The sequence below is a fragment of the Epargyreus clarus genome, unplaced genomic scaffold (assembly GCF_041222505.1).
Source record: "Epargyreus clarus isolate Ecla_fem2 unplaced genomic scaffold, WU_Ecla_fem_2.2 ptg000027l, whole genome shotgun sequence".
Taxonomy (NCBI): domain Eukaryota; kingdom Metazoa; phylum Arthropoda; class Insecta; order Lepidoptera; family Hesperiidae; genus Epargyreus; species Epargyreus clarus.
The window spans coordinates 8,210,121-8,441,171 of NW_027332234.1; the positions used below are offsets into that span (position 1 = coordinate 8,210,121).

The window sequence follows — 231,051 nt, forward strand, 5'->3', positions numbered from 1 at the left end:
CACCCACGACTGTGAGTGTAGAAAGAGTAGAAAAGAGTTTATATGTATAACAAATAAATGATCACTTGCTTTATCTTGGTAAACATTATGAGCACTCTAAAACGCTCGAGATTTCTTTAAAAAAGTTTTCAAAGGTCTGTTAAGTCTACCAATTGCCAGCACATTGCCACTTTGCCAACGCGGTGAACTATGGCCTAAACATCCTAAGCCCCTCGGTTTGGTCATAGGTATCCTTTCTCAAAGATCAGACCCATGCCCAGCAATGACACAGTAATGTGTTCACGACGTTATATGTATTAAAAAAATGTCGCTTACATACATAAGTAACATGTCGTAAATCAATTAAGGCACATCTCTTTTAACCCATAATTAGACGAAAAACATCAACAAAAACAATAGTATCCTGCCAAATACAAGCATTTAGATAAAAACGGTATACTTATCCATATTGCTTTCATTATTCCAAATCAACTACCGTACTCTATGGAATCACTCATGTATATTACCTATTCAATGGTAACATTATTCTTCTGATGCTATTGGATTTACAGTCACTTAAAATTGATCACAAGTATTATTATATTCGAATGCTTTTTCATGAATTCTACCAAGTGATATTATTTATTTATTTATACTTTATGAACCTTACAGAAATGTAAAGGCACAAAGGCGGACTTAATGCTATATAGCATTCTCTGCCAGTCAACCTTCGAATAGTGAGAAAGACAACGATGGCGGCATAAAGATTAAATATGTATATATATATATATATATATATATATATATATATATATATATACAGGGTGAATTTTTAAAACGGGCCTTCAGGGCCAAATCCGAAACTATACGGATTAGCGAAAAATGCTGAAAGGAGTTACGAGGCCGATTTTGATAAAAACTAAAACTGCATCATTACTTTTTTAAAATAACTTTTTCCCTAGCCGGGAATCGAACGAGTTCATTTTGAAAAAAAATACACCCTCTATATTATTCCACTATCTGATAGTGTTGCTTATAAGGATCAAAATCTGGGAAGTAATAGTAAATGACAAACTAAAGGAAGAGCCTCAATTTTAAGAAAATACATATTTCTTCATATTAATTTGGCAGTTAAGTTCCCGCCATTCATCAATTTAAACATTTCGCGTATTAACAATTTTTTTGCTCAATGCTTCAAATCATTCGAAATTGACGTTTTGTTCTTCAAGAATTCATATTTTTATGTCCGACTTAGTTAAGGTTACTTTTAGGACCATTATAATAGATTTAACTTGCTATGAGCGGAGTTTCGCTTAATACAGATGTAAAATTGCCAATTTGCGAGAATGTCTTTTTCGAGTCAAATCCGAGTGATAACTAAACAAAGAGATATAGAAAATCATATTTACTGTTGAAACGTAGTTATAAACAACATAAAATAAAATATATTATTTTATCACTTATCTATTTTTATTAAAAAATAAATCCTAAACACGGCGGTAATTTATTTGCCAAACTATTACTTTCTCATACTAAGCCGAATGTCACGGTTATAACATCGAATAATTAGTTGATTAACCAACAAATTTTTCAATGGTATGACTTACGTATGTTCCTAAAGAATTATACATAAATCATTTGTTATGTATAATCCTAGAGGATTAGTATGCCAATGTATGGAAAAATACGTGTTTTCTTCAAAATTTTCCTTTTCCTTTAATTTGTCACATAACATTACTTCCCAGAATTTGATCCTTATAAGCGACACTATCAGGTAGTGAAATAATATAGAGGGTGTATTTTTTTTCCAAAATGAAGTCGTTCGATTCCCGGCTAAGGAAAAAAATATTTTAAAAAACTAATGATGCAGTTTTAGTTTTTATCAAAATCGGCCTCGTAACTCCTTTCAGCATTTTTCGCTAATCCTTATAGTTTCGGATTTGGCCCTGAAGGCCCGTTTGAAAAATTCACCCTGTATATATATATATATTTATGTGTGTCCAATGTACACACATAAATATAATATAATATATAAAATATATATAAAATAAATATATACAACATAATATATACATCCGTAAATAAAAAAAAATACAATATTTAATTCATTGCATGTCTAGGTTTAAAATATGTGCACGAAGTTCATTTTGTACACTGATTTGCTGAGTGGTTTTCTAAGTTTGGTCTTACTAGATCTTAATTATATAAGGCAAATATTCGCTATGAAATAACAAAAGTGTTTTCCATTTATCAGCAACGTAGCAATTGTTTTACGTGACGTCGCAAAATTTTCGACAATTTTCTGCTGTGACGGTGGCTAGAGATTATTTCACGCAAATAAATTACATATCTCTGTCAAGTAGAGTTTATCAGCCTACCAACTGAAATTAACTTACATAACCACAGATTACTAGCTTTTACCCGCGGTTTCGTTCCCGGTTAGAAACTTTTATGTATCCCTCTTGTATGGCTGCTTTTTCGGTTCGTATTATATGTCCATTTCTGAACCTCTGACGTGTGTACAATATTTCATTACAATCGGTTTTGTAGTACAGTTGTCAAAGTGTAGCAAAGGAACAAACTCACGTATTTATAATATTATAAGTTTAGAATTTATATTATACAAAGATATTGTTTGAAAGCGTTTATCTTAAAAAGTACAAGCAGTTATGAAACATAATGCTTAGTTCGTATGTATATGTAAATCATTTATTGTAATTGAATTTTAAGCCAGTTAAACTTAACTGAGTGAGTTGAAATCATAGGTATATTATACTAGGATAATATATCTATGGTTGAAAAATTGCATACACGATTGATATAGATGACAATGCATGAAGCAGAAATGTCATCCTAAATTCAAAATGGCGGCCCAATAAATTTTTCAGAAAAAAAATCTGAAAAGAATACGAAAAACAAAATGACATTACCAAAGAGCAATAAAATGTTTTAATACTTTATTCCTATAATTAAATTGCGTTCGTAGCGTGACGGACGGTTATTTAAACGACAACCGACAAGTTTACGGGCAACATGATCTCTCGCGTTGTTTCACATTTCCGCCTGTACAAACAACATAAGTCCTACTCGACCTACTTTCAGGCAAAAAATCAAGCACATTAGGCACTGTGATGTCCCTGAAGAAAACTCAGTGTAATGATACGTACAGATAGCATCTAAGACGACCGTTTTCTTTCCTTTCATACGCCGAATAGGAGTGCTTGTGAGCCAAGCGACGAAAACTCGTATCTCTGCGAGCAATCTTGCTCTATTGTGATCGCCGACTATATTTGCTCCTCTTTAATTCGTGTTGAATATTTGCATTTGAAGGTTCTTGATTCTCTTACCGGCTGTTTTTTTTTTATATTTGTGCCTAACGATAAAGCAGACGTGCTACCTGATGGAAAGTAGTCAACGTCGCCTATGAACATTTGCAACGCCAGAGGAGTCGCCAATGCATCGGCTTTGAAGAAGAGCTCTTTTTGCACCTTTTTTTAAGAGCCCCATGTCATAGCGCTCTGGGAATACCTCAGGAGGAAGTTCATTCCACATCTTGCACGTTCGTGGCAAGAACGTCCGTGCAAATTGCGTCCGTGATTTACATATAAGGCGACTATTTTAACTCAGAAGTGGTAAGGTATCTGCGATCAGCGTCAGGTAATATTCTATACGGAAATGGTTACAGATATCCATAGTCGGCAAAGACCACTTATTGTCAGATGGATTGTATGAAGGCTTACTAATCTGCTTATTTGTACATCTAGATAAAGAAAGCGACAAATTTATAGTCAACTCAGGGTTTTCATTAAAGTATTACTCTATTTGTTATCTACTCCGACACATGACAATGGTATAAATTTAAACATTAAGTTTAAACGAAAAATATTATTGTTTTATAACTTATTACAAAAATCCCCTTAGTCTTTTATGAATGGTAGAAAGAAAAATCTTTTATTTCCGTATCTCAGTACCGTGCCTACTAGTGGTTCCTTGTGATTCCTACGAATTTTTGTTGTATTTCCGAATTCATTATCAAGGAGTCTTTTGTTTTGGATATTTTGAATACTTTCTTATAATTACAAAGCTTTCAACTAAAAATATTTTAATTAAAAATCGTGTATTCATTGTCTAACAACCTATTATCTGCTGTTACTTTTTATTCGTATACCCCAACAAGTTTTAAAGTAGATAATTTTAATAAAACCCTCCCCAGACCCTTCATAAATCGGGCAATATGGCCTACAAAGGCGAAGGTACCCAATTTAGAAGCCCAATCACCGTGTAATCTAAGACTTTTCTTAATACCAATACATAAAAGATAAATTCTACGTTAGCGATAAAATAACTAAAAAGCTTAAAACATCTGATTAAAATAAACGTTTGATAATTTTAATGTTAAGTAAATCATTTGAACCGCTATCTATAGCGACTTCCCACTACTCATTAGCTGGCAGGCTGGAGATGGTGCTATGAGTTTCTGAATCACGCTATGTAATATTTCACAATATCTTATATACATACAAGCTTCTAACTGAAAGTTTCGGAGCACGGCCACTCCCCGGGAGATCTCCTTTGCCAAAACTCCTTTAAATATAAGAGGTTTAAGACAGAATTTCTGAAGGTGGTAGACCCCTCTGCGGTTCGACTCCGGCGGCACCACCGCCAAACCTAATTCTGCCTAATAACAGCAGGGTTAGGCGCTGCTGTATTCCGTTTTGAAGTGTGTGGAGACATACTTTTCCGAGGCGTTCCAGCTTAGTCCTCAGGAGTAGCGGTGCATCTGTGGCCGACCTCAAGTAGGAATATCTAATCCTAACTGGGGTTGATTACACATGTCCATGGGCGGCAGTAGCCACTTACCATGAGATGGACTGCATGCTCGTCTGCTACTCCTATATTATTAAAAAAAAATAAAAATACATAGCGGTGAACTATGACTTAAGCCTCTCAATCTGAAAGGTTCCCAGCAGTGGAAAAATAATGTAATGACTGCTACAGAGAGTAGTTTATTATTGGAGACAGTGTAATAACGAACAGATCCACAAATACATACGAATATTATACCTGACCCACATATAGCGTAGCTTGTACCATCTGTTGGGTATAATTTAATTGTTACACGTTGAATGCCGCTTTTAAATAAATTGGATTCTGTCGTCGTAATTATTATCTGCTACTCGTTATTCGTAAAAGTTATGGTGGATTTATATTATATTATTTGTGCCGTGTTGTGTCAATATTTGCGATGTAATTTAATCATACCTGTAACATCTGCGGCCAGCTATAAAAATATAAGCAAGTATGAAATATATAGTAGTAATATGTTTTATGACTTATGAAGAGTCTCGTCTGTTTGAAATTATATTAAAATATAAAGGGTTCAAAATACTCGTAACTATAGAGCAGGAGATGTACATTAATAAATCAATCTATCAAATTTTCGCCTACCAAAAATAAAATTTGACAATTCCTTATCAGCAAAAAATTGTAGAGTAAAGATATAACTTGCCTATCTAGTTTACCATACTCATACCACGCCTCCATTTCAACCCTCCCCTGTCGTCAAAGATTAACGGCTGGTCAGATGCACCTATGTAAATCAAACTTAGTAAACTTGGCTTGGCTCTACATCACATCTTAAGCGCCACGCGTCATACGAAAATTGGCGCAAAGGTGTGGGCGACGTCTGTTGTGGTGCGCGGTGAAGCTGGGCGATACATGGCTGATAGACTGATTGCGGCCTAAACGACAGACTTGGAGGATCCTCGTATGTTTGACGTTGTTTCGAATTTATTATATTATGAATATTCGATAAACTACTTGTTATAGAATGTTAGACCCTGGATATTATCTGAGATTTTAGTCTCCTTTTAAAAATGAATCGAACGAGTTACGAGAACTCGATGGAGTTACGTTATTTTATTACAGAGATCATATAACCACCCTCCGGCTATATCATCACATCAGCATCATATCATACCATACCATGAGTTTTTACGTCTTGACAAATATGACTATTTTGGTATTTGTTTACATATTGCCCATACAATTTCCAATCAGCGCCCCTAGCGGATTGTATCAGAACTATAGTGTCAGTAACGTAACATTAAATGTCTAAATTGACAAAATAACGCTTTATATTTTGTCTTACTTTATTGCGATCATGTGAGACAGAGAAAAAGACTTGAGCACTTACTTATTGTTATGTTTACTCAGTCTACTAAAGCACGGAACAAAATAATGGGTTGAGTAAACGTAACGTAAAATTGTGGGATGGTTTAAAAAATCATGGTAAGGGTACATATTTAAAAATACGTACAAAATTTCAGCTTAATTGGTTACCAGGGCGTTACCAGGAATAGGTAAACAAAATTTTGCAAAAATTCTGGAAAATATTCCTAATTATATTAAATAGGTCCATATGTCAATTAATACTTCTAACACAATAACGCAAACTGTTACATTTCAATTTAGCAAAGGATTAATTAATTGTTCAATTATCGTATTATTAAAACCTGTTTTGATTGAATCCGAAAAGCCATTTCAGAAATAAGCTTTGCAATTACTAAGCATTAAAATTAAATTTCATTCAATTTCATGTTTATGTTTATTAATTAGACAAACAGTATAGTGATTTACGTTGTTTTGTTATTGCTGTTGTTTATATTTTAATGTAATTTATATTGTTCATATACTCGTAAGTCATAGTGACTAAAATATATAACATATAAACATTTTTTCAGATAATAAAAAATTCTGAAGTATATCACATATTGTGTTTCGCTGCCTTATATTAGGAACTTGTCCTATACAGACATAGGTATGCAGGTTTTCGCACGATATTTTCCTTAACCGTTAAAATCAAGAGATTATTTATACATACATAACTTTTAAAATTTAGTAATGCCCATGTGGAATTCAACCTCGGACCCCTCGACCAAGCGGCCGAGTTTCTATCACTGTCTATTTAAAGTTTATTTACTTTTACCTACCAATAGGTACATAAGCAGTTAATTAATAAAGTACTTGACACCGGAACAAGGAAGACTCTGCTTTTCAATCCTCGTAATATAAAACAAAATCTCACTCAATCATTATCTGAAAAACAGCGAAGAGTTGTCATTACCGTAGTCTCGGATTACAGAAGCGCGGGCATTATTGATTTTTACGACTTGAATAAACAAAGCTATAAAGGCCGTCCGTTTGCGGGATTTACGCTTAATTTTCTTCAGAACCTTTAATTAAAGTTTGCGGTTTTCGTAGAACAGATAACGTAACCGAATAGACTGCTAATGCTGGAATTTTTCATATTAAGTATTGCACGACTCATGATGCGAAGCATCAGAGAGTGCTTTACGATCGAAAAATTTTTTTCGCTTCATTTTGGCGTCTATTTTTATTATTATAGCCTTGATAGTTCACGGAATCAAGATATTTTGCATACTTTTGTCGAGATAATTTAATGGAGATTAATTCCATACTTTTTAAAAATTGATTTACTGCAATATAATTGGAAAAAAACACCAAAATAGGTCAAAAAATTTTCCTGTCCGTCATGTGTGAAACCTGAAAACACTGTAACTTGTGAAAAAATCCATCATTTGAGTTTTTTTTTTTTTTTTTTTTCAATTCTAATCGACGATTGTAGGTCACTGAATGCGAATGATTAATTAATTCAGTGTCGTTTAATTGCAATTAATAAAAAACGAAAACTACAAGACTGTATATCTATAGATATTATGTACATTTATTCCACCAGGGGCGCTTGTGCAGTACCTTCTTCCTACTACAGCTGTTTTTTCGGCAATTAATTTTGAACGACTTAAGTTTTTTTTTTTTATATTTCATAATTAAATGAGCATTATGAGTCGTGCACTTTTGGATTTTCCAAACTTTTTATCAATTTTAACGGAAACCCTTTCGCGGGTCGACTCCGAAGTCACCACGTCCACTCTAATTCTGCCTTATAATAGCAATGCTAATCTGGGTCGAAGGATGTGGTTGTACAAGATTTTCCAACTTATTTCTCAGGAGCAGTAGCAACGCATCTGTGACCGACCTAAATTATAAATTAGAATTCCAAAATTATCTAGGGTTGATAAGTGGGCGGCATTGGCCAACTACCGTGAAGTAGATGCATTTTAGTTTGTATACGTAAAAAAATAGTCTATAATAAAATATTTTAGTCCATTCACCAGCCTTCAAATGTTTACAGCTTAACATAGAGTAAAAATTTCTAAAATTATCCTTCTTTTAAATAGATAATAATAATAATAAACGTTTATTGCCATAATAACACAGTTACAGAAAGAATAAATGTACATTTTACAGTAATATTAATATGACAAAAGGAATTCGGCTCAGCATTGCTGTCTCAGATTCGAGTAGCGCTGTTTTTCAGCCGCTCCTATAATCCCTGTGGTGTTAGGTTACTTTGCATGTACACGCTACTGTACATCTCCTAGATAATCTCTTAGTTGCTTTGTGACACATCCACGGAAAAATAAAGGATAAAAAAAAAAATTAGATAACACCTTTCACTTTAAAATTTCATACGAGAAATGTTTTCGTATTTACTAATGTAAATTGTAAGTAAAATGCATATTGTACCACTACACATAATGAATAATAACATACAATCACAATATTTTTGCCATTGGAATCTAGACATCACTATAATCAAATAAATCGTTAGTTATTCTACAATTCGACGGCCCACGTGGCAGAGTGGTTACTATACCGCTCTGCCGCGTAAAGTGTTCCAGGTTCAATCCCCGGCCAGACAGATATCCGAGTGATGTATTAAGATATCTGTTCTGGGTCTGGGTGTTTGTGTATTCGTTTTTGTGTGTCCATGGCAATACAGAGACAATACAGAGAATCCTAATGTAGGACCATAGTGTAGGACTGTGACTGTAGAAAGCATTTATTTTATTTATTTAATTATTGCTACAATATTTCTGAGAAATTATTGAACATCGATCCACTCGATCTCCTTCGAAGAAAGCAGTAATCCCCAATATAGTGGGAGCCGTGGCACCGCATTTCAGAAGCGTCTCGAAGATTTGCGAGTTTACACCCAATGCTTTTCAATACCCCAGCTGCAACTCGGATATTGCACAACATTCAATCTGAATTTTATATTTAATTTATTCTGGTTTCGTTTCTCGGCCTGGGGTATATGGTTCCTGAGGATTATAGAAGATGGCAATAAGTTTAAAAATATATAAGAGTTCGAAAAAACATTCAACCAATAGCATCCCACTTTTTTACTTGGGAACATTTGTGTTAACAATAGCAAAATGGACTTTTGCATTAAAATGCAAAAGTCCATTTTGTTTTTCATGTAATAAAGATAAGGTAGGATAAGCACTTAAAACAGGCCTTCCTTGCAGTCGGATATTAAATACCTTAAAAAGAGAAATTGAATTACTGCTTCACAAAATAGAAATATATTTCCGAAACAATCATAAAAGGCGCACTAGACATACCGATATAATGTATATAAATTATTCCCAGCTCCTTTCCTATTACAATGACAAACAAACAAAACGTGGATACTATTCCTTTGAGCCATAAACATTGTTTTCAATCCCAAGGAAACGAATTGAGGAATTGGGATGCCTTTAGTATTGAATTACAAGTTTCCTTGTAACATTGGGTAGGGAACCAATGTGTATATGATAACGTTAAATCCAGCCTCTTTGTAATTTATTTTAGTTCTTTTTTAATTTTAAACATTTTTAATACATTTTTAGGGTTCCGTACCCAAAAGTTATAATCGGAACCCTATTACTAAACATCCGCTGTCTGTCCGTCTGTCACTAAGCTCTATCTCTGGAACCGTAACAGATGACACTTGAATTTTACACAGAATATGTATAATGGTAGCCCCTATAACCTGCTATAACAACAAATACTAAAACAAAAAACTACAAAATTAATAGGGGTCGCCGTACAAGAAAGCGCAATTTTTCGACGATTTTCGCTTTATTTATTGCAATGCATTCACTTCTATGGCTGCTATAATAATAAATATTAAACATTAAAAAAAATAATGAAATAATGAGTTTAGGTAGTACGGAACCCTCCGTGTGCGAGTTCGACTTGCACTTGGCCAATTATAATAAAGAAGTAACAAACACCTCGAATAAGTATCCAACATATTTAAGTACAGCCACACCTTCCCTTCTTTGGTTAGACCTCTCTTATTGGGCACGACGACCCGCGTGGCGGAGCGGTCGCCATGCCGGTCTGACACGCAGATGGTCCCGGGTTCGATCCCCGGCCAGACAGATTTCTAAATGATGAATTTAGATTTCTGTTTCTGGGTCTGGGTGTTTGTGTATTTGTCTCTGTGTGTGTCCATAGCACCCACGACACAGGGAATCCTAGTGTGGGGCTGTGAGTGTTGTAGAAAGCGTTTAAAAGCGTTTGTTTATCTCATGGACGAAACAAAACTTTTTTGAAATACAGAATTATGAACGAACTTTCAAAAACATTACTCAGTCTCAAAAGATACATTATCTTAAGAAGAACAATTGCTTTTAAATTGGTCAAATTACATTTAAGAACAATTGCAAAAAAATATTTATTTGAGAGATTACTTCTACTAAACGTTTCGCTAGCCGACCCGAGAGATCGACAATTTTCGTAATGGATCCCGTTGAACTGAAAATTTCAATATATTTTGCGTTTTACCTAAAAAAATAAAGTATTGAATTGTGTAAAGTTGGATGTAAATCTCTCTTTCTTATAGTCACAATTGTTATCGTCGTTAATACGAAGCTTGGATATTAACGATATCGCATGTTTATAATCAACCCATTACTGTCCCACTGCTGGGCACGGGTCTCCTCTCAGAATGAGAAGGATTAGGCCATAGTCCACCGCGCTGGCCAAGTGCGTATTGGTAGACTTCACATACCCTTAAGATTTTTTTTTTTTATAAATCTCTCAGGTACGCAGGTTTCCTCACGATGTTTTCCTTCACCGTTTGAGCAAGTGATAATTAATTTCTAATACGCACATTAATTTGAAAATCAGAGGTGCGTGCCCTGGGATTTGAACCTCGGACCCCTCGATCGAGAGGCCGCGTTTCTTAACCACTAGGCTATCACTGCTACTATGTTTATAATAGTACTTTAAAATAATAAGTCACTCATTTGATTACTACAGTTCAAACACAGATGCAGTAGGGGATGCCAAGTGGGGATGATATCATGGCGGCGTTCGAGTTAGCAGAGAGCGGCATTCTGGTCGGAGACTTCAGCAAGAACAGTTTAATAATGGGGATGTAGTTATAATACCTCTAATCACTAGTGTGTACTTACTTACGTGTAATTGTAATATCGTTATTCCGTACTGTATATGTGACTATACTTATACAATATACATGACTACCTTCTAGAAGACTTTAATTATACAATGTAATCTAGTTGCAAGAGTTAAAGTCGTTGAAAGGATTTATTTTATATGCCTTTTATGTGATCAAAAGAAGTTATAATTATAATATTTTACTTAATACATTACAAAGCTGTTAATTTTAAAGTAAAAATATAAGTAAAGAGCGGATAAGTCTTATCATTTCATACTTAATATTTGTTATTACCTTTTCTAAAATTCAATTAAAATGCATTAATTGCACGCACATAAACATTGTTAATTTGTAAACGTATATACACGTAAGTATACTGTTATGTCATTCAGTTACAAGTTATGCCAGAAAGATACATTTTCTCTAAATTTACACGTACCTGATATTTGATATACAATTTCTATACAGAGTGCTTCCACTTGTATAAATCCACTTACTATCACAGGTATCAAATAACGCGTAGTTTCAGTTCAGATATGTATACGAAATGTATACGAAAATATCTTTGTGATACGAGAATATCTAAATGTATATACATATGTATGCTTTCAACACTCGTAAATAAAAAGCGAACTGTGGGAGATATAGTTACATTGTTCCTGTGTCGTGGGTGACACACACAAAGGCTAGACACAAATTCCTAGACTTAAAGACACTAATTCCTAGGCTTAACCCATATCCAGAGTGATAAAATCTGAATTTATTATTTAAGTATCTGTCTGACCGGGTAACTCTTGCGCATCACACCGGCTTTGTATGACTGCTCCGCACGCGGTTCCTTAATATATTTTGCATTTTAACGCACATTCGATTTTATAATAATATTCCACAAGGCCAACAATTTAGGCCTTACAATTATTAATACGACAGAATATAAACTTACATAGATACATAGGTCAGAAACAGGACATTTGCGTAAACATAAGCTACTCGTAACTTTATAAACTGTATCATAGAGAAAATTCTTTATTCCAACAAAATATACTTTATATGTCGGCTTTATACGTTCTTGAATCCTGTAATTTTATATATACAATTACAGGTCTCAGCTCTCATTGTCTACGTGTTGCCTTACAATTTGTATGCATACTTTATAAATTGCAAAGGCAACCGCAGGGCGAAGCTAGTATATATAAAACTTGCAAGAACTTTAACTTATTTGTTAGTTGGGTTATTTTCCAAACGACGTCGCAAGCGAAGGGCTATTAAAATGATTTAAACTTTTCTGTTTTATACTTTTTGCAATAATCCATCCACTGGGTCCATTTTCTCGAGAAATTCATCTGGCAAAGTCAAACGAAGACAAAGAAGGCAGAGAAATTATAATAATTTTCCAGAAATGTTTATTGTAGCAAAATCCTGTTGTCTAGGGATGGCGATCTGATATCGATTAATCGAAGAATCGATTTTTTGGACCAATATAATCGATTATTTTAATCGACCTACAGTAATGGATCGATTCAATCAATCGATATTTCATCAAAGAAAATCCGAAATTCAATTTTTTTGAAGTTGATTTAATATTAACAAACCTGTTATAGACATTTTTAACCGCCGGATATGTACCTATTTCAGTGATAGAAGATGTTAATTGAATATTAACAAATGTGTTATAGGCGTTTTTTACTGACGGATATGTATATCAATGATTGAAGATTGGTTTTTGAGAGAACCGATTCTTTAGGCCTCGATTTTTTGCGAATCGATCACATTGGGATTAGAATCGATTCAAGAATCGATCTTTTTCGGTGCCAATCGCCACCCCTAGTTGACGCCGTTGTTCGAGGCTTAAGGTGTTTTAATTAATTTAAACCTTAAGTTTGTAGATTGTAAACTTGTAACTTAACTTCGTTGTGATTTGTAAAGTATCTTATAATTTCAATGTTTCTGTTTCTGTAAGAGATAAGGAACGAAAGCCTGACGTTATTCCAAAACTTTTTATTCGATTAGTCTCTTCGTTTCATTTGCTTAGTTTGAAGTTACCTTTTGTCTCTATCAATCTGAGTTGGAAATTTAAATGTAATGAAAAAGGTCATTCAGTCTCAAACACTGTAGTTTTGACACAAAAATCCCCTTTCAAATTCAAAATTCAAATCTAATTTATTCAAAATTGATTCATATAGATAGAATACTTTTTGAAAATCATCTAACTACCACCGCTTCGGAAGGTATTTCGCTATGGAGAAGAAGCGGCGCAAGAAACTCCATACGTGTGTATATTTGCTTCTTTTAAAGGGTAAATAATATACAATTTTACATAGTTGTACATGTGGGCGCGCCGGTAGGTAGATCTACAATGGTATTTCGATTCAACTAATTTAACCAATATTTATAAAAATATAGTTAAAATAATTAAATGAATAAGAGTTAATGCCACCATAGTAACAATAACACTCAAACAAAACACCAAACAGTTCAGAGCACCACCGTGCCGTGCCCACTATTGGACAACTTCTGATCTGTTGACAGTTGCGCGCCCCTTTTTTATACCATGATACAGGTAGCCAATTGTTAATACGGAGCGGTAGTTCGAAATTAATATCATGTGATTTTAAAAACGGAATATTTATATATATGAAATGAAGCATTCTCCCACATACATATAAATAATTATTGATGTTGGAGCTGGAGTTGTCATACCATTCGGATTTATCATTTAAGTAAAGCAATTTCGTAAAGCAAAATCCATTCTTACCGCACAGTTTAAATCTTACAGTTTATTCTATAAAGAATCAATTATAAGGAGTCTTACGATGATTAATGTTTTTTATGGCAAGTCCTGGCTTCCCTCCAAATCTACATTGACGTTAACGATTCCAAAAGACTGAATAAGCTCACTTATTCAGAACGATAACAAACACTTTAATCTAATTTCAATACTGACAGACCGATCGCTCATTTTTAAGGCTTCGTAAAGAATGAAACCATTATAAGGTCTTTCACTCTGTCCTGTTTTTAAATAGCTGTATTTTTTAAACCGTAATAACTATCGTGTTGAAATTTTGGTTTTATTATTTTCATTAGGTGAATCCAGCTCACTTAATGATATTTTTAACGTAAGAATTTGAACTTCCAAAATAGTGTAAGGGTATACTTTCATAACAATACTTTTAAGTTATTTATGTTATTAAGAGTCTATTTAATTGCTGGTGAGCAGCAATGTAGCGGGAAACTATATAATAAGAAAGAAGGATATTATGTTTTCAGAAAAATAAGATGTCATGGAATGAATTGTCAGAGAAAATAAATAATGGAGTTGTAATTGAATCTTTTATTATATAAAATAGTATTTCAGGAATAATGATTACAATAGGAACCACAGAAAGTGAATGTTTAACTTCCTTATGATCTTAGTAACGTGTAAGTATAAGTAAGCTTTGCAATGTGCGATCAAATTTTCAAATAAAACAAATCTTTGCTCTACATAAATATTTGGTTATCATAAAAGTTTCTAGCAGAAAATAATATCTTAGTTCATTTGACGCGTAGCATCGTTGCTCCAGATAAAAGCCTTATCATGGCACGTTTGTTCATCAGAAATTTGCATAAAATTCAAATTAAAATGTTCAAAATTCCATTTAACTCACTTCATGTTGGATTTGCCGCTTACCCGCTTAACTTTTCCAAATTATCTCATGAACGTTTCTGTAATCTTTTGAAGCATTCATCCTAAAACAACATCTAGAACCAAAACGTCAAGTTTAACTTGTCAGCAAAATAAATCTTAGGAAATTAACATAAAGAGGCTTATAAATATAAGTATATAATAAAATATAGGTACGAGTGGACTTGGAAAACCGCCGCGCCAATAGGGACAAAGTATTACAAAATTGCGATAATGAGAACAACGAGAGAAAACAGAATTTAACGAAACCTCTAGTTTAGTATTGAGGTTATACAAACGGATGCGCACGAGGCTCATCTACTCCAAACCTTATACACGCACGCATACACACACGTATGTATATGTACGTAATAGAAGAAGTCTGACAGAGAGAGTGTGACAAATCACATGAGGGTGTAAGGCCTTTATTTTATGTGACCAATTTTATTTTACCATTTAACTTCTATCGCAAACCGGCTTGAGAAACTCCATTCCAATAACTAACATAAAGATAAACAGTTCATTCGTAATTCGTGGGTAATCAACTTGAAATTCTTAATCTCTGGTTAATCGACTCCAAAATCAAATAGTGACCCATAATGGCAAATCAATGAACTGACCAGGAAGCACTAACTCTTAACTACGCTTAACGAAGAACCCGAGGTCATAAACCGAAGTCGGCGCTCTAATTCCACTCGTAAACCCTTGCACTAAAATGTTCCCATATAGCCGATTATCGAATCTAAGACGTAAATAATCACTTTATGGCATTATTCATAGAACTGTTAGATCGAATGGAACCAGTTTTAGTCATAAATGTAAGAACTTTCAAAGTTCGGCGAGTATTAAGCATATAAGCGCCTGAGTTTCAAGTTGTTGGATATGCTAATTAAATTTGATGTGCACAGTTTAAGCTATTACAATAATAGTTACAATAATTTACATAAAAATAATTAGTTTAGGGCGTCCGTTGAAAGTGACGCGGGTACACGGAGCGGGCGTTGGCTCTGTATGATTTGGAAACTGTACCCTTAGCATGAGTTTTTACGTTTTGACAAATATGACTGTTTTGGTATTTGTTTACGTATTTGCCCATACAATTTCCAATCAGCGCCCCTAGCGGATTATATGAGAACTTGGAATTTGTATGGGCCAATATGTAAACAAATACCAAAACGTCATACTTGTCAAAACGTAAAAACTCATGGTAAGTGTACTGTCCGGGACTGATCCGATCGGACCAAGCGTATACCGTTACAATTAATTGAACAATGAGATAAAAATATTGTTGGAAGATTGATAAATAGCTCTCCATATGCATTTTCTTTCTTCTGGCAATAGAGTATGCATAGAATAAGAAACTTCAGATGTCATTTCAGCAGAGTTTTAGTTTATCGGTGTGTTCGATACGTTTGATAAATGCTGTAAATTAACGTTATAATCTGAATCCACTCGAATGAAGTCGCAGGTAAAGCTCATTTTTACTATACTAGGACGTTGTCTTAGATTGGAATCATTCTTTTTGAGTAATTTAAAATGTAAGAAAAACTTATTATATTAATTTCAAACACACTTTTAACAAATGTTTCGCAATATCACTAGAACTTTACCGTACAAACGATAATATTTTTATACTTATAAAATATCTGGCTGAAACATTTGACAGCGCTGCCAAATCTGTAAGCCAGATATCCAAAGTTGTTATTGAAATATTAAGTGAACCGATTTCGTGAGCAGGGGAAGTCCTCTGAATGCAACCGTTAACGTAGTTGATGGAAGTTTCGGAAAGCTGGGAAAGGTTTTGTATTGTGCTTTTGTTTGGTGAAGTTCGTATTTATATTTTACCGTAGGCATTGAAGTGTATGTAACGCAACTAAGGAATAAATAAAAGAACTAGAAAGGTTAAGTTTAAGTTAATAGGTACTCTGTCTAATTGTGTTTTTATACATGTGTGAAAGGTGGTAGTACCAATATTGTTCGGAAAGGTAGCACTGTCACACATATTTGTAGCGTGAAGCAGTCGTTTCTTTTCGGTGAAAGAGTGTAGATACATGCTGACTTACATATAAAGCGACCATCTTATTCCTCAGTAGTGGTAACTGTAATCCGCTTCTGGGAAAACCACCGTTCTGTATGGAGTTACATAGTTGCATGTCCATGGCGGCAGTAACCACTTATCATCCAGTATACTGCTCGTTCCTTAGCTACAAATATCAACCTTATACGAAAATAACATACCAGCATAATTCTATTTCATGTAAGATGATCGCTATAGTCTATGAACCTAGCATAGTTATAATCCAAGTATAACACAGTTACGACCCAAGTCGTAACTAACATACGTCGGTCTCAGATGCGTATCTCGAATTAGTCTTCAAGGGTGCCAGAATATAGGTATAATTATATACTAGGTATGTATATATCGACTAATATACACGCCATAGTCATGATCTTGAACAGGAAAATCTTTTGCTTGCATTTTATTTTCCGTAATAAGTCTATCTATTTAGGTATGTGAACAGTGAGAAAAAATGTACACAAATGTTACCTACCTTAACTTATATTTTTCAATGCTTTATCTAAAAATAGCCTAGTGGTTAAGAAACTCTGCCTCTCGATCGAATGTTCCGAGTTTCAAATCCCAGGCATGCAACTAATTTATCAATGTTATGTGCGTATTAGAAATTAACTATAACTTCATGAGGAAACCTGACAGATTTATAAAAAAAAAACTTAAACGTATATGAAGTCTACCAATACGCACTTGGCCAGCGCGGTGGACTATGGCCTAATCCTTCTCATTCTGAGAGGAGACCCGTGCCCAGCAGTGTGACAATAATGGGTTGATGATTATGAAGTAACATATAATTTATAAGCACATAGAATAATTACTACCTGCCTAAATAGGTCTCGTATTAAAACCCTTACAGTTTTATCTTAATCACTCAGGGCGATCCCTTTCCCTTTACGCTCTCTTTACATAGTAGTGGCGGGTACATTTTGGGATCTTTGCTCAACCCTCTTCATGTATTTTATATCGTCTGTACACAGACACAAGCAAACAACATAAATAATTAATTTCAATAAATTAGGTAATTGAACATATTCATCTTTGTAGTTGTTTTAGAATTAGTATTTTAGAATAATTAATTTATAAATATTGATATTTTCATATGACAGAAGTAGGAAAACCCCTCCTCATGGTAAGTGGCAACTGTCACTCATGAACACCTGAATTCGTCGGTCACAGATGAGTTATTAAAAAGATTAAGTTATAACGCCTCGGATAATTATCAAGAAACCACAGGATCTGAACCGAAACTCTGCTTTTATTTGACAATAATAGGTGTGACGCTAGTGCCTCCAGAGATTAACCAACAAGGGATTCTACCACTTTTAAATGTGATGACAAAATCGAGCACAAAATATAACGGAGAAATATTTAATTCGCTTCAAAAAGTTTTATTACACAAATCTATCCCAAAATAATACCTATACACCCTTTATACTAAGAATAATAAAATAACAAATAAAATCTAGCCAAAGAGCAACATCTCCAGAAAAGGGTTTCCCTGTAATAATTTTGCTGCTAGTAAAATGTTACGAAAAGGATAATATATTTCCTTACCGCTGTGTACTGAAACTTGTGCCATTCTGTGCAGATGGTCTGCTCATAAAATCGTCATGTCCGCATCGCAACGCTCAGAGATATACTAACGTCATTATGTTTATTTTGTTGGTGGTGTGATAAATTATTTATTGATATTTTATAGCCTTGATATTCTCACACATATTTATATAAGATAGGATTAATATTGTAATATGTTGTTGGAGCTGTTTTAATGTACAAATGTTATAAACCACTCACACACACACAGCTGAGCAGAGGCTTAGACCCTAACCACCATAGTCTAGTGTGAAATGATAAATTCCACAAATCATTGCGAACTATTTTATGTCTTGTACTCTCACAGGTTTCCTCATATTGTTTTCTTTTATCGTTAAGGCGAAAAATCAGAGGTGCCTGGGATTCAAACCGAGACGCCTAATCGAGTGACCAGTAATTTTGTAAACGTAAGGATATAAGGATATTGTAAGCGTATCAGATATTAATTTCGCACAACTTCTAAGTAAATATTTCCAGTAAATTTTGAAGGTGGTAGAACCCTTTGTGGTTCGACTCCGGCGGCACCACCGCCACACCTATTTCTACCTAATAACAGCAGTGTTAGGCGCTGCTGTGTTCCGGTTTGAAGGGTGTGATAAGGGAGATAGACTTTTCCGAGGCGTTCCAGCTTAGTCCTCAGGGGTAGCGGCGCATCTGTGGCCGATCTCAGGTAGGAATATCTAATCCTATCTGGGGTTGATTACAGATGTCCATGGGCGGCAGTAGCCACTTACCATCAGGTGGACTGCATGCTCGTCTGCTACTTTCATATTATAAAAAAAAAAAAAAACTATTGTAGCAGTGAAGCCATAGATGTGTTAGGTAAAATCACAGATCTAGGTACAATACAGATCAGTGAGTGGAGCATATGTATAGTGTTGCCAATCGATTTACGGTTACGTAGATTTATTTCAGGAATTTATAAGCCGATTTATTCTAAGACAAACAAACCATATATTAAATGGTTAACAAACAATGTCAAATTGAACAAACGCAATTGTAGCTCGCTCAACAATATTTCGCGTCAAATTTTTCACGAAAGGACCCGTTTTGTGGGCCCATTAATCAAATTTGGAACACGACACGGTCTATTGTCCGGCGATATTTCCGATTCTGCATTATCTGTCCCCGTCTACAATGTTTGTGATTAATGATGATATGTTTGTTGCCCCCGTACGTTCTAAGTTGTTCGGTGTATTTGTAAATTTGTATCATAAACATTATTTATGTTTAAGGGAAGGATTTAACAGTTGTGTCACAATGGATTTTTATAAAATTGAAGTGAACACGCATGCAGGCTACTTGGTGATTTGCCCCTGTAGTTCCGGGACCAGAATAGGGCTACGCTATCCCCTGCCTGTCGTAAGAGGCGACTAAAAGGGGGCTTCCGGGGTTGTGGGCGGCAGGAGTGGGAGCCCAAACCGCCCGGCCAGCAACCCCGGGAAGGACGGCGGTATGTGTGGTCGCATACCGTCGTGCACACCAGACGGTGTGGCGAGCGTCAATCTCAGCTGGGCGGAGCGGACTCCGGTTGCGTTCCGTTGGAGATACCGGAGTCCTCTACGTAGCGCCGAGGGCGGCCTCCGAGTGGGTTTAGTGCGGTAAGAGTCCCACATAACCCTGTGTCGCTCCCACGGCACCGGTACCTTATGAAGGTTTCCTCCTCGTTAACAAAAACCAATTAATAGTAGGATTCTATCTGAATTAAAATGGTCATGGATATGTAGGTACATCCACAGTATTATATACCTACCAAATAGCAATATACTTCTCTTGAAATAGTACTCGGTAATATATTTAAGACGCCAAGCTTCTACGTGGAGTGATAAAAATAAACAATCTGAACAGTGAACATACTATTATACATAAGAGACACAATACAATTCTTTCAGAATTCAATTCTACAAGTAAACTATTCTCCGTCAATGCGCCACAAATGGATTTTTAGTAAAAGGGCAACAGAGTCAATGGACTTGAAATGAAAACGTTAGTGAGATAAGAGTTTCTTTCACAGCTTCGCGACAGTAACAGCAGTTCACATTTGTGCAGATAAAACACAATGAGCTCTAAGCGCATGAATAACAGAAAAATCAGGGGACTGTTTCGCTATGACAGGCACATAACACAGTCGGTCGCGTTATTTTAAAACCTTACCTAACCTACATGATTTTATGTTCGGGTAATCTAAATATAGTTTCATCGTTATAATATTTATAAATACTCGATTAAGAGTTTCTTTCACGGCTTCGTGACAGTAACAGCAGTTCACATTTATGCAGTTAAAACACAATGAGCTCTAAGCTCATGAATAACAGAAAAAACAGGGAGCTGTTTCACTATGACAGGCCCGTAACACGGTCTTTACCACATTACCTTACCTGCTTGATTTCTATGTTCATATTTTGTAGTTAGTTGTAAATAAATTGATACGGATTTTGAAGATTGCCTTTAAAAATATGGGGGCAATTACGTAATAATAATTAAAATGTATTATTAACTTAGTTATTTGCTTAAAAATACCGTAAAAATATATATTATTAAATATTTGACTAAAATTTAAGACATTCACGTGTTTTTTATTAATCAATATGCATTTTATGCAAGCAGTGAGAATTTACGCAATTTTCTATGTAGAATGATATTCTATATTCGATACCAAAAATTATAATGCATGCGCATTATCTGCATGTTTTGAATTTTAGTTGAATATTATGACAAGTTGTTAACGAAGAATATTAAGTGAAAAGTGAGTGACCGTTCTTTTAAATCCAGTTTGATCTGGTTTTTCGAAGAAAGGTCTTATGAGCTCTTCTTTTTGTGGCGTCGAATTGTAGTATTGAACAAGTTATGACTTAACGCGTTATTAGCATGGAATCTCATAATTATAGTAAATCAGGCCCCACTTGTTTTCCTCGTGAATGAAAACATACTATACCTAGTCATCCATGAACGGCACAGCGCTATCTGTTGCCTCATTTTAATCTAAAACTATGTCATATCCTGTCATATCATATCCTCGCATGCTCGCTCGTTGTTTCGTGTTCTGTTCCCTTACCATGAGTTTTCAAAACATCCCACAATTTTACATTACGTTTACTCAATCCACTATTCTGTTCCGTTTGCTTCAGTAGACTCAGTATTCTGAGTAAACATAACAATAAGTTAGTGTTCAAGTCTTTTTATCTGCCTCACATGTTCGCAAAAAAGAGAGACAAAACAGAAAGCGCCATTATGTAAATTTAGACATTTAATGTTACGTTACTGAAATTATAGTTCTGAAACAATCCGCTAGGGGCGCTGATTGGAATTTGTATGGGCAAATATGTAACCAAATACCAAAACAATCATATTTGTCAAGACGTTAAAACTCATGGTAAGGGTACTGTACAAATGTTTATTCATGCCTTGCGGTGTCGGATATGTGACTTTTAACGTAGTACACGCAACTGTTATTTAATAACCATTAATTAAATTAATGTGTATATCAACATAACTTGATTATTAGCTCTGGATCATTCTTTATGTACGAATAAAATGTAATAACAAAGGATAGAAGAAGTAAAGAGGCATATAATCCACCAAAGCGACCACTGCATCCCACGAACATATATTATTGACTTTATACAATAAATACCAGACCACAGCCCCTAAATGCAAAATTGAACCACACCACATGCATTAACTTTTAAACAACACTGCATTACTATCATATACATACATATGACAGATAATATTAAAACGACCATCGAAACGGCTTGTACTTTTTTACATTAAGTGGATTACATACTAGCTTTATTACAACAAAACAAAAACTATGAACGTATTGTTAACCACTAACAAATATCTGAACGCAAAGTATTCAAAGGGAGCCTGCTCTCATTAAAACCCCACAATGAGGTTACGTCGCGGCAGACGGACGCTGCTCTGTCATTCGCAACAAAAGCTTCTAGATTTTCGTGGTTGTTTTGAAGCTAGGAACAAAACGTGTTGAGTGTGAAAGGGCTTTATTCATATTTCGAGAACTGTAGTGTGGAATTACAGCACTCGAAAAGACTTATGAGATTGATAGATATTTTAGCAAAGGGAGATTTCTCGCCAGGCAAGGTGAACATGCCTGGGATCGGTCGTGGTTTGACAGTCACAGTTTAAAGCTTGTGTCCCTGTAGTTCATGAAATAATAAATTATTATTTTAATATTAATCTTGGATATTTTTATGTGCATTCTTGTTATTAAGCAATAATTAAAATAGAGAATCAATGTTAATAAAAGCGCAATTATTAGACTCATCTGTTTAATAGCTACCGTGCCTAGACCTATACACATGCCGCTTACGCCTATAAGACTCTTATCCGTCTTTGTTTTGTTTCATGTATACATGAAATATAATATTTTTCGAGTAATGAAATTATGATGGCGTCCATTTGTCGATTAAAATTGACAAACAACAGTACCGTCGAACAACAAACATGGAATAAAATTGATGACTTGTTAATATTATTCCGACATTATATTTGTAAAGCCACGGTCTTTTGCTTGCGCTCAAGGGCTTAAAATGAGCAAAATTAAAGCAATATGTTAATGTGGAATTTTGACGGTGCATTTTACCAACGGTGTTATCAACACGGGAATCGATCGAGGCGTGTATGATAAAGGATTTAGCGCGTTAACGTACTAAACCTGCGTCATACGTAATAGGATTAGTAGGGATTCTGTCACGATTAACGTATCACTTTTATGTTAGCGAATGGCTTATTATTATTAAGTAATATATGAGTACGCATTTCACCTAATGGTAAGTAGCAACTATAAGTAACCCCAGATAGTATGAGTACCTGCCTAACTGATGTAGGCCACAGATGCGTTGCTACCACTGAAAACTAAGTTGGAACGTCTCGTATAAGTAATATTTTCGTTACTACATCCTTCAAATAAAAAAAAGCAGCGCTTAACAATTCAGTAATGCGATAAAAATAGAAACAAGGGTGGTGCCTCCGAAGAAGAACTATATAGATATAATCGTAGCTGAAATATTTTTAAAGACAAAGAGAAGCCATGAAGACAAAGAGAAGACATAAAATTCGACTACCTATAAATAAAAAGAAACTGGGTGCTTCGAAATGGCAATTTGATGACAAAATCGTGCAATTGATGACAAAAATTTTGCCTTCTACAAACGATATCATAAATGGCGGTTGAGTACTTCATAACTCTGACGGGGGCTTTGTACGAGACATGGTAGGGTATAGCGCATTAGCCGACTAAGCCTACATTAAGCTCAAAAGGCATATGGGCGGACCACCGCAGTAACGTGACATTATAAAGTAGCCACTTTAGCCGCGTTATTTTTAACGCTACAACGCTTTTGTGTCATATTTGTGAGGTCTTTGTGAAATCATAGCTCCTGTCACGTGCTTAATTAATAAAACATTGGTTAAACTTCAGAACGTGTTCATAATACAAATAGAGGTACTTGATGGGCTATTAATTAGTAAGTCACAGGTGCTTGCTTGGAATTCGAACCTCGGACCACTAGATTGAAGGACCGAATTTCATACCCTAATCACTGCTACTAAAGTGATATTTCATTATATAGTAAAATTAAATCTAAATGACGCAGATAACTCGACCTGAAAACAATTTCATATTTGTACGCTTTCGCAAGCTCCATTAGAGTAAAGCTGTAACAGTGTATGCCTGTCATTACATTCAAATTGCCCTCGTATTTCTGTACAGGACTGGTCGCAGGCAGCCGCCCGCTCCATAAGCACCCACCAATCTTGTTCTGACTTTTAATCCGAGACTGTTTTTATAAAGAAATTAATCAATGAAGATGGACTAAGAACATTACAAATTATACATAGCAAGTTAATTTTACCTTTTGAAGTATCATCCTATTATTGGCCCATTATGAAGCAAAGGTTTCTTCTCAGGCTAAAGGAAGTTTAAGCCTATAGTCCACCACGCTGACAACTGCGAATCGGTAGACTTCATACATTGTTTATTTAAAATTTAAAAAAGTGGGAATATAAGCTTCCTCACGATGTTTTCCTTCGCCCTAAAAACAAATGACAATTAATTTCTAGTAAATTTAATCCGAACGTACCTAAAATCTCCATCAGAAAACAATTTCTTATTTGTACGCTTTCGCAAGCTCCATTAGAGTAAAGCTGTAACAGTGTATGCCTGTCATTACATTCAAATTGCCCTCGTATTTCTGTAAAGGACTGGTCGCAGGCAGCCGCCCGCTCCATAAGCACCCACCAATCTTGTTCTTATTTTTATTCCGAGACTCATAAAATTGTTTCCTTGAATTTACATTCAAGTGCCCGGAGTTCCTTCGCATATTGATGTAGCACAAAGCGTTATTACCTTGTAAACAATTATGTTATTGACTGCCTTTTTCTTATGGCTTTGATCAGGTTTAAAGTATTTTAAGTAGGTTTTACTCCTTTTTAACACTGAAGGTAAGTATATTTGTACTCCTTTTTAACACTAAAGGTAAGTATATTTGTAATATCACTGACTTTTTAGTAGTTCGATTAGGAGATAATATTTACTTAAAAATACTAAATTATTTTATAATTTCATGTTACTATATGCACTTTCAAGGTTTTATAATTCCAGTTAAACATCCAAATAAAACCAAATTTCTTGGTTAGGTCTGTCTCAGAAACAACATTTAATTTGTTGTGATTATTTAATTAATTACATACACGAAAAGTCACGTTTATCTCCATACTGCTGGTCAACTCACTATACATGAGCGACTCAATTTACGCAAGTAGATATTATACTATCTTTGTGCTTACTATATACCAGAATAATATCCTGTTTCCAAAGAATAATATTAATTCAATTACCCAGTAGGTAAAGGTCACCTGTCGTAGCGTAGGCGAAGACAAACAATTACTTTAATTATATAATCGATTATGAAATTTGAAAGTATATCTTCTAGACAATGATTACTTATCATCAAGGTTTAATATTATTGTACATAAAACTGGTACTAACTTGTATAAAAAACTTCAATCAAATGGATAATCAATTTACAAAGTAATCAAATAAAAATGCCACGCTGACAAATATATATTAATGATTGCATATGTACGCTTGTCCGATTCAATCAGTATGCAATTAAAACCAGTATTTTCGCTCCTTTGCCAAATAATCAGACAAACATTTCCATATGAAAAATTAAAAATAATAACCATTTAGGACTCTATTTCCTTATAAATACAATACGTAAAAATAATTTTCCAATACCGAATATTTTCTTTATAATAAAATGTATTAACAAAGAAACATGATAACCCAACTACATTAATATTTACGAACACATACAATACACACTAAAAACACTCCTTGTATCGAAGTGTTATTAACAATTAATTTGATTGCACTTCACCAGTGTTACGACAAAAAACAACTCATAATTCATTTTCAATACATTACCATTAAGTAATGAATTAAGGGAAAATTTAGTCGTCATAAGGCTTGCCAAAGAAGCACAGGTGTCAAAGATGTCGCCTCCAGCGGTTCGTGTCAACACCTTCGTCCCAACAAAGGAATCTAAATTAGACCTTGTATCCAAAATAATTATTGTATTCGAACTAATTTGCGGCATAAATCGATTACCAGTTTTTGGCAGACTTAAGCCAGTTTGTTTAGCACTTTCACTTGCCTATTCCTTATCAATAAATATCTTCATTGCTTACTCAACCTACAACAATCTTTCAAGAGGATTGGGAGAATTTGTAAGGGCATTAAAGTTATGGCAATACTGTATGTGCGCGATATTAGGATTTGCATTTAGGAAAAGATTACGTGAATTCTATTCTGGTCTCATCAAATTCGATAAGGAAACTGATTTCCGTATGGAAAATAAAGAAGTGATCAAGAGTACCGTGCAAATATGCCTGACTGTGGGCTTTATGATTGGTTTTATTACTTTTCTGTACTTGGCCCATGTGTTTAAAAACGACTATATCGAATTAATAATAATCCTACTCGTAAGTATAATCGAGCTGCATTTCTTTGGGCATCTATTAAATCTTCTGGTTCCACGGCTTCGTTTTATGAATCATCTAATGAAGCAATCATTGTGTAATCGTTCTGGTATACACATAGTGCAAAATGGATTAATCTGCCCAAACAAAACTAAAAAATCGACAATGGATATGAAGAAGCTGATGGATTTTTACCATAGAATCATTATTACGTTTGATATATTATATGAAGCAATCAAATGGCAGGTAAGTAGCTATAAGTTGATCAAAATATTGTGATGTTTTTAAAATTACTTTACGTGGAGGCAACGCCATCTAGAGATAACTTGATACATTTTTATTATTTGATTCGATTTATTGATCTTAGAACTTATAACGTGTTTTAAATTAAATGAAGTAGCAATCTAGAATGCAGTCTACCTAATGGTAAGTGACTACTACCGCTCTTGGACATTTGTAATCAACCTATGATAAGATTTGTGTCCTACTTTAGGCTGACCACAAATGCGTTGCTACACCTGAGGATTAAGTTGGAACGCTTACCGCTTTTTTGTAAATATACAATATATTTTACCTCTTCTATACTGTACAAATAACATCATATAAAATACGACAGAGCAAGGACATAAATATATATTTTTTTCAGATGATCATTATTCTCATAACATCCTTCATTGCATCTCTGTTTGTATCCTACAATCTTATATTACGATACATACGAAGTGATGTGAGTATAAATTTGAACTTTTCTTACAAATCTAGTTTTTTATTAATAAAATAATTTAAGAGTAATAGACGAGCATGCAGTCCATCTGAAGGTAGATGGTTACTGCCGCCCGTTGACATCTTCCATCAAGCCCAGATTAGATTAGCCCCCTGCTCAAGTCAGGCCCTAGATGCGGCGATACCCCTGAGGACTGGAACTGGAACGAGCTGGAACGAGCTGGAAGAAGCTGAAACGCCTTGCAAAGTATGTCTTTCTTACACCACTCTTCAAACCAGAACACAGCATCGCTTAACACTGTTGTTCCTACTAAAACACTCGAGATGGTTGGCGGCAAGTGAATAATTTATTTGACAACTATGACTTGTCCCTATAGATGGCCCCAGTGTGCTAACTTATTTTTTTTTTTTTATATGTAACCTAACGATAAGGCAGACGGGCTACCTGATGGAAAGCAGTCACCGTCGCCTATGGACATTTGCAACACCAGAGGAGTCGCCAATGCATCGCCGGCTTTGAAGGAGAGCTTTTTTTACACCCCTCTTGAAGAGCCCCATGTCATAGTCCTGAGGGACAGGGAGGTTCTGATACCACAGATATATTAATAGACAAACTTAAAAGTTCCTAGGAAGAGAGGTTCGGCGATGGTGCCGCCGGAAACGAACAACAAAGGGCTCTACCACATTCAGATACGTCGTATCCAGTTATCGTATCCACTTCACGTATGTACGACTGTACATATATGCGGGAAAGTATACATAAATATTTATTGCAGTATACCCTGGGACAGCTGTTAGTGGAAACAACCATGACTTTCGCGGAGATTGTCCCACTGTTCGCTCCGTGCAGAGTAGTAGACATTCTCCATGGCGAAGTGCGGTGCCTGATAGAGCTGCTGTCCTCAAGACTTTACGAAAATAAAATTGGTACTGTATTTCATTTTTATACCCTTCAATCATACATGTATTTAGCAACAAGTACAATGAGAAATTTCTACAGTCACCGTAATAAATAGTGCTTCTTACTTGATGTTTGTATGATGTATTATGATCTGATGATGTACTGTCATAATTCAACATGATTATGTCCTGTTACATCTGTATTATGATCTAAGGATAATCCAAGGCCAATTAAATTATAGTACAAATAAATATAATATACAAACTTAGGATAGGTTAAGTAACATTTCATACATTAGCCAAAATAGAGTCACGTGACTATGAATTTCAATGGCGGCTGATGCATCGCCGTGTGATCACGCACACACATAAAATTATATTCACTACATTAAAAAAAACTCGAGATAATGAATAAATTAAAGCTATTGTCATTATTTTCAGAGAAATCGAGTCGCGCGGTCGCTCAAGCCTTCCTGGCGTTGATGGAGGCGCGTGATCTGTCATTCTCCCTTTTACGCATATTTGACATCGACGTTTCTTTCCCTTTCAAATTCTTGGGCCTACTTGTTACGTATCTTATTATACTACTACAATTTGAAAAGGTCATTAATCTTGATCGGTCAACTGTCTAATTCAAATTCCGAATAAAACATTTTTATTTTTAATCTCTATTGTTGTTCATTATTGATACCTGTAGCCTTTCCAATATTTTTTAAATGCATGTTGTGACTTTATTGTAACGCAGTAGGTATATTAATATTATCTTTCAAATGATTTTCTTTTAAGTATTTTTTATTTTTAATTCAGATTTGACATTTAAACCGTCTAAAATTAGTATTTATTGGCCAGTTCTTTTTCAGAAAGCCTAACGGAAAAATGGTCTAATAAATTCTATTATGATCAGAAATAATACCGTTATTATAAGTCAAGACCATTCTTCCATATTTGTTTGATTGGAAGCAAGAAGTTTCTGGTCAATTAAAGTTCCTAAGTACTTCCAACAAGCGCGGTAAACGTAGAAATTTCACATTATCGGAGAGTATTACACCTGAATAAAGTCGGTTTTAAGTTTTAATTAGATTGTGTTGAAAGTTTTACCGTCGGACTCCGGATATTTTACTGCTCTCTTACCTTTTATAATAATAATAAAGATAAAACGATTAAGTGAAAAGTTACTTTGCCAAATAAGTGATTCCAGATTCAATTGCCGTTGATTTTTTAAGATATTAATATGTAAGCCAAAAGCAGTTAATATATTATTCTGTTTTGTTTATCAACCGAATTACTTTTTTACATTTGAATAAATTTGGAAACCGTTGACGAGCTGAATTGGTAGTACGAAATTGTGGCAAAATAGATAAGGAACATCAGCAAATTTGGAATACTGCAGGTAAGTTGGAATACCTTAGATAACAAATTATTATAAGTGCTATCTGTGCTTTCTTCTTGTAAACTTATCGTCACACGTCATACGAAGCAAATGAGCTTTAAAAACCGGCCGTCATCTTGACATTCCGGCTACCAGTAGGACTACCATGAGTTTACAAAAGTATTACTCGCTAGCGACTGCGTAAAATAAATGTATGAAAAATTGTACAGCGCCTCTGGTGGTTACTCGTAGAACTAAAATCCGTAGTGACGTAACTCGATACGTAAAAAACCTATCGAAATCAAATCGCTAGCGAATGTCATTATGATCTATTGCCATACAAATTCGGTCCCATGAGTCATTAATTTGCCAGACGTTGTCAAAAAATACCGTAACGATAGTAGTTATGTTATTCACTAGCAAAATGACAATAGTTTTCTATTTACCATTTCTATAGTGGCGTTTCTATGCCAACTCATGGTAATGCTACGCTCGTAGAAGTTAAGCGTTAAATTTCAAACTTTTTTCGGTAAGAATGCAATCATTGATAATTATTTACTATGATACATAAAATATTTATTGTAATTATTTAAACTAATAAGCAACCTTTTTAGTTAATGGTTTTACTTTTATTTTGTTAATATTTCTGAAATTAAAAATGTGATATGAAATGTTAGGTGTGGGATGTCATGTTGTTAATTTGGAATACCCAAATTGTGACTGATTATTACTTAATAATTATATTAATGTAAGCTATATTGTTATAAAAATTATTACCAAAAGAACTAAAAGCTATAAAACTGTAAGCAAATAAAAAATAGTTGGGTAAACTGTAAGCAAAGTCAAAGAAAAAAGGTGATCATAATTTGGAATACTATATTCCAAATTATCTGCACCATAAGTCAAATGAAGCTTTTGGAGTTTTTTAGGTTGACTAAAATTTTGATAATGTTCTTAGCTTTCGTTTTGTTTTATTCTTTTTATTATTACAGTTTAATATTTTTCTAACCATTTGATGTATTTTTTATTGGGCTAAGCCATTTTCTTCTCTACTTATTCCCAAAAAACAAACCAATATTCCAAATTTGCTGATGTTCCCTATAATATTCAGATTTATTGGACGAACATTTGGAAATATTAATTTTGGACATAGGCCTATGAACAGAAAGTATTTGCATGCAGTTAAACAGATTTTTACGAGCTTGTAAAATTATTGAACCAAGACAGTTCAACCGGGGAGGTTCTTTTTTTTTTTGTTTACGAGGGGGAAACCTTCAAAAGGTACCCTATGCCGTGGGAGCGGCACGGAGTTATGTGGGATTCTTACCGCACTAAAACCCCCCCGGTGGCCGTCCTCGGCGCTGCGTAGAGGACTCCGGGATCTCCAAAGACACGCAACCGGAGTCCTTTTAGCGCGTTGCCCCATCGGGCTCTGCCCAGGTGAGCTTGATGCTCGCCACACCGTCTAGTGGGCACGACGGTATGCGACCACACATACCGCCGTCCTTCCCGGGGTCACTAGCCGGGCGGTTCGAGCTCCCACTCTTGCCGCCCGCAACCCCGGAAGCCCCTTTTAGAACCGGGGAGGTACCACCGCTACTTTACCTTATGTGAAGCAATCTTTGCGATACAGTAGAGGGGTGTAAAATTGTCGATGCTAACTTACATGTGAGGCTGCCATTGTAATCCTCAGGCTTGGCTACGCGTCCTTCTGCTTCAGGTAAAACTGTTCTATATGCAATTGATTACCATTTACCATAAAGAGCATGATCATTTGAAATCATACAAAAATCGTCTGATCCGTAAAAAATGTGATCGCATTATCATCAGATTGCGCTAATTTAAAACCAACCAGTCGTTAACAATAAAAGTATTTTGAACGGGCCACGGCAGGCTTTGTAATCGAGAGGCCCTCGACGTCCTTTGTGTTCAGTGAAAAACATTTCAGGAATTCCCTGCCTCAGATTTTCCTTGTACATTTGACAACAATAAATGAGGACCGTTCCGACAAATAATGTTGCTAAACAATTTTAAGAGAGACATAACCCACGCAAAGAATGATAGGATATAGTGGACCTAAGAATAGACTTACAACTCGGTTAAGTGTAATTTTAGATGTAAGAGAATTCATTTACTAATTCCAGGTTTACATACTCGCCGACTACAGACGAGTAGACGATTATAAATATTGTACGAGTATATACTTTGATAATATATTATTAAAAAGCCACAATTCAATTTTCACGTCAATTTTTTTTATTTTCATAGATTGAAGATCTTAATTGCTGTAAATAGTTTCCGTTACTTGCAGTTCGTCACATCGGTCACGGAACGTCGCGATTCGTCTTCAGTAACGCCGGGCGTGGGCACGCATTCCACGGAGTCGCGTCGAACATTCATCAAAACGGAACTGTCCGCTTCCATCGTTCCCACCTGCCTTGTAAATGGAGCAACTGACTAAGCCGTTTTGGGGATTAGCAGGAGCAAACAAACAGATAGACGAATAGACAAGCGAACGGACAGGAAAATTAATAATAGTTTTTTTTTTGTTAACGTACGTACCATATATACTTTAAAATACAATTGGAAAAATCCGTTATTATGACATTACAAGCAGACACGTCATTTTATTTATTTCCATAGATTGAAGATCTTAGTTGCTGTAAGTAGTTTCGTTACTTGCAGCACGTCACATCGGTCACGGAACGTCGCGATTCGTCTTCGTTAACGCCGAGCGTGGGCACGCATTCCACGAAGTCGCGTCGAACATTCATCAAGACGAAACTGTCTACTTCCATCGTTCCCACCTGCCTTGTAAATGAAGTAACTAACTAAGCCATTTTGGGGATTAGCAGGAGCAAACAAACAGACAGACGAATAGACAAGCGAACGGACAGGAAAATTAATAATAGTTTTTTTTTTATACGTACGTACCATATATACACTTTAAAATGCAATTGGTAAAAAGCCGTTATTGTGACATTACAAACAGACACGTCATTATACTTATTTCCATAGATTGAAGATCTTAGTTGCTGTAAGTAGTTTCCGTTACTTACAGAACGTCACATCGGTCACGGAACATCGTGATTCGTCTTCGTTAACGCCGGGCGTGGGCACGCATTCCACGAAGTCGCGTCGAACATTCATCAAGATGGAACTATCTACTTCCATCGCTCCCACCTGCTTGAAAAATGAAGAAACTGAGTAAGCCGTTTTGGTGATTAGTAGGAGCAAACATACAGACAGGCGAATAGACAAGCGGACGGACAGGAAAATTAATAATTGTTTTTTTTTTTTTTTGTTATTAGTACGTACCATATATACTTTAAAATGCAATTGGTAAAAAGCCGTTATTGTGACATTACAAACAGACACGTCATTTTATTTATTTCCATAGATTGAAGATATTAGTTGCTGTAAGTAGTTTCCGTTACAGCACGTCACATCGGTCACGGAACGTCGCGATTCGTCTTCGTTAACGCCGGGCGTGGGCACGCATTCCACGGAGTCGCGTCGAACATTCATCAAGACGGAAATGTCTGCTTCCATCGCTCTCACCTGCCTTGAAAAATGAAGCAACTCACTAACGTAATCTCACGAGGGAGGCACCCGTGAAATGAGAAATGACGCCCTAAAATATAACTGCATTTGGGACAACAGGAACGGGTGTTTTATTTCCCGGTATTATTTAGTTGACTACTTGACAAAGAGTAATAGTATCCAAATTTGAATATAAAAGCTAGAGTAAAACAAATAAGGATGTCATATAAAATATCAACCAAATAACGATTCAATTTCGTAACGAGCTTAAACCGTCTGATATTCTCATAGGACTTATTGGAACACAAAGGGTTTTAAAACACTTGTGTAAGAATAAAATTTTAATGTATCTTGTAAAAATATTTAAGGGCAATACATCGTCTACTTTTAACTTTAGCAGACACAGACATAAAAAGAACAATTTTTACAAGTAAAGCTTAAATTAACACCAAAGAAATATAACTTACGAGCGTAGATGCTTTTGATAAAAATTAAAAAAAAAGATAAAAGAAAACTTATTTTCGGTACCTAGTTTATTTGTCACATTGTTACTACGAGTCCTTAATATGACTTAATTTGGCAAATTCAACATTCGCGAAATATTTCGTCTCTTGCTTATATTTTGGGAGCGGATTTGTGAAATCTCAAGGGTTATGTAATTGGATTACGCGAGTAGCTGCCGACTGTCAGCTAGTTACCTCCGTAACAAGGGACTACAAAATATTCATTTACCGAGGGTCGACGTTTATGACAGTTTCCCGTTTTTTACCATATTAGATTAGTCATATTTTATGTTTTACATGTACCATGGAGACACGGACAGGATATGTCCAACCACGAAACTGATAGGTATTCAATCACATTTTATTTTATATTTTTACAGAATTTTATTACATTCTTATATATTTTATCGACTTCACAAAAAGGAAGAGGCAATATGTTCAGTTGTACATATATGTGCAGGCCACCAAATGAGAAATGGTCACTGCCGATATAGACATCTGTGACTAATTTTATATAAAACAGACTCCTGAGGACTAAAGAAGTTGCCTAATATGTAAGTCAGTTATCATCAACGATCATCCACTAAAACATAGTACTGCTCCACACTAAAACATATAGACAGGCGTGTGTGGCTGTGGCTTTAATCTCGATGCTTGTGACACACACACTCAACCCATCACATAAACACATACACAAACTTATATAAACAGGGGCACATCTATACACATACACACATTTAGTAAATTACGATATCCTATTCGAGCGTATCGCATTAAAATCAGTATTCAGATGTAGTTTACAGAGGTACTCACACCATTGTTCGCAATACTAATTCGGACTAAGCCACAAATTACATGGGGCAGTCGATTACGCTTGATCGCTGATTGTTGACTGCAATTGAATTGCATTGTTTAGTCTCTCTAGATACACGACCGACAAGAGTTAGGTTAGGTTTCAAGAGCTCCGGGTTTATTCTCAAATCAGTAAAAAAAATCTAATTGAATGTTTTATATATCGGTTTCGTATATGGCCGTAAGGTACTTGTCTTTGTATATATGGGCGGTGAGGCATTTTATAATATATAATATTAATTTTTATCATGTTAATTTTGATTGTCAATGTGGAATTAATATTTAGATTAAAATATGGACGACTTCCGGTAGTACTTCAAAACACTTTATTAGTCATACCAAATAAATTATATAAATTATAATAATATTAAAATATTTATTCTCGTATTTTTAAAACAATATTTTCAATATAATGTTATTTTATTAATAGTTAAATTTATTGTGAATCACGTCACTTGTTTTGTTATAACAAAACAAGTGACGTGAGAGGGTAGTTCTTAGGCTGTTTGTCACTTGAGTAGTATTTAAGTCCACGCGCTGGTAGAGCGTGGTTCATTCGCATTTACGGCCAGTCTCAATAATCTACTAACAGTTAAACTCGGTTAGCTACCAGAGTTTTTCTGTAACATTCAAACTATCTATTACTGTCGTCTCAATAAAAATTTTTCGCAACGCCAACTATAGTTAAAGTCAGATAGATTCCGATAGATCAGTCGTGTAAGCCGTTACTCTACCCGAATTGTAAATAAAAGTGAATATAAGTCATTCTCATATTAAAGTCGTTTCGTTCAGTTTATTAATAAATTGCGGTAGTGGGATATCGCCGACATATACATTCATTTACCAACAATACAAGAAAGGCAGGAGTAATCGTTGCAGAAAATCTTTATTTGTTAAGAAATATACATCATCATCTGATTTTTAAACTAAAGTTGGATATTAATATTGTGTTACGGTTATGCCATTGGCCATGCGTGAAGCAATAATCGGAATAAAATACCTATATTTTAAACATTTTTATTGACATTAATACGAATACATAAACATCGACTCGGTACTCGATGTGACATCATTTCATCCCAACAATTTGTCAAATAGAAACAAATAGGAGACGAAATATACATTTAAAATCGTAAACGGCAAAGCTGAAGCGTTTCCATTAAATAAATAATTTACTTAAATGGTTAATTACGCAATCTGATTACAGAAAACGTTTCATTAATTATTAAATAGGACTCTACGCGAATTACTGCGCGGTTCTGCCTTTAAACAAGATTAGTCAATACATAAACACACGAAAATCCAAATCTGGCAATAATCATATGAACCTTTATTTGTTTACGAGGGGGAAACCTTCAAAGGATACCTGGTGCCATGGGAGCGACGCAGGGTTATTTGGGATTTTTAACGCACTAAAACGCCTCCGGTGGTAGTCTTCGACGCTACGTAGAAGACTCTGGGATCTCCAAACGAACGCAACCGGAGTCCTCTTAGCGCGTTGCCCCGTTAGGCTTCGCCCAGGTGAGCTTGACGCTCGCCACACCGTCTGTTGCGTACGGCGGTATTATACGCGACCACACATACCGCCGTCCTTCCCAAAAATATCTTTATTTTTTTTCCATGAGTTGTTCAATTTCCTCTGCAATCAACTGTAATCAACCCCAGATGGGATTAGCGTTCTACAGAAAATCGGCAACAGGTACGTTGCTAACTTGCTACCGATAAGGACTCGGTTAGAATGCCTTGTATAAAAATCTGTCGATTGCCACACCCTTATGCCAGAACACCTAGTGTGTTTAACACTACTATTAGACATACCTGGGTACTAGTACTCCGGGAATCAAACCACAAAGGACAGTGGATTTGAAGTTACAGACAGCTTAGGTGTGCAACCAATTAACCAATGTTACGTAAGCTCATGTGATCTGCACGTTATTGATTCTAGCTAAGCCACAAGTCGTGTAGGCTATTCGATTATATTGCCAGATCCTGGAATGTTGCCTCGGATTGACGTGCGTTGTACAGCACATAGTATCTACATTCCATCCTATACATACACACCCGTTATTTATACAAAATAATCAATCTATCCATTTTTTGCACGAATATAAGACAGAAATTTTCGTTTTTTGGTAGGCAAAAAAAAATATAAATATAGATTGACTATTGTAAATAACAAACTATGATTTCGATCTGGATTGGCATATATAACATGTGGCATATGGCATGTCTACTAAAATCGGAAATACTCGTACATTTAAAAAAATGCTTCTGAAATTTTTGAAACGGTACTATTAGAATATACATAAAATGTTTAATATTAATAAAAACAAATGTAAATAATTTTAAAGTTTAATGTAATAAGTTTAATGTAAATAAAAGCGTTCGCTCGCTTTTATTTACATATTACAACTGTATTTAAACAACTTAACCAAATAAGTGGTGGAAATATATTTTGAATTTATAAAATTGTATTTACTTTGTAGCATACATATTCATTTTCAGTATTTTTAAATTCTGATAAAATGCTGTGATTTTAAAGCAAAGTTAAGTATTCTCGCCAAGTACCGAAAGTGTTCTCTTCAAACGACGTTTTATTGAGAATTTCACTAACGTTTGTAAATTCCTAAAATTTACACAGCAATAAAAGAATTCACGAGTTTTTTTCCACTTTCTAATGGAAGAATCTTGAATCTTTTTGTATCGAATTTCATTGAAATTTCATTACAATATTAAACATTTCATTGCAAGTTGGTTTACGAGATTATTCATTTGTTTGGAAGTAATATATTATACGATACAATACTTTTCAATATGCTTAACAGCTTTCAAAATGCAATTCATTGGGTAAATTAATAACAATAGCATATTCATAAAGGCAATTGAGGTGTCAAAGTTTTATCTAAAAAAGTTAATAAAAGGACTCGTTTAATAATTTTTCCATCAAGAGTTAGAACAGAAATCTTTATATATAAACGCGTTTTACGATCTCGGATTTATAACAAGGAAAGCCAAAACCTTATACCTAAAGATTCACACATTTTTACGAGAACCACAAAGTAACGGCACTTCCGAGAAACGCTTCCTCCATTATTAGAGGAAAGAATCTTTACGTTCTGTTATCTGTAAATGACTCTTCTTTTGTTTGTACTTTACACTTTTTTATCGCGGTTAAAGAAGTTTTTTATCGCGCGGGAAATTATCTAAACAGCAATGATCGTAATAATTATTAAGGTATAAGATATGTTATGTTTTTTTTTATGATATAAGAGTAGCAGATGAGCATGCAGTCCACCTGATGGTAAGTGGCTACTGCCGCCCATGGACATCTGTAATCAACCCCAGATAGGATTAGATATTCCTACATGAGGTCGGCCACAGATGCGCCGCTACCCCTGAGGACTAAACTGGAACGCCTCGGAAAAGTCTGTCTGCCTTAGCACACCCTTCAAACCGGAACACAGCAGCGCCTAACACTGCTGTTATTAGGTAAAAATAGGTGTGGCGGTGGTGCCGCCGGAGTCGAACCACTAAGGGTTCTACCACCTTCAAAACGATAAGGTAAGATAAATTAATAATTTTATTATTATTAGGTAGGTAATAGAGTCTAATCGTCACTAAAATAAGTCACTATATTGACAGACAGATTTAAAATAAAGGGTGCTAAAATGCGATTCACTGCCCATAAAATCAAATCTCAATCGTTGGAAAATTGTCACGTAGCAATCGTAGGAGCTTACAGACACTGAGGTTGGCTAAGAGTCTCAAACATTGTAATACTTGAGACTCTATAATTGTACACGTTTAACTAAGCATTTGTGAAGTTTCGAGGTAAATATATCCCGGAGTCCTCTTCGCAGCGCTGAGGATGGCCACCGGGGGGTTTTAGTGTGGTAAAAATCCCACATAACCCCGTGTCGCTCCCACGACACTGGGTACCTTTTGAAGGTTCCCCCTCGTCAACAAAAAAAAAAGCTTACAAGGTAAGTTAGCAATATGGGCGTAACATTCGGGATGCGAGAGTATAGAAAACGCATAGCATAATAGCATATCACAGCATAACAAAATAGTCAATACCGATTCAAGAGTAATCATCTTTAACAACAACAACAACAACAACAAATACTCTTTATTTGTACACCATATAAGATACATATAACACAATAAATGAGATAGCGTACAAAAAGGCGGCCTTATCACTTAGAAGCGATTTCTTCCAGACAACCTTTGCGATGGAGTTAAAGAAATATGAGATTGTAAGAAGGTAGGGTGTACACATACAGTAAGAAAGTATATATATAAATACATAACAGAAAGGTCCTGTGTCAATGGCGTAACATAGGTAAGAAGGGAAACATAAGAAGGAAATATGTTATGAGGAAGAAAGGATAAGAGTAAGAAGGAAACCAAGTCATCTTTGTGGTTGCAATTTGCGTCGAAGGCAGCTCGCAGATCCTACGCTTACAAGATAAGTTTGCAATACGGAGCGTAACTTTCGGGTTGTAAGAGTATTGAAAGCATATAGCATAATAGCATAACACAGCATGATAGCATAGTCCGTAGCAGTTCCAGCGTAATCATATTTTCGGTTGCTATTTGATTGAACGCAGCTCGCAGGTCGTACGCTTACAACATAAGTTTGCAATACGGGGCGTAACTTTCGGGTTGTAAGAGTATTGAAAGCATATAGCATAATAGCATACCACAGCATGATAGCATAGTCTATAGCAGTTCCAGTGTAATCACCTATGTTGTTCCATAGATTATACACTATAACCTTTTTTTTTTGTTTACGAGGGGGAAACCTTCAAAAGGTACCCGACGACGTGGGAGCGACGCCGGGTTATGTGGGATTTTTACCGCACTAACACCTCCCTCCTCCTCAACGCTTGTTGGAGAACTCCTCCAAGCGCGATGCCCCGATCGGGCTCTGCCCCGGGGGAGCACATTTGGCTCCTCCCACACCATCTGGTGTTTACGACGTTATGCGACCACACATACCGTCGTCCTTCCCGGGGTTGCTTGCTGGACGGTTCGAGCTCCCACTCTTGCCGCCCATAACCCTGGAAGCCCCCTTTTAGTCACCTCTTACGACAGGCAGGGGATACCGTAGCCCTATTCTTGTCCCAGAACTATAGGGACATATACACTATAACCTAGTAGTAGTTGCGATTTATTTGAACGTAGCACAGGTCGAACGCTTACAAGATACGTTTGCAATATGGGGCGTAACTACCACATACCACAGCATAATGGCATCATCTATAGCAGTTCCAACGTAATCATCTTTTCGGTTGAGATTTGTTTGAACGCAGCGCGCAGGTCGTACTCTTACAAGATAAGTTAGCGATATGGGCCGTAATTTTGGGGTTGTGAGAGTATAAAAAACATGTAGGATAACAGCATATCAAAACTTAATAGCATAGTCTATGGCAGTTCCAGCGTATTCATCTTTTCGGTTGCTATTTGATTGAACGCAGCTCGCAGGTTGTACGCTTACAAGATAAGTTTGCAATATGGGGCGTAACTTTCGGGTCGGGTGAAGGTTCACACACGTTGGTCCGCCGAGTGTGATAAATGTGGGGTAATTACCGGATTCCGTTGACAAGTTTGTTAAGCAAAGTAATTTGGGTTTGAAGTGACTATACGCTAAGTTTCCAGGAATTCCTATCGATGGAACCAATAATGTAAGTTTGATGTGAGATTGTAAATGGTAAGAGTAAACACCCTCCTCAATTCTTCCGTAAACATTTTTGAGAAGAACTTTTCTAATTTATTTTACCCAAAAATCTGTCATGTTTGGAAGTAATTACTGTGTTGTAAAATAGAAATAATGTAAAAGTTCCGCAAAGTTAGTTTACCTATCCGTTTCTAAAGTTAACTCTTGTATGGAAGAAACTTATTTTACGTGTATCTTCAATTGTATATTTGTTCCAAAATTTGTAAAATTATCATATTCGCTCAATTCACCCCAGTATTTTCGTATAAAATCCACCCTCGAGCATAATTGCCCGTATTTATGCTTTTCAGAACGTTGATCGATGTTTTATTCATCAAGTGCTATTTACAGAGGACGGCAATCAAAAATCATACAATTGACCATCAGCGGAAAACAATGGAAATTCGTAATTATCACTCAATTGCTTCAAGTTTGGTTTAACCGCATTTAGTTATTGATCTCAAATAATTATCCATTATTTTAGATTATTTGAAATAAAACAAAAAATAGCAACGGAGAATGTACCGTATACTTAACTTATAATGGTACGAAGGAAATTTATTAAGCAATAGATGTATATTAAATTATAATTTATCTTGAGTAATTATTACAACAAAAGAATATCGTAGAAAATAGTCGTCATCAGCTAGTTACTGTATCACTACTGGGCACAGATCTCCTTTCAGAATGAGAAGGATTACGCCATAATCCACCGCACTGGCCAAGTGTGAATTGATAGACTTCACATACTTTTGAAATCCTCGTTTTTATGAATTCTTAGGTATGCAGGTTTCCTTACGACGTTTTCCTTTGCCGTTTAAGAAAGTGATAATTAATTTCTAATACGCACATAACTGAAAAATTAGTGATTTTACTAACTTTAAGCGTCATTTCCGACTAATGGTACACGAACATGACATAACAATACCTATTATTATTATTTATTTATTAGGTAATCCAACAGCGATACATATCATATTTTCACAATATATACAGTATGTTTTAAATTAAGCCAAAACAGGATTACACAATTAGTAGATATAGGTAGACAATTGACGGTGTGCGTTTATGCGTACGATCGTGCACATGTGTGTGTGTGTGTGTGTGTGTATTTGTGTGTGATTAATAATATATATATATATATATATTATTAATCACACACACACACATTCACATTAATCAAATATATATATATATATATATATATATATATATATATATTTGATTAATGTGAAATCTTCTTTATCACGTTCCGGGATTAATGTGCAAGGTCTTAGCGAAAGTTAATTAGAGACGAAAGAATTGAATTGTAAAAGAGACCGCTTTGAGTTTTAATAGAAGAGCTTAATGGATTTCAAAAAGACTTATTTCGAATAATGAAGCTGAATCCTCGTCAGTTAGAAGTTCATTTTCAATATTTTTAATGGAAATTTCTAATTAATTTCTGAAATAATAAGTAAACGGATTTAATTGAAATACATACTCCACCGTCTGTAAAAATAAACAAAATTGAGGAGAGGAAACGATGAATATTAAAAATGCCATTGTTTTATGCCGCCCATTTACCCAATTTTGTAAAATATACAATTCATATAAAATCAATTATATAAAAAATAATAACAAAATATACAATGTACATGATGTAGTTACTGGCACACACGCAATTATATATACACAATACACATGGCAGGACACAATTATATATACATTATATAGTCATTATATATACGTGTAGCCAATCTCCAGGTAGTCTTATTGAGGTCGACCACAGATACTGCTGTCTCTTAGAACTAACTTGGAGGGCTAATTAATATCTCTGTCTAATCAGTGTTATAAGGCACGAAAACGATTACTCCTACGAAATTATTAGAGCCCTATAATGCATTCTTATTATTCAATATTTCTACTCAAAAAACAGAGGCAATAAAACTTTTATCTATTTTAAGAATGAAAATTATTTATTGTTTTGCAGCTGTACAAAAAAAAACCTGTGTTCATTATTGTACGTTCAGAGCGAACAAATTATGTTGGTACACTGACAATAAACCACATTGTTGTTGAGTACAAAAGGCGAACTACGCTAACAAAGACATTTCTAGGCAAAGAATAAAGAAACGCTGTATTAGGATGAACTTTAAAGAAATTTTCAAAAAAATCTAAAGTATGGACTATGGACTATGGATGAAATGCATTGAAATCGTGCTTGGAACATATAGCGATATTCATATATTTGGTGGTAATATCGCAACATAAACGTTTTTCCCCAATTAATTAATGTCGCAATAAAAAAAAATATAGCAATTCTTTTTTATTTTATTTTTTTATTTCAAAAAAACGCTTTCTACGCTCATAGCCCCTGACTAGGAATCCCTGTATCGTGGGTGCTATGGACACACAGAGACAAAAACACAAACATCCAGACCCAGAAACAGAAACCTAAATTCACCATTTGAAAATCTGTTTAGCCGGGGATCGAACCCGGGACCCTCTGCGCGTCAGACTGGTATGGTGATCGCTCCGCCACACGGGTCAATTGAAATAACATGACAAATAAAATACTAAAGTTACAATACAAGACACGTGTTTTTTTTTTTATTTACGGATTGTGCATTGTAGTACAAATACACAGGCCATTGTGTCTTTAACTCTTATTTTTGTGTTTTTTATTAAATCATTAAATATCACCTTCCACCTTCTTTTATTTAAAATCATTAAGAAAAATAGGATTATGCAGAAATCGTCAAAATAACTTATCATTTTAAGTAGATTACGCTCGGCCTCCATTCCTAAGAAATTCTAGGTATTGTTGAGAACACGCTGTCATTGTACTGAAATAAGATTTATCATCTCGGTTTAATTTGAATAATGTGCCGTTATGCGGCTTAAAGAGCCAGGCGTTCCTCTTATTTCATCTGGCAAGTGTTCAAGAAGATATCCGTGATTTGCCCTCGGTTTACGCTACACTTAGTATAGGTAACGGACGTTTTAACTGGTGCACGTTTGCAAATTAATGGCTTAGCACAATATTATTACTATTATTCACTACAAAAGACGATAATATACACAGAATTCACATATATAGCTTAATAGGTAAATCTATGTTGTCCCTGTAGTCTCGGGACTAGAATAGGGCTACGGTATCCCCTGCCTGTCGTATGAGGCGACTAAAAGGGGGCTTCCAGGGTTGCGGGCGGCAAGAGTGGGAGCTCGAACCGTCCAGCAAGTAACCCCGGGAAGGACGACGGTGTGTGTGGCCACATACCGTTGTAAACACTAGGTGTGTGGGAGGAGTGTAAACTGCTCCCCCAGGGAAGAGCCTGATTGGGGCATCGCGCTCGGAGGACTCCGGTTGTGTTCCATCGCAGATCCCAGAGTTCTCCACCAAGCGCCGAGGACGGCCACCAGGGGGGGTTTTAGTGCGGCGTCGCTTCCACGTCGTCGGGTACCTTTTGAAGGTTTCCTCCTCGTAAATAAAAAAAAAAACAAAATAAAAAAGGTAAATCTATGTATGTGCTCTGGGAGCTAGGGTTGTACTTGCAAAATATAGGTACGGGAGAGATGGCCACCTATTGCGTGAGCTATTATTGTGTTTACTCACTTCGGTGACTAAATTGAAACACAGTTATTCTAGTTTAAAGGGTGTGGTCTTCACCATAGACCAACAGAAAGAAGAAGAAAGAGACAGCAGTTGATACTCAGTTAGTAACACAAGTGCAGGTAATGCTACTGCTATGAAAGCTCAAATAATTGCTCGCGTTACTTCCATTAGTGATTAGAGTATTATAAACCAGCCTTTCTTATATGTTGTATTCTTTCTAAATTGGTCCTCAGAAAGGCTAAGGCACCATGACGGATATACATATATATATATATATATATCCGCCGCTTCAACGGCATGCTTGACAGTAATTTTTATTACACAAAAGTGAAAATAATTAATTATATTTTCACTTTTGTATCCATAATCTCGGATTTATTTTAAAGAAATACGTAATACTTTTGTAGAATTCGCTTGGCAACTATTTATCCTGTGAACGACCTTTGTAAAGGGAGTTCGGTTTTTACGACATAATTAAATACCGATTCAGAACGTTTACAATCCTAATTGAAATTCTTCTAATTAGGTCAGATATACTTCTTTACAATTTATCTATTCGACCTTGTATTTTATCTTAGTACCTTGAAAACCGACTTTGTATTTATCGACAAATAAAAAATCAAAGCATTAATTACACGATAAACCAATTTTGACAAAATTTTCCAATAAAAAAGAAGAGAAAGCAAAAAAAAACAATTTCATTTCCGGGCGATTTTTTAATATAAACACTTGTCTGATTTATATTTTTATATTTGGTAATCCTACAATATTTTTCAAAGAGATTAAATTATATTAAATAATTCTACCTCACTTATATAAGATAAGTTAAATAAAAAGCTTATAATAAAAGTAAAATGTCTGCCTGAAGTTCATGCGATTATCTGCTAATATAAACTAAGTTTAAACGTATCTTTGTCCTTTGTGCCTTTATCTTTACGGTCCCTGAAATAGTTGATATAAAAATAACCGATATTCGGTGAACGAATAACAATCGAAAACGGATAACACAGTCCTTATCGCATCAATCTAAAGGGATTTTCAGTCCAGAGGGATCTATCTTACCATCGGACGCTGGCTAAAGGAAATCACACAAACAATTATCTTAAAAGGGATGATAATTGAACGTTCTCTTTCAATTGCTTTTTTGCGTCGCAGCGAGCTTCTGGAATTAAATCGAGTAAATTGACCTGCGGATTATTTCCCGTTATTTTTATTCCAATTACGACTTTGATAAGTAAAATAGAAAAATACTTCACCGCCTTGAAATTGAATACAGCCACAAAAGGATGATTTTATCATTTATTCCTTGAATTCTTGACGAATAAAAACCATTTTTAGATAAAATTTTTGAAATACTTATATATTTAAACAAATATATAAGTATTTCAAAAATTTAAAACAAATATATAAGTATTTCAAAAATTTTAGGGACATTTTAGAACAGAGACGTAGCAACACTTTATTTACGCAACAATTTCAATTCTCATACTGGTTACACTTTCTTGTTAGGTGATCAATCTATGTATTTTACTCATCTAAGGATTACGAATGCCTTTTTCAATGGATTCAGCGTTTGAGTGTAAATGAATATTAGGCATTAGTGTCACGTAGCCCTTGCGGCACAGGTTTGTCCTTTGTTTGTTAGTCCAAAAAATTCCCATCACGTAGTCCGAACGCGGAAATCAATAGGACCACTGTCGGTATTAGGCGACCCCGGTATAATTTTCTAATTCTCGATTCTGACCGGAATAATTTAAATAATGAAAGGACAAAGATACTATTGCTCTATTACTTTTCACTTTTTGTGAATATTTTTTGTGATGTATTGAAAGTTGGTTAAGTGTACATGTATAAGTAAGTGTGTGTAGTGTAGCTTAGTTTTTATCTCTTATTCAACTGTGGCTTATGAAAATCTTATTATGACTTGCTAGAAATGCTAGCTGTTAATAATATGCAGAATTATACGTCTCTACGACAAGAATCTATTAATTTTTCAATGTTAAAAATAAGACATTAACATAAACATCCATTTATGAGCGCTCTGTGCTTATTTTAGGATTGTTATTTAATTAACATCTACATTATGTTAATTAAATTACAATTCACATTAAAACCATTTAAAGAAGCATCTGACTACCCACTAACATGCTCCTTCCTAACCTAACCTTCATAATTTCGGAATGTTAAAAATGTCGGCACTCTTTATAGCCATCGAATAACTTTCGTCACAATTTTCGCTTAATGTGTGTATCGTCACTGTCGCATGTCGTCTGCCGATGACTGCTCCAGCTATCACATAATAATTTTTAGGGTTCCGTACCCAAAGGGTAAAAACGGAACCCTATTACTAAGACTTTGCTGTCTGTCCGTCTGTCACAGAGCTCTATCTCTAGAACCATAATAGGTAGACAATTGAAATTTTTACAGAAGATGCCTAATGACGGCAGCTATAACAACAAATACTAAAAATAAAAAAGTGTAAATAAATGGGGGTCGCCATACAAGAAACCTCTATTTATCGGCGTCTTTCGTTTTATCTATTGAACCGTAATAGGTACACAGTTCAAATTTTCACAATTTATTTGGCTGCTATAATAACAAATACTAAAAATAAAAAAATTAAATATAATGAAAATGTGTGCGGTACAGAACCCTCCTTGAGCGACTTCGACTCGTACTTGGCCAATTATTAAATTACCCCTGAGTGCATCGCCACTCTCATGTCGCCTGCCGCCGACTGCCCTCGCTACCAATTTCCGATGCATTCGCTACGGATGGGCAAATCTATAAAACTTAACGGGGAAGTGAATATTGGTTTAACTGTTTATTTTTTAAGTAATATTTAAATATTTAAGCAGTCGGATGCTTTTTAAAGGAATAATACGTTTCTTTAGCAAGGAAACCTAAACTTTCTACTACAGATAAAGACTAATATACCTACTAAAGAGCTTCTACTTTACTGAACTATTAAAATATCATCCAATTCTTTTGGACAAACTTTGAGTCGTGTCTAGTATAACTGATTAGTCAGAAACGTGGTCAGATCCCAAATCATCAGAATTACTTGTACTTCAGAATGTACACTTAAAATTGTAAAATACTTTTGGCTGCAATGTTTATATGTCCCACTGTTGAACACTACTATCTCCCCACAACTGAGAAGGCCTAGTGCGTCCACCGCACTGCTCTAACATACATTTGTGTAGAATCAAATACTTAAAATGTATCAATAAGTTCACATTCTACTAATAAAATAAATAAACATAAATAAAACGTTAGCTATTTTCGATTTGCCGCCACTGACTAAATTAAACTCACCTGGCAATCTATTCAGTTAATCAATTCATTTTATTTTCCTGTCGCTCTCTTTGATATCCGGAATCGTTCGTCCGTTTCGGTTTAATTATAAGCTATAAAATATATATACGAAATATGTTTAGCAAAAGTTTATTTGCTATTTATAAAACCATAATCAATTAGAATATGTATTTGCTTGTATTTCGTATAGCCTAATATCGTATGCTAGTATGTCTGTATTGATCAAGTCTATATTTAGCAATTGCCCATGTGTACTAATAGTATATTTTAACCAATGTTTCTAATAACCATATAAACATATTTATCTTGTTACATACCGATAAAAATTATAATTTTAAATTCATAACATTATACTGGACTTTTTTGTATTATACGAGTAGGTACCGCGGACACATAAAGACGAATACACCAACAGCCTAATCCAGAACAGAAAAGATCCAGATTTTGAAGGTGGTAGAACGCTTTGTGGTTCGACTCCAGCGGCACCACCGCCACACCTATTTCTGCCTAAAAACAGCAGTGTTAGGCGCTGCTGTGTTCCGTTTTGAAGGGTGAGATAAGGGAGACATACTTTTCCGAGGCATTCCAGCTTAGTCCTCAAGGGTAGCACATCTGTGGCCGACGGGGTTGATTACAGAGGTCCATGGGCGGCAGTAGCCACTTACCATCAGATAGACTGCATGCTCGTCTGTTACTCCTATATTATAAAAAAAGTTACATTAATTTTTTAAGTAGTTCAATTAATTTAATACTGATTTAAACAGGGATAGCCTAAAGGAAACATCGTGAGGAATCCTTCAAGTACAGGATTAGATCTTATCCACCGCGTTGGCTAAGTGGGGATTGGTAGATTCAACACGATCTTAAGAAGGTTTTTTAAAAGTCTTAAGTGTATTTTTTCTGCCCGATATTTATCTTTACCTTTTAAGCAAGTAATACATAATTATTTTTGTAGGCACATAAGTATGAAAATATGCGAAGTGTGTGCCTGGGACTCGAACTTCGGACCCCCGATTGAAAGAATGAGTTTCAAACCACTAATCCATCAGTTAAAATAACAATAGATAAACAATTGTGACAAAATAAATAATTTATATTTGTAATTAAAACAGTAACCTAATGGAACGATTAAGCGAAGTTTTAGATTACTCTGTAATTGGATTTCTAATTCGGGTACCTACGGCTTTCTCGATTTTAATTGAGAACGATTTATTAAGGGTCTGCGAACGTTTTGTTGTAGGTATACGTAGGTACGTCTAAGAATTAGACACGCCCATCTTTGGTTGAATTTTTTTTTAACAAGTACAATGAAGTATTCATGAAGTAATTTGAAATATACCTAATTAAGTATTTCGAGGGTAGTAGAATCGTTCGTAGGTCGACTCCGGAGAAGCCACCGTCACACACCTAATTCTGGCTAGTAACAGCAGTAATAAGCGCTACTGTGTCTCTGTTGTCCCTGTGGTAAGGGAAACATACTTATCCAAGGCCTTCCAACATAGCCTGTAGGGGTAGCAACGCATCTGGCACAAAACAGTAGAGCTTAACAATGCAGGCATAAATCATAGATATGGATAGATTGTTTGACCGCACCGCCTTGTAATTGAAGGAAGCCATTAAATGGCTTAAACGGCTGACAATTCTGTCAGCCATTTAATGGCTGACATGGCTTACAGAATTTACGCGGAAGAATGCCGGCATGCGCAGATAAGTGGTGCAAAAACACGAAATCGAAGAAAAGGAGAAATATCTTTTTATTCGCAAATAATCTTAAAACTGCATTTTTTTAATATTTTTCAAACGCGAAAATAGATGACAGTGACAACTTCAATTGTCATAACTCGTTATTTCTTGTTAGGAGTGAGTAATCTTTACTAATCTATGGCGTAAATAGACTTTGCTACTTCCGAAGTTAAACCAAAAAGGGTTGTCCATTTCGAGAGATAATTATGCTAGTTACTTTCATAATTCATACTTACTACATACTTCATTTTAATAAAAGAAAAAATGCGTCATTACAAATAATGAATAACATTACAACAGACAATATTAATCTGATAATTTCATTTACCCATTCACGTCGCATGCCATAATTTGACGGCTGTAGGGCACATCTTTTAATTAAATCTATGCTCACTTCTGTTCCTATTCAGTACGTACTTCTAAGTAAATTTTAAAATAACCCGACTAAATAAAAGGTCGTACAAGGATTTTTGTTTCTATTTTTCTATTGTGAGTACTAAAGCGATATAACTTACTAACGGCTGCACCACCGCCACACCAATGTCTGCCTAATAACAGAAGTGTTAAGTGCTGCTGTGTTTTGGTTTGAAGGGTGTAGTGATGAAGACATACTTTTTCAAGGAATTTCAGCATAGTCCTCTGGGATAGAGGCGCGTCTGTGAGTGACCTCAGGTAGGAATCTAATCGTACCTGAGGTTGATTACAGATGTCTATGTGTGGCAGCAGCTACTTACTATCAGGTAGCCTGCATGCTCGCCTGCTACTCCTATATGATAAAAAATACTTATTTGGTATATTCCCAATTATTTCCCATCCCTTCAAAGTGATAACGTTCGAACACTTCAACCCACTGAACTGGCGAGAACACGCTCTTATTAAAATGCCTGACGTCATTGTGGAGTCGAGAATCACAAAATCGATATACTATTTGTATCGCAAACAAGATATATTATTAAGATTACGTTACCTTGCGGGTTTCGTGAAATTGGTAAGTACTTTGGCCATTTGTACTTAACTTAAAATGTACCTATGTAAAGGTACCTTTTAAGGTAAGTGCCAATTCACTACTTAAAATACGAAGCTCATTCCATTTGGTATTCTATTTTGTACTGTTCTTTGTTTTTATTTCTGTGTTCAGAGGTAAAGTTTGCGGTACAAAATAAAAATAAGTATACACACACATTAACATAATCTATAATAATAATAATAATAATCATTTATTTCATTATACACATTCACAGTTTATATCACAAATATTCTATCACTTATCGAAAAAAAATAGAGATCATCTCCACATCCACTCTAATCTGTGGCAATTTGTACATTGCTAAGTAGCGCATGTACATTACACAAATTTAGTGAAACATTTGTATCATTGTAATCGATCAGCAAGGAAGAACCGTCCGAGTCCACCTTAATCGGTCAGACCTACAAGATACAGCTGCCAACCATCAACAATTTACGACATTACCTATTAAATTCATTTGGGTGAGTGTTGCTTCTCAAAACTACATTGGCTCTGACAATCTACCAAGCCAGAAAACTGAAAGTATTGGAAGTCAGACAGTATTAAAACATTTTACATATAATAAATAAATAAAATAAAATTCCATTATTTCAGGCAACTAAAGACCCTAATAATGTGTGTTAGTAACAGATTACTTATAAGCTATATAATACCTATTATAATTCACAATTTATTACCATTTATTACATTTTTATATTATATTATATTATTTTATATTAAATTAGCTAGTTCCCATGTCATTAGAATTATTAAGAATTACAATTACATATTATATTTAACAGCAGTACTCGCTCTGCTATTCAGAACCACAAGACGAACATAGAACATAGAACAATAAGAAGTTCTAACTTAAAAGTCAGGAGGAGCAACGAATCCGTGATCACCTTAAAGTCTGACGGCTCCTATTGCTATATTACTTTAGTACTATGACAATTTATCGTTGTCCAAACATCCGTGACGTCACGTTTCAGTTTGCGCAGACATTCGTCACGTGCAAACAACGGTATTTCACTGTCAGCTTTAATTGAAACGTGTTTTAATTAGGAACGCCTAAATTACGTTGTTCGAAAAATTCGCTCTCGACCATATTTACTGCGGATCACAGGGTGGGCTGTCCCATTCGTTATATGCAAATGTGGTTTCAAAAAGGTAGAGACATCCGGGAATATGACAAAGATCGCATTTTTGGACGTGTTGATCCGGAAAAAATATGTCAGCATGTTGAACAGTGTTATATTTTGTTTGTCAAATTACGCAAACAATTCACTTTCCGATTTTGAACGAACATATTTATCAAAAATACAAAAATATTTTCTTGATATCGAAACTTAAGAAAACCTATAAATCTACGTGTACTAGTTAGTCTCCGCAAAATTCCACAAAGTGTTCTAAATTTCTGCAGAACTGTCCTAAAAAAATAGATTCTTTTCCCGTGTTTATTTCAGCCAAAAATCCGAGCTTGTAGTCACAAGATACGTTAAACATAAACATACATATTCTTAACAATAACATTAAATATATTTAGCGTATAAAAAAGGGTATTTAGCATACATGCAAAACTTTAACCGTCGACGTTGATTATGCAAATGAAGACCAAATGTGTACCGTCAGCACGTGAAATATGTGCATAATGTAAGAGCTGGGCCCATTTAAACTCCACCGTACGAGGTCCAGAGTCCCACAAATTATGTGTATTATATAAGGCAGAGGTAGAACATTTTGCTTTTATCGCCGTAAGTCCAGGGGTCCTGTGTGTTTGAAACAAGACCTAGACCTGGACTTGTGACACCCAGGCACGTGTGACATTCCGATGCATCGACACAGTTGATCAATACAAATAAGTAAATCATCAGTTGGTTAGGAAAAAAAGAAACAAATCGGCCTGACAGTTCTTCAAAATGTTCACAAAAGTATGCGAAGTCTACTAAATGATACATGGCCAGCGTTAAAGGATTAAGGTATATCCTGAGAATTTTAAATAGTTGATTAAGCAGGAAGATACAGCATAGATGGATGCATTACAGTATGATGGTAGAACTGATGGTGCTGGTGCATTGTGAATATACCTTTGCGAGAAAGGTCTTATTTTATTCTATGCCACTTCTAATACTTCAACAGGTAACATTTGTAAAAAGCACATCAAAAGAACGCTATATGAAAATAAAACGAAGTGTTAATAAAAATCATCGACAACTCATTATTACGCGTCTCAAAATAAACGGGTAATTCGGGACAATAATAACAATATAAACAAATATTAATAATTCTGTCAAAAACAATATAAATACATATGTGTTTATATTGTTTCCTTACTATACTCTCCCCTTTTATATATAGAAAAGGGGAGAGTCGCAGATAAACCATTTGAACGCTCCTTTGGTATTTGTACAAAGGAATAAAATGAGTCCTTATCAGATTTTGGACTGGAATAAGAGGAAACAAATATCGTAGCGTGAGAAAACGACATTATTTGTCCTCGTAACCAATTTCATAATAACGTTTAAGAATATTCCTGCGTTACTACTTTCAGCAGTAAGTTGGGAAGACGCTTGCAATTACATTTATCAGATATAACAAAACATAATGTCCCATGTCTGATACTTTGTATATTCATTTGGACATAATAAAGCATCGACGGTTCAAGAAAACGAGTTTTTATGCATGAATGCATATGCTGATGGAATGGGATAGAGCCAGTACGGTTCGATTGGGAACGGGCCACCGCTAGATCTTTTTCAAGCATGAAGTAGGTCTGCGTTTCGATGGAAAGATGTGGATGCCGGCTGACCGATATAACACAGTTTAAGCCTTAGGAAAGGCGACACCACTGTGATTACCTAAAAAATAGCATTATCCTATTTCCTAGACGATATACAATATGTTTATGTGTATTCAGTAGTTATCTACACGAAAGTCCGAAATGTTATAAAAGTCATCATTGGGAATAATCTGAGGTGTCATCTTGAACATTTGTCCCATAATGAATACGTTTGCGAATCCGAAGCATAAAATCTTTATCGTCAGACAAGGGTTGAATGAAATCGGGGTAATAATATACTTGATACTCGGACTGTGTGTCAAATTGCTTAATAAAATTTTGTGCGTCGTCTCGGTTACTGCCTTCATTTTTATTCTGAAAAAGATTTTACTTCGTCTACGTTCACGTGGTCATTGGATATTCACGGATCCATAATATAACCATACGTAAGTCAAGAATGGCTTAAACGCTTAAACGCTTTCTACACTCACAGCCCCACACTAGGAGTCCCTGTGTAGTGGGTGCCATGTACACACACATATACAAATACACAAACACCCAGACCCAGAAACAGTAATCTAAATTCATCATTTAGATATCTGTCTGGCCGGGAATCGAACCCGGGACCCTTTGCGCGTCAGACCGGTATGGTGGCCGCTCCGCCACGCGGGTCGTCTCTCGATGGCGAACTCTTTTTGGTTTAACTTAGGTGACACTACTGCGACACCTATTTCTGCCCTAGAAGTCTGGTAAGGGATAAGAAAGACATACTTACCCAAGGTGTGCCAACGGCGGCGTTCGATAGGATTTTAATTATTTATCTTTCCATTTAAATTTATTAACAGATGTTCATAATTAGATTTTATTTAAATTATTCGTGTGATCAAATGTAATTGGAACCAGTATTCTTCACGTATGACTAGTTAAAGACTAGTTTTTATTTTTGATATAAAGTAGACAGTACCTCTGTCTACTACTGCTACAGCTTCAAAGTGGTGACTTTTGCTCTGATTTATATTCTGTTGAAAAAACTCGAGGCCCGTGAATCGATATAGTCCCCCTGACGTTTCGAGGCACTTAGAACTTTACGACCGGAATTTCCTCAGCGGAACATCCTCTCGGCTACTTACCGTATTATCATCGCGATAAAACGTAATACTTCAACGTTTTTGTGATATTTTTTACAATTGCTATCTTCCTTGAGTTACTCACTGAGATATAGTTAAAATATATTTTATTTTAGACAATTATCAGTATAAACAGCAAGTTGAAAAATTCGTATAATGGGCTCTGTCTCACCACTATTATTTTGTTCAAATATTTTAATTCGACGTACGATAACAAAGAATTTACTAACATAACTTGGTCAAAACTCATGGATTTTTATTACGTTCCTTTTATCAATATCTCCAACCTGCCTCACCAATTCTCGGACAAAAAATAATCTTTTTTTTTTTTTTTTTATAATATAGGAGTAGCAGACGAGCATGCAGTCCACCTGATGGTAAGTGGCTACTGCCGCCCATGGACATCTGTAATACACCCCAGATAGGATTAGATATTCCTACCTGAGGTCGGCCACAGATGCGCCGCTAACCCTGAGGACTAAGCTGGAACGCCTCGGAAAAGTCTGTCTCCCTTACCACACCCTTCAAACCGGAACACAGCAGCGCCTAACACTGCTGTTATTAGGTAGAAATAGGTGTGGCGGTGGTGCCGCCGGAGTCGAACCACAAAGAGTTCTACCACATTCAAAAATCTATAATTCAAAAATCTATAATAATCAACCATGTATTCTATGTATTTTTAAGTAATTTCCGAATGAAATATTCATTCATTGTAATATTAGAAATCTCCAGTTAAACATTGTATTATTTCATTCCGTGTAAAGCCGCCACCAACCTTTATTTCGCGATACCGATTGTCTTTATGAACACGCCATTTTCCCTTTACAAAAGGGAAAATAAATTACTCATTAACTAAGGTAAATTGATTAATTAATAAAGGTTTCGAAGTGGGGACACAGAAGTACAAATGAACTCGAAGGTGGCCATTATGGGATTTTGGCGCGAACATTTTAATGAATACAATTATTATTCCTCTGTGGAATTGATTAATCTGATTTGAATATGCTCGTATGTTTAATGAAGTTATTAAATGTTACCAACAAAAAGTTTGCAGCCAGTTTATACAATATAGCGAATATATTATTCGCTTTTGGCCAGCGTGGTAGACTATTGTTCAGACTCCCTGTCACTCGTAGATTAAGTCAGTTCCGGTCCAGCATTCGGACATTAACGGATTAATGACAACAGATGGTCATTAAGAGTATCTTTTCGAAAGGCGAAATGGCCCACCAGTGACCATACGTTCAAGATACACACACCCTTTCTTTATTAGGTTATAGCCAATGCCGTCCCTGTAGCTCCGGGACTAGAATAGGGCTTCGGTATCCCTTGCCTGTCGTAGGAGGCGACTAAAAGGGGGCTTCCAGGGTTGCGGGCGGCAAGATTGGGAGCTCGATCCGTCCAGCAAGCGACCCCGGGAAGGACAGCGGTATGTGTGGTCGCACCGACAAAAACAATCTGTAAAAAATGTGTAGACATCATACCCGAAGTCGATTACAGAATGTCACCGACGGCGTGCTAAAGTCAAAGGACGTAATTTTATTTTTTGGTTGTCAAGGGAGGGTTAGTGTGAAGCTATATCCTTATTTGTGGGGTCGCAAATCTTGTCCCACAGCCACCATTTGAACTTTTTACTGTAAAACCAAAAATAACAAAGTAAAACGCAAACAATAATACCATAAAACGTAATATAACAAATACATCACAAAAATTACACAAAATTCCTGCAAATTTATATATTAAAGCAAATAGTTTACTTTACGAAATACCTTAAGCTAAGGTGTACTTCACCTAAATATGCACTTTAGTTGTGTAATCGCTTAACCCGGCTAGTGAGCCCAAATTATAACAACAAACGCGACCTTTAGATGTCAAGATAAAGCAAACAAATAAGGGTATTTACATAGGTCCCGTCTGAAAATGTGTACGAATATTTTTTCCTGGAACGCTTCTCATTTATTTGTTGTCAAATGTATAGAGAAATCTGAGGGAGATTCTTAGAATGTTTTTAAGGCCTCGATAACAAAAACCTTCCGGAGCTGTCCAAAATACTTTTTATATTAAAATTTAGGTTTTGAATTCGTTACAAGAATTCATAAGTAGCTGCCTATACTTACTCTTAATATTATTATCTAGTTTATGGCACATTTGTCACAGATGCATTGCTAGTAGCAACTAGAACCTTAACTGTAGAACTGTAACTTAGAAGTAGCAGTAGTAGCAATTTTCTACTACTTCTAAGTTACATCTAAGTACTTCTAAGTTTGAAGGTGGTAGAACCCTTTGTGGTTCGACTCCGGTGGCACCACCGCCACACCTATTTCTACCTAATAACAGCAGTGTTAGGCGCTGCTGTGTTCCGGTTTGAAGGGTGTGGTAAGGGAGACAGACTTTTCCGAGGCGTTCCAGCTTAGTCCTCAGGGGTAGCGGCACATCTGTGGCCGACCTCAGGCAGGAATATCTAATCCTATCTAGGGTTGATTACAGATGTCCATGGGCGGCAGTAGCCACTTACCATCAGATGGACTGCATGCTCGTCTGCTACTTTTATATTGTAAAAAAAAAACATCAAAAGACCAAGTTGGATAATACGATATCCTAGTAATACTAGTCTATATAGTATTACTAGTCTGTCTGACCATACCTATGTTATGTCAAAAATAACCTTATAAGTAGGTACATATTATGTGAAGCCCTGAATTTATGAAACATTGCAAATGTTAAGCGAAATTAATTTGGATGTTAACACAGTCAACATTGTATCATGCAAATAAGTATGAAGCAAAAACGGCAGTTATTTATGAACCACTGAACGACATTTGAGACACTTCAAGTTTATTTATTTTTATACAATTTCCCCGCAATAAAACGGGTTTTGTTTCGTAATTTAATAATCAGAAACCGACATCGGATTGTTCTGTCGTGATGTGATCTGTTATTGCGATGCGGGCGACCCCATTCTCCGAGCTCGGGTGTCACAAATTCTCTGTTTGTAGGTAAATAAATTGGAGTCCATCGATCAACGAACAAGTGTTGGTTGTGAACTGCTCCCAATGTTCGCATAAATTGCCTTTCGATGATTTATTGTCTCCAGAATTACATATGAATGAACCTCATTGTTGAGAGATCGATTACATTACCTACGCTCCATCCGAGGTTGTGTGAAACATGCGTAGAATTAATTGTGTTTACTGTATAAAAATCTGGATATTTTCAGGGACCCGTACCCAAAGGGTAAAAACGGAACCCTATTACTAAGCCTTCGCTGTCTGTCCGTCAGTCAGGGGGCTCTATCTCTTGAACCGTAATTGATTGACACTTGATTTTACACAATATGTATAATGGTGGCTGCTATAACAAAATATACTAAACTAACTCTGGCGGCATCATCATTAGCAAAACTAAGAACTCAGTGAGTAAAACCTATTGTGATTCGCCTTCGGAAGAAGGACACCCATATCTACTTCTGCCTTATAACAGTGTCGAGCCCTATTGTATTCTGGTTTGGTGTGATAAGATAATTCATAAACACGAGGCTTTCAAGCTTAGTGACGAGCAAAAACGATTCTGTGGCCGAACTCATGTAGGATTTCAATACTATATAATTACAGACATCCACAGGCAGCAGTTACCATTTGTTATCAGTTGGACTGCATAGTCCTTAGTTTACAGTAGGAACTACTACAAGTTGAAGTTTACTATTTAAAAATTAAGGGCTAGACCAGAGAAACATGTACATTTTAACTTTACGAGAGGTAGATCAGATAGTACTATGCAAAGTTATCGAGTCGAACTTAGGGCATTGTCTAGAAGTTCTTCGAGCATTCATTACTTTACTACGACAGTTTCTGACTGCGGGTTAAACGAGATACAAGTTCGTTCTATATTACTAATCCTCCAAAAAACTTTAAGATCATCCCATTACAAATTACTTAAAATGATAACGCTCACTACAATTCAATTAAATAATGGGCATGATGACAGTATTAAAAAATCGAAGAATAAATGATTTACTTAAAAAATATATATTGAAAGCAAAAATAGCACAGTTTTAATAAAAACTTTAGGATTCAATATATAAAATAATGCAGTCGGCCATCTTGTCTAAAACGCTAATCGGGGCGAAATTACGTCATTTTTTTGGGGTGTCACCGTATTGCTTGAAAAGTTCAATGGTTCTATGGGACATTGAAGCGTGACGTCACTCGCGGACGCCATGAAACCCGTGAGCGTTTTCGCGCTTAATTCAAAATTTGTTTTAAAAATGCTAATATTTCCGTTAATACTGAATTTATTTCCGAAATAATACGATTTTTGGAATCAGTAGACATGTACCTACATTATAGAAGGGGATTTCAAAATTCGTCATCATGCCCATTGTAATAGACTTTAACTTGTATATGTTAATACAAAACCTCCACCCTTAAAACAATAAGAACTTTTTCTTTGTAAAAGCCCGGAAATAAGGTTTAAAATACAAGATACCATTTTATTTTATTAACATTTCATCCCGGGAACCGCGGATTAATGGCAATGTTCTCAGGTAATAAAATTTTCAAGCGGCAAAATGTAAAGTTATCAAACAGGCACCAGTGTTGAACCTTTGCGGAAAAGCAAATTTTAATTTTCTTAGGAAAAGGAAGCTTTTTCGTTGAGATAATGTGAATATTTTTTGCAGCGTTTTAATTTTGTAATTGAAATCATAATTGTGGGAGTTGTGGAAAAGATTTATGGATAAAAATATTACATTTATAATAATAGATACGCGATTAATATTAAAGTGGATTCATAGTCACGTAGATCTTAACGATTACATCTTTGTCTATTTGTGAATCCATTGCTTTCACAGTACAAAATAAATAATTGTTGAGGTTATATAATGATGTTATAGATTACCACCGAAATAAAAGTTTGTCGTGTCCAATATTATGGTATTTATTGTATTCAGGCTAAGCCTGTATATGGTTATTGAGAATATAAATTCAGCAAATGGAGCATAAACTTCAGATTGTGTCTATAGTGTATATTAGAAACCGGCAAAGGTGATGCAAAGTCCACATACTACAGATAGGTATATACGACATATACGACAGACTTGGCTATCACGCCTAGAGGTTAAGAAACTCAACCTCTTGATCGAGGGGTTCGAGGTTAAAATTCCAGACACACCTCTGATTTTGAAAGTCATGTGCATATTACAAATTAATTGTCGCTTGCTTAATCGGTGAAGGAAAAAATCGTGAGGAAACCTGCATACCTGACAAATCTAAAAAAAACAATACGCATTTGGCCAGCGCGGTGGAGTATGGCCTAATCCTTCTTATTCTGAGAGGAGATCCGTGTCCAGCAGGGGACAGTAATGGATTGATGATGATGAATATTTGTAATTTCATTTTTTTTTATCTGATTTATACAACAAATTGTATACTACTAATAAATACGAAGTATATCTAAGAATTTAAGAGTAAATATTGTAATAAGAACACTATCAACTGCTTAAACATGTCAGACAAACTGAACAACGTCATAAAGGAGATGTTTCATTTTCGGCCATCTTATGTACACTATATCTAAAAAACACGAATAATTTGTATAATTGAAGAAAAATACACATATATTTTGAGAACCTAAAGTATTCCTGTTTAAAAATATTTAAAATAAGCATTCCTCATTGAAATATTAAATATGGCGGAATAATGTCAATGTCAAGTTTTCAAAACTGTCGATGTCGGTCAGGGAACCTATAGGTTACTATACTCTTTGGATGTCGGTAATTTTGTATTTCGCTGTTTTTGTCGTAAAGTTATTGTTACCTTAGTACTTTACAACCTGGCTTTTGTTTTGGGTATCCCGTCATTATTTCTGAATTTAATTAATTATTTATAATAATTATAACAAAACCACCTTTTAAATAGTATCTGGTTTTATAGATGTAAGTGACATGTCAAATTAAAAAAGAAGAAGTTGTCAATTTGATATGTGTAAAAGTGGATATATACATATTATATAATAGTGGACTCCAATGTAAACGTTGAATAAATATGTACTGATGAGAAGATTCCATTTTAATCCTGAATATGTTTCTGCTCTGTGCTGCTTACGATTTTGGAGTGATTCTACCTTAATTGTTTACCCAACTTATGTTTTATGGACTCTTGTGATTTTCGTGCGATCGCTGTGGATTGTGTTGACAAGGATTCAATATCATCAGGTAAAATATACATCAGTTAGTTTTATTAATCGTGAAATAATCGTAATTTTAAACTAGAGAAGCTAATATTTTTACATTTCTCTTTTTTTAGATAATTACATTAACAAGACAAGGACATTCTTGGGATGACAAAATAATCAGTTATTATTGCAACTGCATCGCTGGGAAACGAACCGTACTCGTAGGTAGTTGCGCTCACATTATGACCATTGTTTGATGTTTGGGCTGAGCTCGTCACAGGATATTACAGAACCTGCTACATGATTGGATGAAAATATTGATAAGGGAAGATATTTAAAATGAATAAATAATGTATCTAAGTGAAGAATAAGTAAAATATTATCAAATGTGTACTTAAAGTTGTTTTATTTACACAATTAAATGTTTTAACTAACATAAATTGGTATAGAAGTACATATTTTGGTATGTTTGTTTTAAGTCAAGATTTATGAAAGTAAATATAATTAATGTTTATCAAATATAGACATTGTTTCTCAATACATACAATACAATATTTATATATCTACGCCCATTCGCGTAAAAAATATATTAAAAAGTATATAATGTATATAGTAAGTTAAAATAGGATGACAGATGACATTATTACGGTAATCACTACCGCCATGATGTTTTTCCACTGTTGTGTTGCAAGTTTAAGTGTAAATTATTGTTTTTTAACAAATAAACGAATATGATTTGAAGAGAATGAACCCCTACGAATTGTTCGTTGCAAGATTTCTTAGTTTTTAGTATAGTGTACAAAAGGTGGCCGGGAGCCCATACATTTTGAAACATCTCCTTTGAGTCTAAAATAAATTTTTCCTCCTTTAACAAAAGTGTCATAATTTCAAAGCAGTCTTGAACGGTGTCAAGAGACGCGTTGAAAGAACCGAAAGGTGTCGAGATGCTGCGAGCAGCCGTGATATTGCAACAAAATGTTTTCAATGTTTAACCGACTTTAAAAAACCGAAAGATGTTCTCGATTTATCTTTTTACGTTCAAATGCATCGCTGGTTGCTATTGTATTCTTTTTAACAAACAAGTCCTGGAAATGGTAGCTGAGTGTTTCAACTGAAAATTAAACAAGAAATATTTTCAAATAGTTAACATAGAGAGTTATATTATAGTGAATTGTAGCTTTGACGGTTTGGTCAAAATGTATGCCTTGTTATAAACATGAAAACCTTAATACAAAAATTGTTTCCCACATGAAATGTGCTCCGTAGTATCCTCAAAGGTATGTGCATTGTGCATTGTGCAGTCTACTCTACATATCAGCGTATTAATAGAGAAATCAACGTTCCTGCTTTATTTATATTTTCACAACATATAAATTTGAGCATATCTCTCCTATTTTTAAACTAAATGGTCTGATTTTTCCATATTAAGATTCTTCTTTTTGAAACACCATCATAACCATAAACCATTCATGCACCATAATGGATATAGCTCTAGAATTACCAGACCTAAAAGTGAAGCAAATATTTTTTTTTCAATTAAATCCTAAAACAAAACAGCTTCTTGTTTTTGAAAAGCGACGACAACGCTAATCCAATAATATAACAACATGATCGACCTAAGCTCTAAAATTAGTACACTTAAAAGTGAAGCAAATAATTATTTCCCTAAAATCCTAAAACAAAAGTGCTACAGTTATACAACACACGTTCATTGTACAGAACCAAAACGTAAATCACTTTATTTGTAAAAAGCGTGGTCTTTTTTAAGCTGGGATGTTAAATTTTTGTTTGTAACCTGTAATTTCGGAACGTAACCCGGAGCCCGCGGCAGTTTAGAGTCCTTGTTTATTCGGAGGTCCATGTTAAAGGGTCACTTAATTACGTTGGCTTGCAATTAAATCTTGGTAGTGTTCAGAAGGCGCTCGTTTGCGCTGTGTTCACACAGAATGAGCTTTCATTTACATCTACAAACGTAGAGCGGATCAGACGCGTGCCGTGCCAGGCAAAAAGTATTCAAGTATACTATATCTATTAAGGCTTTCTATCAAACACAAACCTAGCCGTACGTAACAATATATTGTATAGAAAAATATGATGTTTGATACGTTCAATGTAGATATAAATGGAGTCTTATACCGCAGGTTTTTCTACAGGTACAATTCTTATTGAATAAACAGTGGTGCATATAATATGCCTTGTTCAATTATCAAGACGTTTGCATTACAGAAACATGTTGATCGAATAAACCCACGGACTTATAAAACAAAAAGATTAATTAACCAAACAACAACAACAACACAAATTAACAAGTGGTTAATTAACCAAAGTTCGACATTTGACAATATCTCATCGACAATCCATTACTGTCTCTGCTGGGCACGGTCTCCTCTCATAATGAGAAGGATTAGGCCATAGTCCACCGCGCTGGCCAAATGCGTATTGTTAGACTTCACATACGAGGGCGCGTTTTTAAGTCCGCGGAATGGCGGGGTTGGAGGGATGATAGCGGGCTTGTTAAGGGCGGTACGTGTTAAGTGACTCATAAATAGTATAAATATAAAGTTTTATCACAATTGCATCATTAGTTTTAAAACTATCGACAATTAAACAACTCAAACCGGAAAAAAATTAAAGTATGGAGAAAATCGAGCATCGCGCCGTTATAAAGTTCCTTACCAAGCAAGGAAAGTCTGTGCAAATCATAATGGAAAAGATGTCATCGGTTTACGGGGACTCTTGCCCTGGAAAAACGATGCTTTACAAGTGGAACAACCTTTTTAAGCTAGGCAGGGATTCACTTGAAGACGACCCACGACCCAGACGGTCTGTAGAGGTGACCACTCCGGAAACGATGGCGAAAGTCGAAAAATTAGTACTGGAAGATGCTCGGCTAAAGAAGGAACAGCTTGCAGAAATGGTTGGAGTATCGGATACAAGCATTTTTAAATTTCTGCATGACCATCTTGGCATGACTAAGGTCAGCGCGCGGTGGGTGCCGAGAATGCTCACGCCGCCTCAAAAACAACAGCGCGTTGAATGTTCCCGTGCGTTTTTGGACCTCTGTGGAGAAGATAAAGATATTGTATTGAATCGAATTGTTACTTGAGATAAAACTTGGGTTCACCATTATGAACCTGAGTCTAAACAAGACTTCATGCAGTGGCATAAAAAGGGTACAGCACCTCCTAAAAGGTTTAAGGTGTCACAATCGGCCGGAAAATTCATGGCGACAGTCTTTTGGGATTCAGAAGGAATTTTGTTAATAGATTATAAAGATAAAGGTGTCTCTATAACCGGAGAATATTATGCAACTATCCTGGAGCGGTTAAAAGAAGCCATCAAAGAAAAAAGGCGGGGAAAATCAACCAGAGGTGTCCTGCTGTTGCACGACAATGCGCCCGTACACAAAAGCCGTATTGCACTGGCTGCCCTGCATAAGGTGAGCTTTGATATTTTAAATCACCCACCCTATAGGCCAGACCTGGCTCCCAGCGATTATTATCTCTTTCCAAAAATGAAAAAAGAGCTTCGTGGAAATAAATTTTCTACAGACGAAGAAGTTAAGGACGCAATTTTTCCGACAAGGACGAAACATTTTTTATGAGGGTTTAAATAAGTTAATACAAAGATCTTAAAAATGTATTCGTCTTGCAGGAGAATATGTAGAAAAAGAAAAATAATTTTGACATTTTATTTTCCCTCCTTGTCCCTCATTCCGCGAACTTAAAAACGCACCCTCGTATCATTGAGATTTTTTTTATAAATCTCTCAGGTATGCAGTCCTCACGATCTTTTCCTTCACCGTTTAAGCAAGTGATAATTAATTCGTAATACGCACATAACTTTGAAAAATCAGAGGTGAGTGCCCAGGATTTGAACCTCGGACCCATCGATTTCTAACCACTAGGCTATCACTGCTCTTTGACAATAACTACATACTAGAAAACTTCAAATTACGAGTCCTGGTATGTAAAATTTGAATTGAATAAGTATTTATAACTGACGTAAGTATATAGGGCTAAGTTGAGTATCTTTGGTTTGGACCGCACTGAATAACAGTCTCGTTCATATAGTGCGATACGATTTTTTTTCAAAATCGTCTCCGCTACCGTTGTGATATTTTTAACGATAGAAAATTTGATGTGTGCACATTTCACTGACAGCGCCTTAAATCGAATACAACGAAAAACGTACAATGTCGTGTGAACGCAGCCTAAGCAGTTATCCGGATATGGTCGGCTGGATCCACAAATAAGATTAACATGTATCCTAACTGTTATTCACTTCCTGAGCCTTCACATTTGAGACCTGTATGGAAATAATCTATACTAATATTATAAAGAGGAAAACTTTGTTTGTTTGTTTGATTGTAATGAATAGGCTCAAAAACTACTGGACCGATTTTAAAAAATATTTCACCATTCGAAAGCTACATTATCCACGAGTAACATAGGCTATATTTTATATGATATAAAGTAAATTTGATAAGTAGATTTTGAGGCGGTACAAAGTTTGCCGGGTCAGCTAGTATATAATATAATAATAATTATTACTAAGTAAATTTGCTGTAAAAACGTTTATAAGGTTCCGTATTCATAAAGCCATGACACCTACGAGCATTGTGATATTTTCTTTTTATATTTCACTGACAAAATATATAGTGCTTACACACCCTACTATTACTTGGAAAAGTAAGAAATGCATACATACGACCTCAATGTGAAAAGTTCATACTTTCATTTTAATGTTTCAGTGAAGAAAGTAATTTAAACATTTATAATTACTCATTACCACAACGGAAAAACTTTCGAATGCGCCATATTTGATTCGTTGGTTAAAAACATTAAATAAATATGCAATGTTTAACAAAAGTTTTTTACCAGCCAAAGTTTTGTTTAAACTTCGAATACTAAATTTGAAATGGAACGCGCAAAGCTTGTTAGTTATTAAAAATAAACTTGTAGAAGTATAACTTCGATATTTTAAATTCGTAGCGATAGGAATTATAATTTTTCAGATTCTGTACAAAAGTAATCGTCAGTCTGTTCTAATTTTGAAAGGCTGAACCTGTTTCCGTTCTAAATTAGATCTGTTGAAATTGACTATTACTCGTATGTAAGGCGCAGCTTGAGCTTTGAATCTAACGTAATTATTATCATTATCAATAATATAATTGAATTTCTTAATTTTTTGCCTAAAAACGAATATAGAAACTTTAATTTGGCGGTATAGTTATAGTGCCAAAATGACATTATTCATAAATATAATTTATAAATACACCAACCAAAGTGCAGAAAAAATGTGTGGGCTTGCACTAAGTATTCTGAACTCAATTAATGAAAGAAAACACGTTTTGTGGCAACTCAGATAAACTTCTTAATACCAAAAATAGCTACCGTTTGCTTAAGAAATCCTTTAGATATAACATTTTCTTTTCCGTCTTTATATTGTTACCAGTAAATATTTACGGAACAAGAATATTTCCTTACAGTGGATGTGTACTGAAACTTGAGCCATTCTGTGCAGATGGTTGATTCATAAAACTGTCATGTCCGCATCGTGTCTCTGCGACTTATAAATATCATTCATATAAACACTGTTTATTTACAAGCTTATATAAAATGAATTTATATTAACACCAAAATATTTTTGTAGGGAAATTTTGAGGATTTCTTGCAGTAGTCTGGGGTGGTAGAACCCTTTGTGGGTCGACTCCGGCGGCACCACCGCCACACCTATTACCTAATAACAGCAGTGTTAGGCGCTGCTGTGTTCCAGTTTGAAGGGTGTGGTAAGGGAGACAGACTTTTTCGAGGCATTCTAGCTTAGACCTCAGGGGTAGCGGCGCATCTGTGGCCGACCTCAGGTGGGAATATCTAATCCTATCTGGGGTTGATTACAGATGTCCATGGGCAGCAGTGGCTACTTACCATCAGGTGGACTGTATGCTCGTCTGCTTCTCGTATATCATGCAAAAAAAATATGATTAATTCGTCGTTCAAACTCGTTTTTGTCACGTGGTAGAATTTCGATTCGATTTCAATGGTATATATTAGACTAGTATAAAGTTTTATGGAGCTACGTGCGACATTCCAAAATAGATCTTAGCTTTACGGCCCTGCAACGCTCAACTTTAAATAATACTAGTCTACCCAATGGAACTGTGATTAATACCGAATAGCTTCAATTACTCTCTTCCCGCGGATATCTTAAAAGCAATTAAGGGTTAAATCCAAGGAATGGGTAGCTACGTATACTGTAAAAGTTCCATTACGTCACCAGCTCTTGCATTAAAGTAATCAGTTACTCCCTTTTTTAGGAAAGGCTATTAAGCAAGGGACTACATGTTTTATATATCATTACCATAGATTAGTAAAGATTACTCACTCCTAACTAGAAAATGTACCCAGTTTTGAGAATTGAAATACTTGCGTAAAAAAGTTTTGCCACGTCTCCGTGCTAAAATATCCCTAAAATATTTGAAATAATTATTTATTTATTATGTAAATTCATGTAAATTACGCAATATTAGTTATTTATTCGTAAATTTTCTCTAAAAATGTTTTTATTTGTCAAGAATTCAAAAAAAGAACTTACGATAATAAGCCATTTGTGGCTTCATTCAATTTCAAGGCGGCGAAGTATCTTTACTAATCTATGATCATTACGTACTGAAAAATCAATGAAATAGAAATGAAAATTAAGAAATACAAAACATTCGTATGTCGAGTGTAAAGTATTTTACCTACGCTTAGCGGGAAGGTGTGAATGCCGACTTTTTTTAAAATGTGGCGACTATCTTAGTCCTCATAAGTGGCAAAGCATCCGTGATCTACTTTTGGTAGAATATAACCCTTATCCTAATTGATTTGGTTACAGATGTCGATGGGCGGAAATGTCCACTCCATCAGGTGGATCATTCTCATTTACTTCTTCAATCTGTAAAAAGTTATCACATTGTGTTATTTAAAGGATGGATTTTATGAGAATAATCTTTTGATCAGCTTCATAAATAAGGACCAATGTTACGTATTGGACATTAATTTATCAAACAAATTTGGAGCACAAAATCGGCTATTGTACTATATTCTATACAATTTTATTCGTGCTCAGTATACAAAGATTTATGATTAATGTTACGATACACAAGATAACGTGAACGGTATAAAATGGATTTATTTGTAGATTTTTGATATGAGATTAGAAATATTATTATTGAAAATTAATATAAGCAAATATGTCGAATGAATCATGTCAGCCTAAGTTTTTATAAGATTGTATTAGCAAACGAGCTTGCAGGCTAACCTATGGTGACCATTCCCGGTGACCATCCTCGGCTAAAGGACTCCGGGATCTCCAAAGGAACAACCGAAGTCCTCTCAAGGAATGACGCTCGTCACATTGTCTGGTGTACACGACGGTATGCGACCACACATATCGCCGTCATAAGCACCTTTTAGCCCCTTTTAGGGGATACCCTTTTTGACAGTTAAATTGAACTCTATTTAACAAGTTCTTTCTGAAGCAGAACAAATGATATACCCTAGTACATCACTTGTTCTGGTTTGAAGGTTGTGGTGAGAGATATGAGGCATTGTCGCATCTGTAACCCTCATTATACAAAAAATGACTTACTTTTCTTAAAGTAGTTTTTTTACAACGAGTATTTATTTCTTAGTTTGAATCCATTTATTGAGTTAGTGTAGCATCAACCATAACAAAGTATCCAACAGCATTAATGTATGTGGTTTCATCTCCACAAGTATCAATGGGTATATTGGTGGCATTGATTGATAACGGCGGTCCCTTGTCACCGCGGCAGGCTGTAGTGACTTCGCACAAACATTTACAACTTGTAACATAATAGCTTACTGATTTACGGACACTGGTCATCCTCACAGATTTTGCTACAGATAATATTGGTATTAAAGTATTTCAAGCTTTTTTTTGTAAACGTTACACTTTAAATTCACTTAATATAGCTGAGATTTACTCAGCTATTGAACATCACAAAATGTTATATTCCAAATTTAGTCGATTATTAAAGTTCTGCTAAATACAGATAATGCACTTATTTCGATATAAAATTACTGTTTAGTTACAAAGCTTTAAGTTCACATTTGCACAACAACAAAAATATACAGTAAAAGTAAAATACATATATTGTGTAACTACAATAGCCATAATTACTCATATAAACTCCAAAATACTTGAAACATCAACGTGCGGATTGTACTTATTATTTTTTATTATTAAATTTTAAACAATCGGTCATTAAATATTTACGGGTCAATAGTTATTAAAACATTGTACATTTTACTAATTAATTACTTATATAATGTATTTAATATAATTATAACATTATAATATTCTCTTTCATAAACACACGAGTACCCCTCATATGCATAAAAGGTACAATAGAGTAAGCACACAAAAACGAAAATGTAAAATCCGCTTTTCTGTAAAAATAAAATAATAGAAGAGCCATAGGCACTCATCCGTGAAGTACACTAACAGTGCAATCTGTTGGCTCATATTTAATTTAAAACTGGGCCATTTTACGCTAGCACTGGTCTCTATAATTTACTTACCATGCTCGTGCAATGCTCGTGCATATAGTTTAGGTTACACGTGAATAGATTATAATTATGCTAAATTTTAGTTGGAAATTTGTGCTACGTGTGGCATACTAAGCGTACTTTAAGTGAAAATATATTTTTAGGTTTAAGGCAACTAGGACTTTAGAAGGTGGTAGAACCCTTTGTGGTTCGACTCCGGCGGCACCACCGCCACACCTATTTCTACCTAATAACAGCAGTGTTAGGCGCTGCTGTGTTCCGGTTTGAAGGGTGTGGTAAGGGAGATAGACTTTTCCGAGGCGTTCCAGCTTAGTCCTCAGGGGTAGCGGCGCATCTGTGGCCGACCGAATATCTAATCCTATCTGGGGTTGATTACAGATGTCCATGGGCGGCAGTAGCCACTTACCATCAGGTGGACTCCATACTCGTCTGCTACTCTCATATTCAAAAAAAAAACTAGGAGTAGGAGTGCATGTGTGACCGAGCTCAGGTAGAACCCCAATTAACCTATCTGGGGTTAACAAACGTCAGGTGACAGTGGCTACTTACCATCATCTACTTCAATTTTGTAAATAAAATGCTTTTATACACTGATTGCAATTAAGTGGCTATTTTTATACAAACAATGTTACCAGCAAAAATGCTTTTGATTTAAATGTTAAACATTAAATTTTGTATGCATAAGAGCATAAGTTAAGGAGTTTTTTCTCATTAAACGAGCAAAACGAAGTTATACCAAGACTGCCGTATACTTCCTGCTTAGTGAATAAAAAATATATATAATTTCAAATAACATCAAAAAGTACATTTAAATAAACACCGGTTGATTATAAGACAAAAATGACAATATTAAAAATATATGTACGCCATTACGTGACATGACATTTTTCGTGTATAAATCAAAACATAGTGTACCTTTTATAGCAAAAGTACTGTTATAAAGTATACAGATAAATAAATACAAAATGGCGAACGGAGAAAGGAACATTGGCTTTGATATAGATTCTGATGATACACGGAATAATGAGAAATGCACAAAGCTGTCCATTTCCACACTGAAAGGCCTGCCCGTGGCCAGCTTACTCAAAATGGGCGTCGATTTGTCCAGAATAAACTTTATATCAGCTTTCGATCATGCAGGTTAGTCTACAGAATAATTATAAAGAATGAGTAACAAAAACCTGAAAACATGAAAATGTAGTCTATGCACAAAGTACAATACAGGTCTCATAGACCTGTATTGTACTCTGTGCATAGACTATGTTAGTATGTCACTCTGTGCATAGTCTATGTTACTCCCACAATTTGGACGAATCCAACGACATCTCATGAGATACAATACATATGCTCGAATAACATTACCTTCCGCAGTCAGATAAAAAGGACCATTTTTTCTTAGCTTTTATATATTACACTTACAAAAGATAAAATTTTTGATCATTACACGTTTGACCTTAATAAACTATTGCTATGAAACCGAACATCCCTTCATTCGTCATTTTCTAATTCGACAAGTTAATTTATTTGTACGTTATTAACTTAAGTTTATTTCAGATCAAAGACACCGTAGCATCGTTATGACAGCGAAAAAATATTCCATGGAAGGATTTGATCCTTGCCTGAGTCGTAAAAAACATGTAGAGGATATACTCAGTGAAGAAGTAAATATTACTTTTTGATTTATATGCATCCAGAAATTATATGTTGTTTTTATGAGGTCAATTAGGTTAGGTCAGGTAATTTAATTTACCTTTGCTTGATTTTTCTTGATATTCTTGATATCTCACATCAAGAAGCAAACTGACAAACTAACTTAAAATGCCTTATGTGCCCTTCAAAAAGAACACAGAATCACAAGCGAATATGAAGGCGAATTCAACTTATGAAACGAATGTTTCAAAAAATTCGTTGAATTTAAAAAATCTGTTATCATAAATCTCCTAAGCTGTTTTAGTTAAAGAGTAATTTCATTAATTTTTCCGAAGTTGTGCTAAGTATAGGAACATGAAATATTCATGAACGGTAACTTTAATATGAAATATTTTCGTCAACAAGCGTTCCGGGATAATATTCGGAGCAGGTGCGTGAAGGGCGGTGGACATATTTTAAGATTATGTAGGCCCAAAGTCCAAAAGTAACGCAGGGTGCTTTCCTCGCCAATTTAACGAAGGATGGCACGTAGGGTGCGCGGATCCTGATACGTGATATACTCTGTTTTGCACTGTACTGACCTAAAACATATTGTTATACTGTCACTTTTCATGTTAAAAGCTTGTAAACGAAACTACAAGATTAACTTACCTATTTACATAATTGTAGACGAAAGCTTTAATTGACAGTCAGTATGAACTAATGTATTTGGTTTCCATTTAACATATTTATTTACAGCAAATAAAGGCCAATTATAATATCAAAAGTAATTCAATAACTCAAACATCCCAAAAAGAAGTTAATCATAAAACCGAGCATATTGAAATTTTCATCAGCATCTAATGTAGCAAAACATTAACTATTTACCTTTAAAAATACTTCAACAAGATCGTACTTACATGTTAATGTAATTAGCATATTTTACTATTAAATTCATGAAAGAAAATTAAAAAAAAAAAACATTAATAGTATCGAATTTTAATAATATAATAATTAGCTAATGTTTTCCTTGTACTTTTTCAGTTTCCCATACACATGACACCCCTGATGAATGAAGACCAATTATGGGGGTGCTTTTACAATTTTCCGCAACTTTACGCGGATATATATTCGCCAGTCATAAGCATTCGCAATATTAGTGACGTTCCACCGATGACCGAAGGTGTTTTAACTCGAGACACAGTTACAGCGTGTCTGAGCTACTTGAAACGCACTCCAATCTTGGGAGACTTTGTCTATATTAAATTGGATCTGTCGTCGAAGGTTGTAAAACTTATTCCACTCAATTTTTACTTTACGACTTGTTTGACTTGACGAAATTGATTTTGTCTTCGTCACACGTTGTGTACTCGTAAATTCCGGTAAGTTTTATACTTTGTTTCTTAGCATCATTGTCATTGTTTTCCAAAAGGAATATGTTCGGCAAGGGACACGTGTTAGTGGAAGATATAATTTAATTAAATTTTAATAGATCTTAAAATAATCGTATCCACAAGTATAAAGCTAGATAGGTGTACCTATATTGTTGTCAGCAAGTTGTTTTTTAGAATATATTTTTAATAAAGTTTATCGTAATCGTAATGATTTGAAATCATAGTATAGCTTTTTAGAATCCCGAGAGTATAATCGTTAAAAACAAAACTCTAAACTTAAACAAGCTAGAAGCACAAACATACAATTTAAAATTAACCAAGTTTTCGTCGTAATGTATTCTGTCTAAAACATATATTCCCTTGCAGTTGCTCACAGACGTGAAAGTTTTACAGCACTACAAGTATCTTGTGTATCTGGATCTATCATCTAATCTTCTAACCGAGCTGACTGTGTTGTCGCAGCTTTTGTATTTGCAGTTTCTCTCCGTAGCTTTCAACAGACTGGAAAGTGTCTTGGAATACGATACTCGTAAGCCAAAGAATATAACAGGATTCGCGCAGACAAAGATATACCGGTACTGAATGTCGCATTTTTTCTGTTTAGCTCAGTGGTTCTTAACTGAAGTGCATTATAAATACAACTCGGTTATGACGATACGAGATTTGAGCGCATTCTGGTCGATAACAGTGCTTGATTTGTCACACAATAACATCAAATATATAAGTGGCTTAAGAACTTTAAGGTAAGGTTTTAATTTAAATTTTAATTGTTGAATGATCTCCCTAGCTTTCTAAAGCTGCTGCTAAAGTCTTTTAACTTTGCATATATGTCCCATAGTAGCTTTGAGTAAGAATATAATAACGACTTTTTATGTTTTGATGTCAATAATATTCATATGTATTATTTACTTAGCAAATATATACACAAAATAGCAATTATTTCGAAATAACAGACAGAGTAACAGGCTCCTCTATTAAATGGATCAGTGTTTTTCAATGTGTGAGTCGCCCCCACCTGGTCGTGAAGGGGTTGCGGGCCTCAGTAAAAAATAGAAATATACTATAAAGTGTATATTCTTATTTTTACTGATGCCTGCAAATATATCTATATATTATAAAGTGCAAAAAATATTTTTTCTGCGATAATGTACATTAAAGGACATATGTAGATAAATATGCATTCATGCGATACTTGAATACGAAAATAAATCAAATTATTATACGAATACTAGCTGACGGTTGTGTTGCCATATAAATAAAAAAATGTTAAGGGTGAACAACCCTTATGACTTACGGGTATGAAAAATATATAATAGCCGATTCTCAGGCCTACTGAATATGCATATAAAATTTGGTGAAAATCGGTAAAGCCGTTTCGGAGGGGTACGATAACTAACATTGTGACACGAGAATTTTATATATAAGATGATATTAATAAAATACATTTTAGAATAAGTACTACGGCGATCACGCGCGAAATAGATAGAAAAGCGCTGGTATACATCATATATGTATTATCAATTTCTTACAGATGTCTGCGTCGCCTCGATCTCTCGTTTAATCACATAGAACGACTGGAGAATCTCAATCATCTCAGGCTCCTGTGGTTAGACGTATCGTACAACAACATCTCGAGCTTCGAGTTCGGCGACGATGCCGGCCTGTGGACCCTTCTTCACCTCGAATACCTCAATTTAAATGAAAATAGTTTGACCTCGATGAAAATATTTTCAGGTTGTACAAGGTACTGTGATTGGTTTTAGGATTTTTTGTAAGTACGTTCGTGGGAATGTGTCGTATTATTTCTTGTTAAATAAAAACTATACGAAAAAATATTAACACAATGAATGGCGATGCAAATGAATAACGCAATGCAGTACGCTTCACTTATCATGAAAATCAATTTTGGCAATGATTTATGTGATACAATTCAATGCAGTAAGATTTAAAATTTTCGTAAGTTACTATAAGTAGTTACTTTTTATAGAAATAGCAAAACAGGAATCTCCACCTGATGGACTGGCCGGTGCCGCTCATGGACGATATGGACATCTTTAATCAACCCAATATAAAATCCTATATGAGGTCTCGCGAGAATGTAGGTTAGGTATGTGAGTGACTGAAGATTAGGTTGCGATGCTTCGGATGAGTACCTATGTTTTCCTTAACACACCAAGTTCTATCTATAACCTGATTTCCATTGTTTGTCGACATTTCTTTTTTTTTTTCTCGAAAAGCAACAGTAAAAATCGTTATATACTACCACCGCCGCACTTACCATTACGTGAGCTGTAGTGCTTGCTCATTTATTTACATAAATAAAATCCCATGCAGGTTACAAGAAATACACGCCCGCAATAACCTGCTGAGCATGTTATTGGAGCTTGCGGTGTACATGCGACAGCTGCGCCGTCTACTCATACTGGACTTCCGCTCCAACCCCGTGTGCTCGGTGCCAGGGTACAAAGACGTCGTTATCAACACCTTCCCCTGCCTCCTGAACCTTGACTCTGAAATGCTGGAGCCTGTGGAGCAGGTAGGTTTGTTTAATTTTTTTTGTACCTCAATAGTGGTGTAAAAGACAGAGTTAGGGCTAGAAGCATTCTTTACTAGTATTGAGTTATAAGCTATTTACAAAGTTGTACATTGAAATAAAGTATATATTTTTAAAATTCAATCACACTTTTGGGATTAGCTTATTACACGAGTAGCTTATTATTAAGTCTTTGAAGTTTTCAAATATATAAATGACTCTTTTTCCTAAATTAATAAATAGCATTATCTTTCCAACATCACTGCGTTAAACATTTTGTTTAAAGACAATAAAATATTTAGAAGATTATGAAGGTGGTAGAACCCTTTGTGGTTCGACTCCGGCGGCACCACCGCCATACCTATTTCTGCCTAATAACACCAGTGTTAAGCACTGCTGTGTTCCGGTTTGAAGGGGTCCTTTGTCCTCAGGGGTAGCGGCACATCTGTGGCCGACCTCAGGTAGGAATATCCAATCCTATCTGGGGTTGATTACATGATTACAGATGTACATGGGCGGCAGTAGCCACTTACCATCAGGTGGACTGCATGCTCGTCTGCTATTCCCATATTATAAAAAAAAAATCTTTTTGCGATTTATATGTCAATGTTTAATTGAACTTTATTTTATAAAAACACGTCGTTACATATTTTATGTTACACAATCCCGCTACCACACAAACGATATCCCACCTGCAGAGTGTACCGAAAACATATGTCCCCATCCGGACATTTAACATCCGGACCAGATTTGATTTCGACAGGCTTTCCATCACTGCAGATACTACTCGTACCAGGTAGACCATTTGTTAGGGGACGAGCTGTGCAAATTTCGCAATCTGTAATTTCCTGCTTTAAGGTAACTCAGTTCAAATCGTGACGCCATTTCCTGAATGTTACCTGTATAGTTTGTTTCGGTTTATATTAAATTGGATAGGGCATGTACAGGATCTTATGATAATTTTACGTCTTTACCATAAGAACACACGAGGGCCATGGTCGGGGCCACCGATCTAATAGTCAGTCAATATCACTAAATCATCATCTCATATCGATAAAAAGATAAACATTTTACAATTAGTTATTTTTGGATTGTAAATAACGAAAGCGTAGTCGGATTTTTAATTATAACTTTCCTACTAAACGCAAATTCTTGTGTGCCCAAAGGCCCAGACCTTGCTAGGATGGCCGTTGATAATCCTTATTTTGATAATACTATTAATATTAGTGTTAGACATAGGATATAGTAAAGCAGAATAAACATCCTATGTCCTATACTAAAAAATATAAAGAGTAAATATACTCGCAGATAACATTTCACACGAAAAATGTGCAGCTATTTTTGGAAGCTGTTTATTATTTCAACGTAAACGTCACAAGAAGAGAAACGTGTCTGATGTATTTTCCAGGCATCTTTCATACAGACTTAAATTATAAATATAACAAGTGCACATAAAAAATTTCAGCGAAGCTCAAAAATGGATATGTCCCCGGACATTATGACATTTGCAACACGTCGGCTACTCCGATTGCTCTACATAGAGCAATTGTCTAGAGCACACGTGTCACCGTACACTCTACCTGCTGACACTAGAGAAATACCAATAATAGTGCTGGTCGGCTATGAAGCCGTCGGCAAAGGTATGTAAATAGTTGCTACAAGTAGTTTGTAGTATGTGCACTGTTACTTGCGCTACGCTAAGCAAGCCGCAACGTGTGGTTTGGTTCCGCTCACAAGCAGGAAATTCAAGGATCAATAAACAATTTTGAATTTTTATATTATAAGAAGTAGGTGAAGCGTTACCTGGACGTAAGTGACGATTGTCGTTCGTAAAAATCTATAATCAACCGCAAATAGGGTTAAAGGAAATATGAGGGCGGTCACAAATGCGTCGATATTCCTGATGATTAACTTAAAACGCCTCATTAAAGTATCTCTTCCTTACCTTCAATAAGAACACACACAGCAATGTAATACAATATTTCAGTCAGATCTAGTTCTGGTGGTGGTGCGTCCGAAATCAAAACTCAATATTGGCGGTGTTAGAACCCTTTGCTTAGTCTCTGAAGGTACCAACACTGCACCTATTTCTACTATATGTATAAGAAGAGCGTATAGTGCTGTTGTGTCGTATTGTGTTTGAAAGGTGTGCTAAGGAAATATACTTATCCGAGGTGTTCCAACATAATCCTTAGGAGTTTGATTACAGATGTCTATATTATAAAACCAAGAAAGATTGTACCATCTTTAGGTTATGTTATATTTCACCCATGTTCAAGTGTTCAGCCAACTTACACGATACTTGTACCAACAGATTGCTACGAGAGCGCCATTTGTTTCTGGCCATAAGGGTCCATCGTTGTAGTTTTGGCAACTCGCCGAACAGTGATTATAGTGGCAATTTATATCGCTTAACACGTTCCCAGCGGCACAGATTTTTCTGTACTTTCCATTACTGCGTTACGAGTTGTTTTAAACCTCGTCCTATACCCGACATTGTGGCGGCACGAGGCGTATTAAACCCCACCGCCCGAAGGAGACTAAAATCCTTTTTTTGGCGCCAAATAAGATAAAATGGACGGCTTTTGTCTTGATTATTATTAACAATGAGTTGATTAACCTAGATCTGCCGCCGCCCTTGGTCAAATTAGTTAGTTTAGATTCTATGGGTAAAATAAAATGTGGGGTCTAATGCACCTCGGACCGCACTGAAAAATGGCAGGTTTCGCAGCTATCGTGTTAATGAATAAGTGCTTGCTAGAGTCATTTAGAATGTTTTCTTTTAAAATGTCTTAGTGCTTTTTCATGTACCGCAAACGATCGGTATTGACGCTAACGATTTATTTGTACGTTATATTTAATTATTTCATTAGTTATTTGTAATTACAATAGCCATTGGTGTGCCAAGGGATTATTAATGGTAAATAACAAACGTCAAACAATTTCAGTAAACAGAACCTCTTAAATACCTATTTATATGAGGGTAGCAACACGTCTGAATAATTCTGGATTGTGTCGCTTCTAATCTTATCTTTCATCGTCTGTGTAATCAAAGTTTTGTTTTCAAACAATAGATTAGTAAAGCCTACGCTCGGAATATGGAGAGAGTACTTAGGTAACTTTGTTATTATTGTTTTGGCAGTCAAGGTTAACCAGGGACACCTTGAAATTTTGACAAAAGGAACACTAACTTAAATTTCCACGTATTTACATCTCACAATGCAATATGAGCCAGCCTTAACCATAAAGAAAAGTAGTGCTCAATAGAAGGTCATCTTTATTTGTAGCCTGAAACTTAATCTGCTATTTCTAAGTTCTCACTTTGGGTACTTAAGCCAACACCTCATGACAAAGCCAATAAGTTATTTTAGAATATGCCAGCTCGATGTCATTACAAATCTATTTCTAGGTACCTTAGCACGAAAACTCGCGAAGGAATGCAGTTCTAACGTAGAGCTAGCCGTCCAGCATACTACTGCCCACTCACATTTCATCCACCACTACATTGAAGTGTCACGAAGTAAATTCGATGATATGTTGCTGCGAGGAGAGTTTCTCACTTACGGCGAAATGGATGGAGAGTCATATGGACTTAGTATACCCATTTTATTTCTAGCTCAAACTAGTTTTCCTTTATTAAATTGCAGTTACACCGTATTCATATCATAGTGGTTTAACTTTTCGCAGACTGACTGTGACGGATTTACCTACTGTCACACTAATGTCTGTCTCAAAACAATTATGTATGTAAAAATATTACGTTATACTTTCTGAAAAATGGTAAGATGCAGAATATAAGGCCCTCATCTCTGCTTAGAAGCGGCAAGGCATCTGCCATCAACTTTAGGTCTCTGAGGACGGTAAAAATATCTGTATCTGACAATTATCACTTAAAATCAGACAACCTCCAGGATCATTGCCATTAAATTAAAATATCACAAAAAATCTTTATAAAGAAATGATTCAAAATTATAATTTCGTATGCTTAGGTAGGGGGGAAGCATGTGTAAGGAATGGCAGAGTGAGGATTGCTACTATGGATTTAATTAGCGCGCTGATGCTGAAGCTTCGTGGCCTAAGACCCTACCTAATACTGGCTTCGTCAACCGATAAATGTGGCTTAGCCAAACGGCAAGAGGAACGGAAGATGTAAGATTTTTATATTTCTCCTACAACTTCATTCGTACATAAAGAATGTATGATATCTGGTTATAAAGGGCCAACTGAATTTTGTTTAAATTGGGACCATTGAAACATTAGAATGAGGATTTTTTTACACATTTAATATGTTTTAAAGTATTTATTTTTAGCGGAAGAAATGCACAATACGAACAAAGGCATTCGATGGAAGCAACTTACGAAATATCTACGTTGCAAGTATTACTCTCTGGTCGGATCATAATCAATGGAATACTGAATGAAATCCTTCACGTAATACATGAAAACTGTATTTATGATAATTATAATATTCATTATAAAAAACATTGTTTTATTGTTATCCATTTTAAAATAATCACTGGCATCCATGAATTCGTTATATCTCAAACCAAATCAACAAAAGGACGGGGATTCAGTTCCCCGTATTTAAATTTCTGTATGTACTACATATAATATAAATTTGTATACTTTGAGTACTTTTATAACAACCCACAACGTAGAACCGTACTATGAAACTGCAGGGATCGCGTACAAAGGCTTTTTTAGCAAGAATACGAGTTCCTCTACGTCGTAGCGTAATGATTTCGTGTTCGTAGCAGGTTCTACGAACTTTAAACATAATTTTAAATTGTAAACATTTTGAGACATTGCAATAATTATTATTTAATGTTAGTTTCGAGTGTGTGTTTTTAATCAAATATACTTTTCAGGCTATACCTGATGAGCAAGATAATAATCAATTTATTGCGGACTCCGAATGTTCTTTGTTTGAGAACAAGCCTTTCCATGACGGACGTAAACTTAACAAATTTGATCTAACAGGTTCAGTACGTATTCAATAATCATTCAATAATCGTATTTGTAAGACACAGATTACCTGAGAATCTATTTTATCTGTAATACATACTTTTTGGTACATAACGGTACATACCTATTACCTATATACTAAGATGTTGATAAATCCAAATAAAGTAAATGGGAGCTCAGTATAATATGAAAATCCTATTTAATTTTCATATTTTGATTTCACTCTCACACTCTTAAAATATTATTAGTAACAACTATAATGTCTATTCGATTTATTTATATTCTTTCGCCGCTTCTTCTCCATAGCGAAAAACCGGCCAGAGTTTCTTCCCTGAATATTCGCACTTTTTGCAACATAAGGGTAAAATATAAGTTTCGGGCAATCTACTAAACGTAGAACAAATTAAAGATACATAAATGTTTCAGAGTACGTCGTCGACAGATGTTTGCAAAAGCGATCAAGATCGGAGCAGTCAAATAGATATTAGCCTTTTCTCCTTGTACAAGCAACCGAATAGCGCAGAAGTTTTTGTTAGCGACTTCAATGATAAATTCTCTCATCACTTCCCATACCCAACATCCAGGTAAGCTTTTCTGCATAACAATAGCAAACAAGCATGCAGTTCAACTGATGGTAAGCATGATGGTAACATCAAAGGTAGCTAATAAATTAAGTAATGATTTACTCTATAGAAGGCTTATAGAGTCAACTTATACTCGTAGAGCTTAAAATACTAAATACATATACCTACATAAAAATACTCTATTTTTATGTAGGTATATGTATATTTTATGTTGAAAATACAGAAATTCACCGAAACCATTCTTTGACAGAGGCCATGAACCTAGACCATCCATAAAACAAGAAATGCACAGACACAGGAGTATGGATTTTACTAAATATTCTCCTTGGAAAGGTAAATAAATTAATTTACGTAGGAGTACGAGTAATCAAAATATTACTAATACGTGTCCGTACTATTTTTTTATGCTTAGAGTACTTCGTAATATTTTTTATGCTTCAAGTACTTCGAACTGTGAATTGGGCAAACTCAAGTCAAGTCAAGCATTGATTAATCAATAGTATGAAATGTATAAACATAGATGTATAAAATAGTATTTTAGACTTTTAATAAGGTTCCACAATTTTAAATAAATGAATTGATGCAGAAATATCTTCCAGGTAGTAAATCTTCGAAATCCGTTACATTTACCTCCCAAGATAATCCATTTGTAACGGAACAAGAAACCGATGCCTCTGCATCTTCCGTCAACGATAGTCAAAAAGGCAAGTACCTAAATAAAATCGTTCTTTATTGATTCAATTTGGGTAGAACTCTTTTGTGGAAGCCCAAGGTATTAAGTGTGTGTTAAATAGTGTTGAAATAATTTAATTTGTATGCTGTAATTTCTTTTTTAAGTTCACGTTTAACGAACAAAATGATCCGAAAAATTATTCAAAAATAATTAAGTGCTTCCATCGTTTGGCCAAGGCCTCAGTATTTTAAAGGAATTTGCTTACATTAATATTGATAATATTTCCCATACAGACGACCTTGGTCCGAAGACCGTAACCTCGAAGACAATACTTCGGACACAGCCTATATTGGAGTCGCGTGAATCAGACCTCTGGCTTGCATTTCTTATGGAGACTGGCTTGATTTCACCAAGAGAACTCATCGCGAAGACATGTCAGTTATACTTACGTACCTACTTACTAGCTCACTACTTTACTACTAAATTCAGTTATCAAGAAACATCAGTATCCGATCAACTTTCTAGGGATTATACTAAATTGAAATGAGAAAAGTAGATTTGCATAACGCCGATTGAATATTGATGGTCATGATATCGTAGTCGTTATATTTATTCTCACTTATATAACCAATGAAGCACTAAACAGAAAATTTAACTACAATTCATGTTTTCCTTGCAGTGGATACTTCATATCATAACATAAGAACAGAGGACTTGGAATATGTTATGAAACAATTTGGATGTTCTTATGAGGTAACGACCTACGATCAAGTTGACTGTAAAAGATTAATTCACCCTAGATGAATATCTTCTGAAAGTTTTATTGCTTAGGTTCTTTTAAACCGCTTATGAATAAGGGGAGTGATCTTATATAAATAATTCTGTCTCAATGTTAGTTACCGTACTCCTCCGAAATGCCTTTACCGATTTTCACCAAATTTTATATGCATGGTAGGTCTGAGAATCGGCTTCTATCTTTCATGCCCCTAAGTGATAAGGGTTGTTCACCCTTAACATTTTTTTATTTATATGGCAACACAACGTTTGCCGGGTCAGCTAGTAATAATATAATAGAGATGCCTAAGTAATTAAATTCAAGTACTTTTTTGTATAAAATTCATAATATTTATTGTCCTAAGCAAACGGCGGACAAATCGACGTCGAACATAAAAGATAATTATGAAGATATACACCGCGAATGTCCAGGTCTCTTCTGGGATACTGTAAGTTGCAATTATTGCCTCGTTACAAAAATTAAAATGCTAGTTTCACAAGTCTCGTAATTATCAGCGTCGAGCAGGACTATTATTTTACAAGCACGAATGGCAATGGATGGTAAAGATATTGTGGCACATCTGGCATTTTTTTTTTAAATATCAGAGTAGCAGACGGGCATGCAGTCCACCTGATGGTTAGTGGCTACTGCCGCCCATGTACATCTGTAATCAACCCCAGATAGGATTAGATATTCCTACCCGAGGCCGGCCACAGATGCATCGCTACCCCAGAGGACTAAGCTGGAACGCCTCTGAAAAGTCTGTCTCCCGGAGTCCCACCTAACATTGCTATTTGGTAGCAATAGGTGTGGCCACACCACACCCCAGAGGGTTCTACCTTCAAAAATTATAAACAGAAGTCATTCAAAACAAACATTATTTTTCCTTTCAAAATTTTATCGTCTTACTAAAATATTATTGTCTCTAGGAACTCACAATAAATATGTATTTAAAAAAATGATTGCCTATTTTTGTGATTTCAGATTAACATGGATAATCCAAGTGCAGCATACCACAAACTAAAAAGAATAATTCGTGAAATAGTACAGTCACAAAAAAATCTTAAACCAATGTGGGACATTGATTTTGCAAATATGGACGACTATCCAATTGTAGAGACAAGATTACAGAATATTCGCAAACAAATAGCATCCCAAAGGTTGTTCCATTAAAAACGCATGTTAAAAAAGAAATTGTTTTATTTTTAATATGTTGGGTATCAAGTAACTCATTAGAATTATTAAACATCTGGACAATGATATTTTACTAGGATGTAAACGTTAATGTGAGGCTAGACTTGTATATGTCAGCTCTGTATTGCCTTAACACTTATTAGAAAAACTGTCCACACAATCATAGATCATTTAAACACCATAGTGTCCAGCATAGCCCCAAGACACTGAACAATGTTGTTGGCCATCAAAACATCAACTTTCTCTTCTAAATGCCTCTTGGGGTCTTGTTTACCGACATTCTTAATAGCTAACTGTTCTGGCGTCATCTTTTCCTCGTCTTCGAGGGCCTTGTTGTAGTTCTTAGCTAGCTCGAGCATGTCAGTGACTGTTGTCTCGTTGATTGAACAGTGTTCTTTATAATCGGCCAGAGTGAGGCCATCCATCCAGGATTTCTTGTGGAGATTCAGCAACATTTTCTGTTCAAGCTCATTCTTTCTGTAATTGATACTGATTGAGTAGTAATGACGGTTGAGACCGTGTATCAATGCTTGAACTGAGGGTTTCTGGAGGTGACCCAAGTTAGAGGTTGTTTGCCGGGGTTCCTGGCCAAGCACCATCATATTTGGATTGATGAGACGGAATGCATCAATGACAACTTTACCCTTGACTGATTGTATGGGGTCAACTACAACAGCAACTGCCCTCTCAGAGAGAGCTTCGAAAGATTGTTGGGTGTTTATATCAACACCAGATAACCAGCACCCAAACCCAGGATGTGAGTGATACCTGGAAAAACCGAATAAGAAACATTTATTTGTGTAATATAAAAGTAGTTAGAAAACATGCAGTCCACTGGTGCTAGTAAGTGGTCATGGCTGCATTGGACATTTGTAAACTACCCCAGATTGGTGCTGTCTGTTTGTAAACTAACCCAGATAGGCCAAAGATGCATTACAACCTCTGAACACTATATTAGAATCTCTCAACAAATCAGATTTAACACTGCTGTTAGTAGGCAGATATAAGTGTGATTGTGGTGCCTTTAGTGCAGTACCACAAAAGTATTAGAACCCTTCAAAATGTCAACTGTCAATTATCTTTTTTGTAACCTAAACATTACATTTTCGAAATTATATTTGTAACAAAGAAATGTAAGTGTCACAAGTCTTACCATCCGACAACCATCTCAGGTCGGCCAGTTTGTTTCAACATATCCAACATTTTTGCTTGGAAGACGGGATCCACTGCCTCTACTGAGACCCCTGTACCAGTTTGAGGCATAGCAAACACATCAATAACACGTACTGTGTAGTCATCAACGAATTCACCTGAAAATCAAAGACTAGAACAATTAGGTTAGGATACTATAAACAATCACAAAAATCAGTAAAATACATAGGTATTTGGTACATAAATTGATATAGAAAAAGGGGTTTGTAACAATTTTAATATCACCACGTACCCAACATAAGGCCCATGACCTCCATGGGAACTCCGGCACGGCCATGTTTCAGCATCTTTAACAACGCCAGCGATGAGATGTACACCTGCTCAGCAGTGTCCACTACAGGCGCGTCGGTGGGCGGCGGCGGCTGCGACAACCCCGCCATACCACCACCGAGACGTAGAAGACGATCCATTGTATACTTTCAAAGCTTTACACCCTAAAACAATAAAGATACAACCTGAGTAAACCAGCCTTGTCATCTTACCGTTAGAAGTTTCTCACACAAAAAATATGTCGTAGAACAAAACTTATCTCAAAAATAGTGTACAAACCTAAGTTATATGTATAACAAAAACTATTTTAAAGCTACGTGAAATTCAAAACATGCAAATAATCGTGAACACAGATTTGATGACAGAATAAATTGATTCTGACATGACAACTTACGTCGAATATGCAAGCTCATAATGTGTTGCACGTTGAAAAATAGAAAAAGTTTGCCATGTTAATTGGTTTGTAAGATGGTTTGTTACTTTACTTTTTGCTAAAATACTCATCAGTTTTATAATCACATAACAAAAACTATCAGTATTAATAAATATTAAAGTATCAACTTCACCAATTTAGTTTGTTCAGGAAATAAAAATAAAAATATTTTTTTGGAAAACGTCGCGCTTTATCAAGTAGTGTGTATCAATAGTATGTATCTGCCTTAAATCTAAATACGTATCTTTGATATCAATAAGAAGTCTGTATTCTACACACCCCAAATTGACAATCCTAAATAATCAGATTGAATTTGGTCATTGTGACATTTGTGACATCTGACAATTTAATTTTGTAACCTACAAGCGGCTCATCTTCAACCGAATTGTTTTTATTTATCTCTACATACTTTAAGCGATTTGAATTTATGAATGTAATAAAATGACGGAGAAATCTGTGCTACCCCCGAAGTTCTCAGAAGGACCTCACGGACTAGGTATATCATAAAAATACTTTATATTGATTACACAACCCTGCTTATCTTTAAAACAATAATATTGCATTCCAGGTGATCCCAACGACAGGACTCTTAGAAAAGTAGAAGTAGAAGTGTTGATCCCAAAGTTAATGAGAGAAAAAGCGAAGTCAGAAAAATGTATCAAGGAAGTAGCTGATTTTACAGAGTGCTGCAAGAACTCTTCGGTTTTTATGGTTGTAACTTGTAGGGACCAGAACTCTGCTCTAAAATCGTGTCTTTCCAACTGGTATCAAAATGAGGACTTTAAAAAAATATGCACACAAGAATATTTAGATCAAAGAAGTGAATATAGAGAAACAGGAAAAAAGAAACCTATGAAAAGGGCTTAAGTGTGGAGAATGTTAGAATAAAAGTATAGTTAGTCTATGTCATCATTTATTGTTACTGGAATGTTCCTATTAAGCAGAATTTCTCGCACACTGTATTCACTTAAGTCTTGAGGCAGTTGAAGATGCAATTTGTCGGACTTTATCACTTCTGTTATCAAAATTTTCTGAAAAATAAAGTCACTGTTAATCAAATAATTCTTACTTTTTGGCAGCAGTAACATCAAAATATTGCATTTTTAATTTATATATTATTGTACTTGTTAAAGGTTATTGGATGCAATTAGAGTTATTAAAAATTGTATGTAGTTTAATTTTACCTTTGATGTAGTATTAGAAACTCTAACATGGCCATGTATAGATGTCCAATCAAAGCAATTGTCATTAAATCTAATGACAACTATATATTCTGCATGATCTACCTCTGGTCCGTCTTTATATAATACTGAAACAAGAAATGCGAGATTCAAAAAAAAAAAAAAACAAAGACAAGTTCACAACATTATACATACAATCATTCTGTTTTAATTTTAAAAAAATAGTTTTAAACTACTTAAAAATTTTGTTATGAATATGCCCTATGCTTTTCTAATAAAAATGACAAATAAATATAAATGTTTGTACGTAAACTAAGAAAACACCAAATCAAAATTAGACCCTTATAGAGATAATAATGGTTTTTTTTCAAAAACGTGGGTATATTTTGATTTTTAGCACACAATTATTTATAATACAAAAAGTTAAATTAAAATTTCTATGATAAATAAAGTATTATATTATAATATAATTTAATAATAATAAATAAAACAAGACATCACATAAACTTACAATAATCACCACCAAACTTGATTCCTGGTTTCATAATATACCCTTTTGACCTAAAGTAGTGATACACAACATACTTCTCAACAAAATTACGATCATTATCACTGAACAGCTTCCAACTATCTTCTATGCTTAGTGCGTGATCACCATTCACTACTTGTAAGCACCCTAAACCGTACATCAAGAAGAATGCTTCTTGAGCTGTCAACATCAACTTCTCTTCCAATTTTGTTTTGTTCAAACAACATTTTGGTTTTAAGTTGGCGAAGTAATTGTCGTCCTCAGATTCACTGTTTGGAACAACAACGACAATGTTATCTTTGTTGTTCAACGAAGTCATAGTCCTTTCACTCATATCATCAGAATCACTGTTACTCTCATCACTAGACACTAAATCGATTACATCCTTTTTGGACCTGCTCCTTGCATCTTTCATTATGTCGGAGGTAAGTTCTTCTACCTCTCTCATGAATAGATCTGCCTCAGACAAGAAGTGACGTTGGGTGTATTTGTTGAACCATTGGCTCCGCTTGAGGTATTGCCTCCGTCTTAGAATGGGAAGCTGGTCGTTTTCTGCAGCAATGGGCCTGGACCGTGACGCACTGCCTTTCCCAAAGCAGCCCATGTGATACAGCACTCCTAATGCTTCATCAGGCCTCACTTCAACACCAACACCATTATAGTGCCCAGTGAAAACAACATTAACGGAACCATCTAAAGGAAAACGTAGTGGAGTATCCACTTCCATACAAGACACATCATTTTGATCATCTTTTTGGTCTTGTTGACAGTTACTTTCTTCTTGCACAGTAGTCATGTCAAAGAATGTAACTGGCCACTTCCCAAAAATTATTTATAGCTATTCGTGTCACGGTTCCAATAGCGTATTATCTGTAACACGAAAAGTCAAGTTGTGACTTAAAAATAAGGATTATGAATCAAGAAACAAAATTCCAGCGCTGTAATCGTAAAATACCCATAAAATATAAATAAACATGGAATATCTAGCAAAAGTAAGAGACACAGACACCGATAGATACAACCGTAAGTAACTTACTCGTTTCGTTTGAAATAACGCGGGGAAGTTTCATTTACATCTTTCATCCATTAACAACATTAGTCACTTAGATGTAATAAAAAATACCACATTATCAAGATTAAATAAAGAAATGCTATGCTATGCTATTGCTAGACTAGAAACCCACTATGCAATGTTATTATTGCTAAATTCCTTAGAATCGGAAATTAACTTTTATCGTAACAGCACAATGTGCTCAGCACAGTAATTTCTTGTGTTTTCGCAATATACTGTATTGGACTATTGCCTATTGTAATCATATTAATTCGGATTTAATTGTATAATGCTATTGTTTATTTTTCAATAATTTGATAGGCGTCTTACTTCTTAGCGATTTTGGTGAATGATTGATTATTGAAAGTGTGAAGATTGAATGAAATCGTAAGGCGTAAATTGAGTATACAATTTATTTCATTCAAATTTTTAATGAAACAAAGAGTAAGAGTAGGTATAAAGATTATAAAAGTTTGCTCTTGTTCCTATTTATCATGAAGTTATAGGTAAATATGGAGAACACACTTCGAATACCTACTTGAAGCAAAACCTATGTATCACCATCTCGCTCTCTGTGGGCAGACCCTCTCTGTCTAAGTAGGGTAACCTTTATTTATTTTGGCACATAGGGCCAATGTTGCCACATTACCGAATCCTTAAGAAATGGGATTATAATTCGTTGAATTGCCAACCCAGATATGCATACGTGACCTACGATTTTGGGATTTTCAATTGAACTAATCATAGTTCAAGTATTTATTTAAAGGTAAATTATTTGACAGTGTTTAACTTCTGGTTAGGCTAGTGTGGTGACTAATTCTAAGAATTTTCTAGGAGATTTAAAGAAGAAGATAGCAATACTATAGTCCACACTAGAAAGAGAGGTTGGCCCACAGAAAGCGGGATGGAGATACGTAGGTATTTGCCTCAAGATTTTGTTCTAAGTGTGGCCTCCATATTTACCTATAACTTCATGCTATTTATGTATGCACTTATATTTATATAATCTGTGTATGAAAGTATCTAATGTATCTTATTTATATAAAGTTTATATTAGTTCTATAATAACATTTAAATACTACTAATAATTGAAGTTTATAATTAACTAAAACATATACAAATAAATACAGAACAACGACGAATATTTATTTATTTTTAAACGAAACCTAAGTGACATTTCATTATTGTCGAATTATACAGTGCCGACAACTTAACCACTAATATCGTCCTCTCTTTCTTTCCAGCCATGAAAATATACATTAGAGAAGGTAAGGTATAGTTCATTTACATATAGCCAACTTCACTATCTATAGTCACAAGACCTCTCAGCTGAGGCCGCTGTCGCAAAATTCTGTTTTCTGAAAAATTATTGCCTCTAGAATCGATCTTATTTGTGAGGGGTATATTTTTCTTATATTTTGCTAGCCGAAATGGCTAACCTAAGCGATGAAAATGTGAGCAAGCTGATGGGTGACGAAAAAATCGGTAAGTACTTCGAGATAAATGTTGTAAATTGAGTCTGAAAATTGTATCTGAACCACCCTTTTTGTACTTGTAATTTGCGTTTCAGATATGATTGCTGCCACCAGCGTCTTGCAAATCAGGGCCAGTGAGATTCGCCAGACTCAAATTAACTGGCAATCGTATCTGCAGTGAGTATTGATTCATGAGCTTATCTTGCCAGTGGGATGCTGTAACTGGTTAATAAACTGGTGGTAGTTAAATATATTTTAGAAGTTAAGTTGAGATTTAAATGTGCAGTGTAAATTTACTAGTAAGAAATCCTTGGAAGCTGACCTTTGAAGTTCACTAAGTCCTGAAGTATATTCCGTTTTAAAAACTAAATTGATATTATCTTTTTTACTAACACATATCTAGAAAAAAGCTTTTAAAAGGCTGTATATTTTTCAATCATACAAAAATTAAGGATGACAGTGTTTAAACTGATCAGCACCAAATCTGTCAGTGTTATCATTATCAGTAAATAGCTATTGTTAATCATTAATAAATATGATAATATCTAGTGTGCCAAATTACTATAATGCTCTCACATTTTTTCCCCTCTTTGGCATAAAATTTTGCTAAATTATCAGACATTTAGGGGTAATAAATTAAGAAATATATTTAATAATTAATACATTATTAAGCTACTAGAGATATATCAAAATGGTTTATTTCAATATAGAAGCTTTTTTAATAAGTAAGCCTGTTTCTCAAAAATAGTCTCAAAAGTAATATAATTAAAAACTGTATTTATATATTTTTTGATGAAATGAAGCTGGAAGGCTATAAAGATCTTGATATATTATTTAAATCTTATGAATTTTTAATACAGCACTGAAATAGTATAGAACAATCCTTGCAACTCATAAGTATCCTAAACCTGAAGACATTTACTGCCTGCTAGAAATTGTAAATTTTCCATATTTTATAGGCAAAATTTGCATAGACTGAAAAGAAGTGAACATAATTAAGTGTAAGCCAAATGGTCGACACTTTAAGCTGTGTGAGGCTTAAACAAGCCAATGTACTTTATACCAGTTTCATTGGCTCACAGGTCCCAAATGATCACCCAGCGTGATCACGACTTCATCGTGAACTTGGACCAGCGCGGGCAGAAGGACTTGCCAGACAAGAACCCCGAGGCTTGTGCTGATGTGTTCCTGAACCTCCTCACGCACATCAGCAAGGACAACACTATCCAATATGTCCTTGTGTTGATTGATGATATTCTTTCGGTAAGTTACGAAAAGTTATGGGCTAAGCTTTTAAGCTAAAATTTTTGCTAACAGACTGAGTAGAAATTTGATAATTTGAGCCTACGTAAATTTTAATTTTCGAACTGGTAGGCAAAAATTGTTTGAGATTTATTAATAAAAACAGGTGTACATAAGTTGAGTTTGATTAATTCAATAAATTTTGTTAGGAGCGGTTTGATTACTTTATGACATCATAAATAATAAAATCATAGGTTTATTTAATACAAGAAATTTTGGTTTTTCATGAATGGATTAATGGATTGTTATGTCTATAGCACCAACATAAAAAAGCATTCATCTCTAAACACCTTATAATAAGCTATTTGTGTCAATTGTAATAATGTTGGCCATCCTTCCAGGAAGACAAATCTAGGGTAAAGATATTCCGTAACTCGCGACACGGTAACATCTGGCAGCCGTTCTTGAATCTGCTGAACCGCCAGGACGAGTTTGTACAGCATATGACCGCTCGGATCATCGCCAAGCTCGCTTGCTGGCACCCACAACTCATGGACAAGAGCGACTTGAATTTCTATCTGTCGTGGCTCAAGGACCAACTGAAAATGAACGTAAGTCCCACTAAGCAAACATTTTGAAACAAAATGAAATAATTCAGGTTTTCAAAGCATGACGATTTATTTAATAGCATGTAAAGTTTTAAAATATGAATTGGATTGATTTTTTTTAATAAAGTGTTGATTTTATAATGTAAATGAAATATTAAACATTAATTATTAATGCTTTGCAATCATGTATTAACATTTAGAGTAGGTACAATCATTTGTATTTTATTCATACATAAGTATTTTATAGTTTAGGTTGATATTAGGTTTGCAATGTGTATATCATAAATGGATCGCATGTATCATTATAAATAGTGAACAAATATAGATATTTTGCATCATGTATTCTACTGAAAATGCATGTTGACCAAAAATCCCTACTTTTTGGCTTCAGAATGTTTCTGATGGTGAAATGATAAAAATGACCAATGATAATTGTCATTATTTCAATATGGATGAATCTATGAAATCTTCAAAAAGAACAGCTATTTCTCAATATGCATTTTCATCTGAACATTTTTTTTTATTTTGAAATGTATATATAGTATTTGAGCATGCTATAAATATGATGTATATTGCTGAATTAGGAGTTGCCTTCTATATCACTACAGTTCGATAAAATCAGCATTCAAATATTCACTTGTAAATACTAACATAACTAATAAAATACATTATCGACGAAAACATCTGTATATCCGAACACCAGTATATTATGCGCGAATTCTAACTCGTTGAATGTTTTCAAGAACAATCGTAAAGATCGGTGTGTACACTTACCAATAAGAATACATAAAACACAGCAAAAGATACAATTACATTTATCAATAAAACTAAATTAAACATACATGATAAATTGTTATATGCCTAAGGAATAGGCACTTATTTGTAAGTTATGTAATCCTTACATAATATACAAATATTATATGCACATAAAACTGGATACACATGACTACCTTAATTATATTATAAATATACTGTACATTTTACAGTAAAATTATACAGTTCATAATTATACTGTACACATTAAAAATAAACCTAATGACAACGCGCGAATTTCGTAAACTGGTTTATACTTACTACTTTACGTGCCTTAGAAGAATCTACAATTTAAAAGATAATTGTCATAGTAGGTATATAAAATATACAATATAAAAGAATCTTTAATCAGCTCAAGTCAATAGGAACAACGACCATTGCGTATAACACTTATAACACATTGTTGTGATCATCATGCAACACGCATCGTTGGGGCATTGCGGAGGTGCTTGCATTCTCATTGAGAGGTTTGTTTTCTGGTAAGGCGGAGAAAATGTCTGCCGACTTAGAGCATGCCGAGCAGGTTATGTTGGCGCATGAGAAAATGAATTTCGCCGATAAACCAATCAAACACCACAAGAACAGGGACGCAGCTGAGATTAACGAAAAGTATTCAAGCCTTTACAGTTCTTTCGACGAACTGAAATCTCATGAGGATTACTCACTCGGCCTGCACAAGGTATATCTTTTATAGATGTCGCCGCTACATGTCCAAGTGCATGTAACAATGTCAAGAGTAACTAACATCAATGTGAAATACTTCAAGTTTCTTAGAATAAGTTATAGTTTATTGTTAACCACCGCTGTTTTGCATGCTTCTGTTAACACTCCTAATAATATCAGAGTTTGTTGTTTACACTATGCTTCATATGCCGAGTACTTGCAATGTGATAAATGATGTGCTTACAATAATTGCATTATTATGCTAATAAGTGTAGAACCCTATGTGGTGCGAGCGCGGCATTAACATTATATACTGCAGTGTATATTGCCACCTATTTACCGGATAATGTCAGTGTTGACGTTGTTATTTTGGGTGTGGTAAAACAAGCAAACCCAGTAACATCTATTCGATATTATAGATAATATCTGACTTTAAGTAAGGCATCATAATAGATGTTACTGGGTTTGCTTGTTTTACCACACCCAAAATAACAACGTCACTTACGTTACTTACAGATGTTCACCTCAAGTATCCCTACTTCCCATTAAAACTTATTTAATATAAAATAAATAAACAGTAATTTATACATAAATCTTATTCTCTATAAAGCTTTAAATAATTTTCAGCTTTTCCGAAATTAATCTGTCTTTGGGTTCGTACACAAAACTGCGATGCGACGTCGCATCGCAAAAATCTGCGAGCTCCCTCGACGCATCGCAAGAACTTGCGAATTGATTCGCATCGCACAGTGGTTGTTGTTGTTGGTCACCCTGAGAGACGCTACGCCGCACGATATCGCATCGCAGCAATTCGCATCGCAATTTTCTGCGTTGCGAATTCGTATCGCGTCGCATCGCAGTTTTGTGTTCGAGCCCTTTGTTGGGATTGTCTAATTTGTTTATAATTATTGGCATTATCATAGATATAAAAACAATATAAGTTATTAATTAAGTTCATACTGAGCTATTTTATAATATCCGACAACCATGTAAAAAATCGTTGCAACATATTTTTGTATTTATTTTTACTTACATTGTAAGATAAGCTTTCATACATTCATTGTATATACCATAACCTAGCTGCTACAATAAACACGTATGTAACACATACCTACAGTTTAAAACAAGATTGCGCAGTTTATTTTGCACAAAACCAAGATAAAAATAAAATAAGAGTTAATATTATTTAATGATTTCCATACATTTAAAGAAATCGATTTAGATCAAATAACGCCCTTACATGAAATTCTTGCTTCAACTACTTTTTAAATTAGCTTAAATCATAGCATAGCATAGCATCATCAAAGTTTATTATAGATAAATTATATTATAGTCGATGAAAAAAGTATGTACCTACAATGCAAAAATTGCTATTATAGACTTGGAAATTTATTTTCTGTTTTTTCTTAATTATTCAGAATAACTACATAATATAATGAGTCTTTGTAAAATATAAGTTACATTATGTACTATACAATACAAGCTAGAGTGAGTAGCTTAAGTAATGTCGCAAACACAAATAAACTGTGATTTCATCTTCCCATACTGAAATGTGCGTCACTAATCTCCTGAACTATGTATAGGATATACAAGATATACCTCGTAGTATAATGTGCAAGATTTGCGTAAGTCCACCTATTTCGTCAGAAGTCTGTACTACGAGTATATTGAAAAAAAATTATAAAGTAATAATTGTTGTGGTGTCATTGGTCTGTTTTAGAACAACGACTACATTCCGTCGGTGGCGCGCTGCCTGCAAATGATGCTCCGTATCGACGAGTACCGTTTCGCGTTCCTGTCCGTGGACGGTATCTCCACCCTGCTGTCCATCCTCACTTCCAGGGTCAACTTCCAGGTAAGCATAAAGAGATATACAGGGTGAATTTTTCAAACGGGCCTTCAGATTTTGATCCTTATAAGCAACACTATCAGATAGTGGAATAATATAGGGTGCATTTTTTTCCAAAATGAACTCGTTCGATTCCCGGCTAAGGAAAAAAATATTTAAAAAAACTAATGATGCAGTTTTAGTTTTTATCAAAATCGGCCTCGTAACTCCTTTCAGCATTTTTCGCTAATCCTTATAGTTTCGGATTTGGCCCTGAAGGCCCGTTTTAAAAATTCACCCTGTATATATACATCGGATTGAACGCATACATTTATCATGACTTTGAAGGTTGAACTTTGAACCCTTTGTGGTTCGACTCCGCCTCACGCACTCTCACTTCACGCACCTCTGATTTTTAAAATATGTGCGCATTAGAAATTAATTATCACTTGCTTAAACGAGAAAGGAAAACATCGTGAGGAAACCTGCATACCTGAGAAATGTTTAAAAAGAAAGTTTTCCAAAGTATGTGAAGTTTACCAATTCGCACTTGGCCAGCGCGGTGGACTATGGCCTAATCCTTCTCATTCTGAGACGAGCCCGTTCCCAGCAGTGGGACATTAATGGGTTGATGATGATGATTTGATCCTCAGGTCCAATACCAGCTGGTGTTCTGCCTGTGGGTGCTGACTTTCAACCCACTGTTAGCTGAGAAGATGAACAAGTTCAACGCCATTCCGATCCTCGCGGACATCCTGAGCGACTCCGTCAAGGAGAAGGTGACGCGCATCGTGCTCGCCGTATTCAGGAACTTGATCGAGAAACCTGAAGACCACCAGGTATGACATACCAAGTTTTTTTTAAAATGTTTGGATTGAAAAGAATATGGACCACAAACTATTAAAAATGTTTAGTAAAGTTAAATAGTAACAATTTTAAAGGAATACATGTAGCATAGAATCTTGCAGTCTGATCGCAGCGAATCATTAACTTCTATAATGATCTCCAAAGATACAGAAATTCTATCTGTTATATCTGAAGACTAAAGAAAATGAATCGATTATCATATTTTGTGTTATTCAAGACATTCAAACTACCGCATGATTTTTTTAAATCTATTTGAAATTTAATATAAATATAAATAGCAGTTTTTACGCGCAATAAATTTTGCATGTAAACACGCATAAATACTAAAATAGCCCACCTTAATACATATATCTTTATTTGTGGTTTATTGCAAACAAATCCTACTTACATTGGTATTGATTCAAAATAATTTCTTACTTTCTGAGTTCTTTTCTAACATCAAAATGTATCTACCTGAAATTAAGATCAAGGATAAATCTTTTGCATGTCATAGTACCTCGATTACCGCGTCACGCTACTAATAAATTTTCATAAACACTATTTATCATATTAGGTTGCCAAGGAGCACTGCATCGCCATGGTCCAATGCAAGGTGTTGAAGCAACTGTCGATCCTCGAGCAGAAGCGCTCCGACGACGAGGACATCATGAACGACGTGGACTTCCTGAACGAGCGCCTGCAAGCCTCTGTCCAGGACCTGAGCTCCTTTGACCAGTACGCTACTGAAGTGAAGAGCGGACGGTGAGTTGGGTTTTTTTTTTTTATATTTGAGCCTAACGATAAAGCAGACGTGCTACCTGGTGGAAAGTAGTCAATGTTGCCTATGAACATTTGCATTACCATACGAGTCGCCAATGCATCGCTGGCTTTGAAGGAGAGCTCTTTTTGCACCTTTTTTTGATGAGCCCCATGTCATAGCGCTCCAGGAATACCTCAAGAAGAAGTTCATTCCACATCTTGCACATTCGTGGCAAGGAAGGAGGTTGTGCTGAAGTATTTGGTAGTGGGACATTGCATGGTTTTGAATCTGTAACAGACTGAGCTCGTCGGAGACCTGGGGCGGAAATGAGAATTGAATGAGTTTCGGGCCGGAAAGTCGAATGAGACCACCAGTCTAAGAAGTAGATCTAATTTTACAAGCTTTACAATTGTCTACAAGATCCCTTGTGTGTGGGTGTGTTTGGGTATCAAACACAACATAAGAATGTCAATGACTCTTTTAAAGATAAACAGTCTGTAACACAGAGGTCTTTGTTATATTTTAAATTATTGTACTGTGTGAGATTATACACAATGTTAAAAATACTCGACAATTATGAAAGGTACAATTGTGAGAGTATGGTAAAATAATCAAACATACAATAACTTGTTATTGTTTAGCGTTAACTAATAAATTATACAATATTGTATTTGATAATTGTTTGTAAAATGTGTTAAATATATTTTGTAAAAAATAGGAACTTCACTATCTTTTTTTATAATATACGAGTAGCAGACGAGCATGCAATCCACCTGTTGGTAAGTGGCTACTGCCTCCCATGGACATCTGTATGCAGCTCCAGATAAGATTAGATATTCCTACCTGATGTCGGTCACAGGTGCCCCTGAGGACTAAGCTGGAACGCCTCGAAAAAATAAGTCTCCTGTACCACATCCTTCAAACCAGAACATAGCAGCGCTTAACTTAACACTGCTGTTATGAGGCAGAAATAGGTGTAGCGGTGGTACCGAAGTCGAACCACAAAGGCTTCTATCACCTTCCAATAAATATAATTATCGTTATTAACAGCCTGGAGTGGTCCCCCGTGCACAAGTCTGCGAAGTTCTGGCGCGAGAACGCCGCGCGGCTGAACGAGCGCGGGCAGGAGCTGCTGCGCACGCTCGTGCACCTGCTGGAGAAGAGCCGCGACCCCGTCGTGCTCGCGGTCGCCTGCTACGACGTCGGCGAGTACGTGCGCCACTACCCGCGCGGCAAGCAGTCAGTATACAATGCTCTTTTGTGGTGTTACGTTGTGATGTGTGAAGTACGTGTGTTAGGTGCTTGTATGCGTTGTCCCTGTAGTCCTGGGAGTAGAATAGGGCTACGGTATCCCCTGCCTGTCGTAAGAGGCGACTAAAAGGGGGCTTCCGGGGTTGCAGGCGGCAAGAGTGGGAGCTCGAACCGTCCAGCAAGCGATCCCGGGAAGGGCGGCGGTATGTGTGGTCGCATACCGTCGTAAACACTACATGGTGAGGGAGGAGCAAAAACTGCTCCCCCAGCCTGAACGGGGCATCGCGCTTGGAGGATTCCGGTTGTGTTGCGTCGGAGATCCCGGAGTTCTCTACCACGCGTTGAGGACGGCCACCGGGGGGGTTTTGGTGCGGTAAACATCCCACATAACCCGGCGTCGCTCCCACGTCGTCGAGTACCTTTTGAAGGTTTCCCCCTCGTAAACCAAAAAAGAAAAAAAAAGTCCTTGTATGCGTGTGTGTGTGTGTGTGTGCGCGCGCGCGCGCGCGTGCGTAGATTTGTGTGTCCCGTATACGGGCCCTACTACGCGCAAGTAGTCAGTATTTAATGTTCTTTTGTGTTATTGTGTTGTGGAGTGTTGTTAAGTACGAGTGAGTGTGTGTGCGTTCGTGAGCTTGTGTTTGTCCCGTGTACGTGCGGCACTACCCGCGCGGCAAGCCAGTATACATGCTGTTATTTTATATTGTTATGTTGTGGTGTGTTAAGTAAGAGTATGTGTGTGGGCGTAAATGCGTGCATTCGTGCCACCTCTACACGCGTGTGTGCTTGTGCGTATGATGCGTGCGTGCTTATATGGGTGCGTACATGTGACCATTACGTTGTGTTGTTAAGTACGTGTTGTCCGTGTGTGTAAGTATATGAGAGCGTGCGTGCGTGCGTTTGTGTCGCATAAACGCATGTATGCTTGGACGTCTGAATGTATATTTTTATATCATGTATGTACGACATGTTTGCGTGTATGGGTTCTTGCATGTGACCGTATCTACGTATATATGGACGTATCTGGTCTTCTATCTCCGGAATTACTCGTCATTAAAAAAATAAGGTATTGTTGAAACTGTTTCGTGATCCTATGGGGTTTAAGAAAATCTAAATAATATCCGATGTGATAATTAATTGATATAATCTTCCAATCCTTAAATTACTGTTCCAAGTTTATTAGAAACCGAATTAAATTTTTGTTGTTTTCTACTGCCAAAGGACCATCGAGCAGCTGGGCGGTAAGCAGCGCGTGATGTACCTTCTCAGCCACGAAGACCCCAACGTGCGCTACGAGGCCCTCCTCGCGGTGCAGAAACTTATGGTCCACAATTGGTAAGTATGCTTCTAATGTTACAATACAGAACAAATCATATTTTCATTTACAATAAAAATCATATTTTCGCAAAAATTTGCATTGTGAATTAGTTAGTGGTGATTTTCATCATAAAATAATCATAATAATTTAAATTGCAATAATATAATAAGTGTTAAAAGGTATTGAGATCGATTATTTAATAAAAAAAAAAACAATTTGTAGAAAAAATAATAATAAAAGCATGGGCTTATATAGGAAATTTGTTTACAGGGAATACCTTGGAAAGCAGTTGGAGAAAGAACAGATCGACAAGCAAGCCGGCGGTACCGCTGTGGGCGCTAAGGCTTAAAGCAAGCACATGTTAAAGTATTTTACGTTGTTATTATTGTTGGTTTAGACACTGGGCCTCTGATTGCAGTTACTGTAGCGGTTTATAAGCGCCATGTTCGATAAGTATTACATTATTGTATATAAGATGCCATGTTCTTCGATGTCACACTGCACTAATGTTGGCCTTATTTATAATAGTGACGTTATTGTAAATACGTTGAAATTCAAATTAACTATTTATATTTCATAGTCAATATTTACGTGAAAAATTGTTATTTATTCAACCAATATCTATAGTATTGTCACAATTGGCTATATTATTTAAATTGTAACACATTCCTAGTATGAAATATTAATATTGTTATGGAAATGAAACATTTATTATAAGTAAGAAGTTCTATATTATGCTCTGAAGTTCTTTATATTATCCAAATTTGAAAGTTGTAGCAGTGATAGAAAATTTGAAATATGTAACAGTCACTGATTAAAGTTTGAAAAATACACAACGTCGTATTTATTTATTTCCTTTTGATCTTTACACATACTTTTGAACGTAAATAATAATTTATAATTCATGCTTATAAATTAAAAAAAAATAGCTGAGGCATCCCATCCTCTCCCCTTGTCACTTCAAAGTTTTCTTTTTCGCTGGACAAATTTTAGAGACTACCGAACCTTTTTTTCGCTGATTCCAAATTCTTATTGTTCTGTGGAATACGCCATTGCAAAAATAAATTTGAATGGAAATGTTTCGAGTCCTTTTAGGCTTTCTGTTCTTGGTTACGTTTATTACCTTAATAATTAAACAAAATACATGTTACTTAGCACGAAATAAAAAACACTATTACGTATCTTACGTAGCATTAAGTTAAATGTCGATAAAATATATAATCGATCGAAGTTTCCCGTTTCTCAGGTTGTTTCGCCAACCTAGCAACACTGAGATCGATAGTGGCGTTAGCTGCGCTGCGTCTTTTATAAAGTTTAATGGCATATATTGTTTATATTATGTTCTGTGAGAGAAAATAATTAATACCTTTTTATAATATTATTATACATCTAAAATATGTAATGAAAACACATGCATGTATTTTCAGTTGTTTAAATTTATAGTTTTAAAATTCGTCAATGATTACGACACTGTCAAAGTGTCAAATATGATGTTATCTGTATTCTGTGTCATGTGTGTCATGTGTGTCAATGTTATGTCACTAATGACATTTCGGATGTAATCGTAGGGTTTGTTTAGATTTACTCTGGCTTTTAATTCTAAATAAAAACAACAATAATGGAAGATGTACTCGTTTTGAAAGATTATAAAACCGTGCCCGATATTGTCCATGAATATGCACCAACTTTAAAATTTGGTCATATACCCTTAGTAATTGATAATGGTAAGTAAACAATGACAAAATATATTCAAAAATATAATTTTGTTTATATTCTTTCTTAATCGTTTTCGTCTTTGTAGGCTCTTACCAATGTAGAGTCGGATGGTCAATATATGACGAGCCTCATTTAATATTTAAGAACTTAATAGCGAGACCAAGGAAAGATAGATGTAAGAAAGATGCAGAACCGCCGGTGACCCCTCCGATTCAAATAGGGAACGATATTATTAATATAGAAGCTGTACGGTAAGAGCTTAATACTAACTATAATGTATTGTGAGAGACTTGTTTGGTTTTTAACAATTGCCTTATAACTGGAGTGTATAGCAGCAAACTTATTTGAAAGAAGTGTAAAGTCAGACTTACTCATTTGAAGCAGCTGCACTCTCATCTCAGAATAAATGAACAATCTGTGAGAACTTGAGTAGCATCCCTTTTTTATATGAAGGAAACTTAATGATATGGAAGGTAACTAAGTGTGTTTACATGTAATAATACACATGCAGCATATTATTAGAAATCCATAAGTCTTTAATAATCTTTTTTTATTGTTTTGAACTTTATACAGGCTATAAATAATTTTAATTAATAAAATCGTTTTTACAGATTCCAGCTCAAAACACAATTTGACAAAAATGTTGTCACCCATTTTGAAGTGCAGGAACAAGTATGTGATTACATTTTTTCACATCTGGGAATAGACAATGAGGGCTGTGTGCCCCATCCCATTGTTATGACCGAGGCCTTTGTCACTCCTAATTATTGTAGACAATGTATGTATTATGAATAATATTTTTTTTTATAATCATTACATTTACAGATAAAATAGATAAGTTATTCTCTCTATAAGATACTCTTATTCTTGCCATTTCTATATGGGAGTCTGTAATTTTGTATGTTTATTTGTTTACATTTTCGTGACTTAAATAATTATTTAATATGCATGTTTGTAGCCATGAAATTTTTATCATGAACTTGGTTATGGGGTATTTTTGATGTCAAAAAAATTGTGCTGGTCTGGAAAAAGTATACAGAACATAGCTGAATCATACTGCAAATTATTTAAGAGTACTTTTATATTTACCTTCATAGCATTGTAATGTAATAGAATTTCATCTTTTTATCATATGACCAATAAATTTGTTATTCTTTCAGTGATGTCAGAACTACTCTTCGATATATAATATAGCTGTACTGCAAATATTATATATAGTATGCTGCAAATTATTTAAGAGTACTTTTATATTTACCTTCATAGCATCGTAATGTAATAGAATTTCATCTTTGTCATATGAAAAATACATTTGTTATTCTTTCAGTGATGTCAGAACTACTCTTTGAAGGTTACGGAGTACCAGCAGTGAGCTATGGAGTGGACTCACTGTTCAGTTTGTACAAGAATGACATTGGGGATTCAGCACTCATTGTCAACTGTGGCTACCATACTATACACATCATACCTGTGATCAGGGGTCAAGTTATTAGTGAACATGCTAGAAGAATCAATTTGGGTAACTTAGACTTTTATATATCTTCACAAAATACTCATTGTTTCAACCCTAAATAAAGCTATAAATAATGAATAAAGTATTCTTATGTATGTATAATTTTAATAAGTCATATTGATTAGGATACCTATTCAAGAATTATAAATTAAAAAAAATACTGTTATGTTCTTAATTCTGAGTGCTGTTATTAACTTATTTAATTACTCTTACACAAGTAATTAAATAAGTCAATAACATGCACAACTTGAATAAAATCTTATAACTTTCTAGATAACAGTTCATGATTTGACAATTATAAAATAATCTCATTCGATTTTGTCCTAAATAGAAATATGAAAAAATAATAAAGCTATCCTAAATTTGCAGGTGGCAGTGAAATAATAAGCTATTTACACAAGTTACTCCAATTGAAGTATCCTGTTCACGTGAATGCTATCACAATGTCGAGAATAGAGGAGATATTGCATGAACATTGTTCCATTGCATTGGACTATCAGGAGGAAATTAGAAAGTGGGCAAATCCCGATTATTATGAAGCCAATGTGAAGAGAATTCAGCTACCATTTGTACAGTCAGCCAGCTCATCTGGATTAACAGGTATTGCTGTAAATTACAAGTACTTATTTGTTTGTATAGTTGTTTGTAGCGATTCTATATACATATTTTCATCTTCATTCTATAATATTTGGACCCGATATTAATAGTGAAGTTAACAAGAATAAAGAAAGATATTGCTATCCTGACTTTATCTTCAACTATTTTTTAATCGTAATGAACATAAATAATTGTACTGTAAATCATTTAATTTTTCAGTGAAGGTACTGGTAAAATTATTGAATTTATATTTGTAAATTATGTATTTATATTTTTAACAATTAATATTATTTGATCTTCATAGATTTCTCTGATTCTATTCTGTATTTAGCTGTGTACTTGTTTACAATTTGCAATATGTTTGTTTCAAAGCTGAACAGCAAAAGGAACGCAAAAAGGAAATGGCGCGGCGGTTATTAGAGATTAACGCAAGAAAGAGGGAAGAGAGACTAGCTGAAGATGAGGAACAAATAAGTCAGTTGCTAGCCATTCAGGTATTCAATATTCAGTTCAATCATTTAAAATCATTAAATTAATGTGTCATAAATTATGAATAAATGAAGTAAGAATAACATTCAATGTATTCAATACTATATAAAAAATAAAATACTTACTTACTTATATAGTAGATATTTTTAAATAACATGTAAATAAGTATCATGAATAAGTTATGTTTATGCTACAGGACATGTTAGAAGACGGTGAAAATATCGATGAATGTAATGAAGCAATCAAAGGATTTGACATTAAAAGCTACACTGATCTTCAGGTAAAATAATAAAATTATTTAAGACATACAAATTGTATTTGTACGATTGCTTCTCCTAAAGGGAACATCTTGCTTATATTATAATGTTTAAAATAAAAAATATTTTCATGAAATTAAGTCAAATAAAATCGTATTAAGTTTAATAAAATCCTAAATTTAAGGTATGTTACTTTAAAATATTTTATGTTTAAAACAACTTTTCAAAAAAGAGTGTAATATAACCTTTACAAAAAAATGGATTTTTGAATTAATTTTGAAATCAATTAATATAAAATATATTTTTCACAGAGACAAATAACAAATATAAACGCACGAATCGAGAAGAATAAACAACGTATAGCGGCAGCGGCGAATGCTGAAGAAAACTTGGAGACTCGTCCCACTGGCCGTATGCAGCCACCTTCTGATCCTGAGGCCTTCAAGATTTGGCTTGAAGATACGCGAGCTAAGGTATGGTCATTCATAATAAAAATATGAATTTCTTATTATACATTATTGAATTAAATACATATCAGTAAATACTTAAAAAATAAGATTGCAGATTGTAAATCCATAATACTGTTGAAAATGGTATATTAGATGACAGGAAGCGGACAAGATTATAAATTGTATTTTAAAAAAATAAATAAATACAGTATTTATAAAGCAAGAACAAGCAAGTATTTATAAAGAAGAATTGTATTCGAATGAGAAATAAATGTCTTAAACCATAAGAACTGGTAATGTGAGCCCATATTAGATTGTCAAATCTATGTCCAATACTCATCCAAAAAGCGCTTGCCAAGGATGTCTTTTTAAGTTTTTTCTTAAATATTAATATGTGATAGTAATCAAAGTTTGTTCATAGATTCGTAGCGAAAAAACAGTTTTTTTCTTTTTTCAGGTCTAGCACTGGTAGACCAGTGTCTACCAGTGCTAGACCTTTTTGGGCCTTTTTTCTAACATCCATTGCCATTTCACTACGGAGCACGGGTCTCCCTCTCAGAGTACGAAGGGCTTAGCCCGCAGTCCACCTCGCTCGTAAAATGCGATTTGATAGAGGTTCATTACTTGGTATTTTTTATAATATAGAAATAGCAGATGAGCATGTCGTCTACCTGATGGTAAGTGGCTACTGCCGCTCATGGATATCTGTAATCAACCCCAGATAGGATTAGATATTCCTGTCTGAGGTTGGCCACAGATGCGATGCTACCTTTGGTGACTAAGTTGGAACGCCTCGGAAAAGTACGTCTCCCATACCACACCCTTCAAAACGGAACACAGCAGCGCCTAACACTGCTGTTATTAGTCCGAAATAGGTGTAGGTGGTGTAGATAGTCGAACCACAAAGGGTTCTACCACCTTCAAATTCAATTTAAACGCTTCCTTCAATTACAAGGCGGTGAGATATCTATACTTATCTATGTCTAAAAATGGGGATAAATAACTGTGATCTCGTGTCCCAGTACCGCGACATAGCGGCGCGTCGCGAGGCGCGGCGGGCGCGGCGCGCGGCGGCGCTGCGGCGGCGCACGGCGGCGGCGGCCGAGCGCATGCGCGTCATCTCGCGCCTCGCCGCCGCCGGGGACGACTTCGGCAACCAGGACTCCGACTGGGACGTGTATAAGAGGTACGCAACACACTAACAGTTACCATTAATATAGACGAGTGTTTATAAAGAATAGCAGTTAATGCCCTCGATGGTGCTTTTTGATATAGGTGACAAAACTTCTACCGCCCAACATGTCGGAATCAACACAACGTAATGACACGTATTAAGAGCGCTCATATGTAAATATTGAATGAAGGAATATCGAACATTAAAAAAGCTTAAACTCGTGTGGATAAGGACTAATATTTTTAAAGTGAAAACTTCTTAAGCGTTTAAACAAATTCTGCTTGGAAATAAAACATCCTGTATTTTTTTCTTCACCTTTTTCGTTTTGATATCTATATTTATTTATTCACTGTTAGTGCTCAATGAGATCCCGTTACCATTACTTTCAGCTAAATTTATTGTTATTTCTCATTAATCTGCTTGCCCCACTTTGAAGACAAATTGCAAAAATTGTTTTTTCTGATTAACAGTATAAGCCGTGAAGCAGATTCAGATTCAGAGGCGGATGGAGAGCGTTTGTTAGAGTTAGAAGAGGCACTGCGTGAATACGAACCGCAGCAATCATCCAATCAACATCATCAGCTCCACCTTGCCATTGAGCCTTTTAGGTAATCTTAAGGCATTATAGCTTTGCTTAGTACAGCATAGTGCCAAAGTAGTAAATACTTTATAAATAACAAATTGTGATAATACTACTGCGTCGTAAATGAAATAGAACAAAGACACATAAATACACACATACATACAAACAACCAGAAATACAAACTTTGGATTTGTGTGTAGCAATTACAACCAGGAAATCGTTTTTAATAGAGTTAATGCTTGTAAAATCAATTTCAACTATAAATTGTGTTGTTCAATATGATTTACATTAATATAATAGTTTATTATTAATATAATATTTTTTTCAGAGCTGCTGAGCTCATGTTTCAGCCGTCAATGATGGGAAATCTCGAAGCCGGCTTGGCAGAGAGTATGGAATATGTTTTCAAGCACTTCAGTCCAGAGGATCAGTTGTTGTTAGCCAATAATGTGTTTATCACGGGCGGCTGCTCGCAATTTCCAGGTAATGGTAGCATTTGTAGCTCTTACGTACTACTTTTACAAAGTAAAATATGGTTATAAATAAAATATGTTTTATAATTTGTATGTATGTATGCTTTTAAGAAAGAGTCATTTATGTAATCCCTTGATAACACCAATATTATCAAAAGATCTGAAACTAAACAGCTTAGAGACGCCGAATTATAGCACATCTTTATTACGAATTACTATTATGGTGTGAATTGTTTAAAAACTGTTTGGTATTTACTGCATTATGTTCGGTCAATTTATTTATGACACTGATTATTATTATTTTGTTATTAAAAAGAAGTACAATAATTTTAAATATTATTTTGTAGGACTCAAAGAACGATTAGAAAGGGAACTGCTCGAAATGAGGCCATTCCAGTCAACTCACAAGGTAGTGATGGCCAATAACGCAAATCTAGACGCTTGGTATGGCGCAAGGGATTTCGCCGGGAGCAACGAGTTTGAGAACTGGTGTATTTCAAAGGAGGACTACTATGAAATGGGCGGAGAATATTTGAAGGAGCACCATGCAAGTAATAAATACTATAAGAGCCCTGCGCCGATCGTGGATAACACACTCGCACCCGCCGGTGACGCTAATGTTGTCAAAGAAGAAATTGTCGTGGACTGTTGAATAAATGTACGAGTAACCTAATTTTATATTGTATAATGTATGTCATTTAAGAATCAATAAAATATTAACAGAACCTCGTTCCATTCTTTTCACTAGTTCCCGAAAACTTTCTGAAGATTTTTTTTTTTTTTATAATATAAGAGTAGCAGACGAGCATGCAGTCCACCTGATGGTAAGTGGCTACTGCCGCCCATGGACATCTGTAATCAACCCAGATAGGATTAGATATTCCTATCTGAGGTCGGCCACAGATGCGCCGCTACCCCTGAGGACTAAGCTGGAACGCCTCGGAAAAGTCTGTCTCCCTTACCACACCCTTCAAACCAGAACACAGCAGCTCCTAACACTGCTGTTATAAGGTAGAAATAGGTGTGGTGGTGCCGCCGGAGTCGAACCACAAAGGATTCTACCACATTCAAACCTACCTTATTTATGTATAAAGTAGGAAACGAGCATGCAGCGTTGTTAGTTGGCACAGTTGCTTCACAAACGTATTTAACCAACTCCATAATTATGTATAAACGGTCCTACGTTAGTTATAAAATTACAAATTATCACTTGCTTTAACGGAAAAGGAAAAAATCGTGAGGAAACATACATACGCGGGATCTTAAAAAGTTTCCAAAGGTATGCGAAGTCTATCTGCACTTGGCTAGCGCGATGTGCTATGGGTTAATCCTTCTCATTCTGAGAGGAGGCCCATGCGCAGTAATGGGTTGCTGGCGACAATATTAGAAAAAAATCTGTCCATAAGTTGGGCCCAAAGTGCACCATATTCTCCTTCAGCGTTAATAACTACAAGTATAACATCATAATTAACCACTAGTAATTTAGGAAATATGTAAAACGATAATTGAGTCATTATTTTTTACCATAAAATATTTTTATTACATATGTACTATAATAATATTTTATAGACTGACAAACTTTTCTGTGCGTTTGGCAGGGCGCCACTAGCGATCTCATTGTTGCTAGGTTTTCAAAGCCATCTAAGTAATGGATATTATAAATATTTAACTTATAACAAGTTTTTATAAGGTAGTCATTTTATTAAATTAACGTAAAATACTTTACCTCGGGCAATGAAAAAATCGATCTAGAAGCTGATTACAAATTACCATAGACAATACAACATATCTATTTCTGAAAACCGTCACACGCACTGAAAAGTTAATCGCACTATATTAAGGGACATGGGTTTTCAAAATAAACAAAATAAATAGCCACAAATATCATGGCACGTTTATTTTTCTCCACTACATGGCGACCTCTAAAAGAATCGTGACTTGTTATTTCGCATTCATATAATATTTTTATTAGAGCTCAGCAAAGTGAGCGCTAAAGAATAATTTTACAATGTATAATTTCCATAAAATTAAATAAACTCTGTATTTATTTTGATCTCAATATAAATCACTATGAACTGAAAAAAATTTAAAATGTTTTGTTAGTTCGCTAATTATATTGATTGATGATACTATATAATAAAGAGTACATTTAAAAAATCACATTAAAGCATATACATAATGCTGACTACATAAATGCCCTTACAGCCTCTTTACTATGAATAAGTTGTATACTCTTAAAGAATTAACGATAAACAATAGTAAAAAATACAATAGAATAGAAGTTTTTCAGTTTAAGGTGGTGATAACACCTAAATCTGTCTCGCAACCTTGCGGCCTACACGAAACGCCGGTGCTTCTCTAATTAATATCACACTACCACGTATACTCATAGGGAACATCTAACGCTTATACTTGTAAAATGTAACGTGCAGGCCGCCCTAACAACCCCGACTCATCCACCATCAACTATCCAACAAAAAATAAACAATAACATTAAGTGTTATCAGCCGCTTAAGATAAAACTAATAATAAAATTTATCACAATATCTTCAGACTATAAAAAACAAATATATAACGTAAACGAGGCTGTAAAGGAGCTAAAAATCACGTGCAATTTAATACAGCACAGTTAACAAATCTAACTTATTTAAAATATAAACTAGCCTAAAAATTTTAACAATAAAAGAAAAAACAGTTGTAGTTAAAATATTGGTCATTAAAACTCTGTAGAGCTATAACTAAATGACCGTAGCAAAAATTATCATGCCATGATGTTTGCTCGTGGAATTTTAATAAAATTAGAATTAAAAGTATGTAAAATACTCCAAAACTCGTAGTGTTGGCTTACAGCCAGTTAATATATTTTGTCAATAATCATATATGACTACAAATCGTAAAAAATCAGTGACTTAGAAATAGCTCTCAGTATATAAAAAAAAAGTTAAAATCCTTAGGCTGTACTCTCGTATGATTATGATGTAAGCAACGCAATATGTTGGCAAAGCGGAAATTCGCGTAAATCTAACGATACAATACAACTAAATATTTATGTACCTTAGACGTAACGATTATACAAGGCTCACTGTTATTTGCTCATAAAACTACGACGATCAAGTAAACTGGTCGGCGGCCGCAGCCCCCTAGACTAGTACACTGCCTCGACAAGGGAAGTAAGTATACACTTATATGCATGGGTAAGGATATGTACGTTTTTTTAAACCGAATTCCAAACATTACACAAACTGGTTGGTCCAACACCACAACCGTCCCGATGTTATCAAACGAGATAAACAAATAAAATATAATTTTGCCAATGTTTCAATGAGTATTCTTGTTCAAAGTTGTGGATTCCTTTAGTAATTCAGTCTTTTCTACGGTTGAAAAATAAGTAGAGAAAGAGAAAATACAACTTATACAACATTTACGGTTACATAAATCCAAGTAGCTCAATATTTACTTCTAAGTATAGTTACTAAACATCGGTATGTAAAATAGTTTGGGTACAGTAAAGGCTTACAAATTCAAGACCCAATAAATATTGGCTGCTAAAAGAGCTTATGGGATCTTTCATCAATTTGTACAACTTCACTGTTATATAGGTCCAGATATTTTACGATATATCTACATTTTCCTACTAGACAATACGTAATACAGATCGAAAATGCAGTTGCTTATTTCGTAAAACAGGAGGACCTTTTGCTCCTAACTTCTCTCCCGACTCGGTTAGGGCGAGGCAACGATGGATTATAATAATAAAAGGGAAAACAATTATACGATAGAAACAGATAACAACAAAAATATATTACTAATTCTAGGATCATATATATATTAATCCCCAAAGCCGAGTCGCAAGAGTAGAAGCTAAGATACGATATACATTTATATATTTTATGTTACCTAGTTTTCTATGTTGGTGTTCCTATTTCCATTCATAATATCTATGGATAATACGACGGTATCAACATTGAAAAACACATACACAACGTTTTACAATGCTGCTACAAACTATGGATAAATTATGCTTTTTAATTTTAATTTAATGGTGATAATATAACTGGTAGCTGAAAGATTAGTAAACTACTCGTTAAACCAAAATTCTAGTTTCTCTAAATAATACTGTTATCAATGGCTTGGTAAGAAACTTAATAAAAAATCAATATAATTTGGAAAACACGGAAAAATATTAAGATGTTACTTCTAATCATTACCATTACTATCAGGGCAACTAAATGCATCCGTCATGTTAATTTTACCTTAAAGTACATACAGTTTTACTTTATTTTAAAAATGATAAATCATATATTGGCCTATTTTCTCGTGTTTCAAATACAGAACTATCAAAATATAAAAAAATATTGAGGACTATCAAACAACATTTATATGTATATATTAATATTATTATTATTATCTACAAGGAAATTTAGATTTTTATATCCAAAGTATACTTCTGCACTAAATACTCTATGATTAATTCCAATAATGTTTGTGTCAGTTCGATATTAATTAATTGATTGTAGAGAAGACAGTTCTACAAATCAAAGTTCTTACATTTTTGATTTTCTATATTCCATGCCGTCGAATAAATAAACCCTACCCTTATTTACAATTTTGACCTCCCACATGGACACACATCGAAATAAAAATGTATAATAAATGTATAATATTGAAAACAACAACATGAACGGAACAAAACAATATAATAAATCGAGAGAAAACAGTGGTTCAGATAGAAGTCGGTACATAACACTGAGAAGGCGAGTTCTCTACAATATTTATTTCCAATTCTACCCTGACCTGCAAACCTAACTAAACTTACTCTACCACATCATTTACATAGAAATGGCACCAATCTATCTTTGATATCAATAATGGCAAACCATAAGGAACCCCCGCAGCGGACCCGCTTGTCGCTCCCGCGGCAAACAACTGTCTCAAGGTATTGGAAGACTACTGCGCTACACACTATACGTATTACAACTATTATTCGAAATACAGTGATGAAAAGGTTCAACTCCTGCCAAAATGTTTATCAAAGGAAACGTTAAGTATCCTACGTAGAAAAAAATACGCTGCGACTATTTTACATGACACGCACTCTATATGAAAATATGTATGTCTGAAACTCGTAAAAAGAAGTGTCGAAATGGTGTTACGATTGATATTGCCTAACGTCGCTATCTGCTAGAAGGCACACAAAGTTAAGTACGAAGCTTCACAAATTATTCGCTTTGTATATGCAATCGCCACGAGATTGCTACGAAACGCCACAGGCCGTGGCGACGATCACACACTTGAACACTGAACATAACTTCACGATCAACGTAATACGATTAAAAATATTGCCAATTTTATGTTGCAACAGGCACTTGTCTGGATTTCTCCAATAAACATCATATTAAAGTTATTAATTTTGTGAAGCTTTATTATTGCCTCTGAGGACTCTGCATTCATGGCTATCATTTTGTACTTGTCAATTATTATCATTATAACAATTTCAGAAACATTATTTTATTAAAGCATTCTTATGGATTAATTATGAGGAGTATTATCTAAGAGTCCTTTAATTTTCTCATTGATCAAAATACATCAATTTTTCAGTAACAGTTCTATAAAATTATTGAACTTCATATACACTGACACATTCTAAGTTAAAGCATTGCAATAAGATATTGTTATTCACTACGACTAATGAAGATGTGGATGAAAAGCGTACATTTTGACAAACATTTAAAATTTAGAATTTTTTTGGGAGATTTACCATTCACGATTCCAAAAGTTATCACTAAGCAAATTAGAATATGAGATCAAAAATTTAGGCCTACAATCTATGATGAGACTTTTAAGTAATGATTTATGTATGCCACCACGAAAATTAATATAATGTGATGGTAGAGATAAATCACAGTTGTGGATATAATAAATCACAATGCATATCATAGGCGGTACCGCTACGTGACTACTGCACCCGACGTCCGCGCCCGAGGGTCCGGCCACACTCGCTGCCCGATCGCCCGACTGCCCGATCACCCGACTGCCCGACCGTCCGATCACCTAACCGCCCGACTGTCCGATCGCCCGACTGCCCGACTGTCCGATCACCCGACTGCCCGACTCGTCACGCCCGACCATATACCAAATAAAATGGCGAAATAAATAAACTCAAATATATAATAAAGAATCTGATTCTGTGCATAAGTCCACGCTGGCGACTCTGGCCAAGGAGCCTCTGCTCTCTTTGTATAATTCATTCTTTTCATTCTTTGTTTTAGCTGCTCTCTGTGTTGGCTGCCTTTCTTACATGTAATACATTCTGTCTTCATAAGGGTTAGCCAAGAGCTGGAAATAAATAAAAACCTTCAGTTACTTCCAGAAAAAAAAAGAAAATTTAACTTCCATGAAAGCATGGACATAAACAACTTTATTATTTTTATATCAACGCTGGTAGTATCTATTATGTAAACTGAAGTAATACTCAGCAAAAATAGTGTGAAATTTGAGTTTTAATGGCCTTTAAGGTTTTATTTATATAGATTTATATAAGGTTATAATCTATAGATAATCAAAGGTGTTTCACATTTCTATAGCTTACACATATTTTTGTAACTTACAGTTAAGACTATAGATTAAATGCAATTTTGTGAATATGATCTAAAAACATGAAATTACGTACCATGACCGGCGATCAGTCGGCGAGGCGCATTTGGCCCGACATCTGAGGCTGGGGGGTGGGGGTGTGCGGGGGAGGAGGAGATGCTACAACAAGTGATGCCAACCATACATTATAGTTACACATATACGCCCGTTGTTAATACTCAATCTATCCAATTGTTACCTACCTTCGTCGTTTGACTATTTCGTTATAGTAGACATTGTCAAATACAAATTTTTGGTGGATAAAAAGTCGATAAGATTGATAATTAACAGCGGGTTATTCTATTAGTTACAATGAATATTTAACATTTTTACCTAATTAATTATGATATTACAAAGGCCGGTGGATGTTATGGCCTCATCGCACTATCGTTGTCGTTAGTACTATTTCATCATTAATGGAACACAGTGCGTTGTGACCCGTTTTTACTAGGCTTGCCGAATCGCTAACTGAATTTTAAATATCTCTTATAGGAAAACGTACGATATCAATGTCAAAAATAAATAATCTATAAATATTTAGTAATAATAATATAAACACAACTTCATACATATTACACACAATTCAGCATTGCTCAGAAAGTATATTTAGATACTTGTATGTTCGTAAAATACTTACATATGGATGCAATGGATTGCGGCGACATCGCAGACAGCTTGCTCTGCGTATCCTGCATCGACACCTGGGTGCCCTGGGATGTCATGTAGCGATTCACCATTGGCACAAAGCTGAAACAACATAAGATTATTTAAAATGTACTTTTCTTCTATAGGTTTTTTTTATATTCATGAAATATAAAAAATTGCTATGCTTCTTTTCTAAGTATTGTGTTTGTATATAAGAATGTTAAATAGTTTTTAATGTTATACTTATTTTTTGAGGTTAAAAAAGCAGAACAGTGTATTTTTAACGCGGGATGAAAATGGCGAATTTTTAAATCACCAATACTAAAATGTATTACAAGTACTGCATTTACTAGACAATATATGAAAGAAAATTTGATATTATGCGCATAATTTTCTTGTACATTAGAGAATTATTAAATATTCAAAGCATATATTAGCAAATATATTAACTTTAGCGTGTATACAGTATATGTGAGAGCAAATGTTACCTTAAGTCACAAACGCCGGGCGAGTCATAGTTGCCATTGTTGGAGGTGGTGTTGGTGGCCACGCTGTTGAGTGCGGCGATGCTGTTCGCCGACACGTTGCTGTGGTTGTCGCGGTGCACGCGGTTGTGATGTCTGGTGGAAACAATGGTAATTTAAACATGTATTACGTAATGTAAAGGTGATGGAAACTTTCTTGACTGGGGCTGTACTGTTGCTCAAACTGACTTCCTAGTAACAACAATGTTAAGCATACTTGTAATCTGGTTAGAAGAGCATAGCCATTGATAGGTTGAAATGAAAGTCATGAGAGGTTTTAATGCAACTTCTGTTCACCTAAGACAGGATTTAATAATAACTAGCATTTTTAACATAAATACATAACATTCGATTATGTTGGCTAAAACGAATTAATAACAAAATGAAAATATTTTATTTAAAGTAAATTTTACAAAACTCTTTTTAAATCTCAATAATCCATCATGACCGTCAATATTATAACAACAAAAATAAATACCATAAAGAATAAATAAATAACTCCAAGTATAGTTCTCGCCAAACTGCTATTTCGCTCTGAAGTTGTTGCGAGCAGGTGTAGTTGTACAATTTGCTATGGCAACGCGATTCATTTCTATATTCTGGGGGCCTACCACCACCTTTTAAAACCCATCACAGTTCAGGAAAGTTTTATTTCTTCCTTAAAACAGTAAATTATTCCGTCATACACAACAAACTTAAACCCTTATTAACTTTTCGCTTATCCATTGTATTAAACAAACTGAAATTGTCATATTTTGCTTAAAATGTTAAATTTCCTGCAAAAAAAGTAAAAGTATGATTAAAATAATATTGTTTTAAGAGATGGTAGTAACCCCCCAGAGCGGACTCGAAGTTTTACGCGAACTATACATACCTTATGAGATAGCTGTCGCGCACGAAGGTGCGGCCGCACACGCTGCACTCGTAGCACGAGCCCGCCGAGTGCGTGCGGATGTGCAGCGCGAACTGGGACTTGGACGTGAACGTCATCGAGCACCGGTCGCAGTTCAGAGGCTTGTCCGCAACGTGAGACCATCTAGAACATGTTACAGTTCAACAATGTGACCGATAAAACATCTCAACAGTCTGCCGAACAAGTGTGAGCTGAAAAATATGACCAATGACTCGTTAAGGTGTCCGTTGAATAAATATCAACTGAACAATATGACCAATTGTATTAGAATTAGTTTTCAAAACTATCGTCAACTCTAACATGTAACTAATACCTCAATCTATAATATAAGCTGAACTAGCGTCAACTGAACAATATGACCAATTATAGTGATTTTACAATCTGGGCAACAGGACCCCATTATAAAGGTTGCATATTTATACTCCTTGGAATTAACAAGGGCGGCAAAGGGTAGTAATGTATGTAAATCAGATCAATACTAGACGCGATTGTCCTAATCACATTATAATGGTTATGGTTATTTATAGTTTGTTTGATATTAATTTTAACTTTGTAACTTTTAGCTTACCTATGGGCCGTCACGTAGCTCTTCACAGCGAATCTCTTTTGACATATGTCACATGCGTACGGACGTTCACCTGCAAACACCAGCACATCTTATAGCAACGTACCAATAAAATTGATAAACTACTACAGACTTCTACTAAAACTACAAAGCAATCTACTCAAAAAACCAAAAAAAAAATAATGTAAAGGAAGCAGAGTGAAGGCAAAATGATGTTAAAAAGACGGCAAGATGCAATTAGACAGTATGATGCAGTCTGAAATTGATGAATTTAAGCCAAGAAAATTATAACAAATAATACAATACTGAAACTCATGTGATGCATGATGTAGCGGATGATTGAAATGATACTACAACGGTTGTCGGTGCCACATCATTTAGTCCACAGAATAATATAGTACCTGTTATCGCAATTTGCCGTCTTCTACGCAATATCTTCCAAACGCGGTGAGAACATTCACACAAAAACATAAGCTCTCAATACAATCAATGTGTGTGAATTAATCACCTCTGTGCTATAAGCAATTGGACAAGTTGCGTTCATTAAAATAGATGTGAAATAATGTAAAGTGAATCAAAATATACTATATATGTAACAAAGATCCAAAGTTCACAAAACCTTCAGTAACTTTAAGAGTTGACGTAAAAAGATGTTATTATACAAACACAACTTATCCTTTATAAAAGCTGTTACCACGAACCACTCGTGTTGTTTATAATAAAATTGAAGCCATTTTATTTATACTCTCTAATAAAGGTAGATTGATTAATTCCGCAGTATTCAGATCCACAGACGAAGTAACTACATAGACTTTCTGTTATCGCATCAGTCAAATATGTGTTACATCGGTGAAATAGGTTCTTATAATATTTGTATATTATAAACCTCAGAATGTGATACATTTACTAAATTCAAACACAACTAACAAATAGACACGTCCTTTAAAAATATTCAACACCATGAATCTATTTAGTTACTTCGTTTGCGTTCAGATTTAAATTAGTTTACAGTAAAATATTCCCGACTTCCTATACTTTACTATAAATCGACACGTTAGCCCGTGGTATCAATAGTACGTATATAACGCGTATCTGTCATACCGGTGTGGATTCGCTTGTGAATGTTGAGTGTGGATTTCTGGGTGAAGCGTTTGTAACAGACATCGCACTCGAAGGGCCGTTCGCCTGTGTGCGTGCGCATGTGTATTTCCAGGTACGGCTTGCATGTGAACGCGGCCGGACACTCCATACACTGATACGGCCGCCCTTGCACTAACCAGTAGTTAATGTTAGTCAATTCCACCTCAACACCACATATCTCATTATACAACACATCACAGTACTCACGAATATAATTACACTCCTGTTATGTGGCACCGACAACTTTGAAACTCAAATGATACATTAAACAGTTAGCTAACGATTATCGCAATGCAGTCCTGACAATGATTTTATTGATTTTACGTGTAATCATTTAATTATTGAATTTAGGCATAATATAGTATTACATTATATCCTATAAATATCCTACTAGTATATCTTTGATATAAAGCAACAAATACTGATATACTTCAAAATACAACAAAGCCTATGAAAATAATTTAACATTCGACTTCGACTTCTTCTAACGAATGAGATCATTGTCAAGATTACGTTCAAATAGAAAAACTCAATTTGGAAAACAACTGACCTGTGTGCGTTCTTTTGTGTATATTGAGTGTAGATTTTTGCGCGAATCTCTTGAGGCAAACGTCACACTGGTAGGGCCGCTCGCCCGTGTGCGTGCGGTTGTGGATCTCGAGGTACTGCTTGCAGGTGAAGGCGGCCGGGCACTGCAGGCACTGGAAGGGCCGTCCCTGCACTGCAAGCACGCAGAGGGTTAGCGTCGCTCCGCCCCGCGCCGCCCCGCCCCATCGCGCGCGCCCCGCACGTACCTGAGTGCGTCCGCTTGTGGATGTTGAGACTGGACTTCTGCGTGAAGCGCTTCAGGCAGATGTCGCACTGATACGGCCGCTCGCCGGTGTGAGTGCGCGTGTGAATCTCCAGGTATTGCTTGCAGGTGAAGGCGGCCGGACACGACAGGCACTGGAACGGTCTGCCCTGGACTGGTGCCCAATACATATATTATAGCAGCGGCGAGCCCGCAAGGACGCTAGACGCCCTCGCACTACGGAGATCGCGGCGCGGACTGGTCGCCGCTCGCCGCTAACTCCGCTCCAAATCTTTGCGTACTCGGTTAGTTAAAGCTACGTTATTCGACTTAATGGAAAGCGAACGAAACGAAAACGATAGAGATTTGGAGGAGAGGCCAAAGTGAGTGAAGGGCTGGGGGCGGGCGGGGGGCCAGTCCGGCCCGCGGCTGTCACCCACCTGTGTGCGTCCGTTTATGTATATTGAGGCTGGACTTCTGCGTGAAGCGCTTGAGACAGGCGTCGCACTGATAGGGCCGCTCGCCTGTATGCGTGCGCATGTGAATGTCCAGGTAGGGGCGGCGGGCGAACGCGGCCGGGCATTGCCCGCACGTGTAAGGGCGCCCTTGCACTGCGCCCAGTGCACACACAAAAGCGAGTAACGCACGTCGCGCGACGCAACGGCAACTAGCCTGGCCGCCCGCCCGCTGCCAATCGCATCGCTCGCGTCGCAAAATGCGACGATCGTATCGAATATACCAGATTTAGAACCCCAATTTTGATCCGATACCGGATTAGAGTATCGAGGCGCCGATATTGCGTCATTGCAGCGATTGCATTACCGCTTTTGTGAAAGAATTAATATTCATGAAGAAATGATGAGTACAATAATGGCATAGGTACTAAAACCACCGAAATGACCGTGCGGGATAGGCGACGGGGTGTATGACCGGTGGAAGTAATAATGGTAGGATAAAATAACGTCGTTAAGTGCAGAAGTATGTATAAGCGCGCATTGTAATGAGTTATAGTAATCGAGAGGTTAGTCGGAAGCAACGATACGAAAGCTTGAAAATAGGGAACGTAAAACAACGGGTTAGGCGGGCAACGGAAAAATAGGACCGAAGCATGATGCTAAATGAAAAGTGTGACTGCATATAGAGTTGCAGGTAGACGCTAATCGTATCGGATAGGAATGCTGCGTTTGTAGTTATGTATATGTGGGCTACTAACCCGTATGTATTTTTTCGTGCAAATTGAGCGCGCACTTCTGCGTGAAGGACTTGAGGCAGACGGTGCACTGGAACGGCCGCTCCCCTGCGCCGCCAACACACGGACACGGGGGGACAGAGAAACAAAACAAAACCACGATGGACAAATAATTCTATTCAATCTTTACACGAACACCAATTGTTTTTCAAAACTACCATGAGGGAATTTTAACAATGTTATTTGTCCATCAAACATAGTCTCACCTACTTAAACTTAAAATCCTCACAACGTTCACATGCTTTACTGTTAGTGTTTGTGAATAGTTTTTGAGCGCGTTCATCCTAAATATTCGTATAAATTTAATAATTATATTATAATATTGAAAACACTTCCAAATCGCTAACCTTGTCAGTAATAATTGCAAAAAAAAACTTTGGGAGCCCTTAAAACTATTCACAAAGAAGGTGTCAAAGCCACAAATGTATCTGTATCTATGTGTTATTTTCATCTTATAGTACAATTTTCAATTGTGACTGAGAGACCGAAGGAATATAGAAATTAAATATGATCAAGGGACCCACCAGTATGAATACGTTTATGAGTGCCAAGGCTGGACTTCTGAGTGAACCGCTTGTCACAGATGTCGCACTGATAGGGACGCACTTTGTTGATCAGCGATTGGATGTGCTCCTCTAGAAATATCAACAAAATTCAGCTACAGCAACCGTTCCGCTCGATTCAGAGTCAAATAAGATAGTGCCTAATAACGTGAGCTCTAATTACAAATTCATTCTCTACTTAAGGATTTTAGGGCAAAATGCCTACCAGTGTGTATTTTCCCGTGTCGGCCCAGGCTGGACTTCTGAGTGAAGCGCATAAAACAGATGTGGCACTGGTACGGCCGCACTTTCTCTAACAGGGCTCGTCTGTGTTCCTCTATAAGGTATACGATTTCGATATAGCACCTTTGCATCCACTCAAGCAATGTAATTTTATTGTAACCTAGCATTTTAAACACTCATTCACACACATACAGGGGGAGGTAGTACGCAAATTGTATGTACCGATCTGCCTCAAGGGGTAACGTCACGCACAAGTAGGCAGCAGGTAGAGGTACCCACCGGTGTGTAATTTTCCGTGGCGGCCCAAACTAGATCTCTGGGTGAACCTCACAAAGCAGATGCCGCACTGGTAGGGTCGTTCCTTAGCCAGCAGCGCGCGTCTGTGATCCTCTGAACGAAATCATCGGACAAGTCAAGAAAATAGCTTAAATTGTTTAAATGTTGAACGGGGAGCCCATTAAATATCGTGTACAATTTATTTTTAGAACAGAAAGCCGACAGGCGGCGGGCGGTCGGCGGGGAGCAAAGCGAACCCACCCGTGTGTATTTTCTTGTGTCGGTTGAGGCTGGAGCTCTGCGTGAACCGCATCTGACAGAGCTCACACTTGTAGGGCCGCTCCTTCGCCATCAACGCGCGCATGTGCTCATCTAGAAGCCAGGCCACATTCCAACTCACACTATGCTCGGATTTGATCTAAGCCACGACGGGACCCACAATGGACGCGCGGTTTCGTCCACGATTCAGTCCACTGTACGTTCCGTACCTCCCCCTGTTTGCCTCACATCAGATTGTCTTCCGCACGCCCTGATCTTAATTCAATCATTTTAATTACGTGACACAACTCAAAAACTATTCACATCTTTATGTTAAGCATATGTGTTGTAAGCAATCGACGAACGATCTATGTGTGTCGCACCAGTGTCGTGTTTACATTATAAAGGTAGGTACTGTAAAAATCTAATGTCTACTGAGAGATACAGGAAATAGTACATATATGCTTGAAAGCTCCAAACCGAGGCCGGGTATTATACACATTATAAGCCTAAAGTCCTAATACAAATTAGGTAAAATATAATTTACATAAATATAATACATAACCAGAGGGTACATTCAATAATAATACTCACTAATGTAATAATTTATTTGCGTGTGTGTGCATGCGCAATTTTACAATACTTATAATATTTTTTGATCGTTTGCTTCCTCAGGTATGACATATATTTTGAAATTTAGATAAAATATTTATTTTTGATATAAATAGGTACTACGCTATAATTCTTTGGCCATAAATATTTGCAAAAAAAATAATGAGCTACGATTGTATCACATACAAAAAATAATGTTAAAATATCAGGGCGTTAAAAAAAGGTATAATAAAACTTTGGATTGCAAAAAAAACATAAATGATACCATAAATATTTTTACACATTTTGGTACCGCGAAAACAGGAGGAGGTTGACTTGATCGAAAAATATAAAAAATCTAAAGCCTTCATAATAACACTTAACAATCCCCTCATGGTACAAAGAACGAACCCTATTATAATTTATGGAGTTTTCATTTTTAAACTTGTAATGTAACTTCCATTACTTAGATACTTATACACACACCTGTTTTCTGATAAAAATATATTGTAACGCAAAAACCATTTATTTTTTATTACCATTTAGTGCAATTTTCATATACCCTCCAAATGAGATCAAATATTAATTTAGAAATAGACATTTTACAATGTATTAAAATTTGGTAAAATCTTAGACATAGATCACTATCTCATATACCTATATCAAAGTGAATATGGAAATTACATTAAAAGTATAATATACGACAATTATAGGTGGTTTTATTACTCAGATAATGCCAGTTAACCATAAAGTAGTGAAGTCCATAAAATTGGCCGAATTATGATTATCTATACGAGTCCCTGCTATATTATTCTGTATTAACACGCTGGGTAATTTTAGTCAACAACTTATAATTTTGAATATCCTATATAGACTCCTGTACTTTACAGAATTCATATTTATTTTTGTAAACACTTCAACAATTAATAATATTTCATCATAGAATCATATTTTAAAGGCATTCATAGAGTAGAATTTTAATTTATAATAAGAATGATTTGGAATAAAAATAACTTTTCTGTGGCTAATTTTCTACTCTAAGAATACCGCAGTAGTTTAGAAGACAAGAGGCTTACGAGTCAATAGTGACCACAAAACCTCCGAAGGTAATACAATGGACTTACCGGTGTGAACGCGTTTGTGCGTGTTGAGACTGGACTTTTGTGTGAATCTTTTGAGGCATAAGTCGCATTGGAAGGGCCGTTCGCCCGTATGAGTGCGCATGTGTACCTCGAGGTACGGCTTGCGGCAAAAAGCTGCATCGCAAACCTATCAGATAATTCTTTATTAAAATTATATTACTTAATAATATTTTTTTTTTGAAAACCTTTAAAATTACCATACATAAAGTGAGATATCGAATATATTCAAGAATATCAAAACCGTAGAAATTATATTTATTCATCACGCCTAAGCCTTTGATTGTGTTATCTTATTATTATTTGATAGTAATGCAGTGTATACTTTTTCAATTGTTGTAGATTTTTCTATCTATCTAAGTATTGATTAGTAGTATATTTACTTTATCTCAAAAACTAATCTGATTACTTTAAAAAAATATAATACAATGGAGTTTCACAAGGCTTCATTTTAGGTCCATGGGTATTAAGCTATCATGAAGTCTAAAGATAATTAGTGTATGTGCTTTAATATGAGCATATTTCGGAAAACAAACTTACCTTATAATTTATGTGATTATGGTAAATAAAATTTACAAAATCATTGTCAGAATTTTTGTTATTAATTGTTTCCAATTAAAATAGTTGAAACGTACCGTGCATTGAAAGGGTTTATTTCCCGAATGAAGCTTCATGTGGACGTAATATGAAGAAGCTGATGATAAGACTTTGCCACAAACCTGAAATAATGTTGAAAATAAAGTTTAAGGAAATAATGTAATATATGAAATGTTTAATATAATATTTACAATTTATTAAACTTTAAATCAAAGTACCTTGCAGGCCTGCGGTTTCGAACGTGGTAAAGATTGTCCTCCATTTGAAATTTCCATTTTCGTTTGAACTGATCCCATATCGACACTCATGCTCTATAAAATTATATAATTGGTATTACAACTAGTTATTTAAATGTTAAGCAAACAAACTTTGCAAGGAAATAAATAAAGAATTGTACCTGCGTACACTGTCGACCGTCCATATCCATGTCAACTCCCTCATCATCCATGCCTTTGAAGCTTAGCTGCAATTTGAAATATTGTTAAAAATGCTTCAGAAAATAATAATCACATCTTAGTCGTATTTTTGTAGGCCATTAATTGTAATAAAGTGTATTATCAATTGTAAGTTCACATGAAACTTTATGCTCCCTCTGAACAAATATTTTAAGTTAAGTATTACAGTTACAGTTAAGCACTAACCAACAAAACATGTAATCTCCAATCTATAAAGTTAAACGATGCCTTTACCTAATGCCACATTTAGATACCCGCGAACAATCGCCAAACAATAACGAATATGTAAACTTCTCGCTCGGATGCAGATGCATAATCCTTCCATTCGAATTTTAAAATCCTATATGCAACGGAGAACAGACGCGCATCGTGGAGAATACCGAATACATCCAGGCAGGTTATTTACATATTCCTATTCGTGCTTATTCGTCTATGTTCGGCGAATACCTGAAGGTTACGTAAGTTGAAAGAAACTGGGACCTACATTATCCACCTCATCATCTTGTGTCATATCTTGTTGGTGCTGTTCCAGCAGCTCTTGGTGTTGTACTTGTTGTTGTACTATAAGACTATCTTTAGAATCTTCTTGGGTGTGATGATGTTGGTTCATAGTAATGATAGAGTGGTTCGAGTCGGGTCGGACGATTGTTGGGGCGCCAGGGTGTACATGGGGATGAGATGAGTAGAAACTGTAAGAGAAAAACTCATGATTTATATTTAATTCATTAATAATATAATCAAAGCTACATTGATCTACTTAAAACATTAAATTTTAAATATTTTTAGGAATAATATTGTTGACCAATACGTTTCGAGGCCTTTTATATGTCCATATAATATTATCCTTTTTCAGCGACGACCACAAGGTTCGCGAATATTTTCCAAACATTGTGTGCAATAAAACAACAATTTTGCCGAAATAATTTTATTTGTGTGAAGCGCCCTTGTGATAGAAGAAACAGGGGTTAGAGTCGCTGCTACACTGGATACCTATTATCATCAAAGCATGTAATCTATCTGATAAAAAAAAATGTTTGTTCACCCACCTCAAAGGTTCAGCTTTGATTTGTTGTTCGAACATGGAGATCGTGGCGAGCAGGTCGCCGGGGGGTGGCACGGGGACCCCGACGCCCCGTGCCACGCCCCCGACGCCCACGCCCCAGTGTGCCGGGAAACTAATGGCGAACCGTTTCCTGCTCCCCCATTCTCAACTGCTGCCACCTGGATCAACAATGGAACTTCCATAAGATAAAAATATGTGACAAGCACCAAGTTATAATCTTTTAGGGCTTAGGGTATAGTATAATATTGTATCATTATAATGTCAAACCTTAATATTTGTTAGCCTATTTAATTTTTATGTTTCCAAATATTCTCTCATCATTTTCCCCAATTCTCCAAATAAAGTATAATTTCATAAGAAAAATCAAATTTTTACTCTGGAAATGTCATCAAGATGACTCCAGATCAATTTTAGGAAAGATGTTACTTATTTAATCTTATTTCTTTATTCCTTATAATATTGCTGAGAAACAAATGAGATCTTATTCAGTTCCAGCAAACCATTGTGAAGTCAAAAATAAAACAACTATTTCATTATGTCCAATAATTAATTCAACAATAATTCTTGCAAATAATTTGCATTTATTATAATTATGTAACCTGATGAACATATTATATTCCCATTAAAGCAGCTTATTGTGTTACAATTCAAATTTATAATATCTGATGATGAAGTACACCAAATTAAAAAAAAAATCTTAACACCCCTATTGTTTATTTTGTAATGTTAACTGAATATTTAATTTAATTTTTTAAAGTATTTTTTAAAATGAAATATTTTTTTTTATTATTTTTGTTGTTGTCTTATTTCCCCTTATGTCCAAAATTAAAAACCTTTAATATTCATATTTTGAGGTATGTGCTACCAAGATATCTGCTCAATATGTAATAATTCTAAAAAATAAAAGAAGTTATATCTCCTGACATTCAATTTAAAAATTGATAGAAAATGTGGTTGCAGCAAAGCCTTTTGGTAAATTGTTTTAAAGTAATTTTCATATTTAAACTATGTTGATTTATTTTTTAAGTATTATATGTAAATAATAACATTGGAGTATTGCATTTTTACTAATAATAAAGATTAAATTTAATGCCACCATTACGGTAGTAAATATATCAATAACAGATAAAGATTGGCAGGTTACGAGGGGAAAAACTTAATGAAAAGAAAAAAAACAAAAAAATAAATAAAAACAAGAACAAATTGGATCATGTCAGAAATTTATTTAAACAGTAAATAAACAAAAAAAAAACAATAAGAAAAAGTATACAAAACAAAATAAACATCGAACATCTGCTCAAAGAACAATGAAATGTAATAACGAGTGGAATTTAAATTTTGTTCTATTCGTGCTATTAGTGTTAATACAAAAACAGTGTAAATGTCAATGTTAATACACATGTACCTCACATACCAAAATTAAATATTCTCTTGCGCTAATTGCATTTAACATAACTTTAAGAATGTCTTCGAGAAGTCAACTTCTTTTTTTCTTTGACAATAAAGCTTCTAGTATTGTTTCCACAATAAAAATGGCTTTAAATCTATAATGATAGTAATAAACTGTCGTTAATATACGCAAAATTAGTTGAAATTAAATATTTTTAAGGTAATTTCTCATCACACTTCAGAAACTAGCTTGAAGAGTTTTGTTTCATATATAGTTCTTATTTGAATAGCAATAGTTCTAATTAGACTTGTATTTTTTATGACAGTAATATCTCACAAATCACTTGGCTTCAACCCAAATATTATGATCCATTAGACACGGGTCACTCGGCAACAGCAAGAGTCCTGACACATACTTATGAGAAGTATGAGGAACTGCTCTTAGGTGGGTTGACAAATAATTTTAATTCAAATAAATAGTTTAACATTTATACAAGATTCTAGTAACAAAAAGTAAGTCTTAATAACAAAAAAAAATTAAAGACATTACTTATTCAATCACTGAAAATCATATTTTAGATGTTATTTAACATAAAAAAAACCTAAAAATAAATGCAATTACATATTAAAATTGATCACTTAAAATTATTAATTTTGTTTAGGAATCTCTATATCATGCATCCCAACAATTAAGGTATACCTACTCACTTTACAATGCAAATGAGCCTTATGAAATTGTGAAGTATTTTAGTATTATAATAATGTACAGGCAGGGCATTGACTGTTCACAGTAGGTATAATTGTTATTACCCATCTATATCATGCTTATACATATTGCATGGTACAAAATGTACAAAGGATAGGCTTATCGCGTCTACATGCAAGTATATGTATGTACAATGTTGTTTTGTTTATAGTTAAAACAACAATCGGAAGTTCTATACCGGATTGTAAACAAATAACATCTGAAATCAGACAGTTCGTAAAAAATTAAATGGCCGAAGCTCGGCGAATGTCTCCACCCAGCCTCCCCCCTGCCATCAATAAAATGGCCAATTCGTTATTGAATTTTGTCCCTAACTTACAGGTCGAGGCTGCGCGACGCCGGTACAAAAAGAACTTGAAATGAATTACATTACAAATGTTGTATAAACAGCGCACGTTATTAAAGCTTTATAATATTATCAATAGCGAAAGTTATGTCATATCCTAAGCCTAAATATACAGAACAGAATGCACTTTCCGACAGTAACAATCGCCGAGTTAGTATCTGTAAACACAAACACAACTAGCAAATAAATGTTTCCACCCGTCTCAGACGCGACGACCTTACATACTTTATGGAGGGAATCACCAACAGAATATTATTTTTAATTATTCCATTTATATGCAAAATGATAAGTTTCGTTACGCTTATTATCTATCGTTATATATAGTAAAACGCTGATTTTACTCACATAAGTTATGAAACACCTAATAATAGTGGCGTGTAGAGAAACACATAAATTAGAACACTAATTACACAATTTCGTTAAGATTGGCCATTCGAATTATGTTTTTCTTAGGCACCGACATAAAATGGCTGCTACCTCATTGTTCTGCGCGTTCGTTCGTGCGCATAGAAGCCGAGAACGCTTGGGGACGACTTCTCCGCCAATTAAAATTGTGGCGCGAAATTTAAGGCGTTAATGGCCATGACTTATGATAATTTGTGACAATTACCATGAATTACTCAACATAATAATTACATAGCAGAAAACGTACGTTGTAAGAAAAATAATTATGAATGCCGGAATGTAAACACGAGGGTCGCATTCATGATCGCTCGGAGTATCCTCGCTATTTTCTTTTTTATGAGATTTGCAAAATATGTTGTTCCGTTGATGTTGAACCCCTTCTAAATGCTGACTTAATTGATTGCTTGAGTTGGTGAATTTATCACAAATTGAACAATAGTATCTCCGATATTTTGATACGCGCGTGGATTTTGTTTTATTATCGTTCATGTTTTTTCACAGTCGTATGTATATGAAAACTTCTAAATGGACAATGTGAATTTTAGTTTATTGCTTCGTATGACGATACGTAGGTACGTAATTCAAGAAATTTGAAATATGTAATTGTATTAACATGTTGGGTATACGGAAAATTGACTGCAAAAATACACACGACAATGACGACACTACATAAGATAATTACTTACTACCCACATCATACAGTAATTAGGAATGTGAATGCATAATCATATAATCAATAGTATCCTTTAAATCTATCACAATAACGTAACACCGTACATGACTGCTCTCGAATAGAGGCAGATGGGCAGATATAACTACAACACAATAATACCATTTTTTGCTCCCCCTAATCTCAACCCTCTGTCTGCACACACTACCTACTATTAGGTACCAATATCCCCTTTACAGTAGAATAGTAATTAATATTAATAAGAATAACGATAATAATAATTATATGCTCGTTAGGTTAGGTAGGATAGGTACTTTATTAATTTACGCTATTTATTTTTATCGTCTACGCAAATTCATAATAATTGAAACAAATAATTGAATAAATGGATTTTGACGACATGAAACAAAAAAACAGTACTTAATTTCTGATTGGTTTAGGAATATAAATAAACCGAGTAGTTTCTCTATTTAAATACCAATTATTTCAATAACAACTTTACGTAACCTATATTTTGTAATAATGACAATTTCATTTCATTTGTTTTTTTAGTAGTATACTTACGCAACAATTCATCCACTGTCAAGACCACTCGGCCGAATGATCAATGAAAGTATTTACCGATTTGACCGCATTATTTACGCAAAGCTGCGACTTTTACATCGAAAATCATACCTAGCACAATAATAATAAACATCGTGGGGAATGTACACTGTCGGGCACGCCAGCCCAGTGGAGACAGGGCCTCGTTTTACTTGTTTATACTCTTAAAAAATGTAAACGATTTTTGTTTACCGGTATTTAGTAGCTACTGGAAAATTAATATTTTACGGTACCTGTATTATAATGTGATGATATGATGGGATGTATTTTAACGTACTAGCTATTAGAGTTACGGTACTGAATAGTGGCGGAGAAAGGATGGTAATTAAGATAATAAAAGTAATTAATACGATCAAAATTATATGCCTACTTTTAGATATTATTTCGGGTATGTTATTCCGTTGCGAAACACGAAATACAAGGGCATTTTCCATTGAACTATAACAACAATAGTATGCATATTATTCGCAGGCAAATTCATACATATTGGTTAAAAACTATTTTATTTATTTCGATAACACGCTACCTAATTAGGTAGCGAATTCTTTATATCATTGATCAATTAAACAGCAACTTAGGTCTAGGTGACAGTGTAGTCGGTGAATACAGAAATGATATTAACTGATAATCTAGTTGAGTCAACTGGAAGAGTGGGTTGTAATAAAAACTTGGGAGTTGATAGATCCAGCAGCGTTCGACCGGGGAGGTACAACTGCTACATCACTACAGCGTGAAACAGGTCTGCTTTCGGTGAATACGGGTTTTTAAATGTTATTAGACGACCATAGGCCGCACAGGTGGATTGTCTGTAATCGATTTCGATAATAAAATTGACGATTTTATGGGAGAGCAGACAGGTGTTTTTTATTTATTTATTTATTTATTCTTTATGAACCTTACAGAAATGTAAAGGCACAAAGGCGGACTTAATGCTATATAGCATTCTCTGCCAGTCAACCTTCGGGTAGTGAGAAAGACAACGATGGCGGCATAAAGATAATAATATATATAATATATATATATATATATATATATATATATATATATATATATATATATATACACATAAATATAATACATTATACAAAATATATGCAATATAAATACATACTATATAATATATACATCCGTAAATAAAGAGAAAATGCTATATTTAATTCATTTCATGTCTAGGTTTAAAATATGTGCGCGAAGTTTCTTTTTGTACACTGATTTGCTGAGTGGTTTTCTAAGATCTTCAGGGAGCGCATTCCAAAATCGAGCGGCCTGAACAGCAAACGAATAGGACATGAAACCAGAATGGTGAGAAGGAATTAAGAGAGTCAGCGTCTCAGAAGAACGTAAGTGCCGTTCATGGTTATCACGCAGGTATTGAAATTTACACTTCAGATACTCTGGAGAAAGATCATCATATAAGATAGAAAAGAGAGTTGAAAGTATCCTTATTTGTCTTCGTTTACGAATAGGAGGCCACTGTAACTGAGACCGAAATTTTATTAACGAGAGTTTTATTAACGAGGGGGAAACCTTCAAAAGGTAGCCGGTGCCTTGAGAACGACACAGGGTTATGTGGGATTCTTACCGGACTAAAATCCCCCCGGTGGTCGTCCTCGGCTCTGCGTAGAGGCCCCGGGATCTCTAAAGGAATGCAACTGGAGTCTTCTTAGCGCATTGCCCCGTCGGTCTCCGCCCAGGTGAGCATGACACACGCCACACAATCTGGAGCGTACGACGTCATGCGACCGACATATCGTCGTCCTTCCCGAGGTCGCTGGCCGGGCGGTTCGAGCTCCCATTCTTGCCGCCCGCGTGACATTCCCCCGTTTAGTCGCCTCTTACGACAGGCAAGGGATATCGTAGCTCGTAGTAGCGCTAGTATCGGATTCTGGTCCTGGAACTACAGGGATAGATAGGTAAGTACCCATCTTTATGTTGTTAATAAAACGTATTGGTGATAATACATTAATATCATGTCAGTTAGTGCAAATGCGTTGTTAAGTACTAATGGACATTTGCGTGTAAATCAACGCTTCGCGCTACGAATCTCCATGAATTGCAGCATGAAATGCAATATCCGCGGCTATGTAGTTAAGCAATCAAAGAGTGAACGTTACCGAAGAATATGTTTTGCTAATATTTTTTACATTCTAGACGACCTAAGAAATATTTAAACGAAAGTTTATTAACAAAGTGGAATTTCATTTTACATAAAAAAATAATAATAACGCACTTTTACGGTTTTTACCCCAATATAATAAAAGAAAAGGTAAATTGTACTTCGAGAAATCAAAGACACAGGCCGCTTTTCCTCTCGCGCGTGTTTACGGCAGCACGCGTGTCATACACGCACGCGTGCCATTTGCATTCTATTGTTTCGTAGTACACGCACACTAGTTGTGAAGAGATTTCAACTACATAATTCATTCGTGACACACGTGCTTGCGTAAATTTGCGCGACACGAAAAAGGCTCTAAGTGCCGTTTATGTGAGTTATTAAGTTTTAAAAGCCTTACAGTTTAATTGCTTTTGTTTGTATTTGTATGCGTGACTCTATATGCTCCGCTAATTGGCAAAATTTTATATTCTGCTTGAAGAATTTATCGAATTTTTATCCATAGTGTACTGTATGAGCTCTGCAATATGAGTACATAATTAAACACTGCAATATTCTTATTTTAGTGTCTAGAAAGAAGTACTTGGTATGAAAGGAATTTCAATTTAGATTTAACGGGAAGAAATACATCTGCGGCCGATTTTAGGGGATATCCAATTCTTATTGTGGTCGGTTACTACAGGCAGAAGTGATCTCCTATCACCAGACGAACTGCAAACTTATTTCCTACGCCTGTAATATAAAAAATAACTAACAAATCATAAAATTAAACTTACCAAATTATAATGATGATGCAGAATGATTTGATCTGTAGCTTACGCATTTCAGTTTACTTCCATTACCTATACAGAATTTTTACGTCTCTTCACGTTATTCAAGAAATTCAAGATCTGGCGCCATCTCGTCTCACGAGTCACCGAGTGACAGAGCACGTTTAGAAATTTATTTCTATGACGATTCTTTTTTTATAAATTATTTTTGTTTTTATTTTCCTTATTTATAGTCTACAAATGTGGTTTCCGTTATACAGAAATGTTCAACAGTACGTATCTACTCTTACGTTGTAAATAGTGGGCTTTATGAAATACTATCTGTGCCGACTTGTATGGACAAACTGTCAGTTGTTTATGGAATCGATTTTTGACGTTTATGTTTCTTTTAGAAATTAGTAATCATGGCGGTAGGTGTTCCGTGCTGAATTTTAAAATAAATCCTTCGTAATCAGTGAAATTCATTAGATTTAAATGAACGTCTGTTTAGAAATATATAGTCAATAGCACAACGGATGTGTTACGTTGTTTATTTTGTGAATAATTGTTATTTACATGTCTTTATTTTTAGTATAACCTAAACGTTGATGTCAAGATCAGTGAAATAATTTTAAAGAAACAGTTAAATACCGTGTGATATCATTATTTAAATTATGGTTTGCAGCGTGTACCACCGCCTGCCATTAAGGATAAGAAGGACAAGAAGGAGAAGAAGATTCCGAAAGACAAATCCAAAAATGTTATGCGGAATCTTCACATCCGAAAGCTCTGCCTGAACATCTGTGTTGGAGAGTCTGGTGACAGGCTTACACGTGCTGCTAAGGTATGTCTTTGTAATTATTTATTTGTTGCTCTTACAACTTTTAAAACTACATTTGTAAGGAGGTGATAACTGATAGTAATTCACATGCAATACAATGATAGATATAAAGTAAAATGATAGGTTAGAATACTTGTTTATTTTACCGGCAGTTATATTACCACGTTATTATATTTGCTAATACCTACTTATTATTGTAGTTAAACGATTTACAATTTAATCGATAAGCATGAATTATTATTCAAGATGCATAGTTTATTGTGTATTCTTTGTAAATTCATGCAAGAGTAATATTTTGAATTGCAACTTCTGAGCACTTACTACTAACTGCTCAGAATACTCGAAAAAATAACAGTTAATTAAATAGTTATTCCTTTTACAAATAATTATTGTGTCTAAAAAGCAGGCCAGAGAATAATGTAGGTAAGATTATTTTGATACATTTTTTTATGTATTTCCAGGTGTTGGAACAGCTGACTGGTCAACAGCCAGTATTCTCCAAGGCTCGTTACACTGTGCGGTCCTTTGGTATCCGTCGTAACGAGAAGATCGCTGTTCACTGCACAGTACGAGGAGCTAAGGCTGAGGAAATCCTTGAGAGGGGATTGAAAGTGAGTGCTAATAATAATTTATTATAATATAACAATTTATAAAATTGAAATAACCTGAACTTAACTGGTCAAGTGTAGTTAAGCAATAATCAAAAATTTCAAAAATTAAAAATTTATAAATGCACAACTATACAGTTTTATGTGTAATTAATGTTTGCATATTTTAGTCACAAAAAATTGTTGTTTAAATTTATATTAGTTCATTTGGTTCTCGTTTTTAATGTGAGTCTGGTTGACATTTTCTTCTCTTCGGTAGATGATGATTTTCATTTTATTTTAACATGTTCAGTGTGTGCCCCCCATGTGAGTCATTTGAGATCATTCTGATATGTGTGTGCACCTCATATGGGCCCCAGTGCTATACAAATTAAAATCATTTTCAGTATACATATGATTTGTTTTATTTTTATTTGCATAAACATATGGACACTGAAATTTAAAAAAATGGTATAACAACCAGGGAAGGCTCTTGTTGCGTTGGGAAGTAATAAATGTTTAAAGTTAGTAAAATAAATGAAGTATTTTTGTAGTATGGGAATGAAAATAAAACAGATATTTTGTAATCAAATGTTTTTATGAGAAACTTAAAATAAATAACGAGGAATTAAACAAAAAAATGTCCAAAACAAACCAAGAATGGACAAAAAAAACTAAAAAACATTGATCTTTTTAATAACAAGTGTTATAGCAAGAAAGGCATAGAGCTATCTCCTATTCCATCAATGCTAATGACGGTATTGGTCTTGGACATTTCTTGACTAATAACTGCTTAAGCACAAAAAACAGCTATTTGATGAGAGTGCACCACAGATATAAAAAAAAAAAATAGGAGGAGAGGTTTTATTTAAATAGTTATTATAAATTGTCACGAAATTTAGCCTTCTCTTATCACATTTTCTCAAAACGCATTTACATGAGAGGTTATGCTCATATATTGCAGCTCCACTGTTAACATGTAACAATGTAAATTCTGGGTTTGTACATGGCAAATAGAAGATTCATATTTATCATGAAAGCATGAAATGTTCAAGATGCATAGTTTATATTGTGTAATCTTTGTAAATTCATGCAAGATCAATTTTTTAATTGCAACTTCTGAGTGATTCAATCCTCTCACTTAGAATTCTAGGTAAAAAAACATTTAAAATATACTACACCTTTAGATTGACTATGTACTAGAGAAAAATGCATTGGAATTAAAATTATTGCCATCATTTCTTTATCTAATGCAATTTACCTTAATTTTAGAAGATTTAATGTTACATCAAACAGTTTAACAATTTGATGTATTCTTTATACATAAGTCAGTTTACAACATTGTAGTTCATAAGGTGTGATATATTAAAGCTAGTTGATATATTTGTTTTTCAAAGTTTCCATTGACTCCATACCATTCCATACCTAGATCCAATCTATAGAAGCATGGTTGTAATGCTGTTGTGTTCTTTGTTTTAGGAGGTAGGTAGTATAAGTCCGAGCCAAACTGCTAGTTGTTGCGCCTAAATACAAGCATATATTCCGTAGCAACGTAAGGGCAACGTAAGGGTCTTCGTTCCGCTAATATCTACAATTTGCTATTCGACGCAACTCGTTTCTATATTCAGAGCGGACTATCAGTTTGGCGTGGACTATAGCAAGTTAATTTGGGAAGATTAAGCAGTTTCTTATTAAGATTTGGCGACAGTTGTGTAATTCAGCTTGAGGCGTAAAAATCCAATATTTTTTTTACATGTTACTCTATTATTTGTGTTACTGGCTTGCAGGTCAGAGAATATGAGTTGAGGCGTGACAACTTCTCGGCCACTGGTAACTTTGGCTTTGGTATCCAGGAGCACATCGATTTGGGTATCAAGTATGATCCCTCAATCGGTATTTACGGTCTCGACTTCTACGTTGTGCTGGGCAGACCAGGTAAAGCATTAAAATGTTTTCATGTATTCACTATTTTTTAACTAAATTACATTACTGGCATAATGTGTCGGTGGAAGGGTGCAGATATTATCTGCCCTACATTATTAGCTGACCATCTCAGTCCTCAAGAATGGTAACTCACCTGTCATTATCTTTTTATTTATTTATTTTAGACACAATAACATAAACAATACAATAGCATAACATACGAACATTCATAAAAGTATCATTCACAAGATATAGGGCAGTATGCATGCCACTTAATGGAGTGACTTCAACTTCATGGTAACTCACCTGAGATTGTCTTCAACTTCATATCGAACAAGTATTCTATTTGAAATGAAGTTGGCTACAGATGCCCATAGGCAGCAGTTACTACTTACGATTGCTCATTTGTGACTTTAAATAAAGAAAAAGTCAGCTTTTGTATGGAAGTAGCTGCTACTTCTGTAAGGGTGTTATTAGGAAGGTGAATATGATGTGATTAAACTTGTCTTAAGGTTTAAAAAATATTTGTTACCAACTTCAGATACTTCTGTCTTTTCTGTGCTATAAATTGATTTATAGCAGTGACCACTTGACATCAGAACTATGGATTTACTTTTACTCTGTCGCTAAATAAAAAAAATATATATAAACACTAATTGCATTAAATATTGTATTAAACAACTGAGAATGAGAATTATATTGCACATTATGTTCAAGAGTGTGTAGAAAAATATCACCCTCTGTAAATTATGTGCCACATCAATCTCAATCTTATTGTAAGAATTAGGAATAGATACTAATTCTAACTGAGGTTTAGGTACATTTTATCCTCAGTAATAAAAGTGTGAATATGAATGAATTGAAGTATCAATTTTGCTGCATAGTGTTTCCGTCCCAATTGTCACTATCAAAAGACTACATTTGGAGTTGCTGAATCCTAGTATTTGGTATTGATGTGCGATACTGTCCACTTGATATCTAGAATCTATTTGTCCTGTGGATTTATGCCCCCATGCATGTCTCGCCTGGATGCGTGAAATTACCTGCCGCAGTCTGTAAAAAATTACAAATCATATGTAAATAATTTTATCTCTGTTTCAGGTTTCAATGTTGCACACAGAAGACGTAAGACTGGCAAGGTTGGGTTCCCCCACCGTCTGACGAAGGAGGATGCTATGAAGTGGTTCCAACAGAAATACGATGGTATCATCCTTAACAGCAAAAAGTAAAATAAGTAATAAAAATTTATAAACAATGACTGCGTTTTATTTCAACAGTGGGTTTTTGGGCCCCTGTTATGTATAAGCATCATTTACAATATAGGTTCATAATATTCTAATCGATTCATAATATGTGTATACAGTGAACTACTATGTTCTACTTACACAAAGATAAATAATTTTTTTGTAACAGGCAGGACTTATATCGAATGAGAGTAAAACTAGCAAAAAGCTAAATTTTGTGAGGTAAAGACCTCGCACTGTTTCCAATATTAATTTTGATTTAAAATCCTCATTCAGCAAAATTGAACACTTCTCAGATGTACATTGACATGATGAGATGTTAGAAAACTACGTTTGAGTTTGTTACAGTTACAAATTGTTTATAGATTTAAATATTGGTAAAACAATTTTATAAAGTTTCAAATCAATTGATAGCGTTTACACCTGAGTTTGATGTGGTCTAATTAGTATTATATGATTTATTATATTTTAAAATTGTATTAGTAGCAAGCTCACAAGTCGCAACACAATAGCGTTAAAAATCGTACATGTCATGTCATTTATCATAAAACTATTTTTTTGCAAAACGTTTATAGTTTTTATGCCACTGCGCGTTTGATCGATGACCAAACATATTAGTTGACATGGCAACCAGTGTCAAGCCTTTGTGAGAGATAAACTTGTATATTTGTATTTTATATTACAATATATCATGGCTGGAAAGTTTGGGGGATACGAAGATGACGAGGAAGATGTACTGGCGCCGAAGGAACCTCAGGTCACTTCCCAAGATCCTACTGAACGTAAAGCAGCGAGGGCATTGCGCATCAAGCGTAGACAAGAAGCTATCAAGAGGTAAGTACTCGTAAAAATGATAACTAAAACGACCATGCGCTTATATCGAGAGCAGGCAGTGGCGTATCCAAAATGTTGTTGCTCTTTGGGGCCTAAGGTTCTAATTTTGCAAAGTTTGGCATTCCTGAAATATATGAGAAAATGCCCCTCCACCCCTTTCCTTCCCTGGATCCACCCTGTGAAAAAAGGCACGTCGAATTAGAAAAATGGCAATGCAATATTTAAGTATCGAATAAGGTACCTATTTTCTATTTAATAAATTGCAATTAGTTCAGACTTATTTTGGGGGAAACAAACTCCTATGATACTCTACATCTTGCCAGTCCAATCACTTATACAAAACATATAATAAAATCTAATGTTGTTTGCCTAAAGATAAATTATTAGTCAGAAGTTAATAACCAACAGAGCTGAACAACCCTCCGAAGAAACGTTCAAAGAAGAAGAGCCTGGTCCCATAGAACAAGCGACCGCATCTGCCGCGGAAGAACTACAGCGCTTGACACTAGATGGCGCTGCCAAGGTTACCAACGTAAAAGTTACCACTGACGAGCGGGAAGTTATTCGACGGGCAATTTTTGCCGAGAAAATGAAAAGTGAGATATAATTTTAATGTTGTTTATAATTTGTTTTAGTAGTATAGAGGTAGTTCTTATTTACAAAAGTTCACTTTCACTTTATCCATAAGGATGTGGTCTATAATTTTATTGAAACGATTAACAAGTCTTGAAATATCGAATTAGTCATGGTCCAACATGGATAAGGAGGTTTAAATTTTGATTACGTTATTTATGCATAAATGTAGTAATAAATAGTATTTTGATGACGAAAAATTTTGCGTACTATTATTATTTATGCAGTTTCCCTTGAAAAAATCGAGAACGAAGCAGCTGAAGCACAACTTCAATACGACGCTATTTCGTCGCACTGGGACGCTATGTTGGAAATAAAGGACCCTTTAGACATAGATGCAGAAATCAAAGAACAGAAACAGAAATGCGATGAACTACTAGCTCAAAAGAACCAACTGATCAGCGAGTTGAAACAAGATTTGAAACGTATGGACGAAGGATATTATGAAGATTTGGATAAACAAGTACAGAAATTTGATTTAGCAGCAAATTACATAGCGACAAAAATACATCTTAATTGTAAATTTATATTTTTACAGGATAAAGATATCAAGGAGTTATCAGATAGGATAGAAAAGCAAGTCACTATAATGCAGAGAGCTTACGAAAAGCAGCTATCCTTAATAGAACAAGCTATTAATATCGAAAGAGAAGCCATGATTGATCATAACAATAAGCGATGGGAAGCTCTTTACAAACAGAGGGATAAGGAAGAAGTTGCACACATGGAATATAAATATGAACAGGTATTCTATTTTAGTTCCTGAAAATGTTAATTTTATTTCCTAATAAAAATGTTTTTAACCTCTAGCTGGAAGAGCATAAACAAGAAGTAGAAGCTATAATGTGGGACCATCATGCTAAATACAGAGAGGCTAAAATAGAACTTGAGACATTAATACAAGAATTACAGAAAGAACTAGAAAAGCTAAAGGCAACCTGCATTATAAATACGGAGAAAATCGGCTACAACTATCAGGTAAAAAACGTTGAAAAGAAAATATGCTAATTGCTTACGTAAATACTAATATGTTTGTTAATTTTAAGAGTTAAACATTTTAGGTTCTTAAAAAAAGAGAAGAAGAAAACGTGTTCGTCAGGTCTCAACAAAAGCGTAAATTGAACAAGATGTCGGACGTAGCTAATAAACTTCGTTCGAAGATTCGGAAGGCCGCGGAAGACGGTGCAACCGAAGAGATAAAAGCTGACGCCGAGATCGTGAAGTTGATGCAGGCGATGGACGATTTAGAGAAGAAGTCTCGTCACTTTTCGCACGTGAACAACTACAAGTTTTGCCAAGTGTGGCGGATGTCGGTGGCCCGCTGCATGGGGCTGGCGCGGCAGCTGCGGCAGGCGGAGGTGGCGCTGCACGCGCACATCCTGGCCGAGCCGCCGCCGCAACCTCCGCCACCGCCACCTAAGAGTCCACTGACAAAATATGGTAATTATTTACAATATCTATAAACATCAATTTGTTACACATTTTTGAAAATATGTCTGAAATTCTGAAAATAAGGATCTTAAAAACAGCCTTATACATAATAAAGATAGAGGTATTTACAAGAAGTTACATTAAGCTATTTTGGGCCAAAAAATAGTGTGAATACTATAATACAGATAGTTTTAAATGTACAGCAATTACGATAGAAGCTCTGTATCTTTATTTGTTCATTGCATAAAATTTCAGAGATCGAGATTGCTGCCAAAAACGCACCAAATTCGCAAGGTGATACAAAATCAATTAATCCTAAAAATGCAATCGACCAAGAAGCAAAAGATAGATTGGTATGGATGGTTTCTATCTTCTACAATCTTTATATAAAAGGAGAGTGATGATATATCTGAATGTTACTTAAAGCAATAACTTTTTTAAGGTTCGTCATATTCTGCAATTAGTGGCGGATAACACAGGGTTTCTCGTAGAGGACCGTTTACTAAAACTGATAGAGAAATATCAGCTAACTTCGAGAAATCTATGTACATTGGATTCAATATTTATGGTTTGTATTATGTATGACGGATGTTTTACTATAATTTTTACGAAGAACGTCCTAACTATATAAAAATATTTATCTACAGGCATTAGAAATTCAAGCTGAAGAGGATATCGAATTGTTGTGCAAAATATTTTTGAATTATGCATTCTGTCCTATTTGCGTCGGTATGGAAATGACATCTGAATTATTGGAGCCATCCTTTGCTGGCGTGAGTATTATATCATTCAATTTTAGATTTTGCTGTGTTATACCAAGTAAAGTGCCTTTGCAGTTATTTCAATCAATAATAATCCAATGAGAATTGATCAATCGTTTTACCATTTAATTGACATTTTTAAGTTTTGTGTGATTTTCAACGTTTCTAGGTTCCATCGCCAGATGGATCTCACCATGTCAGCATTAGCGTAAAGGGAGTTCGTGGTAAGAACTTGTTTTATATAATTTAGTACTGCTTGTAGTATTGTATTGATTGCATTTAATTTTTTATATTACATTTTTGTCCTATTCTAACCGCCATAACAAATTCGTCTGACCAGATGTAATGGTCAGTGAAAAATTAAATTTTTGCCTTGTCAAAAAGTTGTACCTATAGCCATAATAAGTAGGTACTTGTTTTTTTAACATACTGATTTTTTACTATACATGTTATAAGTGCGTGTCAAATCGCCCAATATAGTGTTCGTGGCCAACAATTTCGTGGTTTTATTAATTTAACGTTAATTTTGTTTGTAAATTAGGAGACCGTTCATCAATAAGGGGAAGATCGAGTGTTGCAAGGAGTATATCAGCCAGCACTAGCCGGTCTATTCATGTTGGCTTTAGGTATATTTTCTTATATAATGCATGTTTTTTTTTCAATTATATGATGGATAGTTGTATTATTTAGAAGTGGTAGTTTCCTTGCGGGTTCACCAGCACCATAACCACGTTATATACGTCAACCTTGTAAAAACATTGTGAACTCTGTTTACGTTAAGGGATAGGTCCGAAATGAATAATCTCTAAAATTTCTTAGCCAAATATATCAAAGCTCCTCTTGTTTGAAGAGTTTTAACTTAAACCCACCCTTATATTATATTATTTAATATCTTAATATTGCTATACCTTTATTATATACGCTTATAACTTAGCTATTCTATTCTTTTAGAGGTGATATGACGCCTGGGGATCAATTGTTGATGGCGGAGGCGGATGCAATTATACAAAAATGTGGTGCTCTGCAAGGTAATATTACAGTACACTTTAAGCTTAAAATAAATATAAATTCCCTAAGACGTAATTTCAATTTAAACAGATAAAGATATTTGTGAGCGGGTAAGTCTAAGAAAAATTCTGTATCCAGAAATATTAAATGACAGAGTGACATTTATAGGATAGTACTAAAAAACTTAATATGAAATTACCTTGGCATGGTGAGCACGATTGACGTAGGAAAACAACATATTTCTTGGGCAAAAATTAAAGGTAAATTTCATCAAGTACCTAAAATATTAAACGTACTATTCATTTTTTGAAGGTGGTAGAACCCTTTGTGGTTCGACTCCGGCGGCACCACCGCAACACCTATTTCTACCTAATAACAGCAGTGTTAGGCTCTGCTGTGTTCCGGTTTGAATGGTGTGGTAAGGGAGACAGACTTTTCCGAGACGTTCCAGCTTAGTCCTCAGGAGTAGTGGTGCATCTGTGGCCGACCTCAGGTAGGAATATCTAGTCCTATCTGGGGTTGATTACAGATGTCCATGGGCGGCAGTAGCCACTTACCATCAGGTGGACTGCATGCTCGTCTGCTACTCCTATATTATAAAAAAAAATGTTTCAAGTTACAGTGTGGTAATACATAGTCAGATATTTGTTGTCAATAAATATAATGTATTAATACATTAGACAGCACATTGGCATCAGACGCGCAGTCCGAGGCGGGCGCGGCGGCGGCGCGGCGGGCCGGCGCGCGCGGCGTCACCGTCGCCTCGCATCCCACCGTTGTTTCCATTAAGAAGCAAAGCCCTTTCTTGTGTCCTGGTAAGAACTAAACTCATAGGTGGATACTTACACCCAATATATGGATATTTTTATTTCTATAAGCGAACGAAGAAACAAACAATTTAACCCTTAATGTAAAACCATTTTTATTACGCAAAGTTTGTGAATTTGCAGTGATATACCATAGCAAATAAACGCTGATTCAATGGGATTTTTTTGTGATTTTCCATGTGAGATCTATTTTATATTGCTTCATTCTGGCAATGGTATGAGTATTTTGGTTGCATTATCTGTAGCATTATTGTAACGAAAATAACGATGATTAATACAAATCATATTGATTTGCTTTCACAGTGGGGCATCACCTGGAAATAGAACCAATGCAAGTGCTGACAGCTTTAAGTGAATTTATGACTGTGTTTGTACCTCCGGATAAAAGAAAGCTATACGATATATTGTAAGTTACCGTAGTACTTGAATACAAGTTACACGAAAGATATTAATACACAGTATTAATATAATATATAGTCAGAAACACTAAGCGATCTCTGAAATAAACTTATATTGTATTGAAAGTTCAATGTTATGACTCGCCAACTCAATAGTTGTATTACAGTTTATAACAGAACTTAAAAATATTTTTGTGTTACAATCGTAAATATATTTAGGTGCTAATTTTTTTATTTCATTTTTAGGGATAGCGTAAAGCCACCAGATTTCACTACTCCGTCGCGAAAACTGACTCCAGACGAAATAGATCAATACTGGATACAATGGAAAAGTGTGTTTCCATCAGAGAAAGATCGGTTTTGGAATGGGCTTTTAACTGGCTTGAATAATTATTTGCCATTACTACAAGGTAAATAATATATCATTCTTATAAATTTTAATTACTTCTATCAATTTTCTTATTTTTAAATACATAAAGATCTTTCACTTCGTGAATACGTGTAAATTTGTAGTTGCTATCAAATTTAAATATTTCATACGGTAAACATACGAGTACATACAGTCGAACATAGAAGCTCCTTCTTTATCGAAGTTGGGAAAAGATAGTCACAAATCACCTAATCAGAGCGCGAGCGGCTCCACGAGGAGGTGTGTCAGCTGCGGCAGCGCAACGCGGCGCTGCGGCGGCTGGTGCGCGGCGCGCTGCCCGAGCTGGCCGCCGCCGCGCCGCGCCCGCGCGCCCGCCGCGCCCCCGCCTTCACCGCCACCGCGCCCGACGAGGCGCCCCCCGCATTCGCGAGACTACCTCCCATATAAATTACCATAGCACTCTGGCCTGTACAATTCGTCAAAATACCTACCATTGTACTTTAGCGCAATTTTCGGGATTATACTAAATTTATTTATATCATTAATTACAAAAATAAATATTTTCTTCATTGATACAAAATATTGTTGTCATTTGTTTTTATCATAGATTAGTAAAGATACTTCGCCGCCTTGAAATTGAATGAAGCCACAAACGGCTTATTCTTCTTCTTCTTAGAAAAAGAAGAAGAAGAGACTGCGTAATTTACATAGTAAATAAATAATTATTTCAAATATTTTACGGAGATTTTAGCACGGAGACGTGGCAAAACTTTTTTACTCAACTATTTCAATTCTCAAAACTGGGTACATTTTTTTTTAGGAGTAAGTAATCTTTACTAATCTATGGTTTTTATTATCAACTTAATAAAATTCTATGTTTACAAATAAGTCTTTTATTTTTTATTATTTGAATTCCATATTCCCTAAAAATAACAGTAACTAGGATTCAATAAACTGAGTCCGTGCTGTCATAAAAATATGGGAATTTACAATTTGGCATAAAATTAGTTTAGCCTGACCATGGTTCCGACAAATATCCGTGCGTGTGGCAGGACCCGCCACTAGCCGTCAAAACATAACTTGTCAAAACTGGGCTACTATACGCTTTGGTCAAAACTACCTAAGAAATGAAATATTTTAACTAATACTGAACATTAACAACTTATTACTTGAGGAAATTGAATTTCATGAAGCTGACAACATATTACTACTAAAAATGTTCTGATAAATGTCATTTTGAATGAACTGTGAAAGGATTATTTAATCTGTGTTCAGCTGTCATTAGTGTCATTTCGATCTAAAACCTAGAAATAGAAAGTAAAATTTGTCGTCAGTTACCCAGTAAACGAGTCTTTTACATTATTACATGAATAACCAGTAGCTTTATTGAATACGTAAGCATTTATTTAGAATAAATGACATGTGCCTTAAAATGAGTTGCAAAAAATTGCGAATAATTTATTGAACAATTTGAATTCTCTTCACCTCAGACTGAAAGTGAGAAGTGAAATAAATTTAATTTAAACTATATTATTGTGTCAAGTTAAATAATTTAAACTAAAATGTCATTATTGAAAGCAATTTTTCATTTAATTGGAGCCGTACAATTTTGCTACGGTTGCTACTATGACTACACGTTCGTTAGGATACCAAGTACATCAACAACAGTTACGCCATTCGGAGGGAAATTGAAATATCTTACTTATTTGGATGCGGTAAGGTTACTTCTAATTGTATGGTGAATCCCTTCCAATTTATGTATCTATCTATGTGTATAACTATTATGTGTATTATGTTTCAGATGTTGCAGACTGTCTACTTCAGTGTAGCACTTCTTAATGATGTCGTTGGAACGGATGACTCTACGCCGTCACGCAAACCTGCCATTAGACGTATTAAAGATATATTGTTTACTGCACTTGCATTCCCATTGGCAATGTTTGTTGGGATCACCTTTTGGGGCATTTATGCTGTGGACCGTGAATTAATTCTACCAAAAATGATGGATGAATATTTTCCATTGTGGTTGAACCATGTTATGCATTCCAATATTGTGTTGTTTACTTTTATGGAACTTGTTACATCTTTTAGAATGTATCCCCAGAGAAAAGTGGGCTTGAGCATACTGGGAACATTTATGTTAAGTTATGTAGTGTGGGTGCATTATATATATTTCAGAACAGGGAGCTGGGTCTACCCCATTCTGACGGTCTTGAACTGGCCACTGAGAGTTGTATTTTACTTGTTCAGTCTTGGTTTTGTCTTTGCACTGTACTTTTTGGGAGAATCATTGAATAGAACTATCTGGTCTAAGGAAGTTCAATCCACTGTTAAATCTGGGAAGAAAAAAGCTCAATAGTAAATCATATGCATTAAGTTCAATTAGGTAGTTTAGGTTCTGTAGCTTGTTCAAAAGCTTTATTAATGCCAATTTTTAAATTAATGTAACTTTTTATACTGTTGGAATAATAAAAAGCTGACAGTGTTAGTTCAGTATTGAAGTACTGATATAATATTGTTGTGGTTGATAACTTATGAAGTGATAAAAGGAGGGTGTTTATTATTATTTTTATAAAGGGTTGTGGGAAGTATGTAATAAATTAATCCACCAAATGTGACCGTTCATTTGAGTAAGTGATTTAATATTGTATTTAAGAGGTTCTGAAGATTGTTCATTATGTAGTAACTGCTTAGAGTAAATAATATTAAGTAAATCTTAGTAATCACAAAGCAATTAAATTTATTAAATAAGCTTGTTTCTTTGGAAAACATGTTACCTCATTATAGTATCAGCCAATTTGAGAATTATTGAACTTGAATTTTTTACACATTCCATTTGTAAGGAAAATTTACGAAAAGAGTTTTTATTTAAATTGTATGTTGTTTTCTAAAATACTCCAGTGATTTAATGCCATGGTTATGTTATTTATTTTGTTATTAAACAAATTATTTATATATATTAGGCTTAGTGAAACAAAGGCACTACTTAAAATGAATATGTATGAATTCTTGTTTTTTTTTAATGTGATTCAATTTAAATCTCTAATTAACATAATGCATTGTTGCATCATGCCTTTAGAAGCTAAAATACTCAAGTTAATATAAATTGTAATTATGTAAGTACAAGTATGTACGTAAATTGCACTGCAATAAAATTCAATAATTTTGAATAAATTATTAAATTTAAAACGTTTATTTTTATTATAAAAACCTGTATTTGAAATGCATTTATGTGTTGCAAGTGTAGACGACCATTGCGCGTCACAGGTCATAGAGATGCACCCGATGCACCGCCCGCTCCGTGCCCATGCGTCAGTTTTAGCGGACACTCTAAATAGAATTGTAATTGTAGACATTTCAAATTTAAAAATTCGGAAGATCTTATTATACTTAGGTTTTGTTATTTTTTCGTTGATACTTACGTTTTATTTTTACGTTTATTAAGCACAATTACTTATAAATCTCCTAAAACATCTACAATTACTTATAAATCTCCTAAAACATCTACACATTGCCATTAATATATATAAGATGCAGAATGTTAGAACTACTTACGTAATTTTAATTTTAAAGGTTTTGTAGAACAAGCGACTTCTTGGGATGGGGTTCTTAATAAGGAGTTATAACTAAATTAAAACAATAATAAAAGCATACTACTTTTATTGATTAAATGTACATTATTTATTTAAAAAATGTATTTATAAGTACAAATGAATTGTATTTTTATTTAAAATCACAGTAAAAACTGAGGACAATACTATTAAGTTCTTATAATGTAAAAAATATAATTATTATTAATGACACGACTAGATTTAGGTATGAAATTAAATATCTCTAATTATTCTGCAAGCAATTATGCAAAACATTACAGTAATACTTTAACTAATCCCATGGATCTTGCCAGATTATTAATCATTATTTTTTTTGGTCACATAATTATCACCAATTACGACTTATTATAATGGTAATGCGTATTATTATGAATTGTGCTACCAAGGTCTTTTATAAATAATTAAAATAAACTACCTATCATTAGCCACATTAGATATTCTTTACCTGCTCCGAGAATAAAATATACTATTTAGTATAAATAATAGAAAAAGGAAAATATTACAAGGATAACCTTAAAGACTTCATATGGCAGTATAAGAAGGTAAAGTTTTACAAAAAGTTGAAATTTAAAATTATAACAACATAAACCATTGAAAAACAATATTTAAAGTACTGTTTAGACAGATAAGAAAAATATGTCTTTTATTGATATTTGAGAAAACCATAAAATATACAAAGGTAGAAAACTAAATTATTGGTCTTAACAAAGTAGTTTATAGATAAACACTAAAGTAAACATCAAATACAACCATGTATTTTAATTTTCGATAAAAATAAATATCTTCAAAATACATAGATTTATGGAATTTTGTAGAACTGCACAATAAGGTACTTGATTTCAAAGATTTCATAAAGTTTCACAATACATTCATTGTATTTCGCTAGGAGGTATGTTTATTCCACAGAACAGAAAGATGTTCATATACAATATTATGTAGGTAGTATAAGTAGATAGTAATACTGAAACATATTTTGCATTCTTAACAAATTAAAATGCATGTATAGTGTATTTGGTGTCCTTAAGAATTTGCGGTTATCACTGATTATTTTTCATTTAGGAAAAATATAATAAATACGTATTAAATCGAGCACTTTGTAACTTATTTACTTATATAAAGGAATAACATAGCCAGTAAAGCATTATCAGCAAAATATTAAAAAAATATTTACAAATTAAACTAGATTTTTTTTATATTTAAGATTGTTATTTAGACAAATGCAACACATAACTCAAACATAAATAAATTCGTGTTTTTATCCCAAAAATAAATGGTATTATAATCAGACGAATTAAATTGTATTAATGATAATTATATACATTATTCGTCTTTAATAAAAATTAAATAAGTTTTTGTGAATATGTAGTTAAAGTCAACGTTTGAGTGAAATATTGTGTTGATTTTTTTTAGTATAGTATTATAGGTAGAAATGATATCAAAATGCGACCATTGCTGATAGTGTACATATTAAAATGTTCTTGTGTAAAGACACACCCTGACACACACAAGACACCCTGCGTTTTCATGTTAGTTTCAATAAATTCAAAATAATTAAAATTAAAGCGTTGTAAAATGTGCTAAGTATGAAAAGCTCGACAGATAATGCAGCGTTATACTAAATAACCTGCGATATTGCTTCAATGTTTAAAATAAGTATCGCGTACATTAAAATTCTCGTTAATTTCACCATAATTATTTGACCTGAAAGAATGTTTAGGTACAACGGCACATACATACGAACAATCAAAATAATAACATCACTATCACATTTTTCTAAAATTTAATACACAAATTGTGTGTTTCTGTGCACAATGAATCGATTCATGTTTACACAGCTTACATTGGAATGTTCACTGGTTCATGGTGTTAAGTCTTTTGTTATGCTAATATAACGCTATTAATTTACCTCGTACTTCGTAACATACAAAGAATAATCCATTAATAAAGTATCAGACACATAAAATGGAATGTTCATTAATTTTTTGTTGTCAAGTTCTCTTGTTATGTAAATGTAACAGAAGGATTTACCTCGTCGAATATAAAAAATAATCACTCAATACATTATTAGCCACATGTAAATAATTTAATAAAATTGTGAAAAGATTGAGCTAATCGGATTTATTTTTTGTGCAATAATTACATCACTTTTTTCATCAACTATTATGGAATGTTGATTCACGTAATAATACTGTTTGATTTGTAGGAAACAAACTTTGGGCTTAGTTAAATTAATCATACATTTAAATATTCATACAACAGTTTAAAACGAAATACATAATAACATCCATGCATGTTTCGACATCATAGTCGAAATATTAAAGTAACCCAAAGATTTTGTAAATCTATTAGGAAATTATTTAGACATTCAGTATTATCAAAATTATTAAACAGTTTAAGATTATGCATTATTTATTACTTTTCATATTTAATTGGAATTAGTAGATAAATTATTATGTCTGCATTAACAGAACATATACAATACCTACGTAATTAATCATTTGTCATAAAATAAATATAAATAAAAGCATTTTTACTAATCATGATGGCGATTTCGTGAATTTTTAGCTAAAAGTGGAGCTCAATGGACCAATGGAATGCTTGTTGCTTCCCAAAGCAAAGTACCTAATATTATAACATAATTATTACTTTTACTAACATTTTTACCAAAATAATGAATCGCTTCACAAAGTATTTGAACTGCCTCTAATTTGTATTACTTACTTATTTTCTAAGTTTCGGTGTAACAACACTGCACCACCAGTTCTGTACAATTTCTTAGAATATATAATTTACTAAAGAGCGAGCATGAATGGACTGAAAAGTAGGTACTACAATGTTTATCAGATTTGAATTTTAAGTTGCAAAGTAAATAAGGCATTAGCTACAATTACAATTCAGAAGTTGATTACACATGCTTGAGAATTAAAATAAAGAGGGTTAAATCGGAATGTTTTATTCAAGTTTTGAACACTTTCAGTTCTCAGCACACTCCAAATTATATGGAGCTTATAGGATAAAGAAATTGGGGCGGCAGTGTCGCCCTAGTTAAATCATCTTATTTCTTGAATATCATAAAATTTGTGTCAGCTTACTTTGGCGAAAATAGCTTTTATTAGGAATAGAGAATATTTTTTGTCGGGTGAATTAAAATGTTTTTGTACTATAGGTATTTAGCGTATTGAAAGATAAAAAATGAATTGGGAAGCAATCATTTTTATTTCTAAAACATTTCACGAGTGGCGCTGCCTCTTCCTGTATCCACTTTTTGAATTATCTAATATGTCAATTTATCACTACAATAACGCAAATTTCCTGTAAAAGAAAGAAAAAAACAGCATATTCTATGCTCGCTCTCACCTCACTATCATACAAAGAAGGCATTACACGTGGTTGCGTTCCACGGCACTACTGAGCTATGTCTTGACTTTCCTCGACGACTTGTGCCCGGTTTTCTTCCAACCGTTGCTGTGAGCCGCCTCGCCGTTCATAGCTCGCGGACCGAACGATGTTGTCTTCGTTTTAGATTCGTATAGTACGTCCGAATCTGTGTCCGTCTCCGATACGTCTTTTGTTGGGACTGTAAATTGATAATAACTTAGATTTTTGGGTTAAGTATACATTTGTTTTTTATAGATGATGGAATTTAATTCGAATATTGATTATCAGTAAATATATGTACAATTTAGATTAATAATAAAAATATTATGATTTGTAATTTGTTGACTTCAGGGAACTGTGTAGCAAAGAAGTAACAATGATGTGATATATGATTATATAAAATTAGCAAGTGATGTTAAGTGGCTATTGACGCCTATGGACACTTGTAATCCAGATAAGATTAGATCTCTATTCGAGGTCGACCACAGATCCGCCGTGACTTCAGCTGACTAAGTTGAAACATCTCAGAATGGTATGTCTCCCTTACGGCACCCTCCAATTTCGAAAACAGCAGCGTAAACACTGCTATTATTAGACAGACAAGGTCGTTGCGGTGGTACCTCTAAAGTTGAATCATAAACAGATCTTCCACTTCTTTTACTAAGGAAATATTACCCACGTATAGTCCACGTAAATCTGCTAGTCCGGTCTGAATATAGAAATGAATTGTGTTCCATAGTAAATTGTATGACAACACCTGCTCGCAACAACTTCAGAGCGGACTAGCAGTTAGGTGCGGACTATACAGTTAATAACTTGTTAAATTCTTATGAACGCTTAACACAAAAACGTAGTATGCACCTAGACTAGCCGGTATACTCACACGTACAGTCTAGCGGCTTGTCCTCGTCGCGCAGTAGGCGGCTCGCGGCGGCGCGACACGCACGCACCACAAAGGGTTTTTGTTGTATGTATCAAAAGTAATTACCAGTAACGCCACCTATCTAACTTTGTTTATAGTCTATTTGAACGCTACATTATGTATAATCTGTTGTCAATGCTTGTAGTCTGGGTCAATAAAAAATGTCCACTTCCTGGGCGTGTGCCACTGAGAACGTTGTTTTATTAACAATTTTACCACCTTCACAGTTTCTTAAACTACTACCTACTACATGGGGCTCTTCAAAACAGGTGTAAAAAGAGCTCTCCTTCAACGCCGGCGATGCATTGGCGACCACTCTGGTGTCTGGTGACATGTCTGTTTTATCATTAGATTCAAATATAAAAAAAAAATCCCCCACTAAACACAAGCGCGTACTCACAGTCGTACGTAGAGTCCAGCGGCTTGTCCTCGTCGCGCAGCAGGCGGTAGCGCGCGCGGCCGCGCGGCGGGCGGCGCGGCGCGCAGGGCCGGCGCAGCGCGCGCGCGCAGGCGTAGCACGCGCCGCCCGCCGCGCACAGCGCCGCCACGCCGCCCAGGCTCGCGTACACCACCGACCACGCTGGAACGTGACACGTATGAATATTGTAGGGAACACGCATAGACGCAATCAGGTAGGGGTAAACTAACAAATTAACCAGGTACTTAGTGGTAGCTAGTTAGAGCTCTGGTTACTCAAACACTCTTAAAAATCAACCGAGATTATTACTACAAACGGTTTACGAAAAATGTCAATAAGAATTGGGAACACGGAACCGTTGTGACATTTATAAACAAATTTATAACTTAATTTATAAGTGACTTTAAATTCAACATTTCTTGTTAAATACTAAGAAAAATGAATAATATCACACTTGTTCAAAAAATACTCATATAATAATAGTATTTTTCTATAGAAGTTTAAATACACTTGAAAACATTTTTTTATCTCTTTTCTCTCAGACAACATTATGCGTATTTGATACGTCGTCAAAGTCACCATTGTAAAACTTTGTCCATTTTGTACCATTCAATTTGTAATTCATAGATCGCCATATAGCAAAGTCGATCATCGCGTCGGGCTGCATGAGCACACAAACTCCGCGCCCATAGCACTGCCACAGTCACTCACCACAGTCGGGCATGGCGTCGGGCTGCATGAGCGCGAGCAGGCTCTGCATCCAGAAGGCGTCGCAGCGGCAGGTGCGCGTGGCGCGGTCGCACACGCCGCGCCCCGAGCACGCGCTCAGGCACCGCAGGGAACGTACACGCGCCGCACCCGCCGCACTACCCGCCGCACGTGACACCCGTAACGCACGAATACCCTCCACCGCCACGCCCTGTACAACATGACGATAAGATTGTTAATGACCTCACGATTATTAATATTAAGTCTACATCCAATGGTCTAAATTAAATCATGATTTTTCTATGTTTTTATTGATGACAAACTCGTCAATAGACAAAGAAAAAAAACAATCCAATAAAAAAAAACATTAACAGACAAAAGCGAAGAATATGATTAACAGTTTTGTTTTAAACTGTACTATATTTCTCAAAGCATATTGCAAGTGTTTATAAAAATATACAAAAAGAAAACAACAAAATACTCCACATACCTTTTCAGATAAGAAGAATATTATAATCGTGTTCCCGGAATCCACCTCCCCACGTATCTCCGTAACGTTGACCTTGAGATCATCTTTCAGTAGCAAAGTCATTTTCTGCACGAGGGAGTCGAGTTGACTCTTCGTAAACGAGGATATGGGTACGTTCAGGGTCATCTCGAGCATGTTCATCTCCAACGGGTCAGGTTTCACTTGCACGCTGACCGTGTCCCGGTCTGACTCGCCCTGGTCATCCGTCACCGTCAACTCGAACACGTATCGACCCACTTCGATGTTTGTTAACTGTAAAAAAATAAATGTAGTGTATGGCATCTTTTTGTATTAGTTTGTAGTTCAGAGTTCATCTCTCGTATAATCTACTTAATACGAATTATTAGTAATAATAGCGTAATTATTACTTACTTCGTTATCTTTTATTTTGAGTAATTTGCTTAATGTAGTTGGAATTAGCGAAATCATTAAATCATTAAAGTCATTGATGTGGACAAAAAACTAGTAGCTAATAATTTATGAGCCTTATTGTAAATAAAATTAAGTTTAAGTAAGATGTACTCGTACTATTATAAACTATTCCTAAATAATTTATTTTGATTATTTACATTAAAATTGATTCAAAGTTTTAAAATGATTTTTTTTTGTTTAATTTTGTTTAATCCAAAGCTTTCCAACTTAGTCCTTAGGGGCAGCAATGCATTTATAGCTTTCCTTAGGTAGGAATATAATCTTATTTAGGTTTGATAACAATTGTCCACAGGCGGCAGTAGCCACATACCAAGTGAACTGAGGGCCTACCACCATCTTTAAAAAACCATCGTAATTTAGGAAAGTTTTATTTCAATATTGTATCAAAATTATTTTGTTTCGTACCACGACCTCCTTAAAACAGTTTTGTTTTATTCTAGCCGATCGATGTAAACTTAACCCCTTATTAGTTTTTCGCTTATCCATTGCAAAAAAACAACTAAAATTGTCATATTTTGCTTAAAAAATAAATCTGCAAAAAAAGAATGAATAATTTCGATCGAATTAATACAAAACTGCTTAATTTAATGTTATAAAAACAATCTTACTTTAACGAGGTCGTGGTACGAAATTTCAATGTATGATTAAAATAATATTGTTTTAAGAGATGGTAGTAACCCCCTTGAACTTTCATTTTCTACCCGTATACCTATTATAAAAAACATTGCAATACCCTGTTATTATATGTAAAAGTATTTTTATTGCCTACCATAAGCACAGGTTGCGTATCGGAGTTGAGTATAACAGTGCCGGCAGCGAGCCCGGAGCCCGAGCGGGTCCACTTCCACGACACGATGCGGAAGTCATCCGACGACTTCGACCCGTTAAGTATCAGCACAGCCAACGGCAGGTTGAGCACTTGATCCCCGCCTCCATCGGCCTTCGGAGGACTGTTTTTGTCTGAAAATATTTGGCTCTTTAAAAGACGGTACACATCTTCATGGTTCGTCTGAGGCATAAAACGGTAATTAACTATTTCTGCCTATTGTTAAATTAACATATTTAGCAGGATAAACATTGGATAGATTAATTTTCAATTACGGACGTTAGTAGATAGAACGTTAGCTCTAAGAGTTTAGACATCTATATCGATTTTTACTGTTATGTAGTAACAAGTTATCACTTAATACACTTTATCTTATAAATGGTGGATATTTAAAAGTAACTACGTTTTTTTATTTAATTATAATAAAAGCGACGGTGATTATATAGTAATTATTAGAGATGCGCCGAATAGTGGTTTCACCGAATAACCGAATACCGAATAATATTCGGTTTAACCTTTACCGAACCGAATATTCGGCCGAATTATTCGGTTAACCATTTCTTTATTGTCAGTTTGCCAATTATGTATGTTTATTAACACTTTAAAATGTTAATTTGAGTTTTAAAATAAATACTGATTTAAGGTTTAAAATAAACACTCACTATACTAACTATAGATTAAGTAATAAATGTGTTGACTTGAGGTATCAAAATAAATGTTGATGTGAAGTTTAATCGCTTTATTTTATTAGCTTTATTCAACACATTCCTCACAGGATTTGAGTTTGACTTGTAATATAACATAAATCTTACTTAATAAGTTTTGTGTTTTAATTCTGTACCCATGTCGTGTACACAAGAAAATAGAAATACTCGAACCGAATATATTCGGCACCAAAACCGAATAATTCGCCCGAATACAAATAGCAAAAAAGATGCCGAATACGCCGAATACCGAATACCAAATGAATCGGCGCATCTCTAATAATTATTAATTAAGCAATGAAGTCATCACAAAAACTTAACATGTTTTAGTTAAGTTCATTTAAATGTGCTGTAAAGAAAAAATATGTACATAATTATATTAAATAGGGATTAGTTATGTAGTATAGTATGAACACAAGACACCATACACTAATTTATGTACAATTTAATTTACATATGATATATTCATGCATAATAAGATTATTTTTTTTTATAATATAGGAGTAGCAGACGAGCATGCAGTCCACCTGATGGTAAGTGGCTACTGCCGCCCATGGACATCTGTAATCAACCCCAGATAGGATTAGATATACCTACCTGAGGTCGGCCACAGATGCGCTGCTACCCCTGAGGACTAAGCTGGAATGCCTCGGAAAAGTATGTCTCCCTTACCACACCCTTCAAAACGGAACACAGCAGCGCTTAACACTGATGTTATTAGGCGAAAAAAGGTGTGGCGGTGGTGATGCCGGAGTCGAACCACAAAGGGTTCTACCACCTTTAAAGGGTCCTTGCCATAATGTTGGGAATAGGGATAAAACAGTATGAAATATATTTACATATCTAGTCTTGTCTTGAAAATATTATGTACTACAGTTATATTTATACGTATAGAAATCTATAACCTATATAAAAGAAGCCGTTTAGGAAATATTAAATAATCCCAGGCTTATTTATTATAATGTCCACATCCAGTTGTAGATTTATCGATGGGCTGAGTAAGCTGGTGCCTAGGGCGGCAGATTTTAGGGGCAGCAATTTTATTTTCGGCGACCTTATTTCGCCAATTTTTTTTTTATACTAAATTATTTTCACGGGCAGTAAAAAAAGGGAGGCAATTGCTTTTAAAAATCCTATTTATTTAGAGATTTATATTGTCGCGTGATCGTATCCGGTTTCGCCAGCCGTGAACTAAGAAATTTAGAGGTCGAAAAGGGCGGCAAAATTTAATTAACATAATGGCGACAAATGTGTAAATCCGCCACTATTAACATTCAATATGTATCTAACTATTCAAATAAAAAATGAAATCATGTTCACAAAATTCACATATGATAAAATACATACTAAGATTAAATAAAATTGTCACCTTGCTTATTATTGCGATTTTGACAGGTAAACTAAATATAATTAAATAATATTTCCATTTACGACCTCACGATACCTACTTCAAATTCATAATTTAAAATGACTGCATTATCCACTTACTCTGTGTGACGGTAACGGTAACGTTATCGCTAGCGGAGTTCCCATTATCGTCGAGAACGGTCAGACTGAAGACGTACGCTCCCTTAGTTAGCCCAGTAGCATTGGCGGTGGACTCGTTGAATTTCAGTATAGTGGAGTTGCTTGGCCCCTCCAAGCAACGCCAGGTGTACGCCACTATGCGGTGGTCGTCGTGCGAACCCGACCCGTTCAGAATAACCCACGTTTGAGGAAGTGAAATGAACTGCAATTATATTAGAAATGCCGAGAAACCCACAGTTAAATAAGATAAATGTGTGTGTTAATTATTATACAAGAAACTGTCATAGAAGTGTGTGTATTAATTTAGAAAAAGCAAATAAATAGTTTACTGATAGGTTGTGAAGTTTTATTGTTGTATACGGTTAAATAAAGAACATTTCCAGATGTGGCGGCTTCTCGCAATTCAAGTGGCGCTTCTGAATCACGCTATCGAAGTTTTCTCAGCACATTGCATACAATTACAAGCTCTGAACTGAGACTGTCGAAGCACGGCCGCTTCACGATATTGCAGAAAAAAATAATTTTGTACATAATAAAGTACTATAATTTGACACCTTAGAAGACTATTTGATTACTTTTTCAATTGTATTAATAGTGTGTTATTAATTTGTTAAATAAGAAGTGTATAAGAAAGATTTTTATGTTATTAATTTCAAGATATGCATGCAGTGATTATTTTAGTAGTAGTGTTATGTAAATGAATACAGTAAGACACAAAATGCTTTACCAGATTTTATTTAACAATAAATTTGTGATGACTGATGAATATTTACATGTCCCAATTTCATCCCATAACATACAAATATATCATAACAATATCATCGCAAAAAATATTCATTTTAATATGTAACGATAACGCGTGATAAAAGTCGGCTATGGTGAGTACCAGTTATATAATAAAATAAAATACTTGTAATTGAGTCCTGAAATCTATGTGTGCTATTACTTTTACATTTCGTGATATAGTCTAACGTATTTTTATCATATCTATGTTATCTAATGGTCTGATTATCATATATGTACTTTTTTACGGAAATTATCTAATTTTTGTAAACTAACATTCGTTTTTAATTACTGTTTTCCTAAATTATACAGATAAGATGTTTGTTTTTCTTGATATCTTATATATAAAATTCTCGTGTCAAAATGTTAGTTACCATACTTGTCTGAAACGGCTTTACCGATTTGCACCAAATTTTATATGCATATTCAGTAGGTCTGAGAATCGGCTACTATCTATTTTTCATACCCCTAAGTGATAAGGGTTGTTCACCCTTAACTTTTTTTATTTATATGGCAACACAATGTTTGCCGGGTCAGCTACTATCATATAAAACTTGAAGATTGGATTGTGGTCTAAATAGAACCACTGAGCATACTCGTATCCATAATTAGTGATGTCAACTTAACATTGGATGGAATTGGTACATTCCTATCATAAATAGCCCATAGAAACATATCGAAATTAATGTTACTATAGTAAATGTGAGAGATAAGTTGAATGTATGTCAATTGCTTTACGCCATATAGCACGCGACTATCAGGCTTAAAGCTCGTGAACTGGAATAGCTTTATCATATCCTTCAGTTATCATGCCGTCAATTTATATTTGCATTCCGGCCATATTCTAACAGATAAGTTAACCAACGGAATGTGTGCATTAATATACAGTTTTGACGCACTAACGTATACATATATGCAAATGATTAGATAACTGTTGTAATAAATAGTACATTACGATACGCGTGGCCAAAGTAGCCTATTATCGCACGGCGTCCCTCGCTGCGCTCGGGCGCTAAACGCCGTGCACATAATAGACTACTTATGTCACAAGTATCGTTTACTGTTTTATAGCTCGTGTGACATAAACCCGCTTATACTTGTTAAGCAATAATTATTTTGCAAGAAAGAAAAACTTATAAATGATTGAAATTAAATTTATGAAAATGTTGAAAACAGCGAAAAACGTGACACTACCTAAACCATTGAGATGTAAGTTGATGTAAAAGCTCAGCAGTCAGACTTACAGTGATGCCATTGCTTAAGATACACATTGTCAAGAACGTAAATACACCCAAAATAAAATATTAACATAATTATTGCTTTAAAGAAAGTAATCCTTATTCACTTTTAATTTTCAAATGACATTTAAATGTATGAAACCTTCATAACAATGTTTATTTTTTACAACTGAGGGTAGTCTATTGATATTCGTACGGTGTAAAAATCGGCTACTTTGGACACGGAAAAGCGTGACTAAAATGCGGGTTTAGGTCACAGAGTGCTATAAAGTTAATTTCTAACTATAGTTAAATGTTTTTTTTTACCCTGAGGAATTTCCTGCTTGATATGTAAGTCAGCTGGTATGCACAATTACAAATTGCATACCTTCCACGCTAGAAATAGATGTGGTCTTTCATGTGGAACCGTGCTAGTTTTACTATATTTCAATTTGTAAATGTAAATTAGCAATAACCTATCACTATTCCAATGCTAGGCATTCAAAAGGAATTTAGGAAAGATAAATAATAATAAGTTAATAACCCAATATCTATTTTCTATTGGATCAAAGTACATAATGCTTTATTTAGATGTATGCGATTACGAGTATATTACTCGAGTGTTCGAATATTCATCCGTTCTATAGGTATTCGTATAGGTTCTTTGGCGCAAATTAAAGTTTAATGCGTCTGTATTTGTGTGGCTACATAGTCGTTATTGTTCGTCAAGTTATTTGGCGAACTGCTCGTCAAATATAAAACTCACGGGATCAGGTCCGGCGGCGGCGACGGGCGGCGTGTTTGTGGGCGGCTTGACGAACACGTGCACCTCCGCCGTCGACGACTGGCCAGACGAGTCCGTCACCTTCAGCACGAACGTGTACACGCCCTCGGATAGGTTCGACAACTGTTGGCGAATATGGCTTGTTTAATACACAGCTATTATTATGTATAAAACATTATTTATCGCTTTTGATTAACAGTAAATAATAATAACAATCGCAAGAACTTTCCGATTGATTCTAGTTAAATTTTATTTTAAATTGGTTAAAAAATAGCGAATACATTGTATATTGCTATTTTTTTACGAGGGAAACCTTCAAAAGTTTACCGTGGCTTACTGTGGGAGCGACCCTTGGTTATATGGGATTTTTACTATAATACTATAAAATACTATAAAAAATAAAAAAACATGTTATTTCCATTTTAATGTACCTTTTTTGAACGATTTACGAATTGATAGAATATAAAATATTTTTATGCGTATTAAAATGTACTAATAAACTAGTAGCCAAAAAATATTAAACATTAAAATAAATGTTACCTGCAAAAACGGCGAGTGAGTGTTCTGCATATCGACAGCCTTATTTTCGTCCTCGGCCGATTTGGTCCACTCCCAAGAGGTGATCTCATGGTCGTCGGTCGAGAGGCTGCCGTTCAGCGTTAGGTTGTTGTTTGGCAAATATATTATGACGTCTTGACCTATAACCAACAATTATTTCAAATAAATATCACAAGTACATAATGGATGTATGCTTTTAAGTGTTTTGATAACAACTCTTATAGTTAACATACGTTTTTTTATTTGAACAGCATTAAATAATGTGTAATGAACAATTATAGACTTCTTATTGGTAATAATTTTTAAAGTCGATCGTTTAAAGATGTGCAAAGTCTGAGAAATGCACACTAATTGGCTTGAACAAGCACCATAAAATCAATAATAAATTTATTTAAGTACTAATTTTAGAAGCTGTAACATCTATTTGAGTATTGCATTTTATGTTTTTTTATTTTGTCTATGATCTAACCATAGACTTAGATCATAGACAAAATTATTACTTTGTTTATTTCACTACAATAAAAAAGAAACATGATTATTTACCAGCATTAGCTTCAGGAGGGTAGTCTGTGTGATTCAAAACTGTGATATTGGCTGTTGTTGAGTTCTTCACATGGTCTGAATCTTCTACTGTTAGCTTAAATGTATAATTGCCAGGTTGTTTAAGGTCTTTCAAGACAAGAGTGGCTCCATCTTCTAGTGGGGGCTGGTACCCGATTGGTCCTGAAGTCAGGTCCCAATGCCAAGAAATTATTGCATCATCGTCCTAAAAAAAGAAAATATTAATAATGCACATTGAAAAGGTTTTATTAGCATTGATCCATAGTCTTACTAAGTCTTCATTTGTTAATTCCAATAAAACAAAGTGGCATGATGTAAGCATGCAGCCCACGTGAGAGACCACTGCCGCCCATGGACATTTAAAACCATCTTTATATAGAACAGGGGTTTAAAATCAAGCTTATCACAAATACGTTGCCAATCTAAAGGACCAATATGGTCGCTTATATATAAAACAGGCGGCGTCCACACCCTTTCACACTGAAACGTAAGGACACCTCTAAAAATAAGACACTAAGAATAGGAGATATAAGATAAGATAGAAGATAGGAGGTATAATAGAGGTACGACCCCCGTCATACTATACTAGTTCTAGCAGTGGCGGACTAAGGTCGTCGGAGGCCGGGGCGGAAAGTTGATGGAGGCCCCCTGTGTAAAAGTTGATTTGATTTTTAAAAAATGACAAATGTGTCATAGAATCATTTGAAGACCGTTTGTTTTTTGCTGACTGATACACATTTCATATATTTTTTGGCTTTGACAACCTTTTCTTTGCAACTATGTTTGGAGGCCCCCAAGGATCGGAGGCCGGGGCGGACCGCCCCTTCCGCCCCCATAAGCCGTTAGAGAGTTCTAGCACCATTGAAGTTTCAAACATACCTTACTAGCACTACCATCAAGCACAGCCATAGAGTTCGGCAATTTCACTGTTTGGGTCTGTGGAGTTATTACCACCTGTGGGGGCTTATTTGTCCGTTTAGGTGGCAACACAGTCACATTGGCAAAGCCTTCGCCATACGAATTTGTCCCATTCACCGTCACTTTAAACCTGTACTGTCCTTCGGTTAAATCTGTTAGTGTTACTGTAGCACCATTCTGATTCATGTTACCTTGAAATAAAATGTCAATGTGAATATATAAATATATCCATCTAAACAGCTTTCATATAATAGTATGTGGTATAAATAGGCTAAGATAAAACAGTTACAAGTTACAACATTTATCTCTCTTGTTTGTCAACTGTTTTTTTTTGAGGATGTGATCGTTAATATATAAATATATCCATCTAAACCGCTTTCATATAACATCTATGTTGTATAAATAGGCTAAGATAAATCTGTTACAAGTTACAACAATTATTTCTTTTGTTTGTCAACTGATATTTTTTAGTACTGATGAACTTGTGTATTTTGAATAAGTATTTATTATAATTTCTAATATTTCTGAAATTACACTTCTCTTGAGGCATCTTAGAAAAATGATAATAGTGAATTTTTACATAAACGACAACTATACTCAACAAAACATTATAAATAATTAATAATTATTATAAATATTTTTTTGGAAAAAAGACTACTAAACTTACTTTTTTTTTTTAACAATTATATTTATTTGAAACAATAAGTGTTATTTTACCTGTAAAGCCACCCTTTGGTTGATCCACAAGAGTCCAAACATAGTTATAATGACTTGATGTAGATTTTTCATCTGGTATTGTGTATGCAGCTAAAGTTACCTGATTGTCTGGCAGTTGAACCTACAAAATTTTTTTTTTTTTTAATGTTGCCATTTTATCACTTTAGATAAGTCTTATATATGAGGTTAGGGGCCATCCATAAATTGTGTCAACACAATCATGATGATCCTTGTCAGAAGTGTTTATTTTTTTTTTTTTTATAATATAAGAGTAGCAGACGAGCATGCAGTCCACCTGATGGTAAGTGGCTACTGCTGCCCATGGACATCTGTGATCAACCCTAGATAGGATTAGATATTCCTACCTGAGTCGGCTACAGATGCACCGCTACCCCTGAGGACTAAGCTGGAACGCCTCGGAAAAGTCTGTCTCCCTTACCACACCCTTCAAACCGGAACACAACAACGCCTAACACCGCTGTTATGAGGTAGAAATAGGTGCGGCGGTGGTGCCGCCGGAGTCGAATCACAAAGGGTTCTACCACCTTGAAAACATGTTGTGGTTGCATGTGTGTCACCCCTCTCCAGTGTGAACACTCATATTTTAATGAAAATATGTAAGTTCACAGATGGTTACATTTGTATGTTTTTACACATACAATTTCACATTGTTATGCTATATAATGTGATATGACAAATAACTCCCTCCACCCCCTGTCACACAATGTCACGCTTTGTTGCCCCCTTCCCTTCAATTGAGGCTGTTAGAACCAGAGTAGCCTAACTACAAAAAACCATTTACAATATGGAGAAAAATAAAAGTGAAAAATAGTAATAGAGGTGTATTTACTATGGCGACGCGATTCATTTCTATATTCAGAGCGGACTAGCAGTTTTACGCGGACTATACAACATTTTTAAATTACGAAAATATGAGCATGATGATGAGCATTCAGTCCACCTGATGGTAAGTGGCTACTGTCGCCCAAAGACGTCTGTAATCAACCCCAGATAGGATTGGATATTCCTACCTGAAGTCAGTCACAGGTGCGCTGCTACCCCTGAGGACTAAGGTGGTACGCCTCGGAAAAGTTGGTCTCCCTTACCACACCCTTCAAACCGGAACACAACAGTGCTTAAGACTGCTATTATGAGGCAGAAATAGGTGTGGCGGTGATGTCACCGGAGTCGAACCACAAAGGGTTACCACCTTCAAATGACGCCTTAGGTTCTAATATCTATTAAATTGCAGTCAGTAACCTCGTGAAACCTCGTGATTTAATGGTGGATAGTGGTTTGGACTTACCTCTTTAGACAATATTGAAACAGTCAAATTCTGTTTTGGGCTAGTTTTGTCAATCAAACTATCTGCCTTAGACTCGCTTATTAAGTCTTGTCCTTTTTTCATGGATTCCATAGGCACAGTTGGACCTTTGGAAAATGGCCTCATCATCTGAACACAGCCTCCTTGGGAATTCTCCTCATAGCCTAGATTACATTTGCAAATACCATTTCGGTGTTTCATATCAAGAGGAATACACTCTGCATTGTAAGGGCAGTCATCAGCACCAATTTCACAAGGCACTTTCTCCAGGAACCTCGAAGCTGCTAGCATCATATCATTGTCAGTGCTATCTGAATATTTCTCATAACCCTGGGGCTCATCGTCTTCAATATTTGGTAAATTGTTCAAGAATCTTGCAAGAAAGTCAGTGTCATCATCTTCAGATGGCATGTCATTACGGTGATTTGAATAAGAGTACACTGATTCTTCTTCCGGTATAAAGTTATTTACCTCCCTAAAGTTTGATTGATCCAATAATTCTGACCAATTTTCTGAAACATCATTAAAATCAATACAGTAAATGATGGATGAGATTAGTGGCAATAAAAGTTATTAAGTATTGATAAAGCAAACATAATATTATGAATCAGTTTGTTTTATCCAATTTTATAATGCTTTTCCTTTTTTATGATAACTCAGACTATGTTATCATAACATTGTATTGGGTATTATCTGCATCCTTTTACATACAAAAATAATCATTTGAAAAATAAACTTTGAAAATCCTAGACAAATTTATGATAAAATAATCTATTTTTGTTAATCATTTATCATAATTTTTAATTATTAGCTTACCGTTATGTAATACTGGTTTTACCAGTATCATTGAGACATGCCTAGCGTCCCACTTGTGGCCACCCACCCTGGGCAGCGGCAGGCACAGCTCATTACTGACACATTCCACATGATAACACTTTGTTTCCACTATGAACACTATATTGCATGTCTCCGCAAGGCAACACGCTATCACACATTGCTTAAGTCCTTTGAGATCAGTTTTTTCTGAGTAATTACCAGCAGTGAGGTTACCTGGCAAATAAGTTGTTTTAGTATATGTATATTTTTTTTCTATACTGTTGATTTAGACAGTCACTGCTAGTCATAATAAAAAGTACCAAATTGTACCTATGTGCAACATAACAGCCAAGCTTCAATCCAATCATTGATATGGAGCCTACCCTAGTTTTTCGACCAAGTAGTAGGTAGAATAAGGGTTTTGAAATCAATCACATATATGTTGCTACTGCTGAGAACGCCTGAGCATATAGTCACCTCATATGTAAGTCAGCCTCATTAGTATTAAATAGATAGTATGAGGTTGTAATCTTAATCTACCAATGTCTTCAGAGTAGAGGTCCAAAAATTGGGAGATTGGATTTATACCTATATCAACAATAACTATTTACACCTAAATAACATAAAAATACTGTTATTACTAGCAGAAAAGTATGCACCAGATCTATTCCACTTAAAAAGGAAACTTATTCTTATGGACTGCAACATACATTTATTTGCTTTTAAATGTTAATACAATACTTCTAAATAAAAAAAAGAATTCATGGGTCTTATAGATCAGAAAGTTAAGTTTTACCTACTAATCATCCTGTACCATTTTTTGTACCATATGGTACAGAAAAACAGAAGCATGAGACATCAAATAAAAAATATTATTATTTTATAACATTAGTTTGGAATCATTTTAATGTAATATAAAAACGTTAAAGCATTAAATAAAAAAAAAAAATAAAAAAAATATAGACTTACGGAAAGGCACCATTAAATAAATGTGTGTAATAAAAATCTATTTTTTATTCAATAATTAGAATAATAACATAACTTACCCACTGGCATATAATTATCAAAATTTTTTGGATACAATTTCGGACATTTGTTACTTTCGTATTTTTCAGCCCACGGTTTATGATATAGTGATAATGATGTCCGAATATTTATTAATAATACGGAAACAAACACACAAAACACACTACTACCAAAATTCTTTTGAAACATGATGTTTAATTATTTTTCAGAAATGAATACGTAAATTAGGTTTTCAACACTCGTTTCAAACACATCGTATGACCCGGCGTAGGTATTATCACTATTAGAGGAAATTAAAGATTGTTGTTAGCGTAGGCGTTGCGATAAAACGATTAAATATGCTTATTACATTTATATAAAACCATGAAAATATTGTATGGTAAAGTGTTTAAACGTCGCATTCCACAGATTTAATAATTCTTTGTAACTCATTTGACAAATTGACATTTATTTTTTGCATATCGCTGACAGTGACAATTTGTGGATGATTGTAAATTAAGCCAAAAATAAAACTGTTAAAAAAATGGAGTCTTAAAACAAGATACTATTGTTACAATAGACAATAGACAATAGTTAAAGACAATAGAAATCTGGTTAAACATCCATTTGTTACGTCGCGTTCTAAGAGTAATTATTATTATTACTTTGAGGTCGCGAAGTAAAGAACAAACGGTATGTATGAAATAAACTGAAGTTCCTTTGTATTTTTTTCATTTACTTGGGTCAACTCCAAAGCCTTGAGGATGCAGGGGTATTGCCTGCTTAAATCATTTATTAAATTAATTTTAATTTAAACTTATCAATAAAGGGCTCCTGCCACTATAACTCGCAAGCCCATGTTGATTATCGATTTGAAAAATTCATCTTCCGTTATAGCAAAGTAATTTAGAAGTTATCGCTTTAACTATTGGGCGCAGTAAACAACAGTCTACATTGCGATCTAGAGATCTTAAATTAGTATTTAATACTCCCTTGTAATTTTGTGTTATGTGACATAGTATAAATATAAAACAGGCAATTTGCACTAGAGTTTGAATTGCAATCTTAATGGCGTGCAAAATGGCTTTTACTAACATATGGCTAGCCTGACGTCGATCGGCTAGTACGGTAGAAACTTTTTTAATTCATATTTTCTAAAATAATTAATATTTTACACCACATTTTACGACTTTAATTAAGTTTACAGTGTAAACAATGAATACCGATAAGGATTGAACTCAATAACAATGTCTTTACTGTCGATACCTTTTCTTTTTACGCAGTCAAATATCCTAAAAAATAATTTATAATGGGGGCAGGACAAATTGGAGGAATCGCGACTTTGTGTAATTTTAAACAAGTAAAATAATAAAACAGATAATGACGGACCTTTATTGTAAATTAATAAAATTCTATTGTTTTAGTGGATATGGATTTTAACAATGCTGCCGGTTTTCTGGGAGAGCCAGCACAATTAACAGAAGGACAATTCGTGGTAAGTTTACGGGAAAGAAAAGAAAGATTGGTTTTCGCAAATATTACGCCATCAAAAACACTGCTTGTAAAAAAATCCAAGCCTCGCCTTTCAGCTCTTCTACCGTAAAAAGTTGTGAGATCCATGTAATCCAAGTCGGTTGATTCATGCAGTCTCTACTTAAGAGACCTTCTGTCTTAAGGTATTATCTCACTATCTAACCTAACAACATCTCATGGGACCATATCAATATTAAAAATATTTTGTGTTTCAAATAAATAAAAACGATGCTGCGGGTTTTCTGGGAGAGCCAGCACAATTAACAGAAGGACAATTCGTGGTAAGTTTACGGGAAAGAAAAGAAAGATTGGTTTTCGCAAATATAATTATGTTCATATTATTAATATTTCTTCTAAACACGAATATATTAGCCTCATTGGAGACTCGGGTAGCGCGGTGGTCACTGGACTTATTGACACCCAGAGAGTTCCCAGTTCGGTTCGGCCAGCGTGATACTCGTATTTACGAGTACATGGCACTACTATTTTATGTTTTAACTGCGAACTCGTGTTTTTATATCTACGTGATTTCCATTACTTTAAGAATTTTTATGCGAGTTTATAAGTGTATATAGCGTTATTTATTTACTATAAGACCGTCAAAACCTAGGTTACTTTGCTCTTAGGTAACTCTGTTGATTTGAAATTCAACGCAGTTGCACCTAGAGTAAATATTTGAGGTTTGCATACAAGTTGTTGTTGCATGTCAACAAGCAAACAATATAGGTACATAATTGAAAAATAAATATTGCACTAATTAAAACACCATATGTCTACTATTATCACCAACATAAAATACATAGTAGGTACATGTAAACGTTACAAAAGAAGATTGGATTTTAATACGTTTACAATGGATTATTATTAAGTACTAGCTGACCAGACAAACTTTGTACCGCCTCAAAATCTATTTATCAAATATATTTCATATAAAATAAAGCCTATGATACTCGTAGATAATGTAGCTTTCGAAAGGTGAAAGAATTTTTAAAATAGGTCCAGTAGTTTTTTAGCCTATTCATTACAACCAAACAAACAAACAAAATTTTTCTCTTTATATTAGTGACACTCCGACCAGTAGCTTCCACAAGAAATCGCCCTTAAATTTATTATGGTTCCAGATTATGGAATTCTGTTTATATCTGTTTAATACTATTAGGTACGAACTAAACACGTTAGTATCATGTCTTCTAATTTGTACTTTGGCATTTGCACCATTACCTACTTTGGTAATGGTTTTCGATCGTATGTATCTATCCAATTTTATTCTTCGACATACTCTACATCCCAACTTACACTGATCCAACGTTTTCTCTCTCTCTAAATAGTATTTAGAAATAGAGAGTACCTAAATAGTTTTTTTTAGAAATAGAGATTGAACACTGGGAACAACAAACATTAAAAAAATTAGAAAATCTTCAATCTTTAATATTTTCTTCGGAGTAGCATAATATGCGACTTACTGGCATATAGTGGGATCTTTTGTGTTTGTTAATATGTGACTTATGGGTAAGTCGTCTTTTGCTGGATCGTCATTCTGCTGGCTGCACTGTGATGCGCCATTGCTGGGTTTCTCTTCAAAGCTGAACCTAAAGTATATATAGCAATACTGTCACCGATGTAGATGGGGTCATAAGTGCTTCTGGCAAGATTTATATTTTGCGTCCTCGGAAAGATTTTAATTTAACGCCACTGACAAGGTTAAATGTTTGCGCTCCCCGAAACCTATCCAAATCCATTTTCTTTTGTTGTTGTGTTTCTTTAATCATTAGGTATGTTTTTTATGTCCATCGACCAAATTCACCCCCTTAAAGTTTGCGCCCCAGGTAACCAACGATGTCCCTAGCTACGATTCACTTTACTGCTCCAAACCAAATTTTCTAATTGTAGGTGTATTACTTGTCGCACGCAATGATGTTTTGTACGGGCGCATTGATAGAAGCTCATATTGTACTGACACCGGCGAGTTGTGTGTTTGGGGAAAGATATAAGTTTAATGTATTCGCTGGCACACACAAGTTCTTGGAGCACGCCGGAAACTCGAGGGTTGTGCAGCATCTTTGTATTCATAGGGGTGCGTAGACTTTTATAGTCCGCGCCAAACTGCTAGCTGCAGTTTTACGCGGACTGTATCTATGTTATTATAACTTTCGTTTAATGACTCAAAATTGATTATAATATTATTTTTTAGGATACAATAATACGATGCGTTGGTCGTCGTGTACTGCGGATAATATAGCGTTATTATGTCTCAATCAGCAATTCACATTTCACCTGCGAGAGCCTGGCACCGAGTTCGTACTCAATAGGCTTCGTTATGGAGTATCCAATAACGTAGAAAAAAGAATTGGTGACCCTACGTGCGAATTCTACGGATGGGGGAGCAGGCGTAATGTAGGTTATTTTTGTTATTAATATTAAGAACTAGGCCGACTCTACCACGGGTCTAGATGTCTAGTTTCATATGATTACATATTATGTTTACCGTCAAAATCAATCCAACAGCTGAGATAGCCTTTTTTCTTGCAATAAGATGGTCATAGTTACCTATTAATGCTGGGTTAGGGATTTGAAGATTTCGCGCATCTTTGAATTTTCTTGGAAAGTTGTCAGTCAGTTTACCGTTAAAGTAAACAATACAAAAAGTATCTAAGGCTTGGCTGAGATTTGATATCCCACATCTATGCTATCAGCTATCACTGCTTGCTGGTGTTAAATGAACTGGTTATAAATAAGTAATTTATAATTATCAAGCATATATTTATAAAATCTCAGCGTTGATAGGTAATGAATTATTGTTTTAAAATTACTCAAGCAAGCAAATACACAACTACCTAATAAGGTACTTACCTATATTTTAAAGAGGCTGATGTCAAGGTCTTATTTACTCACGTTTTATACACATAATTAAATGTTTCAGGGATATTTGATCCCGTTACTGATTGACCTTTACCGAGTGCAAGTGACTATACTACCGTCGAGCCAGTGCCTCCGCATGCTAAACTATGATGACAAATACCTGTGCATACAAGAACCAGCGTGCAAGGTTCCTAATTTATTTGCTAACTCTACATAATCTCTTTCATCTATATGTCTACAGAAATGAAATTGACTGTCGGTAATTTCCAAATAACGGCAGTGCTTCTAAGTTCGTCTATTTTATATTTTAACTGGACTTAAATATGATATAGAAAAATATGACTATTAACTTGTTTACTTTTTACATGGAAAATATGTAGCGCGTCTGCGCGTAATTAAATAAAAATATAAATAAAATCTGAGTAAAAATACATTTACACAATTACAACATAATATATTTATATTATAAAAGGAAGAGGTTTAAAGTATAAGTACAATAAAATAAATATGAAATTCAGATGGGGATGTAAAAAACATGCAAAATCTTGATCGTCAATTTTTTGTAGGATATTTGAATCGATAAAATCTACTATAAAAATACTTTTAAAAATGATACTTATGGAGTATTTTTTCGCAGAGTGAAAAATACGGAGCGCTTTGTCCTGTGAGTATTTACTTAGATTTGTTATTTATATGTTAACTCTACTTTCATAATCACACGTTACCAGTAGTGAAAGCAATCGACTCGAGATCGTAAAGTCGAGATCTCGCGGGATTAGAAATCACAATCCCGCGGGATCCCGAGATTTTGGGATCTCGTCTAGTAAAAAAAATCACATCACTGTAAAGATGAAAAGTGCTTGTTGCTCATAGTGAGGTTAAATAAAACAAAATATTATTGGAAACAAAAGCCTTTATCCTTTAATTTAACTAAAGTAACGAAATAATTAACAGTTTTAATAAAATAATCAAAACAAGGTATCATCATCATCATCAACAACCCATTATTGTCGCGAGATCGGGATCCCGCGAGATCGGGATTGCATTCCCTAGTTACCAGTATACCACGTGGTAAACAACTATTGACAGTTTTTTATTTAACTACTAACTGACCTGTCAAACGTTGTGTTGCCATATAAATAAAACATGTTAAGGGTGAACAACCCTTATCACTTAGGGGAATAAAAAATAGATAGTAGCCGATTCTCAGACCTACTGAATATGCAATGCATATAAAATTTGGTGAAAATCTGTAAAGCCGTTTCGGAGGAGTACGGTAACTAACATTGTGACACGAGAATTTTATATAAGAAGATATACACATTAAATCTAGACTAGACGGAAATCTACTTATTGTAATGTTAACTTATAAGTATTTACATACCTACATATTAATTGAATGCCCATAAATGTAAATCCATTCTAAGCGACTATTAATGAAATTATTTTTTTAGAAGGAGTTATTCCGGACCATCGCACCTGAACATTCATTATAATATCTATGTGTTAATTGCTCCTGTGTTCTGGATTAAATGCTTTCGTAAACGTATACTTAAATAGGTGGTTCTAGAATCCCCTTAGCCTTGGACAATAAAAGAAAACTTCTTTAAACAGGACGACCCTTTTTGTCTTTACTTATACCTATTATTTTTCAAGGATGACGTCGGGTCAGTCATCGTATGTTCAGGATACGCTCAGGGTATGATGACGTCTCGTCTGATTGACCGGCCGTGTGGCGTGGGGTTCCTCGACCTCAGCAAGTACAACAAGTTCCTCACCTGTGGCGTGGACGACTCGCGTGACGTCATCGACCATGATGACTTCATGTCCTTCGACTTTAGCACTAAAGGATTGCCGAGTACTCCGTCCCTGATGACTATTGAAGAGACAAACTTTACTACTCCTGAGTAATGTAATATATGGTTGCCAGTTAGACGAAATATCTGGTAAATCTTCTAATTTAGTTTAATTTCTATATAATATCAGTAACTATATATAACTATATATAACTTATATATAATATTCCAAAAACTGTTAAAAAGAATAAAAAGATCGTACAAAAAAAGTAAATTTATTACGGATGTTATATATTGGCCTTAATCACCATAGTTAGAAATTCGCCTTAAACAAAATTACTAGAAAGACATCCGATCCTGCACCGCCGCCGTGCCGTGGGAGCGCTGACTCCGCACCACCGCTCCGTTTCCACCGAACAGTCCCGAACGTGGGAATTCACTCTGGGCGCTAACATTGCCCCAGCAAGTCACTTAGGATAGTTAGTTTTAATTTAGGTTAGATTTAATCCAAAACATGTAATATTCTGTTTTGATTAAATACGTATATATGTAATATTCTGTTTTGATTAAATACGTATATATAAGTAATTCGGTCTTTCTGTATCCTGGCTGCTGCATCCCGACGCATTATATAACTCGGACATAAATATTTTTATAGTATTTATACAAACAGAAAAATCAAATTCACTTAATACACGTACAACATAGGAATAGGTGCATTTTATTTTTTTATGGAAGTTCATTCGTTTGGATATGACAACACACTCTTCGTCCACATTATCACACATTCTAAATTTTCAACTGTAATTTACGTTTACGCTATTCGGACATACAGATTATATACTTATTCTTATATGTAAAAATATATTATGATTCTTACAAAACTCTGATTTATATTTTAACGACTTTGATATTGGAATTAAATCAAATAGATACGTTAAGCAGTAGGTACCTATCTGTACAAAGCCAAGGTTTAACGAATTAATTAAGTTAAGCTTTAGTAGTAGGAGAATTAGTCTACACATCTCTCAAAAACTATATCTATTTATAACAACTATAATTAATGTTATATATTAAGTTATGGATATTTTGCTTTTTCTTCTTGTCACGCGTAGCTGGTGTCCCTTGACAGGAAACAATAATAATTCAATTTTTAAGGGGCCTATTTCATTTGCATCAATTTTGTACGATCGTATGATGCTTGAAATCACACTTTTCATAATTATCATCCCATAGTTGCGACCTAAAACAAAATTCTTTACTTTATAGAAAACCGTTAACAGCGTTCTTTGTTATGTACCTAAATGTAAACTTATGTAAATTTATGTACATTTTTACATGGTAGTAGGTACGTATCATATAGTAATCATCTGGATAATCATCATTTAAATTTTGGATATTTTTGAAAGTTTCGTTAATTAGTTCATTTTACAGGACATCATATAAGCAAATTTTTAGCGAATTCTACAATGCAGAGGCCAAGCCTGTCCCAGACAGTTTGCCGAATAGTCCGAATATCACAAAATGACAATTCTTTAGAGTTAATCAGTGTAACAAGTTCCATTACTTACTTCAAATAAATAAAATGTTCAGGCACTTGAATAATACGCAATAGTAGGTACTTGATATAAGTAAAGAGTAACTCACCAATACAGTTTCTAGAGCCGTAACTGAAAGGTAGGAACGAAGCGGGATGGCGGTTCACGGAGTTTTTTGGTAGGAATCTGTCTGGGTTGAATAGGTTCGTGTCGGGCCCCCACACCGCCTCCCAGCGGTTCACCGCGAACGCCCCCACCACGGCGCCGGTGCCCGCGGGTAGCGTTACACCAGAATGCGCTGAAATCATAAATGAAAAATCGATAAACTTACGTGGCGGTTCGATTTAGACCGTCGCTCTACTGTTAATTTTACTGTACTACTTTACAGATATTTATAAATGTTTATGATACAACTGATTACTTAATTTAGAATATTATTGTGTTATTAATTATATTATCTAATTTATTTATAATATTCGTGTGTATTTCTGTATCTATGGTAAGTCTCCATTTCTTTGCCACTGTCTATGGCAACACAGAGGCGTCCATATTTTTTACACACTTCGCACAACACCCCGTTCGAGTAAACGTTAAGATTTAAAAGCGACTTTTATTTGTGTAACCCGAAGATTAACACGCCCGCTATTTTTACAACCAAACTTAATTAAAAAATGTTTGCCTTTATTAATAACTTATACATCTCTAAGAAATTCTCGAAAACGTGGTGAAACGTCGATGATTTTTATATTATTATATTATTTTTGAGTTAGCAAACCCATTTACAAAAGATCACTAGAGAATCGCATAGGCAATATCTGCGGTTTCGCAGTTATACACATACATACATATACAACAGATTGCAAATGAGCTCGAAGAATCGAAATAAGTTACTACTTACTTAGTACCTACCGTCTGCGAAAAGTTTACTAAGAACTCGCCAAAATTTCTGAAGTGTAAAAGTTATGAACATAGCCCTGATAGTGTGGATATTTTTTTAACCAAATGTCAACCTAAAATCTTATTTTTCAAATAATCAAAAAGAGGCAATTAACTGTGAAACCACAATTAACAGTAATACCTCGACTTACGCTACCCCGACTTACGCGATTTCGGAGTTACTCGATTTTCAAATCGAGCTCGTTCTCGATTCTTCTTTGGCTTGAGCGTCCTGCAACTCTCGATTATGGATTATTATCCATTCCATACCGATGGATTATTATCCATTATCGAGCCATAGTAACCCTTACTGACCCCATAATTATTCATATAAACATTTGGACTTGTTGCGCGAAGTCAACACATTCGAAATTATACCATACGATGTTATGTACATGCATACCCCGACTTACGCGCATTCGACTTACGCGGTTATCACTCGGTTTCACCAATCGTGTAAGTCCGAGGTATTACTGTACAGTAAAAGTAAATAACTCACGTAAGTAGATGTCTTTGTCGACATTACGAGCTATAATTGGAACAACAGTGTACAGCCGCATGCTTTCTTTGATAACCCGTTCTAAGCAGTGCATCTTCTGTATGTCCTCCTTTGTTACTCCTTCTTTGGATTGCTCGAAAATTGATTCTTGTCTGAAAACAAATAAGGAAAGGATGGAAAAGTTTTCTTAAGTGCGTTGCATTATTTTTTACTTTCTTAATTATAACATGTTATGTTACGAGTAAAACTTCTTGGCTACCAGTTAACGTTCAAGATACAATGTTAGGTTCGACTCCGGCGGCACCACCTCCATACCTATTTCTACCTAATAACAGCAGTGTTTCGCTTATGTGTTCCGGTTTGAAGGGTGTGGTAAGGGAGACAAACTTTTCTGTGGCGTTCCAGCTTAGTCCTCAGGGGTAGCGGCGCATCTGTGTCTGACCTCAGGTAGGAATATCTAATCCTATCTGTGGTTGATTAAAGATGTCCATGGGTGGCAGTAGCCACTTACAGGTGGACTGCATGCTCGTCTGATACTTCTATATTATAAAAAAGGCCTTTTTCTGTACATAAATTTACGCTCTCGTGTGATTTTAGTCCACATGCATGCCACTCGTATCCTATCCTTTCATAAATACTTTTCCTGCACGCCGATTGCAAGGACACTGCAGCGAGTTAATTCACGTATATAAAGCAAAAAATGCCAAAAAGGCTCTTATGCAGACGTACTGAATCATTGGCAGACAACCGACATTGGCTTAGTTTCGGTTTTCTTTCTGTAGGGAACCCTAAAAATGTTTACTAATAAATTCGTGTACTTGAATGAAAGATTTTTTCCTGCTCGTTCTATTATATAAAAGTCTTTGAACATGTCATAGATTAGTAAAGATTACTCACTCCTAACAAGAAAATGTAACCAGTTTAGAGAATTGAAATAGTTGCGTAAAAAAGTTTTGCCACGTCTCCGTGCTAAAATGTCCCTAAAATATTTGAAATAAAATTATTTATTTATTTTAATTATGTAAATTACGCAGTATTAGTTATTTATTCGTAAATTTTCCCTAAAAATATTTTTTTTGTCATACTTAAAAAAAAGAACCTACTAATAAGCCGTTCGTGGCTTCATTCAATTTCAAGGCGGCGAAGTATCTGTACTAATCTATGGAACACGTACTCACTCTAATAGAACTTTTTCTTGCACGTCCTGATGTATGCCGAGAAGTACCAGGGTGTAAGCAATGACAAGAGCTGTGGTATCGTTGCCAGCGATCGTGATAGAGTCGATGTGTTCTCGGAGTTGCTCGTCAGTGAATTGGATCTCTCGATCAAACAGCATATCCAGAACGGCGCGCTGTTTACCATCTGTGTGTGAAAAAACAATGTGAGCCGTCACAGGACGCCTGGCAGATGTGAAACATCGACATTATTTTGTAAAAGTAATATGCAGAAAAGAACATATTGTGATAGGAACTAAATATGTCATAATGATAAAATAAAATATTACGATTTTTGCGCATGGCGACGCGTCGCCACACCGTACACACTACTGCATATAGACTGTATATATATACCATCGTATAGCGTGGCGACGCCACGGCATGCGTCGCCACGCCAGAAATCGGTTTTACGTGCGGCTATAGATGTTTCACATCAAAAGAATATTTTAGGTTCTGTCACCTATATTATTTTTGATTAACGATTATAGTCTAGTTGTTTGGAGTTTGGCCTGGTCACCTCAGAGCACTTTTATTTTTAAGGCTAAGACCATTGTCCATCGCGCTAATCTAGTGCAAATTTAGGAGTAATTGATTCATAACCTCGTGATGTTTCCTTCAATATGAAAAAAGCAAGGTGTAGGTTTGAAAAGCAACTTATTACGTTGCTTACAAGGCACTTTGGTTATAGGACAGCTACCGGAAGTTGAACAAGGTATTATTGATATACTTTTCAAGTGTAAGCAACAAGTAATCCTAATGTAGAGCCACTACACATTATTCATAAGTCTAAATTCGAGTTTAAGAACTCTCTATTGTATATTGATCTGATGTATGCTTGAGTGACGAGATGAATATAAAGAGTGGGTCACTCACGAGACAGGTAATTATCTAATTATTAGGTAAAAATTTCGTCTTACGTAATTCTTGTATTTGTATTAGTACGTACGCAAATATGGCGAATATAATAATCGAGCATGCCGGGACGTCAATGGTCAACACACATTAAAGAATTAAAATTTCAATGAAATGACGATGGCAAATACCGTGTTATTACCTAAGTAAATGTAGTAGGCAAAAATCCTGTTGGTAAACAATAATACCCATAGAGAAAAGTTACATAATATGCCGTTAGGGGACCCCGTTAGAAACGAAGTTCCATAATTTTCATTGCAATAATGAGACAATGAAAACTTACGCACAGTAAAAAATAGTTTTAACGGAATTTGCACGGGCTCAGTATGGGGGTTATACAACCGGCCGCGCACGGCGCTCGGTTCCTAAATTCTTATACACACACAGCACACTCACGTGTAATAGAAAACACACACACACAGAGAGAATGAGGCGATGATTTGTATCATTAAATGCTACCGTAAGCCGCGTAATTAAGAGGTCGAAAGTAGCTCCAAATGGTTTGTGAAACGCATAGATTAGTAGTGAAATGAAACGCATGTCTGTGTCGTTAGTTCCTTTTTTTTTAATTTGGCTTACACGCTACCGCATGTCTATGTTAGTAGGGGATTGACGCAATGACATCATAGTCGACTTTAAAATGACCTATTGTTTGTACCCTGTTATATTCATACGTCCGTAACCAATGCTTATAGGTTTTATTATCATTGCGCTTACCTAGGAATTCATTGTCACTAAGTGTAGAGTAAATGTGTTAAAAACAAGTAAACATTTTCTGGGTCAATACAATTCAACAATTAACTGAACAATACGTCATATCTTATAATTAAGGAATTACATACGAGCATGCAGACTACGTAATGGTAAGTAGCTACTGCTGACCATGGACATCTGTTATCAACTCCAGATAAGATTATATTCTTACCCGAGGTCGGCCACAGATCCGCTGCTATCCCTGAGGACTAAGCTGGAACGCCTTGGAAAAGTATGTCACTTTTACCACACCCCTCAAACCAAAACACAGCAGCGCTTAACACTGCTGTTATTAGGCAGAAACTGGTGCCGCTGGAGTCGAATCCCAGAGGCCTCTACTTCTACCAATGAATAAACAATTTATGGGGAATTGTTGGGCTTTTCTGCTAGTCTTATTTTATTTCTTTCTGAAATAGCGGCAATTATTATATTAAAATTGATTATTACTTAGTAAAATGTATTCTTACTTGCTTTTTCGGGATTATCTTTCATTTTTTTCATTTCATACTCAATCCGCCTTTTACGTACCACCTGAAATATTTATATCACATTTAAAGGCAGACAAAAGTTATGCACTTACCATAATATTACAATTATGTCTTATATATATGTATTACCATACAATTAAAATAATCATACAAATAAAATAATAATTCTCATCTCAAATAATCTTTGCACAAAGGTTAATCTTTAGACACAGTAGCTCATGTGGGTAACAGAAAAAAAATGTTTTTTAAGGCTTTATACACACAAATATAACGCCCGCTGTAAATTTAAATTGTTTTTAGTCAGGAGTAAATATTGTGAAGAGTTTTATCTTTAAAATATTCTGTTTTTTTTTTCTTTAATCTACCAGTTCCAGAATTCTGTTAAAAATAATTACAGAACTTAAAAATAAATAAGTAATTAACAATACAAGGAATGTAAATTAAAAAGAATGTAAGCTGCACAATATAATTTAAAAAAATTATATCAATGATTTTACGTGATTTATTGGACTTGAATGGTTGTACTTGTTAATTAATTACATTTCATTAATTGTTACATTCATTCTTGTTCATACCTATTGAAGAAATAATAAAAGTGAACGAATGATATTTAGCTTTCCTTGATTGCACTACTCGCTGGTAAAGTTCCATTTACACCAACTGGACTCGTGGCCTTCCTCTATGTGCTATGACAAGGGACTGGTCAAAAAAGGTTCAAAAAGAGGTCTTTTTCAAAGCTGGAGATGCCGATGTATCGATAACGCCAGGTGTTGCAAATGTCCATATGCGACGATGACTACTTGCCGGGAGGCGTCAGCCCATGACCAGATTATTAGCCGTATTTTAAAAAAATAGACCTTAAAGTATGCAACTTGCCTCGTCAGTAAACTTGTGTGTGAGGACAATATTATCCTTCTGTTGTTTAGCGTATGACGTCAGGTTGAACAAGCAGTCTGGTTGGAGCCACAACTTGAAGAATCGCATGTTAAGGATCGATATGACCGTGTGCCGCGCGCGTAAGTAGGGAGCGTCAGGCGAGTGCTGGACATCCATTCTTTCGCCCATCGCTGTTTCTGTGATAACAGATGATGATATATATGATGACAGACGATGTTGATAATGACAGATAATGACAGATGACGACAGCTGATTATTACAATAAACTGTGGTGAAACGAGTCGCAAGCGAAGCTTTACTAAATTAAATTATTGCATCGGATTATTTTAAAATGTATATGTCGTTTGCTCTTATAAGCAAAGCTATAATAGTTTTATAGGACCATTAATAATAATTCTGCTTAAGGCAATGAAGTTTCTTTAAGTACTAAATTGCGAGTATAGTATATCATCTTTTGGTGTTACATTTAGTGATATAGAGCTTCACTGTAAAAAGTTCTTTTTATATTCTACAATGATAAAAAACCTCATGAACCTAATGAAAAATGATGCAATAAAGCATGAAAGACCTTTGCAACTAAATTGATTGTATTTATATATTTTTAAATAATGTAGTCATTCAGTCTGTTCTTGTTGGCTGTGTTCCGTTGCAGGTCCTTAGGTACACGGTACATAACCTAGCGTATTTGCTGTTTTTCGAAAACTACGACTAGAACTGTTGATGAGACATAATATATTATTATTACATAAAGTAAAATAACATTGGAAATCAACGTTATTCTCTCACTACAAGATAATATAAATAACTAAACACTGCCTATCGCATATACATACTTAAGTACTTTATAAGATATTGCATAATCTAAATATATATAACTCAAAGGTGACTGACTGACATAGTGATATATCAACGCACAGCCCAAACCACTGGACGGATCGGGCTGAAATTTGGCATGCAGTTAGATGTTATGACGTAGGCATCCGCTAAGAAAGGATTTTGATCAATTCTACCCCCATGGGGATAAAATAGGGGATGGAAGTTTGTATAAATCTTCTTAGTTAATAATATTACTTCGTAACGCGAACGAAGCCGCGGGCAAAAGCTTGTTATAGTATATTTTGTACTTACCAAATACGATGTCCAATGTACATGCGGTAATATAAGGCAACACGTCAAACTCTCCTTTCCCTGATTTTTCTTCAAGCCTTTCCAATAGAACATTTGCTTGTTCGGATATAACGCCTAAATACTCCTCTACTACCTTATTATGAAAGACGGGGAGTAAGACTTTTCTATGGGTTTTCCATAACATAACTGTAACAAGACGATAGGAATTAAATAATACTGAAATAAGTACATTTTACTTTGTTTAATTTAGAGTTTTCTTTTAAAGTTTACTCTGAGAATGATTATGGGCAAATGCGGGTTAGTAAACAACTAAGATATCTTCCTTGAAAATTTTAGTTTTTCTTTATCATTAACAAAAATAATTAAAAGAGGTTGATACTTTGCGCTGAAAGCGGATTACTGACAGATATATGAGTATCGCTACTTGGATACATATTATATTTTTTGGTTCAAATTTTATTAAAAGTTCATATTTGCCATTTTTGCATATGTGCGTCACACCGGATATGTTCAGTATTTGAAATCCAATGTATATTAACAAAACACATTAATAAACATAATACCATCATTAGCAACATCAAAGTACATACCAAGTGTCATTACGTCAAAATTCTCCTATTTTGAGATTATTTGCACAACTTATTGCTTACAATAGGTACTTGTAAACCAACATTTGATTTCGCACCTCCATCGGAATTTTTAATAGTAATATCTAGGAAAATGTTGTTTTATGTACTTAAAATTATGGATTATGTACTTACGCGGTGCCACGAAGAGACCATGGCCGAGCCAAGGTCGCAGGAAACGATAAACATTATCCTTGTCCAGGCAGTTTTCCAATACAACCTGCGCATCTTCTGGATTTGAAATGGCTAAAACAGAATTTCAGTTAAAATCACGTCATTGTATTTGAGCACAGAGCCGAGGGATATTTCCAAGACAAAACCGGTCGTGCCTTTCTATGTATTATTTTATTATCAATAGGGATCAATAACACTCACAACCAAGAAGTCTTTTTCTACAATAATGGTAATAAACATCTGAATCAGTTACCTAAGTAGAAGAATTAGAACACAAAAAGTTACATACATAGCATACAAAAAGATAAACAAGCTCATAGATCCACATATCTACTTTTTAGGTTTTCTTTTAGTTTACTTTTAGGTTTTCAAACAAGCAAAATTCCTAAAATTGGAGCAATTTTGTAAATATTTTATAATTTATATTTTTGCGTGAATGCGCTATATAAATCTGCGGTCTCCCATTTGTAAAATTAGCAGCTACCGGCTGACATTTCTTAAAATAGTATACACGTACAGATTGAAACTTCAATTTGTTTTATATGAATAGAAAATAGAATACGTTACCAGTTTGTTTCGAGGTTTGTAATTTATTTACGGTAAATGTACCATTAATTGACACAATAGAGAAAAACTACTTTTCATCGAATAATACAATTTTTTGTAGTACAGATTTTTTAAGCCTTTTACAATTATAAATCAGTCTTTTATCTACATAGTTAGTATGTTTAAAATCTCCGAGCTTTATTTACCTACTAAACCAATCCAGATTACTGTAGCAATGTTACTATGGCTTTGCCTGTAAGCTTTTACACGCAATCGATTTTTATACGGTGGTATTGTCAGTTTCGTCAGTAGCATTTGACATAAACTTACTATGCAATGAGCGTTTTCTAGAGTGTTTGTATTGTATTAAAGCGTTAAGAAAAGTCTTATTTCTTACCCACGTACAGATTACTGTAGCAATGTTACTATGGCTTTGCCTGTAGGCTTTTACACGCAATCGATTTTTATATGGTGGTATTGTAAGTTTCGTCATTTGGATTTGGCATAAACCTATCATGCAATGAGCGTTTCCTAGAGTGTTTGTATTGTATTAAAGCGTTAAGAAAAGTCTTATTTCTACCCACGTACAGATTACTGTAGCAATGTTACTATGGCTTTGCCTGTAGGCTTTTACACGCAATCGATTTTTATATGGTGGTATTGTAAGTTTCGTCATTTGGATTTGGCATAAACCTATCATGCAATGAGCGTTTCCTAGAGTGTTTGTATTGTATTAAAGCGTTAAGAAAAGTCTTATTTCTACCCACGTACAGATTACTGTAGCAATGTTACTATGGCTTTGCCTGTAGGCTTTTACACGCAATCGATTTTTATATGGTGGTATTGTAAGTTTCGTCATTTGGATTTGGCATAAACCTATCATGCAATGAGCGTTTCCTAGAGTGTTTGTATTGTATTAAAGCGTTAAGAAAAGTCTTATTTCTACCCACGTACAGATTACTGTAGCAATGTTACTATGGCTTTGCCTGTAGGCTTTTACACGCAATCGATTTTTATACGGTGGTATCGTCAGTTTCGTCAGTAGCATTTGACATAAACTTACTATGCAATGAGCGTTTCCTAGAGTGTTTGTATTGTATCAAAGCGTTAAGAAAAGTCTTATTTCTTACCGACGTATAAATTAGGACCCAGCCAAATTTTCGCAGCCCCTTTATGTTTATGGGCCAAATCAGCGATGTCTTGAATATTTTGCAGGATCTCTGGAATAACGAACTTGATTAAAACACTTATATACAGCACTTATAAACAACAGTTCACACGTAATTAAAGTATTCCTGCATTAAAGTACTTTTTTGTATTTTAGTAAGTTTCCTAAAGTAAACTTTGGTCGTACGTTAATTGACAAGTTTGTGGTAGTATTTAGGTAATAGAACCTGACAGAGGTAATTATTCTAAGAAGTAAGGTAGGTACTCGGTGATGTAAGTAAGGATAGGCAACAGTGGCTGAGCAAACTGATAAGTTTGCAGAAGCATTTCACAAATAGGTAGACCTCAATGTATTCTATACTAACATCCGCCCATGTCTTCGTTCTCGTGGCTTTTAAGTTATGGATTATATACGCGTAAATAAATAGTTTATTTTAAAAGTTTATATTAAAGATTATTAGATATGTAGAAATATTGAAATTTGATAACATGTACAAGGCAGAAATTGACAAAATTCTATCTTTAGTAGGCGAAAAACTGGATATTCTATTTATTAATAATGTGTATTACTTAAGTCATCATTAAGCAATAATTATGAATGAGTGAGAAAAAGTAAAATCTGTGTTAACTAAATAAACCCGATCTTATTTGCTCGAAGCCGGTAATATTTCAAGTCACGTCGTTGTAGTGAAATTCTGTGAAATGTGTGTTCAAGACGCCTTCACGATGTGTTTTCGTCAATAGCCTTCTACGGTTCATCTACTTTACTAAACAGTGACGTAAGAATTATTTACAAGTCTTACGAACGGATATATAGCAAAGTGGTAACCGGGGAAATCCTACAAAAGGAACCACGGCAACTTGGTAGGAACACCGGGTTAAAGTAGACTCTTACTGGACTAAATTACATAGGCGCAGACGTATGCCAACGACCCTACATTTACGCTATTAGGAAATCTCCGGGATATTCATTGAAATTTCACGACGCCCTTTCGGGCTCTACCTGGCATAGAGCTATTTTCATCTCTCTCCTAGAGATATTTACAACTGCACGCGGTTAAAAATACCGTTGTCCTTCCCGGGGTTGATGGTTGGACGGTTCACATCAAGACTTTTCTGCCCACAACTTCAAGTTCCCTCTTTTAGTTACCTCCGATAAGCAGAGAATACAGTATCAGTAGTACAGTATCAGAATGCTATTTGAAGGTTATTTTTAAAACATTGATAAACACTAATTTGGATTTTTTATCTCACATCTCTGTATTATTAGTTCAAGGAATATATGTATGGTGTCTTAAGCATTTTCATAGTATGTATTACATACTATGAAAAGGCTTAAAGACTTCGCGGTCTGCTTGTCTAGGAGTAGGGAGATCTCTCTGAAGTTTGAGAGGTCACTGCCCTCAGTGTTGTTTATCTATCCACTATTGGACATGTGATAGATTTCAGTTCAAACAATGTAGTTAATTGCTTCAAGTTCGTTTCAGACATCGAATCCAGAGCTTTTTGTTATAATACGAGTATTATACTTATTGGAAATGTCATTTACATTATACATGACTCTAATAGAATTTGTTTTAGAGTATGTGTAGGACTGTAGGTATGTTGAAATGTTCTCAATATAATTAATATTAAAAAATAACCAGATAATAATGAACCAGGAATTATGGAATACCTTATAGCTTACCTATTATCTATAACTTTTCTTGTTTTTATAAAATTTATAATTAATTTAGGATAACGTACCATTAATTGACACAACAGTGAGGGAAAAAGTACTTTCCTTCGAATAACACAATTTTACACAACAAATCTAAGAAAACCTCTTGGACGAAATCAATCCTCTTGGACTAAATCGGGAATATACTAAAATGTAACACTTAACAGGTACTTATGCTTACCTTACAAGAATACAATCACAATGTAAAGTTAATAGACTTGTTAATATTATGCAAGCGATTTATGGCTTATTTCTATTTACACGGCTAAACGATTTGTTCATGTTTTACGATTTTACTTACTGCACAGAACTACTTAATGAATAGCCTTTTATGGTAATGACATAACATACATTCATCTTTTGGATCCAGAAGTAGCAAATTGTTGTGTTGTTTTTCATACAAAGTTATAAAGATACTCTAGGATTGAAGCAGTGATAGGTCGAATTTCCTAGAAATTGCTTTGAAATTCGGCCTGTCAATTTGGAGGTTTGATATTTCAAAGTTAAGCGCGTTTTACAAATTATATACCACTTGTTTAGTTACTGTCCCACTTCTGGGAACAGGGCTCCTCTCAATATGAATTTAAGTCTTTATTTAAACTACAAGAATTTGGGGCCCCGTAGAATAATTATTATAATTACAAATTGAAAATATCCAACCAAGCTCTGGTTATTTACAAAAAAAAATTAAACAAGCAGAATAGCCAGCCTAAAATAAGTAAAATTGTATTTTTAGTTAAACTACAATAAATCGTTACACTAAATCATGGTTGCACATACTTATTAAGACTAGGGGCCACTCGGGCAAATCATAACTGATGGCGGGCCGGCCGCCAGAAGTATAGTTTAATTCTGGAATAGAATTCAATATTTTTCGAATATACGATGTACGAGAGTATTCTTTTTGCTGTCGGCGGGCCACCAGTATTCGACCGGCGGGCCGCGGTCGGTGCATCCATGCTCTAAACTCTAAATCATGTCGGTCTGTCCGAGGCCCTGGGCATGGGCTCTGCGTGCTCTTAAGCTAAAGACTGGTGGCCACCTGGAAACCCATGTGTGAATGGCTTCAGGTTGTCTTATTGTGCAGTGACTACTTATTATACGGAATGCACGGTCATAATAATTGCTTGTTTTGCACATATGTGATAGAAACAAACAGTGATTAAGACTACATAGTAATATTACTTTAAAACGCGAATTGTTATAGGCTGGTAATTACTAGAATGGCATTTAATGGGTTCTGGGTTTGTTCTTACTGCACAGATACCAAAGAGATTGTAGTTTTGTGCTCTCAGATTGTAAAGAGTTTGAAAATAAAAAGTAACGAAAATAGATAACATGTAGATTTTTTTAATCTTCGCCTGCGGTGCCGTAGCGCCACACCAATCGAATTTACCAAAATAGGACTTCTGAATGTCTTCACATAACATCCGTTGCTCTAAATGCTCATTAGGTATCTAATAATTAAAAACTATATAATAAACAGTTACAGCCGTTACAGGCGTTACTTTTTGGAAATCTTTGTTGTTAATTTATCATGAAACTACTTCGCAACAGTCCGTTATCAATAGGTATGATAGTATACAGGGTGAATTTTTCAAACGGGCCTTCAGGGCCAAATCCTATACTATAAGGATTAGCGAAAAATGCTGAAAGGAGTTACGAGGCCGATTTTGATAACGCACGCATTCTAAGTAAGAGGTAGGGTAAAGCATACTGAATCCAAATATACAGGGTGAATTTTTCAAATAGGCCTTCAGGGCCAAAGACGAAACTATAAGGATTAGTGAAAAAATCTTTATAATAAATAAATATAAAGTACATACTTTGTGTGTCCCCGATGAAGAGCATGGCGTTACCGATGACAGGCAGTGTGGGCGGGACGGGCAGCGTGGCTGTCGCCCGGTCCAGCCGCTGGGCACTCGCTGACCACCATAGCCAGTAGCATAACAAGATCACCACAACCACTAGCAGGATTATCATCTGTCGACGACATTATACGATATTAGTATTCGACTAGACCGAATTTCGAATGATATCGAAACAGAAACGTATTTAGATACAAGTGTGTTTATATTTTTGCGCGCAATTTTCTGATTATTTTTCTAAAATGAAAGTAGCCTAAGTTACTTATAGGATTAGCGAATTGCCATTGAAAGTCGGACTAGCCGTTTAAGAGATTAGCCAGAACAATCAGACAGACAAACATTTTAATATTTTTTTGTTATAAGTGTTGTAAACACTTTCATACGCACTTAATAAAAATATGTTATTTTAACTTTAGAAACAATTACGTTACATTTATTTATTTTTGCGAATTGTAAATAAGAATCATATTTAGACTTGCACAGACTAAAATTACATTATTACTGCACTAGACCACGACTTCGAGATGATCAGGTAATATGCATAAATTGTGCGCGCTCTTTTGCATTTAATATAATAATCTGAAGGTCACATACATTTTAATCATAGAATGTAGGTTTGGGTGTAAACGATGGCTGCCTATAAAAAGTCACTCCGCGTTAACAACAAGAACAAAAAAATAAAAAAATATTTAAAAAAGAACAAAACATTTTTTTCGAATGCGGAATCGCAACACGCGTTGAAATGTCAGTAGATGAGAACTGCCGAGCCGTTTTCGCGGCGCAATTTATTAGGGTGGGTGCATCGTAGGCCCGTTTAAAGTTTGCGCAAAAGTTAAATACATATAACTTTGACGGTAGCGATAGAATGTAACAATTCTGTGCTGTATCAATTTATTTGTAACGAGCTTTTGCCCGCGGCTTCGCTCGCGTTATGAAGTAATATTTTCATCCTCTATTTTATCCCCTTGGGGGTAGAATTGATCAAAATCCTTTCTTAGCGGATGCCTACGTCATAACATCTACCTGCACGCCAAATTTCAGCTCGGTCCGTGCAGTGGTTTGGGCTGTGCATTGATAGATCACTATGTCAGTCAGTCACCTTTGAGTTATATATATTTAGATTAATTTGATTTGTTTCGTTGTCACCACATTTTTTGTCAACGTTGACAGATACGGAAGATGACAAAAACAATAACTTTAATCAATCCATATTGTTCGGTTAATGTTAAGTGTTAGTTATGACGTAATTCAACTACAACTAAAATGGTGCAACTAATGAAGTTTTTAATCATGAATTTGACGGTTGGTTGGCTTTTGTAAGCGTTAAAGTTACATGATGTTACTCACCTTTAGTAATCAACATAATAAAACACAAGAAATGGTGCAACACAGAATTGTTATATTTCGTCGCTAAAGTCAAAGTTATTGTTATATTTAACTTTAACGCAAACAATAAACGGGCATTCGATGCAACCCTAGTAAAACTGTGGTCTCGTGAGTTTCAAAACAAAACAGCTATTTCCGCGTTCGGGACTGAGGCGCTATTTTAAAAGTACATTATTTATTTGTTTTATTTTTAAAAAATAACACAATTATGCTAATTTTTTTTCTTGTCGAATAATCTCAAATCATTCTCCGTTTAAAAACGCTTAACGTTGCTATTATTCTGCATAAAGAGGTGCGGCGGTGGTGTCCTTGGTCCACAAAGGGTTCTACCAATTTCGAAATCTAGTACTAAGGTAAACGCACCGTGTCCCTGTAGTCCCGGGATTAGAATAGGACTACGGTATCCCCTGCCTGTAAGAGGCGAGTAAAAGGGGGCTTCCGAAGTTGTGGGCGAACCATCCAACAAGCGACCCCAACGGAAGGGCGGCGCTGAGGACGGCATTTGAGGGGGTTTTAGTTCGGTAAAAATCTCACATAACAAGGCGTCTTTTCAAGGTTTCCCCTTCGTGAACAAAAAAAGGTTACTTTCGCTTTCTACATTTTGGCGGGAAATCAATTGATGGTGATCAGTGGCCGCAAGAAAAATACTCTAACCATGGCTCTTACTTTCTTGACATTGCAAGATTTTCATCATCCATTAAGACACTTAACGTGGCATAATGCATGCAATTTTAAATGTACTTTTAACGCGTCATAAACCTATTCCCAAAAACAAAAGCTGTTCATGGATTCCTATTAACATTTACTTGAATTAATTCCGTAACTTCCGTTTTATTTAGGAAATACTCAAATTATTTCTCTGTGCAAATATTCAGCATAACTTACTTTAGGATTAGTTGCACTCCAGATAATATTATGTGGATTAAACACTAATTAATTTAAACGTAACGAGTGACGACACTGACGACCAAAGTGCGACTCAGATCATCTTAATCATTCCTTCAATCCACGGCTCTTCGCTGGACACGACTAGTTTACACGCTCATACAAATATTTGATAAAGCATATGTACGTCTTAACTGGTGCTCTTGTATAACCGCGGATAGTCAACATACAATAGGGCTATTTCATATATAATTAAATGTAGACACAACACTTGCAAGGACGTGTCAAGGTATTACTTATTTCAAAATATCAAAGTAGGTAGCAAAGGTACTTACAACTATAAAAAGGTTTTTTCTTATTATACTTGTAAACTGGCTTCAAAACGCAATAAGACAGGACATTATATAAATGTCGCAGCCAATTATTTAACCATTCAATTTATAGCATAGTCTTTTTACTAAATGATGCCATTCATAACGTGTAATACAAGATTTAATAAAGAGGCTGTCAAAAGCTTAGGCTGTTTATACAATTGGCCATGTGACGAAAAAGATGAAATATCTCTGACCTAGGCATGATATGAGAAACTAGTGCAGCTTGGATTGAATTGTACCTAGTTAAACCGGTGGCTGCGGCTCTTTTTAGGACACGTTATTGTGGAGGGAGGGAGATATTGAACTATCCCTAATGTTGTATTAAGTTTATATTACTACTGTTCTTTAATAAAAACTAGGATCAAAGGTAAAGCAGTCATCGGCCCTACTCCTCACCGCATCTTAAGTAGAAGGTACATAAGCAAACAATCTAAAAAAAGCATTTCAACTTAATTATTTTAAGAACAAAAAAGTCCAATTGTACAGTGTATAAATATCACTCATACCTTAAACTGCAACAAAGAAACGTTGCTGCTGACAAAAAAGATAATTAAGTACCTACGTACATACGATAAGTACCTGAGTATAACAGTTTTACACATTTCATTTTATCCTTACTTAAGTTGATATTATAAATGTTGAAACAATATAAAAATGTAAATATGTTTGTTCTGAATAATTAACTAGTTTAAGACTATGAACTAAAACTTTGAACAATAAATAAAGGTCAAACTTAAATGTGCATTTTATGAAGCCTACTTTGCATACATACTACTATACAAAATCTTGTTTTGCGTTACATATACATATGTACATTATGTTTACTACTTTGGGACAACTTATATTTAGGATGTCGATATAAAACATTGCTCGTTGTAAAATTGGTTAAGTCGTAGAGACCCTCCTTGCATCGCCTTTTTTTTTAACGCAAAGAAATCCTCATGGATCTTCGTCGCAGGCGCACGGGACGCCGTAGGGCGGCTTTCGCTGGAGGCCACCCTTTCCCCCTTGCAACCCCCTGCCGGCGACCAACGATATATTTATAACTTAGATAACATATTTTATCCATATATTAAGTAATATAATGTGCCATTATTATATTAAAAGTTAGTTGTTACGCGTATGAACGGATGTTATCATGTGGAATTATTAACTTGTTTTTTTATTACAGTCTTAACGAGAATTTTAGGTATTAAGTAAGTAATAAAATCTGAAATAAATAGAGAACATATTTTATTAAGTAAAAGGGTAGAACACATTTTGGTTCGACTTTGAAACTAATACTGCCACACTTATTTCTACCAAATAAACAACGTAGCTAAGCACTGTTAGGTTTAAGTTTAGAGGGTGGGATAGAGACTAACGCCAGAAGTTCTAACTTAGTCTTCAAGGGTAGTAACGTGTGTAGTCGACGGGTAGAAATCCTGCCTCGCTTGCTTTACTTATTGGGGACGTCATAGCCTCTGGGTCCAACATTTTTTTTTCTTTTTTTTATACTATAGGAGTAGCAGACGAGCATGCAGTCCACCTGATGGTAAGTGGCTACTGCCGCCCATGGACATCTGTAATGAACCCCCGATAGGAATAGATATTCCTACCTGAGGTCGGCCACAGATGTGCCGCTACCCCTGAGGATTAAGCTGGAATGCCCCGAAAAAGTATATCTCCCTTACCACACCCTTCAAAACGGAACACAGCAGCGCCTAACACTGTTGTTATTAGGCAGAAATAGGTGTGGCGGTGGTGCCGCCGGAGTCGAACCACAAAGGGTTCTACCACCTTGGCAATTGCAGCGGTTATATCCACATACGAGTGGGTAGAGATAATCGGGCCTCGAGGATACCTTTTTTACATCGGGATTTATAACAGATATCCACGGGCGACAGTCACTGGTGACTTGCCGTTACGCAGACGGCTCATTTATTACCTCATTGTGAAAAAAAGTGAAAAGTACTTACACAAAGTAGTTAAGTAAGTCTAAACAAACTTATTTCAAGCAACATTACAAGTACTTGTAATCTTCGTCAATGAACGTTTCTGCTTATATTCCTTTCCTTATTGGCGTTGCGTTGTTAGTAAGTAAGTTTCGCTTCCGTTTTGTTCTGAGTAAATATCGCGGTACCAAGTGATATTGTATCTTATTGTACCTGAATAAACGCGCGCAATGGTGTTAATAAAACCACATTGCTATTTCGCAAGCTCTTAGTATCGTCGCAGATTTTGTACTGAAAACTTTTAACAAGCGATTTGAAGAGTAATTTTATTACATATTTGTTTTAGTGACCATAGATTACAATGATTGTTTTAATTTTAATAATTATGATTTCTATAACTTATTACGCGTACTTCCGACGTATGCGTAAACCGTTATATGAATTGTCTGAAAGTCTTCCAGACACGGGAAGTCTTCCTGTTTTGGGACACACTCATTGGTTTATCGGAGGACCAGAGAGTGAGTAACTTAATAATATTCTATTTATTTCATAGTTATTTAAAATATTTATGCAATGATTGAACTGAATATTTTCAGAAGTGCTGAATAATATTAAAGAACTTGCTACTTTGGTGCAGGATACAGGAGGACTCAGTAAAATTTGGATTGGCCCCTCTCTATATATTGGTTTGTTTATTTTTATTTTTATTCAAACACAATATACGATTATTACAATGAATTTTTAAATTTTAACATTTAAATAATACTGTTTTTAAAGATTTAAATAGTACATTCGTTTTTATTTTGTGGTACATATATCAAATGTGCCTAGTAGTGAAATTTTAAAGGCTGATGGATGGATATATATCAAATAAGTCTTCTAAGCAGTAATTGATATGTTAAGAAACCCTGTTATTTCTTGTATTAATTGGGTCAATATTAATGTACCTTTTAATTCTTTAAGTGTCAATGAACCCAGAGGACGTTCAAAAAATCTTAGAAAATTGTCTTCAAAAGGATTCATCGTATAAATATTTGCAAGCTTGGTTGGGCAATGGTCTCTTCGTAGCGCCAAGTAAGTACCTTTATGTACTAATATATCTATTTGAATATTATGTTAAAGATTGTTTTACATAATGAAATGAAGAGAGCAAGTTTGCGTTCAAAAATATGCGCTTTAAATGCGATCATATGTGTATGTACATATAGGTAATCATTTTTATATTATCACTTCACGTCACTCTACCTAACAATTATTTATTTCTTATTGATGATATATGATTTGTTTATAGAATAGGTTTGAGATACTTACAACAAGTAAGGTATTTAATTGAGTTATATATCAAAATAATAAAAACAAACTTCACAAAGTAAAATGATAATTCGATCGTTATTCGTATATACATTTTGAATAATTTTCCAGCATTCATTATTTATAAGAAATTATTCTCAAAACGTATAAAGAAAATAAATTATGGTGCAGTAAATTAATTTGTACATTAATCGCTAAAGTTACTTTAGTCCCTGGATTAATTTTTTGAGTACCTATACTTACACGTAAATTATCTATTTTACACCCCTTTTGGTTTTGTAAAATAAAAAAAAAATACATTTTAACCATTAATTTCCTATTTAAATTTGTTCCAGCTGATTTATGGAAAGTTCACCGAAGGGTTCTGAAGCCTATATTCCACAACCGTATCATCGAAGATTATATTGACGTGTTCGGTGAGCAGGGCTCGGTGCTGGTGAACCGCTTAGAGGAACGATTAGGCAAATCTGAATTTGATGCCTTCAAATATATCACCTCATGCATGCTGGATATTGTGTTTGGTAAATATATTACATGATTTACTTTTATTGTAATATTTGGTAAGTTTTCTTCAAATCTCTACGTTTGTGACTTGATATTTATCACTAAGTAAATCGATTTGTCACGCGTAGGCTCTAGGATTATTATAACATTTTATTAGCATTTGTGTATTTATCTCTTGATATTTATGCCTGGACTGGTTTAATGGGAGCATGGAAAGATATTATAAGAAAAATCTGACAGTAAACGGAATTTCATAATTATTTTAAATGTAGAGTTCGACTGTGGATGCGACACTCCCACTCTACTATTTTGTTTAATCGAAAGGCCGGCATTTTGTTATATTAAAATAGTAATTGACACTGTCGCCAATGTATAAGATATTTCATAACTAATTTACAATATAACTGATAGACAAGGAGTTATATTTTCAGATGCGTTACTATCCTTGAAGGCCTGAACACATTGTAGTAAGTAGTTACGCTATTACTTGTCCTATGTCGTCATTTGACTAAATAATAGTATTGTAACGGTTTAAAGTAATTTTCTTACATATTATTATTGACTTCCAACAATAGACGGTAACAATATTACGACCACAAGTAATATGTAATAAAAACAATTGACAGTAAATACTAGACATTGCTGTGCATATACTAGCCGACGTTCGCTTACTTGCTAAAGTCTGTCCAAGGATAGACACGGCGGTATCTATCTATACTAGTTATAAAGTAAAGTTCACCGTCTCTGTCTGTCTGTCTGAAAGGGATAAACGCGATAAAATACTAAACCAATTTTCATGTCGTTGTTTCGTGTCGAACAAGATTCATGAGAAAGGTTTAGATGAGAAAGGTATTTTAAATTGGCTTAGTTATAATAATAATTGATGCAACAGGTTGATAGACTTTTTGTCATATTAAACTATCAGTTACTACGACAAAAAGTAGACATTGTCGTAGTGAACTATCGGCATTACAGCTTCGTACGGGTAGCATGCATTTATGCTAGCTATCCGTACGTAGCGCGGGCGGGTTGCTAGTATCATATAAGTATGTATGTGTTACAATATTTGGTATATTTACATTTTTATAGTTTGTGCCGCGTGCGTGCCTAATACTTCCTGTAACTAATATTCTCCAAAAAAGGTTATTTTTAAGTTAACAAAAGATAATAAGCAACAAGCACCACGGGTCTTCAACACTATCTTTCAACAACATCCTTCAAGTATTACTAATTACAAGACGCGCTTTATTTTATTTATTAGTATCTACAATGTTTGTGTGTCAATATCATAAATTGCTACTGTTCGCACAAGGAAAGTCGCGACTGCATTTTCACAAGATTCGTCATGTTGTGATGTAAATTAATTACTTGCACAATCACTTGTTTCGATCGCCATTGATTACTGTTCATTATCATAATTACTGTCATTCATAATTTTATGACTTGCCTAAGTGGAAGACAAGCCTGTTGTTTACTTATTTTAAAGTACACGTTTTTCTTTATTGTTGAAGCAGCTAACGAGAATGGGTCATGAATAATTATTTTCAGACCACCCCTTTAAACTCAGTAACGTAGTGCTGAGCATTGATAAGTAAATAATATACCTAAATAGTTATGACAGTGATGCCTCAGAAATCAGGAACAGAGACAACACACCACCTTTCACACAACAATTATGTCAAGTCGCACTTAATTGAGAGTCCACTGATAAGCTATTGTCTCTCTTAAAGTTTTTTATAATAAAAAAGTTATAACTAAATCAAATGAAAATGGATGTGGTGGTCGAAACTAACATGAAAACTTTTGTAAATTCTTTATAAGTAGATAGTCTATCTTGAAATCTCCAAGAAAGTATTTCTCATCTTATTGTTTATTGTTATTACTCGTATACCTTGGGTTAACGACACTATAAAAATATTGATCATGGAAGGTGCACGGGATGTATGTCAGGGTTGTAGCATGTACTGATTCGTTTGTTAGCTCATATATATTCATACATTTTTACTTTACAATTTTAAAACATGATTTAAGTGAAATGTGCTATAACTCTACCTTAAGTCACGCATTATATCGTCACACGAAAAATATGAAATGAATAAAATTTCAGTAGGTACAAAAAGTAACCATTGTACAAATATTTTTATCATAACTACAATTATTTTCCGTGAGAATTATGCATAGTATTTAGTAGAAATCGATCCTAATTATAAATTTTCCCAATTTTCTTTACCGATTGTTAAAGAGTAGATCAAACTCGTCATCAGCTACCAAACATAAAGTAGAAAATCTGTTGACAAATAATAGACGAAATTGTACTGAAATGTTTGCCTTAGCGCCTGTTTACGTATAGTTTAACAGTGTTTATATACTTTTTCTTTAGAAACGGCAATGGGTGAGAAGATGGACGTCCAGCACAATCCGGACACACCATACTTGCGTGCACGGAACATCGTCATGTCCATTATTAGTATGCGACTGTTTAAGGCGTGGATGCAACCCGACGCCCTCTTCAAATTGACGCCATATTCCAAAATACAGAAGGATAATATTGATCTTACTCATAAATTCACCGATGAGGTAAAACCTTTTGTTTAATTAGATATTATTCGATAAAATCTTTATAGGTACACGTTGTCACAATTTATCACCTTCATACAAGGGTTTAGTGTGCGGCGTTGGTGCTAATAATTTGACAAAACAATGATAGAATTATGTATCTCTTGTTTGAGATTTATATTTTACACATTCTATAATAACATTAAAGTCTCATCCTACGTACTTATCAAATCCATACTAAACTTGAGTGTAAGGTGAACGTGTAGGATGTATCCCATGATGTCCCTGTAGTCCCGGGACTAGAATAAGGCTACGGTATCCCCTGCCTGTCGTAAGAGGCGACTAAAAGGGGGCTTCCGGGGTTGCGGGCGGCAAGATTGGGAGGTCGAGCCGTCCAGCAAGCAACTCCGGGAAGGACGGCGGTACGAGTGGTCGCATACCGTCGTAAACACCAGACGGTGTGGTGAGACCTGACGCTCACCTAGGAGGAGTCCGAAGGGGCAACGCGATCAGAGGATTCCGGTTGCGTTCCGTAGGAGATCCCGGAGTCCTCTTGGCAACGCTGAGGACGGCCACCGGGGGGGTTTTAGTGCGGTAAGAATCCCACATAACCCCGTGTCGCTCCTACGACACTGGGTACCTTTTGAAGGTTTCCCCCTCGTAAACAAAAAAAAAAAAAAAAGGATATATCCCATGAATTTCGTGACTGATTTATTTCTCTCGGTTACTCAAAGGAAAAAGGAACGTATTTAAAATTAAAATTAACGTGACACGTTAATATGTCCTCATTGTGCGTCATAACTCGTCACTATGATGCTGAAGTACTTATTTCTGTTTATTAAACTCAAACAGGCGTTAGTTTACATATCGTGCTCACGAAAACTGTTTGATTTAACTCAGTACATAGGGAGGTATGTTGCGATAGCGTGCTAAGATCTTATGGTGTATTTGTTTGTTTTGCTATGTCTTACTAATGTTATATATCAATGAGCGATGAACTCAATGAGTCAAACAAACAATAGGATCCTAGTGTTACGCAAAGAGAATATGATTATGTTTAAGTATTTTGAGCTTGACTTTGTAATTAAGTGCTATTATTATTATTATTGCGGATTGTGCAAAATCAAAATAAGTAGAATATCATATCATCTATCAGATATATGATAATTTAACTTAAACAATTTAGATTTTTTGTGCTTATACCCAAAACATAATTAAAATAAAAAACATTTGATTCCATTAATAGAACATAATCCTATACTTATTAAGATAGTTATTTGTAATCGTTAATATTTCTTATACAGGTTGTGAAGAAGAAAAGAAAATTATATGAAACGTATGCGTTAGATCGGGAAACCGGTACGTAAGTTTCATAACCAGTTTCTCTTATGCAATCATTGTCAAATATTCAAATTATTCTTCTTATCGAATTAGGTATCACCCAATATAGCGTACTTAGTACGAATTATGAACATACATTTTTTTTTTAATATAAGTAGCAAACGGGCTTGCACACCACCTTATGGTAGCGCCTATTGCTGCTTATGGTCATCCGCCATGAAACCCCTGTGGTGTGGAGCTAAGAAAACAATCCTATCTGAGGTGGGTCACACATGCTTTCTGGGTCCTAAAGAAGATATTGGAATGCCTGGTTCGATATATCTCCATTACCACACTCTTCAAACCGGAACACCGCCGACGACCCTGCTGTTATTGGGCAGAAAAAGAATAGGCGGTGGTGCCCTCGGAGTCGAGCAACAAAAAGTTCTACCACCTGCAAACATAGATTAGTAAAGATACTTCGCCGCCTTGAAATTGAATGAAGCCACAAACGGCTTATTATAGTAATTTCTTTTTTTGAATTCTTGATAAATAAAAACATTTTTAGAGAAAATTTACGAATAAATAACTAATATTGCGTAATTTACATAATAAATAAATAATTATAATAATAATTTCAAATATTTTAGGGACATTTTAGCATGGAGACGTGGCAAAACTTTTTTACGAAACTATTTCAATTCTCAAACTGGGTACATTTTCTTGTTAGGAGTGAGTAATCTTTACTAATCTATGCCTGCAAATTACAAATACACATATCAATTTTAGGACGTAAGGATCTACTAGAACTATTACTGGAGAGAGATATAAAATTCACCGATGAACAGTTACGAGAACACATCGACTCTATCACTATAGCTGGCAACGATACAACGGCACTGGTCATTTCTTATGCCCTGCTGCTGCTGGGGCACCATCAAGATGAACAACAGAAGGTTTATGAAGAGTAAGCACGTAACTATTTGTAGCAGTAGTAATTGTGGTCGTAGCCACAATTTTGTTTTAAAGGTCCTTCTCTTGTTTGTCGCCAAATAATTGTACTTAGTAACATAAAAAAAATCTAGGCCTAACTTTTCTTTTCGCCCTATACAAAAGAGTAGTTATGCGATACAGTGTAAAGCAATTTAGGCCCTGAACAAACACCAAAAATTAAAAATACCAAGATCTCATAGATTTCTATTCCTGCCAATTTGAGAATTATCGTCATAATTTTACTGACAACCGTTATGCCTGACGAGTATTCCTAGCTTTTCTATAACTTTTGAATATTTTTTATAAGTACTTAGGTAAGTTAGATTTATTCTATTACAGATTGCAAAGTATATTTGGTGATTCCAAAAGATCCCCAACAAAGGAAGATCTAAATAGGATGGATTATCTGGAGAGAGTTATCAAAGAAACGATGAGGCTGTACACGGTGGTTCCGGTAATTGGTCGTAAAACCGATAAGGAAATTAAACTTTGTGAGTATTTATTTACCTATGTAGGTGGAAAAAATATCAGTAACAAGTTGGTGCAACTGCTTTCACCCCAACCCTGCTTTGCTTGGTGACCCCACTTGACAAAAGGGGACAGACTTAACATGCTCTCCAGAAAACAAGCTGTAACCATTCTGCGATCATCTAGTCAGTTTCCGACTGAACTTGAAACTTAATATCGTAGTCCACTTACGAAGATAGGTACCACACCTTTATGAATATCATGAGGAACTCTTAGACATTTTAGCAGGAGGCGTAATATGTTAATTATACCATTAAACTCTAAATTTTACATACGAAAAACCACTTAACAGATGCCTAATATTTTTGTTTTAGCAAACTGTACAGTTCCAGCCGGCGTGGGCTGTGCCGTGGTGCCTTTTGTGATGCATAGATCTAAGAAGATCTGGGGACCAGATGCAGATTCATTCGACCCGGATCGATTTCTGACAGAAAACAGCGCGTCCAGACATCCATGTGCTTTTATTCCTTTTAGCTATGGAACCAGGAATTGTATAGGTTTGTCGTTTTTCATTCTTTAAGTTAGTTCTGTATTTGATACATAATTCTTAAATGATAATAAATATAAGGAACCCAGTAGTAATTCAAACTTGACGAATTTACGGATGAGAGATGTGTAGTGGGTTCCGTAATATGTTTCCTACAAAATCTAAGAATCAAGCAGGAATAGGCTACTTTCCCCTGAGCTGCAATGACCACTTAACATCCAGTAATCCGAATTCTCGTTGAATACTTACTTTCATAACATGAAATTATAATAACATAAGACACATAATTCTACCTAATTTAACTTTTGGTTATTTATATACTTGATTTTAAACATTATTGTTATTTTGAAATTTATCATTAATTTTAACTTTTCACAGGTCGCCATTTCGGAATGCTGGCAATGAAGAGCATATTAGCGAATATTCTTAGAAGTTATAAAGTGAAGTCTAGAGCTTGTGATCGCTTGAAGATTGAAATACTGCTCTTTCCTGTCCCGGGCCATTTGATATCAATAGAACGGCGTTGAAATCACATACCTTTATGTACCTTTTTATGTATGAATTTAATTAATTAAATTATTAAATTATTTCTGGATTTTTAATTTAACGTGATCCTAAGTGAATAGGAAATAATTTTATTATAAATTTTATTGCTTTAACATTGAAGGACACTATTTTGAGGGAACCGATATTTTAAGAGTTTGTAAAAATACTTGAAGAAATAAATCTTTCCTAACTTCAAAATGTTTGAAGGATTTAGTAACTATGTGACAAAAAATAAACCCATAATTATAATTCCAGCCTCTCCGTCCGTATATCACAACGATTTTGTAACCCTACTGTACGTACCCAGATGCTAACGGTACCATTTCATGTATAAAATAAAATAGGTATTTTGTATAGATCTATTATTTAAATTGAAACATTAACATTTCCACAGGCTACACAAATCTGTAAAGCGCCATCTTTTGACAAATAATGACATTACTTTAAACTTCTAGCGCCATCTTTTGCGAGAAGCTAAACATTATTTGTCTTTTTGTTTTTTGCGATGGCTTCTCGGTCTTATATCCATTTTGCCATTTTAATTTCAGTTAATACATTTTTTCTAATGTAATGAATAAAATAATATTATTAATAATTATATATATTTTTGTTTTATTGTTAGTGCAACACTGCTTATTTACAATTTTGAACATAATAACATTGTTTATTTTATACAGTCTGTGGTCGCAAAAATGGCTGGTTTGGTTCGTTGGCTGTCTAGCGTTCGGTAGCATAGCAATCCATACAATAAGTTTAGGTTATACAATTTGTGTTTCATTTTGTAGTACAATAATTATTTTGTGAATAAGGTATTTGAAATATACACGTGGTTGTGAGACGATCCTGTAGAATGTCACACCGTTTTCTCTGAGTACAAGGTAAGACATCCGAAAACTTATTGTTAGCTTCAAGAGAAAGGGATGGCTTCTGTTATTTTTGACATTGTTGTAATTTACAAATTTCTCTAATTAGGTATTCAAGTCGTAAACATGGATTTCGGACACCCACCACCGAATTTGGGAATGCCTCCTCCCAACATGGGTGGTCCAATGGGTCCACCGGGCCGTAACAACATACGCCATAATTTTAGACCGTTCAACTACCAGATGCGCTTCCCTCCCCAGGGTCCGCTCAATATGACCCAAGACGACTTCGACGGTAAACGTTTACGTAAATCTGTTATGCGGAAAACAGTAGACTATAATGCTGCTATTATTAAGGCTTTAGAGTGTCGTGTTTGGCAAAGAGATTGGCGGGACAGACATGCATTGCAACCGGATGCGATGTACACTCCCGACATGTTGCCCCCGCCTTCTTACCCAGATAATCCAATTAACGCTGTAACTACTCGGTTCGTTAAGACTGCTACAAATAAAATGAGATGTCCTATTTTCGCTGTCGCGTGGACACCTGAAGGTAGAAGATTAATTACCGGCGCGTCGTCCGGCGAATTCACCTTGTGGAATGGCTTAACGTTTAATTTCGAAACAATTCTTCAAGCCCATGATTCGCCGGTGAGGTCCATGGTCTGGTCTCACGGTGAAGGTTGGATGGTTACCGGTGACCATTCAGGGTTCATTAAATATTGGCAGAGCAACATGAACAATGTAAAAATGTACCAAGCCCATAAAGAAGCAGTGAGAGGTATTAGTTTTAGTCCCAGTGATGCTAAAATCGTCACATGTTCAGATGATGGAACACTTCGAATATTTGACTTCTATAGGTGTCAGGAAGAACGAATATTGCGAGGTCACGGAGCTGATGTAAAATGTGTTCAGTGGCATCCAACTAAAGCCCTCATCGTGTCAGGGAGTAAAGATAATCAGCAGCCAATAAAGCTTTGGGATCCTAAGTCGGGCACTGCTTTATCAACTTTACATGCACATAAATCGACTGTTATGGATTTGAAGTGGAATGATAATGGTAACTGGCTTATAACTGCATCTCGAGACCATTTACTCAAATTATTTGATATTCGCAAACTGGGCACAGAGTTACAAATATTTAGAGGGCATAAAAAAGAAGCATCCAGTGTAGTATGGCATCCTACTCATGAAGGGTTATTTTGTTCCGGAGGATCTGATGGAGCTATACTGTTCTGGAATGTTGGTACAGATAAGGAGGTTGGATGTATTGAAGGTGCACATGAGTCTATTGTCTGGACGATGGCATGGCATCCCTTGGGCCACATTCTATGTTCAGGTTCCAATGATCATACATCTAAGTTTTGGACACGGAATCGACCTGGTGATCAAATGAGGGACAAATACAATCTTAATACATTACCTCCTGGTGTACAAGATGATAATGACTTAGAGGAGCCTTCGGTCATCCCTGGAATGGGACCTGAAGATAAGGTGGAAATATTTTCTTCAGATGCTGACAAAGTTATACCTGGCTTAGATCTCGATACAACATTAATTCCTATGGACTTTGAAAAGAAAGTTAAAAAGGTACCATACAGTAAACCTATACCTAGGAATTTCCAAGCTCAATGGAATCATGGCCCATCAGTGGACGAATCTGCTACAGAAGCTCTGACTCAAGCGTTGGTAGAGTCTGTGCCGGGAGCAGTGCCTTTGCAACAAATAACACCCACAGCTATTTTTATCTATGGGAAATTTATACCGGTAGAATCAGGTTCTCAACTAGAAAAAGCTATAAATGATGGCCCCATGGCACTTAAGAAATATATAGCTACTGGTGAAGTGGAAGAGCTGCAAGATATGATGCCACATCTAGAGGAAGATGCAGATGATGACCACTACCTGCCATTTGAATACCCCGCTCCAGAAAATGACCCAGAAGATGCTGAAAATGACAATAATGAAGAAGACAATGAAGATTATGAAAAGGAAGATTATAATGACATGGATGAGAGCGGACAAAATAATGAAGATTATGAGGATTATCAAGACAGTCCAGAAATGAATAACTCAATGACTCCTCCAGTCAATATGCCACCAATGAATATGATGAGACCCCCACCCCCTATGAATATGAGCCCTATGAGACCTCCAATGGGTCCCCCTCCAATGCGTCCAATGGGGCCCATGCACTTACCACCGCACATGGGTGGGATGCCCCCTCCCATGGGAGGTATGCCGCCAATGGGAGGTATGCCACCTATGGGAAATATGCCGCCCATGGGAAATATGCCTATAATGGGCAATATGCCACCTCATCCACCTTATCCTGATAATGGATACAATAAAGGTAATTTTGAAAGTGGTTATCCCCCAGACCAACAATTTTCGCAAGAGAACAATGATGATTATAATGAAGAAGATTCATATGACCAAAACTATGATGAGGAGAATTATAACAATGAAGAGAATGGTGATGGGTATGGGCGTAACCAGAGATGGAACGATAGGGGACGCGGTAGAGGTAGGGGTATGGATAGAGGGCGGGGCCAAGACCGAGGTAGAGGTAGAGGTATGAATGGGCACGGTGGACGAATCAATCGCAGGGGAAACATGCCCCGCGGAGCATGGACTCGTAGGGGCGGCGGTGCCAATAGATCGTTTAGGAGAGGTGGAAAACCAATTTCTAACTAGCACAGGCCGTCTTCCTGTAAATGCATGCACAGACATTATAAAAAAATATTTAGTTAATTCAATGAGCTGATAAGTGTTAAGTTGTTAAGTGTTAATAAACAGTGGAAGAGATTCGGAAGGTTGTACATAATTTTTCTTTACAGCTTGTATTTTAATTTCGTAAGTTAAAACATAATAAAAAAAATTATGTCGAAAAAATGTTATTACAATTTTCAACAGGTGCATTCCCATGTCTGCAATACCGGTGAGTTACACAGTTACTTAATTTGTTAATTTTAATGTCGAAAGATATTATATGTGTTTGTTGTAACAGCAGGTAATCTCTGGGCAAACGAAAATACTCTTCATCTTCGAACGGATAGAAAATGGAGAAAGCAGCATTCTTCAGATTACGTGATGGGTTTCCGGTCTTCAATGGTCATCATTATTATAGTAAGACGGTATTTCTGTATTATGTTCATAATAAAATAAATAAACATTTTTCTAATAAAGACAACCTTTCGTGATATGCTACTTTTGTTTATGTGGGAATTACATTGTAAAATAAAATAAAACAAAAAAAATATTTGTCCAGGGAATTCCTATCCTCACCTGTTTATGGTCAGTACATTACATTTATACACTTTATTGCAAATATATGACGTAAAACAAGTATTATCTTATTATATACTTATTATTATTTGAAAAAATATAAATGTTTTTGTAAATAAAGGTACTGCTTAGGCCTATTATTGTGCTAATTTTTTTGGTAGTATTGTTGAATCCCTAATTGTTTTTTGAGTTCTATTTTTTCTAATACAATAGTTTAAAAGTGCTAACAAGTAGTTTAACCTAATATTTTTTAATAAATCTATTTTTTGTAACGTAAACATTATTTGTCTAAAATTACATTATAATATAGTAGAAGTTTTTTTTTCAAGAAGAGGACACTTCTCATTTCGTGTCATATAGTTCTAACTTATTGGTACTGATTATTCTAATTCATTTAACATTGTAACACTTTGTATTACTGATATGTACGTCTTATGTATGTACTGACAACCTCCCTCCCTTGCCAACCCACCCTCGGACACCATGGTCGTGATATATTAAGTTGTTGTACTATTTGTTTTTAAAACGTTAAGTTAATTTTGGAACATTTGTGGATATAATAAAATTATTAAATCTGAAAGGGTTTCATTTAATATCGCCCTCCACCTACATAAATAAAGAGAGATAAAAAATCGAAATGTAGTTTCAATTCTTAGTATTACTTGATTATTTATAAGTAATATTGTGAATGTCAGTAGTGATATTTAACATCCAGTTCTTTTGTTTCAGATGATCTTAGGATGGGTGTGGGCGTTGCTATTTATGTCAGCGTGTCATGCGAGTCAGTATGATAATGGAGGTGATAAAAATGCCGTAACAGTCAGTGCGGAGAACACGACAGTTCGGCTAGAAGTCATAGAGGGGACCCCGAATTATAGACTGATAAGGTCCGAGAAGGGCACACAATGGTTTCCGGAACGCGAGATGAAGTTAGATAGTTGCGTCCGAAGAGCGCGATGTGAGATGATAAATAAAACAACGTGCTTTGGAGTTAAACTGCCTTACAATAGAACGAGCGTGCATCTAACATTCTATGATACTCAGTACAAGATCCAGAATCAGCTAGAATTATACAGAGAATTGATAAATGTGCCAAAATGTTGGGCCGTCATCCAACCACTGCTTTGCGCGACCTTTATGCCAAATTGTGAACGGATTCTAGGACAAGACATGGTGTACTTGCCGTCCTACGAAATGTGCAAAATCACCATGGAACCATGTGCCATTGTATACAATACGTCGTACTTCCCATCGTTCTTGAAATGTAACTCCACGCTATTCCCACCGAAGTGCGAAAACGCAGCGAGAGAGATGAAGTTCAACACAACTGGAAAATGTTTACCGCCCTTAATACACACAGATAAACACGTCCATTTCTATGAAGGTACCTATATATTTTTGAAACTATCAATTTATTTCGAATTTTATCAAGTATAAACAGATATCTACCAGAAATTAAGTAATCATATGCATCCCAAAAATACTTAAACATGGGTTGAGATTGCGTGAAACCCGTTTATGTGGTATTCTGAAGGTGGTAGAACCTTTTATGGTTCGACTCTGGCGGCACCACCGCCACACCTATTTCCGCCTAATAACAGCAGTGTTAGGCGCTGCTGTGTTCCGTTTTGAAGGGTGTGGTAAGGGAGACATACTTTTCCGAGGCGTTCCAGCTTAGTCCTCAAGCGTAGCGGCGCATCTGTGGCCGACCTCAGGTAGGAATATCTAATCTTAGCTGGGGTTCATTACAGATGTCCATGGGTGGCAGTAGCCACTTACCATGAGGTGGACTGCATGCACGTCTGCTACTCCTATATTATAAAAAAATGTGCTATTTTCAGCGTGTTACTAATAACTGCTACATGTGCAGTGTTTCAAGTCTATTTCACATATTTGCCTGAAATGCGTTAAGAGAGTAACGCACGTAACTATACTTTGTTTCATGCACATTATTTGTCGCTAGTAGCGCTATCAGAGTATAGTAACTTAGTTTAGTATATCAAACTGGCACTTGAGTTATATCCTCTGACAATTGAGTTATATACTAAGTCATTTTATTGTTAAAAATATAGCAATATTTAAGCATATTTCTCAAGTCATTTTTCACGTACACCAGTGCCTTCTACTCACTATATTATAAACTTTACTGCACAGTGGCGCCATCTACACAACTTAGCGTTATTGCAGGTATATCCGGGTGCGGTGTCCCGTGCCGCGATCCTCTGTACACGGAGGACGAACACCAACAAATACATCGGCTGGTAGCGTGGGGAGCGGGGGTTTGTCTTGCGCTGAACCTGCTCACAGTTGCAACCTTCCTTATAGACTGGCGCAGCGCAAATAAATACCCCGCTCTCGTCATCTTCTACATCAACGTGTGTTTCGCGGTCGCTTCTATGGGGTAATTAAAATCTTCAAACAAAAATAAAAGCAGTAATAGCATATTAATAAGCAGTGGTATCCTATTGGTTAGATATTTTACCTTTGAACCGGGGGGTCCGATATTCGTTTCTCTTCTGTTGATTTTCTATTTATTTTTTCCTAATTCCTGAACATTAATGTACTCATAACACATTTACAAGTAAAATTAAGTAACATATGGTAGTTATAATAAAAAATCATAATTATCGTCATACCTCGTATTGAAAGTCTTAAACAGTGATATTTTCATATTTGAATTAATCAAACCTGATCAGGTCTTAATTTGTTCATATAAATGTAAAAATTATGCGACTATACAATATTTAATTAATTTATTACAGGTGGTTAGTTCAGTTTGGCGTTGGGTCTCGAGATGATATCGTTTGCTCAAAAGATGGCACTCAAAGACAGGGCGAGCCATCCGCCGAGGAAAATTTGTCATGCGTCGTTGTATTCGTGTTGGTGAGTTTTATTCAATATTAATTCATTCAAATAAAATTGTAATCCAAATTGGCGGTATTTCTAAAGGCGTTTTGTTCACACCTTATACAGAGGATAGGTAAGAGGGATATACAAATGACGCTATTTTCCAAAATGATTTTCACTGTATAAAATTTAATAACCTTAAGTTTTTTTTATAAATTTTTATGTAATTATCAAATATACTGAAGGCACATTACAAAACAATGTAAATCTTTACTTTTAAGCTAGATTGATTAATAAATGCGTTCTTGTTGTTTCAGGTGTACTATTTTATGATGGCAGCTTGTGTGTGGTTTGTTATATTCACATACGCATGGCACATGAGTTTTCGAGCTTTAGGTGAGAATATATTCTACTAGTCGGCTTTTTATATAAATCCAATCGCGATTCTACGAATTTATGTTAATATGTACGGCTATGTCTACAATATATTTATTATTGATGGTATTTGAATGAAATTAGTAATGTACAATAAACACGTTGCTTATGGAACAAGATTTTTCGATTTGATACAATTTTAAACTACATTATATCATCGCACCTATAGTTATTTATAATACGCATTGACATGCTGAATTTTTAAGGCATTAAATTTTTACTCTTTTTTTAACACTATAATTAATTCATACACTACAATACAACAATTACAACAACACAATGTACAATACGACAAATGTGACAAATGTGTGATGTGATGTGAGATGTGTGTATGTACAATAAAACAATTTTGCAGGTAAAATCCAAGACCGTATAGACAAGAAGGCGGCATACTTCCACCTGGTCGCGTGGTCGCTGCCCCTGATCCTGACGATCACGACGATGGCGTTCGGCGAGGTGGATGGCAACAGTGTGACCGGCGTGTGCTTTGTGGGTTATGTCAACCATCCCATGCGCGCTGGGCTACTGTTGGCCCCGCTGTCGGTTGTGTTGCTGTTGGGCGGGTATTTCTTGCTCAGAGGTAAGTGTTGAAGGAAGTGGGTTTAAAAAACAGCAAGTTTTATCCTTGGACCATAACACAGATGTCTCTTGAAGCAAGAAAATAATAAAAAGGTGCCATTTCAATATAGAGATAAAATTCCTACTTGAGTGCGGTTACATCTGCACAACACTTTTGCAGTCGTTTGAAGACAACTATTAAGTTTAGCAGGTTATTTTTTAGAATACCTTCTGGGCCTATCTACACCGTTTAAACCGGAACAGAGTAATACTTAACACTGCTATTATCAGGCAGAAATAGGTGATGCATTGGTATGTTAGAACCTTTAACTTATCTACTTAAAAAAGTATTGTCTATTCCCCTCCAGGTGTGTTCTCTCTGATCGCGGTGCGTGTATCAAGCAAGGACGTGATATCCCCACGCGCGGCGAACAAGATACGTCAAACGATAACGCGGTGCTCGCTGACCGCGGCGCTCGTGGCGGTCTTCATCTGCGTCACCTTCACCTGCCACGTGTACGAGTTCCGCAACGCCGAGCTGTGGAAGGAGGCCTTCAAGCGGAACATCATGTAAGTGTTTGTATAGATTGTGTTCCCCGTCTGCTAACGAGATCCGTTAGACGATAACACGGTGCTCGCTGACCGCGGCTCTCGTGGCCGTCTTCATCTGCGTCACCTTCACCTGCCACGTGTACGAGTTCCGCAACGCCGAGCTGTGGAAGGAGGCCTTCAAGCGGAACATCATGTAAGTGTTTGTATAGATTGTGTTCCCCGTCTGCTAACGAGATCCGTTAGACGATAACACGGTGCTCGCTGACCGCGGCTCTCGTGACCGTCTTCATCTGCGTCACCTTCACCTGCCACGTGTACGAGTTCCGCAACGCCGAGCTGTGGAAGGAGGCCTTCAAACGGAACATCATGTGAGTGTTCGTATAGAGTGTATCCTCCGTCTGCCAATAAGATTCGGCAAACCTTGCTCCCACGGCATAGGGTACCTTTTGAAGGTTTCCCCCTCGTAAACAAAAAAAAAAAAAACCTTGCTCCCGGATAGCTGTGCTAAAGAAATAACACTACCTTACACTTAATTAATATTGAATTATGTCATGATGACATCAGTTATAAGAATCTTATCTGCTACGTATAGTCCGCGTAAAACTCCTAGTCCGCTCTGAATATAGAAATGGATCGCGTCGCCATAGTAAATTGTATGACTACACATGCTCTCAACAACTTCATAGCGGACTACCAGTTTGGCGATAACTATACGTACGTTCGTAATAGTAATGTACTGAACATTACTGTTGTTTCTATAATGTTGTTGGCCAATCACTTTAAAATAAAATTTCATTTTTTTCATAGATGTCGCCTGGAAGCACTAAAGGATAGCGAAAAGGAGTGTGCGAGCGGCGTTCGTCCGTCGGTGTCTGTGTTGCAACTTCGCTTGTTGTGTTGCTTCGCGGCTGGAGCGCTAATGGCCTCGTGGACTTGGACCCCGGCCGCTGCTGCGGCGTGGAGACGGTATATGGCGAGGTACGTGGTCGAATTGTATTACCTAATACTTGGTAGCTTTCATTGAGGCATTATAGCTCTTGATTAATAACGCCAGTATAAGTACATAAATGATATATAGGTTTATCGATTAAAAACGAAAAAAACACCTAATAAAAAGAGAAAAACTTAAACATCAAACTTAATGACCCTTCTCATTTGACAATATTGAATTCTGAAAATAAAATAAATTGCGGTAAATTAATTTTTTATTTTGAATCGCTGACACCATAAATGATTATTAAAAATCAAAACCATAAATATACTTTTTATACAATTATGTCCACTAAAAATCGTTACATTACTGTCTTTGTCAAATTTTAAAACTGTTATATCTGATATAAAGTTGCTCATGTGGATCTTATTTAGAAATAATCGTAGATGTGACGTCATGAACCTCCTAACCCCAACCCGTAACCCGCTAATCACGTGTCCCATCATTCCCATCGTTCCCACTAGCACGTGCCCCGCTAATCACGTGTAATCGCCAGGAAGTGCGGTTGCTCAGTGGAGGCGGAGGTGACGCGGCGCGCGCGCAAGCACGAGCTGATCGCGCGCGCCTACCGCCGCCGGGACGAGTTCGCGGCGCGCGGCCGCCTGTCCATCTCGCTGGGCGGCTCGCGACAGGATCCCGTCGGGCTCTGTCTCGATCACACCTCGCCGATTGATTGTCCGGATGACGCGAAGCACGAGAGGTACGTTATTATACCCAGGATTTATAATGTGCGGATGTAAGTGGGGATAAGTTCGCGGCGCGCGCGCCTACCGCCGCCGGGACGAGTTCGCGACGCGCGGCCGATTGTCCATCTCGCTGGGCGGCTCGCGGCAGGACCCCGTCGGGCTCTGTCTCGATCACACCTCGCCGATTGATTGTCCGGATGACGCGAAGCACGAGAGGTACGTTATTATACCCAGGATTTATAATGTGCGGATGTAAGTGGGGATAAGTTCGCGGCGCGCGCGCCTACCGCCGCCGGGACGAGTTCGCGACGCGCGGCCGATTGTCCATCTCGCTGGGCGGCTCGCGGCAGGACCCCGTCGGGCTCTGTCTCGATCACACCTCGCCGATTGACTGCCCGGATGACGCGAAGCACGAGAGGTACGTTGTTATACCCAGGGTTTTATGTGCGAGCGCATGTGGGGACAAGTTCGCGGCGCGCGGCCGCCACTTGTACCACTGTTGGAAATTGGTCTCTTTCTCTTTGAAATCTTTATGGAAATCTCAATTTGAAACCTAAGTTCCCCAAGGTGAGAGAACATAATACAATCCACTGAAGCCTAAATTATTTTAACTTATCTAACAGGAGTAGCAACTTATTTAATTTGTTTTATTTGAGGTTGTAGCGTTAGAACCAGAACTATTAATAACAAATACAATATCAGTTGCATATTTTAAATTTTACTAAAATATCAGTTGAATGCAAACAATGTGTATTCTAATAGAAGATCTCTTTAAATAAATACTTTTTTGTACTAAATTCAAAATTTTAAACCATATTGTAATATTTATAGCGGTGAACTGTCCTCGTCATGGGCGGCGAATTTACCGCGTTTCGTTCGACGTCGCGACGCGCTCGTACTGCCCGCGCACACGCACCACTCGCTAAGCTCCACACCCGACCGTCGCAACTCTCAAGACTCGCAGATAAGCATCAGCCTTCGTCACGTCTCTGTGGAGTCGCGTCGTAATTCGCTCGACAGCCAGTTGTCCGTCAAGATCGCAGAAATGAAAACGAAAGTCGGCAGACGACGCACTAAACACACCAAGGCCAAAAGAAAGGCCCGCGCTACCGCACGTAAGGAAAGCACGCCCTCCATCGAAAGTCAAATTAGCAGGTACTGGCTCCAAGCGGTCGCGGCAAACAATGATCCGTCTCGCGAGGAAGTGAAGTTCAGTTTCGATTGACTCAGATTCGTGTATTCGCATTTAATTAAAACTACATATCTTTTACATATGTAACAATGTACTCAAATATTCCGTCTGATTAGTTTTCTTTTGTAATGTACGCTCTCTAAATTTATTCAGTTGCAATATTACTTTACACTTTTATATATTATCATTTCGTTTTCATGGATTGTGGAATGTAGATAACTCATTCAGTATTCTGAAAGATGACACTCATCTATTTTTTGATGTTGTACATATACTTTTATATGCTTTGATAATTATTTTTACTGTATAATCATTAGATGTAAGGATAAAAGTTCAAATTAGATATTTTGTAATCCAAAGTGATTTCTGACTGTGACAAAACATTAGCATTTACCATTTAGTTTGTATTTCTATAGTCCACGCTGACTTTTTAAAGTTATACAGTGATTATTCAAATGGAAAATTAAGACTGACAGGAATCTCTATTTTAATATCGTATTCCTACACAAATGGAAGTATCCATGACAAAAACTGACACCTAGGTTGTGACTTATTCGTCTTCAAAATTGCAGCTTTTTAAACTTATTATATTATATTTGTCTCGTGGTCTCATGTCTTTCCTGTCACGGGGGTTTATGTTTACGGGCGCCTGCATAGCATACATGACAGGAAAAGTACTAAGGAAACGATACGATGAGGTTGGCACGCATGCGGAACAGGATCGCACGCGGGCTAGAATGTGTGACACGAAAAGAGTTCAAACTAGGTACGCATTTTGACTGTTAGTTATATTAAAGTACATGCAAGTTATTACATATTTTGTGATAATATTCCTAAAGTAATAGAATCTGTGCCATATCAAATATACAAGATAGTAATATGTTTTATACAGTGTTATTATTAAGACAGTAATGTATTGTTAATGATAATTATGTGAGCTATTTATTGGGTGGTGCTTTTTTATTGCTCAAACATCTGACAATAGTATATTTCTACGCCATTGTGGGGAATTAATAGTTCGTATTTCTTATTACCAGTCTTATCATTATATGTAGCTACTATGTGTCCGTGAGAGAAAATTCAGCATTTCAGATAATTATTATTAGTGGATGTTCATATAATTATATGTTCATATATACATAGGATTATGTTTAAAAGTGCTAATGTCAAAGAAGTTCTCATAAGATTTAGTGGTGAAATGGATATTGCTGAATTGTGAAATGTGTGTAAGTCTTAGTAACTTATATTTTTTCTTAGTAATTTATATTGGCGGACCCTTTTTAAAAAGAGACTTAAAGAGATAATTTGTTGAAAATAACTCAAAGTTGTGTAAACTATGTTTGTTTTGTTTACTTGCAAATTTTGAGGCTACAAATGTCTTAAATCATTATCTTTTAGAATTATTAAAATTAATGAAATTTAATAACAATAATATCGCTTGATTCTTCTGGTAACTACCCTATGCTTTGATTTGGGATACTTAAAATGCAATTGATTTTAAAAATGTCGAGTTTGAAAATAATAACTTCATAAATGTTGATTCATTAACTAATTTTAATACTATATCACGATATTACCATTTCACCGACAAACACTTTGTTAATAATGATATTATATTAAGTAGCATTACGTTAAATTATAAGACAAGTCTGTTATTAGCTTTAAATATTATTTTTTTAATAATCATGCTACTTTAATTACTGCAAGAAATACATTTTTAAATTTGAATAAATACGCTTTCTATTTTTTTTACCCAGAATATGTAATTGATGTACAGGTTTTGCCTGTGAATGGTCTCTAGAAATTTGTTACACTGGAACACCGTTAGGCCGAGATTTACTATAATATACAGGAGCTCATGATGTCTTTCCATCAGGGATGGGCGAGGTAACTATAGTCTGATTCATAATTACGTGTCCAAAATGTAAACAAAGGTGTTGACCTATCAAGAAAATACGTTTGAAATGGTAGTTTCTTATTTTTGTCGATATTAAAGTAATACAATAATAATAAAATAATAATCTAAATAAATAAGATTAATTCACTTTTTCCAATATTTATATCACCTCAATTTCGTTCCATACAGTAATAATAATAAAAAATGAAGCGAAAAAAATTTTTCGATCGTAAATCACTCTCTGATGCTTCGCATCATGAGTCGTGCAAAACAAAGTTTATGGTAGAAAATTAAAATGTGATAATGGTAACACAAGCGGAATCCAAAACATTTCTTGTGCTGTCATTTTTATGTTTCGTAGCTGATATTATTCATTTTCGTGATTGTGATCGAACTCGAATGTTTTCTCGTTTACATAACGCGTTTATTAAATTGTGTTGTGTATTTGTTAAAGCTTTCGTTTTTTGTTGATTTTGTTGACTTTTTTGTTTCTTGTTAATTTTGACAGTGACATTTCTTTGTTTACATTTTGGACACCTAATTATGAATCAGACTATAATTATTTTTCGTACGCTATATCCACGAGAAAAGTTATGATTGTTTCAAGTCCTCTAAGATTGCCTTATTTTTATTGAACGTAATATTATTCAATAGCAACATCTCTGGGCGGAAATAGACAATAAGTTTTTTTATAGCATAATATCTATTCGAGGTTACGCTCTTTTAAAGCTTTTATTTACGACATTCCACCACACGCACACATACACCAGCACCACGTTTAACTTTCTAGTATTTATTTATAGTCAACCTTCGCATATTTTTTCATTAAGAATTTCTAAAATTTTAAAGCAATGTTCGTTGGACTTGTTTGGGTTTAAAATTAAACACAGCATGTATTCATTCACTGTTTAATGTGGGGCAAGCAGATTGATAAAAAATAACAATAAATTATGCTTGATCTTGAGATCCTGTTGAGCACTAACAGTAAATAAATAAAAACGCAAAAAAAACTATCACCTATCACAACGAAAAAAGGTACAAATTTGCGTGCACCTTAACTTTGTATTACAAATAGATGTTCTTAATTTATTTCCTCTCCATATAATCTAATATGCAAAATCAAAAGTTTGCAAAATTACATCTTTATTATGCTATTTGTCAGTTATTCTAATTAATATTATATACCTCTAACCTTTTCAGCTATTTTACACGCGAGTATTGCCATGTATAGAGTGCTTTAAGTATACCATCTTAAATTTTTATATTGGCAATGCTGAGGTGTATGTAGTTATTTCAACCTTCTATTAAGTAATTTAAAAACCAATTATTTAAATAGCTGCTTATTAAATTACAATGGTAGATAATAAAATGCAATAATTACAACCATTCGTGATCAACTAAATATGTTATTCAAACTATATTAGGACACGGGTTAGACTTGCATTGTTATCAGTATAACTTTAGTTTTTGACAATTTTCAATGTTAAGTAGTAAAATACATTTTATTTATTATGAAATGAATCTGTTCTGTAACAATCTGAGTAGATTAAAAATATAGGTTGATTGATATACTTCTCTACGACATAATTATGTATAACAGTAATAGCATGATTATTATATTATTATGCAACAATATTATGTGAAGACACTAATCACAGATGTAGCTTTTAAACTGGCAAGATATGTGGACGCCAATAACGAATGAAGATAAACCTTGTATGCGGACGGCGAGAAACGATAGCCCTTAAAACATGATTACTAAATAATTATTAAGTCGCACAAAATTTATCTCCAAAATTATTGAAATAAAAAGAAAATTATATTTTCCATACCTACCCACCCACAATAATACTTGTATCGTGTATTCTATATAAACTATAAACCATGCAAAACAAGAAAAAATATAGCAAAATAGGAAAATAACGAAATAAAAAAAAATATAACACTTAAAATTATAGTCATAGCTACGAACGTAGCTGCTTCACTGTACACTTACATTAAAATCTTAAGTCAAAATTGCACAAATTAATTTAATAAAGGAATGCTTTTCTTTGGCGCTTACGAACTACACAAAATCACAAAAATCCATAGAGTGGCGTCTATAAAATAAATTCGATTCAAAAACCCTGAGCCAAAAGTTACTAAAATCCGTAGAGATAACAACCACCGTGGTAAACAAAATAATGATCGTGTGCATAATAGGATTATGCTACGTTGAGACAACTTAAGTACATAATGCAGGTAAAATAATGTGCACCCCATTTAAAATTATCTATACTAACTACAATAGTTACTTAATGTCATGCAACAATTATTATCTAAGTAGCAACATTGTATTTAGAACATATCACACATTCACAGCAGTCTTCCTACGGCGTTCTAGCTTTGCGTATATTTTTTTTCTCCGCCTCCGTGAATCCAAGGATATTTTCGATCGCGTTTAAGTGTCCTTGATGGTTTTCGGGATCAGTTAGGAAATAGTAGATCGCCGACTTCAAGAACTGCAGGGTTACCTCAGGGTCCACATTGGACTTGCTACCCTTCTGCGACTCAACAATACGACGGTACATTGCCTGGAAAAATAATTATAAATTTTATAAAAAAAAATGATATTGTTGAAATATGTAGTTTATTCAACTATTTTGGAGTTGAAAATTAAATTTTCTTTTTAAAAAAGCATTGCTAGTAGGTAAACATTGAGTAATATTTCTAATAATAAATACATGTTTTCATTTGTTATAGCTCGACCGATAGCATACCTATATCTTGCGTGAAATAGTTCTTGCATCACGGTGGAAGTTTGTGGATGCTAACTAACTTACATAATATATGACCATCACACATAGTCCTCTGAAGTAACATTGCATCTGTGATTGGCTTCAAGTCTATCTGAACCCATTTTATATGGAGTTTGGTTACAGAAATCCAAGGGCGACAGTGACGTCATGTAATTAGGTGAAATGGAAGCTTGTTTGCTAAAAAATGCTGTATTTTTGCTCTTAAAAGTAAAAAGGGTCATCAGGTCACCGCTAAAACTACAAAAGTTTCGAAACGACTTCTGTTCCTGTGTGCAACACTACGGTAGGATGTGGTAAGGTAATTTAAGTTACATACCTAGCCTATAAGTGGCATATTGTGTTGAAACTAATGAAAGCTAGAAACATTACAATCGTAGGGTTAGGAATAAGTCATTAGTTACCACCAGTTTACCTTTAAAGTATTAAATTACAAAATAATTACAGAGTACGAAGATATTTCAACATCACAATTCACACGAAATTATTTTTCAATAAAAGCACTTTAAAAACAAAATGATGTTGAAATTTCTTTCACAACTTCAAATACTTCAAATAATACAAATATACAAACCTATTTTTACACATAGAAGTATAAAAATGCATACCAATAAAATTATTTACTACAAATATTTCGCAAATTACCCAAAACCAAAAGAGGCTGTTTCAAATGAATTCATGCAAAGCTGAAAATGTACTCTGGCACAGGTTAGTATAAATCGATACCTTAATTCGCAAATCAGCCAACTCCACTTTTTGTCAAAATGTTTTTTAAATTTATTTTGATAGTAAACGGCGTTGAACGAAATCAAAATAAATAAAAAACATTTTGACAAAAAGTGGAGTTGGCTGATTTGCGAATTAAGGTATCGTAATATAAAATGTCTATATATTATAATTTTATTTAATTTGATTGGTTACATAAGCCTAATTAAACTAATGCATTAAACTACACTACATTGCTATGTAAGACTAGAAATTATTCAAACGGTGCAAAAAAAATATTCGCGCGCCCCAGTGCGAACAGGTTGGCAAATAATCTCTCACGCCAATACTTATTCAGGAGAGACCAATAAATATTACGTAAATCGTAGACATGATATTACATAAGGCCTACTTAACCAATGCCATCCACTTACTGGTTATACCAGAAAAGTATTGAATATTGAGAATCAATATGTTTTATTATTAATGTGTTTGTATTTTGAAGGTGGAAGAACTCTTTGTGGTTCAACTTCGGCGGCACCACAACCACACATATTTCTGCCTCATAACAGTAGTTTTAAGAACTGCTCTGTTCAGGTTTGAAGGGTGTGGTAAGGGAGACATACTTTTCCATGGCGTTTCAGCTATGTCTGAGGGGTAGCAATGCATCTGTGGCCGCCCTCTGGTAGGGATATTTAATCCTGTCTTGGGTTGATTACGATGTCCATGGGCGGCCAGTGGCCACTTACCACCAGTCATCTACATGCCCGTCTACTCCTATATTATAAAAAAATCTACCGCCATCCTAGGTTTGGTTTAGCATTGAAGATATTAAATAAATCAATCAATAAAATTCAGAATCTATACTAACCTATATCTTAATCTATTGTAACCTGTTAGACATGTCGAAATAATCTGATTTTCCTGGTCTCGTACAGGTATTAGTAATGATATAGGAAGCTCGACAAGCAAATAAAAATAGTTAAAATTATTTTACTCTAGTTTATCATGCATAAGCAATAATATAATTAAACTATGATACCTATAATATTACCATGCAAAGAATTACCCTTATTTCAATATGTTAATTAATTAATAATAAAGTTTTTTTATAATATAGTGAGCTTTTTTATTAGCCATCCCCAATTTCTGTCCTAAAATAAGAGACATATTGCATTAATGGTTTATTTTAATATTTATTTATTCAAAGCAAAAGTATTTTTATATCGCCTTACTGTATGTTTTTTGCTATGGGGTATCTGTAGGGTAACCTTTGATAAGTTTAATCAAAGGGTATAACTAAATTGCCATAAATGTTACACAATTAAATCTGTTATTACTGAAAATATTTGTATTATAACAAAGGATTTGTATGATCAAACTAATTACGAAAAGTACCAAGGTAATTTAATTCAAATACTTTGTAAAACCATATTATTATTCAGGACCGTACTTTAGACATTGTTTGGAACCATGGTGGCCATAACCAGCGTGTAAAATAGTTCAGAAATCTTACCTCAAAACATCTTAATAATCATTATTACTAGCTTCATGTACACTAATATAAAACATGCATGCAATATGTCAATGATTACGTTACGTAACGTTAATTTGTAAGAACATTACGTAGCATAAAAGAGCTAATTACGCCAAAGTTTCTACATAGCATAACCTGTGCGTTTAAGCAACGTGTAAGAATATAAATTATAAACAAAAATTTCATGTAAATAATGCGGCCTGTTGGGTATAAGATTCCAACCTTTCGAGCTCCTAGGACCCATAAAGAAACAGCCTCCTTTGCACTTAGAAGTACTTGTGATTTTGCTGTTCGGTCCGCTGTGAATGCCGTATCCTGCAATGCACTACATGTTAAAGCCGATTCTGTTAATAGCAACTACACGCTCACTCTACTCAAAAATGAGTAATGTTCCGGTTATTTCTTAGTAAATGGTTCTTTTCTATTCAAAATGCCACATGTTTTTCAAACATAGATCTCAAATAGGAATATGTTAGCATTCGTACAGGAGAATTACAGAATTGTCTTTGTAGCAAGTTTAAGGAATTTTTCACTGTTAGCCAAAGGATAGTATGGTTAGAATGTAAGCTTGAAATCAAATGGTGGTCATACCCTGACATTCTCGAGCTCGGTCTGTGTGATTTGTAGCTGCTCGAGTAATTCTTCAACCGACACTCGACTTAGCTGGCTTTTGTCTGGGTCAATATCACCTTCCTGTAAGTATCAAAATTAGCATGACACAAAGAATTTATCTTTATTAGATATGCCTATATGAGCCTATCATAATATATAAGAATACTAAATTATGCAAATTCTTACCAGTTTTAACCAAATAATAATCATGCTAATATTATAACAATATATTAGAAATTATGGGGGTATTTAGTTCAAGAATATTTGCACTTTAAAATTCAAACTGAGATATAAAAAAGGTAATATTATTATAAATTATGGTAAAATTTGAATAATAATTATGTGATATGTATATTTTTATTAATCATTTGCATTTTAAAGTTTCAAAATGTGCCTGATAAAAGATATCTAAACTAAGAAAAATGATTTAATTGGTAGCCAGGAGGTAAATAATAATATGGTAATGGTATGGCATTATAATGTGGTAAGAGAGGATATATTTATCTCAGGCATTTCAACTTATAAGTGATATGAATACTCAATTTATACAAATGTTGATCTTTGGTAGGCAACTAAAGATCAAAATTTGTCAATTTTTCTAATATAAAGTACATAATTTTCAAAAATTGAACTTTAGTAGGCAAACATTGGATAGTTCAATTATTAATAACAGGTGTTAATCCTCTCATGTAGCAAGTAGCAATAGGTACCATCTGCGGCAGACCTCAGGTACAACCCTAAACTGATCTGGGTTTGGTTATGCCTATAGCAACTTACTATCAGGTGTACTGCATGCTCATTACTACTTTTTAATATTATAAAGAAAAAAACTAGTTAATACCTTGCCAAGTTCAAATCTAGCAGCTTCCACTCCCTTGTTGTACATTTGTAGGTACATGGCGCGGTGCCTACCCTCTTCATCTTGTAGCTGCTTGCTCGCTTCCTCTAACTGCTTCTCCAACATATGGATCCTTTCCTTTGCCTGTTCATAATTTGGTAGGAGTTCACAATAACGAGTATTAACATCTGCTAGCTTCTGCAACAGAGCCTCAACTTTGTCATTGTGAGATTTCTTCATTTCTTGCGTCTCACCAACATGAGCCCTCATAACATCTTCTATTTTCTTCTCATAATATGCGATCAGGTTACGACGTTCCATGTCACTGTCACCAATTTCAGTCATGCAAGATGCATCATGGGTAAGCATTAGCACCGATTCTTTGGAGTGTAGTGACGAATTTGTGAGATCATCGAAGTGTCCAGAGTCTGTGAACGAACCTTGCATTTCATTTCGGCTACGTGTTGGTGTGTCTTTAAACAGTGGGCTATCGGTCACATCAAATGATCTACATGTTTCTTTACACTTGTCTTCATCAATAGATGCCTCTTCATTGTTTTCTCGTATTGTCACAATCTCACTAGAGTTTGACTTTTCATCAGGAGAAAATATTGATGCCTTATATAGCCGAAGCTCAACAACTTCTTTTGTGAGGTGGAAGATCTCACTGTCCTTCTTTTCCAAATCCTTCTTAGCCTGGCTAAGGAGGGCCTTAAGGCGGCGAATCTGCTTTTGGGCACGCTGTGTAGGCGTGAGATACTCATCTCCCGAAAGACCGGCATGTGATGAACAGTGGAGGACATATCGCATGGACCTTCCACTAAACGTTGTGCCATTGAATGGTGCATAGCCAGCTTCAATGGAAGCTGCTGTAGCTGCACTGCCATAACTGTGGAGAGACTCATCATCTGGCATATCCTCAGGGGAACCCGGTGGAGTATGAGCAGAGTCGGTCATACTCAACTTCCTATCCATGTAGGGGCTATCTGGGGTCTTCAAGCAGGATTTTTTGGGCTTGATTTGACTGTTTGAATTGAATGACTGAAAAAAATGAACACAGTATTAATTTTGCGTCATATTGCTACTAAAACAACAACATAACAACAATACTGGCTGCAATCCAAGATTGAGCAGTCGTTTCTGTAAATCGAAAAACGTAGCTGGGTTTAAAAATAGCATACAAAGAAGTAGGTTTACACACTCACATATACGTATTATATGTCTACTATAGTTCATTTTAATTAAACGCTCCGCTTAAATTAGACCCCGTCGGGGCAATAATGCAATTGGTCATTACGAGGCTCAACAGATGTTACTTACGTGGCTCCGCGGGCGATGGCTAGGCTCCGGTAGACGAGAGCCATCGCTTCGTGACTTTGGAATAGTATTTTCCGTGATTATTGGAATTAATTTTCTAGTAGCTAAAGGCGATCGTTGCACCATTTTTTCACCGCGCAAGCGCAGTGAAGACGCGCGGCGGAAATTACCGATGACATTTCCCGCGCAGCAGTGCTCATCGTGAAATTCCGCTATTTTTCTGCCACAATTTCTGTTCATTTTCTTTAGTTTTTCTCATTCACGTAGTGTGCTGGAATAATCAAACAGCTGGTACGAGCATATCGTAGCAAAACAAAACAAAGTACCACAGATAACACAATACAGCCGTTTTTACTTGTTAAGCATTATTGTTTATGGTTATAATTTATTTAATAATCTGTCTTCATAAGTCATGTATATTTTATGTATATCTTGTTGTATTTATAAAAAAATATATACCTATTTTATAAAGTATTCGCCAAAAAACCTAGCAATATACGTTTAAACATTTTTAAATGCACAATAAACATTACGATAGCCAATAAGAATTTCGTAAAATAATAAATGTTTTAAACCAACTTTATAGCGCGATGTTTGTAATCGAAAGAAGAATGCAAGGACTTCTGTCTCTGAGTGAAAGTCTTGTAACAAGTCAAAATTGGTTTAGCAGTTTCCAAGATTAACCGTGGGAAGATGTAATTCTTAACATGAATTGTAATATTTAAGTTATTTGATGATATGGTTGTTTTAGTTACTTTTAGATTTTATGCTATATTATAAAATTCCTCTAGGAAATAGGTGTACCAGTAAAATATTTATGGACCAGTAAAGTGTTTATATAGCATTGGCCTACCGTCTGTTCGTGTAGTCCCAAACGTTCTACCCTCTAACGTCCAATTTTTTTTCAAATGAAATTTCGTTGCTACCTAAATTCGTATCCATGTCAGATCTCGCCGAGGCGTTCCGCATACGGCCCGCGTGCTGGCGGTCGCCCTTATGTGGGGTATATTATTTAATACAATGAAATATTACGTAGAAACTCTTTGCTGTGCTAGACACACATACAATACGATATTATTTCACAATGTCGATTTATCTATGTATGTAGGTAAGTTCCCAAACATTTACACATTAAAGCATTTAGGTCACGTTGCCGGCGACATCGCCGTGCTGTTACAGTAAGATACTACGTGAGGGCGACGACGGTAAAGATATACCAAAATCTTTGTTTGAATTTGTCGGTAACTACTGCCGATGTCGATAATAATAGTTACCGTCAAATTCGAACACAAGTCTTGACTAAGGTTACTTAAATAATAGATAAAATTATAAAAAAAATACCTCACTTAAGTTGCACTACCAGACCATCCACGTATTTACACAAAACACACAAATATTAATCATACAAATATATCGCACGAAATAAATACAAATTTACATCATATAACCAGTAACCGTTGCGCTGTATTAACCGTGGTTCAGGTTTAGTTAAACAAATACCTAATTGCAACACTCGACGCAGTCAGTGACCTAAAATAAATCGATGAATTCCTGTGAACTCTAACGTTCTAACAATAGAGCAAAAAATGAGCAAAGTAGCTGACTATACAAAACAATTGCACAAGAATACAAGAAACTGCTTCTTACTGTAATATTGCGAGAACGCACAATCTTGTTAACTGAGTAAGTACAATCGCTTATTTCGCCAAGAATGATTTTTTCTTACGGTAGAGACGTAAGATTGGTCTACAATAAACATATTGTTAAATCAGGTACCTTAAACCCCGTTTTTCTTAATATTTATTATCTTTACTGATAAACCGTTACCTATAGTTTTTAAAATAAATAGCTAGTAATCAGCATTTTAAAATGTATTTACTTTTCTTGTAGTAAATTATTTAGATAATTATTACAATGTGATTCCCATAACGTATTAAGAAACATTCAGACTCCTAAAACAGCGGCATAACAAAGTTAAACTTTTTGCATTGTTTTCTATAAACGAATCGAAGAGTTACGTGGTGTAATATAAAACACTATTTTAATTTATAAAAAAAATAATAGACATGCAAAATTTATTAGGTAGTACTTCATTATATCACAAATTGTACATATTATTGGTCTAAAATTGTATTTGTGTTCTATGCATAGATTCTATGGTTCTATGCGCTAGAAGTTTTTACGAGTAGGTATCTATGTAGTATTGATGACTTGTATGGTGCAGCGATTATCATAGCGACCTGCCATGCTAAGGGGTCCGGATTAAGTTCTTGGTTTCGCAGACATTTAAATTGTGAATTCAGATTTCTAGCCTGCGGTTAAGTGTTTGTATAGTCATCTTTCTGTCTGTTCAGGGCAAAGGAGTCTCGATGGAAGGAATACAAGTATCTTCGGCTATGGGTTTACAAAGTGTTGTTTTAATAATTATATTGTTATAGTCCGCGCCATCATGCTAGTGCGCTTTGAAGTTGTTGCTAGCAGGTGTAGTCGTATAAATTGCTATGGCGACGCGATTTTCATTTCTATATTCAGAGTGGACTAGCAGCTTTACGTGGACTATACCTAGTTATCACATAAAAAAATGTATGCATTGTTATAAAGTAGTTGCGATATAATTACATTTTAAGAGTAATCTCTACTATAGATAAAATGATATCGTCAATAAATAGTAATTTTAATTGTCGTTATTTTGAAATTATAGATTATTTAATTATTTTTAAAGTACTTTTGTAATAATAATTTTGTTTACTTTAATTAAATTTATGAAATAAACATTTATGTACACAGAAGTAGTTATAAGATACCTAAGTCATTGAAGGTACGATGTTTTGCTTTAAAAACTAGTTTACATCTAAAGTGGCATTGTGTAGGTAAAGAATAGCCTTGAAGTTTGTTTCAATACACTCGAGTACCTAATTTTTTCTCGAACAGTATGTACACATAACAATTTAATTACCAAGAGTTATAACTAAATGTTTTTGTAGCATATAGCATTTTTGATTGCACTGGTATACGTATCCGGTCTCGCTTACGTTTGGTTTCTAAATTAATTTCTGAGCAATATTGACAAATTGCATTTTATACGTTCAGTGTTAAATTCACGGTACATAAAAGCAAATTGAATAGTGGGAAAAACAACGAACTGCCACAGAATTTGCGTGTTGTTATTGTTTGTAAACAATTGACTGTAAACCTTCAATTAAATATCACAATAAATCATGCTAAATTGTTTTTTTTTTATATTATATTATAAGAGTAGCAGACGAGCATGCAGTCCACCTGATGGTAAGTGGCTACTGCCGCCCATGGACATCTGTAATCAACCCCAGATAGGATTAGATATTCCTAACTGAGGTCGGCCACAGATGCGCCGCTACCCCTGAGGACTAAACTGGAACGCCTCGGAAAAGTCTGTCTCCCTTACCACACCCTTCAAAACGGAACACAGCAGTGCCTAACACTGCTGTTATTAGGTAGAAATAGGTGTGGCGGTGGTGCCGCCGGAGTCGAACCACAAAGGGTTCTACCACCTTCAAGGTAGAAAATGATTTCGATTTAGTATTATTCAAATAAAGTACTATATTAAATTGTGATGATTTTTATTGGTTCGTGTCTGCTGTAGTCTACTTTTATATAATTATTATGTAGTTAAATAATCATATAACTTTAGGTAGTAGACTGATTGCCCAATGATATAAGGTCCGGCCTCTCACTTTTAGATTTGATCCAAGATTTGTACGAATCCGATGTATTTTAGATTTGTTATTTCAATTTTCACTTCCTCTAACCGAAAAGGAAAACCTTGCCTGGGAGTTACTTGCATTGTTCTCTAATGTGTGTGAAGTCTACCATGCCACTCTTGGCTACCATGGACCATATGCCCTTCTTTTGAAAGTAAATGAAAGAGATGGACAGTACTGGTGATGATGACTTTTTACGATCGAGATATCTATTTTCCTTTTAATAGTAATATGCAGAAAAGACATCGAAATTCGTCTTTTAATAAATGTTAAACCGGTAGAACTTCGGTAATTATCGTTCATTCACCTGAAGCAAGCTTGTTCAAAAACTCAATACAACTTATTTCAAGGACGAGCTGCAATTCGCTTAAGTTTTTTATCAAGTTTATCGAGAATTCTGGTAGTATGCTTCGGAAGAAATAAATATACTATTGTCAACGTTTTAAATATTTTTGAAATTCTTTAAAAACTTGCTATTTTATCGCGTAGTGATTGTTTTTTAAGAAGAGTAAAAAACTTTACTTACTTATAATTAAAGTTAAAAAAATATTAAAACTGAATGAAAATAAAATGACTAAAATTAAAAGTGAAATTATGTAAGAATATTTCATACTCACTAATGATTGCGCCTTGCAGGAATTTCCCAAACTCCACTGACTTAGCGGAAGCCGCTGTCGAAACGTTAGTAGAGCACATTGTTAAAGAAACAGTCGAAACTCAGAATATCAAATGTATCGTTCGCACTTAGTTTTTCATCGGGAAAACTTAGAAATATCAACTCGAACATCGCAAATTACATAGAGTAAACCATCCACGTTAACTTTTACGCTAAGAATGTTGCGGCAAGTTGTCGGAGCGCAGTGCGTGCTTGTTCAATGTTTGTTCACGGTAGTTGGTGCCGTCGCTAACGCCCCGTCGTGGCCACCTCGGTCAACTGTGCAAGTAGATTGCTTCGGAAAAATGAATTGTGTACAATTTCAATAGGCCTAAAGTTACGTAGTACACTACGTTACACAAATTTCAGTAGTTTCCCATTCGCTGTTACGTCAGGTTAACAAATCGAAGCGAGTTCAACGTAGCTGATAGTTTTTGGTGCACCTATTGAAGCGCGCCACGCCATCTGGCGACGTAATAAGGTTGATGCAGTCCGCTCACTGTTCTGGTTAGCTTTGTATTTGTTTGGAACAAATTATATCGAAATTACGCTCACTTAGTAAATGAATGATTGCATTTATTATATGATAGTTTCCTGACAAATTGATTTATTGTTGGTTGAAAAACGTGGATGATAAATGAATGCTTGGGTTGTTTGGTAACAATCAGCCAATAGAAAATGACGATGTGGTTAGTAGCAATGCGGATGGAAATGGCGGCGGCGGCAGTTTTTCTGTCGTCAGTAATTATTACGACATACTCTGATAACTATGAAAACATGTTCTGCAGGTAGAGGAGGTAATGTGGATGCATTGAGTTTCTAAATTACCTTCCGCGAATTATTGACAAATTGTAATTGAACGACTGAATTTCAGGTCAAAGTACGATCTATAGCTCTTTGGTTTGTTAAAGCTTAGGTACTAGGTATAGGTATTATTGATATATTTATCTTTGTCTCTAACATACATAAACATTACAGATACATAAGGGATACGGCTACAGCAGTAGAAAAGTCTGAAAGAGTGTGTAAGAGCTGATGTCAATGTTATAAATCTTAATAGACATATTTTTAAACAAACAAATGACCTATATAGAAGTAAGAAACAGAATATCCCAGTGGTATAAGAATTGGTTTACGAAAATTGTAGTCTGCGGAACTTGCCCAGTAAAAAGTAGTTCAATGACTTAATTATCTACAATTAACGCGCGTTATGACTGAAATGCACTGTTTACACTTCTTTTGTAATATTGCGCAATAAAATAGCAGTAAACTTCAAGGAAGGTACTAATTAAAAAACTATGATAAGATATGATTTACAGTTTTATGTGTTAAAGTATATTATTATTTCCTGCGTACCTTTATTAATTATAAATAATGATTAGAGATTTTACATCAGTTTAAATGAAGTACTGAGAAATAATGACGTCATTAATTGTTGTTTATTATACTAACGAAGTAACAACCAAACATGCAGTCCACCTGATGGTATGTGACTACTGTGTGTGTTACATCACATAGAATTGAAGTCCTACCAGTGGTAGGTAGTGGTACCTAGTCAGTGGTAGGGACGTTGCTACCATTAATGAATAAGTTTTAACGCCTCGTATAAGTGTCTCCCTTAACACATAATTCAAATAAAATCAAAAAATCTTACGCTGTTATAAGGTAGGTACAAATAAATAACCTATTTGTGGTGCCTCCGGAGTCAAACCACGAAGAGTTCTATGAACTACACAATAATATTTCATAAGCAATATACTAACACTATGTAGTTATTAACCTACGTATATAAGTTGTTCCATTACTGCAAATTATTTTATTTGTTTTGTTTTATTACGTCATATTACCCGCATTCAAGAGAGAAATCGCAATGTGAAATTGATTACATTAGTGAAAACATGAAAATGCAGCCAAATGATTTTGTAATTTTGTTTGTGGTTTCTAAATTCTCTTTGTAATTAACTGACTTCATGACAATAATGGAATATATCGTTAACACCTATCATAATATGACATAACGTGATAAACATTTAATCGTTAAAAGAAGCCAATAGTTAATATGCATCTGCATTGACACATAAACATATTTGGGTTAGACAAGAAAGATAGTTTATAATAAGTAGGAACAATATGGACTAGAAACAATCTTAATCGTCACGACAAATCAAGTGAATCCCTCGAAATATCAATGTTACTGAATTTACTGGATTACTTTGTGAGATCTAAGTTGTAATCGAGCATGCAGACCACCTCATGATAAGTTCACTTCCAACCATTGACATCTGTATGCAACTCCATGAAGAGCAGGTAATCTGAAATCCATACAGAATTACAGATGCGTTCCCACTCATGAGGACTAATGATCGCGTCATATGTGAGTTAGCTGAGATCCACACCCTCTCAAGTCTCACAGAAACGTAAAAAATGCTTCACACTTGTTGATGGTGTCAGAATACTTTTCTTTACTGCAAATCAAAATTCCTGCAGACTGCAATTATGTAAGTATACGAATAGCGTCAAAAATATATATGTGCAATATTAAATCTCTCAATTTAAGCGACGACAGATGTGTGTTTCTAATTAGCTTTAACAAGACAACCACTGAAGCATAGTCGCGTGTGTACGAGATGAAGAGCATCTGTTGTTTGATTTTCTTTTCTTCGTTGAATATTGTCAGTATGATTTATGTTTTTAAACTCACTTACAGAAGAGTAAAACTATAACACGTACATGTAAGTATTTAAAATTAATGGGTACATAAAATTTTATTTGAGTTCTATGCTAAACTGATGATACTTTATTTTTAAGTAAGCTCGTGAGTGAATTTAATTTTCTGAGCTATGGCTTCCATAACTAATGTCTTCAGAATTTAAATACTATATTTAAAACTTAAAAGAACAGATGAGTCTGTATGATCAGAATTCATCATCGTCAACATCATAAATTCAAGGATCTTCTTTCAGCATGAGAAGGATTATTTATGAATGACGAACTCCGCAGATCAAACTGCGGATCAGTCTTCGAGAACTCTTTATTAAAAATATGGATGAGTGGTGGTAGAATTTTTATAACAGTATAATTGCGTGTCTATGATTTAATATCTGATAAGCATGATATGATATAATAATTATTCATTGAATAGTCAGTCATCAGATTTGGAACCAGTCCTATTTTGGCAGCTAAATACCCATGAGGGCCACAGGTGACAATTAAGATTTACCGCCAGGTGGACTGTAATATGAGCAACTGCTAAATGGTATGATAAAAAAGTTTTACAACTTGACCGGCTGCTATTTCTGCAAATCACTTTAAATAAATAAATAAAATCTTTCTACACTCACAGCCCCACACTAGGATTCCCTGTGTGTATCATGGACACACACAAAGACGGATACACAAACCAGATCCAGAACAGATATCCAAAATTCATCGTTCAGAGCTGTCTGGCTGGGGATCGAATCTGGAACCCTTTGCGCGACAGATCGTTATGGTGACCGCGCCGCCACGCGGGTCGTCAAAATGTCAGTTGTGACCTTTCATTAGTTTCATTTGCCACAATGGGCTGTCATTTCCATCATGGCGGGAATACATCCGGGTCAAGATGTTTAAGCTATCTTACTCGCGGCTTCGGAATTATATGACAAAACCACGTTCCACTTTCCACTGGCTAATTTACCATATCTCTATCATGGAAAATGTCATGGTTGAGTTCTTTAGTATTAAGCGAAGACGTAACTTTACACGTTTTACAGTTTTTTTAGGTTGAGTTATAAGTAATTATTTTGGCGCGTTTCGAAAAAAATAGAGTGTGAATTTTTAAAACACCGACTTCTAAAATCGACACCATAACTTTTGCTAAACATGTTACAACATTTGTGGAAAAGGCTAGCAAGTAGGGTTTTGTTCTTATTATGTGTGTTGATTCGTAGTGTGCTTTGTTTTACTGTGGGTTGCGTGTATGTATTATTATCTACATAGTATTGATTACATCACATATTAGTACGGTTTGATAGGGCCCTACGACCCAAATCTTCCCGACAAGTCAATGTAATTTTAGAATATTTATTTTTAAGATTTGTTACAATAATAAATATAACAGAAACATTATAATAATTAAAGTAATATAAAAAAATGTAATTTCGCTTAAGTATCTTACATAACATAAAACATACGTAAAAACAAAAGTCTGATATTCTTCGATACAATTGTGAAACAATGAAAAAGCATTTTACTGTTAGGCTGGCTACTTATTCCGATTTTAAAGATAATAGTTGAAAGCGTGGTAATTAAGACGTTGTGAAATATGGAGTTAAAACGTAGCACAGATTTCCACACACTGTCGATTAAAAATTATGTGCACACGTACATAATTAAAACTTTATTAAAACTCAAATAAAATTAATGATACATTATGTAATATATGAGTCAAATAATACACAAAGAGAGGTTTGGAGTTTTGCCTATTCAGGGATTGAATCCCGACTCGTCTGCTTGGCAGGTCATTATGGTAATCATGAGTGGTTAATGGTTATGCATTACCACAATATTACGACAACTCAACGCGTAAAATATTTGAGATTGTTCACAAAAATGTAGATCTAAATCTTTCGAAAATTCAAATGATGCATGTAAAGTATACGATAAAATGTTGATGATTCACTCAATGACCTTCGACTTAAATGTATCAGAAGTTCGTTGGGAAACTGGTTTAACGAATTTGGATTCCTTTTACGGGCATATGTTTTACTTCCATCTGTCTTCTGACTCTATTCGTATTCGATCCACCTATTTCGATCAAAAAACTTATTGGGGACCATTTATTAAGCGTATTAATCGAATAGATTAGGTAAATGATTTCCACGCCTGTGATATTGCATGTAGATACTTCGTCAGTTATTTTAATAGCAGCAGTCTGGTTCAAAAGTATCTTTAAGCTAAACACAATTCACAATATTTTATCGAAATTGTATGAGCGGTTCTGATTAGTGTTACTTGTATCAGGCGTTACTTTGCGGAAATCCATGCTATTAAGTTAAGATTAAAACTACTTCGCAACAATCCGCTACAAATATGTATGGTGATATATATTTTAAACATATATATATACTAGTGGTGCCTGCGGCTTCGCCCGCATTTTAAAGATATACTATGGCACACATAAAACAGAAAATTCGTACCTTCATTGGAATGACAGTGGTGCCATCTGTCGGTCTTACCAACTCCCAAACCTTCGTGGGCTCTTGGACAACAACTTTGCAAAAGATCATCACTTGATCAAATGCAAATAGATAGATGATCGACTAAGGGCCGATTTCACCAACGTCGCATAAATCTTATTCCCAGAATAAGTCGTTAGTTACTTGCGAGTAAGCCTATTTTACGTTTCACCAACATTTATCTGGACACAACCACAACACAACACCAACATGGATAAGTAAAGTAACTGTAGGTAAATTATGAAAAAATCGAATTTCGATCTTCTGGGTTGAAAGATCGATTCACTGAATCGATCCATTACTGGAGATCGATTAAAATAATCTATTTTTTGGTTCAAAAGATCGATTCTCCGATTAATCGATCTCAGATCGCCATCCCATCCGTAGTTCCCGTGGGATTTCCGGGATAAAAACTATCCTATGTCCTTTCTCGGGTCTCAGACTATCTTTGTACAAAATTCCATTCAAATCGGTTCAGTGGTTTAGCCGTGAAGAAGAGACAGACAGACAGAGTTACTTCCACATTTATAATATTAGTAAGGACTAGTTTTTGCCCGCGGCTCCGCCCGCGTTTAAAAGAAAATATTATAACATACTAATATACATAAAACTGTGAATTTGTACCTTCATCTTTGCTAAAGATCATCACTTGATCAAATGCATAGTTTACGATTCAATCCTTACTAATATCGATTAAAATAATCGATGTTTTGGGTCCAAAAGATCGATTCTCCGATTAATCGATCTTAGATCGCCATCCCTAGGTCCCGTGGGATTTCCGGGATAAAAACTGTCCTATGTCCTTTCTCGGGTCTCAGACTATCTTTGTACAAAATTTTATTAAAATCGGTTCAGTGGTTTAGGCGAGAAGAAAAGACAACCAGACAGACAGACAGACAGACAGACAGAGTTACTTTCGGATTTATAACATTAGTAAGGATTAGTAAGGAAGTAAGGATTTGCTGACGGATACATAATTTGTTTGATCCTGATAACCTTTTTTTTTCGCTATCCTCGAAAAAAGATCGAAGATAGAATCGATTCTTAGGGCCTCGATTTTTTTGTGAATCGATTTATTGCACTTCGATTCGAATCGACTCAAAAATCGATCTTTTTCGGAAAGAATCGCCACCCCTTATATAATCCCAATAAATCTATATAAACAAATATAATATTACAACCGTCTTCGATTGCAAGAATTGATATTTTTAAAGTCATGGTTATTTAGAGTATGCCAAAAGACCCACAAATGTAGGTAGGATCCATTACTGGAGACTGATTAAAAAAACGCCTTTTTTTGGTCAAAAAGATCGATTCTCTGATTAATAGGTCTAAGATCGCTATCTGGGATAAAAACTATCCTATGTCCATTCTAGGGTCTCAGACTATCTTTGTACAAAATTTCATTAAAATCGGTTCAGTGGTTTAGTCGTGAAGAAGAGACATACAGACAGACAGAGTTTCTTTCGCATTTATAATATTAGTAAGGATATCGATTAAAATAATCGACTTTTTGGTCCAAAAGATCGATTCTCCGATTAATCGATCTTAGATCGCCATCCCTAGTTCCCGTGGGATTTCCGGGATAAAAACTATCCTATGTCCGTTCTCGGGTCTCAGACTATCTTTGTACAAAATTTCATTAAATTCGGTTCAGTGGTTTAGGCGTGAAGAAAAGACAACCAGACAGACAGACAGAGTTACTTTCGGATTTATAATATTAAGTAAGGATTTATATTTTATTTTTATTGTGTAAGACCATAATAATATAGACACAGGATTTATATATCTTATATATAAAATTCTCGTGTCACAATGTTAGTTACCGTATTCCTCCGAAACGGCTTTACCGATTTTCACCAAATTTTATATGCATATTCAGTAGGTCTGACAATCGGCTACTATCTATTTTTCATACCTCTAAGTGATAAGGATTGTTCACCCTTAACATTTTTTTATTTATATGGCAACACAACGTTTGCCGGGTCAGCTAGTATTATTATATAATTATAATAAATTTCTTCGTATCCGTTGAAGTATCAAACGAGGATGTAAGCAACCTGATGTTATGTGGTAACTGCCACCCATAGTATTTACAGGTTTGCCATAATTAAAACTGGTAGGTAAATATTTACAGTCACGTTAACTAACCTTTTTAATACGCCTGCCACTGAGAAATGATTTTATACCGGTTTCGTATGCAGCTGGATGAGATAATGAATGCAATTAATATAAATATACTGTGATATATTTAGTAGACTCTATATTTATACTCTATCAATATGACATACAAGTTTTAAGTAATATATTAGATACATGGGATTCATTTAAATTCTTGCACTCAATTCTGACATGGATGCATGCAATTCTTCACCACAATGGTAGATTCAGATTATAAATAGACGTTTTGCGGAAAACAAAAAGGCAAGAAAGCAAGAAATCACTTCTTGAACACACGAACACTACGAAAAACACGCGTTACTGTGTTCGCTAATTTGCGAAACTGCCCAACTGATTTCAATGAAATCTTATGAAAGAGTATATTTGGTTCCAAATTGAAATAAAGGATACTTTAAAACTCGAAAGGGCCGCTATTTTTTTGATCAATTATTAGCAATTTGCAATTGCAAGATTTTTGCCCTCATATTAAAATTTCATTTTGACTAAAATATCTCCTAAGAATGAATGTTTATATGATATTTTTTCGGAATTATTTGTAAAATAAAAGAAGGTAAGTTAAGTAGGTAACTATATTGTTTGTACTAAAATCATTAATAACTTTGGTAAACATTTCAATCGAATTGTTATTTGTGAAATTGTAAGTACTAAGAAATTTAATATAAATCGCCTATTTGTAGAAAGCATAGGCTTAACTGCAATATGCGAAGCACTTCCATTAAATTTAGTCGAACCAGGTTGAAAACCGGCCTGACAGCCTTGCCGGCTGTAGAGGCCACTTTTTGTGCGCCGATTTAAACGATAGTGCATTTACGTATAGCCAATGCAATATTAGTCAGACTCCCTTACATAGTCAGGTCTTAACCCCACAAGTTTTGCCGATGAGTCTCTTTGATTTAGCTACCAGTAGGTGTATAGTCAAAAGTCTGTGGTAATTTGTGAGTCACTATCAATCATTTGTGGTCGTAAAAGTCCTTTAACATTTATTTATCAAAAGGCTTAACGCAAATTACAATAATATAGAGAGTGATTTTTCAACTGGGCTTAGATGGACAAATCCTTAAAGATAATAAATAGCGAAAATGTTCAGTAGACTCAATGGGCAATTATTGATAGAGCCTAAAAGTGTACATATAGATTTTTGGAAAAATATCATTTCCTAGCCGGAAATGGAAGTCTTTTTTAATCCAGTATTATTGCGTCTTTAGATTATGTCGCTGATGAGGATCGCATTCTGAAAAATATAAAATCGATATGTAGGAAAATTGAAGAAAAGGGATATTTTTTAAATTGGTAATATAAATTAATTCCATATATTTATTAATTGCAAATTTCATAACAGCTAATAATTAAATATAATCTATTGCAAATTTCTCTACTGCAACATTTATGCGTTAAAATTTAATTAATTATGAGTCGTAGCTCAATGGTTACCAAACCGGTTTACTGTAGAGGTCGGTAGGTCTCGGATTCGATTCCCATCCTGGCGGACATCTACACGATAAATTTAGTTGCCTGTTTTGGGTCTAAGCGCGTATGTTCAGATAAGTATTTGTGTCTGTACGGGTGGTTTTAATAATAATTAATCGTTACTGTAGTTTTAATCCATTCTGTGTATGTTATCTGGATGCACGGCAGTGCCTCCGCCAAGTCGAGCCAAAGCCAAAAAAAGCGGCAAGGCCGTAGCATTCTTTTCTCGAAGCATTTTAAATATTTTTGATAACAGAGGTAATATTACAAATAAATGGCAATGGAGAATTACCTATTGCTAATTTATAATTATATTTAATAAACGGGGTTACATCTATGTTTCTTCGATTTTCCGATAAACAATTTTTAACGTTCACTTATACGATTTGAATACCTATCTTTTTACCAGTCATATTTCGTGCAAAACATAAATGTATTGTTTATAGCGTATTGAAGTATGGATAGCATCAATAAACTGCCCACATTTCTTGCTTGAACGCGCACGCTCTCTCCAGATTTCTCGGGTGGTATGAAAATTTGCATGCAAGTGCATTCAAAACCAATTATAATTAAGTACATCAGATAAGATAATAAATTCTAACCTCATAGCTAGCTATCTAAGGTACGTTGCCAAGCGAAAAGCATATATCGTAACAGTGCAATATAAAAATCTCTCGTTTGATCATAAAGAGCCTGGTGTATCTAGATCAGTGAACATGTAAACCTACTCGTAGTTCGAAAAAAATATTGAGCGTCTGTCTGTATTTTTCGAAAATAAACATTTTGTAAGTTGGTTTAAATATGCATTTTATTATTTTTTGACCGGACTTTAAAAAAAATATATAAAATTAAAAAGGTTTATCAGAAAAGATAATGTTCCTGAGTTAATTCGAAAAACGT

General features: G+C 35.1%; 18 protein-coding genes across 44 annotated transcripts; 12 read left to right on the forward strand and 6 right to left on the reverse strand.

Moving 5' to 3' along the window:
• Nucleotides 1–26,148: 26,148 nt before the first annotated feature.
• On the forward strand, nucleotides 26,149–28,889 carry LOC140754015 (uncharacterized). Its single transcript, XM_073088911.1, has 4 exons — nucleotides 26,149–26,880; nucleotides 27,281–27,361; nucleotides 28,134–28,284; nucleotides 28,699–28,889. The coding sequence occupies exons 1-4, from the start codon at nucleotides 26,149–26,151 to the stop codon at nucleotides 28,887–28,889; spliced, it is 1,155 nt and encodes a 384-aa protein (XP_072945012.1).
• A 40,496-nt stretch (nucleotides 28,890–69,385) lies between these two features.
• On the forward strand, nucleotides 69,386–82,311 carry LOC140754113 (uncharacterized). Its single transcript, XM_073089025.1, has 19 exons — nucleotides 69,386–69,704; nucleotides 70,119–70,225; nucleotides 71,238–71,477; nucleotides 71,954–72,116; nucleotides 72,192–72,330; nucleotides 73,119–73,331; nucleotides 73,922–74,123; nucleotides 75,586–75,760; nucleotides 77,530–77,715; nucleotides 78,110–78,269; nucleotides 78,431–78,551; nucleotides 78,989–79,105; nucleotides 79,512–79,669; nucleotides 79,893–80,002; nucleotides 80,269–80,373; nucleotides 80,636–80,776; nucleotides 81,022–81,095; nucleotides 81,482–81,565; nucleotides 82,102–82,311. Exons 1-19 carry the CDS (start codon nucleotides 69,530–69,532, stop codon nucleotides 82,288–82,290), a joined length of 2,859 nt encoding a protein of 952 aa, XP_072945126.1. The 5' UTR covers nucleotides 69,386–69,529; the 3' UTR covers nucleotides 82,291–82,311.
• Nucleotides 82,300–84,218, reverse strand: Rpn11 (regulatory particle non-ATPase 11). The gene is made up of 4 exons (XM_073089033.1): nucleotides 84,073–84,218; nucleotides 83,756–83,957; nucleotides 83,465–83,621; nucleotides 82,300–83,079 (listed from the first exon to the last, which is right to left on the reverse strand). Exons 2-4 carry the CDS (start codon nucleotides 83,931–83,933, stop codon nucleotides 82,479–82,481), a joined length of 936 nt encoding a protein of 311 aa, XP_072945134.1. The 5' UTR covers nucleotides 83,934–83,957; nucleotides 84,073–84,218; the 3' UTR covers nucleotides 82,300–82,478.
• A 353-nt stretch (nucleotides 84,219–84,571) lies between these two features.
• Tsen2 (tRNA splicing endonuclease subunit 2) lies at nucleotides 84,572–87,305 on the reverse strand. 2 transcript variants are annotated; one of them, XM_073089032.1, is made up of 4 exons: nucleotides 87,121–87,305; nucleotides 85,919–86,806; nucleotides 85,411–85,535; nucleotides 84,572–85,257 (listed from the first exon to the last, which is right to left on the reverse strand). In XM_073089032.1, the coding sequence occupies exons 2-4, from the start codon at nucleotides 86,730–86,732 to the stop codon at nucleotides 85,123–85,125; spliced, it is 1,074 nt and encodes a 357-aa protein (XP_072945133.1). In that variant the 5' UTR covers nucleotides 86,733–86,806; nucleotides 87,121–87,305; the 3' UTR covers nucleotides 84,572–85,122. The 2 variants fall into 2 exon arrangements, with proteins under 2 accessions (XP_072945133.1, XP_072945132.1); XM_073089031.1 differs by having other exon boundaries at nucleotides 86,973–87,305.
• On the forward strand, nucleotides 84,583–85,391 carry Cmc1 (protein). Its single transcript, XM_073089034.1, has 2 exons — nucleotides 84,583–84,722; nucleotides 84,795–85,391. Exons 1-2 carry the CDS (start codon nucleotides 84,668–84,670, stop codon nucleotides 85,091–85,093), a joined length of 354 nt encoding a protein of 117 aa, XP_072945135.1. The 5' UTR covers nucleotides 84,583–84,667; the 3' UTR covers nucleotides 85,094–85,391.
• Nucleotides 86,821–98,627, forward strand: VhaSFD (V-type proton ATPase subunit VhaSFD). Of its 4 annotated transcripts, XM_073089026.1 has the most exons (12): nucleotides 86,826–86,959; nucleotides 88,232–88,255; nucleotides 88,558–88,639; nucleotides 89,545–89,725; nucleotides 90,106–90,315; nucleotides 91,610–91,804; nucleotides 93,509–93,643; nucleotides 94,270–94,455; nucleotides 95,037–95,224; nucleotides 96,273–96,461; nucleotides 97,695–97,808; nucleotides 98,062–98,627. In XM_073089026.1, the coding sequence occupies exons 1-12, from the start codon at nucleotides 86,911–86,913 to the stop codon at nucleotides 98,138–98,140; spliced, it is 1,632 nt and encodes a 543-aa protein (XP_072945127.1). In that variant the 5' UTR covers nucleotides 86,826–86,910; the 3' UTR covers nucleotides 98,141–98,627. The 4 variants fall into 4 exon arrangements, with proteins under 4 accessions (XP_072945130.1, XP_072945127.1, XP_072945129.1 ...); XM_073089029.1 differs by lacking the exon at nucleotides 91,610–91,804 and having other exon boundaries at nucleotides 86,821–86,959; XM_073089028.1 differs by lacking the exons at nucleotides 86,826–86,959; nucleotides 88,232–88,255 and adding an exon at nucleotides 88,286–88,472.
• A 703-nt stretch (nucleotides 98,628–99,330) lies between these two features.
• On the forward strand, nucleotides 99,331–105,769 carry Arp5 (Actin-related protein 5). Its single transcript, XM_073088706.1, has 12 exons — nucleotides 99,331–99,515; nucleotides 99,593–99,758; nucleotides 100,119–100,285; nucleotides 100,832–101,023; nucleotides 101,387–101,617; nucleotides 101,987–102,108; nucleotides 102,300–102,383; nucleotides 102,672–102,833; nucleotides 103,832–103,995; nucleotides 104,454–104,591; nucleotides 104,895–105,049; nucleotides 105,387–105,769. The coding sequence occupies exons 1-12, from the start codon at nucleotides 99,410–99,412 to the stop codon at nucleotides 105,689–105,691; spliced, it is 1,992 nt and encodes a 663-aa protein (XP_072944807.1). The 5' UTR covers nucleotides 99,331–99,409; the 3' UTR covers nucleotides 105,692–105,769.
• Nucleotides 105,770–106,911: 1,142 nt separating this feature from the next.
• Nucleotides 106,912–125,999, reverse strand: LOC140753882 (uncharacterized). 19 transcript variants are annotated; one of them, XM_073088704.1, is made up of 22 exons: nucleotides 125,509–125,999; nucleotides 122,646–122,820; nucleotides 122,084–122,288; nucleotides 121,542–121,607; nucleotides 121,363–121,455; nucleotides 121,183–121,266; nucleotides 120,533–120,677; nucleotides 118,821–118,931; nucleotides 118,563–118,673; nucleotides 118,267–118,377; nucleotides 118,023–118,133; nucleotides 117,463–117,546; nucleotides 116,690–116,773; nucleotides 116,254–116,424; nucleotides 116,010–116,180; nucleotides 115,421–115,591; nucleotides 114,323–114,392; nucleotides 113,716–113,877; nucleotides 112,806–112,937; nucleotides 112,310–112,419; nucleotides 111,710–111,792; nucleotides 106,912–111,375 (listed from the first exon to the last, which is right to left on the reverse strand). In XM_073088704.1, exons 2-21 carry the CDS (start codon nucleotides 122,678–122,680, stop codon nucleotides 111,722–111,724), a joined length of 2,298 nt encoding a protein of 765 aa, XP_072944805.1. In that variant the 5' UTR covers nucleotides 122,681–122,820; nucleotides 125,509–125,999; the 3' UTR covers nucleotides 106,912–111,375; nucleotides 111,710–111,721. The 19 variants fall into 19 exon arrangements, with proteins under 19 accessions (XP_072944805.1, XP_072944790.1, XP_072944787.1 ...); XM_073088689.1 differs by lacking the exons at nucleotides 106,912–111,375; nucleotides 111,710–111,792; nucleotides 118,821–118,931 and having other exon boundaries at nucleotides 112,259–112,419; nucleotides 125,509–125,991; XM_073088686.1 differs by lacking the exons at nucleotides 106,912–111,375; nucleotides 111,710–111,792; nucleotides 117,463–117,546 and having other exon boundaries at nucleotides 112,259–112,419; nucleotides 125,509–125,990.
• Nucleotides 126,000–130,001: 4,002 nt separating this feature from the next.
• RpL11 (ribosomal protein L11) lies at nucleotides 130,002–134,309 on the forward strand. The gene is made up of 5 exons (XM_073088573.1): nucleotides 130,002–130,134; nucleotides 130,389–130,547; nucleotides 131,006–131,155; nucleotides 132,919–133,066; nucleotides 134,156–134,309. Exons 1-5 carry the CDS (start codon nucleotides 130,129–130,131, stop codon nucleotides 134,281–134,283), a joined length of 591 nt encoding a protein of 196 aa, XP_072944674.1. The 5' UTR covers nucleotides 130,002–130,128; the 3' UTR covers nucleotides 134,284–134,309.
• Nucleotides 134,310–134,947: 638 nt separating this feature from the next.
• On the forward strand, nucleotides 134,948–141,363 carry LOC140753914 (dynein regulatory complex protein 1). Its single transcript, XM_073088752.1, has 16 exons — nucleotides 134,948–135,132; nucleotides 135,541–135,728; nucleotides 135,993–136,228; nucleotides 136,304–136,510; nucleotides 136,576–136,743; nucleotides 136,827–137,205; nucleotides 137,452–137,549; nucleotides 137,639–137,764; nucleotides 137,844–137,969; nucleotides 138,127–138,181; nucleotides 138,499–138,583; nucleotides 138,909–138,985; nucleotides 139,646–139,780; nucleotides 140,096–140,198; nucleotides 140,437–140,600; nucleotides 140,817–141,363. Exons 1-16 carry the CDS (start codon nucleotides 134,990–134,992, stop codon nucleotides 141,005–141,007), a joined length of 2,481 nt encoding a protein of 826 aa, XP_072944853.1. The 5' UTR covers nucleotides 134,948–134,989; the 3' UTR covers nucleotides 141,008–141,363.
• A 464-nt stretch (nucleotides 141,364–141,827) lies between these two features.
• On the forward strand, nucleotides 141,828–143,749 carry LOC140753918 (androgen-induced gene 1 protein). The gene is made up of 2 exons (XM_073088759.1): nucleotides 141,828–142,275; nucleotides 142,362–143,749. Exons 1-2 carry the CDS (start codon nucleotides 142,123–142,125, stop codon nucleotides 142,917–142,919), a joined length of 711 nt encoding a protein of 236 aa, XP_072944860.1. The 5' UTR covers nucleotides 141,828–142,122; the 3' UTR covers nucleotides 142,920–143,749.
• Nucleotides 143,750–144,203: 454 nt separating this feature from the next.
• LOC140753913 (dyslexia-associated protein KIAA0319) lies at nucleotides 144,204–162,863 on the reverse strand. The gene is made up of 14 exons (XM_073088751.1): nucleotides 162,340–162,863; nucleotides 161,294–161,527; nucleotides 160,460–160,989; nucleotides 159,154–159,274; nucleotides 158,398–158,627; nucleotides 157,501–157,723; nucleotides 156,940–157,097; nucleotides 156,382–156,522; nucleotides 153,577–153,817; nucleotides 151,328–151,518; nucleotides 150,088–150,378; nucleotides 149,601–149,808; nucleotides 148,872–149,051; nucleotides 144,204–147,748 (listed from the first exon to the last, which is right to left on the reverse strand). Exons 1-14 carry the CDS (start codon nucleotides 162,506–162,508, stop codon nucleotides 147,585–147,587), a joined length of 3,081 nt encoding a protein of 1,026 aa, XP_072944852.1. The 5' UTR covers nucleotides 162,509–162,863; the 3' UTR covers nucleotides 144,204–147,584.
• LOC140753916 (azurocidin) lies at nucleotides 160,380–168,613 on the forward strand. The gene is made up of 7 exons (XM_073088757.1): nucleotides 160,380–160,437; nucleotides 163,723–163,793; nucleotides 165,722–165,905; nucleotides 166,023–166,225; nucleotides 166,752–166,877; nucleotides 167,328–167,354; nucleotides 168,347–168,613. The coding sequence occupies exons 2-7, from the start codon at nucleotides 163,728–163,730 to the stop codon at nucleotides 168,599–168,601; spliced, it is 861 nt and encodes a 286-aa protein (XP_072944858.1). The 5' UTR covers nucleotides 160,380–160,437; nucleotides 163,723–163,727; the 3' UTR covers nucleotides 168,602–168,613.
• Nucleotides 168,614–169,512: 899 nt separating this feature from the next.
• Nucleotides 169,513–185,321, reverse strand: LOC140753915 (cytochrome P450 4c3). 4 transcript variants are annotated; one of them, XM_073088756.1, is made up of 11 exons: nucleotides 185,227–185,321; nucleotides 182,914–183,070; nucleotides 179,331–179,420; nucleotides 177,616–177,726; nucleotides 176,855–177,040; nucleotides 175,706–175,902; nucleotides 174,809–174,872; nucleotides 172,638–172,821; nucleotides 171,460–171,611; nucleotides 170,134–170,322; nucleotides 169,513–169,729 (listed from the first exon to the last, which is right to left on the reverse strand). In XM_073088756.1, the coding sequence occupies exons 2-11, from the start codon at nucleotides 183,068–183,070 to the stop codon at nucleotides 169,560–169,562; spliced, it is 1,500 nt and encodes a 499-aa protein (XP_072944857.1). In that variant the 5' UTR covers nucleotides 185,227–185,321; the 3' UTR covers nucleotides 169,513–169,559. The 4 variants fall into 4 exon arrangements, with proteins under 4 accessions (XP_072944857.1, XP_072944854.1, XP_072944856.1 ...); XM_073088753.1 differs by lacking the exon at nucleotides 185,227–185,321 and adding an exon at nucleotides 183,387–183,505; XM_073088755.1 differs by lacking the exon at nucleotides 185,227–185,321 and adding an exon at nucleotides 183,450–183,503.
• Nucleotides 185,322–187,796: 2,475 nt separating this feature from the next.
• On the forward strand, nucleotides 187,797–195,822 carry LOC140753934 (cytochrome P450 4c3-like). The gene is made up of 10 exons (XM_073088782.1): nucleotides 187,797–188,052; nucleotides 188,131–188,220; nucleotides 188,498–188,608; nucleotides 189,181–189,366; nucleotides 191,730–191,926; nucleotides 193,210–193,264; nucleotides 194,015–194,192; nucleotides 194,558–194,709; nucleotides 195,061–195,243; nucleotides 195,612–195,822. Exons 1-10 carry the CDS (start codon nucleotides 187,896–187,898, stop codon nucleotides 195,758–195,760), a joined length of 1,458 nt encoding a protein of 485 aa, XP_072944883.1. The 5' UTR covers nucleotides 187,797–187,895; the 3' UTR covers nucleotides 195,761–195,822.
• Nucleotides 195,823–196,454: 632 nt separating this feature from the next.
• Nucleotides 196,455–199,450, forward strand: LOC140754149 (pre-mRNA 3' end processing protein WDR33). The gene is made up of 2 exons (XM_073089087.1): nucleotides 196,455–196,657; nucleotides 196,752–199,450. The coding sequence occupies exon 2, from the start codon at nucleotides 196,769–196,771 to the stop codon at nucleotides 199,337–199,339; it is 2,571 nt and encodes an 856-aa protein (XP_072945188.1). The 5' UTR covers nucleotides 196,455–196,657; nucleotides 196,752–196,768; the 3' UTR covers nucleotides 199,340–199,450.
• Nucleotides 199,451–199,461: 11 nt separating this feature from the next.
• On the forward strand, nucleotides 199,462–207,840 carry LOC140754150 (protein smoothened). Its single transcript, XM_073089088.1, has 11 exons — nucleotides 199,462–199,583; nucleotides 199,656–199,771; nucleotides 200,660–201,314; nucleotides 202,118–202,331; nucleotides 202,693–202,813; nucleotides 203,095–203,173; nucleotides 203,568–203,792; nucleotides 204,139–204,340; nucleotides 205,130–205,300; nucleotides 205,810–206,013; nucleotides 206,831–207,840. The coding sequence occupies exons 1-11, from the start codon at nucleotides 199,526–199,528 to the stop codon at nucleotides 207,222–207,224; spliced, it is 2,439 nt and encodes an 812-aa protein (XP_072945189.1). The 5' UTR covers nucleotides 199,462–199,525; the 3' UTR covers nucleotides 207,225–207,840.
• Nucleotides 207,841–209,982: 2,142 nt separating this feature from the next.
• On the reverse strand, nucleotides 209,983–221,733 carry LOC140754170 (protein quick-to-court). 2 transcript variants are annotated; one of them, XM_073089119.1, is made up of 6 exons: nucleotides 221,250–221,732; nucleotides 216,896–217,163; nucleotides 215,579–216,616; nucleotides 214,717–214,818; nucleotides 214,348–214,440; nucleotides 209,983–211,661 (listed from the first exon to the last, which is right to left on the reverse strand). In XM_073089119.1, the coding sequence occupies exons 2-6, from the start codon at nucleotides 217,130–217,132 to the stop codon at nucleotides 211,458–211,460; spliced, it is 1,674 nt and encodes a 557-aa protein (XP_072945220.1). In that variant the 5' UTR covers nucleotides 217,133–217,163; nucleotides 221,250–221,732; the 3' UTR covers nucleotides 209,983–211,457. The 2 variants fall into 2 exon arrangements, with proteins under 2 accessions (XP_072945220.1, XP_072945221.1); XM_073089120.1 differs by lacking the exon at nucleotides 214,348–214,440 and having other exon boundaries at nucleotides 221,250–221,733.
• Between the last annotated feature and the right edge of the window lie 9,318 nt (nucleotides 221,734–231,051).

Coding starts and splice junctions, on each gene's coding strand:
- Tsen2 (XM_073089032.1), bottom strand. CDS start 86,732: ATGACTACTGTGCAAGAAGAAAGTAACTGTCAACAAGACCAAAAAGAT. Junction 85,536..85,918: donor CAAGTTTGGTGGTGATTATT/GTAAGTTTATGT, acceptor TTCTTGTTTCAG/TATTATATAAAGACGGACCA. Junction 85,258..85,410: donor TTTCTAATACTACATCAAAG/GTAAAATTAAAC, acceptor TTTATTTTTCAG/AAAATTTTGATAACAGAAGT.
- RpL11 (XM_073088573.1), top strand. Junction 130,548..131,005: donor GGCTTACACGTGCTGCTAAG/GTATGTCTTTGT, acceptor ATGTATTTCCAG/GTGTTGGAACAGCTGACTGG. Junction 133,067..134,155: donor CGTTGTGCTGGGCAGACCAG/GTAAAGCATTAA, acceptor TCTCTGTTTCAG/GTTTCAATGTTGCACACAGA.
- LOC140753918 (XM_073088759.1), top strand. CDS start 142,123: ATGTCATTATTGAAAGCAATTTTTCATTTAATTGGAGCCGTACAATTT. Junction 142,276..142,361: donor ATCTTACTTATTTGGATGCG/GTAAGGTTACTT, acceptor ATTATGTTTCAG/ATGTTGCAGACTGTCTACTT.
- Cmc1 (XM_073089034.1), top strand. CDS start 84,668: ATGACGGAGAAATCTGTGCTACCCCCGAAGTTCTCAGAAGGACCTCAC. Junction 84,723..84,794: donor AGAAGGACCTCACGGACTAG/GTATATCATAAA, acceptor ATTGCATTCCAG/GTGATCCCAACGACAGGACT.
- LOC140753913 (XM_073088751.1), bottom strand. CDS start 162,508: ATGTTTCAAAAGAATTTTGGTAGTAGTGTGTTTTGTGTGTTTGTTTCC. Junction 161,528..162,339: donor TGATAATTATATGCCAGTGG/GTAAGTTATGTT, acceptor CTTATTTGCCAG/GTAACCTCACTGCTGGTAAT. Junction 156,523..156,939: donor CTCACTCGCCGTTTTTGCAG/GTAACATTTATT, acceptor ATTCGCCAACAG/TTGTCGAACCTATCCGAGGG.
- LOC140753915 (XM_073088756.1), bottom strand. CDS start 183,070: ATGATAATCCTGCTAGTGGTTGTGGTGATCTTGTTATGCTACTGGCTA. Junction 177,727..179,330: donor GGGTCCTAATTTATACGTCG/GTAAGAAATAAG, acceptor ATTCTGTTTTAG/CCATTTCAAATCCAGAAGAT. Junction 174,873..175,705: donor CACACAAGTTTACTGACGAG/GCAAGTTGCATA, acceptor TAAATATTTCAG/GTGGTACGTAAAAGGCGGAT.
- LOC140753914 (XM_073088752.1), top strand. CDS start 134,990: ATGGCTGGAAAGTTTGGGGGATACGAAGATGACGAGGAAGATGTACTG. Junction 139,781..140,095: donor AAGCCCTTTCTTGTGTCCTG/GTAAGAACTAAA, acceptor TTGCTTTCACAG/TGGGGCATCACCTGGAAATA. Junction 140,601..140,816: donor TTATTTGCCATTACTACAAG/GTAAATAATATA, acceptor TCACCTAATCAG/AGCGCGAGCGGCTCCACGAG.
- VhaSFD (XM_073089026.1), top strand. CDS start 86,911: ATGGAATATCTAGCAAAAGTAAGAGACACAGACACCGATAGATACAAC. Junction 94,456..95,036: donor AGAAACCTGAAGACCACCAG/GTATGACATACC, acceptor TTATCATATTAG/GTTGCCAAGGAGCACTGCAT. Junction 95,225..96,272: donor ACTGAAGTGAAGAGCGGACG/GTGAGTTGGGTT, acceptor CGTTATTAACAG/CCTGGAGTGGTCCCCCGTGC.
- LOC140754149 (XM_073089087.1), top strand. CDS start 196,769: ATGGATTTCGGACACCCACCACCGAATTTGGGAATGCCTCCTCCCAAC.
- LOC140754170 (XM_073089119.1), bottom strand. CDS start 217,132: ATGAACAGAAATTGTGGCAGAAAAATAGCGGAATTTCACGATGAGCAC. Junction 216,617..216,895: donor GCCATCGCCCGCGGAGCCAC/GTAAGTAACATC, acceptor CATTTTTTTCAG/TCATTCAATTCAAACAGTCA. Junction 214,819..215,578: donor CTAGATTTGAACTTGGCAAG/GTATTAACTAGT, acceptor TGATACTTACAG/GAAGGTGATATTGACCCAGA.
- LOC140754113 (XM_073089025.1), top strand. CDS start 69,530: ATGGCGAACGGAGAAAGGAACATTGGCTTTGATATAGATTCTGATGAT. Junction 71,478..71,953: donor AATTGGATCTGTCGTCGAAG/GTTGTAAAACTT, acceptor ATTCCCTTGCAG/TTGCTCACAGACGTGAAAGT. Junction 81,096..81,481: donor AATTTGGATGTTCTTATGAG/GTAACGACCTAC, acceptor TATTGTCCTAAG/CAAACGGCGGACAAATCGAC.
- LOC140754150 (XM_073089088.1), top strand. CDS start 199,526: ATGTCGAAAAAATGTTATTACAATTTTCAACAGGTGCATTCCCATGTC. Junction 201,315..202,117: donor ACACGTCCATTTCTATGAAG/GTACCTATATAT, acceptor GCGTTATTGCAG/GTATATCCGGGTGCGGTGTC. Junction 202,332..202,692: donor TTCGCGGTCGCTTCTATGGG/GTAATTAAAATC, acceptor AATTTATTACAG/GTGGTTAGTTCAGTTTGGCG.
- Arp5 (XM_073088706.1), top strand. CDS start 99,410: ATGGAAGATGTACTCGTTTTGAAAGATTATAAAACCGTGCCCGATATT. Junction 101,024..101,386: donor TGCTAGAAGAATCAATTTGG/GTAACTTAGACT, acceptor CTAAATTTGCAG/GTGGCAGTGAAATAATAAGC. Junction 103,996..104,453: donor GACTGGGACGTGTATAAGAG/GTACGCAACACA, acceptor TCTGATTAACAG/TATAAGCCGTGAAGCAGATT.
- Rpn11 (XM_073089033.1), bottom strand. CDS start 83,933: ATGGATCGTCTTCTACGTCTCGGTGGTGGTATGGCGGGGTTGTCGCAG. Junction 83,622..83,755: donor GGTCATGGGCCTTATGTTGG/GTACGTGGTGAT, acceptor TTTGATTTTCAG/GTGAATTCGTTGATGACTAC. Junction 83,080..83,464: donor CCTGAGATGGTTGTCGGATG/GTAAGACTTGTG, acceptor CGGTTTTTCCAG/GTATCACTCACATCCTGGGT.
- LOC140753916 (XM_073088757.1), top strand. CDS start 163,728: ATGGATTTTAACAATGCTGCCGGTTTTCTGGGAGAGCCAGCACAATTA. Junction 166,878..167,327: donor TACAAGAACCAGCGTGCAAG/GTTCCTAATTTA, acceptor ATTTTTTCGCAG/AGTGAAAAATACGGAGCGCT. Junction 167,355..168,346: donor AATACGGAGCGCTTTGTCCT/GTGAGTATTTAC, acceptor TTATTTTTCAAG/GATGACGTCGGGTCAGTCAT.
- LOC140753934 (XM_073088782.1), top strand. CDS start 187,896: ATGATTGTTTTAATTTTAATAATTATGATTTCTATAACTTATTACGCG. Junction 194,193..194,557: donor CAACAGAAGGTTTATGAAGA/GTAAGCACGTAA, acceptor ATTCTATTACAG/ATTGCAAAGTATATTTGGTG. Junction 195,244..195,611: donor TGGAACCAGGAATTGTATAG/GTTTGTCGTTTT, acceptor AACTTTTCACAG/GTCGCCATTTCGGAATGCTG.
- LOC140753882 (XM_073088704.1), bottom strand. CDS start 122,680: ATGTTCGAACAACAAATCAAAGCTGAACCTTTGAG. Junction 120,678..121,182: donor ATAAACCCTTTCAATGCACG/GTACGTTTCAAC, acceptor ATTATCTGATAG/GTTTGCGATGCAGCTTTTTG. Junction 113,878..114,322: donor AGCTACGTGACGGCCCATAG/GTAAGCTAAAAG, acceptor AACATGTTCTAG/ATGGTCTCACGTTGCGGACA.
- LOC140754015 (XM_073088911.1), top strand. CDS start 26,149: ATGTCGCCTCCAGCGGTTCGTGTCAACACCTTCGTCCCAACAAAGGAA. Junction 26,881..27,280: donor ATGAAGCAATCAAATGGCAG/GTAAGTAGCTAT, acceptor TATTTTTTTCAG/ATGATCATTATTCTCATAAC. Junction 27,362..28,133: donor TACGATACATACGAAGTGAT/GTGAGTATAAAT, acceptor TATTTATTGCAG/TATACCCTGGGACAGCTGTT.